The sequence below is a fragment of the Macrosteles quadrilineatus genome, unplaced genomic scaffold (assembly GCF_028750875.1).
Source record: "Macrosteles quadrilineatus isolate MER2022 unplaced genomic scaffold, UCM_ALF_1.0 Scaffold_4__1_contigs__length_99947679, whole genome shotgun sequence".
Classification (NCBI taxonomy): Eukaryota; Metazoa; Arthropoda; class Insecta; order Hemiptera; family Cicadellidae; genus Macrosteles; species Macrosteles quadrilineatus.
This window is the reverse complement of record NW_026542597.1, coordinates 77,155,637-77,382,077: the sequence shown is the minus strand read 5'-3', so window position 1 is coordinate 77,382,077 and position 226,441 is coordinate 77,155,637. Positions and strand designations below refer to the sequence as shown.

Below are 226,441 nucleotides of genomic sequence, written 5' to 3'. Positions count from 1 at the left end.
CATTTTTACTGCCATGTCAAAAGTAAAAACCCAAATCTTTAATTAAAATACCATCCTATAGAAAAAATATCGGTTAAACGTTAATCCAGTATAATGATTCAATGCTTCACTAGAATTGTGATGTCAGTTAACAAAACCTGTATGACAATTATTAGTTATAACATCTTTTAATTAGATGACATACATCTGTCATTAGACCTTAAATGGTGAATGTAGTTTGGATTACTTAAATTGTTATTTGTTCCTTTACTACATAAATAGATTCTAGGTCAAGAGTAGATTACTGGTCAAAATAGATTCAAACCAGACTAAAAAAATGTTGACCGAATGAGGTGAATCCATAACACGAACCACGGTGTTCCATCATTCGGTTAAATTTGCACTTACTTTTGCTGCATTAGCCTTACTTTTAACATGGGTATACAAATTATAAATGCTGCAGCAGCAAATGATTATTACTGTTAAAACAGCAAAAGAAAGTTCGACCAATGTCTCTTAATAATTAATTAAAAAATTGGTTAGTTTTTAAGTTACCTCTCTTAATACAAAATTTAAATAAGAATAGCAAAACTCTTTCTGCAATATTGAAACACTCCTGATGTTCAGTAAAAATTAATAAAAACAAATTTAAATGTTTCTTAAAAAATAGAAAAAATAAGATAAAAATATATATGATTAGTCAACTTTTATAGATTAATTTATTGGTAAAAAACTGTTTCGGCCTTTTTGGGCCTCTTCAGGCGGAGATAGACAAACAGCTTAAATATATAAATTGTAAACTGCGTAAAATATTGGAAGTTTACAATTTAACATTTAACAGCTGTAAAATGTCACTCACACGACAGTTTTTTTTTGTTTTTTTTGTTTTTTCTACTTTTTTTACATTTTTTATACATTTTAAATATTTCATTCTAGTTTCTTGAATTGATTGGCAATCACTATTCAAATTTGAACTTATTATCATTTTTGTCATATTTAAATAATTTGTTTAATAGTTCGTTTGGTTCAGATGTTCTTAATGACTTCGGAAGCTTAATCCATACAGTTTTTTTCTGCCGATTGAAATTTTGCATTACCATTTGCGTCGTCGTAATTGACCAATTTATAGATAAAATTTTTTATTTAGCTTGTGCAGCTTCTTTACTTTTTTCTGACTGTTATTTACAGCATTGTTTTGTGGAGTACTTGAAAGACTTGTTTGTATCATTGTTAATTTTTTTTCAATTTCATTAATCTTCTTTCATCTTCAATCTCATTATTGTTTTTAGTTCGAAGCAAATGCTCAACTTTTGACTCCAATTCTTGAGAATTGAGTCTGAATGTTTCTTAAGTTTTCATCAATTTTGCCTATAATTTGTTTTAGGTTTTTTCTCTTCTTCTTTTTTTGTGTGTATGGTACAGAATTCTCCTCTCGTCCAAGTTTGGCATCTTTCACCTTTTCTTAGGTTTTTTCACATAGATGTATTTACAAAGATTTTTTGTTGGTTGAGGGGGAAATTACAATAATTTTTCTTTTTCTTCTACCGGTTTGTCTTTTTTTGAAATTTCATTTGCTTTTTCTTTAGCCCTTTCATTTGTGGATTTAACGTCATCTTCATCTTCAGAAGATGATGATAAAACGAACTCGTTACTTGTAAATTTCAGATTTTTTTTGTCTGATGGTTTTTCTTCTTCTATAGTTACCTGCTTCCTCAACAATAATATCAAGTAAATTTTGCACTGATGTGCTAGTTTCTACATCACTAACTTCTAAATCTTCTTCTAATTGAGTTTTCTTCTTTTTAGGAATTGATTCTTCAGCTTGTTCTTGTAGCCTCTTCATTGGTGCTAATACTGGGCCTGGGCAATGTTCTTTTTCTAAGGCATGGGTCTTCATCCATTTTTATCGAAACGGAACGCTCTGAAACACAGCACACAATGACAAGAGAGCTACCTATGCTGTGTTATATATGATTCCCTCACTTCCCCCACCCCTCAACACAAAGGGTTTTTATAAAATGTAAGGATTAAAACTCACATATTTCAGAAATCATTGTTTATCAAAACATTAGAATTAACTTAACTTATTAACTTATGTAATTAGTTTAGTTTATCATTATTTGTTTCTTTTGTCTATAAAATGAATCTAGGTCAAGGTCACTCCAGACTTAAAAAAATAAAACCCGAATGAGGTGGATCCGTAACACAAACCACCGTGTTCCTCATTCGGGTTAAAAGTATTCTTACTTTTGCTGATTTTAACTTTATTTTAAATGATAGTATAATAAACAAATGGTGCACCAGAAAATGTTAATTAACAGCAAAAGAAAGATTACTCAGTGCCCCTAAAAGACTAATATAATTTACTGTAACAGTCGTTTAGTTTTTATTAAATTAGGTAATTTAACTTTATTATATTCGATTTGGATATATATATGTTTTGATAATAGTAATTAAGTTATATCCAAAAGCATAAATGACTAGTATAAATTATATCAAAGAACGCGCATTTGTAAAATAATCCTGATGTTTTTTTATTTGAGAAATTTAAAATCTGTATTTTGTATTTCTAATTTTAGGGTTTTAGACAAAGGATTAACACTGTTTCATTCAAAAATAATTTTACTTTTGATGTGAGTTGGAACTATTCATGTTTCAAAGATCACAGTTAACGTACAAACTGCTAGAGCTATGTTTCCACAGAATATTTGCCCACATGAATTATTGTTTTACTTTTTAATTTTGTTAAACAATTTCAAAGATATGTTAGTATTTCTCTATGTTGATAAACCACTGGTCACTAAAAATCGCTAAGGATTTTTTTTAGATCCGCTGGGTTTTAGACAAGGATTAACACTGTTTTACTTTTTAATTTTGTTAAACAATTTCAAAGATATGTTAGTATTTCTCCATGTTGATAAACCACTGGTCACTTAAAATCGCTAAGGATTTTTTTTTTAGATCCGCTGGGTTTTAGACAAGGATTAACACTGTTTCATTCAAAAATAATTCTACTTTTGATGTGAGTTGGAACTATTCATGTTTCAAAGATCACAGTTAACGTACAAACTGCTAGAGGCTACGTTTCCACAGAATATTTCTCACATGAATTATTGTTTTACTTTTTAATTTTGTTAAACAATTTCAAAGATATGTTAGTATTTCTCCATGTTGATAAACCACTGGTCACTTAAAATCGCTAAGGATTTTTTTAGATCGCGCTGGGTTTTAGACAAGGATTAACACTGTTTTACTTTTTAATTTTGTTAAACAATTTCAAAGATATGTTAGTGTTTCACCATGTTGATAAACCACTGGTCACTTTAAAATCGCTAAGGATTTTTTTTAGATCCGCTGGGTTTTAGACAAGGATTAACACTGTTTCATTCAAAAATAATTCTACTTTTGATGTGAGTTGGAACTATTCATGTTTCAAAGATCACAGTTAACGTACAAACTGCTAGAGCTACGTTTCCACAGAATTATTTCTCACATGAATTATTGTTTTAACTTTTTAATTTTGTTAAACAATTTCAAAGATATGTTAGTATTTCTCCATGTTGATAAACCACTGGTCACTTAAAATCGCTAAGGATTTTTTTAAGATCCGCTGGGTTTTAGACAAGGATTAACACTGTTTTACTTTTTAATTTTGTTAAACAATTTCAAAGATATGTTAAGTGTTTCAACCATGTTGATAAACCACTGGTCACTTAAAATCGCTAAGGATTTTTTTAGATCCGCTGGGTTTAGACAAGGATTAACACTGTTTTACTTTTTAATTTTGTTAAACAATTTCAAAGATATGTTAGTGTTTCACCGATGTTGATAAACCACTGGTCACTAAAAATCGCTAAGGATTTTTTTTAGATCCGCCTGGGTTTTAGACAAGGATTAACACTGTTTTACTTTTTAATTTTGTTAAAGCAATTTCAAAGATATGAGGTTAGTGTTTCACCATGTTGATAAACCACTTGGTCACTTAAAATCGCTAAGGATTTTTTTAGATCCGCTGGGTTTTAGACAAGGATTAACACTGTTTCATTCAAAAATAATTCTACTTTTGATGTGAGTTGGAACTATTCATGTTTCAAAGATCACAGTTAACGTACAAACTGCTAGAGCTACGTTTCCACAGAATATTTCTCACATGAATTATTGTTTTACTTTTTAATTTTGTTAAACAATTTCAAAGATATGTTAGTATTTCTTCCATGTTGATAAACCACTGGTCACTTAAAATCGCTAAGGATTTTTTTAGATCCGCTGGGTTTTAGACAAGGATTAACACTGTTTTACTTTTTAATTTTGTTAAACAATTTCAAAGATATGTTAGTGTTTCACCATGTTGATAAACCACTGGTCACTTAAAATCGCTAAGGATTTTTTTAGATCCGCTGGGTTTTAGACAAGGATTAACACTGTTTTACTTTTTAATTTTGTTAAACAATTTCAAAGATATGTTAGTGTTTCAACCATGTTGATAAACCACTGGTCACTAAAAATCGCTAAGGATTTTTTTAGATCCGCTGGGTTTTAGACAAGGATTAACACTGTTTTACTTTTTAATTTTGTTAAACAATTTCAAAGATATGTTAGTGTTTCACCATGTTGATAAACCAATCTGCCGTCACTTAAAATCGCTAAGGATTTTTTAGATCCGCTGGGTTTTAGACAAGGATTAACACTGTTTTACTTTTTAATTTTGTTAAACAATTTCATAGATTATGTTAGTGTTTTCACCATGTTGATAAACCACTGGTCACTTAAAATCGCTAAGGATTTTTTTAGATCCCGCTGGGTTTTAGACAAGGATTAACACTGTTTTACTTTTTAATTTAGTTAAACAATTTCAAAGATATGTTAGTATTTCTCCATGTTGATAAACCACTGGTCACTTAAAATCGCTAAGGATTTTTTTAGATCCGCTGGGTTTTAGACAAGGATTAACACTGTTTCATTCAAAAAATAATTTAACTTTTGATATGAGTTGAAACTATTCATGTTTCAAAGATCATAGGTCATGTACAAGCTGCTAGAGCTACGTTTCCGCAAAATATTTTCCACATGAATTATAACATCCCTATGCTTTGAATTCTAAAGTTTAAATATTACTTAAACAATTGACATAACAAAAGTACTAATACTAAATAAACTATTAGAAAACCTCATATGCTAAATTAATGTTTGTAAAACATCTTAATAACATTTATAAACTAAACATAGCTTACTTAACTTAATATTACCCATACGATTATTTGTTTAACTGGAGCTACCCAAGCACATGCTATCTACAATGCAACATGCAGCTAAGTGTACATTTAGATTTTGCGATCCTCCTTTAATGCTCCTGGTAGGGGGAGGGACTTCACCTCAACCAATCAGGATCCAGTGTTTGATAATTATATATTTGTTTCACTATGAACGGTTATATTTTCGCAAATTTCAATTGTAAGACTTGATGAAACTAAACAAATTTTTGTTTGATAGCAATTTAGTTATAAATTCATTTAAAGCATTCTAATTTTTCCATGGGTTGAAGTCCAATCTATCACTATTATTTGTTAATATACGTAAACTTTTAAGATAGAAATGGCTTCGTGTACAATTCCATTATTTAAATTTAGAACCTAGCCATAAATATTTTACGATTAAACTTAACAGGTAAATAGTAAGTAAGTATTACAATGTTGGTCAGACCATTGCAATAATTCTTACATTTTACACAGTTCACCTTTTGATGTTCGACCTCAACTATCAAACGATGAACTGTGTAACAATGATGGCTTGCGCAGTCTCTTTATAGACAGTAGGGCGTGGTTTTACTAATTAATGGCGAGGGGGCACTTCAGTGCGGCAGGGTCACCCTATTGGTGTGGGCGTGGTCTACTCAACCAATGAAATGCGGGCATGGCGTGCATAACAATCCTAAAGATTGCATAGAATAAATTATACCGGTACAAAGATAGCGCACCTTAATCTTACAGTGAAATTTAACTTTACTTGTGAGTTACCATGATAGCAACGATAAAATATATGATATGTTTGCATTTGAACCAGGAGGTTTAAATAATGACGGTCAAATGTTAAGTATATTATATAATACTAGTGTACCCTACCTATTGCTAGAATTCGAGAAATTGCAATGTATTCCAAGCCTTAATTTAAAACGAATAACAGTCGTAATTTCCAACTCAAAAATGATGTAATCAATCACTCGGATACAGTTGTTATCAAAAACTGAAACCACACGTTTTTGTGTGTATCATGTGTTTACCTACAAACAGCTGTAATTATTATATAATTAATACGAAATACGCTACATGAAACTTTTGTCGGTTGAACTCCTCAACCATTTATAAACCGATTTTATCCATTGACGTCTCATTGGAAAGAGCGTGTCGCGTAGATTTACAAACTGGCCTTACATTTTTTGGTAAATATTCCCCCTTGGGCTCAGCCCCAGTAGCTTTTTTTAAAGTTCCCCCGTGTTATCCTTATGAAGAACATAATTGTTTACATTTTTTGATCAGCTGTATAATTTAATTGAAGTTATTTATTTTTCAATTCCACAAAACGCATTGGGTACATTAAAGAAAGGATTGAATTAAAATATTTTACTACTTTGTAAAAAAATGTTATCGCTATAAAAATTGACTGAAATTTGTAAACGTACTGACGACAACGGGTAGTACCACGGTAGGACTATGTAGACTACATTATTATTGACAAAGATCAACATGGACAACCTAATGTGGCTATAAGTGGGAAAGATTTGTAGAATACACTAAAAACCCAGATCAGCTTTTGAAAAATGATTAAATATTTACAAGAAATGATGATTGTGTGGAACTGTTAGGTACGTAATCTATGAGTTGAGTCTTTTTAAACTCATCGGAAATTATAACTTTTATTCGTTTTTAAATAAGTTATTTGTTTTAAAATACTGTAACTACTTTACTTCTTTGCAATTGCTCGATTTCGAGCAACATTTGCGCTAGTTATTACAAATTATTCGTCTGTTTAAGTAAACATAATATTTTCTTCATAAGAAATACATTGAGATTTTGATAACCTGTGGGGGGTTAAGCCTGAGCACTTTTATTACAGGAATTGGTAAAATAGGGCGTCTACACAAAAAATTCTTAATTTTGATACTTCGTTTGTAAAAAAATCGTTCATTATTAATGGAGGAGTAGTGTTTCGTAGAAATCACCTTCACTCAGTAGGAGGGAATAGAGCTACAAAAAATAAACATGTGAAAAGCTCGTTACTCAAATATAAATTTGCATTGCAATAATAATAATAACATTTAGATTGTGTAGAATAAATAATAACCAACCTTAATATTAAAGCTTCTAGCAAAAAAAAGAAAATCTAACTATTAAACTTATGTCTATTTATATACAACAAATATTTACCTGTGTTAATGAAATGTCTGGAGAACTGCAGAAATTATAAACTGAAGTATACAATTGAATCTATCTCCAAACAAGTTAACTATATAACTTTGCTTTACACTGTTTATTATAAACTGACTATAAATAATTAAAAACAATTATTAAAAGAACATAGTAAAATGATAATTACAAAACAATATAAATAATAAAATATAGTTTTATCATACACTCATAAACAACGGTTACTGGAATACGCTGGACAAACTAACGACAAACAATGACCACTGCAAAAGCTGGACAAATGAACAACCAAACAATGACCATTGCGAAAAATGGCCGTTGCACATGTGCCAACGGTTTTAGACAAAGATAGAACTATAATGCGGGTTGAAGTTTATCAATCAAACTTGGAGGAACTGGCGGACCCTTAACTGTTTAGTCATTTCTGTTCATACTCACCGTATGATGCAATCGCTGCACCATACAACCATTAGGCCCATAACCAATATCTCTCGGGTACTTACGCGTACCAAATTATTCATAATAACCTTTTCGACGACAATCCTTGATACCGGTACTTTTCCCTAGTATACACGGCCTCCCTACTTAAGAAATTAAATTACAAACGTCCAAAAACCCAGCATTTTGTGATTTTTGTCATATTTCATTCTGATGTTTAAAGACATACCAATCATTGTTTAGAGAATATGCATACATACATAGTCTATTAAATAACAAACAGTTGTTTGTATAAGGTTTTTTCAAACTGACATCAATAAGTTTACATTAAAAGTTGTTTACGAATAAAGCAATTAATAGGAAATAACTTTGTTTGCTGATAACCTTTTACGAGAAAATCCGAAACCAAGAATTTACTAACCTTGAGACTTGATTAACGCATTTCATTTGTCGGTCGTAATTCTTAACTATAAACGTTGGTTTTTGGTACTTGTTCTTTTCCTTATAATCGTTGGTAGCAGCAAGAATAATTTTTACGTACCAACACATCACTGTAATTTAAAAATTAGTTATCATCGGTGTTGCACCTTATTTTATACAGTCGTATTACAACCGTATTCAATTTTAATTGATGTCTTAACTGTATAAGTTTTGCTTTTTATATCTAGATTCCAAATTGTTAGTTAATGCTAAGAAAATGATAACTCATTTAAGTAACACATTTGTTCAGAAAACCATCATGAATCGTTTACGATTTACGTTATTTATGTATCAATAGTTCGTGGCCTATTTTGCCTAAATTTTATATATACTTTGTTATGCTTTAAACGTAGCAAATTCTCTCACTAAGTTCTGTATTTTTGTGTGTATGTCTGTTGGTAACGCAATAATTTCCTTATTTTTCAATGTCACGAAAAGGACAAGAGCACCTTGATAATGAAAATGTCAACCCTAATAAAGTGAATTGTGAGGTTGAGGTAGTACTTTAAATACTTTTAACCATTGTGGGAAGTAACTTTCAACTGTAGGCTTACCTTAGGACAATGCCTCATAGATCTAGATCTATAAAGCTTTTTAAGTTTAATCATTGGATTTAACATATAGACCACGTATTTCTATCCTTTCACTATTTAACAATTAACTAATGAATGTTTGCAATGGTCAAATAGTTTTACCTTATAATGTTCCAGATAGAAACGTTCTGAATACAAAACTTTAAAGATCTAGCTTGCTGCGATGTGTTTTACTTCAACGTAAAAGAACCAAGTAAAGAGTATTTTCTCAATGACAGTGGGGTGATTGAACGTTTCAGCTCTCTGGATTGGAACATCACGAAGAACGAACCGTTGAAACACATGCGGGCGTTACAGGGATCTTCACTAACTGGAGAAGCTACCGTTGAAACAATGAAATTACCAGTAACCGTATTAGTTTTGGTCTACACGCTTTGTCAATTCATTTTGTTTTCATTTGAATTAAAAGGATATTTTTCCGAATTGGTTTTAAAATAACAAACAATTTGCAAGTCAACAATTTTGTTAGGGATTGTACACAACCTCTTGATGACACGATGTAGCTTACGTGATAGTGTTAATATAAATATCTCGCAGTAAGTTTATATAATGTAAAAGATTGTTTGCTAAAAAACGCTAATTTGCTTTAAAATTAATTGTAGATAACAGTATTGAAGGAAGGGATTTTATTTTGTACACCTTGGTTGTTTATACAATACATGTAACAATACATCTATATTGTTTGATTGGTAAACTCGCATAAAGTGGTTTCACTAGAGACAGACAAATGGAATCCAACAATTCAAAGTTAAATAATAACAACATACAAGATAACACTATTTCATCCACTACAGATAATATTCCTTATCTGAGCTACAATAGAGCATTACATCAAGACATTCCAGAACAAATAAATATAATATCATCTAGTGTAAAAAGATCCATATTTAGCAAGGAAGTGATGGATATATTAGAAAGACTGGTTGACGGTGAAAGAAGCCTTACCTAACATTTGAACATATTTAACAGTGAAATTAGTTAAATTGAATAGTTTTCTGTACTACAACTAGCAATAAAAAAACATTCAAACAGTTTCACAAAAGGACAAACGATAAACAGAAATACGTTGGATTACAATACAACCAAGAGTAATGAGAGTTAACATTTGCTTTAAATAAATAGTAAATTATAGGGTAAAGAGTGGGAAATTTGTTTTTATATAGCTTGATCGTTTGTACGTCTAACATTAAGCAATGTACAATATACCAAATGTTTGTTATTTTAAAAATCATTCAAAAACATAACGATTTGGATGAATAAACAAGTCTTAGAAATATAAGGTACTATGTTGCAAATGTGGCATATGGTTGTAATTAGTGGAACAATGCTCTGCCCGCATGTACCGCCAACTGTTCACGAAGTAGAAACTCTGTACATCACTTTTCCATACCAGTTAAATAGCTGATACACCTTGCAGGATTAAAGTGATATTTTAGTTTAGTTCTGAATTTATGTTTATAATGGTGACATAATAAAATAGTGGTTTTTAATAAGTTTTCTCACAGAAACATTGCAAACCAAAATCCAAACACTTTTCGTAATATGTACATAATAACAAACTTTTCACTTGACGATCTTATAAAATGCAAAGACAAAAGTGGAAATATTTCAATTGCGAATGTTTGCTGTATACCAGATAGCAATCATAAACAGCATAAAAGAATGTGTATGATGGGTCTCTCATTAGTCTGTAGTGGAACTAGCTAAAGACAACATCTCATTAACAACAAATTATATCGCAAACATTGCAAAGGTAACATGTACAAATAGTTATCTCCAACAGTTTTATGTCGTATATATAGCTAATTTCTCAAATTTAACAAAATTCCTACTATGTTTCCAATAAAAGAAGCAAACTTTGAGTGTATAATATGCATGGACAAAAAAATCGTAATTTACTCTTCTTACCAATGCAAACACTGTTTCGCTTGCGACATGTGTGGATGACAATTTGACAACTGTTGTTACTGTAGTAGACCTAACTCTATGATCCAAATGTTTAGTTTAGCTTAGATCTGTATTAGGTTTAAGTTTGAAAACAATTATATTCCTCGTATGTCAATTTTGATTTTTCAATAAAGAATTTAAAAATCAGCATATCGGTACTTATCCCTTTACCGATATGCTGATTTTTTTTTAAACCACAACAATAACCTTGAAAATATCGATCCACCCTAGGTCTGACACGTCAGCATGACGTCACCATACCGTAACCCACCACACCACGTGCTAGGTCACGCACCATTACCACCAGATGCTTAACCGTCAATTAAGCACCACATGGCTCTTGTGACGTCACTCCTCAGCAGCCCTATGTATCCTCTTAAAAAACAAACGAACGAGATCTAATAAATAGTAATTAATATACCAACACTAGGATATAATTTTAGCAAGTTTCCCAAAAGAGAATAAGTTATTACCGTAGCATTCTAATAATAGGATATTGCTAACCTTAGTTAAGTTGGTGTTTTTGGATAGGCCACATTGATTTCAATTAAGAAGCTAAAAAAATAATAGCAATGTTAACTTCGCATATCAGACGGAATGAGCTATACAACTGGCATAATTAAATTTAGATGGATAGGAAAACTAACAGTACCTAATTAAAATAAGGGGGATGTTTACGAAAAAATCGACTTACTTGTTATTATTGTGTCTAAACATGTAAAATATCATTTATTTCCACATAGCTTTCTGCATTTAAGTATATTTTTTTCAAAATTACTTTAAAACTGTTGCCTAACTATAGGTAAATTGAAATTTACTATTTATTTTTCCAGAAAACATAGGAGATTTTTGAAAGGATAAATATATACTGAAGAAGATTAAAGGATTAGTTTGGCTTACATAGGATTTTTTAACTTTTAATAATTGGTCTGCAAATAGGTATAATTAATTACATAACATCATTAAACAACTAATCTATTCCTATCAGTGTTTAAAGGAGACTCGGGATTGGAAGAAATCGCTCCGATGTTTCGTTCCGATTTCAATTCCGCTGTCCCGATTCCAGACACGACACAAGGAGTTATATTCGGACCTCGGCTGTATTCGTTATGGTTCGGAAGCGCTCGGGATGGCGCGGTGGTGCTGGGTTATTCCTCCAGAGAAAGTCTCGTCAATGACCGTGGCATTCTGACTCCGCCCACCACTGACACACCCCTCCTTCCCCTACAACGGGTCTCCGCCTTCGGTTCTTGCGCCTCCCTCAACCAATGTTAGAGCCCAGGCGTTACTCCGAAAGGCAGTGGTCAGAAAAGAATGCATTGCTAAGGCACTGGTTCGAAACAATCTGCACGCTCAGGCACTGCTCCGAAAGACAGTGGTCCGAGAGGCAGTGGTTCGAAAATAATACAAAGATGAGGCACTGGTCAGAAAGATTTAGCATGGTCAGGCACTGCTCCGAAAGGCAGTACTCAGAAAGGCAGTAGTCCGAAAATGATTTTCGAACCAGTGCCTTTCGGAGCACTGCCTTTCGGACCACTGCATGGATCTCATATAAACAACTCATGGATCGCTGGCTCAGTGTTGGCCGCGCGGTCTAGCTTCCCCCACCATCGACTGGCAGAAGCCGACGCAGCCCATACATTCACCATTATAAAACACACCTTTTTAGCTGCCGGTCTGTTGAAATATACAGAGATATTATGTTGCTAACGCATGTCAAACTCTTTTTACTATTCAATGCTTTATGTCTGTTTCGTTTCTTGCATAAAATAACCCATTTTATTTCTGCAAAACTAAAACATTCACTATACTGAATTTTGGATATTATAGAAAACTACTGACATTGCTAGTTCCAAAATTTACATGGTAAAATAATAATTAATCGCAAAGCAATTACAGACAGTACAATATTTGTAATTTCAAACATATTTATTAAACGGAAATATATTACATATTAAACATTTATGAATAGAACGATTTTGTTAGGTTTTTGCCGCAGATATTTTTGACTTTAATACATACTTTTTTCATTGTGTGATGAGAACGTATCTTACAAAATATATCACAAAAAAGCGAAAGAAAAAGATTTGCGTTTACGCAAAAAAAATATATTCAGCAAAAACTGAACAGGTTTATTCTATTCATAAATGTTTAATGTGTAGGCCTAGTACGTTTTCGTTTAATGATGGGTTTGAAATTACACATATTTTATTTTATATCCTTTATTTGCTATTACTGATTATTAATTTACCATACATAATTTGGTAGTAGCAATATCAGTTGACTACAAACATCTAAAATCAAATGTAGCGAATGTGTAGTTTTAAAGAGTTCCCATGTGTTATTTTCTGCAAGAAACTAAACAGACATAAAGTTTAGAATAATAAAAAAAGTTTAATATGCTTTAGCAATAATTTATCTCTATATATTTTAACAGACTTGCGACTAAAAAGGTGTGTTTTATAATGGTGAGTGTATGGGGCTGCGGCAGCCTCTGCCAGTAGGGAGTGGGGGAAGCTAGACCGAAAACAGTGCCCGCTACGGCTGGTACTATACGGACGCTAAATGCGTCGCGTTAAATACGCTGCGCTATTTTTAATTTTGGATGGCAATGCAAGTCAATTTGAGCGACTATACGAGCGCAGTCTACGCGGCACGCTGCCCTCCAAACTCGGCGTCGACGCATTTTACGCGACCAGCCCTGGAAAAACGTTAGCAGCGCGACGTAGATAGCGCTGCGCAACGCTAGGGCCGGACTATACGGCCGCTAGATGCGTGGCCCGCAGTCGCAGTCTTGAGTGAGTAGTTATTGTGCTTCTGTGTGAGAGTCATCAATATGTTTGATACTGAGAAGTTCATCTTAGAAGTAGAGAAGCGGCCTCCACTTTATGACGTTCAGTCAAAAGAATTTCCAAATGGATCTACCAAATATGAATGTTTCTGAAAATGTCAAGCAACCACTGCTGGAACACTTGACATGGATCTACCCTTCGATTTAACCCATAAACGGCTTACCTGATGGTTATAGCAAGTCTTTCAGCTGGCTCAATACTCCTTTTCATGTTGGTATCTTTCTTCATCAGACCGTCACTGACAAGATGTAAAAGTTCATCAAATGAGCTAACAGACATCCTGTAATATTGGTAAAATTTGTCTTCATATTGTCTGTGCTTCTCAAACATCAAATGAAACGCACCTGTTGTCAATCTGCTGCTTAGAACGGGATGGGTACCCCAACGTCTATCCTGCCTTTTGGTCTTTTCCAAATACATCTCTAGTAGACACTGAAACCCTACAGCACCGATCTGCACTGCATCCATATTGACAACTTGGAATAAAGTGATCTGGGAAGCAACGTGGCGGTTTCTGCGCTCGTATAGTCTGGCCAGCGGGGCGTTGACGCAAAAACATCGCGACGCATTTTGCGTCCGTATAGTCTGGACTACTTATGCGCCGAACTTTGGCGTTAACGCGACGCATTAACGCGACGCATTTAGCGTCCGTATAGTACCAGCCTACGCCACTGAGAGCGCAATCCAGTAGTTCTTTACATCGTTGACCTACACAGCCATACAGTCACAGTCACTCACACAACTAGAAACTCGCAATCAGCCTGGACCCGGCTTCCTGTTCCTACCAAAATTCCGATATAACTCAGTTTTCTAGATACTTAAGGCCCGTTTTGCCAGAAGCGTCTGGTGCGTCTGACGCTCAGCGATGATCGCTAGAGCAATAATCGCTCAGCGTCTATCGCTCGGGCCTATTTTGCCAGAAGCGTCTGTTCCTTGCGATTATTTGATCAGTAAGTGGTTTACTTTGGTGGCAAAAGGAGTGTTTCTGAAAATGACCTATAAAAAGCAAATAGTAAAGTATTTGTTAGCTGAGGAATTCGACGATGATGAGATATTAGAAATGTTGTGCAAACCAAACCTAGGAAAGAAGTGCGTACTATGTTTTTAAAGAGGCCTGAAGAAAGATATTTTAAATTGTTAATTGAAAATCAGTTAACGATTGACTTAACAGTCGTGTGCTGAAATGGATTCAATCAGTTTTTCATCTTCTTCACTATTGAATCCCCACTTTGTTTGTGACATGTCACTAAACTTGAAAACACAACTTATTTAAAGAAACAAAAGTTAAGTCAACAACTAAACACGTGCTTATTCCAGTAATAATCGCTAGCGACTGCGTCTCCGTCTGCTCCAGGAGCAGTGGTCCGCGTCAGACGCTTGCGTCTCAGTTACAGACGCTGGCGGCTATAGCGATAGACGCTTCTGGCAAAATAGACTTAACTAAAACAATGCAAAGCAGTGGGCAGCGATTGACGCAGAGCGATAGACGCTGAGCGTCAGACGCACGAGACGCTTCTGGCAAAACGGGCCTTTACTACGCCTTGTTAATGTTAACTAGTGTATCTGTTTCTTGAATTCGAGCAATTGCTAAGTATTACAGCACAGGCGTTATTTTAAAACAAATAATAGTTATAATTTATGACTTTAAAAAAAGATTCGACTTAAAGATTATGTAAATACTCAAGATGTACAAAACAGATCAATATAATCAACATTTCTTTTATATATCTTATAATTTTTTAAAAGCTGATCTTGTTTTTTAGTGTTTTCTACAAATAGCCTTACTTATAGCCGCATTAGGTCGTCCAAAACATAGATAAAACATACTAGTTCCCTTAGTTAGTTGGTTAGTCTATGTCCAAAATAACGATTATAAATTCAAAACAAAAAAATATTTCTATTTCTTCTCCTTGGTGGTGATCTATGACTTTCCTATGTTTCCATAGTTTGCAAATCGGCTCTTTCAATGATAACTTAGAAATGCAGCATAGTGTTGATTCAGTTTTCTTTTTAGTAGGCCTATATCAAATTATCCAAGCCCTATCGCTTTTGACCATTTTAATATTTACGCCAACCCAAATTCAAATACTTAGTAAATATTTAATTTTAACCAAGTAAGTAAACGTTTGTAGCAAACTGTCAAATTAGCAAACCTATTGACTGTTTACAATTAACATTATTATGTTCTTCTTCTCACTTTTCATATCTGACAACAGCTGGAGTTTCATAACAATGTTTGTTTCCCATGTTAATCTTATGGAGGAATACGAAACTTTAAAGGACCTCAGGGCCTCACTATCTAATTATTTTCCTAAAAAGAAGGTTTCCTGCACAGCTTCACGTTGCGCTCTTTCCAATAACACCAAAAACATTTACAACTTAATTTGTAAAAAAACGGAAACCCTAAAAAAATTATGTTCATCAAGCAATGTTCAGGGTTTGCTTAAAAAAACACAGGACAGTGATACGTTCATGATATTATCAAGTAAAAAATAGATGATTTTCAACTTACATCAGAGCAGTAGAAAATGTGAATTTATTAAAATATCACGACGTTTAAGACGTCCATGTCACTGGCCCGGCCATGACGGAATTAGTACATAAGAATTATGCTAATATTTAGTACCTATTTCGTACTATTTAGTACCAACAAACAAAAAATTAGTACCCCACTCGGTACCGGATAACTAATTAATTTAGGATTCCGGGCCAGTGACATGCTGGCCCGGCCATTTTCGAATTTGATCCTAATATGTATACCATCATTTAGTACCTATTTCGTACTATTTTGTACCTCCATTAATATAATTTGTACCTCAAAGAATACCAAGCTACGGGCCCGTTAAATGTACAGGTCAATGACCCCTCAGCCCGGCCATATCGGAACCTATGGTTATAAGCTATACTACTATTTAGTACTTATTTTGTACTATTTTGTACCTCCATTAAAATAATTTGTACCTCAAAGAAAACCAAGCTACGGGCCCGTTAACTGTACAGGTCAATGACCCCTCAGCCCGGCCATTTCGGAACCTATGGTTATAAGCTATACTACTATTTAGTACTTATTTTGTACTATTTTGTACCTCCATTAATATAATTTGTACTTCAAAGATAACCAAGCTACGGGCCCGTTAACTGTACAGGTCAATGGCCCCTCAGCCCGGCCATATCGGAACCTGTAGTTATAAGCTATGCTACTATTTAGTACCTTGTTCGTACTTTTTTGTACCTTTCGAGGTAAAAAAATTACCTCAAAGATAAACAAACTACTTATGTTACATATTGTATGTGTAATCATGTTATTGTTAGTGGTTAATTACCCCTCAGCCCGGCCATGTCACAGTTTCTAGTTATAAGGTATGCTATTATTTAGTACTCAATAATTAACAAGTGATGCAGTTATTTGGTGGTTATCTCCAACTATTTAGTTCTTCATATTAAACAATATGTACTACTCATACAACCCAAGTAATCAATGTGTCGAGGTTTAGGCTATTTTGGTGCGAGGGTACTGTGGTGTTTTTTTTTATTTCATTCAACATTAAGTTCACAACTTTGTTAATTTTTTCTTTCTTTTTTCTTAATTAATTTATGTTGTAAAACTTAACGAGCTGTTGGCCCGTCCTACGTACAAGAATTTAGTAGTCAACTAAAACTGAAGTAATATCAATATTTCTAGAATGTAGAATGTTAGCGTCGGCTGCTAGACTTTTTACAATTTTAAACTTATCTTCTAAAAAACTGAAACCCTAAACTAAAATTATGGCTTCAACATTCCCTAGTTTTCAAAATTATTTGTCTTTCAGTTTTTTTAGTAGTTTTTTTAGAAGTACAAATTATATTAATGGAGGTACAAAATAGTACGAAATAAGTACTAAATAGTAGTATAGCTTATAACCATAGGTTCCGATATGGCCGGGCTGAGGGGCCATGGATATTTACAGTTAACGGGCCCGTAGCTTGGTTTTCTTTGAGGTACATGTGGGAAAATAAAACTCTTCAGAACTTTCTACAACTTGGTTATATTTTACACTTAAAAAAAAAAACAGGACAACAAAACGAACCTTCTTTAAACATTAATTCAACTCAACACCCATTAGTCACCATGACAACCGAAATATCCAAAATCGTAAACATAAAGGACACTAGTCAGCTGATGCTAGTTCACAGCTACACGCCCCCGTGGTGTCAACACCACCACACGCCCTCGAGGTGCCGACACAACTTACACTTTCATTTTTACTTTCAACTACTTTTCGCACATCTGCTATGTGATGAGGCCTGCCATTTACTTCAACACTTCTGGGTGAAAACTGTCCAGTAACCACTCCTTCCTTCCATCTCGAAGTACAGGATGGGTTTGGCGGCTTGACATACACACGTTCACCTACTGTAAAATGTGACCCTTCATACACTTCACCTTTTACAGGTTCACCTTTACATCGCCATTGGTACGAAAAAATCTGGGAACTCGGCGATGAATCGCCACCTAATCCTTCTTTAGGTGTCAAATTGTACCAATAGACCATTTCTTGGATACTCCCTTTAGTTCTTGCGGCCATACGCTTGATTGTTCTGTGGTTTCGCTCAACTATCCCGTTTCCACTTGGCCGGTTGACACACCTAAACACAACTTTAATACCCCATTTATCACAGAGCTGAGTAATCTCTTCGCATCGAAATGTTGCACTATTGTCCATCAAAATCTCATGTGGTGGCCCTCGATCAGTAAACAATTCCAACAACACTTTAGAAATCTGATCTTTCGTCTCTTTTGGGATCCGGCGCCAAATGCAGAACCTTCTTGGACCACAGTCCACAATGGTCATGAACTTGCTTTGACCATAGTGTGTTACGTCAATGGCAAGCCTATACCAATTGTTCTGGCAATCCAAATACCCAGGCTCCCATTTGATGCTGGATGGATCAATTGACAGACACTCTTTACAACTTTTCACAACTTCTTCAACAACTTTTGTGGTAAAGTTAATGTCTGGGTGACACCGTCTGGCGGTGAATAAAGTACGGTTAACACCAAAATGATGCAAGTCATGAACCTGTTTCACCAATGTCTTTTGGTCCACACTCTCATTCTCACACACAAGTGCAATGCTAGTCTCTTTGTTTATTGCTAACCATTTTTTTTGGCACTCTTGTAAGAAGATCTGCTTTGTTGAACTGTGACTTAATGAGTTCTATTTGTACATTGAGACCGCATTCCAAAATAATGTCTTTAAATAGGCTTAATCGTCTTCTAACCAAAACTTCACTTAACCCATGTGTTTTGATAGGACGGTCCCCCGTCAGTATAGATGACACCCAAGCATGAACTGTCGCTGAATCCGTGATTAATACGATCTTCTTTAACCCCCAACGCAGGGCCAAATTTACTCCTTTTAGGATAGCTTCAAATTCTGCTAAATTGATATGTGCTGAATCATGCTGCTTCCTCAGCCACGAAGCATCTTCGACTATCTCACCTTCAATTTCTAGACAAACTCCGATCGCTAGACTGCTTGCGTCACACGCATCAGCTGACTAGTGTCCTTTATGTTTACGATTTTGGATATTTCGGTTGTCATGGTGACTAATGGGTGTTGAGTTGAATTAATGTTTAAAGAAGGTTCGTTTTGTTGTCCTGTTTTTTTGAGCCTGTAAACACTTTGGAGCATAATGTCCTGCCTCTCCACAGCGGAAACAAATTACATTCGAGGTGCTACTCGGCTTTCTTTGTGGGCATGATCTTGCTAGATGTCCTTCCGAGTTACAGATAAAACATTTTTTACTATACTGTCTTTTATTTACGGACACTTCCATCTGAGCGGCGGCTCCAACATTGGATTCACTTCCATTCACTAAACTTCTCGCCCTTTCTAACACTTTTGACAGCTCCATGTCTTGCAAGCAACATGCCGCCTTTAACTGATTTTGAACTTCTCTGGGTAGTCCGTGAACAAAAGAACTCTTTATCCACTCGTCAGAAACTGAAGAATCTATTAATTTAGCCAACCTTTTCAAATCAGATGCGTAGACATCAACAGATTCTCCTGGAAGCAAACGTCTGGATATGAACTCCTCATACGCTTGGAAACAGTTAGCAGAGAAAGCCTGCTGCAAAGCTTGGGTCAGGGCGGAGTAATCACTCTTAACTGCGTCGGTAAGCCCATCGTAGACGGCAAATGCTCCTCCAGACAAAAACAAGGGAAGCACTGATTGTAGTTCTTTAACCTTCTGAAGTTTACATACAAGCTCTAACTTTTTCAGCCATTCCGAGAAGTCTCCTTCGCCATCATACAACTTTACCAAATCCGAAAATCTTGTACCGTTTCCAGACATGCCGAAATAGCTTGTGGGAAAATAAAACTCTTCAGAACTTTCTACAACTTGGTTATATTTTACACTAAAAAAAAAACAGGACAACAAAACGAACCTTCTTTAAACATTAATTCAACTCAACACCCATTAGTCACCATGACAACCGAAATATCCAAAATCGTAAACATAAAGGACACTAGTCAGCTGATGCTAGTTCACAGCTACAGTACAAATTATTTTAATGGGGGTACAAAATAGTACGAAATAGGTACTAAATAGTAGTAAAGCTTATAACCATAGGTTACGATATGGCCGGGCTGAGGGGCCATTGACCTGTACAGTTAACGGGCCCGTAGCTTGGTTTTCTTTGAGGTACAAATTATTTTAATGGGGGTACAAAATAGTACGAAATAGGTACTAAATAGTAGTAAAGCTTATAACCATAGGTTACGATATGGCCGGGCTGAGGGGTCGTTGACCTGTACAGTTAACGGGCCCGTAGCTTGGTTTTCTTTGAAGTACAAATTATATTAATGGAGGTACAAAATAGTACAAAATAAGTACTAAATAGTAGTATAGCTTATAACCATAGGTTCCGATATGGCCGGGCTGAGGGGTCATTGACCTGTACAGTTAACGGGCCCGTAGCTTGGTTTTCTTTGAGGTACAAATTATATTAATGGAGGTACAAAATAGTACGAAATAAGTACTAAATAGTAGTATATTTTATAACCATAGGTTACGATATGGGCGGGCTGAGAGGTCATTGACCTGTACAGTTAACGGGCCCGTAGCTTGGTTTTCTTAGAGGTACAAATTATATTAATGGAGGTACAAAATAGTACGAAATAGGTACTAAATGATGGTATACATATTAGGATCAAATTCGAAAATGGCCGGGCCAGCATGTCACCGGCCCGGAATTCTAAATTAATTAGTTATCCGGTACCGATTGGGGTACTAATTTTTTGTTTGTTGGTACTAAATAGTACGAAATAGGTACTAAATATTAGCATAATTCTTATGTACTAATTCCGTCATGGCCGGGCCAGTGACATGGACGTAATTTACAGTCACTACGTGACGCTGGCTACTATAATATAATAATGTAGTTATAATAATCTATATATTTAAATGCGAAATTCCGATCAACGCACAGGCCAAACCACAGCACCTACAAGTATGAGATTTTGCATACATATTCCTCTCATAGCGTAGGCAGAAAATAAGAAGCGATTTTGCCAAATGCCCAATGGGCCTCGCCCCACAGAAGGTCAAAGTTAGCATGGAGTTCGTATAGGAAGAAAAATTTGTTTTGGACAACGTTTTGTTTACATTTGTCTGCAATTTATTTAATCGTCAGCTGTCACAGTAAAAATTAAGTTTTAGCGAATTTCCCATATAGGGAATAAGCTATTACCGTAGTACTCATGGTAAGACCTGGACGGGGGACCGATTTTTTTTAGTTTTGAGGTCCCTAGAGGCCAAAAACACCATCCGTTCAAATTCATATATATATATATATATATTTATTAAGAAAACTGTAGTGATTAGGGCTACTATTTTGATATGTAAAAGCATAATTAAAAACTAAGTACCCTTTTTTTAATTCATTTTATTTAACAACTATAATAAAATGAATTAAAAAAAGGGTACTTAGTTTTTAATAATGCTTTTATATATTTATATATTTATATATATATATATATATATATATATATATATATGTGTGTGTGTCCGTTAGCACGATAACTCGAGCAAAAATGATCCGATTTTGATGAAATTTGGTACAAACGTGTAAACCTACGTTTATTTGAACGAGTTCGCGATCCAGCATGATCGGACGTGAAGGCACGTTTCTTTGTCAATTTATTTGTTTGATGGTAACTGTAGGAAAAATATAATGTGCAACTCGAGTGCAAAGTGCAATAGCTTAACTTGAAAAACCATTTCTTACTCGCCTACGGCTCGTGAGAAAGGATTTCTCTCGAGTGAGCCAATTGCTAACTTTGCTCACTAGTTGCACAAATAACTATTATCTATGATAGTATTTTACTGAATTATCATGTAATTTTAAAATACAGAATAATTTAAAAGTATTAAATTTTTACAATATTTATGTTAATTAATTATAAAAAATTAAAAGGGGGAATTATTTTATCATCAATTTTTTGTTTGCACCATCCAAGGCCGGCTATGGTGTTTACAGTTGAAATCTATTTAAACTTCGATATCTATCTCCACTGATTTGACAGAATTTTTTAAAAGAAGAATCGTCTTTATTACCTTGGGTGGTAACGTATCTATTAAATTTTGAAGTAATACAAATTTTATATAAAATTCTTTTCAACCCATTTTTAATGTCTTAAAAACAAATCATTTATTATGTTGAATAGTTGCTAAGGCTTAAAGTTAAAGAAAAACATTTATAAAAAACATGCAAAATTTAAATTTCCATGTTATTTATACATTACCTACGTAGAATAATTAAACCGTTGCAGTTTGCTTGTTTATGAACACATTTGTATAAAATTTGGCAAATAAATTTATTTAGTAATAATCTATTAACATTTTACAAAAAAAATTACCCTTCGTTGTAGAAACTCGCGTGATAACTCATTAAACTTAGGTTATTATTTAACTTCGGAATAAACATGACTATTTAAGGAGATATTTTGATGAAAATCCAATCGAGCAAATAGAAATTCACTTATTCCGCTGGTTTTCTGTGGCTGGGGTATCTTGTTACTTCAGTTATACTACTTAAAACATTGATTAAGCAAATAAAATTATCCAACTATTGTAATACAGTGGAACAGTAAAGCGCTACTCATAAAACTCACACAGAAAAATAAAATAATACATTGTCGACTTAAGCGTACAGTGACACTAACGTCTTGAAACAAACATAAAAAATCGTTTTACAATAGGATGAAAAGTCTATAAGCTAATCGGCACAATAAATTCGGACACCTAGACTAAAATCTAAAACTACAAATGAAATTATTTGATCCAGAGGAATCATGGATCAGAGTTTCGGTAAAACTTTACAGTATAATGGAACAAATTAGATATTATTCTAGTTAGTTGTTTTTTTATCTTTATGTTTTCCAACATGTTTTGCTTACGTTTATAGTTTAAGGTTGTGTAAATAGATTATTTTCATACACGATATGTTTATAAAGTAAATAAAATAGCTTATTTAAATTTTTATCTTTTTGAAAAGGCAGTTTCATTTTGTTTCCCTTTCGTTAAGGTTACCTCTCCTCAGATTATACCTCAGATTTCTCCACAGATAATTGACTTGATTACCTCAATCATATTCATAAATATTATATACTACGATTTATTTTACAATTGGAATAGCTCAAAGTTGTTGTGATGTGCATAGAAAAAATATAATGCATTCTTATTTGTTGCAAGTTCCTATCAACCAAATACATTTTGCCATATAACTTGGTAATTTAGGGGACTGCCTCAATCACACTCATACTGATTATTCTACACATTGTATATTAACATTAGAATACCTCAAAGTTGATGTGATGGACTTAGGAAAAAGATTGTGCACTTTTCCCGATGCGAGTTCCTATCAACTATATACATTTTGCCATATAACTTCGTAATTTACAGGACTGCCGCAATCATACTCATACTGATTATTCTACACATTGTATATTACCATTATAATACCTCAAAGTTAATGTGATGGGCTCAGGAAAAAGATTGTGCACTTTTCCTGATGCGAGTTCCTATCAACCATATACATTTTGCCATATAACTTGGTAATTAAGGGGACTGCCTCAATCATATTTATACTGACTATTCTACACATTGTATATTACCATTAGATTACCTCAAAATTGATGCGATAGGCTTAGGAAAAATATATAGATTTTGCCTTATACCTTCGTAATTCACTGGACTGCCGCAATCATACTCATACTGATTATTCAATAAATTGTATATTAGCATTAGAATACCTCAAAGTTGATGTGATGGACTTAGGAAAAAGATTGTGCACTTTTTCCTGATGAGAGTTCCTATCAACCATATACATTTTGCCATATAACTTGGTAATTAAGGGGACTGCCTCAATCATATTTATACTGACTATTCTACACATTGTATATTACAATTAGATTACCACAAAATTGATGTGATAGGCTTAGGAAAAATATTGTGCACTTTTCCTGACGCAAATTCCTATAAACCATATAGATTTTGCCTAATAGCTTCGTAATTCACAGGACTGCCGCAATTATACTCATACTGATTATTCTATACATTGTATATTAGTATTAGAATACCTCAAAGTTGATGTGATGGGCTTAAGAAAAAGATTGTGCACTTTTCCTGACGCAAATTCCTATCAACCATATACATTTTGCCATATAACTTCGTAATTCACTGGACTGCCGCAATCATACTCATACTGATTATTCTAAACATTGTATATTACCATTAGAATACCTCAAAGTTGATGTGATGGGCTTAGGAAAAAGATTGTGCACTTTTCCTGACGCAAATTCCTATCAACCATATAGATTTTGCCTTATAGCTTCGTAATTCACAGGACTGCCGCAATCATACTCATACTGATTATCATAAACATTTTTTATTACCATTAGAATACCTCAAAGTTGATGTGATGGGCTTAGGAAAAAGATTGTGCACTTTTCCTGACGCAAATTCCTATAAACCATACAGATTTTGCCTTATAGCTTCGTAATTCACAGGACTGCCGCAATTATACTCAAACTGATTATTCTATACATTGTATATTAGCATTAGAATACCTCAAAGTTGATGTGATGGGCTTAGGAAAAAGATTGTGCACTTTTCCTGACGCAAATTCCTATAAACCATATAGATTTTGCCTTATAGCTTCGTAATTCACAGGACTGCCGCAATTATACTCATACTGATTATTCTATACATTGTATATTAGCATTAGAATACCTCAAAGTTAATGTGATTGGTTTAGGAAAAAGATTGTGCACTTTTCCTGGCGCAAATTCCTATCAACCATATAGATTTTGCCATATAACTTCGTAATTGACTGGACTGCCGCAATCATACTCATACTGATTATTCTACACATTGTATATTACCATTAGAATATCTCAAAATTGATGTGATGGGCTTAGGAAAAAGATTGTGCACTTTTCCTGACGCAAATTCCTATTAACCATATAGATTTTGCCTTATACCTTCGTAATTCACTGGACTGCCGCAATCATACTCATACTGATTATTCAATAAATTGTATATTAGCATTAGAATACCTCAAAGTTGATGTGATGGGCTTAGGAAAAAGATTGTGCACTTTTCCTGATGCGAGTTCCTATCAACCATATACATTTTGCCATATAACTTCGTAATTCACTGGACTGCCGCAATCATACTCATACTGATTATTCTAAACATTGTATATTACCATTAGAATACCTCAAAGTTGATGTGATGGGCTTAGGAAAAAGATTGTGCACTTTTCCTGACGCAAATTCCTATCAACCATATAGATTTTGCCTTATAGCTTCGTAATTCACTGGACTGCCGCAATCATACTCATACTGATTATTCTATACATTGTATATTAGCATTAGAATACCTCAAAGTTGATGTGATGGGCTTAGGAAAAAGATTGTGCACTTTTCCTTACGCAAATTCCTATCAACCATATAGATTTTGTTATATAACTTCGTAATTCACTGGACTGCCGCAATCATACTCATACTGATTATTCTAAACATTGTATATTACCATTAGAATACCTCAAAGTTGATGTGATGGGCTTAGGAAAGAGATTGTGCACTTTTCCTGACACAAATTCCTATCAACCACATAGATTTTGCCTTATAGCTTCGTAATTCACAGGACTGCCGCAATCATACTCATACTGATTATTCTATACATTGTATATTAGCATTAGAATACCTCAAAGTTGATGTGATGGGCTTGGGAAAAAGATTGTGCACTTTTCCTGATGCGAGTTCCTATCAACCATATAGATTTTGCCATATAACTTCGTAATTCACTGGACTGCCGCAATCATACTCATACTGATTATTCTAAACATTGTATATTACCATTAGAATACCTCAAAGTTGATGTGATGGGCTTAGGAAAAAGATTGTGCACTTTTCCTGACGCAAATTCTTATCAACCATATAGATTTTGCCTTATAGCTTCGTAATTCACTGGACTGCCTCAATCATATTTATACTGAGTATTCTACATATTGTATATTACCAATAGAATACATCAAAGTTGATGTGATGGGCTTAGGAAAATGATTGTGCACTTTTCCTGATGCGAGTTCCTATCAACCATATACATTTTGCCATATAGCTTCGTAATTCACTGGACTGCCTCAATCATATGTATACTGAGTATTCTACACATTGTATATTACCATTAGAATACATCAAAGTTGATGTGATGGGCTTAGGAAAAAGATTGTGCACTTTTTCCTTATGCGAGTTCCTATCAACCATATAGATTTTGCCTTATAGCTTCGTAATTCACTGGACTGCCTCAATCATATTTATACTGAGTATTCTACACATTGTGTATTACCATTAGAATAGCTCAAAGTTGATGTGATGGGCTTGGGAAAAAAGATTATGCACTTTTTATGTTCGGAGTTTTAATTGTTCGCGTTATGTTAAGCCTTAGCTACGTATAATGTACAGTACGGTCTCAAATATGCCTTTTAAAATACGTCAATTAATTAGTTTTAACTTGTATACACGTTTTATCAATGTATTATTGACATTATATAAATATAAAAACATCATTTCGCATCGTATTGTCATTGATTTGTGTTTCCGACATCCCTGCAAAACACGTTTGTGGCGTCCGCAGGCGTACCAACCCACATCTATTACAAACCGAAAAAGCGCCGATGAAAAGAGCCGCTAACTTCACGACGGTAATGATTCCCAATTCCCACTCCCAGTATTTCCACTTTGCGTCGAGCAAAGCAACTCACTTGCCTGAAGCGAAGATAGCTGACGCTGACGAGACGATCCTATTCCTGTCCAAGATGTATGGAGTAAAAGAGGTGGGCCAGACAGAGCGGAATGCGCGCGGTGACGTCACTGCAGTCCCGGCAGCGGCTGCCTCGCCGCTAGATACATGCTAAACGCACAAAACTTACTTTTTCAGGCACGATTTAAGCTGGTTTGGAGGAGGTATTTCCCGTTATGATACAAATATATTTGTCTACTAAATAAAGATTTTTATGATTTTGAACTAACATGAATTATGAACAGTTTGACAATAGTAAATAACTAATTAGGCCCGTATGTTGCATAGAAAGCGATGAAATGCGGGCGTCTACCGATTCAGATGGAATAATAATTACACTTTAGAATAATTTTAGAATAAGATATAACACTCTCCTTTTTCAGGTTAGTTAATAAAATATATGTTTTAGCACTAGGTAAAAAAGTTGCCTGTTTAAAAGTTACTTCAACTGCTTTTTGGTATTAGTTATAAATGAAACGCCATCCTTTTTCATTTTTAATTTCTTCTTTTTCTATTTAATGTTAAACTTATTTGGGTTTGTTGATACAAAAAACAACAACCAATTATACATGTAATATATTCCATGAGAAACATAAATGTTGCTTACAAATCAAAGTCAACTACGATACTGTATTACTATTTTAGAGGAATTAAATAGCTAGGCCACAAAAATCTGTTTGGATAAATGGCATTGACCAAAGAATACTATCAGAGAATACTAATGATTTTCCCCGAGGAAAGCTTGGTTCACAGGTACTTTTAAAGAAAAAATATTAATTACGTATGTAAATACATATATTTCATTTTAGACTTTGTGGAGATCTTTTAAACTGTGTTAAGAGGATTTTCCCTTTTATGTAAGTGCACATTTATTTGTTCGGTGTTTTTATACGAGTTTACTTAACTTTCTGAGATAAAAAATGCTAGGTATGCGGTTTGCTCTAGCAATATATAATGACAGTTACCTATTGTAAGACTAAAACTCAATCCGACATAAGAGTCATATTTTATTCGCAAAAAATCGCTTTGTCTTTATTGAAAGGTGCAAAAGAAACGATTTTTGGATTGGATTTCAAACATTTTTATATTTGTTTATTTTGAAGATGTTTAAAGGAATTAATTTCATGATTATTGGGTTTGGGGAATGTTGGGACTATGTTTTATCTATGGTTAAACATTCGCGAGCCTGGTTATCGCAGTGATGTGGAGGAATGTTCTACAAAATGAAAATTCAGAAAACTTTACCAGGGAAACAAAAAAAATGTGCAAGCTGTTTTGTAATAATAATACACCGTAATGTAGGCTAAATGAAAATCGAGAGTTTGGAAAAGGAATTTTTAAAATTGAAATTTAAATATTTAAAATGAATAGGCCTACATGACCCTGTGAAGAAAGTAAAGACATTAAGCCATACGCCATAAAGTTAATTGTTTACCTCTAGACCGTCTTGAGCTATTTGCTCAAAGAAGAATAGTAGAGTCTAATGATATTGAAGTTTTTTTTAAACAGGAACAAATGAACGGCAACGAAAAATCAAAAACAATCAACTGTCACACCCGCCCCTCCTTGCATTATATTAATATTCCATCAGCAAATTTGAGGGATATAGTTTGGAATATGTATTTATTATAAGATTATTGACAACCAATAATCACAAGCTTTTTTTTGGCGGCTGTGACTAATTAAAAATAAGCCAAACAATACTCCATAACATCAGGAAGCATCGCCAGCCCTTCGTTGATTTCTTCCGAGCCCCAAAGACCGAAATCAAATTATTCTCTTATAACTGTGAGCAAAGTTATGAAGCTGGAATAGTGCGATCTAGCCTCGGACAATGTACGTCTTGCCGACATCAGCACGGTCAACGGCACTAGCCTCGACCAAATCCGACGCTCTGATTGGCGGAGACACCTCAGGCCTTCAGCATTGCGTCGGTTTTTGAGTAGCTGCGCCGCGCGTGAGATGTAGAAGTGTTAATTACGCAGTAGCTCGTCCGTCCACTCGGCCATTTTAAATCATGTAAATTTTGTATTATCATAACCAGATCGTAAATCTAAATTAGTAATCGTAACCAAATTGCAACCCTTGTGATATGTTGTGAACCCCAATTGTCGAATATTTATCTAATTGATGTTTCTGTCGTGTGTGATCTAATACAAAAATAAATTAAGTCAAAGCTCCCAACCAGCAGTTATTAATTTTTCCTTTACACCACTCGGGCCGGACGTTACACAACTAACGTCATCGTCAGTACTAAATTCAAGAGTAAGTAAAAGATTTCAAGAACTCTAATAATGCAATGTGTTTATATCTGATTGCTTGTCCAATGGTGAGAGATACACTTTGTAAATAAAGTGTTTATACACTTTGTAAATAAAGTGTTTTTATTTAAAATGTGTTTTCTTTCCATTTATAAAAATATAAATCTCCATTCCTAATTACACTAATCTAATGATGATTGTACATTACCAAAAGATACTTTTATTTGGTATATCTGTTTAGTGAAAAATGTTTGATTTAATTAATAATTTGAAAAATCTTAAGGGTATCTAATTTAGTTACTAATATATTCATGAACCAGTTAAGTAGGCTATCCTAAAAATATATACATCATAAAATTATATGCTATTTACCGGATCAAAGTAGATCCTTAGTGATAAAACAACAATTACAGAAATGGACATCAATTTAATCAACAATTGCTCTAATATTTGAGTAGTAATATAATAAGGAATAACATATTAATATACTAGCTGTAACCCGCGGGCTTTGCCCCGTTTAACTTCTTAATTTTCAAGATTATCTCGTTCGCATGGCTCAATCACGTCCTGGTTGAAGTTTGTTCGCTACGCTCACTCACCTTTAGGTTGGAGCTCGTTCGCTACGCTCACTCACCTTTAGGTTGGAGCTCGTTCGCTGCGCTCACTTGCCTTCAGGTTAGCTCGTTCGCTACGCTAACTCGCCTCCAGGTTGAAGTTCGTTCGCTACGCTCACTCGCCTTTTGGTTGCAAATTAGCTGTTGTCATAAATGTAAAAGAAATAATAGTGCTGCACCATGTTGGTAATCCTTGTAACTTTAATGCTATTGAACATCATAGAACAGAACCAACTTGTTTAATTGAAACAGCTGTTAAGATTCAATAATTCCATTTCTCATAAAGGTTAACATGGGAAACTCCAGAGCCACTGGGGTGGAGCCCGAAAGGATTTTTGAAATAAGAATATGCCTATATGTTAATCGGGAATGTGAGCTATCATCATGCCAAATTTCAGCCCAATCCGACCAGTATTTTTCGCGTTCACTTGTCACAAACATACATCCATACATCCATCCATACATCCAAACTTTCTCATTTATAATATTAGTAGGATTGTAATAATTTTGACCTAAGTTTTCTTCCCAATTCGCTCGGTATAATACTGTACTAAATCATGGATTGGATAGCATCAGCATCGACAGCATTGTCATTCTCGGTGTTACTCGTGCACATTCGTTTTTCTCCGTGGCTACTCGCGCAAGTTCGGCAGCTCAAGCATCCACTCCCAAAAAATGTAGTATTGTTAAAATTCTTGATGAAAATTGTCACTGAATAAAATATGATTTCATTGGTGTAAGCAGATAAACTCGATTTACTTAAGTTTTTTTCCTACTCCATATTACAAAGTAAAATTATAGCAGTTAAGATAACCAAACCCTTTAACAGGGAAGTGAGCAACTCCCCTCGCCAGGACCGAAATTTTCCCTTTTAGCGAATTTCCCTATAGGGAAGTAAGCTATTACCGTAGGTGGCATGGTAAGGTAAGACCTAGGCCCGGGACCGATTTACTTTTTCATTTTGATGTCCCCAGAGGCCAAAAACACCATTCGTTACAATTTATATATATATATATATATATATATATATATATATATGTGTGTGTGTGTGTGTTCGTGAACGCTATAACTTGAGTAAGTTAATTTTTGTCCGATTTTGATGAAATTTGGTTTAAAGGTGTAAAGCAGGATAAACTTGAATGAGTTCGTGAACCAGCATGATCGGACTACGGGAACGGGGGTTTATGGGGGGTTTTATGGGGTAAAAATAGGGTTTTCCCATTTTTGACCCTAAAAACACAAAATTTCACAATTAATTTCCAAACCATTATGTAGAGCTTAAAGAAACAAATAATTTAGTATGTTGAAGCGTTATTATGCGCCTAAGGGTTACGAAGAAAATTCAAAAAAATTTAAATTTTAAAATTCTCATGTTATTCTTATGGAGAATAAGTCAACTGTTGTAGTTTGCTTGTTTATGAACATATTTTGATCAAATTTGGAAAGTACATGAATTTCTTACTAAACTACAGTACCTATTAACATTTTACATTTAAAAACCACTTTTTTACCCTCCCTGTTGCAGCAAACCTAAGTACTCGTTAAACTAATTCTATTTAAATAGGGAATAAATGTGATATTTTTAAGGAGACATTTTAGTGTAAATCCAATCAGGCAAATGGAAATTCGCCAAGTCTGCAGGTTTGCTGCGGCGTGGGTATTTTCCCCTCTCTACTTCAATAATGTCCCTGCGATTTTCCCCTCAACAAACTAATATAGTAATATCAATTTCCCTTCTTAGCTATGTAATTAGTACCTATATCTAGTGCTAGGTATTTTTTGTCTCATAATAAAATGCTACACACTTTAGTTTGTATAATACTACTAACCGATTGAATTTGACAATCGATTGTCATGTCATGCTACCACGGCTGCCTTTAACTACAGGCCGCGGCCTGGTAGAATTGGTAGAATTCGCAAGTGGTGTTTTTCAGTGACAGACGTCCCATAAGATAACATGGCAGACAGGTGGCATCAGCTCATTAATTCGCACTTTATTGATTTAAATTTAAATTTATGAATATAAATTTATCAAAATATTGAAAATAAAACATACAGAATTGAAAACCGAAACAATATGAATTAAAATCTATATGTGTAAATGTTTAATCGGAATCAATATTGTCATAGTCCAGTAACCAATCTTTCGTAAATACGTAAATACCATTAGCTGCTTCCAAACAAAAACAGCTGTTACAACACCACTTGCGACGTTGCCAGTTCGAAGGCCGCGGCCTGGGCTACCGTGAATGAATCTTTTTTTTACTGTCAACAGACTGGACTGGATCAATTATCGATTCATCGAGTGACTATTTGTTTACAATTTGTTCACCAACCAATATGAAAATTGAACTGACTCATGACTCCTCCCATGTTATACTTGCTAGCGAAAAGGTATATCCTACCCATATCAAAATTGATTACACTGAACTGGACATGGAGTGGAGAGCTCAAAGCCTTGTTACATGGACAGATGACAAAATTCCAACGGACACATTTTATTTACTGTATGTACTGGAAAGGTGTCTTTGGAAGAAATAATGTTGGAGACGGATAGAAATTCACAAACCTTCCTACACTTTAGAACTATTTCATGATACTGCCATACTCCAATGCTGCCATAGAGACTATTTAGTTCTCTTAAGAACGTGAAAACGGACAAACGAAACCGCCTTGATAATGAGACTTAGTTCCATTCTCTGTGTTAAGTACGACCTAAAGCGAACAGGAAAGACCTCTATTCAGATTATGAAAAACCAGGTCAACATTCTACAGCTGAAGAATGTTAAGTCTAGTTCTAGTTGCTAGTTCAACGGCAACTGAATCAAAACGTTTGAGGTTGTCTGCCGAGAATGAATAATTTGAAGAAGTGTCCTGTTTAACATTATAACGTATGTAACTAATTAAAAACAATTAACTAAAAATACTATGTTTTAAATTCTAATATTTCCCCCTGTTTTAACCTTTATAGGTCCTTCCCCTTTCGAGCCTGATTCCCCCTCAAAAGGGGAATTTCCCCTCGATGTGGAAACACTCAGACACATATCTCAAGATTCTAACGATAACAATGAATAGTTCAATTCTCCTTTACTCCACTCCAATCCGAATCCACTGATCCAGCCGTTTATCGTTGATCCAGCAACGGCCGCCTTTAACTCCAGACCGCGGCCTTCGAAGTGGCAACGTCGCAAGTGGTGTTGTAACAGCGGTTTTGTTTGGAAGCAGCTAATGGTATTTTTGTATTTACGAAAGATTGACGAGTCAAATGGGAATTAGACCGATTCAGATACGAATCTTATAACAAATGTGTATCAAATCTGTCCTCTGATGACAACAACTCTTTATGGCTCGCAACTAAACGAATATTGAAAGAACGCACCCCAATACCCAGTTTAATAAACAACGGTCGGGTATATGAAAGCAAAACGGACAAAGCTAATGTTTTAGCCGATTACTATCAGCGTTCATGTCGTCCGAATGATGAATTTCAAGACCCTGAATTTTCAGCTCATGTTGCCACAGTTAATTCCTGCCCACTTATCACGATGGAACGGCCTATTAAATATACTTCTCGATCTGAAATCTCTAACTTCATTAAGTCGCTAAGAATCAAGAAAACTCCTGGACACGACGGAATACCTAACATTATTTTACATGATCTACCACGAAAAGGACTTGCTTTCCTTGCTTCTCTGCTCAACGCCTGTCTCACAAAATCATACTTCCTGCGAATGTGGAAACATTCTCTCATAATTGTCATCCATAAGCCTGGAAAACCTGCATCGCAAGTAAATAGTTATCGCCCGATTAGCCTCCTCCCCACGTTGTCTAAATTGTTTGAAACAATCATTAAACAACGCCTAGACTCCTACGTAGATAGTGCTTCCCTAATACCTCCTCATCAGTTTGGGTTTCGCTCCCACCATTCCACGACACATCAACTTTTAAGAGTTTCTGAAGACATCATTATAGGATTTGAAAGAAAATGTCATACTGCTGCAGTTTTTCTTAACGTAAGTCAGGCCTTTGACCGTGTTTGGCACGATGGTTTGTTGTTTAAACTAAGAAAGTTCGGAGTCCCCTCCTACCTACAGAGAATTATTGAAAGCTTCCTTGAAGATAGAACGTTTTCAGTTAATATTGATGGCTCCCTATCAACTGCCAGACCAATTCAAGCCGGAGTCCCACAGGAAGCAATTCTTTCACCTCTATTATATAACATTTTCACTTCTGATTTGCCATTGTCAAACCATGTCCAAAAAGCCGTGTTTGCTGATGACACCCTACTCTACACTACACACCATGACATCGAAGTTGTGGCCAATAACATTCAAGTTTCCTTAAACGATTTGATGGAATGGTTCACAAAATGGAGAATAGCCATAAATCCGATGAAGAGTGAAGCGAAGATTTTTACCCTCCGAAAACCGTTAGATCCTCCAAATGCAGCCAGATTTTATAACACAGGCCAACCTTCAGAAATCCAGAGACTCCGACTAAAACCCAGATAGCCTCAAGATGTTTTATTATAACCATTTTTTTCATTTGTGTTTCATTGGTGGACAGCACCTTCACAGTCCGACCCGCTAAAACAGTGACAGTAAGTGCCTGAGGATGGGCTAGCCATAGCTGACCTCTACCTATGTTAATATAATTAATAATGTTATTTTTTCTTTCTTATACTATACCTAACCTGTATAGCAATGCAATGCTGATCGGTTAATAAAATTGTTATAAAATAAAATAAAAAACGATTTGTTACTGGACTATGACAATACTGACTCCGCTTAAAATAGTATTTACTCAGGGGAGGTATAGAAGAGCCTACGATGACAGCTGTGGACTTCTTATTAGCCGAAGGAACGCCATTACCGTAACAATACATTTTATGACCGGTCTCCGTGGTTTAGTGGTCAGCGTGCCGGGCCGATATGCTGAAGATCCCGAGTTCGAGACCCAATGGTAGGTAACATAACTTTTTGTCAAAGATTTTTTTCATAATCAGCAAGTTTGGTTGGTTTGGTTCGGTTATGACAGTTTAATTTTATTATTAAGTCATTATAAAATTTTAATTGAGCAATTTCTAGTTTAATTTAATAAACAGAATTATTTTTTTATATTACTAAACTTTTGTTATATTATTTTATTATCAGCAAGTTTGGTTAGTTCGGTTAGGTTATGATAATTTATTTTATGATAAAAAAATTTAAAATTGAACTTGAGGCATTTATAATTTTATTTTATGAACATAACTATTTTTGCGATTAGTAAACCTTCATTGCCAAAGTGCTCTCTTCTACAGCGCTGTTAACGGAGGAATTTTGAACTAATGCCTCATTCGTACCTCCCCTAAGTCAGACCCGCTTAAAATGTACAGATACAGATGATTAATTCATATTGTTTCGGTTTTCAATTCTGTAGCTTATGTTTTATTTTCAATATTTTAATGAATGTATGTACATAAATTTAAATTTAAATCAATAAAGTGCGAATTAATGAGCTGATGTCACCTGTCTGCCATATTGTCTTATGGGACGTCTGTTAATTGTAAACCAAACATTAAACAACACACTTGCGACGTCGCCAATTCTACCAGGCCGCGGCCTGTAGTTAAAGGTGGCCGTGATCCAGCCCACTGGAGTAACCACTCTTCTGTGTTTAAATAAACGGTACCTATCAGCATTCTGACACATACTTTCTCCTTTCTCCCATAAGCTTCCCGCCGATCAAGTACGTGGTCTGTTACTAGTGAGGCTATTTTTCAATATAATTAGTGAAGTTTTGTTTTAAATATCTTATAAACTATCTTTATGAATTATTTATGTGTTATTATTTGTCTGCAATCATAATTTTGTGTGTGATCGCCGTGGAAACAGGTTTATATTTTAACTAATTTGACATAACCTTGTTTTGAGGTTATAAGCACATTTTGACATTTTTCTTACTTTTGGACTTATTACTTCTGCTATCTGACGTACCACTACCAACCTAGTGGAAGAAAATCATGATGACTCGCAGTCGTGGTATCCGTAAGGATGAAAATCCCGTTGTTCCCCCAGACGAGGAGGAACAATATCCTTGTGGTAAATGTAAAGATCCTGTCTGCAATGAAATGGCGATGGGTTGTGATGGTTTTTGTCAGTTATGGTACCATCCCGAGTGTGTCAATATTGACAATGAATTATATGCTGTGATTAATGACATTGCCGAAAAGGTAAAGTGGTTCTGTGCTGATTGTGAAGCAAAACTTGACATTCTCTTTCGAAAGTCAGTAAAAATTGACGATGGCTGTGATTGGCCTAGCGTAGTAAATATAGTTTTAACTGAGTTGGAAAGCCAGAGTAAGAACAACGTTGCACTGTGTGGTAGGATGGACGACTTGTCCTCCAACTATCAAAAACTAAGTTCAGAACTTATGGAAGTTAAAGCAAGTCATGCGGCTTTAAGTAATATGATTAGCAAGGATCGGGGTCTCAAAGTTATGGACAGTCAAATGCCGGTACATACACCCAACATTTCCTCCGACTATCCTCCTCTGATAAATAACCAAAGTAGTGATCAGTGTACAACCAACCCATCACTTCGTACTCTGTGTCAGCAACCAACTACAACCAGTGCTACAACTACATCTTCTGCTCTTCTTGATCAAAACAAAAACAGCAATAGCCTAACCTATTCTAGAGTTATTCGGAACAGTAAACTTAACAGAAACAGTGAAGAAAATGCTAACGTTGTTGTTAACAATAGCGATAATGACAACAACTTTGAGGTGTATGTGTCAAAAAGAAGACGGTCTGCCACGAATCGGGTAAATCGGTTACCGGTTAGAAACAGCTCTAACAACCAAACCCGAAATGAAACATTAGCTCCTAGACCAATCTTTGGGAAAAAGACTGGGGGTGATTCGAAGATTAAAGCTGCAGGTAAGAGATCATGGGTGTTTATTTCTCGGTTAGACACTAGTGTGACCAAGGAAGATATTGAATCCTACTTAAAAGACTCAAAAGTTGAAGACTTTCTGTGCTACGAACTTGAAACTAAATATGACACTTACAAATCCTACAAAATTGGTGTTAATGACTCTGCAGTAGATCAAATCATGGATCCAGAATTTTGAGATGAAGGAATATTAGTTAAGGAATACATCCCACTACGTAAGCAAAATCGTGGACATTTTTTAGGCAATCGCAGGGGTTAGAGCTCTCTAACTCTAGCCTCTCAAACATAGATAGGCCTACAGGATTTTTGTTCCTCAATATTCAGGGTTTGAGAAATAAATGTAATATTTTAGAAGACTATATATCGGACAAAAAAATTGTTCCCGTGGATATCTCATTCATCTGTGTGACTGAACACTGGTTGTGTCAGGATGAACTTGTTAACTCACAACCGGATGGTTTTTATTGTGCGGCTCACTACTGTAGAACTAGTCACATCAGGGGCGGTGTTGGGATCTTCATTGCCAATAGTCTTGAAGCAAGAGTACTGGATGTCAGCTCATTTTCATCGGAGTTACATTTCGAAGTTGCGGCTGCTTTTGTGGACAAGCTCAAAATCATTGTGGTTTGCATCTACCATTCTCCAGCATTTGATCATGTGAAATTACTCAGCTCATTAGAGACTCTACTGACCTACCTATCCAAATGGGAGAACTACACCATCATAGCCGGCGGTGACCTCAACGCAGATTTCGATGTTACTTCTACCAGGGCTACTGCCGGTGAGTTTCTCAATCTTCTTCGACAGTTTAACTGCTACTGTTTGAACTCTAATCCCACTAGAGGTAATAATTGCTTTGATAATGTTTTTGTTAATTGTAGTCGTGAAAAGGTAGTGTGTAATGTTAAGGATTTTCCTTTTTCGGATCATGCTGCTTTGGTCGTTGGTCTACAGACAATAGATCGATCCAACAGATTAGAAGAACAACCTATTTCTTCTGTCAGACAGTCATCTTTTAAATTAGTGAGTGATGCCCAAACAAAGCATTTGTAATCTGATTGAAAAATTGAATCTTGTCAACTGGTGTATGCTCTCACCTCAATATTTTTGCAATTCATCAACAATGTTTACATGTTTCTTTTCAATTTTAGTTAGTATATTTCAGTATTTTCAATGTTTAAAACCTTGTAGGCCTACTCCTAGGTTTAGATCTGCTAACACAAAATGTGTTTGGTACACACAAGAACTAGCTGCTATTAAGGAACAGCTCCTTTCTCTTGACTTTCTTTTTAAAAGCACTAGCAGCCCTATTGTCAAAGGTCAGTTATTGGGTCTGAAAAAAGTATACCTATAGAAATAAGATTTTGGATGCTAAAGTATCTTACAATAGTAAATTAATAGACTCCAGTAAAAACAAATGCAAGACAGCTTGGGCTATAGTTAAGAAAACCTGTAACTTATCATCGAGTGAAAATAAACCGTTGGTTGCACCAAATGTTTTTAATCAATTTTGTGTTGAAGTTGTCGAACAAACAAAAAGAGATATTGTACCACCTTTAGCTACAGCAGTAGAACTTGTTAAAAATGTGAGTTCAGGGCTTAGGCCTAATGGTAAATTGTTTGAGTGGAAACCTGTCACAAATAAAGATGTCCTAAAGGCAGTAGAGCATCTCAGTAACTCGAGCAGTAATGATTATTATAACATGTCAAATAATTTTTTAAAGCAAATAATTCCAAGTATTGTTACCCCTTTTGTAGTTTGCATCAATAGTATTTTACTAGATGGTCACTTTCCAGATGAACTTAAAATTTCTAGGGTTTGTCCTGTTTATAAGAAGGGGCCTAAAGATAAGCCAGAAAGCTATCGTCCTGTGTCTCTTGTGCCTGTGCTGTCAAAAATTATAGAAATAATAGTTTGCAATCAGGTCATCTTGTTTTTAGAGGAAAATGAAATTTTGTACAGTTCTCAGTTTGGCTTTAGAAGGGGCAGGGCTACCCAGGATGCCATGGACGATCTCATTTCCCAAATCTTGCAGGCTTTTGAGGCGAGGTCCTATGCTCAAGTTACCTTCTGTGACTTGAGTAAAGCCTTCGATTGTGTTGATCACTCAGACCTTCTTTCAAAATTGCACTTCTATGGCATCCAGGGGGTTGCCTTGCAACTTTTCGAATCTTATCTAAAGGATAGGAGACAAGTTGTGTATATTGATGGTGTTCAGTCTCAAGAGGTTTATTTGAAATATGGTGTTCCCCAAGGATCAGTTTTGGGCCCTCTGTTATTTTTAATTAGTATTAATGATTTACCTCATGGTGGAAGGAAAAAACATAGGTGTGCTATTCCCACATATTCTGACGTAGCATATTCTGAATAGCACACCTATGTTTTTTCCTTCCACCATGGATTTACCTCATAATGTGCAATGTAGAACCCTTCTTTACGCTGATGACACGACATTTGTTAACACTTCCAGTAACTTGCTGCATTTAAGTAATTTGGTAAATAACTCTATAGAAGAAGCTTCATCTTGGTTTAGAGCTAATGGCTATCTCTTAAATAAAAATAAAACTGAAAATATAGTATTCTCTTTGAGGCCTTATGACCATGAATCTTTAGCTATAGAAACAGCTGTCAGTACCAAGTTTTTAGGTGTATGTGTTGACCAACAGCTTACTTGGAATACTCATATTGATTGTGTTACTACTAGACTTTCTAGAGTTGTTTTCTTGTTGGGGCGTTTGAAATACTGTGTAACTCCAGAATATATCCGGATGGCTTATTTTGCTTTTTTTCAATCAATAATTAAGTACTGCTTGCTTGTCTGGGGCAATTGTTCAAGAATTGAAGAAGTATTAATATTACAAAAAAAAGCTGTTAGAATTATTAATGGTTCAGCTGATCTTGAACATTGTAGGCCTATTTTTATTAAATTAAAGATTTTTACTGTTATTAACCTTTATATTTTAGAACTTGTTATTTATTCTTTAAAAAAACTACCAGTCATGGTCCTGAATGAAGATGTACATCCCTACAATACTCGTGGTAGACATCAAATAAGTTACCAGCACCTCCGTTTGAGCAAATCTTTAAATAGCCATGTTGTTATGTGTAAGAAAGCTTATAATAAGGTAGTTATTAATGTAAATAAGTATCCACAAAAAATATTTTTAAAAAAATTCAGTGACTGGCTCTTAAGAAATCCTTTTTACAGTATTGAAGAGTTCCTAGAACAACCTGTGATAAGTCTGTAACTTTGTATCCAAATCTGTTAATTATTTCTATATAGTCTATTTTTGTTTTCTTCAACTTTGTTAATTGTTCATTTGTTAAATTGTTTTTAGTCTATTGTGATTGTTAACCCTGTAGTTAAAAGGAATTTGTACAACATAGACTCATACCCAAGTTACCTCTGATTATTTGGACAATGAACATGGAAATTTTATGTTCTGCTCCACTGACAATGTCAATGCATGTAAATGTCCATGATAATAAATGATTTGATTTGATTGATTTGATTTGATTTGATTTGATTTGATTTGATTTGAACAACCTTTATCATGGGTAAGCGGTGAGAGTAAAAATGATATTTTATAGTAAAAAACACAAAAGTTTGAATAACTTGTGAACCGTAATTGTTACAGTAATGTTGTGCTACTTTTTTAGAATTATAACATAACATATTATTTTTTATCAAAACCAGCTTATTCTCCAAAAATCCGATTTTTTGTATTGGTTTTTATGGGAAAATTAACATAAGTTACAATAACTTTTGAACCGTAATTTTTACGGAAATGGGAGTTGTACAGTTAGGGGAAGAAAGTAAAAACGTACCACTGTTTTTGCTGGTTTTGTTTCAGAGTTCCGTGTTGTTAGGTTGCCCGTGTGATTGGTTTGTGGGACTTGTCAAATAGATGCAAGATCAAGATGGCGTCATCCTGTTGTTTTGTTGATATGGTTGATAGTATACATAAATATGTCAACATTATAATTGCAGTATAAGTTTATTTATTTATTTTTTTACGAGCAACCCATTTAAACAAGATCTTAACCGATGGTCGTTCCCTAAGTAGCACACATCGTTGGCCCAACGTTGGGTTATGGTCGCCGGTCGGCACGGTTGGGAAATGGTTGGCAGAAATTTTAACGATTTGCCAAGTTGGCCCAACGGAAACTGGTATTCGTTGGCCATACAAAGGAAAGAATCGTTGGGCCTTCGTTGGGTTTAAGTATAAACCATTCTAAAACGCATTTTAACGAATTGATTTATTTAAAAGTAGGCCTACATAAATGTTATGGCAACAGAATATAAGACAAATATTGTAAAAAAATGGATCTATAATAAATATAGTCAGATGATGTTGTGATACTAGATACAGTGGGGAACACCTGCTTAACATATAATAATTCAATTTTTTTTTAACAATATTCTTTAACTTATGTGAGCAATTTTTTAATAGTTATAGGGGAAAGATTAATTAATTATATAACAATCAATTATATCAGTAGCCTCCTATTCTAATGGTAATTAAATAATCTATATTCAAATACTAGTATCCTCTCCAACTACCAGAAAAACAATTCAACTACTTGAGGCCTAAACATATTAACAGAATAGAATCATATTATATTGTAGCATCAAAAATATTTTAAGTACAGAATTGTGACCATTGCACCTGTCGGCTACTCTTAGACCACTTGAAAACACTCAAAATCAACAAGCACATTTAGCTCAGAGGTACGTGAGGCCATATACAAAAAGAAATTCTTTTTGTCTATGGTGGGGCTCACAAGGCGAAGTTACCGGGTTCGAGACCCGCCCCGGCCAAATAATTTTATCTAGTTTTTATTCAAAATTAGTTTTTATGAACTATTTAATCAGTTTACTCAACTGATAATTATGATTTTCATACTAAATCTTTGTTATTTTGTGTGTTAAATCTTTATTACTTTGTCATTTGCCTAAAGTTTATTTTTAGGCCCAATGGGATGGTTGGCCCTTTCGCAAAAATTGGTTGGTTGGCCAACCGTAAGACTGAGTGCCAAAACAAAACATACCGTTGGCCAACGATCGACAGAAACGTTGGGCCAACGATTTTTGCTACTTGGGTCTCAAATACCATAGGGCTAAACCTAAGACTAAACTAATATATCTCCAAACCAGGAAACTTGACTATTTTCACCATTAATCATAGCTTGAAAAGAGGTAAATGTGTTAGTATTTATTTAATATCAAAAACAATCTAAAATGGTTCAAAATAACTTTAAATACACAGGTTTTAACGTGCAATAATTTTTTACAATTATAAAAATTTGAACAAATAGTATTTTGTCCTCTGGAGGCATAAAAATGAAAAATTAATTTGGTCCGAGGCCTAGGTCTTACTGTGCCACCTACAGTAATAGCTTCTTCCCTATAGGGAAATTCACTAAAAGGATATCGGTCCCGGGTCGAGGTCTTACCGTTTCACCTAGGGTAAAAGGGAATAAAATATAGGGAAATTCGATAAAACTAGGTGAAGTGGAAGAGGGATTATCACTAGGGAGGTACAGTAGATTACAGTTAGGTACAGTACCTAAATAAAATCACACACTAAAGCAGTTCATACCTTTTTATTTTTACTACTTGTATAAAAATTAACAAACATTTAAAAATCAATATATAAGTTTGATTATGGGAGATATGTAATTTATATTGTAGGTTTATCCTAATTCAAGATTTTATGTGGACTCAATACATAAATCCACCTCATGTTATCAATAAAATATATTACAGTAAAATTGATAAATCCACACTACATACGGGTTTTCTGGATTAAGGCAATGCACAATAATAACATAATAGCTCTGGAAAGAACCTCGACCCTCTGCATTACATCAAAGTTCTCAGTTGTCATAAATATATATAAGAATAAAAATTTATCTAAAGAAATAAACAGTCTTAGATACAACCTTTGATACAATCATTGACTATTGGTTACCGTAAAACCGGTACTGAAGTTGTATTGATAGTCAAAGATACAACTAAGCATTGTAAAACAACATGAAATTAACAGTTGTTAAATGTTAAATAAACATTTGTGGTGTCTCTCCAGTGTGTACTAATGTATGTTTCTTCATTTGGTTACTGGTTGTGTTGTGAAGGATTTTCTACATGTAGTGCTTAAGCGGCCACTCTCCGGTGTGTACTAATGTATGTTTCTTCATTTGGCTACTGGTTGTGTTGTGAAGGATTTTCCACATGTAGTGCTTAAGCGGCCACTCTCCGGTGTGTACTAGTGTATGTTACTTCATTTTCCTGTTGGTTGTGAAGGATTTTCCACATGTAGAGCTCTTTGTGGTCTCTCTCCAGTGTGTACTAATGAATGTCTCTTCATACTGCCACTGGTTGTAAAGGATTTTCCACATGTAGTGCATCTATGAGGTCTCTCTCCGGTGTGTACAAATGTATGTTTCTTCAAATCGCCACTGGTTGTAAAGGATTTCCCACATATAGTACACTTATGAGGTCTCTCTCCGGTGTGCACTAATGTATGAATCTTCATAATGCTCTTGGTTTGGAAGGATTTTCCACATGTAGTGCATCCATGAGGTCTCTCTCCGGTGTGTACTAATGTATGAATCTTCACATCCTTTTTGTCTTGGAATGATTTTCCACATGTAGCACACTTATGTGGTCTCTCTCCAGTGTGTACTAATGTATGTCTCTTCATATCTTTTTTAGTTTGGAATGATTTTCCACATGTAGTACACTTATGAGGTCTCTCTCCAGTGTGTACTAATGTATGAATCTTCATACTGCTCCTGGTTTGGAAGGATTTTTCACATGTAGTACACTTATGAGGTCTCTCTCCGGTGTGTACTAATGTATGAATCTTCATACTGCTCCTGGTTTGGAATGATTTCCCACATGTAGTACAATTATGAGGTCGCTCTCCGGTGTGTACTAATGTATGAATCTTCATACTGCTCCTGGTTTGGAATGATTTTCCACATGTAGTACACTTATGAGGTCTCTCTCCGGTGTGTACTAATGTATGAATCTTGATATTCTTTTTGGTTTGGAATGATTTCCCACATGTAGTGCACTTATGAGGTCTCTCTCCGGTGTGTACTAATGTATGCATCTTCATACTGCCACTGGTTTGGAATGATTTTCCACATATAGTGCACTTATGAGGCCTCTCTCCTGTGTGTACTAATGTATGTCTCTTCATATTTATTTTGGTTTGGAATGATTTTCCACATGTAGTGCACTTATAAGGACGCTTATCAGAATGAGTCAACAAATGATTCTTTACTTGAATTAGATTAGTAAATGTTTTCTCACATGTCAAACATCTAAAGGGACGCTCATCTGTGTGTAAATATATATGACACTTCATTTTTGATAGAGTTGAAAACATTTTTCTACATATTGGGCACTTAAGGCGAGGCTTTTTAGTGACCTTAAACATTTTTTTGCATTCAATTTCTGACATAACTTATCAGACAATCTAGAAACTAATTAGAATTAGTGAACTGGCTTTGTGAGTATATTTTTGTAGGATTTGGGGTTTAAAAGTTATGTATATCAATATAATTTGATGAACTTTTTGCTCAAATATTGTTATGTTTATTAAAACAATACAACATAGCCTACTTGAGGCATTTTTCTTTACTTTCATAATCAATCATATCAAATTAGTTGAGAAGAAAGAGTGATTTCTATGTTTCATGTTGTTTTTAAATAATATTGCATCAGCCATTAATTACAATTCAAGTTTTTAGCAAATTACTTACTTTTATTTGTACTTTTAGTGTAGTAAAAAGTTTATCTTTTCAACTGTTGTTTTAAGTATCTTTCATACTTTGCAGATTAAGGTAATTAACTTTTTTGCTACATGAATTGAAGTTCCTTTTCTTCTCCAAATCTATTGCCTCTTCTGAAAAAGATCATATTTTATTAAATTTATACATTTGTTGTAATCATTTAGATAGATTGCTTGTTCTTAAGTTAGTCTAAGTCTAAACAATAATTTCAAATCAATACTAAAATTTATACTAAATCCATAGCACTATTATAATGCAAAATGAGGATCATAAATGGAATGAAATGAAATGAAAAGAAATTTAATTAAATAAGCTTTATTGTCTTTTGAATTTGTACAAATTATCGACAATGTCAAGAAACAGCTAAAATTAAAGCATAGTCAGTTAATTAAATAATAAAATACTTATAGCTAACTAAACGGTATTATGATCATGAGTATGGTTTCTAAATTTTAAAAGATGTTGATTTTCCAATATATAAACTATTAAAGTCATAAATATAAACGTATATTTATAAAAATATTTATAAATATATTTATAAAATATATTTATAAAAATAGTAGGGATTTGAAGATTTTGAAAAAGTGGTTTGCTGTGGTCTCTCGAGACTTTATTAGAGATAACTCTAACCGCTTTCTTTTGCCAAACAAGAATTTCCTCTAGCCTAGCACAATTGCCCCAACAAATTAGCCCATACCTGAAAATGGATTGAAAATATGAAAAATGTGCCGTTCGGACATAATTTAGTGGAATGCATTTTTTCAGATGGCCTGGTAAAAATATTACACGAGAAAGTCTGGTATTTAAATAGTCTATATGAGAATCCCATGTTAGCTGACTATCTACATATATTCCCAAAAACTTTGCTGAAAAAACTGTACCACCCTTATCACTGTTCTCAAACAACTCCCTTGAATTATAATTTAAGGAAAATATAAATTTTTGTGATTTTACTTTGTTAAGCAAAAGTCCATTAGGCTACTATGAAACCAATTTTGTGCATTATTTAATGTTTCATCAGCCAATTTTTCAAGTTCTTTATAGTTTTTACTAGTAGATAAAAAGGTAGAGTCATCTGCGTACAGAATGGTTTTACAATCAACAGAAGAGGGTAGATGCGTACAGAATGGTTTTACAATCAACAGAAGAGGGTAGATCATTTAATATAGATTAAGAAAAGAAGGGGACCGAGGACTGAACCCTGTGGCACTCCTCACTCGACTGACACTTCATCTGACCATCTTCCTTTTTTTTCAAACTGCTTGTTTCCGATTTTGCAAGTAGCTTCTTAAAAAAGATAATGGAGGGCCATCAAATCCATAGTACTTTAATTTAGAGATGAGAATATTGCTGTCAATAGAGTCAAACGCTTCACTGAGGTCACAGAAGGTGGCCTGAGCATAAGTTTTATTTTCGAAAGAGGTATGAACTTGCCTGACTAGATCGTCCAATGCATTGAGAGTGGATTTTCCCTTTCTAAAACCGTATTGGTTGTTGTTCAAGATGTTGTTTATTTCAAAATAATATCTGATTTGATCGCAATTTAAAAATTATTTTGTTCTTGAAATTTTTTCCGTAAACCCACTCGTTTAGGAGTTACAGCCTATGAAAAAGATACTTCCGGTGTACATTTAACATCATTTAGCCCTCAAACGAGTAAGTTTAGAGCAAAAATGTGAAGAGTAAGTAAATCTTAAAATTGCATCTTAAAGTGCAATTAAAAATAATTTAAATTTTTTTTTGTGGAAAGTAAATAAACAATAAACAATACAATAAACAAAATTAGAAGATATAAAAGAGGAAAACACCAGATATGTCACATTTAGCTACACAGGGACTACAACACAAACAACTGCTAACAAATTCAAGAAGTACGGAGTTTCAATAGCCTACAGGACTCAGAACACCATGAGTAAAATACTGCATCCAAAAATAGAAGATTGTAACAAATTCGACGTTTCGGGCATCTAAAAAATCAATTGTAATGATTGTTATAACTTCTACATTGGACAGACTGTAAACTTCGTCAACTGCTTCAAAAACCACATATCTGCATGGAGGAACAACAAACCGGAAAGGCGGAAAGATCAAATGTTGCACAATACCTGTTACAAAATGGCCACTAGCTGTTATAAAATTAACAGCTGTTTTATTAAAAAGTATTATCCACATGACCAAAATGTAAACAAATCTGTCGAGGGATCTTTAAAGGCTTCTGGGGCAGAGCCCTAAGCGAATTTACGTAGTTTTTCTTTTGATAACTTATCTAGAGACCAAGACCTTTCTTTGGACACCTCCACCAAGTTTCTACGCCCAGCCGTTCTCTCAAATTAGTGGAGACAAAGTTTCCAAATAAATATTTAGATTCCCCCATGTTAATCTTATGGGAGAAAATCCAACTTTGATGGAAGATCCTGCCCAAACTTATAAAGATATCAAAAAACTAAAAACACTTTGCAAAACTACAGATCAGGGCAATTTCTTTGACACTTTTATCACCAAAATCGGTCCAAAAATGAGGGAGGAGTTCTGTTCACAAAAATCGGCTTAGCGTATTATATATATAGATTGATTGTGTGAGGGTGGACTCAAGGTCCAAGCACGTCAACCGAAGCTTATTGTGCAAATATATATAGATAGATGTACACTTATACTGTCTTGTGAGTAACAGTATAAGCGTAAATATATATTTTAAGTGTTATAATACGTTTCTTTTATTCACTTTCTGTAAATTTAATAACACGTACAATGCTGATCAAGAAGTTATTTAGTTTTTTATAGAAAACCATTTATTTCTAAACGGTATTAAACTAATTAAATGATTTTTTCTACAAAACAAAATAAAAACGCTCAAGGAATAGATATTTTAATAGGGGAAAATGAAATAAAATAAATTAAATTTCCAATTTGTAGGAGTTGAAGTTGACAATAATCTTAGTTGGCACCAACATACACTAAAATTGGCAAACAATTAAAATTGCATCGGGTATATATATGTTCTTAGAAAAATGTCTTTTTAGCGAATTTCCCATATAGGGAATAAGCTATTACCGTAGTACTCATGGTAAGACCTGGACGCGGGACCGGTTTTTTTTCGTTTTGAGGTCCCTAGAGGCCAAAAACACCATCCGTTCAAATTCATATATACATATATATATATATATATATACTGTATATATATATGTGTCCGTCAGCACGATAACTCGAGCAAAAATGATCCGATTTTGATGAAATTTGGTACAAACGTGTAAACGTACGTTTTTTCGAACGAGTTCGCGATCCAGCATGATCGGACCATGGGAACGGGGGTTTACGGGGGGTTTTATGGGGTAAAAATAGGTTTTTCCCATTTTTGACCCAAAAAACATAAAATTTAGCAATTTCTTTCCAAACCATTTTGTAGAGCTTAAAAAACAAATAATTTAGTATATTGAAGCGTTATTATGCGCCTAATGGTTACGGAGAAAATTCCAAAAAATTGTAAATTTAAAATTCCCATGTTATTCTTATGGAGAATAAGTAAACTGTTGTAGTTTGCTTGTTTGTGAACATATTTTGATCAAATTTGGAAAATGTATTTATTTCTTACTAACTATTCACATTTTACAAAAAAAAAAACAAAAAAAAACAGTTTTACCCTCCCTGATGCAGCAAACCTGAGTACTTGTTAAACTAATTCTATTTAAATCAAGAATAAATGTTATATTTTTAAGTAGACATTTCAGTGTAAATCCAATCAGTCAAATGGAAATTTGCTTGGTCTGCAGGTTTGCTGCGGCGGGAGTATTTTATGTAGTCTTGACACTTAAAAACTATATTTATTTCACACATAACCACTCTCACATATCTTTGGGGTACCGGTAATTGTTTATGGCGATACAAGTAAAGGCAACCTAGACACAATCTTGATATTTCAGAAGGAAGCTTTGAGAATTATATCAAATCTACAAGACAAAATATCAGTGAAAAATAAATTTTCTCAGCTTAATATTTTTACAGTTTATGACCAATATATCCTTGAATGTATAATGTGTCTAAGAAAAAAATATAATGAATTAGATCTGCGCAGTAGTATTCATTCTCATAATACTAGACATACAGGGCCGGATTTCCCAATAGGCCCGGGCCTATGGGCGCAAGGTCCCAGAGGGCGCACGGCCAAGAATATATTTTTTTTAAATACCTAGGCTATCTAAAAACAAAAATAAATAGTCATAGTTGATTAAAAAAAACTCCAATGCATTGTGATTCTGAAGTTCATAAGAAAAAATAATAGTTAGGAAATTTAAACTATTTTTCAGAATTACGCATCGATTTCGTTAAAAAATTGGTAACTAACATTGGTTATATGGGAGTAGGCTGTATTAGGGATGTTGACGTTGGCGAGCGCCCAAGGGGTACGCATCGTATTTGCCACTGCACTGCCACTATGCTGGCTCGGGCTCGGTACTACTGTACCTCGTACTACTGATCTGAGTGATTAGGGGCGCATTCGTGCTAGACATTATTACCACCCTCACCTCACAAAACAAAAAATATTAACTAATCCTTTGATTAGTTTACAACAATCTGCAGAATCAAGTAAAAATATATAATAAGTTGTGTTGAATATTAAAACAATGATGAATTCACCTTTAAAATAAACGACAAAATACTAATCTCAGTTTTGCATTAGATTTTAGAACAATTCAATACTCTACAAAGCACCATTAATAACGCTGTCATTTTCTCCTCAGACCTCAGGAGGATCGGTACGGTTGGCCGGAATATTAATCTGTTTTGTTTGGAAATATAACTAACCTAGATGCAGTACGACCATAGATTATATTTAACTCAAGTCAACTTCTTATGAAATTGATAATTCAAAATTTGTTTTTGTCTAGTTCGGTTCATGTTGGTGACACTGGACGTTAGTTTTGACGTAGTTTTGTTTATATTATTTTAGGGTTAGTTCTATGATGTGTGTTTCAATTTCTTGTAATATAAACAGGAGACGACCTATTGTTGATGATTAGATCGTTTTATTGTGGATAAACTAGGTTTGAACATAGATAAAACATACTCCTTAAATAACAAGAATTGTTTTCAGCTAATCCAAAATGATTACAAATCTACTAAAGGAGTATGTTTAATCTATGGTATCACGTACTGTATGGAGTTAATGTTTTTGGGCCTGGAATTGAAATCAATGGCCATTTTTTTTTCAGGAATGCTCGGTTGGTTTAGTTGTTTTATTTCAGTCCCATGGCCACAAACGTGAGCATTTATTAAAAACATAAAATTGCTAAAAGTGTTTAAGACGGCATTTTGTTAAGGCTAAACAAGTCAATTCTTTAAAAATTTCTATGATTCCAACGAGGAGTGGTATTCAAGCAATTAACTTAGGCCTATGGGCATGATGTAGTTTTTAATAAAGGTTGAAGGAAAGTTACTGTGACCAGACTAGGGGGCGGAAAATTTTTTGGGCCTAGGGGTGCAAAAATGCTAAATCCGGCCCTGTAGACATAAGAACAAATTAAACGTAACCCAGCTTACGTTTTACGTTTTTTACGTGGCTTAGGTTTTTAAATAAAAAAGCTAGGTACCAGTACTCATTTTGGCTCTAAATGTTTGAATCATTTACCTGAAAATGTAAAAAGCAAAATTAATACCGTAACCAAAACTTTAAGCATCTGATTAAAGATGAATTTTTTTTAAAGGAAGAATTTTTGATTCTAGTTGATTCTTTGAGATGCTCAGAGGTATATATGTAAATGTATTTACTTCATGTAATTTAACTTAGCATGTAAAAATTCTTAAGTATTGTTTTGTGTCTTTTTTCAGTAGGTTAAATCTAGTAAGTTGATTGATGGATTATTTCAATTAATTTTAAGGAGCTTTGAGAGAGCTTTGATGTAATTTACTATAAGATTATCATTATTTTACCTTATTGTGATACTATTTATATATACACTATTTTGTATAAACAAGATAAAAAAATAAATTTGACTATGACTATGTAGTACACTTATAAGGCCTCTCTCCGGTGTGTACTAATGTATGTTTCTTTATATCGCTACTGGTTTGGAAGGATTTTCCACATGTAGTGCGATTATGAGGTCTCTCTCCGGTGTGTACTACCGTATGTTTCTTCATATGGCTCCTGGTTTGGAATGATTTTCCACATGTTGTGCACTTTGTTGTCTCTCTTCGTTGTGTACTACTGTATGTTTCTTCATATGGCTCCTGGTTTTGAATGATTTTCCACATGTAGTGTGATTATGAGGTCTCTCTCCGGTGTGTACTACTGTATGTTTCTTCATATGGCTCCTGGTTTGGAATGGTTTTCCACATGTTGTGCACTTTGTGGTCTCTCTTCGTTGTGTACTACTGTATGTTTCTTCATATGGCTCCTGGTTTTGAATGATTTTCCACATGTAGTGCGATTATGAGGTCTCTCTCCGGTGTGTACTACTGTATGTCTCTTCATATGGCTCCTGGATGAGAAGGATTTCCACATGTAGTGCACTTTGTGGTCTCTCTCCAGTGTGTACTAATGAATGTTTCTTCATATGGCTCCTGTTCTGGAAGGATTTTCCACATGTAGTGCACTTATGTGGTCTCTCTCCAGTGTGTACTAATGAATGTCTCTTCATATTGTTCCTGTTCTGGAAGGATTTTCCACATGTAGTGCACTTATGAGGTCTCTCTCCGGTGTGTACTAATGTATGTTCTTTCACTCTGCTCCTAGTTGGGAAGAATTTTCCACATATAGTGCACTGATGAGGTCTCTCTCCGGTGTGTACTAATGTATGAATCTTCATATAGCTCCTGGTTTTGAAGGATTTTCCACATATAGTGCACTTATGAGGCCTCTCTCCGGTGTGTACTAATGTATGTTGTTTCATATGGTCACTGGTTGAGAATTTTTTTCCACATGTAGTGCACTTATAAGGACACTTATCATAATGAGTCAGTATATGATTCCTTACCTGATAAAGATAAATAAATGTTTTATCACAAGTCAAACATCTAAAGGGACGCTCGCCTGTGTGTAAATATATATGACTTTTCATTCTTGATAGAGTTGAAAACATTTTTCTACATATTAGACACTTAAGGAGAGGCTTTTTAGTGATCTTTAACATATTTAGTTTTCAATTTCTGACTTCTACTTTTTAGATAAACTAGAAAGTAATAGGAATTAGTCAAATGGCTTGGTTTGTCTATTTTTGAAGAATTTAGTTAATGTTTAACAGTTATTATTCAAACCTTATCAACTTTTGCTCAATGTTATGTTTATTAATTATCATACAACATAGCTTACTTGAGTCATTTTGCTTTTTTGTCTTGACTTTATGTTCCATCATGTTAAATTAGCCTACTCATTTAAAAATAACAAAGTGGCTTTTATGTTTCATGTTGTTTTTAAATAATAAATATTGCATAAGCTATAAATAAAAGTTATGTATAATTTAATTTAACTTTTTATCTGTTGTTTAAGGTATCTTTAATACTTTACAGATTAGGTGAATTATCTCTCTTGTGACATGAATTGAAGTTCTTTTTCTTCTTCAAATCTATTGCCCCTTCTGAAAAAGACCACATTTTATCAATTTTATACATTTTCGTAATAATTTAGATTGTTTTTAGCGAATTTCCCATATAGGGAATAAGCAATTACAGTAGTACTCATAGCAAGACCGGGACCCGGGACCGATTTACTTTTTCGTTTTGAGGTCCCTAGAGGCCAAAATTACCATCCATGCAAATTCATATGTATGTACAGTATAAATATACAGGGTGAAACAAAGTTAGTGTTAAACATTTTCATGTGTTAAACTACCAAGTATTAGTGACAAAACGGCACCAATTTAAGTTTCCAAACCCTCACAAGTAAACTAAGTAAACACAGTAACAGACAAAAGAAGTTTTTTTTTCAAAATATTTATATTTTCTTAGATCAAATGACCATAAGTGCACTAAATATTGCTTTTATTTCAACGGCATTGTATTTTGAGAGAACGGCTGGGCGTAGAAACTCGGTAGAGGTGTCTAAAGAAAGGTCTTGGTCTGTAGATGAGCCATCAAACGAGAAATATGGTTAATTCCCTTGGGGCTCTGCCTCCGTGGCCTTTAAATTCCCATCCCATGTTATTCTTATGGAGGAAAACGGGGTTTTTGTCACAGCTAATTTGAGAGAACGGCTGGGCGTAGAAACTTGGTAGGGGTCTCTAAAGAAAGGTCTTGGTCTGTAGATGAGCCATCAAAAGAGGAAAGAGGTAAACTCCCTTGGGGCTCTGCCCCAGAAGCCTTTAAAGTTGCCTCTTCAGATTTGTTTACATTACGACCATATGCATAATTCTACACTACTTTTTAATGCAACAGCTGTTAATATTTAAATTGTGATTTATTGAATTTGTCAAAATGAAGTAACAGTATTTGCAATGGATTTTTCTGATTTTAAAATTGATTGTCTTCTGCATCGTGTCATGTTTTGCAATATAATGTCCTATTACCAAATGAGTGGAAAATCCTAATATCACAGTAACTTTTAAAATTATTTCTTATGGAGTTGACTTATAGGTATCTATTGTATGGCTTGGTTTCTGCCTTTTTTTACCACTTCTTGGAGATTGTGCGTAGGTGATATTCTTTGGCATATTGCATCTGTAGACGAAACTTGGGTTGGTGTAATTATTACAATGGATAATAGCGATAAATCCTAACTAATTTGATATAGGCTAAAAACAAAACTGAATTAACACTGTGCTAAATTTCTTGAGCAATCATTGAAATAACCGATTTGCAAACAATGGAAACATAGAAAAATTCATAGAACACAACCAAGTAAAATAAATAGAAATATTGTTTATTTTACACTAAAAACACTAAAAAAACAAGATCAGCTTTTTGAAAAAAATAAGATATTTACAAAAGTTTTTGATTTTATCTAACTGTTGTGTAGATCGTGAGTATTTCCGTAATCTTTGAGTCGCATGCTTCGCAATTGCTCGAATTCGAGCAACAGGTACACTAGTCTAAATATTAATTTGAAACTGTTTTTCTTTGTCATGGCTATTTTGAGAGAACGGCTGGGCGTAGAAACTCAGTAGAGGTGTCTAAAGAAAGGTCTTGGTCTGTACATGAGCCATCAAAAGAGAAACATGGTGAATTCCCTTGGGGGCTCTGCCCCAGTGGCCTTGAGTTCCCATCCCATGTTATTCTTATGGAGGAAAACGGGGTTTTTGTCACAGCTAATTTGAGAGAACGGCTGGGCGTAGAAACTTGGTAGGGGTCTCTAAAGTAAGGTCTTGGTCTGTAGATGAGCCATCAAAAGAGGAAAAGATTTTGATTATATCTAACTGTTGTGTAGATTGTGAGTATTTCCATAATCTTTGAGTCGCCTGTAATGCAATTGCTGGAATTCGAGCAACAGGTACACTAGTTATTCTAATTTAAATACCCTAATATCAGGTACTTCCCCAAGTCACATTTTGGTAGACTTTTTTTTGTGTTGTGTGGAGGTATAAAAGTATTGAAATCCGTTGAAAAACCTTTTGAAACAATTTTGTCGAACTTCCACACTCAATGACTGGACTATAAACCGATGGTCGTTCTCAAATGCCATAGGGCTAAACCTAAGACTAAACTAATATCCCCAAACCCGGAAACTTGACTATTTTCACCATTAATCATAGCTTGAAGAGAGGTAAATAAGTTAGTATTTATTTACTATCAAAAACAATCTAGGCTATAATGTTTCAAAATAACTTTAAATACACAGGTTTTAACGTGCAATAATTTTTTACAATTATAAAAATTTGAACAAATAGTCTTTTGTCCTCTGGAGGCATCAAAATGAAAAATTAAATTGGTCCAGGGCCTAGGTCTTACTGTGCCACCTACAGTAATAGCTTCTTCCCTATAGGGAAGTTCACTAAAAGGATATCGGTCCTGGGTCGAGGTCTTACCGTATCACCTAGAGTAAAAGGGAATAAAATATAGGGAAATTCGATAAAACTAGGTGAAGTGGAAGAGGGATTATCACTAGGTAGGTAGATTACAGTTAGGTACAGTACCTAAATAAAATCACACACTAAAGCAGTTCATACCTTTTTATTTTTACTACTTGTATAAAAATTAACAAACATTTAAAAATCAATATATAAGTTTGATTATGCGAGATATGTAATTTATATTGTAGGTTTATCCTAATTCAAGATTTTATGTGGACTCAATACATAAATCCACCTCATGTTATCAATAAAATATATTACAGTAAAATTGATAAATCCACACTACATACATTTTTATATAACCTGTACAGATGATGAGTTTTAATGAACTGCTGTAATAACCGGTCTAGGTACTAAGTGGGAGGACAATTTAACACGTAAAAATACTATAATATATTCTTAAAAATGGACATACAATTAAAAACCTAACAAATGCTTGACATAAGTGGGTTTTCTGGATTAAGGCAATACACAATAATAACATAATAGCTCTGGAAAGAACCTTGACGCTCTGCATTACATTAAAGTTCTCAGTTGTCATATGTATATAAGAATAACAATTTATCTAAAGAAATAAACAGTCTTAGATACAACCTTTGATACAAACATTGACTATTGGATACTGAAGTTATATTGATAGTCAAAGATACAACTAAGCATTGTAAAACAACATGAAATGAACAATGAAGTTTTGTATATTTGCCATGTTTTACTTTATATTATTATTTCTAAGTATAGACTCCTTCTTATCCGGACACCTTTTAACCGGACATCGGTTTAACCGGACTACATTTGGCGGAAATGACATCTCTTTAACCGGACAATTTTTATCAGCATATCGGTTTAACCGGACTAGATCGGCAGGAAGTGGGCGGTACTGAAACGACTGTTCTCGTGGGAAAGATTTGAGACCAGTGATCGCGTGTCTAAATAAAATGCTCTCCTAAATTTCAGTCAAATACTGTATACAGTATGCATTAAGACGGTCCGTTTTAACTAATTTTTGGGGACGTCAGTTTAACTGGAAAAAACTTTATCTGGACTGGCCTTGATCCCGAGGAGTCCGGATAAGAGGGAGTCTACTGTACTAGCAACCTAGGTCACTTTGTGACTTCAAAATCCATTATATATTTAATATCTACATAGTTTTTATGGGTGAAAACAATTTTTTTCATCATATCCCTATTATTTTCATTGCGTGCACGATCTCTTCAAGGCATCTTAGAAAAGTACAAATATTAATTAAACATAATATGAAAACACAATACCCCCGCCGCAGCAAACCTGCAGACTAAGCCAATTTTTATCTAGGTGAGTGGAATTCCACTAAATTATTCCCTTAAAATTGTCAGATTTATTTCCTATTTAAATATCATAAATTTAAACGAGTACTTAGGTTTGCTGCTACAGGGAAGAAAATAGGGGTTTTTTTATTGAAATATCGATAGCTTAGTATGAAGTTAACAAAATTTCATTAAAATATGTCCATGGTATTTTAGGTGATGCCTGAATTCAGTTTTTGACGATAACTTGAGTAAGTTTTGTCCGATTTTGATAACATTTGGTTTGAAGGTGTAAGGCGGAATAAACTTGAATGAGTTCGCGAGCCAGTATGATCGGACCATGGGAACCAGGTTTAACGGGGGGTTTTACTTGGGGTAAAAATGGGTTTTTCTAATTTTTTACCCTTAAAACACAAAATTTATCAATTTTTCTCCAGACCTCATTAAAGAGCTTAAAAAAAACAAATAATTTAGTATATCAAAGTGTTTTTGTACGGTGATTGGTTACCAAGAAAAATAACAAATTATTAATTTAAAATTCCCATATTATTCATATGGAGAATACTGTAAAATGTTGTAGTTGGCTTGTTTATGGATATATTTTGATCAAACTTTGCGGATTTATTTATTTCATACTAAGCTATTGATATTTTTATTAGTTTATTAGTTTCCCTGTAACAGCTAACCTAGGTACTCGTTAAACATAAATTTTATTTTAATCGATTAATTGAATATCAATCCATGCAAATAGAAATTCGCTTAGTCGGCAGGTTTCCTGCAGTGGGGGTATTTTGAGCAATCATTGAAAGAGCCGATTTGCAAACTATCGAAACATAGGAGAGTCATAGAATACCACCAAGTAGAAGGAATAGAAATAATGTTTTTTTTTTTAGAATTTGTATTATGGACAGCTTAATGCGGCTATGAAATGGGAACATTTGTAGAAAACACTAAAAAATCAGATCAGCTTTTGAAAAATGATAATATATATGCAAGAAATGTTGATTATATTGAACTGTTATGTACACCGTGAGTATTTCCATAATCTTTGAGCCGCCTATTTTAAAGTCATCAGAAATTATGACTGTTATTGGTTTTAAAATAACGCCTGTTATACTTCGCAATTGCTCGAAATTGAGCATCGGGTACACTAGTCACATACTAACTACCGGTCTGCTTTTAGATTGCTCTCTAGTATGAACTGGAATGCTCTCTGGTATGCAAAGGAATTTCTTCATTCAGTACACTTATGGGATAACTCTCCTGTGTAAATGAATGTTTCTTCATTATCCTGTTGGTTGTTAAGGATTTTCCACATGAAGTGCACTTTGTGGTCTCTCTCCGGTGTGTACTAACGTATGTTTCTTCATATTGCCACTGGTTGTAAAGGATTTTCCACATGTAGTACACTTATGAGGTCTCTCTCCAGTGTGTACTAATGTATGTTTCTTCATATGGATACTGGTTGTGTTGTGAAGGATTTTCCACATGTAGTGCTTATGAGGTCTCTCTCCGGTGTGTACTAATGTATGTTTCTTCATTTGGCTACTGGTTGTGTTGTGAAGGATTTTCCACATGTAGTGCTTATGAGGTCTCTCTCCGGTGTGTACTAATGTATGTTTCTTCATTTGGCTACTGGTTGTGTTGTGAAGGATTTTCCACATGTAGTGCTTATGCGGTCACTCTCCGGTGTGTACTAATGTATGTTTCTTCATTTTCCTGTTGGTTGTGAAGGATTTTCCACATGTAGTGCACTTTGTGCTCTCTCTCCAGAGTGTACTAATGAATGTCTCTTCATACTGCAACTGCTTTTGAATGATTTTCCACATGTAGTGCACTTATGTGGTCTCTCTCCAGTGTGTACTGATGTATGTTTCTTCATTTGGTTACTGGTTGTGTTGTGAAGGATTTTCCACATGTAGTGCACTTTGTGGTGTCTCTCCAGTGTGTACTAATGTATGTTTCTTCATTTGGTTACTGGTTGTGTTGTGAAGGATTTTCTACATGTAGTGCACTTAAGAGGTCTCTCTCCGGTGTGTACTAATGTATGTTTCTTCATTTGGCTACTGGTTGTGTTGTGAAGGATTTTCCACATGTAGTGCTTAAGCGGTCACTCTCCGGTGTGTACTAATGTATGTTACTTCATTTTCCTGTTGGTTGTGAAGGATTTTCCACATGTAGTGCACTTTGTGGTCTCTCTCCGGTGTGTACTAATGTATGTTTCTTCATATTGCCACTGGTTGTGAAGGATTTTACACATGAAGTGCACTTTGTGGTCTCTCTCCTGTGTGTACTAATGTATGTCTCTTCATATGGTAAATGGTTGTAAAGGATTTTCCACATGTAGTGCACTTATGTGGTCTCTCTCCGGTGTGTACTAATGTATGTCTCTTCATATGGTAAATGGTTGTAAAGGATTTTCCACATGTAGTGCACTTATGTGGTCTCTCTCCGGTGTGTACTAATGTATGTTTCTTCATATTGCCACTGGTTGTGAAGGATTTTACACATGAAGTGCACTTTGTGGTCTCTCTCCTGTGTGTACTAATGTATGTCTCTTCATATGGTAAATGGTTGTAAAGGATTTTCCACATGTAGTGCACTTATGTGGTCTCTCTCCTGTGTGTACTAATGTATGTATCTTCATATGGTAAATGGTTGTGTAGTAGAAGTCATTATAGTTTCATATATGAACAGTCATAATTATTAGTAACGGAAGAGTTATTATGTTTTGCGGGGTGGCTGCACTGTGCGCTGGGCCCTGAAGTGGGATGATTCGTCACGGCTCCGTCTTCTATGTCCACCAACGAACGTAAGTGGTTCTGTAGCTATATCGTCCACTTTTCTAGCGTAACGTTTAGGTTACGACATTTTGGCGCAGTCGGTAATAAACCTTTTTATCATAGTTAGGGTAGTACGCGATAACAGGTTGTTGTTTTAGTGCGTATTATAGTTGAGACGATTAAAAATGGCGAGTATTAGTGTTGGCAGGATTTCTGAATTTAATCCAAGTGAGGAGGACATTGTGCCCTATTTGTTGCGCCTGAAACATTTTTTCAAAGCGAACAATGTTAAGAAGGAGAACGAGGTGTCGGTTTTAATTACAGTTATTGGTCCCAGGGTTTTATCGGTCCTATCCGATTTATTATCACCGGTAGAGGTAGATTCTAAGACCTATGATGAACTTGCAGCGTTGTTGAAATTACATTATGCGCCCAAGAAGTTGGTTGTGGCGGAGCGATATGTATTCTACTCTCGTGTGCAAAAGCCGGGCGGAGTTTGTGGTTTCAATAAAACATTTGGCTAGTTCGTGCAAATTTGGTACCTTTTTGAAAGACGCTTTGAGGGACAAAGTGATTTCCGGCATTTCTAATGAAACTATCCGGCAGAAATTGTTGTCGGAGGAATTGGACTTTGACGAAGCTTATGCGTCAGCGCTCAGGCTGGAACAGGCCGAATCGCAGTCAAGCCTATTTGTGCAACCTCGTGGGGACATTGCGAAAATCAATGTGAAAAGTCAAAATAGGCCTAAAACTTTCATGCATAGGAGTAGTGAAAATCAAAATTCTAGAAACTCTTGCTGGAGGTGTGGTTCTGCGGGTCATTGGCCTAGTGCGTGTGCGTTCGCCAGTTACAAGTGTCACGGTTGTCAGAGAGTAGGTCATCTCTAGAAAGTGTGTAAAGCCAAGAAATCTTCTAGTTTCCATGGTAAAAAGTCGACACCTAGGATGGGGGTCCATCAAGTGGAGGAAGAGGTTGGGCTAGGCCTAGAAGTTCCAATGGCAGAGATAGGTTTGTACAACCTTAAATCAGGATCAGACAACGGCTATAAGGTAGGCCTAGTGGCTAATGATGTATATTTAGAAATGATTCTAGATACAGGCAGTGCCTTGACTATATGTCCTTCTGAGACATTTTATGAAACATTTTCTAACCTCAAACTTAGGCCAGCAAATGTGAAACTTACTACTTATTCAGGTCATGATGTACCTGTTCTGGGACAAGTGAATGTCAATGTTAAGTATAATAATCAGCAGGCGAGTTTGCCTTTGACAGTAGTTAGTTTAGAAAGTAAGAGTCAGCCGATTCTGTTGGGGCGAAACTGGTTAGGCCAGTTGAGGTTAGATTGGCAAAATGTGTTTTCATGTAAAGCCACTGTGGATCATAGTTCTGATGTGGATATTGCTAAGTTGAAGAGTAAATTTAGGTCAGTTTTTCAGCCTGGAACGGGTGAAATTAAGGGTGTTAAGGCTCACATTGTTTTGAAGGAAGGGACAGTCCCTAAGTTCTGTAAGGCGAGACCAGTGCCTTTTGCGTTAAGGGAGAAAGTTGAGAGTGAGTTGGACCGCATGGTTCAAGAGGATGTTGCGTACAGAGTTACTAATTCACAGTGGAGCACTCCACTTGTGGTTGTCCCTAAGCCTAATGGTGTTAGACTTTGTGCCGATTATAAGAATACTCTTAATCAGTGTATTGAAATGGAACATTATCCGCTTCCTCAGGCTCAAGATATTTTTGCAACTCTAGGCGGTTGCTCAGTTTTTAGCTGCCTTGATCTTTCAAATGCGTATCAGCAATTGGCGGTAGCGGATGAATCGCAACATCTGTTGACCCTAGCTACCCATAAGGGTCTGTATCGTTTAAAAAGGCTACCATATGGTTTGTCTTCAGCTCCTGCAATTTTTCAGTCAGCCATCGACCAAATTTTAACAGGTCTTCCAGGAACGGTGGCGTACTTAGATGACGTCTTAGTAGCGGCTCGCTCTAAGGAAGAGGGGCTCGCCCGTCTGGCGCAAGTGCTGCAACGCCTTGATGAGTTTGGTGTTCGAGTAAACCAACAAAAGTGTAAGTTTTTGCAATCTTCAATAGAGTATTTAGGACATGTGATTACTCGAGATGGTCTCCGTCCACAAGAAAGTTTGTTAACTGCGCTGCGTAAAGCGCCTGAGCCTAGTACTAAGGAAGAGTTACGAGCCTATATTGGTCTAATAAATTATTATCATGCATTTATACCTAACCTGTCTGCTAGAATAAGCTGTTTTTATGACTTATTACATAAGGATCATCCATGGGTGTGGTCGGAGGTGTGTTCTAAGACTTTTCAGGAGAGTAAATCATGGGTGTTGGACTCAAGTTTGTTAGTTCACTATGATGTGAAAAAGCCCATAGTTCTGACGTGTGATGCGAGTCCCAGAGGGGTGGCTGCTGTTCTATCTCATCTTATCGATGGGCAGGTAAGGCCAATTGCCTTCGCATCGAAAACGCTAAGTGCCAGTGAACGGAATTATTCCCAGTTACATCGGGAGGCTCTGGCTTTGATCTTTTGAGTCAAAAAGTTTCATAAGTATATATATGGAAGACACTGTATTCTACAGACTGATCATCAGCCGTTGACGGCTATTTTTGGCTCTAAAAAGGGCGTTCCTAGTATGGCGGCAGCTAGGCTGCAGAGATGGGCCTTGATTCTATCAGCATATGATTTGGAGGTTAGGTACCGGAAGGGAGTGGATGTCCCTCACGCTGATGCGTTGTCTAGGTTACCCTTAGCAGAAGCGGAACCTATAGAGCTGGATGCTAATTTTGTTTCACATGTAGATATGTGTACAGAAGTGATGAACAATTTCTGTGTTGTCAAGGACATTGCACCTATTACTGCCTTGCATATAGGTAAAATGACGGATAAGGATCCGATTCTTTCGAAGGTCCGAGATTTTGTGATGTACGGCTGGACGAGCTCGGTTGAGCCGGAACTAGCTATTTTTCTAAGGAAGAAGGACGAGTTGTCCGTGGAACAAGGATGTTTGCTGTGGGGTTCTCGTGTAGTGATTCCAAAGAAACTGTATTCATCTGTGCTTCAAATGTTGCATGATCAACACCCGGGAGTTACACGCATGAAGATGCTGGCGAGAAGTTATGTCTGGTGGCCAGGCATGGAGAAGTCGATTGAAGACGTGGTGGCCTCTTGTTCTGCGTGTCAGTTAACTAGGAATTCGATACCTAAAGTACCGTCGCAGCAATGGCCTACAACATCAACCCGATGGCAGAGGATACACATTGACTTTGCGGAGGATCCAGAGTCGAGACAGCAACTTTTAGTTTTGATTGACACATACTCTAAATGGTTAGAGGTATTTATCATGAGTTCCATGAATTCTTCCAAGGTTATTGAGAAACTCCGTACCTTGTTTTCATCGTATGGATTGCCTGTCGAACTGGTGTCGGACAACGGAAGATCTTTTACTAGTCAAGAGTTCAAAACCTTTTTGCATAACAACAATGTGAAGTTCACATTAACTCCCCCGTATCATGCGGCTTCAAATGGATCTGCAGAGAGAAGTGTTCAGGAGGTCAAGAAAAACCTTTTGCGTCAAGTGATTGAGGAACATCAGCGTTCTCAGCGTACCACTCTTCAAATGAAATTAGATAATTTCTTGTTTGCGTACCGCAACACTCCAAATACAGTTACTGGCTTAACCCCTGCAGAAATGTTCCTGTCTTGGAAGCCTCGCACACAGTTGGTTATGTTAAAACCCAATCTCCAGTCATCCATTGATCAAAAACACAGGGAACAAAAAGATGCAGCTGACAGGCTTAGGGGAAGAAGTAGATTTTTCTCAGAAGGTCAGGCAGTCTATGTCAAAACTGTCCGAAATGAAAAGATATCTTGGGTTCCTGGCAAAATAATGCTACAGAGAAGTCCGGTCACCTATCTTGTGAGTGTCATTGGTGGAAAACCCCGATTTTGTCATGCAGACCACTTGAGAGCTCGGTATGCAGAAGAGGAGGAGATTTTTGTATCACCCAAGGATCCCGCTGTATCACCCCAAGTACCCAAGAATTCACCCCCGCCGGAGGATCGACCATCTAGTCCCCTGATGATGTCACCTGTACCTAGGCCTACTACCAGTCCCAGGGAGAGCCTAGGGCAAGCCCAGCCTCAGCCAACTCCTGCGTCGCCGCTAGCACAGTGCAGCCCACCACCCTCGCTGAGGAAGTCTGGACGGACTGTGCGAAAGCCTCACAGGCTGGACTTGTAAAATTATTAATGAATAATGGGAAGAAGAAATTTTGGTTGCATTTTATTGAAAGTGAATTTATTTTATTTTGAAAGTTGAGTTAATTTTGAATTTATGATATTGACTTTTTTTTTATGGGGAAGACGAGTGTAGTAGAAGTCATTATAGTTTCATATATGAACAGTCATAATTATTAGTAACGGAAGAGTTATTATGTTTTGCGGGGTGGCTGCACTGTGCGCTGAGCCCTGAAGTGGGATGATTCGTCACGGCTCCGTCTTCTATGTCCACCAACGAACGTAAGTGGTTCTGTAGCTATATCGTCCACTTTTCTAGCGTAACGTTTAGGTTACGACAGGTTGTAAAGGATTTTCCACATGTAGTGCACTTATGTGGTCTCTCTCCGGTGTGTACTAATGTATGTTTCTTCATATTGCCACTGGTTGTGAAGGATTTTACACATGAAGTGCACTTTGTGGTCTCTCTCCTGTGTGTACTAATGTATGTCTCTTCATATGGTAAATGGTTGTAAAGGATTTTCCACATGTAGTGCACTTATGTGGTCTCTCTCCGGTGTGTACTAATGTATGTTTCTTCATATTGCCACTGGTTGTAAAGGATTTTCCACATGTAGTGCATTCATGAGGTCTCTCTCCGGTGTGTACTAATGTATGTTTCTTCATACTGCTCCTGGTTTGGAAGGATTTTCCACATGTAGTACACTTATGAGGTCTCTCTCCGGTGTGTACTAATGTATGTTTCTTCATATGGCCCCTGGTTTTGAATGATTTTCCACATGTAGTACAGTTATGAGGTCGCTCTCCGGAATGTATGTCTCTTCATACTGCTCCTGGTTTGGAATGATTTCCCACATGTAGTACAGTTATGAGGTCGCTCTCCGGAGTGTACTAATGTATGTCTCTTCAAATCCATTTTGGTTTGGAATGATTTCCCACATGTATTGCACTTATGACGTCTCTCTCCGGTGTGTACTAATGTATGCATCTTCATACTGCCACTAGTTTGGAATGATTTTCCACATATAGTGCACTTATGAGGCCTCTCTCCTGTGTGTACTAATGTATGTTTCTTCATATTTATTTTGGTTCGGAATGATTTTCCACATGTAGTGCACTTAAAAGGACGCTTATCAGAATGAGTCAACAAATGATTCTTTACTTGAATTAGATTAGTAAATGTTTTTTCACATGTCAAACATCTAAAGGGACGCTCATCTGTGTGTAAATATATATGACACTTCATTTTTGATAGAGTTGAAAACATTTTTCTACATATTGGGCACTTAAGGCGAGGCTTTTTAGTGACCTTAAACATTTTATTTTTGCATTCAATGTCTGACATAACTTATCAGACAATCTAGAAACTAATTAGAATTAGTGAACTGGCTTTGTGAGTATATTTTTGTAGGATTTGACGTTTAAAAGTTATGTGTATCAATATAATTTGATGAACTTTTTGCTCAAATATTGTTATGTTTATTAAAACAATACAACATAGCCTACTTGAGGCATTTTCTTTACTTTCATAATCAATCATATCAAATTAGTTGAGAAGAAAGAGTGATTTTGTATGCTTCATGTTGTTTTCAAATAAAAGTGCATCACCCATTAATTAAAATTCAATTTTTTAGTAAATTACTTACTTTTATTTGTACTTTTAGTGTAGTAAAAAGTTAATCTTTTCAACTGTTGTTTTAAGTATCTTTAATACTTTGCAGATTAAGTTAATTAACTTTTTTGCTACATGAATTGAAGTTCCTTTTCTTCTCCAAATCTATTGCCTCTTCTGAAAAAGATCATATTTTATTGAATTTATACATTTGTTGTAATCATTTAGATAGATTGCTTGTTCATTTAAGTTAGTCTAAGTCTAAACAATAATTTCAAATCAATACTAAAATTTATACTAAATCCATAGCTCTATTATAATGTAAAATGAGGATCATAAATGGAATTAAATGAAATGAAATGAAAAGAAATGAAATGAAATAAGCTTTATTGTCTTTTGAATTTGTACAAATTATCGACAATGTCAAGAAACAACTAAAATTAAAGCATAGTCATTTAATTAAATAATAAAATACTTATAGCTAACTAAACAAAGGGAGACATATTATAATACATATTCTAAATGAATAATTATTACAACTGAAGAATCTTATTCTTAAAAAAAATCTTCCAAACTATAAAACGGGTTATTGGTCAGCCAACAATAAAATTTATTCTTGAAATCCTCATATTGTGTAATTTAATTATGGATTCAAGAAAGTTGTACACTTTAAGTGATAAAACTATGTGACTATTTAGAGTTTTACTTAAACGATGGAATTCTATTAAGGTATTGGTTCTTATTTCTGGTATTATGATCATGAGTATGGTTTCTACATTTTAAAAGATGTTGATTTTCCAATATATAAACTATTAAGTCATAAATATAAACGTTAATAATAGTAGCGATTTGAAGATTTTGAAAAAGTGGTTTGCTGTGGTCTCTCGAGCCTTTATTAGAGATAACTCTAACCGCTTTCTTTTGCCAAACAAGAATTTCCTCTAGCCTAGCACAATTGCCCCAAAAAATTAGGCCATACCTGAAAATGGATTGAAAATATGAAAATTGTGCCGTTCGGACATAATTTAGTGGAATGCATTTTTTCAGACGGCCTGGTAAAATATTACACGAGAAAGGCTGGTATTTAAATAGTCTATATGAGAATCCCATGTTAGCTGACTATTTACATATATTCCCAAAAACTTTGCTGAAAAAACTGTACCACCCTTATCACTGTTCTCAAACAACTCTCTTGAATTATAATTTAAGGAAAATATAAATTTTTGTGATTTTACTTTGTTAAGCAAAAGTCCATTACTATGAAACCAATTTTGTGCATTATTTAATGTTTCATCAGCCAATTTTTCAAGATCTTTATAGTTTTTACTAGTAGATAAAAAGGTAGAGTCATCTGCGTACAGAATGGTTTTACAATCAACAGAAGAGGGTAGATGCGTACAGAATGGTTTTACAATCAACAGAAGAGGGTAGATCATTTAATATAGATTAAGAAAAGAAGGGGACCAAGGACTGAACCCTGTGGCACTCCCCACTCGACTGACACTTCATCTGACCATCTTCCTTTTTTTCAAACTGCTTGTTTCCGATTTTGCAAGTAGCTTCTTAAAAAAGATAATGGAGGGCCATCAAATCCATAGTACTGTAATTTAGAGATGAGAATATTGCTGTCAATAGAGTCAAACGCTTTACTGAGGTCACAGAAGGTGGCCTGAGCATAAGTTTTATTTTCAAAAGAGAGATACCTGACTTGATCGTCCAATGCATTGAGAGTGGATTTTCCCTTTCTAAAACCGTATTGGTTGTTGTTCAAGATGTTGTTTATTTCAAAATAATATCTGATTTGATCGCAATTTAAAAACTATTTTGTTCTTGACATTTTTTCCGTAAACCCACTCGATTAGGAGTTACAGCCTATGAAAAAGATACTTCCGGTGTACATTTAACATCATTTAGCCCTTAAACGAGTAAGTTTAGAGCAAAAATGTGAAGAGTAAGTAAATCTTAAAATGGAAGGTATGGGGGTTTAGTGAGTGGGAGAAAATTTCGCGCCGTTCCGGCCAAACCTCGCATGAGGGGTTGGTTCGGCAGATTGGCCACAACCTAAACCCCAACTCTCACTTGTTAGCTGCGGAGAGCTACCTTCTGCCACTGGGTGTTGGTCCACCTACTGAACCAAGTGAGGGGGGCCCTAGACTAAGGTGTAATGCGATCCGTGCCAAGAGTCTTGTGGCACTGGGGGCCTAATATTCAGTGTCTTAACGGAGCCCTCTGAGAACCAGGGGTAACCCAGTCGTACGCACCCCTTACCTCTCTAATCGGGTCACTGGGGAGGTGGACTTAAATACCCGGTATTCGTGAGAACAATGTAGACAATCTGACCCAAATGGAGGAGGAAGGTCTACTGAAATCTGACGATGACGACAAGCTCGCAGAAACCGGAAAGGAACGAAAAACGACTTTCCAGGGGCGAGTTGGAAAGATGGAGGATAGCGGATGCTTAAGCCAAAGGCAAAAAGGTGCTATCCAGAAGTGAGAGGAGGCTGGTGTGGGCTGCCAAGCACCCTAACTCTGCTGCCTGCAAAGCCAGTTCCTCCGGGAGCTAGGATGCTGGGAAAAAGCAGAGCAAGGGTGGTACCCCCAAAGCTGACTCTAATGAAGCCTCCAGGAAGAAAGGTGGAGGCTGTGCTAACGCAGCCACAAAGGATTGGCTGGTCAAGCAAGTTCAGGAACTGAGTCCTTTCAGGAAAATCTCGCTACGGCTTGCCCCAGCCAGAGACCTTGTGAAAGCTGTGAAGGTATATTTATGTACCCAGCCCTACAAGGTCTGCGTATGAGATCCCTCGTACGAAAAACGACTTTCCAGGGGTGAGTTGCAAAGACAGAGGATAGCGGATACTTTAGCCAAAGGTGAAAAAGTGCTATCCAGAAGTGAGAGGAGGCTGGTGTGGGCTGCCAAGCACCCTAACTCTGCTGCCTGCAAAGCCAGTTCCTCAAGGAACTAGGATGCTGGGAAAAAGCAGGGCAAGGGTGGTACCCCCAAAGCTGACTCTAATGAAGCCTCCAGGAAGAAAGGTGGAGGTTGTGCTGACGCAGCCACAAAGGATTGGCTGGTCAAGCAAGTTCAGGAGCTGAGTCCTTTCAGGGAAATCTCGCTACGGCTTGCCCCAACCAGAGACCTTGTGAAAGCTGTGAAGGTATATTTATGTGTCCAGCCCTACAAGGTCTGCGTATGAGATCCCTTGGCCTATTGATGGGAGATCAAAGGGAAAAACAGGTCACCATAGTCAAAAGGCTCTCACGGTTCACCAAAGACCTGGGATTTGACGGAGAATGAGGATCTGTGAACGAGGGTGCACAATAAGCTGTTCTAGCTGCGATGCAATCCCATGGTAACTTGTAAGCCTGGCCCTCTATTAAAAAAAAAAAAAAAAATCTTAAAATTGCATTTTAAAGTGCAATTAAAAATAATTTAAATTTTTTTTTAATGGAAAGTAAATAAACAAACAATACAATAAACAAAATTAGAAGATATAAAAGATGAAAACACCAGATATGTCACATTTAGTTACACGGGGACTACAACACAAACAACTGCTAACTAACAAATTCAAGAAATACGGAGTTTCAATAGCCTACAGGACTCAGAACACCATGAGTAAAATACTGCATCCAAAAATAGAAGATTGTAACAAATTCGACGCTTCGGGCATCTATAAAATCTATTGTAATGATTGTGATAACTTCTACATTGGACAGACTGTAAACTTCGTCAGCTGGTTCAAAAACCACATATCTGCATGGAGGAACAACAAACCGGAAAGATCAAATGTCGCACAATACCTGTTACAAAATGGCTACTAGCTGTTATAAAATTAACAGCTGTTTTATTAAAAAGTATTATCCACATGACCAAAATGTAAACAAATCTGTCGAGGGATCTTTAGAGGCTTCTGGGGCAGAGCCCTAAGCGAATTTACATAGTTTTTCTTTTGATAACTTATCTAGAGACCAAGACCATTCTTTGGACACCTCCACCAAGTTTCTACGCCCAGCCGTTCTCTCAAATTAGTGGAGACAAAGTTTCCAAATAAATATTTAGATTCCCCCATGTTAATCTTATGGGAGAAAATCCAACTTTGATGGAAGATCCTGCCCAAACTAATAAAGATATCAAAAAACTAAAAACACTTTGCAAAACTACAGATCAGGGCAATTTCTTTGACACTTTAATCACCAAAATCAGTCCAAAAATGAGGGAGGAGTTCTGTTCACAAAAATCGGATTAGGGTATTTATATATATAGATAGATGTACGCTTATACTGTCTTGTGAGTAACAGTATAAGCGTAAATATATGTTTTAAGTGTTATAATACGTTTCTTTTATTCACTTTCTGTAAATTTAATAAGACGTACAATGTTGATCAAGAAGTTATTTAATTTTTTATAGAAAACCATTTATTTCTAAACTGTATTAAACTAATTAAATTTTTTTTTCTACAAAACAAAATAAAAATGCTCAAGGAATAGATATTTTAATGGGGGAAAATGGAATAAAATAAATTAAATTTCCAATTTGTAGGAGTTGAAGTTGACAATAATCTTAGTTGGGACCAACATACACTAAAATTGGCAAACAATTATAATTGCATCGGGTATATATATGTTCTTAGAAAAATGTCTTTTTTTATGTAGTCTTGACACTTGAAAACCATATTTATTTCACACATATCCACTCTCACATATCTTATGGGGTACCGGTAATTGTTTATGGCGATACAAGTAAAGGCAACCTAGACACAATCTTGATATTTCAGAAGGAAGCTTTGAGAATTATATCAAACTAGATGACCCGTGCTGCTCCGCAGCATTGAAATTAATAATAAAAAATAAAATACTAAACTTAATAAGGGCGGTACAACTTTAATTAAACTCTTATAGGGCTGCTGGATTAATTTCGCCTTATGACCAAATTAAAGTATAACACATTCCATATAACACAGAGAAAATCGTCCCGATGTATTTTTTTCCGTTTTGAAAATCAATTAATCCAGAACAATATCCACACACTTCCTAAAAGCACCTACAGAGAAAGCACGTACATTTGTTAACTCATATGTAACACAGCGTGAATGAGGCTTTATTAAGAATGTTTTATTAACAACAATATTTCTTGTAAAATAGACATCTCTGTCGGTAGAATTGCATGTACGCATATTCTCAGGAGTAGTTCCCTCCATCTGGTAATCTTTATTAATATTACGACTTTTATAATACTTCCTTCCAAACAATGTTTGCTGTTCGTCCACCTTTTGATTTAGTTTCTACTTTTACAGTATCGAAAGATTTCCCTCTCGATAAGGCGACGTACAACTGACCGTGACTAAATACTGGTTCAGGCAAGTACACACCAACTCGATCAATCGTTTGGCCCTGCGCCTTGTTGATGGTCATGCAGAACGCAACCTTTATGGGGAATTGTCTTCGTTTGAAAGAAAATGGTACTGTAGAATCTGATGGAGAGAGATCAATGCGGGGTAATAGTGCACGTTGTCCAATATTTGTGCCAGTTATGATTTCTAAGTCTAAACTGTTTTCATACATTTTCTTGACAATAAGTCTTGTTCCGTTTAGAAGACCTGTTGTGTAGTTTAAATTTCTTAATAACATCACAATGGCACCTTCCTTTAAGACTAATTTGTGAGAAGGCAAACCAGTCATCTCAAGGCTGTTGAGGAATTCAATAGGGAATTGCAATAGTTCACTGTCATCATCTGTAATTAGTTTATTCACAATTATATATGTTTTGCTTGAGCCTGGGATGAGGTCTAAAACTCTTTTATTGATTTCCTCACAATGCTCATTCTTTGGTGCTAAAATGGCACATTTTGATAAGTACGATGAGTCCATAGGCGTTTGTAGGTTTTTCCATAAATTTCTGAAACTATGTCTGAATCAGAGATAAGTGGTGGGGGTAAGTCCACAGATTTGTCATCAATTGTTGGGTATTCCCCATTGCCAATTTCAAGCAAAAAGTTAGCAAAATCTAACTCATTAGTTTTAACCCTCATATTTTTTGTTAATTTAAAAATTTTGAATAGTGGCCATAGGTATGAAAACTTAAATGAATTCTGAACAGTAGAGGCTCTAGATGAATGAGGCACAACCGGCAACACTTGCCGGAAATCTCCACCTAAGATAATGATTTTCCCACCAAATGGCACATCGTTATCCATTATATCTTTCAGTAGCCGGTTGACACACATTAGAGCATATTTGTTGGCCATAGGTGCTTCATCCCAAATTATTAATTTTGCAGAACGAATGATAGAAGCCTCTTTACTGTTGACTTTTAAGCCGGAGACAGAATGTTCATTCAAATTCAGTGGTAATTTAAATCGGCTATGAACTGTGCGGCCAAAGGGAAGTAACATAGCAGCAATCCCAGTCCATGCAACGGATATGATTGGAATTCCAATATTAATGCAGCTCTGGATTAAGCATTTATATACAAATGTTTTTCCGGTGCCACCAGGTCCATCTATGAAGTATGCCTTAACACTTGCAGACTCATCATTGTTTAGAAGTAAGTTTAGAATTTCATCAATCACAACACGTTGTTCTTCATTTGATGAAGCGATCATTTTCGATAGTTCATCATGTTGGATTTCATCTATAGTTTCCTCTATACATGTATTTTGAGGCAATTCATCAATAGATGGTAAATCAAATGACTTCAGAGAGAAACCATGTAATTTTAACGTTTCTGAAATATCTTTCAGAGCTAATTGGTAAGCTACTTTGGTCGGGTATGATCTAAGGAAATCTTCAGACATTGAGTCCTTAAAGAGATTCCACAAATTCAGAACATTTGATGGACACTGAAATATACAGATGTAGGCAAACAACTGTCGAAGCTGGTATGGCATTTGAAAAGAAGAGGCCTCTTGTAAGGCTCGCTGCCATTCCATATCATCCAATATTAATCCTCGTGCTGTTGCTGCTGCCTTAAATGTAGGATGTGTGAAATTTTCATACGTTTTCAAATCTTCAAAACTGGTAGCACCAATTACATGTAGTAATAATATACGTAAATGATATCGCTCGGAATCCGCAGGTGAAACATTATACATTCGGCCAATCGTTCTAGAATAGTGTTTATGTTTATGCCATTCATTTTTCTTCCATACATAGTGAACTGGTGTTTCGGGATATACACAAGGACTTCTAGTTGAAGGATTGCTGTTCAACTTGAACCATGCTACTAATTGGGTAGTTTTTAACTGTGCTTGGATTAAACCTTCCTCCGGGGCATCGTTTCTGAAGTAAACATTCTGAGAATCAGGTAAATGGACTGGCAATCTAACCACAGTGTGAGATTGATCGTGCATGCAATATGCAAACATTCTCCAAGCAGCTTCACTTGGTCCAACATATCGAGCATTCAGGAATAAATTAATTTCATTGTGATCAAGTACATCGTTTTCCCTTGCTACCTCTATACTGCAACAATCGTGACCTTTATATACATACTTATGGATGTACTTTATAGATCGTACACTGGAGCAGATCTCTACATTAATATGTGCACGGAAATATAGAAGAAGAAATGGATTGTATGGTACAATGAACTGATTTGTAACATTTACATCGTCTCCAGTTGCACGTTTAGTTATGGTTCTCCCATTATTTCTACGCTTGTAAATCGGATAGCCATTAACATTATCTTGCGTTTCCTCAATAAAGGATTTAGGGAAATCTTTTTTGCATTTTCCATCCTTCATACATACACAGGAAGGATTTAATATACCACACGGCCCATGCACCATGTGCTTATTAACTAAGTCATACAAATCTTGGTTTATGGGATCGGGAATTTCGGCCGAAACAACTTTGTCAATGTCCTCTGGACCCCTAAACTTACAATCATCATCTAACGTTAGAAGCAAATGAACATGGGGCAATCCACGCTTTTGGAACTCCACTGTATACAAAAATGCTTTTATTGCTCCAAATATCCCAACTGTACACAGTAGACGTATTAGTTCCTGAACCTTAGTATGAAATACCCTTACAATAATGTCTGGTCTGTTATTTGGCGTCTCCCAAGTATGAATACTCCCTGTTATTTCAGGCCATGCCGGATTGCAGGTAAATGTTATGAATAGGTCAGGTTTCCCAAACTTCCTGACTAATGCCATAGCGTCTTGATAATTCTGCATCATATTCCTGGGGCTACCAATAAAGGACGATGGCAAAACTACGATCCGACCTACTCTTAACTTATCCTGTTCAGCCCTTATACGTAAAGCATCGGACAAACCAACATAAGTGTCTACACGTAATTTTGTTTGTTCTCTTCAAATGTATTTTAGTCTATCTCCTTCAATACGACAATAATAGTCTACAAAAAGCTGTTGAGTAAGTTTTCCAGCGCTTCCTATAGGATTGAAGTTTCCAGCACAACCATTTCCCCTAACTGAAATTCTGTATAGAATATACTCTCTCATGGTAACAGTTTTCCGTATTTTTGTTTCACGCGTTCCCTCAATAGGCAAATTTATATGCCAACCAGTTTCACCGCAGGGCCAAAATAAAATATAACACATGGGGTCACAGTGCATACTATCATAATCGATTTTCTTTAAACCTCCTTCCTTTTCATACACTGTAATATGTCTATGTGAAGGTGGCGCACCATCCTCCGTCTCAAAAACAGCCGCAATTTCTGAGGCAGCTGGGTCATTGTAACGACGCTGATCTGCAAATGGCTCATGATAGAACCTCATAACAAAATTAAGAGGAACACGGTTCTCATTCTGTGCATGAAGTTTTTCCTCTTCTACTTTCTGGTGCATGGTTTTGTAAGATCGAACATAGGGGTTACATTTGTCTAACAAATTACTTAAATCATTTAGTGTATTATTGTCTAAATTTAGGTTAGCATTGTGAGAAATCCTAATTTCATTAGATTTGGCGAAGTCAAGAATATATAACTGGCCATAAGAAGCACTTTGTGAATCCTTGGGATATAAAGGCGAAATTAAGTGGTGGACCATGCCATGGATTCTGAAGGTATAAGGACCATAACTCGGAGGTAGGTCTACATTAGCACCAAAAGAAACAAACGACATTGCATTATTGTACTGCCTTAAATTTTCTCGGAAGTTTTTGGATTTTTCATCATTTCCAGTATATAGTTTTTTTATCTCCTCAGGAATTTTATTGGGTGGTAACTTAATTTTCCCATCATAGCAACACAAGGAAAAGATCCCCGATGTATTTTTTTCCGCTTTAAAATACAATGCAGAGCAATGTCTACACACTTCCTGAAGGCTCCCTACAGAGAAAGCACGTACATTTGGGATCTCTTCAGAAACGGCACATCGTGAAGACGGCTTTAAGAATGGTTTTTCAACGACAGTCTTTCTAGTAACATCGTCATCCCTCTCACGCCTCCCCGTTAAAGTTGAATTGCTCATAGGCCTACGCTTCTTTGCAGGAACTGTGACCTCAATCTGATCCCCTTTATAATGGGATTGGGAAGGTATAACATTTTTGTCAGTACACCCAAGACTGTGCATTGGTGTTACGCATGAAGAACTGTCACTTTTATGTTTAAGGACGCTATAGTGTCCATCATCTAAATTACCTGTGAAGAGTAGGTTGTGAATTATACTACCAGAACCAAATTCAATTATTGATTTAGTATGTTCAATGTGCACCTTAAATTTACACTCGTGAAATAATTCACCAGCACTATTAAGTTCAACATGCCCTGCTTTTTGTCCATTGGCGGACATCACAGTTTCGTAATCACTAACGTTCTTAATATAATGTCCATAAGAAGTGTCCCCAACTATGAAATATCTATATAAATTCCACTTTCTTATTACATCATCAACAATAACTGATCTTATTTCAGAGTGTCTATTTTCACTACCATGCAAACAGTAAGATATAGCACGAAATAAACAGTTTCCGTCACCAACAATAGGAATCATATCAAAAGTAGGAAAATTAGTCTTCAAAGAATTATTACTCACGGTAATTTGCCCTATCTTTGATGAAGTAGCGTTGTGTGACATCGGTACTACATTAGACTCATTTGGAATCTTGTCTAAAAAGGCACAGCTTGAAGACGGCTTTAAGAATGGTTTTTCAACTAAAGTCTTTCTTGTAAAATTGACACCTCTCTCACGCCTTCCTGTTAAAGTCGAATTGCGCCTTCGCTTCTTTGCATGAACTGTGACCTCAATCTGATGCGCCAAAATTAGGCGGACATTAAGGCCTAAACTATGGACACTCGGAGGGTTAATGATGCCAGGACACCAACGTTATAATTATGTGTACTATGAATTTTATTGGATGTTTTTGTTTTATTTTAGGGAGTTTCAATTCAGACCTACTGGAAATTGTGTATAGTATGAGTAATTGTATTGTGTTGATATTGATTATGGATGAGGCAGGTATGCGATGGAAGGTGATATCATTGACTAGGCCTATACACTTCTCAATTGATAATTACTCTTTCTACTGTAGGCTGCAATAAAATTTGTCTTTGTACGTTTAAACTAGCTGTTCTGAATTATAGGCCTACACAGTTTTAATTTTAACTGACTACTCCCGTACGTAGGACGGGCTAACACCTCGTAATAATTATTATTATTGATATTATCAAATTGGTGGGTCGCAAAAATTTGTTCAAAATGAAGCTGGGTTGCCTGACCAAACAGTTTGGAAATCTCTGCTTTTAGACCTTCAAGCATTCTTAAGTATAGCCTAGTTTTTTTTTCTCACAAGATCCACTTCAAGCTATAGTTTTTTTTTTCTAAAGATTTTAGTTTTAAAATGTCAACATTATATTTCTGATTTAAAACATGGCTTTGTTTTAATAAGGCTTGGTTTTAAACGAATAAAAGCATTGGTGGTTTAGGCTGTAGCCTACTTTATGCGGATTTGTGACTGCATTAAGTCCTTTGAAGGTAGGTTAGATTAGGTAAGTTAAAGTGTAGGTTATAGAATATAATTTATAATAGGCCTAGGGTACGCTGTGCAACTTTGTTGGTTATCTAGATAAATAGGCCTACTGTAGTTGGGTATTTAATGACCATTTACTTATAGGGTTTGTACCCGATTTTTGTAAGTTTTGCCTCATTATACTCAAAATTTGACAGTGGGATTTGATAAATAATTAGCCTACATAAATAAATAATTAAATAATAATAATAATAATAATAATAATAATAGTAATAGGTGGCATGGTAAGACCTAGAACTGGGACCAATTTACTTTTTCATTTTGATGTCTCCTGAGGTCAAAAACACTATTCGTTCAAATTTTTATATATGTATATATATATATATAGGTATATATATATATATATATATATAGATTTATATATATATATATGTGTCCGTGAACGCGATAACTCGAGTAATTTTGGTCTGATTTTAATGAAATTTGGCATGAACCTATAAAGCATGATAAACTTGAATGAGTTTGCGAACCAGCATGATCGGACCATGGGAACAGGGTTTTACATGGGGTTTTATAGAGTAAAAAATGGTTTTTCTCATTTTTGACCCTCAAAACACAAAATTTTCCAATTTCTCTCTAAACCATTTTAAAGAGCTTAAAAAAACAAATAACTTAGTATATCAAAGTGTTTTTGTACGGTCATTGGTATCGGAGAAAGTTCAAAAAATAGTAAATTTAAATTTCCCATGTTATTCTTATGGAGAATATTGTAAATTGTTGTATTTTGGTTGGTTAGCGAAATATTTTGATCACACTTGGCTTATTCATTTGTTTTTAACTAAGCTAATAACGATTGAGTAGAAAATACACTCTATCACCCTCCCAATGATCAGCCCATGGAAATAGAGTTTCATAAGGGGTTTTGGGGTAAAAAATGGTTTTTCTCATTTTTTACCCTCAAAATACAAAATTTCCCAATTTCTCTCTAAACCATTTTAATGAGCTTAAAAAAACAAATAACTTAATATATCAAAGTGTATTCCCTATAGGGGAAATTCGCTAATAAGTAATGATAATAATTAAATTTGATAAATGGGATTCTTTTCAACGGAAAACGACAACAACCCCCCTAAAAACCAGGAAAACTACATAAAATATTTTTTAAATCTCTTTAAAATGTGGGTTCTCAAATTAACCGGAATAACAAGCAGATAACAAATAGGCCTATGGGTAACGAAAACTGACCAAACCTAACCAAACTTGCTGCATAATTCTATATATCAGTTTTACAAGAGAAAATGCATATGGTGGGGTACCAGTAGGGGGTACAGTTTTTTTAACTGGGCTATGCTAATATCGATTGAAACTATCGATTCGATTAGTAAACCTTCATGCGAATTTTTCACCATCAGCAAGTTTGGTTGGTTAGGTTAGGTTAAGATAGTTTAATTTGATTTGAAATATATTTAAAAATATCGATTACTAGCTGTACCCACGGGCTTTGCCCCGTTTAACTTTATAAGTGAGCTCGTTCGCATGGCTCAATCACGTCCTGGTTGAAGTTCGTTCGCTACGCTCACTCACTTTTAGGTTGGAGCTCGTTCGCTGCGCTCACTTGCCTTCAGGTTAGCTCGTTCGCTACGCTAACTCGCCTCCAAGTTGAAGTTCGTTCGCTACGCTCACTCACCTTTTGGTTGCAAATTAGCTGTTGTCATAAATGTAAAAGAAATAATAGTGCTGCACCCTGTTGGTAATGCTTGCAACTTTTAATGCTATTGAACATCATAGAACAGAACCAACATGTTTAATTGAAACAGCTGTTAAGATTCATTAATCCCATTTAAATATGAGAACTCATAAGGTTAACATGGGAAACTCCAGAGCCACTGGGGTGGAGCCCGAGAGTCCGATCAGAATAAAAACAGCTTAGCTTTCCTATTTAATGCCTAAAGAATCGGTGTACCAAATTTCAGCCTCCTAGGTAAATGGGAAGTGGGAGAATTAGTGATGAGTGAGTGAGTCAGTGAGGGCTTTGCCTTTTATATATATAGATTAATCAATATTTTCAATTCGATAGTTTCAATTGATATTAGCATAGCCCAGTTAAGAAACTGTACCCCCGGTAGGCTGTACTTTGGATCTGCGACTGCAATTAAGTCCTTTGAAGTTTGAAGTTAGGTTAAATTAGGTAAGTTAAAGTGTAGGTTATAGTCTACTGGGTAGTTATTTAAGAGTTTAATCATTAGTACTGTCTTGATTGATTTTCAGTGTACAGACATAGGCTAAAAGGAACAGTGAGTTATAGAAACAATAGTAAGAAAGGATTACTCACGTTAAATGCTTTAAAGAAGTCACATATTTCAGTATAATAAGTTACTCTTGCTTATTCATCAAATTCAATCCTTGTTCTAAGCATGAAATTAGTAAAATCAGGAAGCTAATGAAGCTATTACAGTAGTACTTCAGTTATAACTTATAAAAAAACTTGAAATGAAAAGAGGGTAGGTGTTAGGTGTATGGTGTATGTATGGCTCTGGGGATGGGGAGTGGGATTTTTTAAACGTTATTTATCCCTATTCGGGGAAATTTTTCAAAACTTTTGATCCCTTTCAGGGATTTTCTCCAGTTTTGTATCTACAGCAGTATAAACCATGTAGCCCTAATATTTTTGGGGCGAGGAATTCGATGGGACCATCGCCGTCCCCCTACGAGCCCCCCCTTTCTAATTACACGGTGTAGATAGATTTCTTTGAATAAAATATAATTTTTTCCATTTGTGTTTATTTATTAGTACCTGGAGACCGAGCTTTACTCGGGAAACTTTATCACTACACTATACTCTGAGAGTATTCTTTGGTCAATGTAATTCTATCCCAAAAATAATAATTTGTGGTATATTTTTTCTTGACATCTATTTAACTTCTATTACAATAATAATATCATAGTTTACTGAAATGATAAGATAGAAGAGTTTTTTAAAATTTGTTTGGTTCCCCTAAACGGCCCAAACTATAGAAATTACCCATAGTGCAGTAGAAATAATCGAAAATATAGCTTAAGGTGGAACTAATTGCAACACAAATGATTCTTGCTGTGAATGGTAGGTAGTATGCTTCTAATCAACATACTAAAAATATACATCCGTACTGTGGCGCAAAATACGTTTTTTGGCAGCCATCTTGAAAAAAGTGTCAAAATTTTAATATTCGTAAAAATAACTTTTTGGGTATCAAATTATAGGAAATTTAATGCTGAAAAATGTTATAATAGTGGTTATAAGCACTATTTAGAAATACGATCGTAGTACAAAATACCCCCGCCGCAGCAAACCTACGGACTAAACGAATTTCCATTTGTCTTAATTGATTTTCAATTGAATCTAGTAATTTAGTTTTAAAAATCTTTGTACAACTAAATCTAGAGTTCTACTGGACCGATTTTATAACCTAATGGGCCATTGGAAAGGAGTTCGTGTAGATTTTCAAATAATTAATAAAGTTTGATTTTTTAAGATTTGCTAGGTGAAACCCGTCAACGTCGACAATTAGCTTAGGTACTGTTGAGTTTGCAAGTAAGATCTTTTTAACTATAAATCGATGATAGATAACTCCATTTTTAAACAATTTGGGTCGTTTATAATTTAGCAGTGTGCTTTAGGTACGTCCAATCTCAATAATCAATAATTTCAATGGAATCTGGTATTTCACTGAAGATTTTTAGATAAAAACATATAGGATAATGTAACTGCTGGAATACATTTTTAATTGAAGTAAAAATTGAAAAAATCCAATTTAATTGTTTTCGTAGGGTTATACATTTTTTTGTTTTTTAAGAGGTTGGCGGCCTCTTTTAACCTTGCATTTGCCCGTCCACATAGACTAAGCGCCCGTTCGTGGATCGTTTACAGCAAAGCAAGGAGTGAGCCGGTACAGTACAAAGGTGAACTGTACTGATAAGATGTTATCGGCAGTGACCAGGATCCGAACCCACGACACTACTGCCTTGGGCCCGAAGTCCACGACGCTACCGACTGAGCCACCGACTTACTAATACAATAGCACGATAGAGTTGTAGAGTTGTTGAGAAAATTGTATAGCACAATTTTAGCTATAGGCCTATATAGCAGGATCTGCTACATATAGCAGTGTTATATAGGACTTTTGTAAAGTTACTTTTTCTACTTCTAGCAAATGTTATATAACATTTGATAGATTGATGATGACAAATATGTGCTTGCATAGCTTTGAGACCAAAATTATGAAAATCGGTCCGGTAGAAGAGCCAAACGAACTCGAAAAAACAAATTTAACTCCCGTAAGTAATGTACAGGGAGGCAGTTTGTGCATAGCTCAAAATATACGTCAAAATGAGTGCTGATGCTTAATAGCAAATCTATTGTGCGTCTATAGCTTTAGTTTAAGGCCGAATTTACACTATGTAGCAAAACCTGCTATATAACTTTTGCTATATAACATTGCTTTATAACTTTTGCTGTATGAAAAATTTACAAACAATTTTATAGTGATTCTGGTGCTCGTGCTATATGTTATATGTAGCACAACCTCATTCGCATTCCGAATCGAAATGTGCGCTGAAGAGACATTGTTCATGGCAGCTATCGTGGTGATCTTGGAAGTCAGAGAGAGAGACAGACAGGAGCGAAGATTTTAGCAAGTTTTAGGTTTGACCGCTTCTTGCTTCAAGAAATAAGTACAGTGTAGCAGATTTATTACGGGACCTTAATGATGATGAATACCCTGACAATCCATAATTAAAACGCTAAATAAGGCGACGGTAACTTCAAAAACGTTTTACGTATGATCACAACGCCGGTTGTCCACGGAACAGTTCAATTAAGTTTATAATATCAATAGCCCCAATAATATCATCCCGATCCTAGGCACTGCCACTTTCCGTTTCCAGTCCTTCCATTGTAAACAATGATCGCTGAGCAAAACCGTTCAGCGCTACATATAGCAGATGCTAGACGAAAAATATATGTATATCATTGCTACATATGGCAATGTTAGATGTAGCACGTATTTCTTTTGATATTTACCGACTCCCGATGGATAGCACAATTTTAGCTATAGGCCTATATAGCAGGATCTGCTACATATAGCAGTGTTATATAGCACTTTTGTAAAGTTACTTTTTCTACTTCTAGCAAATGTTATATAACATTGCTAGATGTTACACAAATCTGCAATGTAGCATGTTTAGCTACATAGTATAAACCCGGCTTAAGGCCAAAATTATGAAAATCGGTCTGGTAGAAGAGCTAACCCGACTCGGAAAAGAAAAACCAATTATTTTTATAGATGGCAATAATTGATTTACCAGTATGCATAATCTAACCATACGAAAAATGAGTTGATAATTTAACAGCTTATTGTTATATTGTTATTTAATTAAATTTTCGTTGATTAAATATTGTTGTTAACAATTTGCATTTGTGTTTAAAGTGTGTTTCTTATGTTAAGTGTGTGATTCTAATGTTATGAGATTAATACTGTATGTACCAAATATTAGTGAGTAAAGTGGTGTATGGATTTCATAACCATTATTTTACTAGAGACCGTTGCATTAATTTAACCACAATGGGCTCTGTTGCTAGTCTATTAAATAAATAATATTAGGTTTAACGAAACGAGTACCAAGGTTTGCTGCTACAAGGAAACCAATTAATTGTGTTTTTAGTAAAATATTAATTGTTTAGTATAAAATAAATAAATCTTCAAAGTTTTATCAAAATATATCCATAAACAAGGAAACTACACCTTTTTACCATATTCTCCATAAGAATAACATGGGGATTTTAAATTTCCAATTTTTTGAATTTTTCCCGTTACCAATAATCGTACAAAACCCCTTTGATATACTTAAATATTTGTTTTTTAAGCTCTTTAAAAAGGTCTAGAGAGAAATTGGGAAATTTTACGTTTTAAAGGTCAAAAATGAAAAAAACAAATTTTAAAAGTATAAAATAACTTATAAATAAAAAAAACTTTTCAAATGCCACGTTTTTAAACGCACCTTTTTTCGCCCATAGTGCATCACTGTTAACAGTATATTTTAAATTCAACCATTATATTCTTTTTCAGCATGAAATGTTCTATAATTTGATACCAAACCAGATTTTTTAACAATAATTTAAAATTTTACACTTTTTTTAAATGGCGACCAAAAAACCGTATTTTGCGTAACAGTACAAATGTATATTTTTAGTATGTTTTTTATAAGTGTATTACCTACCATTTCTAACTGGAATAATAATTTCTGTTGCCATTAGTTCCACCTCAAACCCTATTTCTACTGCACTACCAGTATTTTTCACGCTGAATTCGAAAGGCAAAAAGGTTATCAGCACTCAGCAGTAAGAAAATCTTCGTCACTGCAAGAACTTGGACTCGCTCCGAAACCAGAACCGAAACCTTTAATTTACCCTTAATTTTTAAAATGTAATAAGTTACAATTTTCCGGAAACTCAAGACACTTTCTGACTGAAAAAAATTACGGTTGATCCTTGTTGGTGAGTACCAAAAAGGGAACTTAGGTATAAACATGGTTGTATATCCAAGTTTGGTTGTCCTCGATATAATAGCACTATTTTATTGACACTGATAAATTATGGACTAGGCATGCCCTATAAGTTAATTGGGAGTTTATTTATCTGGTCCTAAACTTACAGCCATCTTAAGGCAAACATAACTAAAACCTAACCACAGAGATATAAATATAAGTGATACAAATATAAACACTCATCCTCTGTAGGCCTAAAGCTACCTACCTATATTTTATTTGGGTTAGTACTTTTTGAGAGAGTGTCATTATGTACTGAACACACCTAGATGATATAGGGAATTAGTGATTCATGAAATTATTCATTTATAAAAAGCAACCTAACCGAGTTACCTTAATAATGTACCCAGTATTCAATACAAAAATTAAAGCTTATGCCTATGTATATTAGTTTTAAAACGGAGTAGAATAAGGCACGTATAATCTAGATTAGGCATTGATTAGTGTTAATAAACTAAAAATGGATGAACCATTAAGTCAAGCTACTAACCCAGTTGTTCAGGCTAGGCTAATTTGAGTCCTGAAAGCATCCATCTCAAAACGGCCGAAACTTAAGAACAGATCCTAAGAATTTGATTTTTAAACTTGATTTTTCTGAAATAGATAGCTAAACTGTCCATTGCAATCATCCCACACTGCTAATAGCAACACTAAAACTTAGTTAGGTAAGCTAGTTGTAGGTTACAATTAATAATTATCCCTGTGACCGATTACCGATTCAGTGTACCATCTGACATCAGTCAGAATCAGATGACATTTTTGACAACGACACGACTCGACAACCAACGAAAAGAGTAATTTAGTGATGATAATTATTATTAGAAGCATTAAAAATAATAAAAAAATAAAATATACTGTATCGCTCGTTTATATTGGCAAAAGTATCAAATAAACAGTAATAAAGCTGAGAATAATGTAAGAATAGTTTTTTAATGGTTTAGAAACTCATTACTCTGGAAAGTTTTATAATGTAATACAAATTCTTATACATCAAACGATTTAATGAACTGGAGCAAAGTCAAGTCGTCCTCTTTCTCCCTATCTCAAGTTGACTAAATTGTATGTCAGGTCAGAAGCTAAGTATGTTTTATCTATGCTAATACACATCAGAAGAACAACAACAGTTACCATCGGAAAGTGCTTCTGCGCATGCGCAAGCTCAGGTGCCCGTGGGTACAGAACGTCGAGTTATGTCTTAAAATGTAAACAAATGACAATTATGGCGGAATGTTTTCTCATAAGGCCCATGTTAAATTTTCAAAAGTTTGTTCTCATATTATGGTGAAAATAGATTTTTCCTGGCTATACCACTGGTCTAGAACTTATTTTTGACCCAGAACTTAGTTATTCCGTAAATATAAACGTTTTTGTTAGAGCCGATTACCAGATCGAAGTAACAATTATTCAAACTTTACTCGTATTATATATAGGAGTACCTGGGGACCGAGCTTTGCTCGGGAAAAATCATTAGTTTACTCTGAAAGCAGTCTTAGTATTGCAGATACATAAATCCATTCCCAAACTCCACAGTGCTCGCTTTTACTACTTCCATCACCACTCCCAACGTCGTGGACCTGTTTCCCCCTTCCCATTGCATCTTACCCTAGTAGCACAAATATATATTAAATACATATGAATAAATATATTTACAATCTATTTTATATATCTCAAGTGTGTATTAATGTCAATTTTATATAATATTTAAAATATATTAAATATATAAAAAATATGTTTTTGAATCTATTAAATATAAAAAAAATATGTTTCAATAATATATTTTAGTTAATAATATTTAAATAAAAAATGTATTTAATATCTCTTTCAAACATAACATGGGGCCTAAACATAAAAACATAAAATAATGAAGATTTAGTATGAAAAGCACAATTATCAGTTGAGTAAATTGACTAAATAGTTCATAAAAACAAATTTTGAAAAAATTACTGGATAAAATTTTTTTAGCCCGGGTGGGTCTCGAACCTGGGTCCTTCGGCTTATGAGCCTCTTACCTTACCTCTGAGCTACTTGTGACTGTTGTTAGCAATTGTTTTCAAATGGTGAAAGAGTGGCAGTCAGTTGCAATGGTTGCAATACTTGAAAATTTTTTGATACTACAGTATAATATGATTCTGTTAATCTGTTTTTTTGTAATTCGTTTCTTAAAAGGTCGCCAGTCACTAGCACCCTTTTCTAGCCAATCATTCGAGATTTCTATGATCACATTCATTGTCACATATTGCAATTTTAAAAATAAAACCCATCAACACTTTTTTTTCGTTTGACCCAAATGTAGGCTGTCGAACATGTATACTGCCTCTTAACTAAATGCGTAATTTTTTCTTTACCTGCATGATAGAGTGACACCATTCAGAGTACGTATTATTATTAACTTAATTTTAACGCTTTCACAATAGCAATTATCATACAAAAAATGCATGTATAAATTGATAGAGACTATAAAAAACAAAAAGATGCAAATTATTTATTTGCTTATTATAAAAGATTATAGGCTATATATTCTACAAATATATTATTATTTTATTAATAAAAATATCTGACGTGTTTCAAAATATATTTATAAATACTTTAAATATATAATATAGTTTCAAAAATATGTAATATATATATTTAAATTAATATTCTCAACACATAATTTTTTTAAATATTTAATAGGAAAAATATACATATAAAATATGTATATTATAGATTCTATACTTATTTGATCAATATATATTATGAATCTATTTTATATATTCAAAACTTATATTTAATTTATATTTTGCATTGCTTTTTGGTAATATATTAAATATATATTTGAATATATCAAACTATTATTAAAGATATATTATTTATATATTTTATTCGAGGTTCTATCAAATACAACTTGAAATATATAAAATATTTATAAAATTCATATTTGTGCTACTAGGGTAGAATTGCAGATACATAATTGTAATTTGGGCAGACAGTACCCATACTCTGCACTGCTAGCCTTACTACTTCCTTCACCACTTCTTACGTAGTGGACCTGTTTTCCACCCTTCCCATAGCATTTCAGGATTGCAGACACCTTAATCTAATCGTCATAAACAGTTCCCACACTCCAAACTACTCGCCTTTACTACTTCATTCACCGCTTCATACGTCGCAAACCTGTTTCCCTCCCTTCCCATTCCATTTTAAGATTGCAGATGCCTTAATTGAATCGTCATAAACATTTCCCACACTCTGGACAGCTCTCCTTGACTACTTCCTTCACCACTTCCTATGTCGCGGACCTGTTTCCTCCCTTCCTATAGCATTTTAGGATTGTAGATACCTTAATCTAATCGTCATAAACAGTTCCTACACTCCGAACTACTCGCCTTGACTACTTCCTTCACCTCTTCCTAAGTCGTGGACCGGTTTCCCTCCCTTCCTATAGCATTTTAGGATTGCAGATACCTTAATCTAATCGTCATAAACAGTTCCTACACCCCGGACTACTCGCCTTGACTACTTTCTTCACCTCTTCCTAAGTCGCGGACCTGTTTCCCACCCTTCCCATAGTATTTCAGGATTGGAAATACCCTAATCGTCATAAACAGTTCCTACACTTCGCACTACTGGCCTTGACTATTTTTCCACCTCTTCCTAAGTCACCGACCTGTTTTCCTCCCTTCCCATAGCATTTTAGGATTGCAGATACCTTTATCTAATTAAAATAAACCAAGCACAAATCTGCTACCCAATAAATATAAAAAGAGGTGTATGAGTTAAAGCTAATTAAAGATTATTCCATCGTCTCATTAATTTAACTACCGTACTCGACATTGACAGAAATTGGGTTTTCAGTTGTAGTATAATATGCTCAATGGTATAATCTGATTGTTAATTTCTTTTGCTATGTATATACACATTGTTATTTCCTTTTGGTCTCTGTAAACATAAGCTACATATCTCGGAAAGTGCTTCAAGAGCTTTCTGCGCATGCGCAAGCTGAGGTGCATGTGGTTACAGAACGTCGAGTTATGCCTTAAAATGTAAACAAAATGACAACAATGGCGGAATGTTTTCTCATAAGGCCCATATTAAATTTTCAAAAGTTTGTACTCATATTATGGCGAAAATAGATTTTTCCTGGCTATACCACTGGTCTAGAACTTATTTTTGACACAGAACTTAATTATTCTGTAAGTATAAACGTTTTTGTTAGAGCCGATTCCCAGATTGAAGTAACAATTATTCAAACTTTACTCGTATTATATATAGGAGTACCTGGGGACCGAGCTTTGCTCGGGGAAAATCATTAGTTCACTCTGAAAGCACCTTAGTATTAGATATACATAAATCCATTCCCAAACTCCACACGGCTCGCCTTTACTACGCCCTACACCATTTCCTACGTCATGGACCTGTTTCCCTCCATTCCCATTGCATTTAAAGATTGCAGATACCTTAATCTAATCGTCACAAACAGTTCCCACACTCCGGACTACTCGCCTTGACTACTTCCTTCACCACTTCCTACGTCGCGCTCCTGTTTCCATCCCTTCCCATAGCATTTTAGGATTGCAAATACTTTAATCTAATCGCTATAAACAGTTCCCACGCTCCAGACAGCTCGCCTTGACTACTTCCTTCAACACTTCCTACGTCACGGACCTGTTTCCCTCCCTTGCCATAGCATTTTATGATTGCCCATACCCTTATCTAATCGCCATAAACAGTTCCCTCACTCCGGACAGCTCGCCTTGACTACTTCCTTCACCACTTCCTACGGCGCGGACCTGTTTCCCTCCCTTCCCATAGCATTTTAGGATTTCCCATACCCTTATTATATAATCTTTATAAACAGTTCCCACACTCCAACAGCTCGCATTGACTACTTCCTTCACCACTTCCTATGTCGCGGACCTGTTTTCCTTCCTTCCTATATCATTTTAAGATTGCAGATACCTTAATCTAATCGTCATAAACAGTTCCCACACTCCGGACTACTCGCCTTGACCACTTCCTTCACTACTTCCTACGTCGCTGACCTGTTTTCCTTTCTTCCCATAGCATTTTAGGATTGCAGATATCCTAATCTTCTCGTCATAAACAGTCCTCACACTCTGAACTGCTCGCCTTAACTACTTCCTTCGTCACTTCCTACTTCACGGACCTGTATCCCTCTATTCCCATAGCATTTTATTATTGCCTTTATTACTTCCTTCACCACTTCCTATGTCACGGGCCTGTTTCCTTCCCTTCCCATAGCATTTTAGGATTGCAGATACCTTAATCTATTCGTCATAAACAGATCCCAGACTTCGCACTGCTGGACCCTTGACTACAATGTATCGAGTAATCTTCAGTATAATCTTTGCTAAATATTAACAAGTGATGTTTTTCCTTTGTACTGTATTCTTAATTTGCTAGTATACTGTGGGTAGTTGGCTTATTATGAACACATGCTACAACTTCAAGTCTTTTGTTTTGTCCTTCCTATTTAATTCATCCAACATGGTTACCTAGCAACCCATAAGACTAGTGTTAAAAAAATGTGATTTTCAGTTTTATTTTTCTACGTAATTCGATTTTTGTTGGCAGTTCTAACCGCAGTAAACTCGTTTTTAGGCCAGAAATAAACTATTTACAACATTTGAAGAAAATCGTCGGAACCGATTTCGAGTTATTTTTTTCAAGCAAGCAAACACTGCTCGTATTAGAGTATATAGGATTATAAACTTGCAAGTATAATTCTAAATAAATCGTAATTTTTGGTAAAATTATTTTGACGAGCTTTCCACGAAGAGTGTTGTGATCATTTAGGCTACTGCATGACTTATATTAGAAGAATTCATTACAATAGCGAATGTAGTGAAATTGCATGTGAAATAATAGTTAAGTCAAAATAAAAAAAGCACAAATCTGCTACCCAATAAATATATAAGGAGGTGTATGAGTTAAAGCTAATTAAAGATTATTCCATCCTCTCGTTAATTTAACCACCGTACTCGACATGGACAGAAATTGGTTTTTCAGTTGTAGTATAATATGCTCAATGGTATAATCTTGTTCATTTCTTTTGCTTATTCCTTTCACATTGTTATTTCCTTTTGGTCTGTGTAAACATGCTACATATTCTCGGAAAGTGCTTCAAGAGCTTTCTGAGCATGCGCAAGCTGAGGTGCCCGTGGGTACAGAACGTCACGTTATGTCTTAAAATGTAAACAAAATGACAACAATGGCGGAATGTTTTCTCATAAGGCCCATGTTCAATTTTCAAAAGTTTGTACTCATATTATGGCGAAAATAGATTTTTCCTGGCTATACCACTGGTCTAGAACTTATTTTTGACACAGAACTTAGTTATTCCGTAAACGTTTTTGTTAGAGCCGATTCCCAGATCGAGTTGACAAGTATTCAAACTTTACTCGTATTATATATAGGATATTATCCTCCATACAAATACACCATTGTTTTCCCCTTACAGGACAAGGGGGCAGTATAAGTGTTAAATACCCCCGCCGCAGCAAACCTGCAGACTAAGCGAATTTCCATTAACCTGATTGGATTTACACTAAAATGCCTCCATTAAAATAGCACATTTATTTCCTATTTAAATAGATTTAGTTTAACGAGTACTTAGGTTTGCTGAAACAGGGAGGGTAAAAAAGATTTTGTTTATAAAATGATAATAGTTTAGTAAGAAATCAAAGTATTTTCCAAAATCGATCAAAATATGTTCATAAACAAGCAAACTACAACAGTTGACTTATTCTCCATAAGAATAACATGGGAATTTCAAAATTACAATTTTTTTGAATTTTCTCCGTAACAATTAGGCGCATAATAACGCTTCAATATACTAAATTATTTGTTTTTTTAAGCACTACAAAATGGTTTAAAAAGAAATTATGAAATTTCGTGTTTTTAGGGTCAAAAATGGGAAAACCCTATTTTTACGCCATAAAACCCCCCATAAACCCCCGTTCCCATAGTCCGATCATGCTGGTTCGCGAACTCATTCAAGTTTATCCCGCCTTACACCTTTAAACCAAATTTTATCAAAATCGGACAAAAATTACTCAAGTTATCGTGCGGATGGACACACATATATATTTTAATTTAGGTGTTCACTTAATAGGGCTGCTGATATATTAACTATTTAAGTAAATAAGTACAACTGAGCACCCTGAATATTATATTTTATAAAAAGAAGTGACATGTTTCGGACATTAGTCCATTTTCAAACTTCAAAATACAGTAAACACTTAACCGTTGTTTATATTGTTTGTTTGTAAATAAATATGATTTATATATACAGATGGTTTATAGAACTAGACAGGATTTGGAAAAACTTTTTTGTTACTGATTATTTAATTTTAAAATTTGGTCAAAGATTGGGTTTCTTGAAGGAATTTGGCTATTTAAAATATGATTTGGATTTTTTAGATTTTCTTCGTATATGAAATATTCTTCAGTTGAATCCATTCGATTTCCTTTGTTTAAAACTTTTAGAATTTTCATGTTGTTTTTTAAATTTGTGTAGTTGTGGTTGGTCGATAAAAGGTGTTCAGCAAAGTTTGATTTCATGGATGTTCTGTTGTTACTCTTAAGAGCTTGAATGTGCTCTTTGAATCTAGATTTAAAAGAGCGTCCTGTCTGACCAATGTAGAAGTGTTCACAATCAGTGCAGTCAATTTTGTAAATGCCAGATTTGTCATAGATGTCTTGATGTTCTTTATTTGTATTAATGTTATTTGCTATCATATTGAAAGCATTATTTTTTGTTTTAAAGCCAATTTTGTATTCAGAATGTTGAAAAGTTTTTCTTGTAGTCCTGTTAAGAGTTGTATTGAATGGGATACTAATGAATTTCTCTTTCTTCTTTCTTTCTTTGTTGTGTTCTTGATTTTGATTTTTCTTTCTTTTGATGTTTCTAATCATATTGTAGATAATGTTTTGCTTATATCCATTCCTTGATGCTAAGTATTTAATTTTGTTTAATTCTATCTCGTAATTTTTCTTTGTCATTGGAATGTTCAAAAGACGATTTAGCATGGCTATATATATCTATATTTAGATATATAAAAATTTGAACGAATGGTGTTTTTGGCCTCTGGGGACATCAAAATGAAAAAGTAAATCGGTCCCGAGCTTAGGTCTTACCATGAGACCTACGGTAATAGCTACTTCCCTATAGGGAAATTCGCTAAAAGGGTTTATTTGTATGAAGGGTAATATAATAAATAAATACAAATGGAAAACATTATATTTTATTCAAAGAATATCTATCTACACCTTGTAATTAGAAAGGGGGGGCTCGTAGGGGGACGGCGATGGTCCCATTGAATTCCTCGCCTCAAAAATAGTAGGGCTACATGGTTTATACTGCTGTAGATACAAAACTGGAGAAAATTTTGAAAAAATTTCCCCGAACAGGGATAAATAACGCTTAAAAAATCCCACTCCCCAGAGCCATTTTTATACACCTACCTAGGCCTATTCTGACGAACGACGATCCTGCTCCTTCCTGGTCACATGTTGACTGTTTTTTTTTTCTGATTTTGACAGACTTTGGGATAGATGAAAATAAATTTAACACTACCAACCTTATCCTTGTTATTATGTTATCAAAAGCACTATATCCTGTACTAAATCAGATTTAATATTAAAGCTAGCTGTTACCCACGGGCTTCACCCCGTTTGACTTCATAAGTGAAACTATTGATTGGTTAAGTTAAGCTGAAATAAACAAAACAGAATACAGTAATACAAAAAAATAATCACCCCTGATTTTAATAAGGTAATAAAATAATAGAAAGAACAACATTCAAATAAGTAGTAAGTGTGTGCCCGTCACTAAACACAGAAGGAGTGAAAATGTCCCGATTGGGCAGAAGAGATTCAGCCAAACCCCGTCCACTCAAACTATAGCTTTCAGAACCGAAGCCGATAATCAAGATTTCTTCAGGCACTTTTCCAAGGACCTTCTCAGCTCTGATCCCAAATTATAAAGATATTTCTATCGAGCCCGACCGAACTCCATAGCAACGATCTCTTCTGAATAATTTGAAATCTGAACTCGAGCTAAGGAAGAATAATGGCAAGAAGAACATCACAATTAAGTTTATTAAAGGAATCCCAAAAATCATCAGCATACCCACTCCTTCAAAAAACGAGTAAAGTATGACACTCGTACTTCTTTGAGGTTGAGTGTCTACTTTCAAAATGTGAATGGCTTGCGGTCTAAGACTCAGAACCTTCGTCAAAAAGCCCCCTCTACCTCATACGATATCATATTGGCTGTTAAATCAATCCTTCAGGATGAAATTAGTGATGGCGAGCTTGGTTTCACAAATCACAACCTGTACAGATCCCTCTTTCAACAAGCAAAACATCTGGTGGTGGCATTCTCGTTGCAGTTAGGAAAGACCTCAAGTCATCAGTGATTAGTTTAGAGCGTGGCGAATTTGAGGCTATTTTCCTCTCTATCGTCGTTGGGACTCGGCCTCTGCTGTTCTGTGTAGCGTGTTCCTTCCAAATAACCAGCCGCTACATATCTCAATTTTTCACATCTTGTAACAGCCACCTTGGTAAATTATGCAACTCACTCGTGCTTCATCTTAGGAGACTTCATAATGTCCCAGGGACTGAATGGACCACCCCCATCATTTGGGCTGGTTCCCCTGTTGCACAATAATGTCTTGTCAACCTCGCAGATATGTTTAACCTCAAGCAAATGAATAATATTTTAAACTCACGAGGTAAAACACTTGACCTCATCTTCACTTCAGACCATTCACTAAACACCATAAGATCTTTGGACCCGATTGTTGAGAAGGAACTTCATCACCCTGTCTCAACTTTGTTATTGACTGTAACATACATAAATCGTCTGAGTCTGACTTGCCTTCCTTCATTCCTGATTTTCGCCGCTGCGACGTCAAAGCTGTTAGAAATGATCTTGCCGCTACAAACCTCTCCATGGACAAGTCGGTGACCGATGTGGATTTCAGGATTTCTTGTTTCAAGCTACAATTGAAAAACTTCAACACGTACTTAAGAATACACCTTTGAAACGCTTAGGACCAGCACGTTTTCCATCTTGGTTCTCGAGGGAACTTCAACATCTTACTATCGAGAAAAAAAATTGCTCACCACAACTTTTAAACTCCATGGTCATTATCCCGATCTGGACAAATTCAGGACCTTGCGAAGAAGATGTTCTCTCCTTGCCACCAGATGCTACAATAACTACATCTCTCATCTAGGCTCAACCTTCTCTAACAAACCAAGGCCCCTGTGGTGCCATATAAATAGGATGAAAAGGATCCAGACTGTCCCAACAAAGATAAAGTACAACGATATTGAAGCATCAGAGCCACTCGACATGTGCAATCTGCTCGCCATTATTTCTCAAGTGTTTTTGCACCCCGATCCAAAGTAATCTAGTTTTTGATGTCAACACCAGTTTAAACATCAGCTCCTTAATGATAAGTGAAAAGGATGTCCCCGCCGAACTTAAAAGTCTTAATGAATCCAAGAGCTGCGGTCCAGATAGTGTACATCCTTCTGTACTGAAGCATTGTGCTGACATCTTAGCACCAACATTAACTGTACTTTTCAACAAATCCCTGCAAGTCGGTATCTTCCCGGAAATATTTAAGCGGGGCTTCATAGTTCCAATTCCAAAGTCAAATGATCCTAGTGTAGCGACTAACCTACGTCCAGTGGTAACTTTGTCATCCCTCTCTAAAGTATTCGAAAAGTTGGTTCTCCTCCAACTTGTTCCTGCAACTAAACACATTTTCGCCTCCGAACAACATGGCTTCAGGGCAGGCTGTTCAACTATGACCAATCTGCTGACTCTTCAAACCAGAATATTGCATGCTTTTGAGAGAGGCAATCAGGTCGATGTCATATATCTAGACTATGCAAAAGCGTTCGACAAACTAAACCACTCAACGCTTCTTATTAAACTGAAGAGCTATGGAATCCTGGGAAATCTATTTAAATAACATTGGGTTTAATGAGGACCTAGGTTTACTGCTACAAGGAAACTAATATAGTGTATTTTTTAGTAAAATAATAATAGCTTAGTATAAAATAAATAAATTTGACAAGTTTGATCAAAATATATCCATAAGCAAACTACAACATTTTATTTTACAATATTCTCTATAAGAATAACACGAAACAATACAAAAAAAGTAAAAAACAATTAATTAGATTAGTTTATTCATTAAGGAAAATGAAGCAAAAGATGTCTAAAATGTATAAAAATATATTATATTTCTAACATTTGTACATTGTATTTTTTTGTGTATATACACGAACAAACCTCTAAAAATACTGTACAGATTGTCATAAGGTGATTCTAAGTCGTCAGCGTGATTTTGAGCGGCCCAGAACTATGTGTTGGTTGTAGTTCTGAAACATAAAAACAAATTTTAGTATTAAAATCAATGATACAATGTAGAACAAATTGTCAATTACCAATGTCTAGCTACTAAATATTAGATTTACCTTTGTTGTTGTAGCCTGGTTGAGTTATTGCAGGTAAGATGTTTTGTCGCCCTATACATTACCACCTTGTAGGCCATTAGTCCAGTAAAATAAGACATTTTGGTATGCAAAAGGTCGGGTAGTTCTGATTTTTGGATATGTTGTTAGTATTGGGTCCATAACATAAAATCCAAGTTATCCACCTCGAGATACTGCAGCTCGCCGCAGGGCGCGCCACTTGTTATCGAAATATAAAAAATATGGCAATTCCTATTGTTTTTCACTCAATCTCGCGAACCGTTGATTTTACCGAAAATTTTATATTATTACATTAAAGAAGAATAAATTTGTGACAGTTTAAGCCCAACAGCAGGTATATAGCAGCGTAAATAATGGCTGAAATATAGAGATTCATATTAAATTCCATAACAAAATAAAATCAATTGGATTAATGTTATAGGTTGGTATACATGCAACTGATCAGCTGATCGTTACATATGACTTTAAATGAAAACAAAGTTAATACTGATGAAGTATTAATGTTTAATTAAAACTGATGAGTTGATGAAAAGTACAACAGTTTTGATAGCATATTTAAATATTATTTCAATCTTTCTTTTCCACGAGTTCTATTAAAAATCAAAAAACATGGATAACTGAGGAGTTAAAAGAGGAAAAAAACAATATTGTAGAACTTAGCCAACAGGCAAGAAGAACAAAGTCTACTGAACTTCATAAACAAGTAAAAACTAGAAATAGGCAGTTCAAAATAAATTCAGTAAATGCAAAGAAACAATTTTTCCAAAACAAAATTGCAAACTCCAATAACATCTCCAAAACAATTTGGAAAATCATTAACTCAGAAGTAGCAAATAAAAAAATCAAATCTGGTGAAAATATTGTAATAGAATCTGATGGTAGACTGGTCTCCAATCCAACTCATGTTGGTAAAATTTTTAATGACTATTATGTAAATGTAATTGAGGATTTGCCTCCAGCACAGCCCGTGACTTTGACAAATAACTTGTTAAATCCACAAAAAGTGTTCCGATGCAATCCACTTAATGAGGACAAATTGGCTAAAGTAATTGATTCTTTGAAAAATAAAAACTCTTACGGATATGATGAAATACCAATAACAGTTATAAAATTTTCAAAAATCACATTGATAAAGCCTTAATTACACCTGATAAATTCATCATTCATTTCTGGCATTTTCCCGGACAAATTGAAGATTTCAAAAATCATACCAATCTACAAAAAAGGGGATGAACTTAATGTAGAAAATTATCGTCCAGTTTCTATTCTCCCTTCAATCTCAAAAGTTTTTGAAAAAGCCATGCATGGAAGGCTCATGCTATTTTTAGAACAAAATAGTCTTTTCGATGACGAACAACATGGTTTTTGCAAAGATAAAACTGTCACCACAGCTCTGATCAATTTTACTGAATCAATTATAGAATCAATAGACAAAAGAGAATGTGTTGCTGGTATTTTCATGGACCTTTCCAAAGCATTTGATAGTATATCACATGAAAGGCTGTTACAGAAATTGCATTATCTTGGGATTCAAAAAACTCCTTTGCAGTGGTTCAAGTCATATCTCACCAACAGGCAGCAATTTACATAAATCAGTCATATAAACAACGCTATAATTTCAAAAATTCCCTCCGCAACACAAATTATAAAGCATGGCGTCCCGCAAGGGTCTATTCTTGGACCTTTGCTTTTTATTTGTTATGTTAAGAAAATGCCAAACTGTCTATGTAACAATGTAATATATAGTTCTAAACTCGTACAGTATGCTGACGATTTTAATCTTATTGTATCTGCTAAATGTCAGATTGATTTGGAAGTACTGTAGCAGCTCATATAGAATTATCACAAATCCAAGAATTTTTTGTAAACAATCGATTAATGCTAAATTCACAAAAAACTAATTTTATTTCTTTCAGCACTAAGCAGAACAAAAATAAGTGTAGCCCTCATATTTTTATTGACAACAACACAATAAATCAAATTGATTGTACAAAATGTTTAGGTATCCATATTGATGAATGTCTTAGGTGGGATCATCATGTAGGAAGCATTGTGCACAAGGTAAATTCTGGAATCTATGCCTTGAAAAGAATGTTTTATTTAAGTGACCTAGCAACATTAAAAAAAGTTTTTCATTCCCATATCCAATCACATATATCTTATGCAATAGTAGTGTATGGAGGCACTTCCCAGAAAAATTTAGATAAGATACTTGTTTTACAGAAAAAGGCAATAAGAATAATGTTAAATCTAGATTATAATGAGTCTGTAAAGCAACAATTTGTCAATTTGAAAATATTAACTGTGTTTAGTTTGTACGTACTGGAATGTATCATACATGTAAAAAATAACCAGGAAAATTTTAAAACACATTGTGAAACCCATCAATACAACACTAAGAAACAAAAATAATATAGTTCTACCGAAACATAACTTAGAAATGTATAAAAATAAGCCCTCATATGCCGGTGCAAAGTTTTTAAAGATAATACCAAATGAAATAAAAGATATGAAGGATAAAAAAAAGTTTAGACAAAAACTTAAAGAACTTTTGATAGAAAAACCCATCTACTCAATAGATGAACTGTTTATGAATGTATACAGCTATAGATAGTTTTATTTTCTGTATTTTTTGTTTAGGTTAAGTATTTGTACATAGTAATTATAAGCTTGACACTATTTATTGTACGTTTTGTACATAATATAAATAAAGATAATTTGAATTTGAACACCTTAACGGACACACAGCGAAGTCTTGACTTAGGTCTTTTTCCACCGTACAAATATTTTTGTAGGTAAAATTATTAGTGTTTAATAGAATTTACTAATTTCCATATTTAACACTAATACCGAAACCCCGGTCTGACAGGTCCACGGGAATTTTCAAAAACGCATGTTGGCAACACTGTTTACTTGGGAGATTCCATTCCCCCAAAACCTTCCCCCCTTTTCCTCCCCTACCTATTGATATATTGTTTGTTCATTTTGCATGGGTGCCGTGACCTTGACAGGTTGTCCGTTCATAACATGCCTGTCTCAGAAGCACATCGTTAGTGTATCTTAAAGGGGGGTCTCACAGGCCCAGGCCCAGGGTTTCGGTTTATGTGTGTCTAAGCGGGGTCCATTATTTTTCAAATGGGGTCTCACAGACTGGGGGTTTCGGTTAACGTCAGCCTTGGTAGGGTTTCGGTAATAGTGTTAACAAAAGTATCTTTATTACTGAACTCAATCTGAGTACAACTAGTAAATAATTCAAATGTAAACAATAACAATAAAAACATAATATATATGATTATAAACAGATCAAGGAATACTTTTAACCAAACAATTAGACTATAGTGTTCGTGAAAAGGTGATGAATTCACAATAAGACACCTAAAGGTGGGAAAACACAGTTGGATTTTTTTAGCTAGAAGCTGTTAAGGTGTGGTGGAATATCTTTGAAGCTGAACCTTTTTGGCATTAGTGCGATAATGTGTTCAGACCTGTCAAATTTTTAGGTTAAATCAAAACAAACTAACTGTGAAATAGATACTAATTCCTAATTCCAAATCAACTAATGAATGAGTTGTTATTTAATTGTGAAATATAAGAATATAAGTGATAGTTGCTTTGAAATAGTTAATTACTTGAGCAAATATTAAAATATTGAATCTTCTTGCATAATTAGTTTTGATCATTATATTAATATAATAGAATAATGTGGTTGCTGTGACTGGGATACACATAATATAACTGTTGGGACATACGGTAATCCTATATATTAAAACATGACAGGGTTTTTTATTTCACGATTCTAAATCAACCACTTGACGGATTTTCATGATTTTTGTGTTGAAAGAAAAATAATTTTGAGAACTAGGGAATGTCAAAGCCATAATTTTAGTTTAGGGTTACAGTTTTTTAGAAATTAAGTTTTAAATTTTAAAAAAGTCTAGCAGCCGACGCTAACATTGTACTCTAGCTTTTAGTACAATTCCATTTGCTTTTGGATGAAAATGAAATGACATACGTAGAATTGACTTATTTATACTATATGTGTAATGTTATAATCATTGGTACGTTCATTTATTCGGCAAGAGGATGAGAGATTATTTAAATATACATAGTAAAATACTAGATTTTCTCAGTTATTTTTTTTTAGCAGTCTTTAAAATATTTAATTTGTTTTAGTGCAATATCATTTGTTATAATTTAACTATAACAGCTAGTTGAATAAAAGAATATTCTATAGAACTATGAGGTTAGTTTAATTACTCTGTTATTTTGTCATTGATTATAGGAAGTAAGTAAGATTCTATAATCATTGCTCTATACGAATCGAAGCCCATGAATCTTCAAAAGAAAGCTTATGAAAATTATTTTAATACTCGACTTTTTGAGGATAGGTTGGGAAAATAACAATGATAACATGTTTTCATTCATCTTTGCTGCTTTGTCTTTACTAAAAATTTTGAACTGTTTAAACTATGCTTGAATTAGTAATAGACACACTATATACAGATATAATGGACTACTCGATTCCCGTACGTAGGACGGGCAAACAGCTCGTGATTATTTACATTTAGTTTTGAAATCTCTTGACATCTAAATATAGACCCGACTTTTGGGTTTCAAGTTAGGGACCAGAATTAAATACTCTCGAGATGACAAGATAAACCTTTAGACTAACGTTTTGACCCATTTAAATTATAATTAACAGCTAATTGTATTGCTGATAATACATTAATGCAATCAGATAAGTTCACCACGTACAAACAGGATAACATTATATGATAGGCCAAGCAAGCAAGATTTGAGTTTGGTTTATAAAATTCAGTAGCCTAAATACTGAATGTTTTCTAATTAATTAGACAATGAAATACACTATATTAATTCATTTGATCTTAAATGGGCATTCTTTTGTAAGTAATACAACATGGCCCCCAAAAGCCTAATTGACAATATGCCAGTTTGTTTGTTTTCATTCAACCTCAAAATTTGACACATATGAACACATGATCGCACTACAGCCAAATAGGTTCATCTTCAAAGATATTCCACCACACCTTAACAGCTCCTAGCTAAAAAAAATCCAAAATCCATTAGGTGACACAAACATTTTACCTACAAGAACTCAGGCTACAACTACAAATGTGAATCTAATATAATTCAAGTCCTTTAAACAGGGATAACAAACAAAAAATGCTCTCACTTTGAAAGCCATACTTACCTACCATACTCAAACTCATCATTCAAATGCTAAAAAAATCTATTGTTTTTTATTTCTCAAAACATATTTTGCTTTTTCGTTTAATTAATATGGATATACCTACTGCGAAAGGAAGTTATTTCATTTGAGGTTTCTGACTCAGTTTTGAATTGATAGTATTGTTATAAATCAAAGACTCTTATGACTTAGACTAAGTTTCATGAAATGTTACGTACCACAGCAGCGATATTGCGTAACCCTTCAGCAGCTGATCTTCCCAGCTGATCCACCATCTTATATAGAAAACCGTGCTTATTGGTTAGCAGGATGTGTGGATGATCAAACTCCTGTAAAAAAGTCAGACATTTTTTCAACTGCTGCCTTTAGTGATCACACAATCCCAGATAAAACGTTGATTTTGACAGCAATCTAATTTGGTTTGCTACGCTCTTGTTTATCCTGCTATCTATCTATAAATATTGTTCTAAATATATTAGTACCCCTAAAATTCAATCCTCGGAAATCTAATACTTTGGAAATCAAAAACCCAGGAGTTTAACACACTAAAAAAACCACCACAGCCAAACGTATAAGTACAGCACAGACATGGTTAAGTACTTAGAGTACCATCAAAAACTATCTCTATTGGATATTTACACGGTTAGATTAAATCGTTGAGCTATAAATATTATCCATATCACCAAAACCACTGACCACAAGTTGGCCACCGTCCATGACCAAGATTTTGTCAGAGTCCATGACTGTATTGAGCCGGTGGGCGATGGTTAACACAGTGCAGTCGGCAAACTTTCTCCTGATGGTGGTCTGAATCAGGGCATCTGTCCTGCAAAGAGGTTTTCATCTTAGTGAGAGACAAATCCAAAATTGTATGGACAATTAACTATGATGATTTACTATTAACCCTTCCCGGACGGGCAAAATCATGACATAGAACGGAAAAAAATTATAGGAAAAAATAAAAATTAATTTTTCTTATTTGTGTTTTTTATACAAGTATACATAAAATAAACCCAATGGAACACTTCATACTGTCAAAATAATTTTTTATTTGTTTTTAACTATGTGGATATATCCGCTACCCGTCCGCGGATGAGTAGAAAAGCAGCGGATATATCCGCCATCCATCTTTGAAGATATGACCATGACAACGTTAGGCAATAAATAAAGAACAATATGTAAACAATAAATAAAGATAACGTAGTGTTGAGCGCGAAAAGTCAAGGGGAGAGCGTAGGAGAGGTGGGGGTGGGTGGGAGATGGGAGAGGGGTCGGCGCGGGAAAGAGAAGGGAGTGCGGGATTGAGCGCAGCCATGGAGAGAGCAGGAAAGTGGTGTCTTGGTACTGTGAAAAATCTGGTTACTGCTCAAACACCTGCCAGTCTGTCTGAAGAGAAGGCGGATATATCCGCTTCCCGTCCGGAACATCAAAAACCATATCCGCCACCCGTCCTTTATCGCCGAAGACTAAGGCGGATATATCCGTCACCCGTCCGAGAAGGGACATACAGAGGTTTAGAGCCATATATATAAGCTCTAAACCCATTTAACTATGATTTACTATTTCATATAGGCTATAAACCCAAATTTGATATTTCTGTAGACTCCCAAGACCCCAGACTAATAGCAACCACAATAGAAATCTAAAAATCCATACTATTTTACAAAGTCATAGTCTTACGTGGTAAGCACATAGTATTTTACGGTTTCAGATGAACAGAGTTGATACTCTTCAAAAGTTCTACACTTTGATTCATCATCTTGATTTTCATCAAAACCTTGCTAGTATCATACGGCTAATATCGTATAATATCATTATATGGCAACAAAACCATGCCATATTCACTGGTAGAAAAATAGAGTGTCCTATCATAAAATTATATAAATTATTTAAGATGGGGACAGCACTATGTGCGTATTTAAACCCAAATATGGGTGAAGGATGAGTGTAGCATGAGTGGCGCGATCTTGTAGTCTTGTTAGTGACTAAAAGATATAAGACAAAAGTTACTCGTGCAACCACAGAATTTGGAGGCGTGAAACTGAGGAAATGTGTCTTACTTAATCGATGAACTTACAAATTTGATATCACGTTATATAATACGAGAGTCTGGATGTTTTATATCCATAACTATAGGAGTCTATTGTAATCTGCAAATTTTGATAGAACACATATTTGATGTTGATTTCAATGATATACTAACTGAGGGTCGACGTTGGCAGTGGCTTCGTCCATGACAAGTATCCGGTTGTTGCGGACGATTGCTCGAGCGAGACACATCAGCTGGCGTTGTCCGACACTCAGGTTCGATCCTCCCTCTGATATCTTACTGTTTAGTCCATCCGACAAGTCTTCTATCACTTCTTTCATCTCTACCTTGACAAAAAAGTATTAAATTTATTGTATGGAAATGAACTGTTAAAACTCTTCCCCTAACAATTAACAATATGGTGTTCAAAAACATCTGGAAACACATTAGAGTAATTAATTATTTACATAGTGCTTGCCAAAGAATAAATTGGTTAGTGATTCAATTCTGAGAAAAAGTCACTACCATTCATAGCTTTTCAATGGTTCCCATCAGTAGCAGCTGTCTTCAAATTCATTGGGTCACATATGCTTAGTAGTTGTGTCATTGACTATACACACAATTAATTATTCTGTTTATAGTCAATTGTTGTGTACCTATTCCAATGGGTAATATAATGTTAACTTAAACTTTTTAACTGGGCAGAAACAGATGGTCTTAGTCATTAACAAGGATACACAAGGCATTCAATAACATCTTTTATTCATTGGTTTGAAATAAACCCAGTTGTAACCCCATCTAGATTTGGTAAATCATTATAAGTTAGTAGCTTACTTCCTCTAAGGCACTCCATAGAGTATGATCCGAGTATTCATCAAACGGGTCAAGATTCTTGCGGACAGTGCCCGAGAACAACACTGGTTCCTGCGGAATTATGGACAGATTGGCTCTCAAGTCATGTAGGCCAATGTCGGACACATCAATGTTGTCAATGGAAATCTTCCCTTCAATCTGAGAGAGACGGAACAACGCGGCTGTCAGAGATGATTTGCCTGCACCAGTGCGGCCCACAATGCCTACCTGGAAGGAAGATAGAAGACGGGGTTTGAATGTATCAGAACACTATACAATGTGTGTCATCAATAGAGGTATCATTGTCCCAGTTTTCAAGGACGTTTACTGGTTTTGCAACAAACATCCTGGTGTCAAAGGGGTTCTTGGGACATAAAATTATCCTGAATCCTAAACATTACTAACCTTAGCTAGAAGAAAATCACAATGGGTCAGTTCATCAATCTATTTACAATAAGATGCTTAGTAAAAAAAAAATTCATGCATGCGTGCTTTTAATCTTTCAGTACTGCAGGGCCGATTTACCGAATAGGGACGGTAGGCAAGTGCCTAGGGTGCGAGGCTATTGGATTTTTTTGGGGGCGTGCCAAAAATTGGAAAACAAAAACAAATTGGGGGTTTTATTTGCATGGGATTGTGGTAAACCTATGATGATCCCTCGCGGCCGTGAAGACATCATTATCGTCTCCCTTCGCCGTATAGATATCGTAATCGTCTCCCAAAAATGGGCAAAATGTTAATTTCCTGTGGTTGTGTAGACATCATCATCGTCTTCCATGATGGCGGCAATATATAAACATATCCCGCGGTCTTGTGGACATCATCACTGTCTTCCGTGATCGCAGCAATATTCTGATCATCCCTCGCAGGCTCTGTATCATCATCACCTTAGGAGATAGTGGCAAAATCATAATCACATACCACGGTCGTGTAGACATTATCATTGTCTTCTGCGATCACAGCAAAATTCTGATCATCCTTCGCGGCTGTGTGTAGACATATTATTGTCTCCCACAGTTACAGAAACATCACTGTTCTCATGAGCAATCGTGTTAAATTGAAAATTACAGGTAGAAATATACAAAATTCACTCATAATTTTTAATTAAAAAAACTCACGCATAATCCCCGGATTTCCTGGTCGGTGGACATCCTGTATATATATATATTTCAAAGGGGCGCTACTATTAGTTGTGCCTAGGACGCTGACAGGGTACAAAAATGGGCCTGCAGTACTGTAATATTAATTATTTGTATAGGGCTCAAAATTCCACTCCATCAAAATGTAGATATGCGTCCTCTTTTCAACCAGCAAAATATGTTAACCCTAAATTAAGTAATTTATTTCATTGGTACACTTGAAGTAGATTCTTACCTCGATGTTTCCAGTAGTAGTTGGATGTCTAAACACGGCCCCATCACAAAGAAATGTGTCAAAGGCGACACAACTTTTGAGTATGTACAGTTTGATCCATTTAAATACTGTGTCAAATAAAAATCAACAACATTAACTTACTGATTAGCAAAACAACAATTTAAAACATTACCCTTTAAACTGACAAGCGTATTTAAACTACTATGATGTAACGTCATATGGTATGTAACAAATCATTGCAATAATTATTATAAATTGACCCACCTTCTCTTTAGGCTGGATGGTGAATGATAAATCTTTAAGCACTGGTGGGAGGGAGGAGTCGTAAGCCATGTTTACTTGGCTGAACTCTATCCTGCCTTCTGTCGGCCAATCAGGGGAAGGCTTTTTGTCTGAAACATAAAATTAAAATTAAATGGAAAGAAGTATCAAATTATAATATTACACTTCATTCGAGTGTTAATCTAATGGGCCAGTTCAAAGCTGTCATTTCAAGTAAGTGCAAGCGTAATTCGAGGCTTGAATCAAGCTTACGTGCTATCTGGGATTGTAATTATTATCTGCCGCCTGGGCTACAGCTAGTAACTGTTGATTGAGAACTGTTCCTAATGCTTAGCTAATTTTCCAATTTATTTGTATTTTTAGTATGGGTTTGATCAATTTTAGTTGTGTATCCTTAAAAAAAACTATTTAGGGTCTAGGATAAGTTACCTGGCAGGGAGTCCAACGGAGGCTCTTTTTCCACTCTAGTGTACTCTAAGATCCGCTCCACAGATGTCATGAAGTTCTCCACGTCCGCAGACTGTTTCATCCCCCATTGCACAACCCCTATGATCCCCACGGTCTGGGTAACGGCTAGGCCTACGTTGCCCCCCAGCCATGCTGAGAACACAAACACAATGACATTGTATCAATAATAATAATTCTACTAGATAAACAAATAAGCCTTTTTGGTGAATATTTGGCTCAGATGACAAGGCAGTGACGTTGTGGATTCACGTACTAATGCTGCCACTTGAAATCAATCAGTAGTACACTCTTGTAACGAAAACCTTCAATAGAAACCCCCTTGATAGCAAGATACTTAATAGCAAAACCTTTGATATCAAAATTCTTTATAGTGAGACCCTCGATAGCAAGACCTTTTTATAACAAAAGACACTCAAAATTAAAACTAATGATAAGCACTTTTCTAACTAGTTTGAATCTAGTATCACAGTTGATACATTAAAAAATATATCAACGTTTAATTAATGCAACCTAAAATTTTTTATGTTTATTATTTAATTGAAAGGGTTGTTCCTGACATGGGTTTATACTAAAATCAATTCACAGAAAAGAGGTAGGCTAAAGATTCGCTAAAACAGCCTTAGGCCTCTCGCCCACTATACGATTTCAGTTGTACGACAATGTGTCGTACGATATTCTTATCGTATGTGGTCCTCGCCCACTATACGACACTTTACCGGATAAATGACCAGTTGCTTTTTGTCAAACAATGAATCCGTTACGTGTTGTTGCTATGTGGCTGCTATGGCGCAGAAATTAACGTCGTAGGATTAAGTGGGAGTATTGGATTCACACTATTAATCAAAGTAGGGAACACACAGGATCATTTCAAACTCTTTTTGATGAACTTCGGCATGATGATAACAAGTTTTTCAACTACTTCAGAATGTCTGCTGCTTACTTTGATGAATTACACCAGAAAATAAAAGCTACAATTGCTTACCGAAATGAGGAACTGCATCACTTCTAAAGAAAATCTATCTATTACGTTGAGGTTATTAAGATTATATTATATATTTGATACGTTTTTTTGGAAGTGGTCAATGTGGGGCTACATCATTAAAAAAGTAATTATTTTTTATGTGTAGATTATTTCTTTAGTTAATGTAGGTTAATGTTAAGTTAATGTTCCTATTTAAAGACATATTAAAATTATACAAGGCCGTGCCATTTAACAAGTTTTTGACTTTAATAATGTTTTTTATGTAACTTTCATAGGTTTTTGGATGGTCTTTGTCAAAGGTTTGTATGTTCGAACATGTTGTGTATTGTTTTTAAATATTAATACTATTTGTTTAAAAATATAATCTTCAAAAAGTAATACTTAGGTATTTTAGACAAACTATTTAACACAATATAATTAATAACAATGGTTATACAAAAATTAATGAATAATAAAAGTGGCATTGTTTATTTATAAGTAATGCAGTACATTAAAATAGTATGAAGAAAAAATATGAACGAACTGTCAGCCTGTCAGGAATACAGACAAGATCAAAATCACGCAATATGTTGGCTGAAAAAGACAAAAACTAAGCGATATATCAAACATTATAATAAACAAGTATGAATTGTAAAAAATATATGCATTATCAAAATTATGCAAAAAACGATTTTAAAAATGACAAAACTTAAATTAGCGAAAGTCATGCTAAGTGAACTGCGAGAAGGCTCAGCGCGAACTAGGACTAAGAGGACTTGGGGAGAACGCACGACATACGATAAAAATCGTATAGTGGGCGAGCGCCCATTTGATCATACACGCCACTGCGAGTTAGACAGTCGTACGACAGTAGTGTATCACAGTGGCAGTGGACGACTGCTCCACGACAGTTTATCGTAGTCGTGAGATTATCGTACAGTGGGCGAGCTCTCATAAGATCCAATGGCTCACTGTTGAAATGTTGTCGTTCCGACACAGTGTCGTACGACCGAAATCGTATAGTGGGCGAGGGGCCTTATAGAGGGGATACACCACCTACTAAACTCACAACCATGTTATGACAAAGAGTTATAGTTCTACAGTATTATACATAAATACCCCCGCCGCAGAAAACCTGCCGTTTAAGCAAATTTCCATTTGCCTGAATTGATTTTCAATTAAATCTATTTTATAAATAACATAAGGTTTAACGAGTAGCCTTCCTAGGTTTGCTACTATAGGGAAACTAATGAAGTGTGTTTTTTAGTAAAATATTAATAGCTTAGTATGAAATAAATAAATTTGACAAGTTTAATCAAAATATATCCATAAACAAGCAAACTAAAACATTTTACACTATTCTCCATAAGAATAACATGGGAATTTTAAAATTATGATTTTTAAAATTTTTTCCGTTACCAATAACCGAACAAAAACACTTTGATATACTAAATGATTTGTTTTTTAAGCTCTTTAAAATGGTTTAGAGAGAAATTGGGAATTTTTTTGTTTTGAGGGTCAAAAATGAGAAAAACCAATTTTTACCCCATAAAACCCCCCGGAGTAAGACCCTGTTCTCATGGTCGGATCATGCTGGTTCGCCAACTCATCCAAGTTTATCCCACCTTACACCTTCAAACAAATTTCACTAACATCGGACAAAAATTGCTCAAGTTCACGGACAAATAGGCCTATATATTTCTATAAAATAAAATGTTTTCAGGATACTTTGGTATTTTAATATACTTAATAATATATATATACCTATATAAAAATTTGAACGAATGATGTTTTTGGTCTCCGGAGACTTCAAAATGAAAAAGTTAATCGGACCCGGGCCTAGGTCTTACCGTGCCACCTACGGAAAGGTAATAGCTACTTTCCTATAGGAAAATTCGCCAATATAGGGAATTTCCTAAAAATGTTCTAATTCACTTCCTTGATGATACGAGGAAGTGCAATACTATTATTAATACTCGTATTAATGCAATACTACGGTACTGTATATACTATTTATAAAGAGTGACATCCTAGACAAAGCTTTTCAACAAAAATACACATTTGCAAACAAATATTTTGATAATGTTAAATGATAAAGAGTAGCCTAATGTTTTTAAAATAAAATTAATTAGTAGTTGGTACTGTACCAATTTAAAATGAATTTATTCTAATTATATAAGTTTTAATCTTGACAATTGTGCATATTAATCTAATTAACTTACAAGTGTCAATAACCAGGAAGCTGAACGTCACTGTGGCTATGTACAAAAAGCAGACGAGATCCAACCAGAAACCGAAAGCTCGGGAGACAGCAGTAAACAGGTAGAAAGCAGAAGAGTGAAGATCCTTAGACAAAGATTTTACAGTGCAACATGAACATACATCTATATATTTAATACGCTAGGCATATTTTTGTCATAATTGTTTAGGAGCGGTGGTGCTACCGATCACCATGTCCAAGATGTCGTTAGAAAGGTCTTAGCATGTAGTTTTGCCATCAAACAACAAACTTTGGAATTCCATCAGGGCTCTGCCCCAATGGCCTTCAAAGTTCCCATGTTATGGTGAGGTAGCCTCTGGATCACTAAATTTAAGCTAAATGGTTTAAGTTACCTGGCTTCGTCAGTTTCGCCAGTTTTTACAGTATTATATTCGTTTTTTGTGTTTTTCGTGTTCGTGTATGTGTTTTAAGTGTATCGACGAATCTAACCAAATTGGTTAGATGACCTATTGACGTTTTTGTTAACCTGAAGATGGACTTATTTTCAAGTCCGAAACTATAGTAGTGTAATACTGAAGAAGGATCACTTGACGAAGCCAGGTAACTTAAACCATTTAGCTTCCCATGTTATTCTTAGGAAAAAATGTTTGTAGATGTTTGTTTACATTAAAACAGATGGATACTTTGAAATTGACACTAATATTTGAAACAGCTGGCTATACTAAAATTGGAGGTTGAAAAGATTGATGTTTCACTGTTTTTTATTTGTACAAAATCAAAACATAGCCAAAAAAACATTCTACATAATGGAGACTATAAGACGTCGACCAGGACGTCCAAGAGGAGGAGGCCAACAAACTTTAACTGGTAGACGCGAACGAAATACAAGTAACACTATTGTCGTTGATAGCCGAATACAGCCATCCTTCCGTGTTGGGTTTATGTGTGCTCTCCAAATCCACCTGAAGATTCCATATTCAATTTAGGACTGTTGGATAATCGCTGCATATGCTGTTGATTTTAAAACAGATGAGAGGAGATATTAGATACGTTGCAAATGCGTTGGGAGCAGAGTGTTTTATGTTAACCTTTTAAAGGTAAACGTTCGGATACATACCTAACATCAGAAAGAGACTGGAACAAGATCGGGAGATGGGCCATTATGAAACGCAGTTTGTCAAAGGACATGGAAAATTTAAAGGCGAATTTGTGGAGAATTCACCTGGTGAAAGAGGAATTATGTAGATGTGGAGATATAAAAACCACGAGTCACGTATTTATAAATTGTAAGACAAATAGGGATCAGTTGCTGAAGGTCTTAATTCCCGGAAGGTCTAAGATGCGGGCGGGCATTGCATCGCCATAGATGAAATTTTAGGAGAGCCTGCAACTGTTTAGGGCCTCTGAGGGTTATGAGTATGAGTACACCACAATAAAACATCATGCAAGGTGAATATGTAACATAAATTTGTATATATCTTTTCAATAAAGTTATGGTGGAACTGATTGTACTATTAAAAAATAGGTTTAAACGTGTACACCTAAGTTATGGGAAATAGAATTATAGCGACAAACATGATTTTAAGATATCTTTAGAGTGAGCAGTCCGAAGCTCTTGATGGTTAATTCTCCCTAACTTGAACTTCGGTACTTTAGTAATCGTCCGTCACACATTAATAACAAATTTTTTTGAATCAATATTAATATATTTAATACATCATTGGCCTGTGAGGACAGGGTTTAGGTTTCACCGTAGTATCTACGGTAATAGCTTATCTAGAGTTATTATTTGCTTGAAATTAATTATTGCGATGAACAACTACAGTACACTAACGATAATCAGACAGTAGAATAAAATAACAAACAGTAGTAGAGCTCAAAAGTAGATTTCTAACCTTTATATCACGGCGGATTCAGATTGGACTGACAAATTTGCTTGAGACGCATAAATAAAACAGGGAGCTAAAATTTTCCATTCTCCCTGTGAGCTGCCACCCTGACAGCTGTCTACCTGGCTCGCAGACGTGGCTTACGTCCTCAGGATTAAAACCTTTTCGACCCTTTACTAATTGTTGTGGTTTTCGTCCCCCAGCTTTAGCCATAAACATTCGTGGCTTTCGGGACGCTAGCCACTCAACGAGTTGTCCGGCGTAGACTTCTTGACGGCGTAGGTGCATCCGGTGGTAAGTCAGTCAGTCAGGCCGCAGGCGCGCGACGGACATCGTGTGAAAAACTTATATAAAAACTCCCATGGACCAACGCCGCATGACAGTGTGAAAGAGGTCTTAGATTTTTTTATTCAAACAGTTTTAGAAAAAGTTAAAAAAAATTTAACAGCCATTTTTCCATTATGGCCCCCAACTTTATTTTATATTATCCATTTATATTATGGAAGACCCTATATTTTATGCTAAGAGTAAATAAGTCTTAAAATTGCTTCCACTTTCTAAAAAGGCCATAAAATACCTAATTTTCTTATTTTAAAAATTTGTGCCATGGGGTCATTATCTTTTATGTTTTTTAATTTAAGGTCTTTTTAGACTGTATATGAAATTTTCAGACTTTTTTACCCTTAGCATTTTATCTCTAAACTTACTCATTTAAGAGATACATGGCGTCGAATGTAGGCCCCTACACGGCACGTAATTTTTTCTTAGTTTTAACACACTGTAACTCCTAAATGAGTAGCTTTAGAGAAGAAATTCAAAGAATAAAAACTTTTTCAATGGCATATACTTTCTAAATAAATCATCAACTATAGAGTCTTATATTATTAGGGTCTAATGAACCCTAACCAGTCGCAAAATAGTTAGTAATCAGAATTTGATTAAGCATTTTCCTTATAGAATATGTAAAGTCAATTGCACCTTAGGAGGATTACCACCACATATATTTACACTGGGCTAATAGTAGTTTTTGTAATGTCGAACATAATCAAATTTAGGGTTATGTTATGTCAGTGGGATGCCTTTACTTTACACTAATTTTGTCAAACCTTTACAAACAAAATGAGCGTAGTCCTAAACATAGAAATAATAACTGTGTCGAGATGCTAATTTAGCGGTTTTCACTAAGAACTATAACCCAGACAGCACACTTTATCCCAGGGACATCCCATAGTAGTCCCATATGTCCTGAGAATGTCTCGGGATATGTGCGCTATCCTCAGGATATCCCGCAAAATCCCGGGACGAGTACGAAATCCACAGGATATCCTACAATATACCGTAATGTCCCGGGATTTGTAAGTTAACCTCAGGATATCCTGTAAAGTCCCGGGATATGTACGAATGCCATAGGATATCCCAGAATGTCCCATGACATCCCGGGACATGTACAAAATCCACTGGATATCCTGTAATGTCCCGTAATGTCCCGGTAACAAACTGAAGAAAAAAAATACTACCACTGATGAAATGTACAGTATATCTAAATTTAAATGTTCAACAAGGCCAATATATAATAATTTGTTTTTTTCACTAGTGCTTTCAGAAACTTGGTTTCCATCTTCAGGCTGTGTTTACACTAGTACAAAAAGTAAATATTTACTCAATAAATTAATTTTAAACAAAGTTAAAACAGACGATTTAAAGGATATTGGAAAAATAAAAAATAATATTAGAAAAATTAATCTTTTGAATTTTGGATATGTTACAGTGTTGTTCTTGATGTAATTATTTTCAGTAATTCCGAATTTATAATTGGGTCGTCTTCATTATTTAACAAATAATTTTGGTCTGTTTTTTTTTTCTAAAAATAAGATTCCCACGCATTAAGATGTTGAGGTTTTATAATTTATTTTAAAAGTTTAAGGTTTCCCAGATTGAAAATATGTCTTGTTAATACTATGGCTAGCAAGGGTTGACTTTACTTTACTGACATATTACTACCACTGAGTTCAGGAAAACTAGAGTTCTATCATAGTTGTGTGGAATGTGAATTTAATTCTAACTTTAAATTAATAAAACAACAAAAAACTAATTTTAATCATATAACAATCAATTATTACAGTGCTAATCTAATGGTGATTAAATAATCTATATTCAAATACCAGTATCCTCTCCAACTACCAGAAAAACAATTCAACTACTTGAGGCCTAAACAGATTAACAGAATCATATATAGCCTATACTGTAGTATCAAAAATATTTTAAGTATTGCGACCATTGCAACTGTCGGCTACTCTTTAACCACTTGAAAACACCTATAATCAACAAGCGCAGATAGCTCAGGAGGTAAGGTAAGAGGCTCACAAGGCGAAGGTACCAGGTTCGAAACCCGTCTGGGCCAAAAACTTTTTTCTCGTTTTTTTCTTCAAAATTTGTGTTTATTAACTATTTAATCAATTTACTAAACTTATAATTAAGCTTTTCATACTAAATCTATATTATTTTGTGTTTTTTATGTTCAGGCCCAGACCACACTTTATCCCAGGGACATCCCATAGTAGTCCCATATGTCCTGAGAATGTCCTGAGGACTACCCTGGGATGACCTCGGATGTCCCACGGATATGCGTGTGAGCTTATCCGTAGGACATCCCCGGGCGGGGACATTAGGCATTCCTGTGGATATCCTGTGATATCCCAAGTTGACCATAGGACCACTATGGGATATCTTGCATATCCTGTCGCAATATCCGTGGGATGTCCTGAGGAGAAAGTGTGCTGTCTGGGAAGCTTATCTCAACAAACCTTTATTTTATTTTTCATATTTGACGATAACAAGTTCCAATATTTCAATCAGGGAAGCCTTTTTATTATTATTATTTTTACCACAAAAAAAAAATAAACGGGAAACAAATAATGTACTGAGATATCTGAATAAAATTTGATTCTGAGGTTATTTAAACAATACAATAATTTGTTTTACATTGGAGCTTTTTAGGGACTTACACCATGACCCAGCAAGCCACTAGTGATATTTAATACTGTAATTATTTTTTGATATTTGGGTATCGGAATAATTTGCTTATGTAACAATGGTATGAATAAAACTGTTTATCTAATAATCAACTCATGTTTACATGTTATGTTAATGTGTAGTACGTTCCAAAAATGCATAAACATTCATAGGCCCACGTGAGTACTAATAATTACGGTTATGAGGTATATTATAGAACCAAGATACTTGTTCTTTCATTTTACTACTGCTATTCGTCTAGGAAACGAACGAGCACAGCTTGGAAACAACGTTCTCGTGAGGTGTTGAATAGCAACTGTTCCCATTCCATTCGGACTGCCGACTGCCGTTATAGTGATATGATATCTGAAATACTATGTCATCTTGGAGAGAGGTGGAGGTGGGGGTTAAAGGGGAGCCTCTGCTTCCGGTTGAAGGATGTATCAGAGGGTGTATAGTGTATACATTATATGTGAGGGAAACGGACACGGACATCGGTTCCCGCGGAGAATGTCATTTTAAGTCACATGCCACACTGTGTACAAGTAAATTCCGTGAAGAAGTTTTAAACTTTCCATTAGGGTTCCAAGGTCTCGCTCAAAATCACTTAATATTGATATTAAAATTATTCTCTGGTATTTGGATCCGAGGTCCTGCACCAGGACCTCGAAACAAGCGGGGACCTCGGACCCACGGTGGAAAATCACATCGATCGCCTCGGAACCGGCCTTATACGCACGCACGCAAAAATTCACAAACTTTTAGATTTATAATATTAGTAAGATGAAACATTGACTATATATGTGGTATAAAGTCAATAGATGAAATTATTTATTGGCTAAGTTAAGCTGAAATAAACAAAACAGAATCCTGAACACCAAGGAAACTAACGATATTATTTTAACACCAACATTAACTTATTTCTGCCGAACTTATTTAACTTATTTCTGCCGATTGCACAATGGTTTTTAATTAGCAATTTAAACTGATGTAATGATTTATTCTGAGCTATAGTAACTGTTATGGCCCAGCAACTATGCCAGTAACAAAAATTAAAGTATCCAATAGTCAATGATATAAATAAGGATTTTTTATATCTCCATCGTACTTGTAATAACGAGCTAGCAAAAAAAGACGTGAGAGTTATTAAAACTATCACTAAGATTATTACAACTCTAAAAGTTGTTGCGTTATTGCCTGCCTGTATAGCCTTCATCTCTGGAGACGTAATGCTCGCCCACATCTTAGACCTTCCGGGACTCGAATCTTAGACCTTCCGGCACTCTCTTAGACCTTCCGGGACTCGAATCTTAGACCTTCCGGGACTCGAATCTTAGACCTTCCGGGAATTAGACCTTCAGCAACTCTCATTTTATAATAATTTATTTACAAAATATACATTGTGTGCCCAAGGTCTAATCCCGCAAGGTCTAAAACAGTAACATAGTGGATGAGATTTTTGCATTGACTGTACTCTTAGACCTTGCGGGACTTAGACCTTCGACATACTGCCAGATTAGACCCTCAGCAACAAGTACAAACTGCAAAATGTGTGCCAAAGGTTAGACCTTCCGGGACTTAGACCTTCAGCAACACTCCCCAATATAGGAGAGTACAGGAATAAGTGTTGGATAAGAGAGGTATAGAGGTGAGAACATAAAACATGATGAGTGACAAGGAAACAATTGAGATGTTTAGAAAAGTAGCTAGAGAAATAGGAAAAACTATGGATACATACAGCTTTTAAATAAAAAAATAGAAATAAACAAATACCCCCGCCGCAGCAAACCTGCAGACTAAGCGAATTTCCATTTGCCTGATTGGATTTACACTAAAACGTCTCCTTAAAAATATCACATTCCTTATTTAAATAGAATCAGTTTAACACATACTTAGGTTTGCTGCAACAGGGAGGGTAAAAGTGTTTTTTTTATGTAAAATGTTAATAGTAAGAAATAAAAACATTTTCCAAATTTGGGCAAAATATGTTAATAAACAAGCAAACTACAACAGTTTACTTATTCTCCATAAAAATAACATGGGAATTTTAAATTTACAATTTTTTGGAATTTTCTCCGTAACGATTAGGTGCATTATAACGCTTCAATATACTAAATTATTTGTTTTTTTAAGCTCTACAAAATAGTTTAGAAAGAAATTGCAAAATTTTATGTATTTTGAGTCAAAAATGGGAAAAACCCATTTTTACCCCATAAAACCCCCCATAAACCCCGATCCCACGGTCCGATCATGCTGGTTCGCGAACTCGTTCGAATAAACGTAGGTTTACACGTTTGTACCGAATTTCATCAAAATCGGATCGTTTTTGCTCGAGTTATCGCGCTAACGGACACATATATAAATATATATATGAATTTGAACGGATGGTGTTTTTGGCCTCTAGGGACCTCAAAACGAAAAAAAAAATCGGTCCCGGGTCCAGGTCTTACCATGAGTACTACGGTAATAGCTTATTCCCTATATGGGAAATTCGCTAAAAGTAAGAAAGAAAAGGGATGAAAACTTTCCCATGAAGGGGAGAGGAAAGGTTAGAGCGAATCTCAATGATCCCTATCGCTCAGGGCGGTATGGGGAAGGGAATCGTGCTGTTAGGCTTTTGGACACAGAATGAGTCTGGACGAGGATTGAAAGTGACTGAAGCCTAAAAAGAAAGAAGATTTTCATGGGGAATTGGCCTGGCAAATAAGTCCCAGACTTAAGCCAGGGGTGGTGGTGGGAACGAGGAGTTTGCTACAAACATTTACTGTCTTGGTTGAAATGAAATATTTACCTGAGTATTTCCATAATCTTTTTTAAGTCGTCAGAAATTATAACTGTTATTTGTTTTAAAATATCGCCTGTACCTGTAATACTTAGCAATTGCTCGAATTCGAGCAACAGCTACACTAGTTTTAATTTTTATAACAGTTAGTAAGGCATGAAGGGCAAGATAAAAAGTCAATAACACCTCTAGAAGTAATCAGTGGTACAACCAGTGCTCGAATTGTGGGGAAATGGAGTTCTGGTACCTCTCCTTCAGAAAGTTAAAAATATTGGCATAAATCAGTCAAATCATATTTAATAGGTTACAGTTCCGGTACCTAATCTTTTGAAAATCGAGCACTGGGTACAACTAAATAATATCACAGTTGTCAGGCTCATGAAATGGATTGCTTATTCAAATGAGCAATTCCTTGTATATCTTGAAATTCTAATTCTATGCTAGACTATACTGTACATGTATAACAATTTTAAAAGAAATCCTACAAATACTTTAAAGTAAATGCAGATAGATGAACCCACTTCGAACCTACAAACCCATAAAGTGATGGACCCTCTTAATTCAGAATGGTAGGTAAAAACTTTTTTTCTTTATTACTTGTCACAATTCAAAGCTAAGACAGCTAGTAGGTAAATCAAGTACAAACTAGCTAAAATGTACCAAATCTTTACCATCTAGCATCTAGAGCACGGTGCGTTTCCTGGTGAAGCCTGGGGGGTAGGGTTGAAGCCCTTACAAAACCAGTTCTGAGGCACTCTAACCACCTATCCCTCAGGCTTCACCAGGAAATGCACGAGCTCTAGCATCATTACCAATTCTGTGGGATTCCAACAATACTATTTGGAACTAAAATTACCTGATGATTGTCAAATTCTTCTGCCAAAATGGATTCAGCGTTGAACGCTCGAATGGTGGATAATCCTTGAAGAGAGGCATTCAAGTGAGAAAACACCGGGCTTCTGGCTAAACAAAACACATTACACGTAAAATTTGTAATTTACTCTCTCAAAAACAAATTAATAAACTTTTTAGCTTGTTTTATGAGATTTTTTTGAAATTCAGAAAATTTTAGACTAAACAAGACCTCAATCTATTGTGGATAAACTATTTCACATCATAACCTATTCTTTAACACTTTTTAAGTTTGTCGTTATAAACTGGTGATCAATAATGTAGATGAACTATTATGTTTCAGTAAAATAGCTTTTGGATATGATTCAACAATGTACTTTTAGTTAATTCATCTTACTGTATAAATCACGCCTATTATTTGAATCACGATCAAATAAAGTTACTAAAATAATTGCATATCTTCCTTTGAGATTAGATAAACTTCATATTTAAGATGCAAAACATGTTTAGGCAAGCAAGCTGCATCCTGTTTAGACATTAATTTCAAGGTAAAATAGTACGGTAAGTCTTAAAAGCAATTAATTACAAACTGACTAGCACTTAACATCTTAAAGAATACACACAGATTACATAGATACCTAAGAAACCTTTGGATTAGATAATGGAAACGTCTATTACAAATATTTCTGTGTATTCACAGAATATGGTTACTTACTAATTCCTTCCAATCTCTTGCATCCGCGAGATGTCTTGAGGTAGTAGTTTCTCAGTACAAAGCTGACATAACCGACCACCAACGTAGGAATCAACAGCCACACGTTGACCAGTGCCAGGACTCCTACAATGCCAACCACCGTCAGTCCAATCTGTGAACATTCAACCCGTCATAAGCTGAAATTGAATTTGAGTTGCAATTTATTGGAAAAAATATAACATCTGTCTGGTGATATATTCTATCAAGTGCCACATGTCACTTGCAAGTGGGAGTGTGAATTTTATACTTTTTCGTGTTAGAAAGTGATAAGTTTGGATAGGTATTTAGAGTATTTAACACCAATATATATAAATAATCTGTGTGTATTAGACCTATGTTTGGATAAGATCACAGAGAAGTAAGGTACAGAGGAAATATTTAATTAAGTGGTTTCTAGCACTAGTCGCTGGTGTTCAGAGCAAAGTCCAACACCGCCCCCTTGCCCTCATTGTACAAAACGGTGGAGGAAGAGCCTGTGCCCTGTGTAAAAGGAATTCCTGCACAGTGCTTTTCACTCCAGCTCTTCCTTGCCCATCACAAGTATATTTCCTGCACAACATATTAGAGCTGAAAGTGCACAGTTGCCCCATAAGCAAGTTTCCTGTGTACCATACTTCTCTCTGTGATGGGATAGAACGATATTTGAAAGAATAAAATTGGCAATGGAATAGTGGCTTAAGTCAACTCAATACAGTAATTGGCGAAAATAAATATTTATTGGAATGGCAACCAAATTATAAAAGGGATATTTATTAAACAAATATTTCAACAAACTGCAACTTAGCTTCAGCCAAAATTAAACACACACTAAAATGACTGAGGAAAGGTGTTGTATTTATAGGTGACTGTTTTACATGTTATTTGACTGTCAACTTGCCTGCAGTACATCTAGGAGTGAACTGGGTAACATCTCATCAACTGCCCCCATGTCTTTTGTAAACCTGTTTAGAATTCGACCTAAAATACACAGAAAGTGTTAATTTTTTCCTCTCAAACTGACTGAGTTTTCAAAAATTTAGGACTTTCTCAAATAACACCTAAGACAACCAAGCAACTGATTTTTTTAAACACTAAATAACAAAAGTATAATCATCAAAGGAAAATTAAAATAAAGTTACTTTATGGTAGAAAGAAGTCCACCAAAAAAGTAATAATGATTAGATAATACATAGCGTTGATGAGAGGAAAATATAATGAGTAACAAATGTGCTAACATAATTTGACCCAACTAGTTTCCATTATTTAGTTATGATTTACAAAAATTGAAAACCTCATTGATCATGATTTTGGCTAATCTGAGTTCTGGTTTTGCGATTTAGAATAATGTATTGTGTCAATTAACATTGGGGCAAAAGGTCATGAGATTTCATTCTCGGCGATGTGAATGAGGTCTCTGAGGTTCTGGGTTCAAATCCTGCCAGTCCCCATAAGCTGCGTGGTGATACACAGTGACCCTGTAGGCCTAACCTGAAATATTGTGTGAAAACTGTTCTGAGCTAAAGTCTAGGATAACAAGATATAAACAAAAAACTTTAAAATAATATAAATATCAAAATCTAGCAAACGCATCCCTAATCCAAAACCGTACCTGCAGGATTGGTGTGAAAGAACCTCATTGTAGCTCTGGTCACTGAGGCGAACATGTGATTATGCAGCCACATGGAAGACCGTGTACACATATAGAAAAACATGAATGAGCGAGTGAGAGAGATGACAATAGTGGCAGCAATGAGGACAGTGAACACGATGATGCAGGTTTGCTGCGACACGTAGACAGGGAAGTCTGGCTCAAGTGAAGTGGCGTTGGCTTCTCGGTGGTACACGTACTCTTCTAGGTTGACCCTAGTAAAAAATATATTAAGTCGATAAAACTCCTTAATCATAAGAAATATAATGTTTTTTAACACACTTTGTTGAGGAAACGAGGATCTTATTTCAAACATTAAAACTACCTTTTTTATTTCTTTTGTATGAGTACTTTTGGTCAAATATTTGAAAACTTTTTTCATCAACAACAGTTATGAAAATCCTTTTCAGAGGAGTATTATTTTTATTTAAGTACACAACCCATCCCTCAACTATTTTTCAAATCTATATTTACAAAATATAATTTTTGTAAATAAAAAAAAACATTGGACCAACTCCTACTTGCACCTGCTAAGAAAAGGATTAACGTGCATTTAGCTCGATATACTTAACTTGAAAATTTAAATTTACAATACCAAACTAACTTTTATTTAACGACAAAATTATATTTTTACCAAATCATTATGTGATCTGTAATGAAAGTATTTCACATGATAAAACTTGGATAGCTGTTGGATTCATAACAAACTAAGTGATGTTATATTAATGTGATGGAGCAGTTACCAATAGTTGAGCCAGTAGTCTCCGGCACTGCCGATGAACTGGGTGAGGCAAAACATGAAGAGAAGAAGTACCATAGAGGTCCAGTGACCTCCACCGGTCAGATAAGTTCGGAAAACTCTACCGGAAACAGTACCTTCAGTGTGACTTTCCTCTACCATCTCTGGCCCTTGGCTGTCATCCTACAACAACATACGAGGGTTGTGGTGTTCATCGAGCTCATGTCGCGACCTAGCAAACTAGCTCAGACCACCGCTGTCTTATTTACTCCGTCCACTGCCATATTAAATAAATCACTCTGTTGTGGGATAAAAGTCTAGTCATAGTAGCCGAAGAAGATGTGAAGGAAAGACCGCCGTCAACCACCAGAAGAACAAGACAGTAGCAACCCCCCGGCCCCACCAAGTATTAATCACGTTCTGTGATCATATTACTGTGGTTTAAGGAGTCAACCGCAATTGAAGTCTTTTGCCAGTTGACAGACGTGAATGAAATCAGTGTTTTCATTTGACAAAGAGGTGAAAAGAGCGCTGAGGTGGTTGTAAACATTTACACAATATGTACCACGTTTTGTTTAGTGTAGACCGGTTGTGGTCGTTCATCAGTCTTGTTTGAGGCAGAGGCCAAAATGACAGGAATTTGACATGTGGATCACAGTGCGATTAAACGAGAGATTGCAAAACCAAAAGGGGAGGTCTATATATCACCATTAAAGACAACAGTAACCCCTAGTAGTCTTGAAAATGCTGACCAGCAAGCAATCATTCATAAACTATATAGCCTCGATGGAAACAAATGAACACCTGCATCCCACCTAACTGGGTAAATGTGTACGGCCTTTTGTGAGCTTCCTGAGCCACTTATGCAGGTTTTTACATATTAACACTTTTCTAGATACACATCTGTCAACTGGCATGATTTCAATTGGGGTTGACCCTAAATCAGGAATGTGATTCAAACTTGGCAGGGGCACCCATTTTACTTTAATACCTCTTTTGCCAATTGGAAGAGACTATGGTACCATAAGGGTGGTATGCAATACCTACTTTCGTATGGTAACAATAAAATACAATACAATACAATACAATATTCTTTATTGTTAATTCGTCAAGAATTACAATAGTGTCAATACAATAGTGAATTGTACATGTTAATTTTCATAAAATTCCTTTATTGAGTAGAAGGGTCTTGCGATTAGCCACTTCTTCAGCTCCTGGTGTAGCTTGTTGCCAGTCAGGTCTCTCAGGTAGTCAGGTAGATGGTTCCTCAGCTTGCAGCCGGTGTAGGAAGGTTTTTTCTCCCAAAGAGTTGTTCGGTGAACTGGTAGTGCAAATTTGGAGCCATGACGGGTGTTGTAGTGGTGCAGGTCTTGGTTTCTTGGGGGGTTTATTTCATTCACATACTTAATGGTTTCAAGTATGTAGAGAGACACCACTGTGAGGATTCCTAGGTTTACGAATGCTAGTCTGCAAGTCTGTGGTGGTACAAGGTTGGCGAGGGCTCTTATGGCTTTCTTTTGAAGGACAAGAATTCGATTCATATTTTTTGTTGAAGTTCCTCCCCACACTGTCAAGCCATATCTAAGATGCGACTCTACCAGTGCGAAGTAAGCTGTTTTGGCCACAGAGAGTCCGCCTATGTAGTTTATCCTTCTGACGACATATATTCCAGTACTGATTTTTTTGCTTAGGTGGTTGATGTGCTCTTTCCATGTTAGTTTGTTATCAAGGATAACACCGAGAAATTTTGTGTAGTTTTCTATTGTTACATCCTCTAATTGAGGGACTATGTCTTTTTTCTTACTGAAATTCAGAGTTGTAGTTTTTGTGGGGTTTATTGCTAAGTCATTGTTCTTTGAGTAGAGGATAGCTTTATTTAAGATCGATTTTGAATTAAGGTAAAGGCTTTGGGCTGTGTTGTCCTTGATCAAAATGGTTGTGTCATCTGCATACATGATTGCAACAGCATTTTCACTCTCAATTTGTTTGGGGAAGTCATTAGTCAATAAGATGAATAGAATCGGGCCTAATACAGAGCCTTGTGGAACTCCTCTCGTCAGCTTGCTTTTTGAAGATTTGAAACTTTCTGTGACTTCATTTGATGAGTTTTTCAGTTCCACGACTTGTGAACGTCCCGTTAGGTAGCTTTTGAACCATTCTAGCGCAGAGTTTCTTATACCGAGTCTTTCAAGTTTCTTGCATATCAGGTCGTGGCCCAGGCAGTCAAAAGCCTTACTGTAATCAAGGAAGATGGCGGAAATGTATTGTTCGTTTTCTATCTGGTCTAGGACGTACTCAATTAGTGCTGTTATAGCTGAGGATGTAGATTTATTCTTCCGAAAGCCATGTTGGTTGTCAGTTAAGAGTTTGTTATGATTAAGATGTGCCATTAATCTAGCCAGAGCAATTTTTTCTATGATTTTAGAGAAACTGGAGATGAGAGAAATGGGCCTGTAGTTTTGAGCATTTTCAGTTGGTCCTTTTTTATGTTTGGGGTATATTTTACTGACTTTTATGGCGGATGGGAATTTGCCTTCTTTAAATGATTTATTTATAAGATAAACCAGAGGAGAGATGAGTTCTTGAGAGCAGTGCTTTATCATCTTAGAGGAAAACTCATCTATTCCACTTGATGTTATGGCTTTTAGGGAGTTTATTATCGTTTTAACTTCTTTATAGGATGTTGAAGTTAGGGTAAGGTGTATTGGGCAGACTGGTTCCTCTCCACTCAGCACTGTTTCAGGGTCTATAACGATTGCTCTGTTTTGGTCAAGGGCATTTTCTGCTATATTTGAGAAGAATGTGTTGAAGTGTTCGGCCATTTCTTTTGTGTTGTTTGTGAGTTTGCCATTTATTTCTAATTCTGCAAGGGTTTTCTCTTCACATTTTCCTTTCCTTTCCTTGTTTATAACTTGCCATAGTGCTTTTGGTTTGTTGTCAGCTTGTTCTATGAAGCTAGCTGTTGAGGACATTTTTAGGTTTCTTAGTTTCATGTCGTATATCCTTTTTCTATTAATCATTTCTAATTTGTCTTCATTTCTGTTCGTTAACTCAAACTTTTGCAGAGCTTTCAAAAAGTTCTCTTTAAGGTATTTTGCTTCAGGATCGTAGTACTTCATATGTTTTTTGTTTTTAATAATTTTAGTTTTCTTTAATGGGCATGTATAATCCAGTGCTGTTTGAAGAATATTATGAAATTTGTTGTAGGAGGTTTCAAGATTGGGTGAAGAGTAAACATGTTCCCAATTTTGTAGATGGAGGTGGGCCTTCAGATTGTTTAGGTTTGTGTTGTTTAGGCTTCTTTTCATTACAAATCTTTGGGAAGTGTCTTCTTGGTGTGTTTTCAGCAGGCACATCTGTGCAGTGTGGTCAGATAGACCAGTATGCACAACTTGTCCAGTAATATACGCACATGGTATGTTTGAGCATATACAGTCTATTGAAGTGGCTGTGTCATGGGTTATTCTGGTGGCCTCTAGAGGAAATCTCCAGATGTTTTGTGTGGTTAACTCTTCTTCCAGCATGGTGTTTTTGGAATCTTGGGTGAGCCTGTCGATATTTATGTCACCGATAAGTATTAGGTTTTTCTTGTGTACTTCTTGTAGTTCTAGCGTGTCTGATAGGAGGTCAAGGGCAATTCTTGCATTTTCGATTGGTGGTCTATAGATTCCCAGAATGTAGATATCCTTTTTCTTTGTTGTCTGCATGCGAATCATTGCTGCTTCGAAAATTAACTCCTGGCATGTGTTTGATATGTTAATAGCTGATACTGTATCAGCAAGGGATTCCTTGGAATATATTGCAACACCTCCAAGTTTATGTTCTTCTCTACTAAAGTGGGTAATTAAAGAGTAGCCGGGAATTTTTGTAGCTTCTAGCTCTGTTTTTTCCAGATTGATTATGATATTATAAGGGCTTTGTTAACCCTTTCAAAGAAAAGTATTAAAGTATAAGTATCCAACTAGACCAGTTGTGGATGAAGTAACGAACACGACGGCGGTCTCAGATTTGATATAGTTTTCTTGGCCACAACAGTTCTTGGCGGAAACCTTAATTTACGGACAATTTTTTACATTTACATCAATGGCATCGCACAATTGAGGCATTTGAATGTAATGCAAGATTATGTTTTACACACAAAGCACAGTAAAGCAATGTTAAATGGAACTCTACAGCATTTTCACCTTGCGATAATTCCTTCAGAACAACTAAAACTTTCTAAGATAAACTAAGATAGTCTTATTTTTCTACTTCTCCCAATTACCGGATAAGCGTTGATGAAATTGTTTCAACAAAATGTTGTGAGTTATCCTTTGGAAATTAACTTGGAACTTTGACCCTATTATAGTTAAAACTTGCATACCTACAATTTTCAAAATGTTCAAAGGAAGATGTTGGAATGTCTTTGACTGTTGACATGTTTCTACTTAAATTAGTCTAAATCAACTAAATGAAAATCACAAACCTTTATAGTTGTTTGTTCGTTAGAAACTGCCAAATTCTCTACTTCGTCTCTATCAGTGATCATCCGGCTAAAGTTGGTACCTGAGGATCGTAGCTCCTTATAAGTTCCTTGAACAACAACTTTACCCTGAAATGGCAAAAACAACTCTAGATTATGATGGAGGTCTTCCTATTGATATGAGATACCTAGTAAATAAATTGTTGAACGCTGAGAGGTTATAGAGCTTGCTTGGGAATCAGAAGGTCCACAGTGTGATTCCTATTAGAGTCTGTCTTTTAGGACACAGCTGTCCTTGACTCCTTGATCATATATCTTTTGATATTATCCTGACTAAAGAAACAGCTGATCTTAGTCAGTAACTCCGCTACAAGACATCTTCCTAATTCATATTTGCTTAAACAAAGTCTAGTTGTTTCTCTGAAGTGAGAATAGTGAAACGTAAATACTTTATTAGCATTGCTGGACTTTTCATTACTCACTTTTCAATCATACGTTTGTGCAACTAAGCAATTGCTTGGAATAATATTGGAAACCACAACTTGTACGAGTAATACTCATTTGGTTCCCAAGATAATAATTGTAGAATAGTTCCAGAGCTACAGCAGTTGAGGCATGTTAACCTAGTAAAATGGTGAATGCTTAAAGATTTAAATATAAAAATATATCTTACACTGTTAAGTAACACTATATGCTTGGCCGATCCCAGGAACTGTAGCTGATGAGTGACAAGAATTACTGTCTTTCCTTTCAGGAAACCTGCAAAGTTCAGACACAATTATTTAACCGATAGCATTTTAAAATAAACTACAATTCATCATCATCATTGATTTGCCAGCTCTTGTCCCGTTATTCTGATAAGCCTCTTCCGCCCTGGTCTCTCTAGGTCAAGTTCCTACTCTTCCCTCAATGAAAAGCTTTTCCTTATTTAAGCATTAGGTAATATTTAATGATGTTTTGCAGCTTTTTTCACAACCTTCTATATAGCTTATCTCTTTCGGCCAATTTCTCAAGTTAAGTCAAGTTAAGTTTAAGTCACTTACTTTGTCCATCCTTTTTACCATCTTCTCTACTCATGATCAATAATGACTAGCGTATTATCAAAATATTAGTAACCATTACTTGCCATTTTTTTAGTGCAGAATAAATTTAGACCTTTTTAACACCACCAATAAAATTTTCAACCACTAAAAACCAAGCCTTTAAAAGAATTGGAAATTCTGCAGCCTGTTTTGATGTGTGTTTTATGTCTAGTTAAGTTTGAGTAAGATGATGCCCACTAAACGTTTTTCTCATATTGTAGGATCAATTTTTTAAGTAAGCACTGTTCTCTTTGGTCATGGTACAAGACGACAGCAACGTTTATAAAATAAATCAATTTATCTAGTTAAAATAGTTTTAAAGTTGGTGAAATAACAAGAAATAAATAGTAAATGTAAAAACTCAAAACATACTCTAAATTAAACAGAAACATCTCAAAATTAATTCTCTTCGGCCCATCCATATGGATCATAAATCCATATGAGAATATGAATCTTATCTTTTTCGTCCAATTTAAATTGTACAAACCTGAAATGCATTGCTCAAACAGATGTTTTCCCACATGAGTGTCAACTGCAGATAGTGGGTCATCCAGTAAATAAACATCTGCTTCTCTGTAGATTGCTCTGAAAAATCAGCTGTTATTATAATTAACTACATTCCTTTTGCGGTTTAGTCCAAACTGTGGTTAATGTTCCTATCTCAGCACAGATTTGATGGGAAAATCTAATATCTAACCTCCTTTTTACTTTTTTTCATGGTGGAATTTATGTCTGCAATATTTCTGGTCATAAAGTAAAACTCACTATCACCAAATTAAACATTTGCTTTAGGAATATTTGGAGAAAGTGTATTTAACTCAAACTTGTTTCTAAATACAGTAATTATTTATGGTTACACCAATGGTTAAAATGTGTAGCATAAAGCACGTAGCAGAGGTTTCATTATTTTTGTTAGGGTTTTTATTCGGGATGTTTTAATCCAGGATTTGTGTAAGGATTTTCTGGCTTACCTGAATGGGAAAGAGCCCACTATGGTATAAGAAATGCAAAACACTTTACACTACTCACCAAAATTTTAATGTTGACAGGGAAATATTCTTATTTTTAACAAAGTCTTATAAAAAAAAGTATAAAGATTTGTTTTTATGCTAGAGTGGAACCATACACATTCAGATACTGTAAGCCTGTTATCCTAACAAACAATAGTAAAAAGGGCAATAGTATGAATACGTAGATGTCTCAAATTCCTAAAGGCATTATATACAGGGTGGCCGAAAGTTCCTTTAACACTAAAGTTAAATTCAATTGGTGTTGATTAAAACCATAGAAATCTATTTTAATGAGAAATTTATTGTGGACTACACCAAATGAACATAATTTTTAGTCCAAAACATCGGCATGCATACCACCATTGTTTCGGCAAAGCTTGACTCGGTGCCAAGTTCGTTGTCATATGCATTTCAGCATTTCTGGGCGGGACTCGTGCAAACGCCGCCCTTACTCTCTACTGGGTGTCGCCGCGTCCTAGGGCTGTGGCGGGGGTTGGGAAGAGAGAGTAAGGCTTCGTTCTCTCCCCCCAAGTTCCATTACTACTCACGCACGAATATTTGCTGATTAGTAGTGATTATAACATTGTAATACGCACTGCAATATTGTGTTAAGAGACTTTTCGGCCACCCTGTAGATTTTCTTTATAAGCTCACCTGGCCAGGTTGATGCGGGCTCGTTGGCCGCCACTGAGCACAACGCCACGATCTCCTACCAAAGTCTGATCGCTGTGGGGCAGCTGAGAAAGGTCTGTACGCAAGGCACAAACATTTATAACCTGTATACATTAATATCATTAGCACAATGTTGAGAAACTGAATCTTTTAAGACTTCGGAATTTAAAATGTACGGTAATTATTATTTAATTTCCTAAGTAGTCTAAAATTTTACTTGATAGACGTGCAAAATGGAAATCTTGAAACTAATTTCATTAAGATCAGCTGGAAATAATTTACGGACAGTTTATTTAACTCTTTCCATCCTAGGGGATATATTTCTAAATTTTTTTCCATACTTTGAAAAGAACATTCCAAATTCTTATACAACACGTTTTTGGCAGACAAAAACTCAGTAGGGACAAGTAAATAGTAGCAAAATGATCAGGGGAATTCAAACATTCTGTCAACCCTTTACCTCGCCATTTACTCAAATATTAGTTAGAACTCTCCGACCATGCCTCTGACCCAGACAGGCCGAACTCCTCCTGAGTTCCTTAAAACTGAAATAGGATCTAAGCCATCTTTGTTTACTAATATTTCACACATGATCAAACTAGCATAAACAGTTTCTAATAAAATACAGATGTTTAAAGTGAAATAATAAATTATAGAAGTAATAAATAATATTTGAATTGAATAAAAAGAAGGCTGCAGGTATTGTCTTCATTGGAAAGTATTTTTTAATACTGAGAAAGTCCAATTATGATTGAATTGAAAATAAAAAAAAAATTAATTTGCAAATCAAATCATACAATTAGCTATTAAAATGTTGATGAGAAAAGTTTCAGAAACAGGGATGGGGGTCAATTTCTGATATTATTATTTACTAACCGCCTGATATCGACTCTCATCGTACTCGCTGCTAAATATGATGTTTTGACGCACACTGCCATCAAACAGCCATGGCTCCTGTGCTGCGTAAGACACAGAGCCTCGGACTTGTACAGATCCTGCGCAGACTGGCAACTCTTTGAGTACAACTTGCAACAGAGAAGACTGTAACAATCAACATCACAATTTACACATGCATGTAAATACAGTGTGTAAATTAAGTCTGGCACACATTTTTTATCTTTTTTTCTATAGTAGATAGAAGAAATCAATTTGCAGGACTGATTAATAACAAATGTTAGGCACTTTTTACACATTTTGAAAATAAAAATTCCCTTAAGGGCAAGGGGGGGTGGGGGGTAACTAAAAATTTTCAAATGACAACCCCCATCTTGTGACCCCTCATTTTAAAGGTCATTGGAAGACAAATCCAAAGATGTGTCTGAAAAAAAAATTTTTGCACCCTATCCAAGATGGCGGTTTAAAATGTACTTAGGGTTGAACCGGTAAATTAGGTATGGCACTCATTTCTTATCTTTGTTAGTCTTTGTAGATAGAAGGAATTAATTTGCGGGACTGAGTAAGAACAAATGTTTGGCACTTTTTCATAATTTTGAAAAAAAAATTCCCCTTAAGGGTAAGGTGGGGGTGGGGGGTAACTAAAGATTTTCAAATGACAACCCCCATCTTGTGACCCCTCATTTTAAAGGTGTTTTGAAGACAAATTTAACGATGTGTCTGAAAATTTTTTAATATGTTTCAGACTTAATTCACCCGTTCAACCCTAAGTACATTTTAAGCCGCCATATTAGACAGGATGCAAAAAAAACATTTTCAGACACGTCGTTAAATTTGTCTTCCAAATACCTTTAAAATGAGGGGTCACAAGATGGGGGTTGTCATTTGAAAATCTTTAGTTACCCCCCACCCCCACCTTACCTTTAAGGGGAATTTTTTTCAAAATTATGAAAAAGTGCCAAACATTTGTTCTTACTCAGTCCCGCAAATTAATTCCTTCTATCTACAAAGACTAACAAAGATAAGAAATGTGTGCCATACCTAATTTACCGGTTTAACCCTAAGTACATTTTAAACCGCCATCTTGGATAGGGTGCAAAAATTTTTTTTCAGACACATCTTTGGATTTGTCTTCCAATGACCTTTAAAATGAGGGGTCACAAGATGGAGGTTGTCATTTGAAAATCTGTAGTTACCCCCCACCCCCCCCTTGCCCTTAAGGGAATTTTTATTTTCAAAATTTGTAAAAAGTGCCTAACATTTGTTTTTAATCAGTCCCGCAAATTGATTTCTTCTATCTACTATAGAAAAAAAGATAAAAAATGTGTGCCAGACTTAATTTACACACTGTATAATGAGCTGATACAGAAAAGTCTATTGTCTTCACTTACCCCTGTTTCTAAATTGTTCTTTCTTGTATAACTACAACTATATAACAGTACAGTTTCTGTGTGGTTCTCCAGTATTAGGCGGGGTTTGTACTGTAATGATCCTGTCTTCTTTAAGGTAATTTTTTTGGTAAGATTTCAATTCTCAAAACATTGTGAAAACTCCTTTTACTAATCATGATGAAAATCTCTTTAATATCCTACAAATAACATGAACTCATCATTAGGTACCTAAAATTAACATCCAACAAAGAAAGCATTATGTGTTTATTTTTTAGGTACCGGTAGTCTCATTATGTTATCTAACTTAAATTTTTTTTTCACTAAAATAGCTTCATTATTATCACTCTTGCTCATTTTCCGAACTCATCAGCTTCGCCTCGATTGTTTAACTAATTACCTTTCCAGATCCAACTGGGCCAATGACCACTGATAATGTTGCTGGTTGAAAATTCACATTTACACAGCTAAGCGTTTCTTCAGAACTATCTTCACTCCACTTTGCCGAAATGTTTGTCAACGTAACACCACCTTTAGCTGCGTCGGTGCCGTTGTATTCTATTATTTCTGGTGGTGAAAGTTTTACTTCTTTCTCATCCAAGTCGTTATAAGATAGGTTTACTTTTCCGTTTTCGACTATTTTCTCTCCTTCAATTTCATCGTACAGCATGAATTTCTGAAACAAATCACAATGGGTGTTGTAAGTTTTGAATAAGCTTCAGCCATTCATTAGATATAATTGTCCTGATGCTTTTCCATATTACATGCATATTTGTTGAATGACAGAAAATAGTTAAGTTTTGTATTAAACTTTTCATTCTTTTCAGTAAATATTACTGCTTCTTGAACTCAAACGATAGCCAGTATTCCTCTAAATACACCGTCCCTGATCCCCTCCCTGTACCCGCAAAAATCCATGTGTCCAACACAAAAAAAGCAAAAGTATTGAAAAGTCAAAAACGGTTTGAATTTTTTTAATTGTTTCAAAAATTTGTTTCTAAAATATTCCCAGAAGACAGTTCTGCTTCATTCTCTCATCTCACTTTATTACATATCTGTGTTTACACTCTTGTAAACCAAAGCAATTAATTATGCAAGCACAAAAAATAAATCTTGGTCACATCAGCTGAGTCCAAAAACAGTAATTTTACTGCGGGATGATAAAACACACAATTCCTATAAATGTACAAGGTATTAAATCAATAAAATGAACATAGTTTGCATACAGAAACTGAATGATTTTTAGAATAAAAATTTCATAGTTGTAGGGTTTCCTCGGGTAAAATCTTTTTTTTTCATAATTGCTTCAAAATTAATTTGTAAGTGATATTTATCAGTCAAATCTGCAGATATAGAAATGTTATTTGTATTAACTCACCTCAATTCTTTTGATGCTGACAACCATTTCTGCAGTCAAACCGATAGAAAGTGGGAAAAAATCTGACATCATTTGGCGAATTAGGGTAAAGTAACAGGTTACTACATAAACCTAAACATTACAAAAACTTAATCAAGATAGAACATAGAACCCATTAAACAATAGAATTTTTACAATCACTCTAGACATATTTAATCTTATACAGTAGTACCAAACCAGCTAGACGCATAAGCTCAACTATAGATGAAAAAAATTAATAATACTTCATTCTCGTCCAATGACTGGATATGTTTTTACATAAATTATTATTGAAATATTTTAAAGCTATTAATTAATCTATACGGGTCAGAAACTTGGTCTTTTACCAAAAAATCCCAGAAGCGCCTTATTACTTTTGAAAACAAAATTTTGAGAAGAATTTTTGGACCAGTAAAAGAAGGAAATGCATGGAGGATAAGGAAAAATAGAGAGTTAAAAGAATTATATGGTGAACCAGATATTGTGAGAATAGTTAAGAGTAGGAGGTTGAGATGGATGGGCCATATTAACCGTAGAAGTGAGAGAGAGATGGTAAAGATGGTACTCAGAGGTATACCAGAAGGAAGAAGACCATTAGGTAGACCAAGAATGCGATGGGTTGATGAGGTGACGAAGGACTTGAGAAGAATGGGAGCAGACTTGGAGCTGGCAGAGGATAGAAGAGCTTGGAGGCACATGGTTGGCGAGGCCAAAAACCACCTAGGTTTCCAATGGCCACAGGAGTAAGTAAGTAATTAACAGCTGTGTCTAAGGAATATGTCGGCATTAGTGACTTACAAGACTACAAGATCGCACCACTTATCCTATACTCAACTCCATTCATATTTGGCTAAAATACCTACATTTGTATGGTTGCCATTTCAAAGTAAAAAGTATTAAGTATTTATAAATCAATTTATTTGAGAACACGAGCAACACCTTAAAACTAGGGCTATTTGATTTTTTATTACAGTTCAATTTAATTAACAGCAGACAAAACTCCAATTATTAGATTAATCCCCCTCCAAACAAACAAAAATTATTATTTAACCGTAAAAATTAGACTACAGTCCTAGGAGAAGATTTTCTGGGTTTCCAGACCAATTTTTAAAGTTTAATCATTGACCATTGTCGATATCAGCTGATCAGCTGTCAGCTTTTGTTTGAAAGTTAAAGTTAGGCGGAGCGGTTGAAATCGCTTTCCCTCAAACCGCCTAAATTTTGTGAACGTAGTATTAGTAGCCAAAGCTCACATAAAATCCATCTTCATTGTTAAATTATCAGACATTGTTTACAAAGATATATTGATCAAGTTAAGTGATTTTTAAATTTTAATAATTAATACAGACACTGATTTCTACCTATCAAGTATTTTGTTCACATGTAAATTTTGGAACTTACGATGGAAGCTGTGATCAGATTTCCCATGAGAACGTACGTGACTATAGCACAGAAGATTGCCAGCCTATTGTTGAAGAGAAGGAATGACAACATTACTCCTGTTATGTAAGAGCTTCCTCTTATCTCTTTTATTTCAAGTCTAAAATCATAAATTGAAAAAAACATTGTTTACCTGTAAACTGGTTAAAAACTCACATATCTACCATAAACGTATCCGAACAATAGTTGTGAAAATCACATAAATGATTATAGTTGAAGGTTTTCAGATGTTAATCATGAAGGCTGAAATATAAGAGATGACTTGAAGAGTTAACAGCAATACAGTTCAGTGATAACAAATGCAACGGAAAAACTTAAATATCATAAAATCAAAATTTAAAGGATAGAGGATAGTGTATAGCTTGAGTGTATTTTCAACATAGTTTTTTTTTCGTAATATTTCTTTTTTTTTATACATATAAGTGAATAACAATCTTTGGGACAATAGAATTTTTATTTAGATTTTTTTTTCAATTTTCCAAAAAATCAATCTAGGTAAACAGAATTAGCCCAAAGATAACTAAATATTTAATTATGTGGTGTCACTTTAACGCCCAGAAGAAATATTAGATGATTTTGTTGTTTGAAAATCTTGTTTTAAACCTCTAATCAAGTTCACAGTTAATATAGATGTCTCTAAGCTTTCTGTATTAAAAATACAAAAAAAAAAACATAAAAAAACTCAGTACGAAATACAAGCTAGTGATACAACTTTAAGACAAACCTTCTAGCTTCAGCCACAAGTTTTTCAAATGGTTTTTCCCATGTGTACATCTTAATCACTGAAATTCCATTTATAATTTCACTCATGAGACAAATTCTCTCGTCCGTTCTTTTGGCTGTCCTCAAGCGGTAAACTGACTTCTGCTTTCCAAGCCACACTGAAACAAATAGTATCTACAGACTAAAAAAAACTTTAAAAAGAAAAAAACAAAAAAATGACAAAAAATAAGGTTGTAATTGATGTAATTCAAAATAATATCACTTTCAATAAAATTAAAGCTATGCTATCAAAAATATTTATAACTAGCACAAAATCTGCAATAAAAATAATGAATTGTAATTAAGTTTATTCTTCATAAAGGATACAGGAATCTACCAATATCAATTCTAATTCTAGTGAATTTCCACATACTGTTTATTGACATTACTGCTTTTTCTCCTGCCCGTAAAAGTGAAAATAGCAATAGGATAGAAGAATTTCAATTACCTATACTGTATATTTATTTCCATTTACCATTCTAGGCACTTGACTAGCGACCCTACACACATAACTAAGTGTACATTTTTTTTGGGAATCGAAAGCATATTTATTGTCATATCCTTTCTCTATTTCTAATTAAAAATCAAATAAAGGATTCAAAATGCTTATGTTTAAAACACTTAATCTATAAATATTCATAATGTATGAAGTCAAATTATCGTAAAGAAGTTTTCCCCAGTAGCCTAACCCTAAAAATATATACAGACTGTCCCAAAAGTCCCGGACTGGCTTAATATTTTCCAAACGACAACAGATAAATCAATAAGATTTGGTATACCAACACCACACCTAAAAATCTACTTTTTTAAGGAAATATCAATTTTCTGTCATATCATGGGGACGTCGTCCCGCAAGGAGTCAGAAGGAAATCTGAAATAGAAGCATAGGTTGACATGTACATCAAATTAAAGACCTTTACTAGCAAAATATAATGCTGCAAATTTGAACTCAAACGGATAACTGAGTAAAAAATGGCATCTGTTCAAATATTTCTTAAATCAGCCATTTTGAATCTTTGAACGACTGCCATTTTTTACTCAGGCGTTCTTTTGAGCTTGAATTTACGGCATTGTAATCTACTAGTGAAGACCTTTAATTTGATGTGCATATCGACCTATGCTTACGTTAAAAATTTTCTTCCGATTCTTAGGGCTGTGCCCCCTGAGGAGTAAGCGTATAATAGCAATGCAAATTAAATGAATCTTTGAACCACTGTCATTCTTGGCTCGGTTGTCCGTTTGAGTTCAAATTTGCGGCATAATATTCTGCTAGTAAAGACCTTTAATTTGATGTACATGTCAACCTATGCTTCTATTTAAGATTTCCTTCTGACTCCTTGCGGGACGTCCCCATGATATGACAGAAAATTGATATTTCCTTAAAAAAGTAGATTTTTAGGTGTAGTGTTGTGTACCAAATCTTATTGACTTATCTGGTGTCGTTTAGAAAATATTAAACCGGTCCGGGACTTTTGGGACAGTCTGTATATAATTAACAAATTAACCCTATGAATACTGGAAATGAATATCCTAATTCTATAAGAGAAATGAGGTGATTTATTGTTTTTCATGAATATATTTTTGATTACTTCATACACTGAGTAATATTTGTTGGCCTGTTCAACTGCTTTCACTGTTAATAGTTGCCAAACTTACTTTGCGCTGGAATTGACACAAGCAGTGCTCCCACCCCGACCAGTGCAGCCACTCCGATCTCTATCCACAAGAAGTACATCACTACCAATGTGGTGAGAGGTCCGATCCACAAGTAGTGAACAAAAATGATTCCCATGTCAAACCGGTTAACATCGTTGGTCATCAGGTTTACCACCTGTCCCACTGTCGTCTTTCCCAGTGACATCTTGCTGAGCCGCAGGCTCTGTAATGGAATGGAAAAATGTTTTTTTTTTTCAAGCATATCACATTTGAATTTAACAAATTACTAGCTGAAAACGTTTTAAGTTTACATCTATGACCTGAAGGTTTAAAATAATGGAACGTTTCTTTATTTGTTCACCTTAGATATTATGACTTAATATTTCAATTTGTATCTTCAGTTGCCCAACAATACTACAAATCCATGGTATCTAGCGGAGCAGGAACAGCGATCCTTGAGGTTACAACTGTGCAAAGTTCTAATAACACTTGAAAAGTCAAGTTCTAACCGATCCAATAAACCTATCCTAAAATATATTTTTCAAGCCTTTTTAAAGCATTGTAAGTTCATATATACATTTGCTAGGATATTATGGGGTGATTTTATATGTAACAGATTCAAATCGAATCATCCTTTATTGCCATCAATATCATTATTCATGTGTTTATGGTTGGTACCAGTTGTTGCAACATTGACTCATGTGTGTTAACCTATGGACTTAAAACATAAAGCTTATTTTATACTAATCATGTAATTCTAAGACTTATAGAATTAATTAACCTACCTTCCTATAGACAATTGAGCAGCAAGCCACTCTCATTTTCATCGCCAGGTGCAACAACCCGAGCCAGAGGGGATTGGTGATGAAGACACTACTGGCTGTGCAGACGACGACTCCTAGCGCGTACCAACACGCAGCTTCACGACTGGTGGTTTCATGGCCTCCGGGGGAGAAGTGTTGTAGCATACGAGCCAGTAACAGTGGCTGAGCTATCCTGACAAGCAAGAACAGATATCATTGTTGAAAAATAGTACGTAAATTTAAACCTAGAGGAAAGTAATCAAAATATTTGACTTAAAATACCCATAACAGACTGTTTGAGGCAAAATGCAATGGAACAGCATTTTATAGGCTATATTATTCATAAACCTCCCTTTAAAAAAAATTTTGCAAAAATGTATGCATAGTAGTCTCAATAATTGAGAAGTGGCCAAGAAATCTTAATTAATTCCTGCAAGGCGGATAAGCAAAAAGGCCTGATAACAGGTAAAAAAAAAATTCTTATGTGTTTAAGCTGTTTCAGTTTACTTATTAGAATTGAAAAGATTCACTTAATTAGCATTGTTTAAAATTACTTAACAGCATTGTTTTACTTAACAACACGAGTAACGGACTAATGAGGTTCGAGGATTGAGAGGAGAGAAGTAAAATTGTAATGCTTCAAACTTCAACTAATCAGCTGTTTATCAATTTAATTGTTAATGATCGGTGCAATAATTAGTGGGTGGTTAAATGAGTTGTAGCATCACTGTCAGTGGCAATGAGAGGATATAAATGAAAACATAACCTCTCTTAGAAGTTATAAGTAATGATTGTTAGTACGGTAATTAAAAAGCGGGTAATTAAAAAGCGGGTAATTAAAAAGCGGGTAATTAAAAAGCGGTCATAGGTAAAGTAGTGTACGCAACTTGCGTAAATAGTCTTAACGACACTCGTAGAAGTTTTAAGGCACTTTTCAAGGCTCTTGCTTTAAATTTTGTACCTTAAACTAATATAAAAGTCACGAAATCAATAAAATATATACATCTGTTTTAAAACATATTTCTTTGAGATTTCTCTGTAGGTAGGATAAAATGGAAGTTTGGATAACTAAAGATAAGATAATCACTCAATTGTAAAGTAGTTAAAAACTAAAATGAAATAAAATATGTTGCTTATATTTTGTTGCTAACATTTTGCAATTTCTTTCCAAACTATTTTGTCGAGCTTAAAAAACAAATAATATAGTATATTTAAGTGTTTTCATGCTCTTAATGGTTATAGAGAAAATACCAAAATTTCTAAATTCAAAATTCCCATGTTATTCTTATTGAGAATAAAGTAAACTGTTGCAATTTGCTTGTTTATGGAAATTGGATATATTTTGATAAAACTTGGCAAATTTATTTATTTTATACTGAGCTATTAATATTAAAAAAAACGTTTTATCCTCCCTGTAACAAAAAACCTAGGTACTCGTTAATCCTAATGTTACTTAAATAGATAAATGAAAATCGAATCAAGTAAATGGAAATTCACTTAGTCTGCAGGCTTGCTGTGGCGGGGATATTATTTATTATATTAACTTGCAAATCAGTAAAGTAGTAAAATTAATTAGATTAATGAACCTAACCTTAACGTCCTTACCTCAAAAAAACATCCCCTATCAACATGATTAACCCAAAAAGCAACATTCTCGGTCCGAATGTTCTAATCAAAGCTCTGACCAAGCTGGGTTTTTTACTTTTGTGCCTCGACTTATCAAGTTCTCTTTGCCATGATCTGTAAACAATAAAGGACAAATCGTAAAAGTATAGTTTTAAATGGCTTACAGTGTAAAACTACAATCATCTTACATAATCTTAAAGGTTATTTTCAGTTTTAGTGAATTCTTGATTCTTATAAAAGGAAATAGTCTATTTCCATAGATCTCATGACCAGACAAATAGGATTTCCTTTTTAATTTTGATGTACAAAGAGAGGCCAAAATACAATCTGTTCAAATACATCATATGTCGGATAATTCAAGTAAAAAATCATCCAATTTTGAATAAATATTATAAATCTACATGTACTCAAGCAAGTTGGTAAACCAGCTTGATTTGACTATGGGAACAAGGTTTTATGGGGTTGAAATTGAATTTTTCTCTGTTTTAACACCAAAACATGGAATTTTGCTATTTGGTTTAAGTTTTTTTTTGTAGTATATTTCTAGCAGCCAGTGTCACTTTGTGACTTCAAAATCTATGATAGATGATCAACTATATATGATAAGGGTGAAAACGATTATTTTTCATCATATCCCTGAGTGAAAATTTAAAAACGTACGTTTTCATGTCCCTGGCCTTTTACTTCGTAGATACTGGATTTATAGTTTATTATTATGTGTTTTAATATTTTTTGGGACGGGGGCAACATGTTACACACATTTATTTGGTTTTAAATAGGTTCTTGGTATTTTTTTCGTATTTTTAAAGTCTCGAAATTCACGACCATAACGTGTCCCTAGGGTACATTTTCCAACTTTCACGCTGTTTTTAGACTAATTATTCATGCCGAAATATATAAAACCATATTTTTATGTCATCAGTGGTTATTAAACTTACAAAAAATGAGCATATTATAATTTTATTGTCATTGCAAACTGACTACCATGACAAAATAAGTCTGTCCCTCGATTTGGCGTCACGACCATTTGGGAAAAATTTTCAACTTTGGAGCACGACAGTGGCAAGCCTGGCGTCGATGGAGTCAGTTGGTTTAAGAGACTAGTTAGGGGTGTACGTCAGGATTGTAGTGCCGGTCGTTTCGAGTTGAAAGGAGGAATTACAAGATTAATAAAGGAAAGATTGTGTTTTTTGTAATTTTGGTGTGTCCATGACCGTACGTAGTCATTCGATGAAGTAGACATGGTGTTAATTTTTGTTTATAAGATATTTCAATTGCTAGACTAACCTAGAAGTCCACTTTGTATCCTCGAACATGAGGTGCAGGGCTACCACAAGAACAGAGCCAAATAACACGTAATTTCACGACCAAAGTTTCACGACCATCGCGGGTTTTTTCACGACCAATCCAGCCTTATGGATTATAGTGTGTTTGGTCGTGACAATAACTTTAATATAATTGTAATTTGAACAGTTTAGTTCAATTGAAACACATATTTTTATTATAACTAACAGTATAATTGAAGGATTGTTTGGAAAGATTTAGATTATTTCAGAAAATTCACGACCGTACCGGTTGTCCCTGACCATCACGTTTATGATTTCTATCATAAATATTTCAAAAATTAAAATATCGTCATATTTCAATGTTTTATACACAAAAGAAGCACACCTCTAAACAAACATAACGATTTTTCGGGTCTCAGGTAAGTTTTTTCGGAGTTATACAAACTTAAAAAGATTTTATTGGCTTTTTTTCAATTTTTTGAGTTTTTTATTTTTTTTTAGAAAGACCAAATATACCAAAAGCTCAGTGACCTTTTTATTGTATAATGGTCATAAAAGTAAATTAGTTTATAGCAAAACATAGTTATACAAATAATATTAACTATTTTTAATATTCATTTAAACGTCTGTTATGGTCGTGACAGGATTTTGTGTTTTTCCACTAAAGATGCTCTTTTTTAAAAAAAAAAACTACCAAAGATATTGCGTTACCATGGACATTTTATGAAACTTCAAATGTTAATGAAATAAAAATAATAATAAAAGTTTTGAAAAAAGGGGAAAAAAATTTTCAAAGTGCTTTTCCTGAAAACGTACGTTTTTAAATTTTCACTCCCTTATTATTTGCATTGTGCGCACGATCTCTTCGTGGCATCTTAGAAAAATTACAAATACTAATAAAACATACTATGAAAACACAAAATCTACCTTAGTCATTTTCTTCTTTACATTTTATAAAAATTACATTAAAACATCACCAACTGTAATGATAACCCCATTTTTGTATGGATGTTTAAACAAAATTTTGTATCATGAACATCTGATTTGATGTGTACTAATTGTAAACTTGAAAAATTTCAGATGTTTGACAACAGAATTCAGCACAAATTCTGAAATTTAAAAAGCGTATTGGACAGAAGGCTTTCACAGCGGCAGTTAAAAAAAAAAAAATCTATATTTTTTTAATACTCTGTGTTTCATAGACCAATGCATTTAGCCCTTCTCCGTTTGAATGCTCTTACTCGTTTTACTCGTTATGAAATTAGCTTTATAGTAAAGGTTTTTCTTTTTTGAAATGACAAAAATTTAAAAAAAATTATTTTTGAAAATTTGCGAATGTCCATTGTTCATAATTTTCAAATAGAAACATATGTCAAAAGGCACATCATTTTTAGGTCTTTTAATTCTGAACAACTTTGTAATTTACACTTACTTCGTATCTCTTTTAGTTTTTGTGTAAATAACAAAAAACCTAATGTTCCTATATCAAATGCATGTTATTTGGGTTTAACACTAAAAATTATTTTCAATTCAATTCAATTCAATTATTTAAGATGGGGACGCCACTATGTGCGTATTTTAACCCAAATATGAGTGAAGGATGAGTGTAGGATGAGTGGCGCGATCTTGTAGTCTTGTTAGTGACTAAGGCCGACATGTTCCTTAGACACAGCTGTTAATTAATAGCCCATACAGCTAATGGCAACTAAGGGACCTACAGTTTATAGTGGAATCCGAACCACATTTTTCCTTGTAATTTACGAATTGGTCTAATTATTCAGGATAATACTGCGGATAGTCGTAGTACTCACTAGTGCGGACGTTAATCCACACCAGGGAGCATCGCATCCACAGTGCATCCCTATAAATATCCACAATTCGTGACCTCCCAGTAGCTGGATTACAGGACGACGCCACCCGTCCCAGTCTGAAATGGGACCATTAGGCTAGTGCCCTTGTATGTTAAGCAGTTTTTTCGTAATCAATTTGAGACACCTCTCGTGAGACACGTGATGCGTGAAGCCGATTTTATTTGTGGACCAATTTCAACATTTGAGGTATAAAAAGATTTGTCTCAATTTGTAGGTTTGCAATAAGGCTTAAGGGCGCAGGGCGCTCTCAAAGTTTTACTCCATGCTTCTCTGTTCTCCATGCTGGAAAAACTTTTTTGCAACATGTGTTAGACATGATCACTCCTCGGAAAAAACGAGTACAGTACACCTTTTTATAGAAAAACATATTTATATAAAAATGTTTGATTAGGCCTAGCTGAATAAGGTTTGTCCCAAAAGAATTATTCAGAGAGCTAGAATCCAATTGAAATAGGTCAAAGAACCTATTTTCTACCTATTTTCAAAGAACCTATATTCTAGCAGTTTTTCTGGTTGGTTTTACTTGGATCTCTCGTTTAAACCTGACTAAATTCGCTTCTTCAGTCCATGGCACTTAATGCTTCCAGGTGTACTGTCAATGGTATTAGCTTATCAACTGTCAGTGTGAGTACAGTTACAATACAACATACCGTACCTGCCAAGTTTGTCTCCTAGTTTGCCTGATCTATGTTCCTCGAGAGGAGCGTATAGATCTTCTACTTGTAACTCTTTCTTGGATCCTTTCCTGAACACGGAGATCGCCCAGCTGAGGGTAAAATCAAATTATAGTGTATATTAAAAAATAAAAAGTTGTTAAAAGTGTATAAAATCCAATGTATGTTTGTCTGTGTGTATGGACTCCGACACCGCTCGACAGATTGCAATGAAACTTTCAGGCATTATTAAGTGTTATACATGGATGGTTTGTGTGAAGTTTGGTGCAGATCTGTTAAAAGGACTCTGCCCCAGTGGCTCTGGAGTTTCCCATGTTATCCTTATGAGTACCTACTCATATTTAAATGGAAATAAAGAAACAGCTGGTTCAACAAACAATTTGATTCTGTGATGTTAAATAGCATTAAAAAGTTAATAGGTTTACCAACAGGGTGCAGCACTATTATTTTTTGAAATTTATGACAACAGCTAATTTGCAGCCGAAAGGTGTGTGAGCGTAGGGAACGAACTTCAATCAGGACGTTATTGAGCCTGTGAACGAGCATTTGAAATAAAACCACATAAGGACAGGACAACGTCTGTCGGGCCAGCTAGTTATAAATAAACAAGCTCCAATCCTTGATAAATAATGTTCAGAGATTGTTTCATGACTTTGTTGATGGGATACAAACAGCATAATTTATAGTATACTCTGATGTCAGAAGTTGTCAGATTATTATATACAGCTAGTGTAATAATTTTAATCAGCTGATATATATTTTATTCTCTTTGTACTTGATGTTTCATTGCTAAAGATTCAGTTATGATTAAAATGCTTATTGTTGTGAGTTCAATATTGTAAATAAAAAGAGTGTTGAAAGTAGCTATCTGATTTAACGTTTTTTAAAGCTTTTACCAATTTACATAGAATTTAATCTAATATTGATGTGAATTCCAACTATAAGTCAAAATGTTATAAATGTTATAAAATGTTATGAATGGTAATGTTATGTCAGTGTTAATAGTCAAATGTCAACATTTTTTTTTTAATAATGCTACACAGAATTTACATAAGTAGGCTACATAATTTTGAGTAGATTTTTAAAACACCAATACACTTTATAATCTAAAACAAAAGAAGAGTGTTGAATGAATGAGATAACAGCTGTGTTACTGACTAAGATCAGCTGGTTGGTTAGCCATGAGCCATGATCTCTTATCAACAGTCCAATGACCAAGGACGGCTGGGTCCAGTTTCAAACCATGGAAAAGATTTTTACTTTTAACTAGGCAAGCACTATATTATTCACTTAGCCGCCCATGCATGAATAAAAGGTAAAGCTGGGAAACAGATGGAATGGCTGTAAACAGTTAAAACACTTGAATACCTCCACGGCAGCAAAAATGCTGACTAAGCAATCGAACGTTGCTGGATCCAAAGTGGGATCGATTTTAAACTCAGATATAATTTGTCATGGGCAATCAATTATTGATTCTATCCAACAAAAGGTAGGTATAGTCATTAAGTATACACGTACTAGAGTAGCCCCCCAATGGAGGTTATCGTGACTTGAACAGCGCTGTTACAGAGTAGCGTCAGAGGCCCAAACTATTCCATCTTGGGATTGTCGGTAAGGCAGTTTGGTTGTTTTTTTATTATATTGCTTTCATTGTAGGTTGTAAAATGTCTTTTTTGTTAATGAAATTCATTTGTTTGTTTCTAGTTGTTTTGTTGTTTTATAATAAATTTGTAATACTAAATTATTAAAAGGTCCTCTGAGGCACACTGCACTACTGACAGACTTCCACGATCCAAGTGTCAGCGGCTCGAACAATGTTGCCAAAATTGGTAACAACTAATAGCATTGTGTGACAACTCTTGTGTATAGTATAGTATATAGTGTATAGTGTATAGTGTATAGACAACTCAATGGTATAGTAAAAATACCGTTGTTTGACCATTACCATGAAAAAACTTTAAATTCAAATGATGTAGAAAAACATGTTGCAAAATGCAAATACCTGACTGTAGCCCTGGACAGTACATTGGCTAATAACTGAGGGTTCGGTGCCAGTTTGCTGACTTGTTTTTCTCCAGCTTCCATTGTTCAATCCTGAAACTAAAAAAATATTGTGCTACAGACTTCCTCCCAAGCAGAAGTGATTTTTCTAACATGAGGATTTTGTTTTAAGTTTATTACTTGGTGATGTGTGGGTTAATAACTAAAATGGCTTTTTACAATATCACAATAAGGCTTGGTAATCGTTTGTGTCATCTTAGGAATGTTTGCAATTTGTAAACTACCAAATGAAAACAGGACTATCTTAAAATGTGACTAAAGGTATAAACATGAGAAACTATCTATAACCACTTACGATATCATCTCTTAGAATAGGTGCTTACAGAAAACTGTAACAGACTTGTAAAGTAGTACCGTTACCTTAAACTATTATGCTTGCTGTATTTTCGAAACATCTTTTAGGACAAAATAAGATTTATAATTCAATGCATATTTTTTCAGACAAACCGTTTTGTTTAACTATGATCCAATAATATACAAATACAAATATACAAATAGACATATATGTCACAGCTCTTTTTAACTTAGTTTGTAAAACTTCTTAACTTATTATAATTTAATTAATTTCAAACTAACCTTACCAACTTTTTTTCTCAATTTTCTCATTATAACAGTTGGAGGAGAAAAAATGAAAACATTGTAAAGTGGTTTTGGGTTTAGCCTGCTTATTATTAACCATTTAGGAAAAAATGTCATATTTTTATATTAATCATGAGCAAAAAAAGTTGATGCAAAGCAGTCCATTTACCTGAGATTACTATTCATGCATATTATTGTTGTCTAGATTTGAGAATTAACCACACAAGTCATAGCCTATACTCTATTACTTAAATACTTTATATGCCAAATTGAAGCAAAAGCTATTAAGAACTTTGATTATTTTTTTATAAACATATTTCCTTATAGCAAATTAGATAGCAAAGCTTCAAACAAAAAGTAGACTTGCAACCAATTATATTGTTTTTAAATGTAATAGAAATACTTTCATCTCAGAAAACAATTATTCTAGAATATTTTTATAGTTCCACTGAAAACCGCCGATAAACAATAGGCTATACTTAGGAACAAACTACTAATAAAAATGTAATTTCAAAAACTTGTTCAAGACATACAAAATTGTCAATTCCAACATTATCAATAAAGCAGCCCTATAAAAAAGTTAAACAAAAAAATTTTCAACAATTATTTGTTGTTATAGAGAAAAATAAAATTATCAGAGAAAAGGAGATGCCATAAAATATAACTAAAGATTTCTACTTTTACTAATTAACCACCAATAAATATAGGCTATGTCAGATGACAAAAACCAACTTGCTCAATACATTTGATAACTATCTATTCCAATGTCTTCAATTTAGAAAAATTCTACAAAAGTGTTTGAAATTTGCATATCAAAATTCACAATAGACATTGGCATTATCGATCAGCGAAAGGAACAGGAAGTAGAACAACCTTGGTGATTTTGATATAAGCTTGACCTTGGCCTAGCCTCTGAGTTATGTATACAGGAGGCAGTGGCGGAATGTTGGGAACATGAGCCTACAAAGGCTAAGGCTGTGACCAGCTGGCCGGAGTTATTTTGCAATTTGCAATTCCTATCAGAAAGAATAATCCAAAAGATTGGCATTTTTCAAACAATTACCGGTAAAAGGAGGTTTTTCAATAATATATTCTCTTGTCATTTATTGTGATATTAAAATGCTATATGACTTGCGCAAAGTATCCAAATCTTTAAATCTACATCACAAAGAATGAAAAACAAAGGACTTGTACCAGCAATATAAACTTGTACTCAAATGTTTGCTTCATTTTATTATGTTTTTACATAATAGAGGTCAACAATTGTATTTGATCAAAACTAGATTACAAAATGTGTTAGCAAAGACTTAAGCCTAATTTAAAATGATTGTACTTAGCACCAGACAAAATATTTGCTCCAATATATAATATAATACATTTATGTACCCTGAAGTCATAAGTAATTTATTCAACCAGATTTACATAGTTTACATGCATTGGTTATGTCAATTATAGTAAGTTAATACATAAAATATGAAGGTAACAGGTCAGATGCAATCAACCTATAAAATTTGTATTTTTTAGTTTCTACCATAGATTAAACATGGGAGTTAGTATATCTATAATTCTAAGCTTTCACATCTTAGGCTACAGAATTGTTTTATACATTCAGCCCTACTTCAGGTACCCTTTGTGGATGGTATTATCACATAGAATTACATGTAAGAAATGGGGCTTCCTGCGAGGAGCCTAGGTTTGTACGATTATTTTTGTTGAATAAAGCACTGTTTTCATTCATTCATTATTACATAGCCAATTCCAGTGGTGATTGGTAAGATTCTAACCTCAGACCTCAGGGACCAAAGCCCGAGCTCTAATACTAGATCAGCTAGCCCCTCTCTCAATGAGAGAAGACACCATATATGTTTTTATTTGATTTTGTTTTCCAAATAACAAAGTAGTTGACTTGGCTTAGCTTTGTTTTCTAACTAGAGCATATTCTTAAACAGGGTGTTTACAAAAGAATTAACAAAAGAAGTTGGTTAGAATTATATCCTATGAACCCCAACAGGAACACTGTAAACCCCTGTTCATTCAGCTACAAATTCCAACAGTGATTAACATTTATTTATTTGACTCTGTATCATACGTTCTAAAAAATCCCAACTTAATCAAACAAATTTCTCATGTTCATTATACTAGGAATAAAAGCGTTGCTACCATAGATTTTTTCAGACTGTCTAAAACTCTTAAAAGCCATATTGTAATCTCACTAAAAATATACAACAAACTAATACATTTAATACAAACATATCCTGAAAACACTTTTAAAACAAAATTCTAAAGATGGCTTTTGAACAACCCATTCTATTCTCTAAATGAATTTTTTGAAATGTCTGGTATTAATTTTTAAGTAGAGTTAAGAGTTTGCGATTGACCAAATTATTTACTGTTGGACTTTGTTGGTTATGCGGTTTAATCACTTCCATTATTTTCAACGCCACAAATTTTTCTTAAGAATAAGATTACCTATTCAATTGTAATATTTAAAATGTGTATTGTAAAGTGTCTCATTTTATGTAGTTAGCTATATTGTATCTTACTGTATTTATTAACTGACTATGCTATAAACCTTAGCAGTTGTATGACTTTGTCAATAATTTGTGAAAATTCTAAGGACAATAAACACATTTCATTTCATTTCATTTCATTTCAATGAATTAATGTATTATCTCTAACTACCTACTAACATGTGAGTGATTAAAAGGCGTGGCTATAACTAGATCAACCAGACGGCCTTCAGCTGATCCTAGATGAAATTGCAAAGTACTGTATAATTATTAAGATACAGAGGCATGAGATTAAAGCCTTATAGGTACTCACACTTAACTTTAAAACAATACACACAATAGAAACTTTCTTATTTAAGGCATTTTTTTTTTAAATAGCAAAACCAATTATAAAACCAGTCTATATGATGTACCAGTACCGTACTAGTTTGTTTTTAAGTACCTGGGGACCAAGCTTTGCTCAGGAGAAAATCATTAGGATACTCTGAGAGTAATTCATATTTTCGGGTCGCCGGAATTTTATCCCCTGGAATTTTACCCCCTGGGCAAAGCTGACGTCACTATTACGTAGTAACCTGAGCACTCTGAAGTTTGTTCGCGGCCGGATTTTTATCCCCGTAATTTTACCCCCAGATTTTTATCCCCCGGAATTTTACCCCCGGATTTTTTTACCTCCCAGAATTTTACCCCCTGGCCAGATATAGAAATTATCGAGAATCATTAATTTTCTTCTTTCAGTTTTAATTTAATAGTAAACATTTTATTATTGAGTACCGGTAGTCTATCTTAATTTATTTGTAATCTCAAATAAGTAAACAGGTTTCGCTGTTTAATTTGTATATTCGGGATTTGGGTTTGGGGCCAACTGTTGATTAATATGTAATTATGTATAATAAACTGAGTAACTTATCAAATTTATATTGTAATTGGGTGAACATTTCTTTAACAATTTTGTTTCTGTTGTATAATAACACAATATGCCTTTTTGTTTCTTCAGGCACAAACCATGAGCTATATGTTCTTGTACTGAGAAAGGTCATCGATATACCTGTTGTAAAATGTAGTTGTAGGCATCTGGTAAATAGTATCCGACCGATTGTTGAGTTGACTACTGCAAGGAAACCCAAATGTTTGTATATACATAATATTAACCAACAGTTGGCCCCAAAAATAAAATCCCGAAACTTGAATATTAAAATAAAATTCAAAACCTGTTTGATTAGTTAAGGTTACAAATAAATTAAGAAAAGCTATTTAATAATAAAATTTTTACTATTAAATTAAAACTGAAAGACTAAAATTAATCATTCTCACATATTTCTATATCTAGCCGGGGGTAAAATAAAAATTCCGGGGGTAAAAATCCGGGCCGTACATTTTGAGCTGACCTCATGAAGGGTTGGGTTATTTCTTACTACTTAGGGTACTTTTAGGTTATTTTGAGAGTATTCGTTCCTACCACCACCACCAATGTTACCACTGGAATGTTTCAAGGACAAGAGCTCAGATATTGTTGTTTTCCCTTAACAGAGTTGAACTTTGCCCATTAGTACAACAATAACAACACATTTAGGGGTTTATCCTTGTCATGAATAATAATATTGTCAGTGCAGTTGCCTTCAGAGATCTAGAGTGTAGTAGCTATAACTAACTGTACATCAACATTTATCCGAATAACTTATTTCTGTTACTATGTTCCTAAGCCTAAGCAAGCGAGAAAGAATCACATTGTTAATGATCCGTGGTTATGGTGATCGAATTCGATCTTTAGAAGAAGTACGAAGGTTATTTAATGATACTTTTCCAGAAAGAGATCCTATTTCCAGATCTACAGTTAGTAGAACTATATAGCGTTTTGAAGAGACGGGTAGTATTAAGGATCGAACAAGATCTGGTAGGCCACAGATAGCAACAGATGAGGAAACGTCGGTGGACATATTACAATCATTTGTTGAAGACCAACATACCTCCATTAAGTCAGTCGCATCACAACTTGCTGCGGTCCAGACAGGACAGTTTTAAAAAGAAACCATTTTAAAGGTTATAAAATGCACTTGGTTCACGAATTATCTGAAGATGATTTTGATCGTCGTTTGGAGTTTTGTGAACTTATGACCAACAGTATCAATAGAGATCAGAATCTTCAAAACGAAATTGCATTTACTGATGAAGCAATATTCATGTTAAATGGGGTTGTAAACCGACACAACTCCGACCAAAATCCTCATTGGATGGTTGAGAAACACACTCAACACCCACAAACATTAAATGTGTTGGTGGGTATTTTTAGAAGCCAAAGTAGGACCATTTTTTAAAGAAGGGAACTTGAACGCTGTTCAATATTTAGCAATGCTTCGAAATCAAATTATTCCTGCCTTACAAAATATTGCGGGTTATAACTTTGGAACACTATGCTTTCAACATGATGGAGCTTCTCCACACTTTGATTTAGACGTAAGACAACATTTAAATCATGTTTTCCCAGGCAAATGGATCGGTAGAAGAGGCGCAATAGAATGGCCAGCCCATCCCCAGATATTTCCCCACTGGATTATTATTTCTGGGGTTATCTGAAGCATCAAGTTTACCAAACCAAACCAACAGATTTGGTAGAGTTGAGACTTCGTATTGAACGGGAATCTGCGCCTATTCCAGTAGAAGCAATCAACAACGCCTCGTCAGCATATTATCACTGGCTGGGATATTGCCAAGAAGACGGGGGAAAACAATTTGAATACCTCCTATGACATTTGACGCAAGTTCTTTATGTTTATTATATTTACAAACCGTAGGGAACATTTAAATGTGGTATAATTTAAATTACAGTACGCATAGTAACTTATCAAGCTTTGTTTCTACTGTACAATATTCTAGATTTTTCACCCACTCCTGACGGGCCGTCCCCCAGAGGAGATAAAAATCAACTGTAGCATAAAGTAGTTCTTTATACTTACCCGTAAAAAATTTGCAGTAAAAAATTATATGGAAAATGTAAAAGTAAATTAAACTTAGAATACGTTTTTTATACCCATAAACATTTTGCAAAGTTTCAATTGTATAAGTGGAACCTGGATAAAGATATTGGGTTGTTCCAGGACTTTTTGCCCCCCCCCTGTGTGTATATATATAAATTTGAACGAATGGTGTTTTTGGCCTCTGGAGACATCAAAATGAAAAAGTAAATCGTCCCGGGCCTAGGTCTTTACTGTGCCACCTACGGTAATAGCTATACTTCACTATAGGAAAATTAGGTACCTACTAAAAATAAACACACACACATATTTAACAATAAATATGTAAACTAATTATTATTATGTAATAATATTTAATAATATTATAATATAATAATTTATTATTATTTAATAATATTTATTCATTGATCAATAAATTATATTATCATATTATTGTATTTATATTACTATATTATTATTTATATTATTGTTTTATCAATTGATTTTTTTTAATATGTGTGTAATTAATTGTGCAAGTAAAATAATTATATATGTAGCATAAATCACTATAAAGTTAAAAACAAAAACTGCAACAATGATTTTACACATACATTACATTAATCTACTCAAGTAGGTCACCATGTATAGAGGGTGGCCTTAAATTCGATACCAGTGTATCAGCTGTTTTGTAAAAACAAAAACCTACACTGATAACAATCTTTTAGAATATTGATGTCAACTTTACCACAGAAAGGAGGGTTTATCAACTGGAAATATAAAAATAACAGTTTACGAACCCTACACAAACAGTTCCAAAAGGGGTCAATGCCAGCAGCTCATGATAAAAAAATTACTACGCAATGGCGTAACATAATGTAAGTCAAGTTTCACTGTTGGAAAACTTAATGATTAACTTAAACGTGCCTCAGCCCACAAAATAAAAGTTTTACAACAATCCCCCAGGATAATTATGCTGCTTTAGAAAAAATAAATTAACTACAATCACCCTTTAATTATCAGTAAACTTAGTATACAATTTAAAATGTATCTTTACTATGAACACAACCTTTTTACTGTTTAAGATAGAGAAAATAATGTATATTACTGGCTTAGAACAAAATCTTAACTTCTATTTCCCTGTAATATAAATGTAACAGTAATTATAACATACCACGGTATTTACATTAAAACATTTTAATTAGTTTTATATTAGACTAACCTTTATCTATGTTAAATCCAAAGTTGCGTGGAGAGCCATACAGACAGACTAAGATGCTGAGGCCAACTCCAAGGCTGGGGTAACCTTGAATGAAGGGATTGATAAGTTACATACTTGTGAGGACTTAGGATTAAGCTGGCGATTACAATACAGTATTACGATAACGGCATGTGCCGAGATTAAATATATTTTAATTGATCTATGAAAGTAAATTTCGCCTCTTTGTTTCATTACTTCAGTGTTATAATATTGTTGAAAAAATTTCTTAAAATGTCACTATGATATATTTCAGGGTTGAATTTGGATTAGACTAAATCATTTACCACACAAATAGCCTATCAATTTAGTAATATTGTGTCACCGAAAAAAATTAGGTAGCTAAATAATAAAAGAAAAAAAATTAAATGTTAAATTTCTTAAAATAACAAACACAAATATTAGGTCAAGGAATTAATTAACGTAAATTATGCCACAATATATATATTTTGTTCTATTATTTACGTTTTAAACATCCTTATGTAGAAATTAGACGCCTAAAATACATCTGCCTATGTTTGCTGGTTGCTATGAATTTTTATAAATACAATATTTCTGAAATTCTATATTCAATATATTATTTTAGTAATAAGAAGTCTATATTCAATTAAACATATTATTTTAGTAATAAGAAGTAAAGTCTAGTTTCTAAATAAACTGGTTATTTTTTATTGAATTTGTTTTCCTTCAATAGCTTCCATGTCCAAATTAGTTATAATAATTACCATCCATGTCTCAAAAGGATTTTTTTTTAATCATTCAAAGTTTTAACTATGTAATTTATTTATGCTTAGAGTAAAACATTGTACGCTTAACATGGTGGCTACATATTTTTAGTTTATCCTCCAATACATAAAATAATATGGAGAACACGTAGGTAGGTATATTTTCTTGTCGTTGTTGAGTGAGTTTTTGGTAGAAATATAAGTTTTGGACACCCGCTCCTAGTTTCCGAAATTATGTCTGTGTCTGTGTGTGTTGAAGTATTCACAGAGCTACCAGTCTACAAACTATTAGGGCTACATCTGTGGCCTGATTTTGATGACATTTTTTTGTATATGCCTGTTGGGTACTATCCATATACCATTAATTAATCTCAACTAATCAACTAATCCATGGTAGCTCCAGTTTTTTATGTAATATTGTTTTAGTTTTGTTTCTATGATGGGTTTTCCCTAAAACCCATAAAAACAAAAAAACAAAAAAAACGCTTAAGAGATTTTTATTTAGTTTTGAGTTGTTTTGTCTCTGGATCACAGAACAAACTAAGGTAAAAATTACCTGAGTAGGTAGGCCTACTGCCAGAGTGATCATGTTACTGTACTTCTTATGGATTAAACGCGTTTCGAGTCGAACTTAAGTCCTCATCATCAGATCTTGTACAAGAACATTTTAACACTGTCACTTCGAAATTCCATAAGGACTACAGTAGGTAACAGGATCACTTTCTTTAGGGTACTTTCTTATTAAATGGCGACCATACAAAGTAAATATTTTAAGCCGGAGATGAGTGTAGGATGAGTGGCGCGATCTTGTAGTCTTGTTAGTGACCAAGGCTCCTTAGACCTGGCAGTACCGTACTCAGGTAATTTTATACCTTTTATAGTTTTTTTTTAGGCCTGGTAGGTTTTTAATTAGTATAGTATTTTGGTAATTTTAACTTTAAACAAAATTGTATAGCGCTCCATGGTATAACAATTGCGGTTCAAAAGTTATTGCAATTTTTGTGATTTTCCCAGAGAAAAGTTGGGTTGTTGCAAACTAATCGGAGAAAGTGTTAGTCCAGTTAGGTGATGTTAATTTTAAAATTCCATCAATAATACAGTAAAGAGTAGGTGGATAAACTAGTGTGGATTGTACTATAGGCTAATTGGAAAGAAAAAAAAACTCAGGTCCGGTAATCTTGGACAAATAAATTGGCCAAAAAAAGGACAGAAATGATTGACCTGGGCCATCATGTATAAGTTAGCTAGACAACCGAACAAAAGATTTTCCTTACAAAACATGACCTAGATGTTACTTAAAAATAAAATCCAATTTTAGAAAACTTGTGAGGCAAACGAAATCTAAATTTTATGTAAAATAAGTTAGGGAAAAAATAAAAGCAAAGTTATGGGGTAAGCCTACAATTTAAAAATATATACAAATTAAAAACACAATAAATTTTAGGAACGTCGATGATAAAAGTAGGTAATTTAATAATAGATCCACAATTGCGGTACTAAACAACAGCTGTAGGCCTACAAGTTATGTGCCAAATTCCATCTTATTTTACCCAACGAATTGCTGGGATTTCAACTGTAAAATGATGACGCATATATATACTCACGAGTTAACAGTAGTTTGGCCTTGTCTAAAACAGATCTACAATATAGATGCAATTTATCACCTTGCATCAACTAAGCTCGTGCTGGATAGAGGTGAGAATTAAAGCTTTGGGCTTCTTTTTCGACCTGACCAAAGCATTTGACACAAAGCGAATGATTCAAGGAGAAGTTACACTCTTGTCGAATTAGAGAACTGAAACTTAAGTTACTACATTGGCTTTTTTCTTACCTTGCCAACTGAAGACATGTTGTGGAGCTGAAAGCAGTATGTGCCAGTGGATAGCTCTGGGTGTCTTCGCTCACAGATCCTCTACTGGCACTGCGTCGGTGGAGTGCCTTAGAGGTAAATCTTGGTCCAATATTGTTCCTCACTTTTCATCGACCTCCCCATCAGTTGTGAAAAAGGGCGGAATATGTCTTTTTGCTGACGATACCCTATCTCCAGCTCAAGCCAACTTGAACTAGGCCTAGACATGAATCCTTTCATAGGCTATAAGCCAGTTGATTGTTAAGTTACAGTGCTTTGGTGAAATCTCCTCAAAACAAATTCATCATATCACAACTTATTGAATTTTCAATTAGGAAAACCACGAAGTTTTATTTTGGACAACACTGAAACTGAAACCACTGCTCAAGTAAAATTTCTGGGTTTGTTCTTGGATAAGAACTTAATCTTTCAGTCAAACAAACACATTGATTCTGCATTCTGCCTGTAGCAAGGTTAGTTCAGGAATTTTCCTTCTGCATCATCTTCAACTAGCAATATTTAAAAACAATATGGTACTTTAACCACACCTAGGAGGATTTAACATTAAACATTTTAGACTTGTTGTGTTGAATGTGAATGCATTTCATTGCAGTTGCACTGTCTAGTAGTGTCTAGTCTATGGGGTTATGAAACGGATGAAAGCAGTGAAAGTGTGAAAGCACATGAAGTATAAAGAACAAGAAAGAAATAAGAATCCACTTCCTTTTCCGCAAGGAGAGCTATCAATCAGAATGAATAATCCACGGCCTTCCCTACAAACACATACTATAAGCTGTACCCATTCCCATTGAGATATCTATCTATTTATCTATCTTCTATCTATATATTAATCGGCAAGCACGTTTCTTTAAAACCTTTTTTCTCAGCTTGTGTTCATCGCAGAGAAAATCTACGCATACTGTTGGAAAGATATTTTCCTGTAGATATGCAGAATCCCTTTATAAATTAAAATAGTCTCAAAAATAAGCACAAAAATGAGTTTAAAATTTTGGAAAAATTAACATGGATCTAATGGGTTGCCATGCTGGTAACGAAATAACAACGAAATATAAACAGAAAATCAAAACAAAAGGAGAAATTACAATCACTTGTTTTATTTACAGCGTGGGGGGAAATAGGGAAGCCTGTATTTGACTTACTCCGATGGGTAGTTTCTGAATCTGAAAAATACATACAGTTTCAAGTTATACCATGGTTATACTAAATCATTTTGTACATCATTTTGTAAATGGTGTATACCGTATTGAAGCATGTAAATCAAATAAAATAAATACAATAAAATAAAATTTAGTCAGTTACCTACATAGCGTAAACTATCCATAGAATTATTTGTATACTATGTTTTACAATTATTTAATGTTTTAAGTTAATTAATTGCTTAGAATAATATTCAACTAGGCCCTATTCAAATAATATTATATTTTTGTTATTTCTTTACTCTATATATTTTCTTTATTGATAACGAGAAAATATTTTGCCAATACATAAAAAATGTACAAAATGTACAGATTGGCAATACAAGTTTATTATAATTACCGTCAGCAGTAATATTGGCAGTAACATTCATATTTATTTACGCCACACTACATTATTTTGATGAACTTTCCACGCAAGGATTTAGTCCAGAAAACAGCTGTTTGCCGCCAGCTTATTCAAATGGGGTTTCATTGCGTAATACTGTTCTGCAATGAGTTTTACCGGACACCAATCAGCTGATTATACTGTATTTTCGTGGCAATTAGTGGTTATAAACAAAAACATAACCTCTCATGACTAGTGATTTTTAGTCCTTTAGTTGGTGGAAATATATAAGGATTTGTACGGATTAAGTAGTATGGCGTAAACTATCGTACGTAACTCGTCCAAAATGTGTGTACCGGACTCGTATGGTAATCCCGTACTCGACTTCGTCTCGCACGGGAACGACCACACTCGTCCGGTAAACACTAAAGCCGCGTTTACACCGGAGTTTCAAACAAAAAGTTGCAAACTTTTATTGCAAACACCAGTTGCAAACAGTAGTTTCAAATAAATGTTTGCAATTTTTATTTCATGGTTTTGTTTCCATGTTTCATGAAAATGTTTGAAATAATTTCGACCTTGATTGAAATATCATTGATTGATAAAAAAAACTCCCACTTGGTGGATAACCAACGATGGGAAACATCGTTGGCCCCCGATCCAGACTTATTGCCCTTTTTAGATTATCTGTTAAATTGAATTATGAGGTTCCTCATCCTATTTTGGACCTCTGCCTTGCTTAAGTTAATTTCCCGTGAAATGTCATTCCACGCATAGTTTTTCTTGTTTTTGTTTTTATAGTCAGAAATAGTTTGATTCCAAAGCACTTCATGTTCTCTATAAAAGCTAATTAACTTAATAATATTGTAATCTCTTCACTCCATCTCACTCAGTAGATCATCACTCACAACACGCACGATACGAGATAAGTCACAACAATAACGAGGTAGCCGTCCAGACAGGGTACTGAGTCGAGATACAGGGTGGTGCGAGTGATCACGTGAGTGAGACAGGTGGTGGTAGCGTAGGGGATGGCGGAGAAATGTTTCTGTTTTGTGTTTCATCGGCTCATAGTGACCGAAACTAGTGTTGCAAACAAAGAGTTTGCAACTCCCTTTGATCTTTACCGACTTTAAGTGGAAACACAAATTTCTGTTGCAAACACCGAAAAACTGTTTGCAACAGCGAAAAGTTTCGTCTGAAAATGGGCGTTTTTAGAGATGTTTGCAATTTCTGTTTGCAACTCGTGTTTCAAACTCCGGTGTAAACGCGGCTTAACTTTCCGGAATCCGGACTAGTAACGTAATATACTATTACAGTACATGTTTTGACGGGATCTGGTATTCTGGATCATGGTGGAAGGAAAATTGATAAAATAAACAAAGGCATAAATACACTCAAATAAAAATAATAGCTGTTATTGACTTTTGTGAAGTTTTTTATAAATAAACTATATTGATTACTTTACAGGTAATGTTATTAGTTTTATTATTTTTTATGTAGGGTATAGCTTGGTTCTTGTACGCAGGCTTTTTGTCAGGGACACAAGTTTATCGTGTGTGTTTTATCTATACGGTACATCCCGTGCAAACTGATCTTAGGGAGGCAAAGGAGGAGGTGATAAAGGTACAATCAATCAGGTAATCAAGACACTCTTCCACCATGCAAGAAGACACTGTAGTTAGTAACTCTTGGCCAAGAGTATTGTTTTACAGTATTTTATTTGTATTTTGAAGTGGTTCAAATCTGACTCCAGCTGAGGGGCGGTAGGAAGTAGATAAAGTTTAAATTAATGCCGTTGTAATAGATTCATGCGATTCACTTTTACAGCTATAAACTCATTAATTTTCAATTTACGAGATAGTATTCCTGAATTTTGGAAAAAAAACTTTGATATTGAACTCCATTGCATTATCGATTGATACAATTGATATCAAAATATTCATTTCGGCCATTTTTGATAGTTTAGGCATTTAGGTTAGTTTGGCTAACCACGAATCGATACTTTTATTATTAATAATACAATAAAGTCAGATAATACTGTAAGTTTCACAAAATTTTATAGTTTTCAGTATAAAACTCGATAAAATGTATTACATATACAAAATAAAACAATTGGTAATATAGTGTTACATTAATTATATTAAGCACAGTCACCTTTAACTCCACCGAGGCCTGTAGTTAGTGGTGGTCGTGTATTAAGACTAACTAGCACAAGTATGCTTAATCTATGGTGATACCCAATTAGAGCATTGAATTTTAATCTATGGCATAGCCCAAGTTGGGCAATATTTAACATTGTTGTAGTGGCAATAGGGTAAAAACGTAAAGGAAAAGATGAAGAACGAAACGCCAGATCGCTTGATCGCTAGATTTTAGATTTTTAGATTTGAATGATTTGATTTGATTTGATTAGATCGAAAATGGCGGATCTCGGTGATGATTCTGTCAACGAAGAACAGTGGCTTTATGGAGATTCTAATCCTGACCCGTCGAGTGAAAACAATGATAACGACCAACCAAAGGACATAGATTCTTACATAAATCCTGATGCACCTCCAGGAACAGAACCTCAGGTATGTCTTACCGTTACATCTCTGTATCTTAACCTGTAACTGATGTTTCTAGGCCTAGATAGAGGGATAGGGCCACTGTACTTGAATTAATCTGGGGTACAGTTTCTTAACTGGGCTATGCTAATATTGATTGAAACTATCGAATTGAAAATACTGATTAATAATCGAATTTTTAAATATATCTATTATAAAATAAAACTATCATAACCTAGGCTAACCTAACCGACCAAACTTGCTGATGGTGAAAAAATCGCATGAAGGTTTACTAATGGAATCGGTAGTTTCAATCAATATAAGCATAGCCCAGTTAAGAAACTGTACCCAAGTCTGTACTATAGCTTAGTCCGTAATGAGGATATTTACCGTATTTATCCTTGAGGTTCATCCAAAATTGTTTTGGACATGTAGCCCCTTAACACTTTTGCTGCGGCACACCAATGGGTACCTTCGAGCAACCCCTCTTGGCTTTCAAATAATTCAGTCCGACAATCACAGATAAGTTATTAGCAGCACTGCCTGGTACTAGCCAGCCCTATTATTATTCCCAGTTAGAGGGAGAGAGATGGGACAACAAGTTGATCTCTAAGCTTGCCAGAAGGGGATTTTACAGGGAAATTTACTACAAACCTACACCACAATACTTAATGCACCCATTCCTAGCTAAACGCAGACATAAAAGTACCTTTTCTTCCTGGTGTCCTCTTGCGCAGAAATTGAATAGAATGTAGGTGATGCCGGTGAGTGTTCAGCGTGGCAGAAAGGAACTAGAGCACTCACCGGTGAGTGGCCCGCAGCGAACGTGTTATCCCTCCAACTGGCAATGGGTGAACTCTGTCTTAGTGGCAAGGCAATTTTGACGTCATGTTTTCAAAAATTCATATTAAGGTACTGGTAGTTAAACCAACAGAGCAAACCTAAGTAATTGAACCATATACAGTAGAACTTCTCTAATCCGGCACTCCAGTAACCCGGCGTCTTTTGACGGGTGAGGTCTTCCGCGATGGCGGCAAAATTCTGATTATCTCCTGCGGCCATTTGGACATCAACATCCACTCCCGCGGTCAGGGAAATGCTTATAATGCTTATGCTTATAAACCCATAAGCACCTAATATTAATTTGTGGGGTTAATAGGGGCCAAAAAATGAAAACATAATAAACAAAATGCAACATACTTTTATTGAAAAAAATTTTTTAGACATTACAACAGTTCAAACTATTTTTTCCAAAACATTACACTTTTTTCTTAATAAAATAGGAAAAATTAACCAGAGCAGATAACAGCCAGAAAATATAGATTTAAACTGTTAAAGACGTGTATAGGCCCAAGTTAGTTAAATAAAAAAAAAAACCACAAATATATTTTATGTCAAACTTTTTTTCTGGTCATATCCAAACTTTCCGGGATTTTGCTTTTTCAGCCGAAAGAATTTCTAATAAATGGTAGTTATCAGTCCAAATATAAGTTAAAATAGGCCAATTATGGGCTTAGCTCACTTTTTAGGCCCGAGTTTCTTATCAAGTGGTTGTAAAATAAATTTTTTACTTTTCTGTACATCTGTGATTCCAACCCGATGTAACCACGCGATGAGACTGGTTCCCAATTACTCCATGCTGGGGTAATTGGGACCTACTTCAAAATTCTGTTTTTACACATAATACACGATAATCACCACTGCAGCCACATATAGGCTAATTATTGATTAATTATATGTGGGATTAATTATAACATTAATATTAATTATATGTGGGATAAAAAATATGGGTCCCATTTCCCCACACCGGGGTAATTGGGACCCATTTTTTAACAAATTAATAAAAATTAATTTTTATTTTTTTTTTTTTTATTTAAAAGCCCTAACAAACTAGGCTATTGCTTAAACCTTTAATGTTTCAAAAAATACATTTTGGTATGATTATTAACATATAATATATAAAAAATAACTCAAAATACTACCACGCTAAAGTTTTGCCACATGTTTAACATTTGGAAAAAACACGGCTTAATTTTTTTTTTATACATCAAACACAAGATTACAATTACCCATAATTTGTGATGAAACCCCTTTAGAATGCCTAAACTGTAACGTATTTACAATTTTGTTTAAAAAATAAATAATACAAAATTTAAAAATAAAATAGCTCCCAATCCCTCACTCCATTCTAGAGATCAAAATTTAATGAAGTAAGAGTTGTTTGTGGAAAATTATCAATAGCCTACTAATTATATATTTTATGTCTTCTACAAATCTTTAGGCTAACTTATATTTTTTTTTTGGAAAAACATTTTGTTATTCAAACCTGTAACTTAGGCTATATTATTCTTTAAACACATACGTTAACCCAAATACCAAGTCAAGCACAAGAAACAGTTTACAAACTAAAATATATGTACAAATTTACAAACAATAAATATGTTTCAAAGTGATTAAGTCATAGTCACAACCGCCTAACGATCAATACCATCATTTTTTGTAAGCAGTCAATAATGTTCACAAAAAAACGTACTTAGTGTCTCAAGTTTCTAAAAGTAGGCTAATGTCACATTTCAGCCAAGGCACAATAACTATTATCTTATCTTACTAATATTATAAATTTGAAAGTTTGTGTGTTTGTTTGTTTGAAGTTCAATCACACATAAACCACTGGATGGATTCAGTGAATAAAACATGTTTTATGACTGCGACTATAGGCTAAAAGTTGACTATAGTCGCTATGCCACTTCACGAACAAGTAAAAATTGATTGATTTTTTGTTGTTGCAAGAAATCATATGTAATTATATCAAAATGCTTTTTTGCACCATAATTTCTTCCTTATTGCAGTGGTAGGACTACCATCCGTTTCTTTGTAGACAAAATATATCCCTTGTTATGATTTTTTATACATAGGCCTACCATGTAAAGTTTGGCTGTTTTGTAGCCATCGTAGCCTACTATGGTGCAACTGACTTTACTCGAAATTTTTGTTCACTTTAGTGCTCAATACAGTGATCCCTTTGTGAGATAAAGTTCACCTATGTAACAAAGTAATTTTAGAATCTTATTTCTCTAACAGTATAACCATTCATTTAGGGTTACAAAACCTTGCAAAATGCGAAAATAGTCGCTGCCACTACAATAGCCACCTACCGCTGCCAGTTGGAGGGTTAAATTAAGACTCACATGCCTTAATCAAACTGAATCTCCAACTAAATCTAGACTAGGCCTACATTAACTTATCGTGTGAATAGGCCGTCCTACTAATCAACTTATATAGAATGTGATGAAGTTACTTTCAGCGGTTTATTAAATTATTAACTTGACGTTAACTAAGTTAGGCTTAGGCATATATGCTGTTTTACAATCTTGTTTATTAGGGGTAATAGGGGGGAAGGAGATTATGGATCACGCAGTTAATTCAACATGGTAACATTGTACCATTGTCCCTTGCTGTTGTTTTGCTTTACACGATAAAGTTTGAACAACAAAAGATGAAAATTGATGAATTGTTTGTATAGTAACTTAATGTCTCTTTATTTGTCTTGTAGCCACCAGGGGTGTTGGAACCACCTGTTATATTGCCTCCAACTCAGAATGGTGATTCTCAACATGACGAAGAAGGTGACGGTGAAGGAAATCTTCAGATTGACGAGGGCCACGAACCTCTTCAACCCCCTGGTGTTGGTGAGTCGTATTTTTCAATAGGAATAAAACTTAGGCCTGTGGGACAATGAATGACTGATATTTACTTAAAGACATCAACTTGTATGTATAGCCAATTCAAAGCAGATTATGAATGAATGTGGAGTTAAAAACAGGCAGATACTAGAGTGATGCTTATTGTAGCTTTTGTCTCTGACTACGGGTAAAAATCTGCTGGGGCAGCGGAGGGCATAGTTGGTACCTCTCTGGCTAGCCTCTCCATTTGGATATTCCACCTCGTTTTCTTACCTAGAGAGTATTTTTAGTAGTCGGTCGGGTCTCAGTGGACGAACTGACTACATATGTGGTTTATAATGTAATTTATTTCCTCAGTTCTTGATGAACACTGTTCTGTTTGGGATCAGAAAAAATTCTACTGCATTTATTTAGATGAAGTGATAACGTTTAAAAATTATTGTCATTCGCTCTTGACTGCGGCATAATTAACTACGTCGAGCAATCAGATAGTACTTACTGCTTGCAAGGTCTTAATACTATACAATGTTAGAGATCATGCTAAGTGTGTTAACTGAGCGAGCTTTTGGTCAAATAATCAAATAATGACGTTGTTTTACCGACTGCTTTAACACAAATTTTTTAGACAATGGTGAAGCCTTGCCGACCGAAGGTGGGGAATTTGAAGAAGATGATGACAGCGAAGACGACACTGTCAACGTTGTTATTGGCGATATCCGCACGGCACCGCAGTACAGTGCCCTTAATATGAAACGGGGCGGGCTGCTGACAAATGCTGGCCTACCACCTCAACTCAAGGTAAAATCATACTTGCAAGTTAGTTGTAATTGCTGTTATTTCAATTCAAAGAGTGCTTTATTACAAAGTAAACTTGATAAAAACTTGTTTTCTTAAATTATAATATTTTTTCAGCAACCGGGTAAGTTTTCCATCGAAGAGTTTGAGCAGATTGGAACCATAAACGGAATCGCAGCTCATGAATACAACCTGGACAGCTTGGAGGATAAACCTTGGCGTAAACCTGGTGCTGATATCACAGGTAAACATCTTGCTCCAATTTTATATCAATTCATTACCAAATTTTTAAATCTGATTTTGTCTTTTTTAAATTCAATATGTAGGCCAATATATTAGAGTGTGTTTTGCATTTACATCATCATCGTGGATTATAATACTGGGTTCCCCGTTAATTAACTTATGTTGACATAATCGTTAGGCCCTAATGACTTATGTGTAAGTAGACTATTTATTAACATAAGACTTAAAATGGCATCAAGTGCTAAATTTCTACTGGTTCAGCAAGGACCAATTACTACTATTTTATGTTATTTGACTCAAGCAGATTTTATTACAAGTATAGGTACCCTACTTGAACTCTTTCAAACTCACAATCCTTAAAGATGTGTCTGTTGAATGAATTCGTTACTCACCAAGTGTAATGAATATGTTTGTTATTTCATCCATAATTCAAGTCCAAAATTAAATCATTGGGCCCTACAACATGTTAAGTAAAAGGCCCTCAATTGTCGGTAAAAATTTGCTAGAGCAAGATCTTTCACAATTCAAATAAAGTCTTACTGTACCTTAAAATTTTTTTTAAATATTTGTAAAACTAAATTGTCTAAGAGGGAATATTTTAAATTTTAATTGTGACTAAGAACTCATTTTTTGTAACTTATAATATTAAAACGACCCATGAATACTTCAGATTACTTCAACTACGGGTTCAATGAAGACACTTGGCGTGCGTATTGCGAGCGTCAGAAGCGTATGAGGACCCACGAGAGTGGCGTAGGTCTGGGACCGCTCAGCGGCAACGTGATAGCGCCTATGCCTGGTGGGACGAGGCCTCAGATGGTCCAGGTTATGCCCCAGGGACCCCAGCCCGGGCGACGCAATACAGGCTGCATAGACGTCATCGGCGGACAGAGTCTACCCACGCGGCGCACCAACGAAAGTCCTCCCAAGGAAAATATCATTCAGGTGCGTATTATTATTTTCCTTCCACTTAAGTGTGTCCTATTTTGTAAAAATAGTCGTATTAGCCTTGCCCTCATCCTTGTACTTCCGAAATTGCATGAGACCTAGATGGTTTATTAGCAAAGGTGTTTTTTTGATCGAGAAAGATAGGCCCTAACAGGCTATTTTGTAGATATTTAACTATAAGGTTTGTTTTCTTATATCTTTAATGTTTGTAATAAATGATCCTAATCTACAATGGTTGCGGTTCAAATTTTGGGACTAAATTGATTTTTTTTCTTTGTATTACTTCTATTTTTCTTCAACTTTTAATCTTTTGTATACTGAACAAAACTTATTTTTTAATAGTTCAGTTCTTACTGTTTATTATCCAGAATTAATTACCTATTGATTTAGATTTTGTATTTTCTGTTATGTTAGCCAACTAAAAAACCTTGACCTTTAGATTAACTTTAACATACCTGCTTTTGATTTATTTAACTTGATGTTTAATTTGGTTTTGGCTTGTTGCTAGAACTCGAATTACACACTGTAGGCCTATGTAGCAACTTCTACTAATGGTTTTAATAGAATCCTTTCCTTTTATATCCACAAAACCCCAAAAGTTCTCAGCGTTTACAACGCCTAGTTGCTTGTGGGAAAGGCAGCGTAGCTTTGTACCCAAATTCACCCCATTATTGTTTTCCAGCCGGTTTCTCACTACAGCCATCGACACTCTGGATATTCCAAATACGTAAGTAGAATTGTAAACATCGATTGGTGGGACTAGTGTTGCACATTTCAAGTATGTATCACGTTAGTGGGGGTTTCCATTGACTGCAAATACTGAAGTAGAAATGATTAAGCCCATTGTTCATTTGTGGTAATCTAGTTTAGCTAGAATTTAGAAATAATTTACTTATACAAAAAGTGCTATGGAGCCTAGATGACGTCAGAATTTGATATTTCCAATATATGAAGACATCTGTTCGGAAATTAGGATAGGCCTTACAGCGTTTGGAATGGTCAATCAAGCAAATATTTTCAAATTAATTTACTTAATTTGCATTAAGTAGTACCTATAATAAGCTTAGTTAGATAAGTCTCAGTTGGTTGCATTATGACGATTATGATGCTGCGTTATAGTTTTTCAGGGTGTCTGCCGGCATTAACTATTGGATACAGAAGCTACCGGTCACTGAAAAGTCACTGATTTTCATTTTTGGACCCCAAAAGTCACGGAAAATTTGGTCTAACTAAAATAAAGTTTCCTAAACCTGCCTTTTGTTTAATGATTAAATTCATAGTGCAGAATCAGAGAGCGAACATATTTTGGGAGCAGGCAACCAGCTCAAAATCATTACGGCAAAAAATATTGTAGGCCCGACTATCTGATGTTGAAGTCATAGGAAAGTATCGGTACCAAAGATCGTGCATTTTAATGTCGTGCCCGCCCCCCCCCTAAAGTCACTGAAAATTTGTGTGATCAACTTAGTGGACACTTGTTTTTCTATCTTTATTGATTAGCTGGTGGGTTTTTTAAGGGTTATTTCTGTTCGATGTAGGTATAGTATGTGTTTTATTGGAGTTTTTCTAGTAAAAATACCCTTTTTGATATAAAAAAATAATAACAAAGCCCCATTATGTGATAATTGAATAAAGAGAAATACAGCTTGTCAAAACTCATCAGGAAGGCATTTCATCTTCTAAAAAAGATAAGAAGTCTACTTGCTGTAGTCAATAGTTTGTTTTAAACCAATTTTTCACTGAATTCTGCTTCTTGCTATCATCTCATTATGTTATATTGCACTTAAAATCAGCTTTGGGATTATATACTTAGTTTTCATCATTGAACCTCATTTAACTCATTTTTTTGTTATTTCACTCAGTACTCGATTTGTAAAAAATGAGTTGTCGGATCGGCACTGTAACCTATTTAATGTGATTTGTACCTTATGCTAATATTTTTATATTTCCAAAAAAAAGGTACCAGAACTCCGTTTTACTGCGTTCTGCCACAAATCGAGCACAGACTTCACCTATCAAAAATCTTGTCTTATATTACGGTACAAGTAACCATTTATAATGTACAGTATCGCAGTGAAACGGAGTTCTGGTACCCACACCAATAAAATATAAATCATGCTTTTAGTTTTGTGGTTGACAATATGTTTAATGAACTAAGAAAATGGTAGGTGTAATAATTTTTTTTAACGAATCCTGGTTTACAATGATATTTTTAGAGGTTCAACTAACCATTTCACCCCTGCAGCCAAGGCTGGTTTGTTCAATGATATTTGGCTTATTTTTCTGCTTTCGCCTGTGGATTGTAAGATTTTTATCCACATTTTTTAATTGGTCCCATAAAGCCTTTGGGTGAAAAAATACCTTAGGGAAGATTATTTAATTTTCAATCTGTAGGCTTGGTCCATCATACCTGGTATGGTCAGATCTTATATTAACATGTTTTGAGACCCGGTTTTGTTCCAGGTAATGACGGCAGACAGACGAGAGTACAGTCGTAAAGGGTTTGACATGATGGGCGTCCCTCCACCTGCTCCTGGTGTCCCACCTCCGGACTTCCCTCCCGGAATGGTTCCCCCACATATTGCTGGATCTGCTCCAGGGTTGGTATTGTCATTGGTTCTCCTAAATGTCCTATTGGGTATGTGTGAATTGAAATTTATAGTTGTTGACACCCTGTCGATTCCTTACAGGTCAGATTACCAAAAACGTCTTAATCCATAAAATAATCTGTAAATTTAAAATTTAACTTTTGGATATGTCTTATTACGTAACTACAGTAGAGCGTCGATTATCCGAGGCCTAGTCATCCAAAATGTCAGTTAACCTTAAGGCCGATCACGGTGTTGCCTCGGTCGCTAGAGCCGATCACTGGTTTTCGCTGAGACTGCAATATATGCTCTCGTATCATCACAGGAGATGATCCAAACCAACAATAAATACAAACATGAATTTTAATGCCATTAATGAAAGCTTAAATGATCATTTTTACTTTCAATGACCAATTAAAATTTTTTTTATCTAAAAAAAAAATCAGCACTTTGAACACCCCTAACTCCCCATTGGTTCGGATGAATTACTCTCTAGGCTTGCTGAAAAATAATCGGATTAGGTAACATTATGAATGCACTGCACAAGCAATGTTTGTTGTATAAAAATGATTTCATTTAGTTTGTTAACTCCAATGTATAGCTATATTAACTGAATAACCAGCCACATTGGCCAGAATAACGCTAAGTATAACCATTGACATTATATTTATAGCCAATAGTTAGTTTAAATAACAAAATCTTCCTAACCTAACCAAAAACATATTCCACCCTTAAGTTGGGTTATAATTATTAGGTGTGGTCTGTATAACCAGATATGTCAGTACCAACTTTTATTACGGATTCAATTAAATCTAAATGTTTACAAAATCTCTATAGACTACAGTAGGACCCCTCATATCCGGCCACCACGGGACCAAGCCCCTGGCCGGATAACGATTTGGCCGGATAAACCAACCTACTATGAAAATGATAATTCATACCTAATAATAATAGGTAATTAATATATGCAATCAAAAGTATCATTTAATTCTGTTCTGGGATCATTTTTAGAAAAATAAACATGTTTGTAAAAAAAAAAAATATTTGTAGGTTAAAGTCATTAAGTAATAAATGTACAAATATTATGATTTCAGGTAACAAACCCTATTAAATGGAGGTAAAAATGACAATAAATTGTACTTGAAGATCATTAGGACTTACTTGGTACATGCATTTCTACTCAACATTCTTATCCATTTTGTGAAATACAAAAATCAATGTATTCTACTGTACTAACCCCACTTTGGAAATAATCAACCAACTGATCAGAGGTTAGGCCTTCTAGCTCAACTGAGTATAGTGACTCGGCAAGTAAATGTTTATACAAATAGAAAAGTAAAGAGAACAATTTATTTTATGACTTGAGCGGTCACAAAGACTAGTGCTTGCATCTAAACGTCTGTAAGCTGCGAGAAAAACATTTTGATATTGGCTTCTTGGAAGGGGCCGGATAAACAGAGGACCGGTAAAACCAAGGCCGGATATGAGGGGTTCTACTGTACTCTGAACTCATGTTATTTTAAGTGATATTTTTGTATTAAACCTAAATAGGTATAGTAGGAAGTTAAACTGTGAAATACTGACTTCAGTTAAGTAAAAAATATAATTTCAGATTCGGTCCTGGCTACGGAGCAGACTTTTACCCGTCAGAAGTTGATCCCTACTATGCATACGAGCCGACTCAAGACTCACAATGGAATGCTCAGGTAATTTACTTCAAATACTTCGTAAACTTTTTAGTTGCAGAAACTGCTTTATTTTAGACATTTTACCTCAAAATGTAGCTGAAGATAACTTACATCAACAAATTGAAAGTATTTTTTGTCTGGTTTGAGTGTGGTAAGATTGTTGTGTAAAACATGGCTTCAAATTTTTAAATAAAATGAAAAGTCTACTTGCCATAAAATATTATCGCTTTAAACCACATCTACTTTACATTACATTGTTGTGACTAAGGTTATAGTTACTATTTTAATTTATAAACCTTATTTAATTTTTATATATTTTTTATTTTTTTAAAGAACCAAATTGAGTAAAAAAGAAGAATAATAGAAGAAAAGATAGGCTTTTTTTGTGTTTTCAAATGATAACTAATGCATTTATTTCAATGTTTTTTCTTTACCTACAACTTTTTTTTTTAAGTCTAGCCGTTACATTTCAGTTCTTAGAATTGAAAAGTTTCACATAACAACACGGGTAACGGACCAATGAGGTTCAAGGATTGACAGAGAAGTAAAATGGTAATGATTCGAACTTCAACTAATCAGCTGTTCAGGCCAATTTAATTCTCGAGTGGTGCAAGTAGTGTTTGGTTCAATGTTTCGTTGCATCACTGTCAGTAGCAATGAGAGGTTATAAACGATAACGTAAGATCTATTAGAAGTTATGAGTAGTGATTTTAAGTAATTAAAACACTGCCGTAGGTAAAGTAGTGTATGCAACTCGCATAAATAGTGTTAACGACACTCGCCAAGGCTCGTACCTTATGTGTCGTTAACACTATCTTTATGCCATGGTTGCGTAAACTACCATTAGATAACCTAAATTAGGAATATGGATTCGCGTGTAATTTATTGTTTCTATTATTAATGAATGCATTTATTTCCATGTGTAAATATATATTTTTACACCATTGTGTTGCAGAATCTAGACAAGGTGATCAAGCAGGAACCGCTGGATCCTGACATGAAAGACGATGAAAGATCAAGAGACAGAGATCGTGATAGGGACAGAGAAAGAGATAGGGATCGTGACCGTGATCGCGACAGGCATCGTGATAGAGACAGGTGAGGTGACTCTTGCTTGTTCAAAATAGTGGCTTACAAGTCAATGGGTTTCACAGTTTCAATCAATAGACAGTCCAGATTTGTGAGGGTTTGGAGGAATCAAGGAGGATTCCGTATAATCAAAAGGCCTAAAACTTAGACTATTTAATTGGGAAACTTAAAGTGGTGTGTGTTTGGATCTAAGAAATTGGGAAATAAATCGTTAGGAAATGTTTATCAACTATAATTCTAATCTTTGTATACAAAAACAAGAACATATTAGTAGACTAGTTGTCATGTAATGTGTGAGTTAGGTTTTAGCTTGAAATCTCATGGTTATTGTACAAAAAATTTGACTTAAATTATTTTGTTGTTGTTTTTGGTAATCATCAAACATTTTGGTATAATTGATTTTTCATAAACAACTTAATGGACTTTTTAGGTGGGTACAAATCTTGAATGAGTCATGTGACTGGAACTAAAAAACAAGAAAATGAGACAAATAGTAAAATACCTGGGGGGTCAGCTCGTCTTTACCGTCCACTTGAAGCAGCGCTAATTTGTTTACAGGGCTTCATTTTGTTTGGCAAGGTTAGGATCGTCAATTTTATTTTATATCTCAATTTGTTGATTAAGCTTTTATTTCCATAGACACCGACATCGGTCCAGAAGTAGATCGACCGAAAGGAGATCAAGGAAACATAAAAGCCGAAGTCGCAGTCCTGGTCACCGAAGCCACAAGAAGAAGAAGTCTAAGAAATCTGATCGCCAGAAAGACGAAACCAGTGATTGAAGCATGTACATAAACTCTCAGTCTTAATCTTGTTTTTACTATTAGGTTTATATCTGTATTTTGAACCTCTTATTTTAATGTCTAGGGTATTCTACAAAATGTCATTTATTTGTAGTAAACTGTTTGTTATAAACTAGATTGTGTAAATTGATTGATTTCCAAGTGTTGTTGGGTTTGGAATAAAAAATTCAAAATACTACTATAATTATGGCATAATTAATCACTATTTGTACCTCTTACTTGTCTCCCTCCATCTTATCATTTTTATTTGTTCAGGAATTAATGATGGTTTGGCGTTAGTACTTCAATTATGTAGTAAAGTTTAACCCTTTGAGTGCCTCGAGCGGGTGAAACAATTTTATTTGAGGTTTGCCAGGCCTACATATGGTGTTGCTTCTAGGAATGCCGGCCATTTCTCCACATCAATGTAGGTGTTTAGGAAAATCTTATCTTCATAAAATACTTATTTATTAACATTTTGGCCTAAATTTGTTTTGTTTTGTAGATTATAAGATAGTGCAGTGTAAAATACTAATTTTAGTTGGTGGTTTCATGAGTTAAAATAAAATAATTTAAAATTATTCATTGTTGTAGATTGAATGAATAAAACAAAATTACCTTTAGTTAGGCTTTATTGATGTTGAATCTAGCGTGATATAAAGCTAACAATATGAACCGCCTAACATCATAGTAAAAAAATAGTATATTTCGTACCTAGGGCCGAAAATGAGGTTTTGCCGGCTCGAGATAGTTCTTAAGTTCGAGACGAAGTCGAGAACTTAAATCGATCGAGAGCTACAAAACCATTTCGGTCCGTGGTACGAACGCTATTTTTCACCACACTATACCCTATTACCACTATTCACCACTATAATAATGCACACTGATAGTCAACACAACTACAACTTTAAGGTTATGTGAAGAAATAATTAAAGGAATCAGCAAAAATAAAAATAAATAGTTGCTAGGCAACGGTGACAATAACACAATTCTATTGCAATGCTATGGATTTTGATTGTGTATTTAAAATGCATTGTTTTGCATGTTTTAAATGTTTTAAAATGCATGTTTTAAGTAAGTAAGCGGACAGCTGATTTTGCGGCCCCGGGCTGTAAAAACCTGCTCGGTCCCCAAATTACGATGACAGCTGGCATGGCCAGCAAAACATAACTTTGAGCCACCAATTAACGTGTGTAATACAGCTAAAAACATCATAGTGTGGTGAAAAAACAATTTCTAAACATTTGAACAGATGTTACAATGTACAGATAGAAAGGAATTATTTGACATTCAAATTTACATCCATTTTAAAGAGCATTCAAAACTCAAGAGAAATCATGTATAACAAGTGTATTTATTATAAAATATGTCAAAAATATGTAACATCTACTACAAAGAGGTATCAAAAACATTCTAGGCCCCACTAAAAAAAACAGGCCATGCTGCAGAATCCATGACGTCACATTAGTGGATAGATTCATTGAAGATTCACTGCCATATCCCATACGTTTTAGGTAAATAAGCTGGCTGTTTGTCAGATTTTAATGGTAAGATTTTAGTACAACTATCCACCACTGTGACGTAGTGTTGCGCTGCAGCATGGCCTGTTAGCGAATTTCCCATATAGGGAATAAGCTATTACCGTAGGTCTCATGGTAAGACCTAGACCCGGGACCAATTTACTTTTTCGTTTTGAGGTCCCCAGAGACCAAAAACACAATCCGTTCAAATTCATATATATATATTTATATATGTGTCCGTTAGCGCGATAACTCGAGCAAAAATGATCCGATTTTGATGAAATTTGGTACAAACGTGTAAACCTACGTTTATTTGAACGAGTTCGCGAACCAGCATAATCGGACCATGGGAACAGGCGTTTATGGGGGGTTTTATGGGGTAAAAATGGTTTTTTCCCATTTTTTACCCTAAAAACAAAAAATTTTGCAATTTCTTTCTCAACCATTTTGTAGAGCTTAAAAAAAGAAATAATTTAATATATTGAAGCGCTGTTGTATGCCTAACGGTCACGGAGAAAATAAAAAAAAAACTGTAATTTAAAATTCCCATGTTATTCTTATGGAGAAAATGAAAACTTTTGTAGTTTACTTGTTTATGGATATATATTGATAAAATTTGGCAAATTTATTTATTTCATCCTATACTATTGATATATGGTCAAAAAACACTTTTTACCTTCCCCGTAGCAGCAAACCTAAGCACTTGTTAAATCTAATGTTATTTAAATTGGGAATAAATTTGTCTTATTTATGGAAATATTTTAGTAAAAATGTAATCAGACAAGTTGAAATTCGCTTAGTCTGCAGGTTTGCTGCGGCGGGGGTATTTTTCTAGTGGGGCCTCGGCCCTACCCAGCAAACAACCTAAATCATGCTCTAAGTCTTGTGCTGTTACAGACTAAACTACCGGTATATCATTTTACATTTGACTGTATTTTATGTGTTTATTTTTTTTTTATTCGAATTACTATTAGAAGCTGTGCACAAAATATACAAACGGTCAAAATAAAATCATGCACCTATAGGCCTAAGTTACCAAGTCCAGTTGCCGGTACAATTTATGTGATTAGCCACAAACTATCATCAAACACACGAATAAGTTGTGGTATTATAACTTTTTAAAGGTACCTATACAATTTATTTTTTAACAATTCATGACCATAACCTGCAATTCTATAACCAAAACAACTCGTTAACAACCATTTACTAGAACTAGAACGTAAACAGTCGAAACATTAACACACGAACCATATATGTAAAGCAGTCTAATATGGCGTAGTGGTTTCTGATTGGTCGACCACATTTCTCAGCTCCATTGTATAAAAAAAGTAAAAGAGCAAAATAGTTGTTGCCAACCAACTTCTGTCGTATTTGGTGTGATTTGTAGCTAGCTTTATTGAAATGTGATAATGTATGAAGTGATTTTCTGAGCATCTCGCTCCGAGACGCCGGCATTTCTTGCGCAATCTCGACCGTCTCGCTACAAGACAGCATTCAAGCTACAACAATGTTGCGTCTTGTGTGGCGGCACTCATAGGGTTAAATGAACATTTTAAACAAATATGTGATGAACAAACAATAGCACTTGTATTGTTTTTCTAAATTAAACTTCTAAAATTTTGGAAACTGGCTCGGTTTCTACTTTCCAGCCCATCACAAAAAAAAAAAAATTCTCAGTTTTGGTATTTTAAGGGAACAGTCTAAAAACTACTCTTTCTATCTAACATTTACCTCTCATTACCATTGCTTAAAAGCTCAATATCAATGATAACTGTGTGATAATAAATATTTAAGTTGAAGAACTTATTCCTTATCACACTCTGCAAAGATGTTCTTGAGTGTAGTAGATTGACATTCAGTATTTCAGTCAAGAACTCAACTAGTTTCAGCGGGGTTCCAGGAATGTTTTTTTAACTTCTGAATTTGACTGTTAAGTCTTGCAAATTTTGCTGAAAAACCTGTTAATTCTTAATCAAAGGGATCAGAGTATCGTGTAAATGGTATAGAATTTCGACAACTTTAGTCGTAACTGTATGATGGGACTTGTCTCCTCACCCTTCAGGTAGACACCTGGACTGGCTCTGGTCATAAACCTTTGTATAGTCCTGGGCGAAATGGAGGACCAGGAGACAGGTTCCACCATACAGAGTATACTGTACCACTGTAGCTGTCCACTGTGTGATAACAGCAACACAAGTGGATAACTCCACTTTCCTCTTATCCACTACAGCATTGTTTTAGTAATGTATGGCTAACACAATTATAAATCGCCTTAATTCTGATTTCTTTTTTCATGTGTCCACTATCTTAAGTTTTTTTTTATCAAAATCATCAAATCAGTTAAATTTGTAAATCCAAAATAAAATGCCATGACTACATTAACCATTTGGAAGCATTGGATGTCCTTTCATTTGGAAGAGAATAACTCAACTAAAAAAGCTGAGAACTATCTATGTGCCTGAAATCTGCTGCATTGTGGGAGGAAAGTCTCGCATAAGTTATGGTGTTGTGTTCACCAATATTTTTAAGTTCATGCCTTATCCTAAGTCTGGAGCCTGTACTGTAGCTCGATAGATAGTGATATAGACCGAGGATTCATTTGAATCTCACCATTTACTTTCTGAGGCTGAGTTATTAGAAGAGCTCCTAAAACTCACTTGATTCTTTGAAGTTTAAACAATGCAACTTGCAAGGCATATTTTTTAAACGAGACCATTATTACGTGTGTGTAAAAAAAATTGGTATATTATTAACTTTTGCGTCCATACTACAGAAAAAATGTATTTTTGTAATATGATGAATATGTGAAAATGGCCATATAAAATACATGAATAATCCTTAGCAAAAACAAGATTAAAGTCAAATTAATTTTTAGGACATTTTGGTGAAATCAATAAGGTAAATATTTACATTAAGTATTATATTTATTGGTCTAGTATACATATATGCAATTTTACTAAATATAATTGGTGTAATATCTACAATGAATAGCGGGACATTAACCTTTACAATAACAACATACAATAACCACATCATATCAATCATTATGCAATACATTTCATTAAAACTGGCAAGTAAAGGGCATAAACAATTACATATAACAATTGCTTGTGTATAAATAAAAAAGGACACAAACTTCACAGGAAATTTTATAACAAGATAACAAAAGTTATATAAAATAATATACACAGCCGTTTGGTATTTGATTTTTAAGTACCAGTATGCTATAGTCGATGGCTATAGTTATACTATGATAAATAATTTAGATTTACTGATCTTCACAAAAACTTTACAAAAGATACAATTATTTTAAGTTTTACATATTATGCATATGACAAAATATAAATATTACGTTTAAAACGTGTTTTATATCTAGCTGCTTTAATTTAAATTATAATCAACTATATTAGGATGTTGTTTATCACACAACAATAGTTAACATTTTTCATAATGCACACTTTAACTCTAATGTTTAAGAGGACCAACCAAATTGGTTTTAAACATCATTTTCTTTTGGAATTATTACAAAAATTTTAGTGAGGCTGAATTAGAGAGTAATGAACGTGCAAATTTCAAAAGAATAGTTTGAGTTCCAGCAAATACTTCACAAGGCTACATAAAGGAACATTTTGAAGGAATATTAAAGTATAATATCACAAAATCAAAATAAATATTATCGAGTCGTTTTTACAATAAGTAAATAGATTCATTATAATGCTTAGCATATGTGTTAAAAAATTACCACATTTCTATTATAGCTTGTTAGTTACTAGCTAGGTATTATGTAACAATTTTCACTGAGAACCTAAATACACAGCTTAAAATAGTATTAAATAATATTTCTTTGTACTAGCATTTTTAACCTAACATATTCACACAAGACATTTCTTTTAAAATAAAATCATGAATTTGTTTCACTGATGTCTCAAATTCATAATGGGTTGAACTCGGTGCAGAATTATTTCAGTTAGTGAAAACCTGTGTATAAAACTCAACTGTTAGAGAACCTCCAAAGATTCTGTACGAATGATAAACTCATGCAACGATAATTTAAGCATGTTTAATCATGCAACAACAATACAAAATAGCCTACTAATTCTCATCATATGAAATAAAATTATCAGTAATGTTTGGACTTGTACTCTAAGCATATAAACCTGATATCAAAGAGCAAAAGCCCTTGGGGAAAAGATAAAACAATCAATGCTAAATGACTAGGCCAACCTATCTACCGACTAAAACTTACTGTAAAATGTTCTTTGGTGATACAAATTATTGTCTGATTAACCCAATTGAAAGATTTTAAAATGATCTAATAATGTAAATTTATTTAGTTATCTAACATATTGTTGCCAATTTTAGACATTACATATAAAAAACCATCTTTAAAACAACAAACGTCTATTACGAATAACACAGTAGGATTAAAAAGCGTTATTTAAAAACTAATAAAGCTTCTAGTGCCAAAGATAATATAGCCTATTGTTTCCCAGATTTTACATTAGTTAGGTTATATAGGCCCGCCATGTATGTGTAACAGCAATACTAATAATAATTTTAATGTGTTTCAAAGTTCAAGATAACATCGGTTGTTTCTAGGCTTAGTCACAACATAGGCAGGATAGATCACGACATGTTTATAGTATTTTTTTTAGACTCAAGACAAAGTCAAATACAAAACTATTTTTTTTATCAATATTATTTTTAACATTCAACTAAGAGATTTCACTTTAATCTTTAAATCCATAAACAGAATATTTTTGATTATGTTCAACTCTATCAAAAATTAGCTCATAGCTGCAAACCTTGAAAATTATAGCCTATCCAAAATTTTGAACGGTTTAAATAACCACAGGTGGTTTCAAGCATAAGGAATGTAAAGTCTAATATAACCTTAATCGTTAGGCTAGCAATCTAACATTCAACCACAAAGAGATAGATCTAAACTACTCATGTATAAACTACTGTAGTTGCCCAAAGAATAGATTAGAAAGCTCACACAATGCATCAACATTAATCAACAAAAAACTGATTTTAGTAGACACACATTTGAATAAATTCTTCACATCATGTTTCAACAATTTTAACAAGTTGAACAGAATAAAACAATACAGAAGCTCCATTAACAATCTCAGATATTAATAACAATAACTAGTCATCTAACCGCCTTATTTTGAAATAGGCTACTCTACTTAAATACAATAGGGATGTTTTGTTCGAAGTATTACATTTGAATTTTACTATTGGATAATTATTGGGGAGGTATTGCTCGCCGAGGGGTCATGGGAGGGGTGGGTGTTGCTCTTGAAGGGATTGGAGGAGGGACACCAGCTCTGGGTGGAACAGGGGGTGGCGCAGGACGTGCTGCTTGCGGAGGAGGAGGAGGTAGCTGTCGTTGAGGTAGGGGAGGGGGGTTCTCAACATTCCAACCTGGAGGGGGAGGTGGTGGTCCCGAAGGAATCGGAGAGCTCTCAAACTCCTCACTAGGTATCTCTTCATAGATAGCAGAGCTTTGATCTACCTTGTTGTACTCAACACTTGGGGCTTCTGCTTTCGTGAACGCTCCACCAGGAATAGGCTCTTGATAGGCGTTAGCATCTACTTGAGGCTGAGGTGGTCGTGGTAAGACACTAATGACTCCGGCCTTGGGTCGCTGCATCATAGGTTGCGGGGGGCGACTAGGAGGTAGGCTCCGAGGAGTTTCTTCGCTGGGAGTCGCTTGTCCACTTCTTGACTCAGGTTTTTTCAAATTCGCTTCGACAGGCAGTGGTTCCCTATAGTCACACAGAGGGACAGTGTTGTTGCTGCAAAGCATTGTTTCTTTTCGAGTAACTTCTTGCCAGTTTGGAGTCTTTAGAGTTAGTGTTAAATTGTGGCCGCATATTTGAGTTTTTCCTTTTTTGGCAGCCACTAAAGCGCATTGTCCGTCTCTAAAGGTGACCCACATAGTTTCTTCGACAAATCTCACGAGAATCACTTCTCCGATTTGAGACAACTCCTGCAACAGTGCCATCATAAAATTGTCATCAAAGATTGATGAATCGTCTTCATTTGACGGTGAACCATCAACATGGACAATGATTGTAGCATCAGGTGGGCCGAGGTCTTGGATGACTTCCATAAAAACTCGGTCCCGACGACATTTGTCTACTTGAAAAATGTCTACATCAATAATCGCAATGACTGGCCTGTGGTCACTTTGTTTCAACTCAGATCGCCCGTAGTATACAAGACGACCTGGACTCCAATTTCCATCAGCTTCTGGAACTTGTTTTCTTCTCTTCCAAAGAACTCTATCCGTCCAAGCAGGGGCTCTGCATTTTTCACTTGTATCATAATCATCGGAGAATAAATCATATTTGTAAGTGGGAGGAAAGGTGATTGGGCCCTCGATAAAATTCTTGAAGGCATTGCCAGCTTTTTGCTCAATTATTAATTGGTCGTTTTGAAGGATTTCGTCATAAGCTTTCTTCTTTATAAGCTCTTTCATCTCGTCTTTGTCCATGTTGACTCGATAATTAAAGTCACCGCACCAAAACACGTAGTCGTGTGAGTTCAAAGTTCTTCCCATTGGAAAACTAACTTTACGTGTTATTTCTGCGTAATCTGCATTGCGGTCTGTGACTTGGTTCTGGCCAGCTGCAAAGTGAGCACAAACAAAGCAGAGTGAAGTTCCGTAAAGGACAAAGCGGATTGCTGTGGCTCCTTTGTTTCCCGTAGCACCACCCAAGCCGGTTTTGACTGAGTCAGTTGCAACGTCTCTGATAAACGGAGCCTGTTCGGGTTTAACAAAGAGGAAAAGACACACTCCTACAAGCTGAACATAAGTCAACATCACATAATCTCGATCTCTAGACAGTATCTTTTGTAGCTCTTCAGCCCACATTTCTGCATTTTCTGAACTTGCAGCCATGATGTTACTGGCATTCAAATCAACAATTTCTTCAAAGCCTACAGCAAATATGTCGACTGGTGTTCCATCATTTTCATCTACAAGTGAATGAGAAGAAGCTTCACTAGGATCGAGTAGCCAGTCTGACAGAGATACGTCTTTGTATACGACACTTCTAAAGTGTTTTCCACCATTGACGTTGTATGTTCCAATAGCGACTCTGATTCTTTGAGGATGAATGTATTCTCCTGAACGTTTGCACATTTCTCTCAAGACGTTGGTTGGAGCATGAAGCATACTTCTATCCAGCAAAATCCTTGCACGATCAGCGAGTTCACTGTTCAGTGTGTTACCCAGCAACAAAACATCTATAGCTTCTTGTTTGCTGTTGTCTAATAGGTTATTTTGGATTGTCCGAGCAGCTGATCTTGCACCATCCATGATTTTAGAGCCTCCTTGGATAGCACCTGTTCCTGCATATATTTTACTGACTTCATTACCATTGTTTACCCACATCTGGCGAAAAACTTCTTCAAATCTTGATACAATTTGTTGCTTCTCGTGCAGGCTCAGTAGTTCTAGCTGTTTGCTCAAAATCAGCAGTCCAATAAATGTCTGAACACAGTTGGTTCTGTCAAGACAATCCAAACAATTTGTTCTTAATGTTCCCCTTTGTTCTTGTAGTACCTCATCTTCTTTAGAATAAAAGAATGAATATGCTTTCAAGTAAGCGTCCATTTTAGCTTTAAGTTTACTGAGATTTTTAGTATTTCCGCCTCTGCACTCTTGATGATAATCAAAAACAATATGAGGTACATCATTATGATGCTCTGACTTGTGATGGTGGCTTTGAAAAAGCTGACTTAGCATGGCCTCACCTTCTTTGCTGCCAATTAAGCTAGTTCCAAGCAGGTTAACAATCGCTTGGTGGCCGTATCTTTCCTTGATGTACATAAGGTGTTTGCTGAATGCAGAATCTGAAGACTCCGGTCCTCGTGACATTTTCACTTTGTGAGATCCAACTTGAACTCCGGGTTGTTCCCAAAAAAGTGGTACAGATCCTCTAATTTGAAGGTATGAAGTAACTTCATTTTCCATGTATATGGCCTGTTCTGTTTCCACAAAATTTGCGACATTTCCGTCGTCATTGACACCTCTGACATTAAACCGAGTCCCAGCTCTCTCGCAGCTGAGTCTGGATATAATAACTGCTCGACCCTGACGATGACCTACATAGACTGTCCTTATTTCAACACTTCCACACATAATTTTTAGAAGCCATTGAAAACAGCTTACGCCAAAACGCATCAAGTGGATGTGAAGCATACGATTCCAGAAGAACCTGTTGTCTGTGAATGTTGTTTTGCAGCGCCTCTGGGCACAAAGGGTTATATCTATAGGTTCAACAGTTGATGACCAAGAGAAGTAAAACGTCCCAGAGTTCAGGAGTTTTCTGACTTCCGATATTCTTTCTTCATCTTGCTGTTGATTCCGAAGGGATATGAAATTAGTTTGTGTTATTCTAAATATTTCAGAATCTTTTATTTTACCGACAGATATGCACCCAGTTACCATAACTAGGTAAAGTAATGCGTTTTCTCCAGCATTTAAGTTTAGCACTCCTAGACAGCCATATGCATCAAGCAGCTTGGTATATTGCCGTTTAACAGATTCCGTTTCTTGAGCTGATAAAACAGCTACAGCTTGAGATTCAAATAAAATAGAGTCATCCTTATTTCGTTGCTCTAACAAAACACTGTAGGGATTTGGAGGATTTACTTTTTCAAACACACGGAAACTTTTTCCCATAGCCATGATGAGTAAACAAGTATCAATATCAGTTACAGGCAGTAACAGGGTAATTTTTAGTTTATAACTATTGGTTTCTTAAGTTCACGCTGAAATATTTTATCAAATCAGCAAAGCTAAAGTTCCATGTCCAAATACCTCCACAAATACCTAACACCTATATAAATTTCAAAATGAATAGCCTAATATCTTAGCACTGGTCAACTGAGCGGTTATTCATGAGTGGAAAATTTCATAGTGAATGTTGACAGTTTTAGGCCATGTAATTCTAATAAATCCAACTTTGAGAGCACTAGAGTACATGACGGGCTACTTAGCCTAAATTACCAGTATGATCCTTCAAAGCGTTTGCCAGTAATCATTACTCTTGAAATAAAAAATTATCACTGAACCAATAAAAAAATCGAAAACAAATAATTACTTTTTTAAATTCTTTTAATAGATTATTGAACAAACTGCTTATTCCTTCTGAATTAATTTCTTCATTTTCAATGCACTTGTTTGGTAAATTTTCCCATCTGTTTTTTAACAATTTTGACAGTACTGATCACCTCTCTAGTGATCCACAGCTGGAAACAGTACAAACGGAACCCCAAAGACCAACGAAAATACCACAAAGCAGTTTTTTCTATTTAGTATAACCATTGACTAAGCAACGCAAGTCTACCCCTTAATGAGCAATTCACAACTTGTAATCAAACTATCAAACTGTAAAATTGGTAAATCAAACTGTAAAACCGTTGGCAAATAGATAAACAAAGTAGACTTCTCCTCATCCCATTGTAAATTTTGTAGCTCATTTTACTGAATTTCCCTATATGGAAGTAGCTATTACCGTAGATGGCACGGTAAGACCTAGGCCCGGGACCGATTTAATTTTCATTTTGATGTCCTCACTCCCCAGAGGCCAAAAACACAATTCGTTCAAATTTTTATGTATCAATATTTAATACACGCATACACACACACATCTAATTAAATAATCTAATTAAATTTCATTATCACTCATGTTATTCAATGCAAACAATTTTTTTGAGGACTAGTGTTAAAAGTTTGATTATCTATTAAACAATTTGTTTATTTTTTATTATATAACTATGTATGTATACTTGTGTATGCATTTCACATGACATTATTGTATATTTCATGTTTTAGATCTAAGTTGTATGACGATTGTCAATACACTGTATTTTTTGTGTTTCAATGAAAATAAATATTCTTGATTCACACAGACATCACTTCGAAAACCACCCAGGGGGACCCAAAACGAATATATCATCTCAAACTCAAACTCGAAAATTTTTACGAAAACAATACTTTCTCCATATACTATGGTAAAGGGGAGAAAGTAATATTGTAAATTTAAAATTCTCGTGTTATTGTTATGGAGAATATTGTAACATGTTGTAGTTTGCTTGTTTGTGGATATTATATTTTGACCAAACTTGGCAAATTTATTTATTTTATACATTATAAGTCATTAATATTATTTATTTTATAAGTCATTAATATTTTACTAAAAAACACCCTTTATTCGTTTTCTTGTAGCAGCAAACCTAGGTACTCATTAACCTAATGTTTTTTTTTTTAATAGATTTAATTATGAACCAAATTATGACTTATGACTTATTAAAAATTTATTCAGACCAATGGGAATTCGCTTAGTCGGAAGGTTTGCTGCGGTGGGGGTATTATTTAAGTATGTCCGTGTTCGTGTCCGTGTTTGTGTGTGAATGTACCATATGTGTATCGACGACCTTCTGATGAAGTGATCATTAATTGACATCCACTGGACTCCTGAAGATGACTTCTTCATGAAGTCTAAACGAGTTGCGTGACATTAATTGCGACTATTGGATTACTAGAAGCAGGTATTTAAACCAATTTATATATTCAACGTAATTCGGAGGCTAACGTCAAAAATGTCTATCAAATGTTTATGGAAGGTTCCGGCATTGATTGGGAAGATGTATAATCAATGGTTCCAGCTTTTGTTTTAGTTGTCTTTGTTAATGACTCAATCTGATCGCCTGCTGACTCTGAATCTGATCCTATGCTGATCGCTGAATTTTTATTTCAGGATCAGTGTTGCCTACAGTATTATTTTGAGGCTTCTGATTGGCTGAGAGAACATCATTACAGCGACGATTCGATTGAAGCCAACGACCTCGGTGGTGTAGTGGATAGAGTGCTGGGCTTTAGATCCGAAGGACCCGAGTTCGAATCCCACCCGTAGCACTATTTTTTGTACTGGATTTTTTCATTATCAACAAGTTTGGTTGGTTTGGTTAGGTTATGACGGTTTTATTTTATAATTAAAACATTATGAAATTGAATTTGACCCATTTATAGTTTTATTTTATGAACGGAAATATTTTTTTCTGTTAAGCCTTCATTTGATTTTTCATTATTAGCAAGTCTGGTTAGTTTGGTTAGGTTATGATAGTTTAATTTTAGAATAAAAAATAAAAAATAGGATATGAGGCATTTATAATTTTATTTTATGAACATAACTATTTTTTCGATTAATAAACCTTCATTAGATTTTTTCATTGTCAGCACGTTTGGTTGGTTTGGTTAGGTTATAACGGTTTAATTTCATAATAAAAAATATAAAATTGAATTTGAGGCATTTATAATTTTATTCTATGAACAAAAATAATTTTTCAATTACTAAACCTTCGTTATAGTCAATCAGAAGCCTCTAAATGACACTGTTGGCAAAATTAATCCTGAAAAACAAATTGTGCATCCTGATCCTGCCTGATCAGACTTCGACTTCAGTCAGACAGAGAGAGCTAACTTGATTTCTATTTTCATTTTCTGTCTGATGCTAATCGAATCGAATCGAGAATCGATGGCGTAGGCGTCCTGACTCCTGGCGTCTCGGTCTCGGTAACCCCAAACAAGTACTCTTGTCATGTCATACAAGTAATTAATTGTTCCATGTTTCACAGACCAAAACTTTAGATTAAAATATTAAGATAGTAAAAAATAATACTCATTTCGGTTTTTAATCAGGCAATTAGTAAAAAGTGGTTTCTTACTACCAAAATGAGCGAATTGGACTCGTTGTACGGAAGCTCCATATCCGTGGATACAATGAAAACTATTGCTGAAAGTATTGGTATTGGAAGTCTTCCTGACGAAGGTGCCAGAGAGTTAGCTGAAGATATAACGTATCGGCTAAAGCACGTCATTCAGGTTTGGTTTTGCAGTATTTTTCATATCTAGCTTAGGTGTGCTCAAAATTATTCATAGGGTGTCCAAAGTTGTAGGTTAGGTCTATGTTGACTATCCTTATATTACTAGGCTTACTGCTACTGTCAACCTGAATTGAATTAGAGATGGACATCGATAGGTCAACCATCGATGTTCATCATCTATGCCAACCATTGATGTACGGTACTTACCAAAAACATCGATGTTTTCTATAACATCAATGTTCGGTAATTATTTACCCTATTTACACTGGGATTTGATGTAATTTTGATATGTATACTTACAGTATTTTTAACGCTGAATCCAAAAATGCAATCAGTTTTGGTCGGAGAGATTCCTAAGTGGCCGTACAATTATATAATTAATATTAAGCTTCGGTTTTGTTGATATCGCTTGCGCATTTTTGATATCGTTATTTCATTGTGTTTCACCCACTATTTAATTGTGCAAAAACAGTCTGGAAGTTGCATAAATTAATGAGTCGGTTCATTATAACCTAACCTTTACCTTCCTAATCTAACCTCACTTCAAAACACTTAATACAGTCACGAATCCGCATAAAACCCGACCTACCTTCCTCACATGCCTAAATAAGAACTGATCATTTGGTTTCAAAACGAATTGATTTGATTTCATTCCGCATTAGATCAAGTATAAACAGTTGTTTGCTCTTCTCGCTCAGTCCTCACTCTTCACTCAGTACGGACCCGTCCAGACCACGCCATATTGCCATTACCTTCAGTACCGCTCAATTATCCTTGTTAGATTCGTAATCCTAACCTTCGTTTTACGGCCGCTACCGCCACTTAGGAATCTCTCCGACCAAAACTGATTGCATTTTTGGATTCAGCGTTAAAAATACTGTAAGTAGACATATACAAATTACATCATATCCCAGTGTAAATACGGTAAATATTTGCCCAATGTTCTATTAACCCTCCAACTGGCAGCACGACTATACCTAAAAGTCCCCGCAGGTGGTTTCTGTAGTGGCAGCAACTATAATAGTCACGTTTTGCAAGTTTTTGGTATATAGGCCTAACTCAAAATAAATGACTAAAAACGATTGTAAGTTAGAAAGGAATAATTTTCATACCGTTAGAAAGATAAGAAATCTAATGGTAATTCTGAGCAATTACTTGGTCAACCCCAATTTTTTTCATACTTCACTACGGTCATCAGGATGTTCTTAGAAAACAAGAAACATATAATTTAAGCCCCGCAAGGTTAAGTTAAGTTAGGTTATGAATTAACCCAACCTAACCAAACATAACGGTACCTACTGTCGCAACTGGCCTTAGAGATGTATGTGAAACTAAAAAAACATAATTCAGCCCCGAATATACCGGTATGTTATATAAAAATAGAAATTACCTCAGTAATCGCAGGCTTCATTGTCCTCATCTGAGTCAGCGGCAACTGAATCAGTTTTCTGTAGCGATGGTTCCCTGTTGTAAACTTCACCGATAGCCCGAAACAAGTGGTGTAGACTCGATTCTATTCCAACAGTTAAACTGTGTTTTTCTTCATTTAACGTCATCGACCCGCCACATTGTGGACACACTTTGGTACGTTGCAAAACGCTGTGTTCGTACAAAAAACGTGTTAACTTTTCCTGATCTTCACTTAAAACCGTGAAACTAAGTGCAACGAGTTCTCACACCTGTCACATAAAAAAGGATTAAGGAACCACTAGCCATAGCCATAACGGTACTGTCACAACTGGCCTTCCGCGCGTCTCCCACAAGCCACTGTTATCGCTTGGAATTTGAAAGTTCTTATTGCTCTGCAACCTGTACGATGGCCTGTGGGGCTTAAATGATAGGTATGTTTCTTGTTTTCTAAGAACATCCTGATGACCGTAGTAAAGTATGAAAAAAATTGGGGTTGACCAAGTAATTGCTCAGAATTACCAATCTAATCTTGCAGCTTTGATACAAAGATGAACTTTAACTTATAAAAAAAAAGAGATTAGGCCTACTGTATTTGAGCACTAAAGTGAATGAAAATTTCGAGCAAAGTTAGTTGCAGCCATGTTACGTGTCACAAAACTGCCAAATACAGTACCTAAGTTTCAAAAATTATAACAAGCGATATTTTTTTGTCTAAAAAGAAACAGGTGCTACCACTGCAATCCTATATATAATACGAGTAAAGTTTGAATACTTGTCAACTCGATCTGGGAATCGGCTCTAACAAAAACGTTTATATTTACGGAATAACTAAGTTCTGGGTCAAAAATAAGTTCTAGACCAGTCGTATAGCCAGGAAGAATCTATTTTCGCCATAATATGAGTACAAACTTTTGAAAATTTAACATGGGCCTTATGAGAAAACATTCCGCCATTGTTGTCATTTTGTTTACATTTTAAGACATAACTTGACGTTCTGTACCCACGGGCACCTTAGCTTGCGCATGCGCAGAAGTTCTTTATCCACAGTATACTAGCAAAACAAAATACAGTACAAAAGGAAAAACATCAGTTGTTACTATTAAGCAAAGATTAAACTGAACTCGATACATAGTAGTCAAGGGTAGCAGTGTGGAGTGTGGGATCTGTTAATGACGATTAGATTACGGTATCTGAAATTTTAAAATGCAATGTAAAGGGAGGGAAACAGGTCCGTGACGTAGGAAGTGATGAAGGAAGTAGTTAAAGGTGAGCAGTCTGGAGTGTGGGAACTGTTTACAACGATTATATTAAGATATCTGCAATCCTAAAATGATATGGGAAGGGAGGGAAACAGGTCCATGACGTAGGAAGTGGTAAAGGAAGTAGTCAAGGCGAGTAGTCTGGAGTGTGGGAACTGTTTATGACGATTAGATTAAGGTATCTGCAATCTTAAAATGATATAGGAAGGGAGGGAAACAGGTCCGCGACATAGGAAGTGGCGAAGGAAGTTGTGAAGGCGAGTAGTCCGGAGTGTGGGCACTGTTTTTGAAGATAAGATTAAGGTATCTGCAATCATAAAATGAGATCGGGAGGGAGGGAAACAGGTCCGCGACGTAGGAAGTGGTGAAGGAAGTAGTCATAGCGAGTAGTCCGGAGTGTGTGAACTGTTTTTGAAGATAAGATTAAGGTATTTGAAATCTTAAAATTCTATGGGATGGGAGGGAAACAGGTCCGCGACGTAAGAAGTGGTGAAGGAAGTAGTCAAGGTGAGTAGTCCGAAGTGTGGGTACTGTTTTTAAAGATTAGATTAAGGTATCTGCAATCTTAAAATGATATGGGAAGGGAGGGAAACAGGTCCACGACGTAGGAAGTGGTGAAGGGTTTAGTAAATGCGAGTAGTCCAGAGTGTGTGAACTTTTTATGACGATTAATTTAAGATATTTGCAATCCTAAAATGAAATGCTATGGGGAGGGGGGAAACAAGTTCGCGACGTAGGAAGTGGTGAAGGAAGTAGTCCAGGCGAGTAGTCCGGAGTGTGGGAACTGCTTTTGAAGATTAGATTAAGGTATTTGCAATCTTAAAATGATATGGGGAGGGAGGTAAACAGGGCCGCGACGTAGGAAGTGGTGAAGGAAGTAGTCAAAGCGAGTAGTCTGGAGTGTGGGATCTGTTTATGACGATTAGATTAAGGTTTCTGCAATCTTAAAATGCTATGAGAAGGGAGGGAAAAAGGTCCGCGACGTAGGAAGTGGTGAAGGAAGTAGTAAAGGCGAGCAGTCCGGAGTTCGGGAACTGTTTATGACGATTGGATTAAGGTATCTGCAATCCTAAAATGCTATGGAAAGGGAGGGAAACAGGTCTGCGACGTAGGAAGTGGTAAAGGTAGTAGTAAAGGCAAGCAGTCCGGAGTGCGGGAACAGTTTATGACGATTGAATTAAGGTATCTGCAATCTTAAAATGCTATTGGAAGGGAAGGAAACAGATCCACGACGTAGGAAGTGGTGAACGAAGTAGTAAAGGCGAGCAGTGTGGAGTTTGGGAATGGATTAATGTATCTGCAATACTAAGACTGCTTTCATATTAAACTAATGATTTTACCTGAGCAAAGCTCGGTCCCCAGGTACTAAGAAATAAATTTCCTATATTACTGCGCAAAAATAATTTTTATATAGGCCTACCTACATTTTATTCTCTGAAATATATAATTATCCGTATGATAATTGATAATGTAGGCGATCTCATTCGAAAATTCATGAAATTCTGTGCATTGTGGTATTTTATTGTTATAGATTGCACCGCTGGTGCTGAAGTTACAGGTTTTATTTTTCGTGAATATTTGTCTGACTAACTAACCTCAATCTCTATTGACCAACAACTAAAAAGTCGAGTTTTGGTGTGATTTTACTTAAATAGGTAGGCCTAGGTATTAATTTAAATCGTGACTTATAACACAGAAAACATACTACTATAACCCAGAATGCCAACCGCATTGTAAAAAGCGTTAAGTACTTTGAGAGAGTTTTGCCTGTCAATTCGTAGGCAGCGCCACCAGCGTTGCTATGCTGAGTGCAATACCATCAATGTAAAATGCATTTAACATAGATAGAAATACATTGATGTTTTGAAAACTTAGACTATTGTTGGTCATCCCTAACCTGAAATCACACAGCTCCTCATATTTGTAGGGTACAGAACACTGTGGTCAGAACTCTGTAAATGTTTTACACCATTCCGTAAAAGCTTTTAAGTTTTAAGTAACTTACAGTAGCTACATAACAAAATCCAACAGTTAAGTATAAGTTGACTATTTATTTTAGGATGCAGCAAAGTTCATGCACCATGGAAAACGGATAAAACTTTCAACTTCAGATGTTGATAACGCTCTAAAGTCAAAGAACATAGAGGTAAGTTAAGTAAGTTATTCAATATCAAAGTCAGTTAGTAGATATGCCAGTGTCTGTATAACTGGTCTCTTGTCATTGATGCAAGATTATAACTTTATATTTTTATTGATTCTGCTTTTAAAACCAAATAAACTTTATGCATTTTTTCTCAAGATTAGGCTAACCACTTTAAACCAATAAATCTATTTCAATTAGTATTAGACATAACTTGAATAATTTTTTGTTAAATAGGCCTATCATATCTTCATCGTTTTATTTCAGCCACTTTATGGATTTCACGTTCCTGACTTTATTCCGTTTCGTTTTGCTTCGGGTGGTGGACGAGAGCTTCACTTCACCGAGGAAAAGGAAGTTGATTTAAATGAAATAATCAACGGGCCAGTTTCTAAATTGCCGTTGGAGGTTACTCTGAGAGGTAGGTCCTAGTTTCTAATGCACTACAGGGTACTTTCCTGTTAAAGGGAACATTCATTATTATCGATGATTTTTTTTTCGATATATCGATATTTTTGTTTTCCGATCAGATCTATTACAAATTGACAACAACAACTAACTGATCTTGTTTAGGCTAAAATAGTCTATATGGATTAAGAAATGAAACTGTTCTAAGCTAACCTAACATAACCAACCAAACTTGCTGTACCATATTTTAAAACTTCCGTTTGGGTTTGATAATTGGAAAGGCAAGTTAAACACGGAATTTTTAATTGTTACAGCAAGTTTGGTTAGTTATGTTAGGTTATTTTTTTAGAACAGTTTCATATACTGAACAATATTTATCTTAGTTGTCAGCTGATATGTTTCAATTTGTTAATATCGATATATCGAAAAAAATCATCGATAATAATGAATGTTCCCTTTAACAGGAAAGTACCCACTACAGTATCAGATCTTATTTTTCGCCTAGTTAATTTCACTGACAGATTATACCCTACTATTTTTCTTTTGGTAAGTTAGGCCCTACTCATTTTAATACTTATTGTAAGTTGTGTAAAGACAAAAACATATCTTATTTCTGATATTTTAGGTTGTGTTGTGTCATAGCTTATTGTGGAACGAGTAATTGTTTTGTACTGTGATAATTACAAAATATAAAAAAAATATTCTAGAAAGCAAAACCGGAGTCCCAATGAAAAAGGAAAATTAATTAAAATTGCAGGTAAAAAGATTACAAAAGATTTTTTTGTCGATTTGTATTCTGAACCAAAACCTATACTGGTACTCCGGTACTTTGGTATTATCCGGAGGCCACCCATATACAGCGCACTGCGGCGGTTGTGTTAGGTTGGGTTATCATAAATATGTTTGTAGGACTTTCTTCGTTTTGTTTTGGATCGAACGATACCAGATGAGTCATACTTTGGTCCGCCAAATCCCCTCCAAGTAGGCCAAGGTCAGGTCGTTGACCGGAGCGTGCGCATCACCTGTCACTGCGCCTGTATCTGGATCAGTGTCCTGAGTGATGACTCATCTGGTATCGTTCAATTCACAACGAAATGAGGAAAGTCTTACAAACATATTAATGTTAACCCAACCTAACATAACCGCCGCAGCGCGCTGTATACCTACTTGGTGGAGTATATTTGGCAGCTAGCGGTGGTGACGCATTCAACTCCATCCTCACCGACATCGCTGTATTCTGAAAGGCAGAACTCTAAGGCCGCTTATCGTAATCATGTCAAATTTGGACAGTAATTAAGCGTCTTCATCTGACAAAGCAAATAAAGTTTGCAATCCTTGGCTATTTGTAAAAGTAAAGGCCTACTTACTAGGGGTGTGCGAGTATTCGAACATCGAGCTTTTTCGAGCCGAATAGCGTCCTATTCGGCTCGGCTCGTGATTTTCAAAAAGTTTGAAATGTTCGAGCCGAATACTTATTGAACTAGCAAATAAAAATTAAATTAATAAATAAGGAACTAACTTTCATTTAAATTTACTCTCCGTTTCATAATTCTGTCTTGATAAGCAAGAACCTCAGCTCAGTCAAGACGCAATGATTATCGATCGTAATTTTGAGGAAACTACCACCTATCGCGTTGTCTTTCCAACACAACTATTCGTATCGTAATATACAACGCAGTGCGAGTGCGTGATTGGCTAAGTCGCTATGACGACACACGGTTGCCACGGCAACCTACATTGCGCACTGAGCACTGCGCCTTGTGTGGGAGGGGAGATTATACCAACAAACTATTTCAGGAATTCTATTTTGGGACGGATGAAAGATAAGGAAGAAACAAAAGTGGTCACGTGTGCAAATGTAGTGGGCGACACAATAAGGCTGTAAACGTAAACGAGTATCGTCGTGTCGTTGTTCCTTGTTTGTTTACTTTTTAAGATTCCTTATCAAACGCCCCTATCTGCTATCTCTCTTTCTCTCTCTCTCTAACAATGTACTGATTAAACAAGATTGTGGTTGACGACTTTTCTACTTATAAGTTTCCCTGCGGTTATTTTAGTTCAATCAATCCCATAACCTTTCTAATGTTTATCAAAATAATTAATTAATATGTTTTATATTTTATTTCCTTTAAACCAACCCCTATTTACCATCTGTATTTTATAGAATAAAATGTTTGTTTATAAAGTTTGACTGGCCACACAATTTTGTACCTATTTTATTTTGTATAAAAGTAACAGTTACTTTGAGGATTATATATATATCAATAAGTGGCGCGTGCTGTAATGAGTGCTTTTTATTTTCAAAATAAGTAATGAGTTATTAATTTTTGATAGTACGGGTCATTAAATACCATAATGTGATGTAGTTTCCTATTTGTATCTTGCAAATAATAATAATTGATAGTTAATTCTGGAAATGAAAAATAGTGATCGCATTCATAAACCTGTTGTCAAAACAGCAACGAGGGTGTAAGGGTTTATTGTTTCAGACGCAAGGGTGTTTCAAGGACAAAGTGTTGGGCCACCCGGATGGGGGGGGGAGGGGGCGGTGAGACTGTGTGAAGGGGAGGAAACTGGTTTTGGCTATTTATTGATTAGTTCGCCGACCCTTCTAGATGACAAAATTGAGTGACAGTGTTAAATCATCGTGTTCTGCATTTCATTTCTTGTTTACTTTGTGTGTTATTCTATTAATTCTAGTGCTTTGGTCTATTTCCTCTATATGTCAATTATATATTTTTTAATATATAAGTAAAACTTGTCTCTCCACCTTTTTGGATCCAAACCAACCATGTTCTTTTTTGATTAATAGGATTCATTTAGAGGTGTGCGGATATCCGAAAAATCGGGTCGGATTCGGTTCGGATATCCGTATCCAAACCGGGCCCAAATTCGATATCCGACACTATCCGTTATTTATCCGACTTTTTCGGATATACAATATATTTTGACGTTTTGGACAGAAAACTAAATCTCCATAGCTACCATTAGTTTCCCAGGACAAAATTACAGCAATACGTTTCCAACGACCTAACAGCAAACGGCAAAGAAGCCGTATGATGCAATACTGATAACTAGTTTAGTCGTTATCGGCTGTTTTGCTTTACGATTAGATTCGTCTGGAATGAACAGGCATAAAGCAAAAAAGAACTACCATGGTCAAATGAAAGTCAACTCGTGCTTGTCTCGCTCCTGATACTAGGGGCGCTGTAATAGTTTATTTACAGTACTGTAAAGATAACAACGTCATTCTTTCTCTTTGTTCTTCTATTTCTTGGGTTTCCCTTCATCACGCATTCAACATGTTGTCATGGTTACTAATCACCCATGTCGTTATCAGCTTTTGTGACATAGCGCACAGCATGGGGTAAAACTTGACGAAAATCGGTTAATTTTTACCTACCAATTAAGTACTACTTTATTGGTATTTGGTACTGTATTAATAATCGGTCAAAATGGCCGATTTTTGTCAAATTTTACACCAAATTTATTGAAATTTCAAGGTGAATATTAATAAAACAATTATTACCAAATATTTGTATTCATTGAAAAGATTGATTTGTTGTATTGGGTTCCCCACTGAGTGCAGCCGAGCGGCACTAATGAGGGTCGGACCTTCTTGCGGGTGAACAATAGACGGCTTATCAGACCCACCCCTTCCCCGTGGTCTGGAGAAAGCTTGTAAACAAACTATTGCACAAGCCATTGGGCTGCTTCAACTACAATTTTGTCAAATGAACTGTGATGTTTTAAAATCAAAAACAATAATTTGGGACCATACTGCTTAACAATAATGGACTGCAATTATTGTTAAACATACGATCCATTTTTACATTAAACAAAAATATTTTGTGCATGGAAAACAACAAGAATAATCACGTGTTTTTAAATTTATTTTGTATTTATTTATACAAAATAGAATTAAATATTCATAGTAGTTACAATATACATATGTAATCGACTTGCTAGTTGTTTTGTCGTCATTCAAGGTCGCGTTGCTGTTCTGTCATGAAAGACAATCTGATTGTCTCAGTCTGCACTGCATATCTCTTCAGGCCTTCAATCGATATCCTTTTATTTCTTGCATCTTCATTTAGTTCAGTTCAGTTCTTATCGTGATTATCTACTATTTGATGTCTTGACAATTCTCAATGTTTAAAAACATATTAAAATAACATTGTGTTTATTTAAAAATTGACTGAACATTATTATTACTATTATTCACTTTTTTAAGAAAAAAAAAGTTTAATAATTAAGATAAGGTTAGGCCTACGCTAGGAAAAGCTCGACTCGAAAAAGCTCGAGCTCGAATATTTTTTAAAAAGCTCGGCTCGGCTCGGCTCGAGGTTGAAAATCACTATTCGCACACCCCTACTACTTACTCTAAAAAAATAATTCTTCATTTGAGCGGAAATTTCATTGATTTATCTAATAATCTTGCTGTTTCTTAGCTCATTGGTTGTGCATTGACGGAGTTCAACCGACAATCCCAGAGAACCCCCCACCAGTGTCAAAAGATTTGCAGAAGTTGGAAGCTATTGATCCTGTGGCCAAGCTATCCAAAGTGTCTAAGGGTGACAATGCTGGAAAACCAACTGTTGGGTCAGTCATGGTTGTTATTGCTAAGTTTAGTAAACAAATATTTTGACTTAAATTTTTAACTTAATGGAACCATGATTTACCATAGTCTTTTTCATAGGTACATAATATTTTTTAAGCCTTTGTCATTACATTTACAAACAAAAGATGGTCATTTAACCATTCTCGCCACTGGTACAAGGTACAAAACAAAGATTTGTTGGACACAACCAAAGAATGAATTTTTTTATATTCTGAAATTATTCACCGTTTTACTATTACATTTCAACCAACTATAACTTAAAAAACTAATAACTCACAAGTCATTGGTGTGTAGGAAGGTGCACAAACTCCGCAACGTGGAGACTGTTCATGTTAAACAACTCGCGACCCACGAGTTGTCCGTGGAACAGCAACTCTACTACAAGGAGATAACTGAAGCCTGCGTCGGCTCCGATGAAGGCAGAAGAGCTGTGAGTTAATATTTTGATTTATTTTTGACTTAGCCTAGTCAAAACAGTTTTGAGCTTATTCAAAAATACCAGTATTGGTAAATTAGTAGTTTTAAGCCTACTAAAGGCTACGTTGGATACTCGTTTGATTAGTATGATTGCTGTACTGTACAGTAGCAACTGGTTTCAACGTTGCATAAAGTTAGGCTCAGAATCAAAACAAATTAGTAAAACCTATGAACTTAATATAGTCTTAACTACCGGTACCTATACCAAATTATCCTAATTTTGTCAATTTTTTATAGATAAACTTATGACAATTTAAGAGTAAATTTCTGTCCTGTGCCCCGGTATGTAGTGTGTTTTGATGTTTACGATGGTTGGCCTACTTGCTTTTAGTTATTTTAAACCTACTTTAAACGTCTTTTAGCTTAAGCTAAATTACGATCTGTTTTTATATCATAAGTGTTTTATAGCCAGTTGATGTTGTTGTTATTTAATACTATTTCCAAAAAGTAAAGCACTCCCTGTAAAAGTAAGTCATACATATTTATTTGCCATAAGCTTTTTGACATAAAACACATTATTAAAATTCAACAGACGTTAACATTTTTCAATTACACAATTGATCTCGTTTTCAAGTAAAATAATACTAATTTCCCTTGATAGATTTTTACGACGCCAACACACCAGGAGTGTTTTAATGTTTAGATGAATGTTGAATGAATTAGAGGGTAGATTTGCTATGATGCTGACAAAGGTGGTTCTTTGTCAAAAACCATACATTAAAAACACAATAGTAAACTTCAACTAACTCCAGTTTTGATCCATTAAAAATGTACTGATTTCTCAGGATTGAACTGGCAACCTTCTGATTGCTCATGTACCAAATTATTCCTAATTTCACCCTACTTACCTAACCTACTTTGTGGTTGTTTTGTAGGAAGCACTACAGAGTCTGGCCTCTGACCCTGGCCTACACGAGATGTTGCCCAGAATGTGTACGTTTATTGCGGAAGGAGTCAAAGTGAACGTGGTTCAGAACAACCTGGCTCTGCTCATTTACTTGATGCGAATGGTCAAAGCGCTTTTGGAAAACCAGAGTCTTTATTTGGAAAAATATGTAAGTATAATCAATAACTTTTAGTTTCTGGGTTGGACACCGCCTGTGTATTAGTGCAGTAAAAATAAGATAAAAATTCCATAAACCTAAAAAAAATTAGCACAACCGGGGAATTTGGTACAGATGTTGGGTGTACCTTCCTTTTGAACATACTAAAAGTCCCCTAAAATTGAAGCTGTGCTACGGCCGCCATATTGGTAAATTGCGGCATATTTCTGTATTTTTTCGCTATAGTGACTTTAATTTTAGAGATACACGAAAAAGCTAAATGTACAAAATGTAGGTCATCTAAAAATACACATTTTTTGTATTAACCATCTTTCTCTAAACCCTACGGTTTTTGAGTTATTTGTTATTAAGTATATTTAGTTTTTTCTATTTATCAAAAATATGTGAAACACATGGAAATTGACCGTTACTTTCAAGGATTATGATAATTTATCCTATTTAGTTAAATAGTGCGATACTATAAAATCTAAAAATTTAAGCTTATTTTATGAGTAAAACAACTCCGCCACAGCAAACCTGCAGACTCAGCAAATTTCCATTTGATTGGATGTTTTATTTAAATAAAATTAGATTCAACAGGTACCTAGGTTTGCTGCTGCAGGTAGGTTATTATAGTGTTTTTTTTTTTTTTTTTTTTTTTAGTAAAATATCAATAACTTAGTATAAAATAATTAATTTTCCAAGCTTGATCATAATAAATCTATAAACAAACAAACTGCAACAGTTAACTAATTCATAATAATAGCATGATAGCTTAAGATTTACAATTTACAAATTTAAATATACAAATTTTGGTTGTGTTTACTGAAAATATGGCGATTATTCGTCACGATTCGAATACTAACCTAATTCAATTCAATTCAATTCAATTCAAAACCACTTTATTCATTTCCTGTACATAATACATTGAATAGTGTCAACAGTTGTTTAGGCCTAATAGTTATGAAATACATTTTTAACATAATAAAATAAAAACAAAATTTTACAAACTTAATTTTTTTTTTAAGTCTAAACAAAAAATACATAAATTGAATTTGTTTTTGACTTCAAAGACTATTCAACTCTTCAAAAGAAAAAATAGCCTTGCTGATGAGAAATCTCTTTAATTTATTTTTAAATATTGTTTTGGAAGTCTCTGATTTAATTTCAATTGGGAGATTATTATAAAATTTTGATCCCGCATACATGGGTTTTTTCTCAAAAAGTTTTAGACTATGGTGGCCAATTGCAAGGTTTTCCCGATTTCTGGTGAAATAATTATGACTATCCCCAACTCGTTCCAAATCATGAAGTCTGTCCTTTACTGATAAAATTGTTTCATAAACGTACATTCCGTAAATTGTCATTATATTTTCCGATTTAAAATGTTCTTTATTAACAGAAGTTTCAAAATCTAAATTGCAGATAATTCTAATAGCTTTCATTTGCTTTTTTAGAATAGAATTCAAATTGTAATAACTAGTTGCACCATAAAGTGAAATCCCAAAAGATATACTTGAGTGGATATATGAAAAATATATAACTTTTAAAGTTTGTTTTTCACAAAAGGGTTTCAATCTAGATAAAGCAAATAATCCTGATGTGATTTTGGCAAGTAACTTTTCAACGTGACTGTTCCATTTCAGATTTTTATCAATTACCAATCCCAAGAATTTCATGTTGTCCATACTTAGAATTTCTGTGTTCTCGAGTCTGATGATTGGTTTATTTTGATCACCTAATTCTCGAGTTTGAAAACTAATGAAATTTGTCTTATCTGGATTAAGAAGCAAATTATTCGAATTAAAAAAATTATTTAAAACTGCTATATCGGAATTTGCCTTAAGTTCAATTTCATCATTTGATTTTGCAGTGATTTTCAAATTAGTATCATCGGCATATAGGCAAAGTTCACTCAAGTCACTGAGTTGGGGAAAGTCTCTAAAGTAACAAATGAATAATAAAGGGCCTAAGATGGACCCCTGAGGCACTCCAAATTTCACATCTCTAATAGAGGATCGGTAATGAATTTTATAGTTTTTGTTGTTTTGGTGAATTAATTCTACAAACTGTTTTCTGTTGGAAAGGTAAGACTTCAGTAACTTTAATGCATTGTTCTTTATCCCTAATTTGCTTAGCTTTGAAAGTAAAAGGTCATGTGATATTGAATCAAAGGCTTTACTTAAATCCATAAATAATCCTACCACTTTCAATTTACTGTCCAAACTATCAATAATAGATTCAACAAACTTTGTGGCAGCTGTTATTACAGATCTACCACTGCGGAAACCATGTTGACATTCTTCAAAAAGGCAATTCTTTTCAAAAAAATTTACTAGTTGATTATAGATTACTTTTTCATAAACTTTAGAAATAGCGGGAAGCAATGCTATTGGTCTGTAGTTTGAAACTAAGTACTTGTCCCCTTTTTTGAAAAGCGGTTTTAATTTTGCTAATTTAAGTTTATCAGGAAAAATACCAGAAATTAATGAAGAGTTAATGATGTGAGTGATTGGTTTAAGTAATACGAATCTTGCTTTTTTTAGGAGTACCACAGGAATACCATCATATCCTGTACTAAAAGAATTTTTTAGGTGATTTAAAATGTAATCAATTTCTTTCTCATCAACAAAGCTAAATTTAAAATTGTTAGTACTAATTAACAACAGATCATTTTCTGAACTATTTTCTGTCTCAACTTGAGTTTGCTCCATACTACATATTGAAGTGTCCTCAATTAAATCTGCAAAATAATTATTAAATTGGTTACAAACCAAAGAAGGCTCAGTACATACAATGTCATTTGATTTTAAAATTATGTTTTGTATATCCTTTGCTTCAATTGGTTTTCATAAGGAGATGAAGCAAATAATTTATTTAAGTACTGTAATATTAACTCGTACCAAGTATCGGAAATATTGTATGCAGTGAGGGAATCAACCATATTTTGTAAACTACGCAATAGTCATATTAATATTTTATACTCATTTTTACCCATTTAATAAATTAACATTTTAATATTTTGATGGCACTACCACTATCACTCTGATATCAACTAAGTGGGATGAATAATTGTCGTAAACCTAGAAAAGTAACCGTTGTTTGCGATAGGTTTCGCCGATTTTTGATAAATAAAACTAACTATATACTATACCATACTTAATTAGTCACCAACATGAACCAGACACGAAAAACACCCTTCCAAATTTACAATGGGATGTCAAGTATAGTTAGTTAGTGTGGTGGTGCCATCAAAATACTAAAATGTTAACTATTAAATGGGTAAAAAATTAAGATAAAATATTAATATGACTATTGCGTACTTTACAAAATATGTTAGATCACCTTACTGCATACAATATTTTCGGTGCTTGTTACGAATTAATATTACTTAAATAACAGGCTCCATCTCCTTTTGAAAACCCATTTGGTTGATATTCTAATCGTGACTAATCGCCATCTACCAAAATTTGTAAATTGTAAATCTTAAGCTATCATGCTATTATTATGAATTAGTTAACTGTTGCAGTTTGTTTGTTTATAGATTTATTATGATCAAGCTTGGAAAATTAATTATTTTATACTAAGTTATTGATATTTTACTAAAAAAAAAAACAAAAAAAACACTATAATAACCTACCTGCAGCAGCAAACCTAGGTACCTGTTGAATCTAATTTTATTTAAGTAAAACATCCAATCAAATGGAAATTTGCTGAGTCTGCAGGTTTGCTGTGGCGGAGTTGTTTTACTCATAAAATAAGCTTAAATTTTTAGATTTTATAGTATCGCACTAATTAACTAAATTTATTTATCTATATAATTCTGTAAGACCAAATTTTTACCAGAAAATTGTGGACGTCTGGTAAGTCGCAGAAAAGTGGGAGGGGTCTTAAATTAAAGGTCTTGACCCCAGGGACTCGGGAAAAATAGCAGAATTCCCATAAAGTTACCAGAAAACGAGATATAACGTAAAATATCCACCATAAGAAATGCATGGGGACTGAAAAACGTCTGCATTCTATCAGCTGTTACTTATTTATTTGCAATGTTTACATTTATTCCGAAAGTCAATTTTGGTAAATAATGTTTCAAAATGAATTGTGTTTAATTTTTTTGTTTTCCCTTTTTATAATGAGTGAAGTAACTAGACAGGGTAGGGGAAGACCTGCAAGACGTGGATGCTAGACGTGGAAGAGTGTCCATGAAATTCAACAGACTTAAGAAATGCAAAAGAGAACGTCATGTAGGGCCTAACTGTGAAAGAAATCTAGAAGCTGTTTTACAACCAGTCTTTAGAAGAACGCTGGAAAATGAGTTGAGTGTTGTTTCTCACAATCTAGGTCCTCTGCACTTGCATGCATTGTGGCGTATTTCACTTCTCAGAGGAGGCCACATGGACATTTCAACGCATGTTGCCACAATGGACATGCCACAACCACAAGTAAATGACGAACTAAAAGAACTGTTTTTACATGATTCGAACTTCATAAAAAACATAAGGCAATGCAACAGTGCAATGGCTTTTGCGTTGCTTTCCGCTACACAAAAGAGAGATTCCGGGAAATGGGCCTTACTGTCTTAAAATTCAGGGACAAATTCATAGATATATTTCTGACTTACCGCGAAATGGGGACTTGCCTTCATAATAATTTTTACCTTTACATGTGGTTCTCAAAATGGAAACTATAACAGAATTCGTAAGATTACAAAACAAATCATCAATTTTAAACTAGAAAAGATGTGCAATATTGGGCTGTATGATTTCAGCTCTGATTCGTCGTTCTCCGGACTCAGGCCAAACCGTGTGCACGTTTCCATTTCTTAATAATATTAACATTAATCATTATTTTACAATTGTATTTCATTGACACATCAGAAGCAACTAATATACGACTCCAACGGAAGGAAAACCAAGATATAAAACGAAAAACGCTGTTAATTTTAAGTAACATAAAATTGATAATTTTAAAAACATAGGCCTATTTCGAATATTTGTAATTTTATATATGGTTTTTTTATTGTAGTCTAAATTAGGGGCTTGGCCCCTATAGGCCACTAGTAGGATAAATTATCATAATCCTTGAAAGTAACGGTCAATTTCCATGTGTTTCACATATTTTTGATAAATAGAAAAAACTAAATATACTTAATAACAAATAACTCAAAAACCGTAGGGTTTAGAGAAAGATGGTAAATACAAAAAATGTGTATTTTTAGATGACCTACATTTTGTACGTTTAGCTTTTTCGTGTATCTCTAAAATTAAAGTCACTATAGCGAAAAATACAGAAATATGCCGCCATTTACCAATATGGCGGCCGTAGCACAGCTTCAATTTTAGGGGACTTTTAGTATGTTCAAAAGGAAGGTACACCCAACATCTGTACCAAATTCCCCGGTTGTGCTAATTTTTTTGGGGTCAAAACATATTTTTACTGTGCTATATATGGTCGAGTTCTCCACAGTATATACAGGGTGTCCCGTGTAAACAGCCAAACTGTGGGAAATGTTTCTATGGGCCAAAATAAAGAGAAAATCAAGAATAACATTTTTTTCAAATTGCTTCGTTAATCAGATATCCGCAATTTTGTTTTTTCCATTTAAATCTTTTTATCTTTGAATTTTTATAACCGATCGATATAAATCTTGGTATATGTATGTTAAGGTAAAACAGATCCACGTTAGAAAAAATATTTTAATCCAATAAAAACTTCAAAATGGCAACCATTTTAATTTTTAAAATTGAAATTGCTTAAAAAATGGCTAATGTTATGAAAAAATGTCTAGAACGCTTTTATTTAGCATTTAAAATTTCCTATCAAACTACACCAAGTTTGATTACCATTTTTAGTTGTAAAACGATGTCGAACAAGGTTAGGCCAGCTAGAATTGCCTCATTTTACAACAAAAAATCCAGATATTTCAGTTATTTATGAATTGATCTTTTTGAACTTGGTGTTGTTTGATAGAAAAACGCTAAATAAAAGTATTTTAGACTTTTTCATAATATAAGCCATTTTTTAGCAATATCAACTTTAAAAATTAAAATGGCTGCCAGTTTTTCTCTTAACGGGGTTCTGTTTTACCTTAACATACTTGTACCAAGTTTCATAAAGATCGGTTGAAAAAATTCAAACGTAAAAATATTTTAATTTAGGCCTATGCAAAAAATACAAAATGGCTGATATCTGGTTAACAAAGCAATTTTGGAAAAAGGTTATTTGTGATTTTCTCTTTATTTTGACCCAATGAATCACTAAGTAAATTATGTCCGCCTTTTTTTGAACACCCTTTATAGTCGATCAATCCTTTCTACAGAGAGATATTAAAGGATACTGGCTTATTTTGACAATCTGGAGCCTATTCATCATGTAACTGAAAGTAGCTTACTTGCTAATAAGCTATTTAAAAGGATTATAAATTATTAAAATGAGATATTTTGTTTGTTGAGTGGGGATGAGTCAGAAGGATGTTTTTGTCAACAAAATATTGTCTAACTTCCATTTTTATGAACCATTTAATGAACGTTTTCTCCGCCAGCTGCACGAGCTGATCCCTTCGGTGACGACGTGCATCGTGTCCAAACAGCTGTGTATGCGACCTGAGCTAGATAACCATTGGGCGCTGCGGGACTTTGCCTCTCGTCTCATGTCGCAAATCTGCAAGAACTTCAACACATCCACCAACAACGTGCAGACTAGGATAACGAGAATATTCGCCACAGCCATCAACAGCGACAGGTCTCCACTGTCCTCTCTATATGGCAGTATAGAAGGTGAGATGTTACTTATCTGAGTGTTTATAGGCTTCATGACTTTAAAATCCATCAATTTTAAGTCCATCCTCCAAAAATCTAAGAAAGATTAAAGGAAAGAAAGTGATTGTCCTCTAGTATGATGTAAGACTATAACTGCAGTAACAAAACTTGATGAGTTGAAGTTGGATTCATCAAAGATTAAAATTTGAGTTTATCAACTAGGTTCCAGAGTTACATTTCCTTAGTTGAACCCGCCATTTTCCTGTGCTGCTGTACAATCTAACTATAAAAATGTCCAAGTTGAAAAATTTAGAAAATTCAATTTTTATGGCTAAGTTTAATTTAGGCTAGAATTCTAGTGTTAAAAGATTGTCAAATGAATTTTAAGTTTAAAACTTATTTGTGTTGTGATAAATACCAGTGAGAATCAATTGTTACAATACAATCTCTATTATATACTAGGAAAATTCTAAATAAGGGACATATGATTTTAGAATTATGATTCAACATTGGATTTTTTAGCTGTTGTCTAATTATTCTGAGCATTTCTTTGACTTTACATATGAGTTTTACATATGAGTTATCCCCCAAGGTTTGTCAGAGCTGGGCACAGAAGTGGTGAAGGTGTTTATACTGCCGAAGGTGAAGCACATCGCAGACAGACTCGATCTGGCTAGTGAAGGTGGGACTGTCTCCATCACTGACAAGATAGCATCCGGACATATCAAACACCTGCTAGTGGTGAGTCAGTTCTATTCCGACCTAAAGCATCACTTTCGAGGGATAAATATGTTCAAAAATACAGCTAAGGAATTGTGAATGTCGTGAGGGTTTTCTGGTGCTTTTGTGGGTATTTTCCTAGAACTACAGTATTTGATTACGGAGTGGTTTATGCTACTGTTTTTTGTTCTGTCCACAGTCGGTTCCTTTTTAAGATGTTCTTGAAATTTTGATGTGTGGCGTTCCATATCATTTCATGCCTGACAACTAGTTATATTGTTTGTCCTCAAACACCAATAAAATTAGTTCGCTTTGACATTTCTAGTGATGTGTCGGTCCCAAAAGACAGTTCCTAGTTCTAACCGTTCTAGGCGAAATAACCGGGACTGAGAACCATTGGAAAATTGTTGGCTCTTCAGTCCGATGGTTCCATCAACTACTTTACTTACTTAGCTAATGCACTTCTTGGCCGTATTATATCTGTCCAAGAATTTTATTTTACATTCTTTTGTAGCTTCAGTCCTAGATATACTGATAAGCCCATCATAAAAGAGCCCCATCTCTTCCAATTGCTTTATATGTTTTCCTTTCAATGTCCTTCTTTTACGGTGTCTTCCCATTTCTTTTGTAGCCTTCCCTTCTCTCATTCCACTAGTTTCTCTCTCAAACCAGATTATCATTCTTTCATCCAGTTTTTAACCTGACCAAATCACTCAAGACTTGTCATTATCATTTTTTTTAAACAGTAGAACCCAAGATATTTCACACAATACTGGCTAGTAACGACAAATTAGAGGACGAAACACAACTCACACACGCTCATAACCACTCATAAAAACGGTCATTGCTTCTAAACTGTAATTAATTAGCCTACTGTGTTGATTGTTTGCTGTTTCTGTAAACTTTTCAGGATCTTTGGCTGTCTTAAGTTTACTTATGTTTCTAAGTTCACCAACTAAAATGGTCTCTCAATCACCTGACGTTTTCATACATTTATGCCTACCAGATTAACGTTTAGGCAAGGTTTACTGTATTGTCACATCAATGTCAATAACATTTACAAAATTATAATGTGCTGATGTAATGTGTGAACAGAAAGTGCTGACACCACTTCTGAAGACCACTAAGCAGCCGCCTGACAACATGGAGGAGTATAGGACAGAGTTTGGGTCGCTAGGTCCGATGCTGCACCAGGCTGTTGTCAAAGCTCGCACTGCTGCTACTACACCCAACTTGGCTCTCACTCAGCCCACCATCATACACTCTGGAGCCAGTAAGTACAACTAGATGATAGTTGTCGTTACAGGAGCCCCATTACAGTTTCTTTGGATAACATTGAGTTAAATAAGTTTGTGTTCAAGAAAATACTCTAGGCCAGGAGTTTGTTTTGATGAATAAACGGGTAGCAGAACTTACCTTAGAAAAAGTACAGGTTAGCCACGAGACTCATAAAATACACAATGATAATCATTTTACTTAGTTTTATTGAAGAAGGAATCTGATCAAAAATTTGAACTAAGTCAAATAAAAAACATACGTTCTTCTTGTACAATTTTGTTGTACATAGCTGTAACGCCAGGAGCATTTTTTTAGCGGGCACATCAAACGCTTTTGTTCAAATCTCCCCACATTCAAATCCCCTTAAAAGGGAAGGCATTAAAGTTCATAAAGATTGCAACTCCCACAAAGTAAGTGAAATTGGTTTGATTACAAAATGTTTGATCAAGTGCAATCAGTTTGGTAAGCATTGGTTGCAGTTTTTTCCCCAAGGCAAACACAACAGTGTTTTGATGTTTTTGACAGTAAAGAATTGTAAAAGCTCTCCTAAAGGTAGCATTTGTTTTTATGTGAACAATTGATTGGTAAACACAAATTATTGTATTTTAAACTTTAATATAAAAAAAAGAGCATTGCTCATTACTGCAGGTGAGATATTTATACTGTTTTTTAGTATATTGTTGCGGCTTGGGAAAAAAAAAACAACAATAAACACCCTCACACAGTCCAATCAGGCTCAAATAGTCAGTGAAAGGCTTGTCATGTCCTTTGCTGGACTTAATTGTAATGTTACTTTGAGAGGTTGTTTTATCGTTAAATATACTAACGTAAGCTGTAAACTTGATAACTTAGTAACGTCTGTCGCAGCCATGAGTCAGGCACGTACCATCACAATGCCCGGAGCCCCTAGACCTGTTCATTCAGGTGCTTTAGGCAGTTCTCAGCAGAAATACGTCATAGTTGCAGCCAGACCACCGCCTTCCCCATCACCAGTGAGTAGTTTTGACAATCTTTTCTAACACTATAACTTAAACCAATAAACCTGAGAGTTTTCACCTAACATAATTTTCTTCTAGGTATCTATTCCTGGTTTGTCGAGTCCTGTCCCATCCCCATCCACGCAAGGGCAAAGTCATCCTCGATCTTTATCTGCAACCGTTCCAAGATTCACAACCCCTCCTCTGGGTAAAAGCTTGAACTTACCTCCTGTAGGACAAAGATTCCTAGGTGATACAAATCTGTGCAAAACACAATCCATTTCCTCTTCCAACACCTCCTCACAATCTTCAAAGGTATGTTTGTGTGCTTTTCTTTGGTACACGTTTTGGTGAGGTTTGCTTATTAGCAGGTTTACAAATTATGTCTTGTAAAGCTACACTTTATTCCGTGTTAAGTGAGATTTTCACAAATTAACATTTACAGCAATGGGTTGAATTTGTTGATGCTTAAAAGAGATTGAGTGAAATGAATAGGGACACATTTCTTAAATAAGATTTAACATGCTAAATTAATTTATTTTGGACAAATAAAATAAAACAAAATTATTTCTGACAATAATTTACTTCATTAATTGGTAGGCCTAAGTTTTGCATGACATTTATTTTTAAAAGTCATAATTTACAACTTTCTATGTCAATTTTACTATACAAAATAATAAACCTCGTTGGTTAAAAAGAAATAAAAGACTGGGTGGTTAAAAGATTAAATGCAGGAAGTGAATTGCTTGAAATTGTGTAATTTTAAAGCTATTCGTGTTGCTTTGGGTATCTTGTGGTAAGGATCTTAACATTACCGGGCTTCAACAATTTAAAAATTATTCTTTTGAAATGACCTATACAAATAAATTGTCAAATTTGCCATTGACTTGAAAATGTAAAGGTAAACAAACAGATAAGTTATGATTAGATAAAAATTTAAATATTTAGATTAGAATAGTAGTAGTTGTATAAAACCGGCTTTTAACACTACTGAGCTGAGATTTATTTGTTTGATTTATCTTTATTCTTGCTACAAGTTATGCAATCTGTGCAAGGGGGGGGGGTGTTTGAGATGTTGGACAACTTCCTCTAAAGTGTAATGTTCTCAATCACATAATGTCACTGGCATTGGAATTATAACAATCTTACTTCATAGGTTAAGTAGTAACAAATCCATTAACACTTTGAGATACAAGGGATTAGTACCCATACACTTTTTGGGTCCAGGAGGAACTCAAGCTCTAAAATGTTGACATAAATAATAATTTCTCCGTAACTGATGTATAGGAGGAGAAAAAGAAGTATATTGTAGGTTAAACACTGTCCTTGTATAGTTGACACCCTGTAAACCATCTTGACTTTCCTACCCACTTGCTGTATACGAAGGTGCACCTAGACTAACACCGCAGAGCTTAGTACTCTAACTGCTTGCACGGCATGGCTTGACTAACAGGTGCAGGTGCCGCAGTCAGGCGCGTTGGTGAAGCTAGGTGGCAACAAACTGGTGGTTGTCTGTATGCCTAACTCACCCGCAGCCACGTCCGCTTCCATCATGGCTCAGGTAACGGAAATTGTACATGTTAATTTTTCAGTCCGAGGAATTTGTATGAAAAGGCTAAAACGTAATTTGTCAAACAATCCTTCACATTGCAACCTTCTTAGTGCTACTGCGCTCTACCCAATGTCATAATGAAAATTGGTAGGCCACGCTAGGAGATTTGAACCTAAATTGCAAGGCCAGAGAAAAAAATCATATCTTCCTTGGTTTTGCCACATGTATTTCCTATTAGCGTCAGGCAAAAAGTATACACTTGTCGGCAGATTAAGTTAAATACAAACAAAACTATAACAGATAAGCCTATCTACTAGACTCGTGTATATTGCTACAGGAATGACTGGAAGCAGATCTGTAGTCCTACTTGTGATCCTGTTAAACTTATATGGATAACACCTTATGAAGTGGATATTTTTGTAGACAATGGCCAAGTTCTAAATAACCACAGGAACAAATGTAGCAAATTTACCACAAGCTTATAAAAAAAATATTAAGGATTGTTTGATGAGGAACATTTTAACTATTATTTGTCAATGGTACACAATTTTATTTATATTTTGCATGGCTTTAAATGGTTGGACGCTTTTGGATTATATCATAGAGAATAAGAATTAAATATAGACCCACAGTCGTGCTGCGGTTACCAAAGGTTCTGGCGCATACCACTGGGAGCGCCATGTAGTTACGGTGTACCCACTACGTAACTATACGGAGCTCACAGCGGTGGGTGCTAGAACCTACGGTGACCGCAGCAGGGCTGAAAGTCTATATTTTAATTCTTTTTATCTATGATTATTTACAGGTATTGCAGGATATTTATTTGCAAATCGAGGCAATGTGTTATGCAATGTTGCTTTAGTGTGTTTTTCTGTTTTGGTAGTTTTCCTCCCTAATGCTTGTTCGGGTAACTGAGCACCATCTATAGAGTATATTTATGTATATCTATTCCTGTAACTTCCCATTTCGCTCTTGGAAAATATCAAATATTTTGTCAATCAAAACTAACTTTTAAATGATAATAGACGTTTACTGTTTTTATTACTTTTGAAATCAGAAAATTAATTTTATTTGACTAACTTATTAGTCAAAAAATGGCTGAATCACTGAATTGGTTTAGTTATTTATGTTAACCTATAAACACTGTCGATACTCTCTAAGCGGTAACCAGTGTTAACATAAAAAATACAGGCTTCTGTATGAGTCGGAAGAAAAATACTCAGATGTGTTGTGCATGTCATGTTGTAAGCTTGTACCTTTATTTAATTTTAAATATCTTGCTGGGCCTGCCCTTTAATGGCTTGTTATAAACTAGAATGAGATAAGAGTATTTTATTTTTTTATTTTAATATGCTGTTCTCGTTCTGTTTTAATTGCACATGATTTTCTATGTTAATGTAAATTTAACTAGCCTTTCTTAAGACATTGTTCTTTATAAGAACTTCTATTTAAATTTCACAGGCATGTAAAGCTTCATCTGGAACCACTAACAAAATGCAATTTTTGCATGACCCTAAGTGTATGAAAAGAGTCGGGATTGCCCAAATAACGTGAACATTTTTTTATTTTATGAAGCCTAGCTCCAGTTACGACCAAGCTAGCTACTTCAAATCTGATACTAACACCGTGTTTTTTACTTCATCTACTACTATTGTAGCCGGTTCCCCAAAACAACGTGAGGGATAATTGATGCTACTGCCAAATATGAATGACGTTCTGTGAAGGAGTAGGTTTCAATAGTAATGGAATCAATCCCTGTTGTTTCCGGTTGCCAGTTGAAAATTCTCTGAACTTTGGTCCTGGCTTTTAACGAGACTGATAAACCACAGCAGTTGGCCAACATAACTCCTCACGCGTTTTATATGTCGAATCAAAACACTTTACTACAGTCAGATCCTCATCTGGCAATGAATTTCCAAAGCGGTTGAAGACCAAGAGCATAGAATTTGTGATCCAGAACACGATTTATACTTGGTGGGAGCATCAATCCTCTTTCACAAAATTTTTAAACATAAGGACAAGACTTCATATTCCCATAGGGGTTTGTCTTCCTCAGATAGGAACTAGATTGCTTGGCTGCGACGAGAGCTCGGATAGATACCTTAATTTACAGATAACCCTAGTATTTTCCAACCCAAATAAACGTATCACATTTAAACTTCCTTACAACCTGACCTACTATGCTGTTTGGTCTCACCATCACTTAATTTGTCAGATATTAAACTATTTTTATAACTTCCAGGCTGGCCAACAAAACAAACTGTTTGTGACTTCACAGGGACAACCAATCAAGATGGAAACCGAAGAACAGATCATGGACGTCCACGTCACATGACGGACCCCGACCTTAACTCAAAGCAAATCAGGGATGAGTTAAAAACAATCAGTTGTCTTGTGAAATATGTACATAGATGTTTTTATTTGGGATTACCCTCTCTAATTTATTATTTCGTAATCATACTGTCACAGTATATTTTAGTTGTAATCAATATACAAGAAATATAAACAAGGTATGGATGTTATTAATTGGTATATTATTTTCTGAGTTGACCTCCTTATACTGTAAAAGAGTTACTTTTCCTTTTATAATACACTAGCAGCAAAACCTGGCGTTGCCCAGGTCTAAATACCATGCACAATAAAAAACACATAAGTCCTTAATCAAAATGTTTATTTTTCTATCCTCGATTTGCAATCTTTTTCAATTCCCTGTATTGTTACAATACAATCTTACTTTGCAATATTTTTCCCTGCAGCACATTCATATTTGGCTTTGCTGTCCCCAGCAGCACATTCATATTTGGCTTTGCTGTCCCCAGCTGTCAATATTCTTTGTTTATTTTTAAATATGAATACTTAATAGATAGACATTGGAAATTGCAGAGCCACATGGGTGGAGGGAGCCCCAAGGGAGTTCAAAAATGGGAATGGGACAGAAACCTTCCCGTAGTGTAAAAGCTTCATCACGATCGGATAGCCGGTTTGGTAACGCATTAAGGACAAACATAGATTTGATTTTATATTTATAGATTATGAAAGAAGGAATGCATACACAACTAACCTACTGAAAATAAAGAGTTCCAGGCAGATGAAAGCACACAAGTTTACAACATAATTAACTTGATATTTTGCCCCAACTAGGGGCTTCTTCAGAAGAAAGACGTACAATGATAGAAGGATGATCTACTTCTTTATTCTGAAGAAGACCCCTTGTAGGGGCAAAATATCTAGTTAAGTTTGTCAGGAACTTTTTGTGTGCTTCCAACTGGCTGGAACTCTTTTTCTTAAGTACGTTAGTTGTATATCCATTTATTCCAAAATTTATTTTGAGACAAAGTGCTTAAACCTAAAAAAAGTGAAAAACTGCAGTATTTTTTTTTTATAAAATACCGATACAAGATATAATGTTTAGCCATAGCTTTGAAATAATTTTTTCATCACTCCTTGACGAAAGTAACTATTTTCGATAACAGCTGATATCAATGAAAGTAGTCGTTTCCCAAGCTCTAATTTAGGGCGAGGGAAAATCGATCAGCTGATTTTCCCTCGCTCTAAATTTACTTTCCCTCGCTCTCAATTAGTTCTCCATTTATTCACTACGCGCGCCAGTGTTTTGTTACGGTTTAATTTAATGATTTTAATCAGCTGTATGTATTTTTAAAAGTTGTGTTATTCTTTTATTTTGATGTTTAAACAAAATTTATTGAGAAATATACGTAGGTTTCTTTTTAGAAGATTTTATTTTATTTTGATGTTCAATCAAATTAATTGAGAAATCAAATTGTTTTAATATACTGAGGTCTGCTATTCTGTGTTTGTGTATTTTTGCGTCGTGATGAAAAGTATCGTTCATAACTCGTACCGAAAGTTATTATCCGGCACTTGCTCCATTATTCCCGTCCTCGGCTTCGCCTCGTACGTGAAAATAGCTCTCACATACTCGGCTTCGCCTCGCACGTGAAATTGGGGTTCCCTGTGTTCGGCTTCGCCTCACACAAAAACTTGGGCGCGCGACGGAAAATGCCACTTTCGGTCCTAGTAATGAAATATACTAATATGGCCTAAATTCAAATTCACAACTCTAAAATGACCAAGTTTAAGTGATTGAATGTTGTCCTTAGCCAATTCCTTAAAATTATCTTAAGATTCAGGGATAAAGTAAATTTAAATTACAAATAATTCTAATAAATACACTTTATTAGAAGTATACAATGTGTTACAAATATATACATGGGAAGATTTCAACCACTGCAGCAACAGCTCAGCGATTGGTTTATGTAAAAAACACGCACAAATACATCTAGAACCTGAAATGGCAAAAGAAAATAATTAGTTGGACTAGACCTATTTTGGTGAAAAGAATATCACACAGTAAACTTTTAGATAACTAGTGCACACTCATTTCTCTTCTTACAAATCATTAACCCCTTACATAATTATAAAATCAAAGTAATTTCAAACAAACCAAACTTCTGAACTAAACCTAACACTACATAAAAAGAATAATTTAAATTTTGAGCCAGCACAAATGGAAAATATTAAGTACAACACATCAATGTTAATAAAGAAAGTAAAGACAATTCACAAAAACAACATTTTTACTCTCTTATGTTTGTTCTCTAGGCCAGATTTGTCACTTTTGGTCCCAAGTTCTTATTTGGTTAAGTTGCTAGAACTCTCTGATTTATTTTCTATTTTACTTTCTATGTCTGTAACACAAGCCACTAGCAACTTACCTAGAGAGCTGATGGATTAAAACTTGTCCACCAACTGAAGAATGTGCTGCTGTTCCATCTCCTTCCATTCTGAATCCCCTGCGTCGCCCAGGTTTCCTGCATACTCTGCAAGAAAACACTTAAGGTTAATGGAGAAAACCTGCAAAAAGGAATACAGTAGAGTCCCGCAAACTCGGCGTAATGTGGACTGCAAGGGTGCCGGGTTATTGTGAACTAGGGTTAAAAATAAGAACAATACGCAGTTTTTAAGCTTTTTAACCGCCTTTTTTTATTATATTTATATTACAAGTCAGTATTAAGTCGTCAGATTTATAGTAAAACAAATCCTTAGTACCAGTTGCAAATAATTTGACTTAAGCTGGCTTGAGTCCATGATCAACTTGGACTCAAAAAAATCAGTAATTTTCTGAGCCAGGTGATGGCCGAGTTATCTAGACTGCCGGGTTATCAGTGCCGAGTTTGCGGGACTCTACTGTAGTGGGAAAACATTTATTTTGAAACTTTGAAAACTATTGAGTGTACATAATGAACCTTTAGTAAAGGCTTTTAAATAAGTTAGTGAATCTTAGGAAGAACAGTTTTAAAGTACTACCATAGCGGAACACTACTGCACAATTAGAATTATTACATGTGATATTGGCTGATTTAGTTGTCAAAGCGCTCCATCCACTAAGCTAAACTGCTAAGCTTTTTGACTGTCCTGAGGGTTCAAGTTGAAATCCAGTCCCCCAGATCAACTGTCTTTTAGCTCTGTGATAATGCCTGGACCGTTGACTCGGAGCCAGTCTATAGATAAACCTATTTAACTTGAAAATTTTGTAGCCTCCGAAGAGGAACACTTTCTATTGTGTTGGAGAAATCCCTCTACAAAAGCCCATACATTTTTTTTTAAATTACATGCGATTAAGCAATAGGACACAAAAAGTAAACAATGTGTGTCTTGTTAAGCAAATAATGAATCGCTCATTTACGTACAGTGATTCATTCCATTAATTGAAATTAAAGTTGGCAAAATTATTTTAACAAATTTCAGACGTTGCTAATAATCGTAGAACAGATAAGTAAGGTACAGAGGAAATATTAAATGGTACACTAGTGGTGTCTAGCACTAGTACTGGTGTCAAGGGGAAAGGCCAACACCGCCCCGCCTTGCTCTCATTGTACTACAACGCTCAAGGAAACCCCTGTGCCCTATGATAGAAATTTCCGCACAGTGCTCGTCATTCAAGCTTTTCGTAGTGTACTGCATCCAGCTAAATTATTGACTTGTGGATGCTAAAGTAGACCTCCCATCTATATGGACCAGCTGCAGGCAAATTATTTGGATGAAACATAACCACTTACAGTGTGTGCTGTCAAACAAAACTCTATTTTCTTCCTATTTATTAATTATTTGTTTGGCTTAGTTAAAAAGTTGGCGTATTTGACAGAAATCAGCGCACTCTGTCGGTGGCTCCTACTGTACATCTACTGGTTACAACTTTAACACAGAAATTAGATCTGTTGTCTAGACCTACCTCTCATTACGTGACGTATAGTCTTCAGTGAGCCGCCTCTCAAGTTGATTATCTGTACAACTCGCTGCTTTATACTAGTGATGCCCGATGTGCACACTTCCAGTACTATGTAGTCTATCAACTGTAGAGTAAACAATCCACCTTCCAGGCGCTTCAAATAGTTCTCATCTTCATTCTCCTCGTCGTTACCCTGAAAATAAACACAATTTTATTATATTAAGGGTTTATTCTAGATTAGTTAACTATTTAAGGTAGAAATATCAACAGTAAGGTCATATATTTTTGTTGGTTAAGACATTTCTAGATGCAGTTTTATTGTATGGTTTTATGAAAGCTGTATTTTTGTTATCATTTGATTATCAATTACTGTGACTCAGTAACGTGTTACCTTCCGCTGACTGTCCAGTGTGGCGTCTACCTCCTCTACTTTGTCCAGATATTTGAAGTGCAACTCCAGCAGACGGTCGACCTTCTCGTGATCGTTCTCTGTAAACTTGCTGAGCAGCCGTTGTCTTTGTTGGCCTCTGCAGTTGTGCAACATGCTGGCGATGATTGATACAACATGTTCTAGAGAGAAGACAGCACGAAGATGGTGTTACTACTTCATTAAAAAGTCAAATGTAAATATTTATCTAGTAAATTAATTAAGAATTATAATGTACTTAAATATTTTCAGGGCTCTTGGTTTGTAAAACTAGTATTTCGAACCATCCCGGTTAGATTTCCAAACTTCTCTTGGAGAAATGGTGTTGAGGAATGATTGATTCTTGATAGTTTGTAACAAAAATCCTGATCAGCTACATACTGTGTTTGCAGTAAAATCAAAATTGGAAGGCAATATCATGGTCATCTATCGCCATTGGTGACATCAAGAATTTTTGATAGTTCAAACTTTGCATACGGCTTCCACAATCCTGAGATTCCTGCCTTAAAAAACTTTAAAAATCCTGTCAGAAAAACCCCAAAAAAATTTAAAATTTCCCAAATTTTCAGGTTTTTAACAATAAAACTTTATAATATTCTGTCATATATCTAGCCAACCCCTGATCCAAATCATCGCCCAAAATATATACACATCTGCATTGAAAACCCGTCATTTCCAAGTAGCCTATCAACGGAGACATTGTATTATTTTTTAATCAAAACCTACCCTCGTGTTCTTCAGTGGTCAGAACTCTCTTCCTGTTTTTCTTTGGTGTTTTCATGAAGAGAGGGAAGATGGTCCTTAGTCCGAGGATGTCTACAAACTTGTTACAGTTGTCTTTTCCATCTGGCCCAGACATTGCGTGGTTCAAAACCTTCAGGGACCCGTTGCGGCTCAGCTTTTTCTCCCTGAAATGAAATAGTATGCAAAAAACTTTGAAAAGGAAAATTAACATTCAATAACTTCTTGATCAGCATTTCATACGTTTTATTAAATTACCTAGAAAAAACAAAAAAAATGTCTTTTAGTTTTTTTCAAATATTCCTACCGAGTATGTATCGTTCCTGTGATTTGATTGCTGTGGTATAAGATATATCTACTATTTGCTTATTGAGTCCGTTGCTAGTTTTATCCATATTCAAAGAAAGAGTGAAACAATAATCATCCACCCAGCCTAATATGATTATTTATCTAAAACCAATCCTATACAATTGGTAAAATACAAACACTATAGGCCTATAGATGTCTATTTAAATACTAGGACTAGGACACATTACCTCAACATGAGATTCATGAGCTGCAGTCCTTCACCTCGCAGGAACTTATCCTTGTTGGCAGTGATCATGAGAGAGGAACAAAGACAGTCAAACAAGTTCTCCATCATCTCAGCCTCTTCCGTTGTCTGCGGGTCGTGTCGCTTGTAAAACTGGAAAAAGGGACAAGTTGTTATGCACTTTCATTTTGTTTAGAAACGTAACTCCTAATGTAGCACTAGTTAAAGGGATCGAAGTCATTAAAATATACTCAGTACCGTACATAAGTTGTTTACCCTCAAATTTTAATTAGCTTGAACCACTAAATTTAGCCTTTATGACAAAAGGCATAGTAAATTAAATTATGACCAATAGTATTTTCTTATTTAAATAAAAGTATAGTGCTAAAAAGGTTGTTGCATTAAGTTTGGTTTACCCAAATCTGCAATAAGACCTACATTTGTCATTTGGCTATCAATGATTTATGCAATCCAACAACAATGTCGCAGTTAGACAGTAACAATCCCAGGATTTTTACCAATCCTTAAAAAAACTTAAATATACCCCCAGTGCAGCAAACCTGCAGACTAAGTGATTTTATAATTTCCTGATTTAATTTCCACTAAAATATTTTATTTTCGTACATTAGGTGAGCACTATAACCGCTCAGCTCCCAGCTAGGTAGATTTAGAACCTTACTAACTTATTATTGAATTGTATAAAAAGGAGGATAGCATTTAGCAGACAGAATAGAACACAACAGAAGAGACACTGAACACACAATATTTCGTCCCCTCGGGGACTTTGTCAAGTGTAGAGAAAGTGATAGAGTTTTTACAAATTGGCCGCTGTCAATGCTGTCATGGCTGTTAACAAATGTGTAACAAAATGTATGTCTCTTTTGTATCTTCTATGGCATACCTGCACTTCTTAAGTAAGTTCGTAAGTTAGCTGCTATCCTACTTATTCTACAATTCAAAATCCTGGCCTAGAGCCTTTCCTTGAACAAAACTAACCTTTGTAACCAGTTTCTAGCTTACTTCATCCACCTTAATAGACCATAGGTTTACTCCAAGAACTCACCGCAAGCTGTTGTAGCAGAACGTCAATGCCATCCAATGTCCCCAGCAATGTCTTGTTCTCTGGTGAGTTTTGCAGCAAGATGGACAGAATCTCGCTGACGTACAACTTGTTGGCATCAAACGGAGCTTTCACTCTGAGTCTCTTCAGCAGCCAAGTCAATAACCCTTGTTTTGCCACGTCCACCACCACCTCCGGCCGGAACTCCATGATGTTCTCGAATATCGCTGCAATAGTAGTTCTGTATTATTTCCTAATTGAATTTATAGTTCCAAATAGGTTACCTGACGTACGATGAATAATGGTTTATAAAAAAACCCCTCAATAGATATATTGCTACAAGTTTGCCAAAGACTGTTTACTGCAGGGGTACGCACCACAGGAATTTTTGGGGGGGACTTATTTTGAGATTTTTGGGGGGGATATTTTTTTGCTAGCTGTCATAATGAATGTATAGTTTTGTATAAGCAGCCTGAAAAAGTGTTTCTAAGTAGCTCACTATCACCACCAACAACATTTTGCCATTCGTAATTAAGATAGCTTCTAAGAATGGTAAAAACGGACCTTGCCAGGCAATCCTTAATATACCAGTGTCGAATTTTACTTGCTACATATGTTTTGGTGGTTCTTTAAGGGTGGGCTCTACCTCAGCTCGGAAATCTCAGAACGATGTTCGAAGTGTCCGCCAGACTGCGCCGTGTCGGTTCAACCCAGTTGGAGGGGAAGGGGTGGGAGGAGCTAGGAGGTTCGCGAGTTGACTGCCGCTCCCCGCTAGGCAGTGCAGTGCCCTGCGGAGCTCCCGACGCACACACGCGCAAGCGCAACCAGGTTGTTACTCGTGCGTCCGCCCGCATATCTTTTGCTTCTGCTCAAACCTCCATCATGCCCTGCCACCGACACTCACTGGCAGCAACGTGACGTTCGCTATCGCTCCCATAAGCTTATACAGTAAAAAGTAAAACATTCCTAAATATTGAGTCTTGTTTGAAATTGAATAAAAATAAAATACTTTAGTTATACTTTGTAAAGTATCACTACATTAAATTATAGTAATATTAAGTTTTTTTTTAATCAACTGTTATAATTATTTATTTTCTTTTGTTGATGTTTAAGATTTTCATTATTATTTAACTCTATTCCAACTGTAGCTACACCGTAATGGGCACAGATTCAGTCATCTCACACATTCTTGGGGATTATAATTATGTAATTAATGTTTACAAAAAAGGCAATGGTGATATGAAAACTTCATTTTTATAGTATCTTTTATCACATGAAGAAAAAATCCATGCTCAATAATATAAATATGATTGTTCTTCCCTTTTTCTGTGTCCTATACTGTAATGTACTTTTTAGACGATTCGTTGACTAACATACGTGGCGAGTCTTGTTTACCTTTTTAATGTTATCTCGCAAATAACGTCATAGCAACCTGTTACATACATACGCTACAACATTTTTTTTTTTTTTTAACAAGTATTTATTTACAATCTATTCTATATTAGAATAATAAGTAAATTTTATAACCATTTTAACATGCGTTAGTTACACTCCATCAAGTGCACTAACATACAAAACTTTTTAACTAAAAACGATTTGGAAGGTCTATTGGATTAACCCTTTTGAGCCTATATGTAGCTTCACTATTGTCGAGGAGGTTGACTGCCAGGAAATTTGGATGGGTTTATAATTTTCTTTGGTATTTTTCACTTCGTTTCTTTATTTCTTCTTTAACATAGGGTAATTTTGTATCTTGATGAATTACTTTATTTGTGACAAACCAAGGTGCTTGTAAAATTTTTCTCAATGTTTTCGATTGAAACCTTTGAACTATTTCTATGTTTGAGTTGGAAGTGGTTCCCCAGAGTTGGATACCGTAGGTCCAAATAGGTTTCAATATAATTTTGTATAAAAGTAATTTATTTTCAACAGATAATTTTGAATTTCGACCAATGAGCCAATTTAGTTTGTTTGTTTTTAAATTTAAATGAAGTCGTTTGTTCCAAATGTGTGAATGCCATTAAAGCCGTCTGTCGAGATGCATACCAAGGTACTTAACTTCGTTGGATTGTGGAAGCATGACATTATTCAATGTTACTGGGGGACAAGTTCTTGTAGACATAGTAAATGTAACTTGAACGGATTTTGTTTCATTTACTTTAATTTTCCAATTCTGTAGCCACTGAGACAAATCGTCTAATGCAGCCTGAAGGTTTGATGATGCCAGAATAGGATCCTGATTTGATGATAAAAAAGCAGTGTCGTCTGCAAATGTTGCAACCGTAATACCCTGAGTACTTGGAAGGTCATAAGTGAACAAAATATACAAAATAGGTCCAAGAACACTGCCTTGTGGTACACCTGATTCAATTTCATGCACATCTGTAACTATATCTTGATATTTAATTTGAAAAAAGCGTTTGGACAAATACGATTTCAACACTCCATAGTATGTATGGGGCAGCAAAGTTTTAATTTTGAACAATAATCCTGTGTGCCAGACTTTATCAAACGCCTGGGCTACGTCCAAAAAAGCAGATGAACAAAAACGTTTATTTTCAAGATCTTCCTTGATTACATTCACTATTCTATGCACTTGCTCAATGGTGGAATGCCTTCGGCGGAATCCAAACTGATGGGAAGGCAACAATTATTTTTCATCAATTATAATTTGGAGTCTTTTTAAGAAAAGTTTTTAAAAAACTTTAGAAACCACAGGAAGAAGAGATATAGGCCGATACGAGGATGCTTGATTTAAAGGTTTACCAGGTTTCGGAATAACAACAATTTGTGAAACCTTCCACTGTATTGGGAAGTATTCAAGGCGTAAAACTGCATTGAAAAGTACTGTAAGGAAAACTATTCCTTTTCTAGGAAGCTCTTTCAACACTTTACCTGTTATCAGATCATAACCGGGGGCTTTTTTGCCGTTTAAATAAAACGCTACAACATACGCTTGTAAATTTAGTTACCCATCCTTCGTAATGTAATGACTATTTAATGTGTATTGTGATAATTAAATGCCAGAAACTTTATATATGGATATATACTGTATAATAGTTAGTTATGAATTAAATATTCATAAGTAATTATAGTAACTAATAAATATTGAACAGTAAATGTTGAATTTTACTCTTGTTTGCATACAAAGTAAATCTGGAAATAAACATCTGGTATTACCAGAGGACTTTGGCAACAATTCGGTAATATAATTGACTATTGGATACTTGTATTCATAGTCAAAGGTACTATAAAACGAGAGTAGAATGACGAGAAATATATTTGTACACAATATTGCATATTGCAAAGCTAATAATGAAAAATAAATATTACAAAAAGAGCTAGTATACTGAGTACATTCACGTTATATAAATATTACAAAATAAAATCCAACACAGTAGGCCTAACGGCTGGTGACGGCTTAAAATCTGTCCCTAACAGGAAGTCCCCTAGGATACCTTGGATCTACCAGTTCCGGTAAAATACATTTGTTGTGAATAGTTGTGAATAGTGCTTTGTGAATAGTTTTGCTGCGACAGGGTATTTTATTTGTAGACCCGAGTTATGACTTGTAGTGGTTTTTAACTTGAAGTTGAATGGCTGAGTGGTCAATAGTCTAGCTAGAACATTTGAGGTATCAGATTCAAGTCCCCAACTTGGAGGGGTTAATTACAAAAATTTAAAAATGCTGTTTTAATAAAACAGTACTATTGAGTACTGGTTTTCTAAAAAAAAACTCTTTATTATGGTTGTTATTAGAACAATCTCATACCCGACGTTAATAAACAAACTTATATTTTGGTAAAGTTTTAAAGCTGAATCTGTGCAAGCAAGTTGCGTTGGCTGAGTATAACTGTTTACAAAGAGGACAGTATACTCATCTATTTACTTATTTAATACGCAAGCAGGTTTTTTGTGACAATTACTCCTCCGAAACTACTGAACCGATTTACATGTTTCTGCAGTGTTGGGTAGTAGCAAACTACAAGTAGCAACGCTACTGTAGTTTGCTACATTTTTTGTAGCAGTAAATGTAGCATTGCTACTTTTGTAAAACTGTAGCAAAGGCAGTAGCATGCTATATTTGTAGTAGCAGTAAATGTAGCATTCACTACTTTTTTACGCTACTTTTTACAACAACGATATGTTTTTCTTTATCAGTACTTAGTAAATCACAGTATGCTTTATTAATTCATGATTTCAAGTCCGTAACCTGTTTTCTTAATGTTATATTTTCAACATGTGTTTTTAACAACCAGCTCATGTCTCTTGATAGACTACTGAATATGTTTGTCTGTAAAGTTTGGTTTAATATATTTTATTTTTAAACTATGCATAATTTAAGTGAGACATTTGCCAATTTATTTACGGTAATAATATTAAGTTACCAGTATGGTAGAGAAGTTGTTTTTTTTTTTTTTTGGAGGTTAAGGATCACAGCTAAGGGGTCGTCCACATATTATTATGTAACACGTTTTTGCCATTTTTAAACCCCTCCCTCCCTTCCTGAGGCTGCACAATGCAAGCCTAAATCCCTCCTCCCACCTCTGTAAGAAATTTTCTTAAACCAGGTTGTGGGGTATGAAATCTTAAATCTATGAAATTTTCTCTTATACAGTAGTAAACATTTTTTTATTGTTTTAATGTTATCAATTAAAAAAATTAATTATAACAAACTTAACACTTTATATGAACACAATATCTAAACAGATGATTTTTTGTGAAATTTGGTACTAATCCATTAAATCTCCAAGCGTGTTTTTTTTAATATTTTTTAAAACTTATTTTTAATGGTGATTTTCACATAAAATAACGGAAAAATCCGATTTTCTCAAAAACGTCCAGAACGATTTTGAGAAAAATTTAGTATGTTATAGTCTTTTAAATTCTAAACAAAATGGCACAAATACCATTTCTGTAAAAATTACGGTTCCAAAGTTATTGTAACTTATTTATTTTCCCATAAAACAAAAAAAATGGATTTTATAAAAAAGGCCGGTTTGATTAAAATTAGTACCTATATTATGGTCCTTAAAATTTTGAACCAAATGGTACAGATCCCATTTCCGTAAAAAGTACGGATCAAAAGTTATGTCTTATTTTTTATTACCGTATGTTATTTCTCATAAAAACCCCAAAAAATAAAAAATATCATATTTTAGGAAAAAGCCGGGTTTGATTGAAATTAATGTGTTATGGTCCTTATAATTCTAAACAAAAATATAGTTCAACCCCCTATTGTAGTTGTTTGCTGATACCGTTTATTTTAATGATTCATTACACTCACATTCTGAAAACTAGTGTTTTATTATTAAAAATGAAATGTAGCAAAAAAGTAGTTTGCTACAATTTGATTGTAGTTGTAGCTGTAGCAGGCTACATTTTGTAAAAATGTAGAAGTAGCAAAAGCAAGCTACATTTAGAGAATTGCAGTTGTAGCAGTAGCAAGCTACATTTAAAAAGTAGTTTACCCAACACTGTGTTTCTGGTGTCATTGGAAAGAGCCTAACGTGAAGTTGTGCAGGAAACTTTCTTTTTAGGGAAATAATTAGAGAGTGAGGCCCTGGCACCCTTTAAAGTTTTGTATTTCTCCATAAAATTAGCATGGGAAACAAAAATTTTTATAAAACTCCAGCTGTTGTCAGAAATTAAAAATGAGAAGAAAAACCTATGTAAATTGTAAACCGTCAATAATTTTGCTAATTTAATAGTATGAAATGAAATATTCACTATTTGAATTTGGGTTTGCATAAATATTACAATGGAAAAAAGCGAGAGAGCTGATTTACATTACTCCTGATATACTGAAAACTGTGCTGCATTTCTTAGTAATCATTGAACGAGCCGATTTTCAACTATGGAAACATAGGAAAGTTATATAACACCACCAAGGTGAAGAAATAGAAATAATGTTAAGAAGAAACAAGATCAGCTTTTGAAAAGTGATAAGATATTTATAAGAAATGTTGATTCTATCGATCTCTTATGTACATCTTAAAAATGTTATAATCTTTGAGTAGAATCTATTAAAGTAATCAGAAATTATGACTGTTATTTGTTTTAAAATAACGCCTGTATATATAGCAATTGCTCGAATTCCAGCAGCAGGGACACTAGTATGCGTAAAAACGGCGACGACGCAAAGATAGAATAGAATCAACCGAGAGGAGGGGAAATATCGATCGATGGCTGTGGTGGGAGTGCCGACGACAGGTTGAGCCGTTGGCCGCATGGCCGCGCCACTGCACGGCGCCTTGAAGAGCGCTTGCAAGCCTTTCGAGTCTGCGTGATTACATAGTTATCATTCAACTTTTTAGTAAACTAATTCCAGGTTCTTGTTTTTAAGAATCTATTGCACGTCTCCCGGTTTTTATTTTTTCTCTAAAAATTATTTTTATGTATTAAAACTCATGATAAAGAACGCCTCTTTTTACATTTTTCACCAACCTTTGAGCCCAAATTTTTTAAATTATCAAAATTTTAAAAAACGGGAAACCTACAATAACATTTGACGGAAAATATGACACCAAGATCTTTTAAATCGGTTCACAATTGGGGCTACAATCAGGAAGAACTAAAACCCTTACATTTGCGCGCGCCAGACGGGTAGAGCGCACCCTTAACTCCACCATCGTCAGGATTTAAAAAAAATATCCACTTCTGGAGGTGTCGTCAGAATACGACAAACATTTAATACAAAACACGAAACGATTACAGATAGGCCTGTCAATTCGTGCGTTGCCGTCGGCAGGACTGGAAATAAGTAAAGTAAACTGAATCAGGTTCAGGTTATGACGGACCGACGTGGTCTCTGGATTGTCGTCTGCGTTTTCAACAGCTGATATTGGACTATTGTAGTGACTGAGAAGTGTTGAAAATATAATGGGATTCATAATTAATTGAGTTTTTTCACTAAAAAACTTGTGCTATCAATAGTTTTATGTATATTTCAAACTCCTCAAAGTATTTAATAAATTTCATTTTCTGCAGTAATGTAGAATGTCGAGACCATCCAACATTTAAATTGGTTATTATTGTCAATAATTTTGAATGGAAAAATAAATTATGAATCCCATTATATTTTCAATACTCTCCTCCGTCACTAGAATTAGTCCAATTTCAGCTTTTAATAACACAAACACCAATCCATAGAGACCACGTCTTTCCGTCATTACCTGATTCAGTTTACTTCCAGTCCTGCCCGCGGCAATATATACATGCGTGAATTGATAGGCCTATCTGTTATCGTTTTGTGTTTTGTGTACATACGGATTGTCTGACAAGATGCGTTTCTATCATTATTAGTCATAACAAGCAATCCTGGGGCTATCAAAATGAAAATGATTATAAGATTACTTTGTCACAAAAACCTTTTGTACTGGTGTGGTGGCAATTATTAAGAGATGTTGTGGGTATTTTGCCCGGCGATTTTTTTGTAGAAGGCAGCCTGGGAGTGGCGAGCAACAAGTCTGTCTTATTTCGTGACTCTGCCTATAATTGTGAAACAATAATATACTTTTTGCCAAAGTATTATTAATGCACTTAAAGCTGTTTGAATTCTTAAGCCCTGTAAAAATTAACGCCACCTAATATATTGTACAGTTACAGTACTGTGTTGGAGTAGAGTAATTCACCGAGTAGGCCTATATTGTTGTACGTTTTAAAGACGTTGTCTATTGCAATACTGAGCACACATATTGGCTGACAGTACAGATTCTGAATTGTAAATTGAAAAACTTATAATTCGTCCATTAGTTAGATTTATATTGATGTATTGTTAAATGACGTTTGATATTAAACATTTAATTTTGATTATCAGCAAGTTTGTTTTTCGTACCTGCTCAAGTTTACTAAATACTTTAAATGCTTGTTTTATGAGGTAAAGGGAAAATTGTCAGATAAATTGGTGAGGGGAGGGTAGGTTTAAATAGACGGCAGCATAAATTGGGGGGGGGGACTACTCCTTTGGCTTGGGGGGGGGATGGGCACCTCTGGTTTTCTGATAAATATAAATAAACAGTTATATGTTTAAATTGTTTTGTTAAAAAAAAAAGAATAATTTATAGTGTTTTTTTTTTATGAAAGAAATAAAGAGGGTGGTTTTTGTTAACATTTAATTTGTCATTTCTAAAGTTTAATCTTGAGTAATCGTCCGTGATATCATATTAATTGAATCATGTATATTGACGATTTCAAACCTACAATGTTAGTACTTTTATGTTAAGGATGTAACACAAGGGCCTATGTGTAAAGTATGTTCAAGAATATCATGTTTACTGAATCGTAGAGAGTTCACTAAGACAATTAATTCTCCAAGCAAATATTCAAGACCATTAGAATTGAGGATCTTGCCAACTCAAATTTTCCTTGGTTCAAAGGCTGTTAGTGACAGTGAAATATTCTTAACTTGCATGTATATTACGAGTTTCTTCCACAGTGGACTCTTTCCTATTCACATAAGCTTGCTATCCTAACAAGAATACGGTAGGCCTATCATATTTTTTTATTAATACTTTATATAATTCTCAGGGAGTACGGTGGGTCAAAAGGTGGAATATATCTTTAAATTTAGTGACGAGGTTGGTTGTTAGAAAATTACTGAATAATAAATCCTCTAGGCCTAGTCTAAAGTAATGTGTAAAACGGTTCCGAGCTAGAGCCTATACGTCCTAGGATGTGAAGGTGGGATAAAAAAAAACTCTATAGGTAAAACAATTTTTAACAAAATAAACTAGTGTACTACACGTTGTATCTGGGAATCCTCAAAACAAAACTATCTGTTCCATTGGGTTACCCAAAGTATTATGGACGCCCTCAGCTTCTTCTTTTACGGTCTCGTCCAGTCTCTCGAGATTCTGAGTCAGAAGAGCGCAGATCTGTTGGTTCAGAAGAGCATCAATCAATGCATCCGCTCCTTCCTGGCTCTCATGCAAAATGTCCACATCCGTCAATTCCTGCAATCAAAAGCATCATCTAACACTTAAACAAGCTACAAGCTAGACAATATAGCACAGAAAGTTAAAATTAAACATAGGCCTACATTATTTTATCCCTCAATGACCTAAAAGAAATTATCAAGACGAAACAAGTAGTACTGTAGAAATAATAAATATGGTCTTTAGAATATGTTCGGTAAGTTAACAGGAAATCAACATACTTTCTCTTGCTTAGTTCTAAAACTGGCAAAACTATTTTTCATTCATCAATTGTTGGCAAGGTCCAAAGCTTTAGAAAGATAATCTAATACAATTGCTCTATGAAAATAATGATAGCACATATGAAACCATCGCACAGTTAATATTTTCATTTGATAGCGATTCTAAGTATTTGGAAGCACAAGGATAACTGGATGATGGCTGTGCTTTAATTTTGTTGGATAGGTTTAAAACCTCTTCAAACTCTCATATGATATGGAGCTTCCAAGTGGTCCAACTATTCAAAACAATCTTTCTACGGTCTATAATTTTCAGTTGTGCACTCTTGTAATATAAATTCTGGGGTATTTGTGACACAAAATTACAACCATTAAAACAATAGAGTACTTAATCTGAAGTCTTTTGTTCATGGAACAGATATTTTTTTAACTTGCTGGGGTATAGGGGTAGGAATCTGTAAAAAAAACTCACAGACAAATTAGCCCTTTCAGTGCTAGCTCAATAATTCGTATTTCGTAAGACTTTTGTTTTCCTTTTAATTCCATTACCTATGTTGTTGAATTGTAACTGTATTTTTGTCACTATTTTATTAATTGGGATAATTTGGAATAATAAGACAATAACAAATATCTATCAAAGAAAGCCCGGGTATTTTTAGTAAACATTAAATAAAACTTTTTTGTTGTTGTAAATTTCCAAGTTTTCTTATAAATTGTAATGTTCTGATAGCATTGTTTGAAACCAAAATCTCATAAAATCTACATTCGGGAATACGAGAGTCTGCAGTTGGCGTCAGCCAATCAAAAGGCAGGGCTAGTGCGACATTGCCATATCGCCTGTTGACAACACTAATTAAAATATACCAAGCAATATTTTCAAATCAGCTGGTATTATTAGATTTGGCAACAACCAATTTGGCGGTCCTCATTGACTCCTTCGAAGTCACGTGGTAAATAGGCGTGGAAATGATCTTCCTCTCTATACCTTAGAGATTTTAGTAAACACTGATATATCGTCCGCATAGTACTCAAAGGGTTAAGAGGTAAGAACGTACATTTAAAAAGCCTAAACAAAAAATAGTCAACATTTTTGGGAACTTATTCTAATAGACCTAATCAATATTTGATTTAATTTTTTTTTAAGATTGTACCCCTATAATAAAAGATTAGGCCTATCTCAATAAGTGCGGTCTATTCGGTTTTGACATACCTGTAACAGGTCCACAATTGAGACAGAAATGTCCGTGTTCTCGTGAGACAACAGTTCCAACATGGACGGAACAGCGTTGAGTTGAACTACGATTGGATACAGATCTGGCACCGTAGCAACGGCATGCATCTCCTGCAGAGCTTCATGCAACTCTATCTCTGCCTCCATGAACCTGGAAAAACATTTCAAGTTCAAGCAATAAACCATGTTGTATCAATGAGTCTACTTTGTAGTAATGTATCTGCAGTTGAATACACCACAATTCTGCATGATATTGATATTAGAAAAGGGATTTCAAATTTGTTTGGCTACAATTAGGAAATTTGATATATTGATTCAAAATGAAACACTTACTTTTCAGGCATGTCTGGAAACTTGATTCTCATCTCCTGGTTCCTTAGAGCTCGCTTCTCAAATTGAAGAACCATTCGCTTCAGAGTGGCTTCGTCTAGTACTTCTCCCTAAATAACAGATCAATAACTTTTTTGTAAGTGAGGGGGTCGAAAAAAAAATAACACTAGGCCTGATGATGACTTTTAAACTGTTTAAAAAAGAAATGTTTCTCTTACCTCTCCATGACTTTCCACCAGCTTCATAATGGCATCCTGTTGTTCTTCTTTTGCTTGTCGCTCAGCTTCTTCTCTTTCTCTCTCTAATCTTATTTGACGCTCCAATTCAAGCCTTTCTAATTCAGCTGCTCTTGCTTTCTGAAGTTTTCTGATTTTACGTTGTCTCTCATACTCGGTTTCATCAGGCTCTTCGGCTTCTTCCTCTGGCAAGGGACGTTTTGGAGTGTTTGGAGGCTAAATGAAAAATCAGTTAATTAGGCCTATCAAGAGAGGGTAGGCTTTGTAAAATTATTATAACTTTCCAAAATTGTTTATAGATTCAAAAAGTTTTTATTAATCTAGAGCATTTGAAAGAATAAAAACAAACACCAAGAAAACGGGACAGTAGCGTCATCCTGTAATTCAGCTGATTGGAGGTCACGATAGATTTATAGGCATACTCCCTGGTGTGGATTAATTCTACATGTCTACACTAGTGAGTACTACGACCATCCACATTACTACCCTGATAATTAGACCAACTCGTAGATTACAAGGCAAAAAAGTTTCGGATTACATAATAAACTGTCCCTTAGTTGCCATTGGCTAAAGGCCTAAGGGCTTATTAATTAAAAATTCTGTATAAGGTACATTTCCGCCGTTGTGTCTTGAATTTCATAATTTAAAAAACATGGTTACAACTAAGGGACAAGCCAAACACGCAACTAGACATGTATTTGGCAACATGCAGTTACAAATGCCCTGTTGATTCGGGTAGCCTAAACTTGCTAAATTTCGTACATTTACCTTAAAACTAATCACTTAAAAACTATTTGATAGGCTACCAATATTTGATTTGGGTCTATACACCTTGTAAGCTTATGGCCAACTAATAGGGCTAGAGCTTAGGGTTGATATTGGCCTACCATTAGTTCTAAGGATAAAAATACAGAGGGTAAAAGGAGGTAGCCTACTCATATTTTTAACTATCCAGACATAGCCTAGGCCTACCTTGTAAGACAGAAGCTCACCAATATCCATTATGAATTACCTTATGGGAAATACAATTTATATGATTTTGTAAAATAATTAAACAGTTCGACAGAAAAAATATTGTACAATAATTGATTAAATAAACTATATTCAATTAAATTTTACAAACTTTTGAGGTTAGGTTAGATAGAATGGCAATAACAGTTTGAGTTTACTACTAACTTTAATTAAATTGAACTTTACTTAACTTATTCTTATTTTAATTTTTGCTTTTTCTTTCTATTCAATTAAATTGAAGTGTTGCCAACAAATAGAAAAAAAGAAAAATATGTCAGTGAGAATAGACTATAGTTGGATACATTGAATATGAAACACTCAATTTATCTACTACAAAAATAACTTTCCCTGAGGTCCCGGGTTCGATCAAGGCCCCACTAGAAAAAGTTTTACACAGCTTGTTCAACACTTTGAAACAAATGGTCTGTTTAGTGACTCACAGTATGGTTTTAGGTCTGGTAGAACCACAACTACTGCAGTTCTCAAACTTGTCACTGAGGTAGTCGATGCTTTCGAAGAGGGGAATTCAGTTGCACTCACCCTAGCTGACTTAAGCAAAGCTTTTGATTGCGTCTCCCACATTCAACTGCTAGAAAAGTTACATCTATATGGCGTTGGGGGGCCAGCACTGCTTGCCTTTAAATCCTACCTCCTAAATCGAAAACAGATCATGGCAGTAAAAGGGGCAAATTCACAACCATTGCCGGTTAAACATGGCGTGCCCCAGGGATCTGTGTTGGGCCCTGTGCTATTCTTGGTTATGGTAAACGACCTCGGACAGTTAGGCAACGTCTTGCTTTTTGCGGACGACACGACTATCTTTGCGGATGCAAGCACTCCTGAGGAAGCCAGGGCCAAGGCTGTACAGTCTTTCGAGAAAACCAAGACGTGGTTCAAAGCAAATAAGCTTTGCCTAAATGAAACCAAAACGCAACACATGACCTGCAGTCTAGCTCGGAATCCCATCCCTGATAACCTGCCTGAAGTAAAATTATTAGGCTTCATAATCGACCCCAAACTCACCTGGGAAAAACATACCATGAAAGTGTGCACCAAGCTATCGAGGACATTGCATCTCTTTAGGAAGCTCAAACCTATGCTGACAAAGCAATACCTACTGACTGTCTACTTTGCTTTGTTCCACAGCCATATCAGCTATGGGTTGGAGGTTTGGGGCCATGCAGCTGGATGTAAGGATATACTTTTGTTACAAAAGAAGGTAGTAAGACTTATTTCGTCCGCTGACTACCACGAACATTGCAGACCTCTTTTTAGTAAACTCGATATCCTTACAGTATACAGCCAGTACATTCTAATCACCCTAAACAACGTAAGAACCAACATCTCTAGTCTTGCATTGAGAGAAGACCAACATGATCACAATACAAGGTAAAAATCCAACCTTGATATCCCTTTCTGCAGACTAAACAAAAAAAAGGACAGCTTTCCTATGTTGGCAATTAGGATGTACAACCGACTGCCACTGTACTTTAAAAACCTTGAGGCCTCAGTTTTCAAAAACGAACTGAGGGAGTGGCTACTGGCAAGACCCTTGTACTCCCTAGATGAGTTTTATAAAATTTGCGTCTAACCTGCCGCCAAACTTGTAAATATGTATATAAATATTATTATTATTATCTTTATTTGACTCAGTCTATCCAGCAAGAGCTGGTCAACGACGTCGAGGGAGTAAGTAAGTAAGTGGTTCCATCCCCGCCAAGTCACCAATGGATTTTATCTAAGTTATAATGCCGCAACCCCTAGGTCTAGCCTGAAGTAATGTGAAAAACAATCCTAGGCTCGTGCCAGAGATAAAAAAAAACTACAAAATAGCTCAAATGT

At 34.9% G+C, this 226,441-nt stretch overlaps 7 protein-coding genes across 16 annotated transcripts; 3 read left to right on the top strand and 4 right to left on the bottom strand.

The window, feature by feature from the left end:
* Positions 1 to 42,466: 42,466 nt before the first annotated feature.
* Positions 42,467 to 78,069, bottom strand: LOC128991513 (zinc finger protein 85-like). 5 transcript variants are annotated; one of them, XM_054414455.1, is made up of 4 exons: positions 77,882 to 78,069; positions 64,645 to 64,787; positions 52,181 to 52,255; positions 42,467 to 44,797 (listed from the first exon to the last, which is right to left on the bottom strand). In XM_054414455.1, exon 4 carries the CDS (start codon positions 44,351 to 44,353, stop codon positions 43,163 to 43,165), a length of 1,191 nt encoding a protein of 396 aa, XP_054270430.1. In that variant the 5' UTR covers positions 44,354 to 44,797; positions 52,181 to 52,255; positions 64,645 to 64,787; positions 77,882 to 78,069; the 3' UTR covers positions 42,467 to 43,162. The 5 variants fall into 5 exon arrangements, with proteins under 5 accessions (XP_054270430.1, XP_054270429.1, XP_054270431.1 ...); XM_054414454.1 differs by having other exon boundaries at positions 52,186 to 52,255; XM_054414456.1 differs by lacking the exon at positions 52,181 to 52,255.
* LOC128993072 (uncharacterized protein K02A2.6-like) lies at positions 61,395 to 63,002 on the top strand. Its single transcript, XM_054416828.1, has one exon. It carries the CDS (start codon positions 61,395 to 61,397, stop codon positions 63,000 to 63,002), a length of 1,608 nt encoding a protein of 535 aa, XP_054272803.1.
* A 15,343-nt stretch (positions 78,070 to 93,412) lies between the features above and the next one.
* Positions 93,413 to 149,124, bottom strand: LOC128992720 (probable multidrug resistance-associated protein lethal(2)03659). 2 transcript variants are annotated; one of them, XM_054416441.1, is made up of 28 exons: positions 149,042 to 149,124; positions 141,724 to 141,821; positions 139,703 to 139,813; positions 135,870 to 136,004; positions 134,247 to 134,457; positions 133,462 to 133,684; positions 131,768 to 131,924; positions 131,005 to 131,143; positions 129,586 to 129,696; positions 128,608 to 128,883; positions 126,802 to 126,966; positions 125,908 to 126,029; positions 124,731 to 124,828; positions 123,835 to 123,920; positions 123,165 to 123,290; positions 118,704 to 118,882; positions 117,922 to 118,175; positions 117,211 to 117,290; positions 116,295 to 116,445; positions 115,584 to 115,690; positions 107,046 to 107,169; positions 103,824 to 103,994; positions 103,377 to 103,504; positions 101,721 to 101,966; positions 101,061 to 101,233; positions 99,554 to 99,683; positions 99,076 to 99,186; positions 93,413 to 93,534 (listed from the first exon to the last, which is right to left on the bottom strand). In XM_054416441.1, the coding sequence occupies exons 2-28, from the start codon at positions 141,804 to 141,806 to the stop codon at positions 93,490 to 93,492; spliced, it is 3,942 nt and encodes a 1,313-aa protein (XP_054272416.1). In that variant the 5' UTR covers positions 141,807 to 141,821; positions 149,042 to 149,124; the 3' UTR covers positions 93,413 to 93,489. The 2 variants fall into 2 exon arrangements, with proteins under 2 accessions (XP_054272416.1, XP_054272417.1); XM_054416442.1 differs by lacking the exon at positions 139,703 to 139,813.
* Positions 149,125 to 155,573: 6,449 nt separating this feature from the next.
* Positions 155,574 to 167,783, top strand: LOC128991952 (pre-mRNA 3'-end-processing factor FIP1-like). Of its 2 annotated transcripts, XM_054415257.1 has the most exons (10): positions 155,574 to 155,769; positions 159,296 to 159,431; positions 160,051 to 160,223; positions 160,338 to 160,464; positions 161,134 to 161,408; positions 162,094 to 162,138; positions 163,875 to 164,011; positions 165,612 to 165,705; positions 166,643 to 166,785; positions 167,416 to 167,783. In XM_054415257.1, exons 1-10 carry the CDS (start codon positions 155,617 to 155,619, stop codon positions 167,555 to 167,557), a joined length of 1,425 nt encoding a protein of 474 aa, XP_054271232.1. In that variant the 5' UTR covers positions 155,574 to 155,616; the 3' UTR covers positions 167,558 to 167,783. The 2 variants fall into 2 exon arrangements, with proteins under 2 accessions (XP_054271232.1, XP_054271233.1); XM_054415258.1 differs by lacking the exon at positions 162,094 to 162,138 and having other exon boundaries at positions 155,575 to 155,769.
* Positions 167,784 to 172,010: 4,227 nt separating this feature from the next.
* LOC128991974 (synaptojanin-1-like) lies at positions 172,011 to 178,286 on the bottom strand. Its single transcript, XM_054415289.1, has one exon. It carries the CDS (start codon positions 177,782 to 177,784, stop codon positions 174,329 to 174,331), a length of 3,456 nt encoding a protein of 1,151 aa, XP_054271264.1. The 5' UTR covers positions 177,785 to 178,286; the 3' UTR covers positions 172,011 to 174,328.
* A 2,426-nt stretch (positions 178,287 to 180,712) lies between these two features.
* Positions 180,713 to 206,149, top strand: LOC128992594 (transcription initiation factor TFIID subunit 6-like). 3 transcript variants are annotated; one of them, XM_054416248.1, is made up of 12 exons: positions 180,713 to 180,982; positions 185,713 to 185,799; positions 186,061 to 186,214; positions 190,653 to 190,803; positions 191,117 to 191,252; positions 192,175 to 192,354; positions 198,884 to 199,118; positions 199,693 to 199,841; positions 200,916 to 201,093; positions 201,951 to 202,090; positions 203,529 to 203,636; positions 205,870 to 206,149. In XM_054416248.1, the coding sequence occupies exons 1-12, from the start codon at positions 180,833 to 180,835 to the stop codon at positions 205,960 to 205,962; spliced, it is 1,761 nt and encodes a 586-aa protein (XP_054272223.1). In that variant the 5' UTR covers positions 180,713 to 180,832; the 3' UTR covers positions 205,963 to 206,149. The 3 variants fall into 3 exon arrangements, with proteins under 3 accessions (XP_054272223.1, XP_054272224.1, XP_054272225.1); XM_054416249.1 differs by having other exon boundaries at positions 180,714 to 180,982; positions 201,966 to 202,090; XM_054416250.1 differs by lacking the exon at positions 203,529 to 203,636 and having other exon boundaries at positions 180,714 to 180,982.
* A 1,654-nt stretch (positions 206,150 to 207,803) lies between these two features.
* LOC128992690 (beta-catenin-like protein 1) lies at positions 207,804 to 224,746 on the bottom strand. 2 transcript variants are annotated; one of them, XM_054416394.1, is made up of 12 exons: positions 224,561 to 224,746; positions 223,571 to 223,804; positions 223,356 to 223,462; positions 223,002 to 223,173; positions 221,432 to 221,591; positions 212,641 to 212,864; positions 211,582 to 211,730; positions 211,031 to 211,212; positions 210,269 to 210,447; positions 209,881 to 210,070; positions 208,364 to 208,468; positions 207,804 to 207,934 (listed from the first exon to the last, which is right to left on the bottom strand). In XM_054416394.1, exons 1-11 carry the CDS (start codon positions 224,588 to 224,590, stop codon positions 208,380 to 208,382), a joined length of 1,716 nt encoding a protein of 571 aa, XP_054272369.1. In that variant the 5' UTR covers positions 224,591 to 224,746; the 3' UTR covers positions 207,804 to 207,934; positions 208,364 to 208,379. The 2 variants fall into 2 exon arrangements, with proteins under 2 accessions (XP_054272369.1, XP_054272370.1); XM_054416395.1 differs by having other exon boundaries at positions 207,804 to 207,936; positions 208,368 to 208,468.
* Positions 224,747 to 226,441: the final 1,695 nt, after the last annotated feature.

Coding starts and splice junctions, on each gene's coding strand:
- LOC128991513 (XM_054414455.1), bottom strand. CDS start 44,353: ATGTCAGAAATTGAATGCAAAAAAATGTTTAAGGTCACTAAAAAGCCT.
- LOC128993072 (XM_054416828.1), top strand. CDS start 61,395: ATGGCGGCAGCTAGGCTGCAGAGATGGGCCTTGATTCTATCAGCATAT.
- LOC128992720 (XM_054416441.1), bottom strand. CDS start 141,806: ATGGAAGCTGGAGAAAAACAAGTCAGCAAACTGGCACCGAACCCTCAG. Junction 123,291..123,834: donor ATATAGTGTTACTTAACAGT/GTAAGATATATT, acceptor TTGCCATTTCAG/GGTAAAGTTGTTGTTCAAGG. Junction 115,691..116,294: donor CAAGAGATTGGAAGGAATTA/GTAAGTAACCAT, acceptor TGTTTTGTTTAG/CCAGAAGCCCGGTGTTTTCT.
- LOC128991952 (XM_054415257.1), top strand. CDS start 155,617: ATGGCGGATCTCGGTGATGATTCTGTCAACGAAGAACAGTGGCTTTAT. Junction 159,432..160,050: donor TCTTCAACCCCCTGGTGTTG/GTGAGTCGTATT, acceptor CAAATTTTTTAG/ACAATGGTGAAGCCTTGCCG. Junction 166,786..167,415: donor AGGCATCGTGATAGAGACAG/GTGAGGTGACTC, acceptor TTATTTCCATAG/ACACCGACATCGGTCCAGAA.
- LOC128991974 (XM_054415289.1), bottom strand. CDS start 177,784: ATGGCTATGGGAAAAAGTTTCCGTGTGTTTGAAAAAGTAAATCCTCCA.
- LOC128992594 (XM_054416248.1), top strand. CDS start 180,833: ATGAGCGAATTGGACTCGTTGTACGGAAGCTCCATATCCGTGGATACA. Junction 191,253..192,174: donor CCGATGAAGGCAGAAGAGCT/GTGAGTTAATAT, acceptor GTTGTTTTGTAG/GAAGCACTACAGAGTCTGGC. Junction 202,091..203,528: donor CACCGCCTTCCCCATCACCA/GTGAGTAGTTTT, acceptor CTTGACTAACAG/GTGCAGGTGCCGCAGTCAGG.
- LOC128992690 (XM_054416394.1), bottom strand. CDS start 224,590: ATGGATATTGGTGAGCTTCTGTCTTACAAG. Junction 223,463..223,570: donor TGGTGGAAAGTCATGGAGAG/GTAAGAGAAACA, acceptor TCTGTTATTTAG/GGAGAAGTACTAGACGAAGC. Junction 208,469..209,880: donor TATACGTCACGTAATGAGAG/GTAGGTCTAGAC, acceptor GTTTTCTTGCAG/AGTATGCAGGAAACCTGGGC.